The following is a 272,613-nucleotide window of genomic DNA, read 5'->3' on the forward strand; positions in this document are numbered from 1 at the left end:
GGTGTTTGAGCTTCTTTGTTTCCTCGCTGCATCCAAATTGCTGTTTTCATGTTTGCATGTTGTTATTATTATTATTAGATAATTTACTTTTTTAAAAAAAAAACCCCACACATCCAATTCCAGGAGCTCAGGTTCATAAAAAATGCTGAGGATACTAAACCCTCAAGATTAAATCGTGAAAGCTGGCAATATTGCTTCATTATGACCCAATAGATGCCAAATTCTCAGCTGATACAGCTCCAGAGTTAGAATAACAGAAATTTTGGCTCCATATCTCTGAATGTGATTAAACTACCACTCCTTTGGAAGAAGATTTAGTTTTAGGTTTTATGTTATATTAGATATTCTCCCTGAAAGATTGCTCCACACTATTTGCTCTATTTATTACTCTAAAACTACAAACCAGTCTCCAGTAAACCGTTATGCAGTTCATAAATCGTGAGGTTTGGCTTTTTTAACCATTGTGTCATTTGCTATCTGGCTTTTTTACCTCAGTATGGGATGTGTATCAGCACTACAAAGACAAAAAGCTATATTTTTTCAAAACTGAAGCTTAGATTCTGATCTGGTCATGGGAGTCCATCAGGAGGGTGTTTAAGGCTTTTATTTCAGATAATAATAGCAGAAAAGTGAGCAATTTATCTTCACCTCTCCAAGCTGTTAGTCGGAAGTTTTCCATTGTGTTCTCTAGCAGTGAAATAATGAATAATAGAAATTTGTTGGATTGATCCTCCTCCACTGTGACAAATTTCCATCTTCTGCTTGAGTTGATTCATGAAGAGCTAAGAAACTTTCCTAGGCCTTATTTGCCTTTGGCCACAGCGAAACCCTAATGCAGCTGTAATTACAGGGTTTCCCTCAGTTCACACCCATCCTGCCTGTTTCCTCAGGGGATTTACACCAGCAACGTTAAAACTGCACAGCTGAACCATACAAGAACCATTTTTTCCTTTTTACTTGGCTGTATTTAGGAAAAATCAATAGCAAGGAGAGCAGAAACCACAGTGCATTAGATTTTTCTTTGTTTACTGGCATTGACCCACATGGTTGTGTTTGCCGTAGACTATTCTGCAATGACAACTGCTGACAGTACAAGTGGATGCACAGTGGGCTGCTCCACAGCACTTCAGAGGAGGTAAGAAAACAAGAGGGTTGCTGGTGTTCCCAGAGGAGACTTATAAATTTACCTGCTTTCGTGCATGGAAGAGCTGTGTGTTACAGAAGTAAATAACCTTCTTTCCCCTCCATATCTGTAGGAAGTAGCTTTCTTGTTTCCTCTTGCAGAGTCATGGGAATGGGAAAAGTAGGTTTATGAGTGGCCTCAAAATGTCATCCAGCATTATATAATCCCCATTTTGTCGCCCACTGATGGGCTGCAGAACATCATACATGCACACATTGCTTGACACAAAGGCAACAGAGCCAGTTCTGCATGGGATTTGCACTGCTGCTATTGGTAAGTAAACAGTGAATATAAAGTCATGTTTCTCTGGACAAATAAAACACACAAGACAAAAAGAAGAAAACACATATTGATTACTGGGGCTTGGCTGACAACTGCTGAGTAGCTCTTTGTATTTCAGATTAGAGATGGCAATGTGGTGTTACTTTAACCGCACATTTCTGCACAGATGATGCTCAGTCCGCCTAAGCCTGATAGCAGGTATCACTATGCAACAGGACAAGGAGATGTCAAAATAATGCAATGCTCACCATGCACAAACTCCACTCTCTGTGTGGAGGCCTTGAGCCTGACCTTCAGGACCTTTTATTTCTGGCCAGAAGATCCAGTTCCTTAGGTACATACAAAACATGTCAAAAACCGGTGCCCACCCCTTTTCTGGGTTGCTGAGCAGCTGATCTCCTTGGCCTTGGATGACCCAGCCCATTTCTCTAGTGGATGCAGACAAAAGCACTGACTTGCAGACATGTGCAGGCTGCAGACACCTACCTCAAAGAGAATGAAATTAGGAAGCTCCTTCATCCACCATAACCAACCACAGAGAACTCTTTTTTTCCTCAGGCTTTTTCCTCCTTTCCATGAAGGTGCAGATGATTTTGAATTAATTGAAATGGTATACGTTCAAGGGAGCACCCAGAGCTTCCTGTGCCACATGGTATGTCACATATCCTGGCTTGTTGACATTAAAACTAGCAGACATCCCTTCCCTCCCCCCCCAAAACCTATGTGGACTACTTTATTAGTCCTACAACCACACCCTTGTTCAGTCCCTGCCCCAGGCTTCTGCGTGTCCACCACAGACCAAAACACAAATACACCAATAAACTACAAAGCTTAGAAAGCCAACACTTTGCCTGGGTTTCTCTCAGGTTACTTCATGAGGTCCATTTCTTGGGCACTGACATCAATTTTATATCTGTCCACTTGTCACGTGAATCTCATCTATTGACTTCAGGGCACCAAAAAGACCAAGTGTGAGGACAGAATATATGTCCAGATTACCTGAGTCTTTTTCCAGTCTTTCCTGAAGAGGGCCTTGGTCAAGCATATTGATCTTATGTTAGCTCACTGCTGGAGTTTTGCTACCCAATCGCATTCACATACCCAGATCTAGAGTGCCCTGAGGCCTAGGGCAGTCACAGTTACATGAACATGCTTACCCAGAGAAAGCTGCTGATCTGTACAGCCACCCCGTGCAGACAGTGTCCAAAGGGTCTCTTCTTACACAGGTGTCAAGGGATTCTTTTTTTACTATCTCTAAAATCATTCAATGGCATTCACTAAGAACAAAATACAGAGGTTTCCTGGTTCCTGCTAACAAATATGAAAAACAGAGACTCAAGAACCCAGCCTAGTGGACTCTTTTAGTGAATATACAATACAGAGGTATAAAATCATAGAACAGGCTTAGGCAGGATGCTCCCTTGGCAATTTTTTTCTCCTTCCAAGTTAGCAGATAGATGATGAAGCAGCCTGGGAATGTTTTGTAGTTCCCTATTGCTGCGTTTAATAAGGTCAAACTAGCATTAACAACATCATATGGAGAAGTTTGACCCAATCTTGGCTAGCTTATTAAACACAGTCTAAGTCCTCTGGTTTGTGTGATGTTCAAATGGATTTTTAGTCATTGTTTTCAGACTCACATTCCCTTTCTTCATTGTTAGCTACATGGTCCATCCTAAATGGTGGTATATTCCAGGTGCTGAGCACCGCAGTGTGTATTGATCCAAACTCTGCCCCAACCTGAAGAAGCCACCTGTCCTTTCCATGTCTCAGTCACTACATCTGCAACACTGGGGTAAAGTCTTTCACCAGGAGCCTTAACACTTCAGGAAAAAAAAAGTGCATTAAATACTATCTAGTACTTTCTGGTTTGCCAAACCATACATGTGAAGTGTGTCAGTTCCCCTCCAGTTGCATTTTCTTGCAGTTTCCATTTTACAGTATTTAGAGGAAGTAGACCAACAAAACACAAATATTTATATCTTTTTAGATTTCCTTTCTCACAGGCTGTGTTTCTATGAGCACTAATAATGGATCCACACAGTTCTGGATTGCTGACAGTGAACTTCTCATCTGGAGCAGGCAAGGACATTTCGGTTTGATTAGCTAGTCATTTTGAGTTTTGCTGACTTAATGATTTGATGCTAGCACACTTCAGCAGAGATGAGATTTGATCTGGCACAAATTATAGGGGCATGGACAAGTGATGTTTGATCCATCCTCCTGGGGCAAACAAGCTCAGCAATGTTTTTTTTAATAAATTTGAACCAAAGAAAGAGCCACCTCTAGACTGGCTCCTGTATCACCAGGCCAATGTGTTTCTGGTCTGTTACTTAGAGTCTTAAACTTGGATTTACTGCCCTGATGAATGACTGCTCTTCCAGATTCTCTTCCTCTTTGTTTTTGCCTAGCTTGCCACAATAAATGGAGACAAACTTTCCAGGATAATTCACCCTGACTATAAGCAGAGATAATACCGTACAAACCAGTGGGAATCGAGCACACCTTGCTGCTCTACCAAACTTGTCATCATAACCAATCATTTCTACTCTGTCATCTTTACTGATCTTCTCTCCACCCGACTTCTTATTTGTCAGAAGGGATGAAGTATTCTCGTAAATCCCAATCATATGGCATCACACTGCTGTGCCATTTTTTTCTTTGTCATACCTAGGAAACATGACATCACATCATGCTGTAAAACTGAAATGGGAAATACTTAACATCAAAGGCTAGCTCTGTCAAAAATCGTATGACACTAACCTGCCCTGCAGAGAACTGAAGCAGCCTGCAGTGTGTAAGCATAAAGTGAAGAGCGGTCTTGTGTAGGCAAGTCATTCCTATGCTGTAGGAATGAGATGAGAGAGACTCAGCACATGAATGTAAACTTTCTCCTGCACAAACAAGGATCAATATCTTAGAAGCACACAAGACACATCTTAGATGAACATAACACACCACACAAAACTCTGTAACTACCCTCCCCCAAACATCAATCATTCATCTATCGCCAGGACCTCAGCCCTGCTGCTGGCTTCCCTGTCATTTAGCAGGCTACGTGTTTTCATAAGACTCCGCAAAAATCCCGGAGACAGAATAACTGCACACTAGATCTGGCAAACTCAATGCTTAGAAGAAGGAACTCCCCTCCTCCCCTCCACTGCCAAGCCCACATGATAACCTCAGCACTGATGAGATACAGAATACCAGAAGTTAATTCAAGGCCTCAACACCCCACAGCTATCAGAGTGGTATCTGAGCAATTTGCTCTCCTGGTGCCTTGCTCACATCAGAGCTGGGCATAAATATGCAGGTTCCTGATGCTGTCATCAGAATCTAGCCCTTGATTTCATTGAATGAAGGGTCCTGACATAGTTGTGCATAAATTCAAGTTCACTTCAGTTCCCAGTACTGCACCCTGCAGCATTGGGAATGAAGAACAAACTGCTTAATGAATGATAGTCACCTTGTATATATAGCTTTGAGAAAAGCTCAGCATGATGAAGAATTGAAGGGCTTGGTTCTTCTATCCAAAAATAGCTCATGGGGAACAACCCACTTTCATATTCCAGTAAGTCCAAGTAAGAGTAATAATAGTAAAACTTCTATGTGTTTTTTATTTTTTTTCCAATAAACTTGCAAGATTGTTCTTCTTCTTTTTAAAATCAATCCCAAGCGTGCTTTATATACTAGACTTGCTTGTACCATTCTTCTCTAGGCTGACTTCTTCAGACTTTTCAAGTCTCCTTTATGGTAAGACACTGATTTTCTGATACTATTTGGAGGTATAGGATTGGTTTAAGCCCACATTAAGAGAATACATTTTGTTCTGTAAGGTAGTGGTTCATTTAATCTCAGCACCTCAGTTTCCTTACATATAACATGAAAACACTAATTTCTCCTGTTTCAGGAACATAAAGATACACTATAATTACTGATGTTTGCCAAGCAGTTGGCAAGTGTGCAAGGGAGGGTATAACTCCAAATGATTACAAATACATCACTGCATTTATGAAGTTTGTTACCTTCTTAGGAAAAAACACATTTTGCAGATATCTCACTGTGGTCTATCTGAAAGGGTGCCCAAAGTGATTGTAGCTGAAGGCATGGTGTGGAATCAGCCTAGTTATTATCCCTCAGAAAAGTTATGAGAGCCCATCTCTGTGAACCTGATTCTGTTCTTCCCTACGGTGGAGCAGACCAAGTGCAGTGATTCAGGATTAACTGTAACTGAGACACAAATCTGACCTGTTGGGTCAAATTCCAGGGTAGTTTGTGAATCCAGGCTCAGAAGAGCTCGGCTCTTCACTTTGTCAGTAAATGTCTCTATTGATTTAATGCTCAGGGAAGGAGGAAGAACATTTCAGGGGTTGTTTCAATCTCTGCTATACTGAGGGCTAGATTCACCTTTTACAATTATCAGATTAGTTCCATATTGGACTGTTTTATATAATCCACAGCTTTTGACTTTACCTTGTTTGTAGAGTGATTTGGAATAAAAGTGGGCACTATAAAAAAGTGGATGTCTGGGAACAATGAACTGACGTGATTTTGGTGAGGGGCTCCCCTGTGCTTGTCCTCAGCTAAGAGCATTGCTTGTGTTTCAGTTCTGCTTCTAAAGTAACCATGGTTCAGGGCATCAATATTTCATGAGGCATAAACGGTTCCCCTTTAGGAAAAGTAAACGCAGTTTTTCCTGTTTGTGAAACCTCCACGTTGCCAAGAACAAGAAAGCTTTCGAAACTCTATCTTTGCTGCTTACAGAGCTTCACTGCCTTATAGGGTCTGAATCCCCTGGATTCACTCTGGGGGCAGGCTGGGAATGCTGGCTTTTCCTCCTTCTGGGTGATTCTGGGAGGCCCGCAAATGATGTCATGGTACATTTTAGGCTACAATAACAGGAAATCATCAAGTGTTTACACTGGCAGACTGGGCTGTGATGTGATTTTCCTTCTCTTCCTCTCTGCTCCCCCCACCCACCTCGCCCCTGCCATTGACTTCCTTGATATGTCTGCTTCCTCCGATTAAAATACTACAAGGTGACAACACTGAAGGAGGAAAAAGGAAAGTGGGGGAGGGAGACAGAAAGGCATATTTTAAAAGGATGATTGCCCTCGTATCTCTCACCCAGAGCACGACACCCCCCCCCCTCCACTGGCCCCGCACACACTGTGTTAGTACAGCAGCCCAGGCACAAGTCAGAGACTTGGCCCGCTGAGTCACTAGAGGATGTACCTCTCCAAGCTGCAGAAATGAAAAAGAAACTTTCCCCGCCCTAGCACAGATGAGTCACAGAAAAGATCTCCGCTGCAAAGTTTTGCTCCTGAATTTCCCTTTGGCTGGCGAAACTGGGCCACACAGGCACATCTGAAAATATTCGGCATAGGCTGGTGGATTCCAAGAAGGAAGAGGCCACACTTTTAGGGCTTGGGTCAGAGGAAGGATGCAAGTGCACTTTATCCAGAGACTGTGCCACAATTTGAGACCAACATCAGGTTTCAGTCAGAGGTGAGTGAAGGTGCTGGGTTTGGGCTGGGTTTAAGGCACTGCTTGGACCAGGGATGCACAGCATGAATGTTTGATATTCTGTCTTTTCCAGCTTGCTACTATGGAGGGAAGAAGGAGGAAGATGTAAGGAAGTATCCAGAAGATGAGGGATTCCCATGAGGAAAACCAAGAGCACTGCTAGACTAATTGGCTTTGAGGCAGTTCACCTTTCCCTGAAGGATACTGTATCACTATAGCCTTCCAGCTCATTGCTACTGCGCTGGGCTAGCAGAATGCACATAAGCAGCTCGAGCTGGGGGACGCTAAAGAGTAGCTAGGCATGGCTAACTCTAGAGTAGATATCAGGATTGCCGAAGCTGAAGGAGAATGTATGAAGAGAGAGGGCATTTACAGAAATGTAGAAGAAAGCCTGAGATGAGAAAGATGGCAAATATTAGAGAAGCTTTCTGTAAATGAAGATGTGTAAAAGAAGCATACCTCAAGATAAGGTGGGGTGTCCTTTCTACACTGCCACAAAACAAGGTATCCAATGAGACTGAAAAGGCAATTCACTTTAAAGACTTTTTTTTTAGCACACTATGCACTTAACCTGGCATAGGATATCACTGAGACCACAGAATTTCTGCCTGTTCAGGAGAGAATTGGACTTTTTATAGGTAAAAAGGTCCATGGTGTGTAACATACAGAAACAAAGACTGGAACAGCAGGGAGTACAATCAGGCTAATTTCTAACCTGTCTCTTGCTAGACTGTATGAAAACTTATCCTGCTCAAGGAAACAGTAGAGACTCACAGGAGCCCTGTCCCTATTCCTTGAACACTCCTTGGTTTTCCATGACACAGGAATTTCATGGCTTGCAACCATGTGAAGATCCTGGTGTGTGTCTTACATTCAGCCATCCTTGTGAAGAAAGGTCTTTTCTGACACCTTCAGCAACTGTGATAGATTTGCAAAGAGTGGGCTTTCTGCTCTAAAATCCTTATTCTCTGTACTTTTTTAGCGTGTGTTGGCCATGAGCTCCTCTGACAACCACAAAATAGTGGAAAGGGCACTCCCTGAAACCATACAAGTGCCCTCTCCCTGAAACCCTCTGGTAGAGCATAACTGTGTGCTTCTCAGAAATAGGCCTTAGTAAGCTCACTCAGTGGAACATTTGCCTTCTTTTGCAGATAGGAGAGACATTGCATCCTAATTGAGGAACACATGACTCCAATATGGGAGACATCCATCTCCAATCCCCTGCCCAGTGGGGTTCACCATCTTGACCTTGTCATGAATTGTGCTCAGCCCAAATAATACTTACTTGGAGCTGAAAAAATGCTGGTGTGTTTGTTTATCCTTGCTGAGACTCTCAGTTGTAAACCAAGCCACAGGCACAGCTGATAGAAAAGAAGGCAGAGAATGAGGCCACATTTGTCCCAGCTGATGGGGGTAATGGAGGCTTGGCTGACGCAACTCTGTTCTTCCCTTTTCTGCTGCATCTCCCCACTGCTTTCTTGTCTCATCATCCTGTTAGGTCTAGACATGAACAGGGCAGGAAGGGAGACAGTAGCAAATAAAATAATTTTATTTCTATTGTCTATTTCTCTCCATTCATGAAACATCAGCAACACTGACAGCTTTAAATCATGCCAAGAAATCTCCCAAATGGAAAAGCAAAAAGCCTGAGACAGTCACTCTGCAAAACTACTGGGATGCGGGAAGTCTTTCTCAGAGCACCATGGCTCTGTTCAGCACATTTAGAAACTGCAGATCTCCAGTTCATAAAGCTCAAGAGCAGAAAGGCAGGAAAAACTTTTAGAAAAAAAATACAGATAGAGGCACTTACACCCTGCATCTATGCTGCAAGCGCAAAATGCAGTTTACAGCAGTTAGCAGAAAGAACAGGAACCGTGAAGATGTGACTTCACCACTTTAATAAGTTACTCAAATACTTCTCTGTGGTCAGTGACAAGCTGATACAAACTATATTAAAGACCCTGGTCCTATGTCCTCAATGTTGTTCCCAATGATGTTATTACCTGAGGCAGTTAATTAGGTCTGTGAGGAAAGGGCAATCCCAGTAATGCTCCCACATTCATTATTCTCCAGCATGGGTCTATCCTTGCTCAGAATAAAGAAGCAGCTTTTGCCCCAGGCAGGCAGCTGTGATCTTAAGCCCACTTAAACATGTACTTCATCCCCAAACATACTTAAAATAAAGCACAATCTCAAATGCTTTGCTGAATGAGGGTTGAGGCTTTCCTCTCTTTAGTAATCCGAAAGACGAATTGTAAGGGTTTACCCACTGGTAAGTTGTGTGGACTAATTAGCTCATCTTTAGGAAGCACTTTAACGATGGAGAGTCCTGTACACTCTAATTATTATTATTATTAAATATACCTCCGAGGCAGCAATGTGAAAGGAGAGAATTGTGCACTCTGTCACAAGCTTTGTAACAGACAAAAAGCAATAGCCTAAAACTACAGTTGATCTATGCTGTGAACCATACTGGCTGCCATGAACCATGTGAATAGATATGGATATGATTCTTAATACTGCTAACACAGAGGGCATGGGGGGGTCAACTCTGTGCAAGACTGGGGTGAAGGAAGGATTTTCACTTTGCATTTTGCTCCCAAATGAATGGTGGGATGGAGATTCGTTTCAAAGAAACACAAGCAAGCAGTAGATTAAAGTCAACCTCACTACATCATTCAAGCCTCCTTCTTAAATAGTGACAAAGGTGGCCTCACTGGAGAATGAATTCTGCAGTCTGGGAGCCAGGAGGGAGGGTGGGGAATTATGAGAGTCACTCCTCACCAGTTTTCCTCCAATGCTCCTCTGCAGGCAGGGGTAGGTTGAAAGAAGGATACTCAGAGTGTTAGGTAGGAAGGACTCAGCCTTACTTCCAAGCACAGCCTTTACACTGAAAACAGGTTTGTTCAACACGTGGTAGCATCTTAATGGTTACAAGCTGCCTGGCCACAGTAAGTGGACAGAGTCCCCCAAACACACACACTTTTCCGTCATTCAGTCACCAAGGTTTTTCCACCACTTAGAATCATAGAATCATTTTGGTTGGAAAAGACGTTTAAGATCATCAGGCCCAATCTTTATCCTAACACTACCAAGCCCACCACTATACCATGTGCCTGAGCACCGCATCTGTACGTCTTTTGCACACCTCCAGGAATGGTGACTCCACCACCTCCCCGGGCAGCCTGTTCCAAATCCTAACCACTCTTTCAGTAAAGAAATTTTTCCTAATATCCAATCTAAATCTGCCCCGGTGCAGCTGGAGGCCATTTCCTCTTGTCTTGTCATTAGTTACTTGGGAGAAGAGATCAACTCTCACCTCACTACAATCTCCTTTTAGGTAGCTGTAGAGAGCGATAGGGTCTCCCCTCAGCCTCCTCCTCTCCAGGTTAAACAACCCCAGTTCCCTCAGCCGCTCCTCATAAGACCTGTTCTCCAGACCCTTCACCAGCTTTGTTGCCCTTCTCTGGACCCACTCCAGCACCTCAACGTCTTTCCTATACTGTGGTGCCCAAAACTGCACACAGTACTCAAGGTGAGGCCTCACCAGTTCTGAGTACAGGGGCACGATCACCTCCCTACTCCTGATGGCCACACTATTGCTGATACAAGCCAGGATGCTGTTTGGCCTTCTTGGCCACCTGGGCACACTGATGGCTCATGTTCAGCTGGCTGTCAACCAGCACCCCCAGGGCCTTTTCCACCAGGCAGCTTTCCAGCCACTCACTCCCAAGCCTGTAGCGCTGCATGAGGTTGTTGTGACCCAAGTCAGGACCTGGCACTTGGCCTTGTTAAACCTCATAGCATTGGCCTCAGCCCATCGAACCAGCCTGTCCAGGTCCCTCTGCAGAGCCTTCCTACCCTCAAGCAGATCAACACTCCTGCTTGATTTTGTTTCATCTACAAACTTGCTGAGGGTGCACTCGATTGCCTCATCCAGGTCATTGATAAAGATGTTAAATAAGACCAGCCCCAAAACTGAGCCCTGGGGGACACCGCTTGTGACCGGCCGCCAACTGGATTTAACTCTGTTCACCCCAACTCTCTGGGCTCGGCCATCCAGCCAGTTTCTAATCCAGCAAAGAGTGCATCTGTCTAAGCCATGAGCCGCCAGCTTGTCCAATAGGATTCTGTGGGAGACTGTGTCAAATGCCTTACTGAAGTCCAGGTAGATGACATCCACAGCTTTTTCCTCATCCACTAGGCAGGTCACCTGGTCATAGAAGGAGATCAGGTTGGTCAAACAGGACCAGCCCTTCATGAACCCATGCTGGCTGGGCCTGAGTCCCTGGTTGTCCTGCACTTGCCGTGTGGGCGCACCCAAGATGAACCGCTCCATAATCTTGCCCCATACTGAGCTCAGGCTGACAGGCCCGTAGTTCCCCAGATTCTCACTTTGCAAACTTTCTGGGACCTGAAAACTTTTTCAGACAAGTACAACAGCATCAAATCTAACTATGTCCAGGAGAGCAGTGCTAGAATTGCACAGAAACACAGAAAGGCAGAAATATCTGGAAGGGGTACTACTTGCACTTGAGCAAAAGTTTAATAGCATGACCATCTGCGAGTCAGTGTATCTCTTGAGGGTGCTTGTTCTTGAGTCCTGAAGAACATCCAGATCTGGGAAATTTCATTTGCTTCCCGCATATGTCAAATGCATTTGCTTTCTGTGAGTCAGAGCCTGGGGCTTCACCAAGCTCTGACTTCACCATGCGCAACTGAATTTCCCTTTGCTGCCGAGTCACTCTGCCCACAGATAGGCTGTGCAGATGCCCTATGCATGCAGGCTGAATGATTGTGGGAGTGTGCTGCAACAGACCCTAAATTTTCCATACCCTGAGGACCCAGGAAAGTCACTGCCCTCACTGGCACAACAACCTCTCACCAGTCATGCTGCTGGCAGTATTCAGAGCAGCCAAGAACATGCCTTGTTTCTTTGAAAGTGCCCTGAGCTGTGTCAGTAGTCCTTTTCATGGGTACAGTAAGTCTGACATCCTATCCCTTCTGTGAACAGTATCCATCTCTGTAATAGCCTTTGTAGGGAACGAGAGAAGCAGCGGATGGGGTTTGACCCTTCCCATAATGAAACACTCGGCCAAGAGATTTTTTGCAAGGGGCTTGTGGCTTCTCCGTCACAGCCTTGGGCAGGTTGGGTCCAGTAAATACACCATGTTCAATGCACAGGGAGCACAGAGTTGTTGCAATCACAAGAAGCACAGCAGCAAGCACATGCTTTGGAGTATTTGGGGATGCTGTGGAGTTAACATGGCTAAAATCACTGAAAATTCAGCCCATCGAGTGTAAATAATATTAAGAAAACAAGAGAGGGACAGGAGTAGTGAACTTTTAACTGCCTTCAGGCTGTCACTGGCTGGGAAGCAAGCAGGAGTCAATAACAGTGATGAATGGTCACTGTGAGCAGTCTTCTACCTCAGTTTGAATCCTGCTCACTTCACAAGCCCTGCAACTGTGTCGAAGACACAAGATCAAATTGCATCCGCTACTTTGCTGCCACTCTGTGGCAAAAGGGGTAGGGAGATGGAGCCACAAAACTGGCTGCAAATCAGTGCAAGAAAAGGGTGCAGGACAGAGCACGCTTGGCTACCCTAGTCAGGTTCCCACTTGAAGAGGCAGCAAAGAACCTCACTTTGTGCAGTTACACCACAAAATCTCATTTGAGCAAGAAAACTGATAAGCAGGATGGCTCATTTTGTCTTGCTGCCAAAGGCTTCATTGTTGCTCTCTGTGCTGCTCTTGATGAGTGGACAATGCTAGTTTGAGGTTGGCTGGGATGGGGACCAGCCACAAAACACACTCCTTTAGAAACCTGGCTTGGAAACCAAGCTTGCATGGAAATGCCAAAGGGTGTGGGGTTCTAGCAGAGACCTCTGCATGACCACGAATTTATTTACCATGCAGGGCACCAGAAAGAGCTTGGTCCTTAAGCCACCATGAGACAATTTGTGTTAAATGCCTTATTTTTAAGTGAAAAAGGAAAGAGTTTTAGAATAGGCTAAGAAAACAAACATTGGGGGTGAATATAGTAACCTAGGAAGATAGTGACTTTGAAGCACAAAGTGCATGATATGGCTGGTTAAGGAAACCACCCACCTAAAAATCGTGTCTGGGAGTCCAATACAATCCATTCCCATGCCATTGCTCTCATCTGCTCCCAGATCACCTATGGCCTGAGACCTGACTCTCTACTCCTACCCAAGCACTGCAAAAGAGACTGAAAGCTCGTCAGAGGCTACAGTCACCAGCTGCCCAGCAGGGCCAAAGGAGCTGGTCATAAGCATGGATAAGCATTGGTACCTTCCTTTGTTGGGCTGCACTGGAGTCATCAGGGAATTGTCCCACAAACTGTTCTTATGGTGGATAAGACCAGCAGGCAGCAATGCTTTCCCCTTCCCACTCACTAACACACAATTCCTCGCAGCGCTCCTCTCGCTTTGGAAATCTGCAGCTAAGAGGCTCCACAAGAGAGAGAAGCGTGGTCTAGAGAGCAGAAGGAACAACTCTCACCTGCTTTGGCAAAGCTGTATCACCAAAACCAGGCCCCTTTTCCCCATCTACTTTTGGACTGTGTGAAGCTGGTTGGCGAGTGACAAGCAACTCCTCATCCTTCCACACTGGGGAGCACTGGGAACATGAAAGGAGGAGGAGCTGTATCTATTTCATGCTGATTCAGAGGTCAGCACAAGTTAGCAGCACTGGTCAGCATGTGCAAGGGAATTTGCTGCTGGGAAAGCCTAAGCTGTTTTGCAAGAACATGTTCCTTTTACTGATATTTTCACGAAAGAAGTCAAAAGTGCTCTTTGTCATATGATTTAGTTTTAGGCAGTCCTGTGAGGGCCAGGGAGTTGAACTCAACGGTTCTTATGGGTCCCTTCCAACTTGAGATATTCTATTACTCTGTGAAAAGGGGCTTTTTTACTTTCTGGTCAATAAAGATGGAAGGATTTTGATGAGCTAAAAATGCCTTATTACCTCTTTCTTATTTTGGACATTACATCTGTATTAATACATTATTGTGTTTGCCTGTTAAACACATATAGAAGTTTTCTTTCGTTTTGCCTTTATTGCAATCAAGTGGTTTTACCAAATCGAAATGAGACAATTCAGGAGAGGAGGAGTGAAGTTGAGCCTCAAAAAAATGGGGAGGGGAAGGTGTTCATTTAATTCTGGGGGGTTTTCTCACTATCCGAATCTATTATTAATTGGCAGTAATTTCATTTTCCCCAGGTCGAGTCTGTTTTGCCTGTGACTTTTCAGGCACAAATCCACAAGATGGTCTTGAGAGCAAGTTAGATCCTTGCTTCACTGACCATGCAGGCTCAGATACCCTCAGAGGCCCAGACTGAGGATGCCTGAAGGCCCAAAGGAGCCTGGATTCAAGAGCAGATGCCCTAGTTTTGGCTACCAGGGGAGTTCCACACGTCAGTGTCACTGACACCAGAGTAGTATGGCCGCTCCTCACTGCTGGGGTTCAATTAGTCCTGCATCCATACATACGCCACAGCCTGGACACGTATTTAGTTTGGGGTGAAGGCAGACAACAGGAGGTATTAAACTTTGAAAACAGTACTGTAAGAAACCATTTTCTGTTCGCATTCAAGTGATCCAGCTAACCTTGTGGCAATGGGCTGGGCAAGTAACAGGACCATCTGTCTTTGCAATACCTCTATCTTGGAGCAACTTCTCTTTGCTTTGAGGCACATGTGAAACACATCCTAAGGATTAGGGAAATCACAAGTACTTTAGAGTCTCCTGCAGGACAGGCTGTGATCTATATCCTTCCATTTCAACACGGTTGCCTTCTGGTATCTTCACAAATGACAGCTATAATTTAAATGGGTTTTTGAAAACCACTAATCTTATTTTCAGCCCAGAGATATCTGTTCTCCAAGCTTTCAAATGCCCAACCCTAGTGGAGATAGTTTTATGATTTTTCACTATACAGAAAGTTGTTTTTCCACCGTATCTTCTGGTGACAGGACAAAACTCAAAAGGCAACTCCAGCACGTAGCCAAGATAATGTATTTGTGTCTTGGCACTTTGTCTGGATGATTATTCTCTGGAATGAATTATACCATTCATTGCACTGTTCTTTAAGTTAAGTGTATTTTTTAAGTCATTGTTTTCCTTATATATATAGCACTTGGACTCTCAGACTCCCAAGGATATCATAACATCTACATTACGAAGATCATGAGCAAGGCATTGAAATCCAACTGAAGCTTAGCAACACTTCATAGATGATTATTTTCCATATACTGCCCTTTATCTGAACAACAACTATTGATCTAACCAATTCTGCTTGCCACCAACTCCATGCAGGTTTTTTTGAGCTTAGTGTACACATTCTTCCTCTGATAAACCTGGTGCTGAGTTCTCAGCCAGGTTAGATCCTTTGATTCAGTATAACTATGGTTCCTCTACCACATCAACATTGACTTAATGTTACTGCTGTTTCTATGACAAACAGGACTGGACACTAACTGATGTGACAGGAAAGTATATTTGGATCTAAAGGGAGTTGTGTTACAGACAGCAGCGTAATACCCTGTTCTGATGTTCACATCATGCTTCTTGTGCAGAAATGGGACTGCCATGTGCATTTAGAGATCACCGTCTTCCGGGGGCAGCAGTGACGGCTGCTCTCCTCAATTGCAGAAAATGTGTCTCCTATGAAGCATCTGCTGAAAAGTGGACGTACAGTAGCAGAGCTGGCTAAACACAGAAATAAGCACTGCAGCACCCTAACTTCGTAGCCACTAGGATGTAACTGTTTCAGTGGATTTGACTTGGATTCTTAAAATGGGGGCATAGCATATGATTATGTCATGGACCCTTTCTTGGACTGGGGAAAACTCGAGAACAGGCCTGGTAAATCTCTGTTAAACTGTTGCAATTAATACAAATTTCCAAGACCACCATATATGTCCACCAAAAACATAGCACCACTTGGATCTAATTAAGAAAAATTTCTATGCACCAGCTTGTGTGGCTTTACCCTGCTCATGCCATCCACTCTACACATAGTAAAGGTGGGTGCAGGAGAACACTTAAACCTTCCTTCCACTACCAGAGTGTTTACAACTTCTCATGTGCTTTGTGCCCAAAATGTTTGCAGCGTTTTTTCTTTCCCTCTAGACAAAACCAAATTAATTGCAATTGCATTGGAATAGAGGGAAGTTACCTAGTGTTTCAATAAAAATAAAGCACTCCTAAAATGCTATCCTGAACAGAAAAAACAGTGACAGACAAAACTTAAGCAAAATTGCAATTAAAATACAGCCTTAATGAAATTTAAATACATAAATGTTATTGTATACAGAAATTTTTACTTACCAAACAAAATAATCTTAGCACATCACTCTGCTATATAAACAATGGGATGTGGGTTTTTTCACACCTCAACAATATTTGTTGTTTCAAAACTAAACATAGGTAACAATTAAGATTATCCAGTTAAAAGACGACTATTCCTAGTTTATATCTATGCCTTGAGAAAGTAAATGACACTAAAATTACATGAAGTACTGTAGATTACGTTCTTCCTTTTGAACAGCAAAAACCATATAGATGCGTTGGCTTGTAGCTCAGTGACTTTGTTACCTAAAAATCAAGATCTGTTGAAATGTGTTGATCCAGTGGGAATGTCCAATGAAATTTTGATCTCATGGAGGTCAAGGAAAGGTTGCCATTGACTTCAGCAGAGCCAAAAAGGATTTGCCGTGAAAGGGCTCCCTTGCTGCTACCCGGATGCCACAGCGATTCCAGTGAGCACGCAAAGCAGGTTATCAAACAATGCTGGATCTTAGGACCAGAGATACTCAGTTCAGCCTGCTGCCTTCTTTACATCGGGCAAATCAGACGTACTGCTTGTTTATGCAAAATGAGGAAACACAACACTGTTAAAAATACATATATATATATACCCATGCTTCCTCCTCACTGTCAGAGCAGGACTGTGCACAAATCTTCTTTTCCAGCATGCCAAATGAGATTATGGTCTGTCAGGCAACAGAGGGCATAGCTAGCATCATGGGTTGTATGCCAGCTGAGGCAACATGCTGTGGACCCAGGTCATGGAACTGGCGGTGCGGTGATGTTGGTGGTCAGACCCACTGGCTATGTGGTGAACTTCCAGGCTATAATGCAGCATCACAGCCTGTCTCCAAACAGCTAGATGCGAGAGAGAAACTGTGGCATGTAAAAGAGCATTGGATGAAGGACAATACAGGAAAGACTCACAGAATTTGACAGGCCTGACCAGTTGTGTATCAAGTACTGCAACCTGAGGCCTCACCAATGGTTTGAAATATGCTAAGGCAGCAAGTAAATGCAGTAAGAACTATTTGCACTCCCTTCCCACCAAAGGGAATAAACCATGCTGAAGGTTTATTGCTAAAGGCAAAGGGGAACAGAGGTTCTGAAGTGTTAATGTTTCTTGCTCCTTTTCAGCTTCTGTTTGAAGATAGCAATGTCATAATAGCTCTTAAATTTCACCAGGAAAATGGGTATTGGGATGATAATAGTTAACATGCCAAATACCGCAGCTAAGGCTGCCGTCACTTGGCCAAGTGTGGTGAGAGGGATAATATCTCCATAGCCCACTGTAGTGAGTGTGATCAAAGCCCACCAGAAGCAAACAAGAATGTCAGTGAGGTGCAGTTCCCCTGTGGAGGAGGGATGGCTACCCAGCAACTCCCCATAGAAAAAGAGAGAGCCAAAGAAGAGGGTCTCAAAAGCCAAAATCATCAGCAGGATGCAAATCTCTCTGAGGATAGACTTGAGGGTGTAGCATAGAACCCTGAGGATCAGTGGCGTTTCTAACAGCTTGGATATCTTCAGGAGTTTGAGGAGATAGACAATGCGAACAAAGCCCAACCAAAGCCCCAGGCTTGGCATTCTCTGAATCTGCCCAGCCACAAAGAGTTCAATATAAACTGGGAAGAGGGAGAGGAAGTCAACCACATTCAGGGGATTTTGGAAGAACAACTTCTTGTCTGGGCAGAAACAAAATCGCACAAAGAACTCAAAAGTAAACCAGAGGACACAGAAAAGCTCCAGATGAAGCAAGTAGGCAGCCTGGTGGTAATACGGCTCATGGTCATTGTGGGAGACCTCAGAATAGCCAACAGAGGTGAAGTTCGCAGTAAAAAACTCAAATTGTGCCTTGGTCTCCTCACAGAATATGATGACAATTCCAACGATGAACAGCAGAGAAACAAAAGCCAAACACTGCAGAGGGAGGAAAGAACACGCATGCAATTAGTTCAACAAACACGTACCGCGTAACCTCACTGCCCCACCACAGCCCCAGGATCCCCTCCACACACACAGTACAACCCCAGACTAATCCTTCTCAAATCACAATTGTTTTCCTCACATGGAGTGCATTTTCTCCTTCCAGATTTGAAAAATAATAGAGAAGATTGGAGTCAAAGGAAAAAACACCCATACTCCAAAATCAGAGCTTTTAAGGAAGAGGAAATGTCCAACAGCTGGAGTAATGCAAACTCACACTGAGGGCCTCTTCAGCACTAAATGTTGGCTCCAGAAATACCAGCAGCATAGAAAACAGCCTCTGCAGTCTCTGACTTGCGTTTGTTGCTCTGCATGCCTGACATTTTAAAGAGGCACGGAGCATGCATTTTGTACAGAGAACAGGGACAAGAGGAGCAGAGAAGAAGGAGGTGTCTGTTAATGAGAAGAGAGAATCTTATTTTCTTTTTTAATCTGAGAGTCAAAGCATACTTGTCAAAGCTATGGACCCATTCGCATTTTTCATGGACCCATTCCAGTAATCTCAAAGGACACAGGCTGTGTCCATCTCCACATATAGTATTACCTTAGCACTGAAAGAGGAAAAGGGTTTTTCAAATATAGACCAAATCTTTGGCTGCCACCTGGTTTGCCAGTTGAAATCCCTTCTTTCTGTCTGGGCTATGAGGCACTGGTCATCAGTTTGTTCATTTTCATCCCAAATGTTAAAATCCTCTGGCTGCACCTCTTTGTTATTCAGCTTCAGCCAGCAGCAGGATGCTAGCTGTGTCTCATTTATTTCCCAGAAAGCCAGCTCTTCTTCTAAGACTGACTTACAGGTATCGATGGGGCAGTGGAAATGTTTGGTCCTATAATAGTTCAACACATAGCTGAAGATCTCCGCGCTCCTATCAAAAAAGAACTCTTTGGTGGTGGGATCATAGTCATAGATACTCGGGGCATGGGGCTCTGTTAGGTTGCACAGCTTGGTCCCTGGGAAGGTCCGGAGGGTACTGCTGTATGTCTCATATCTGACTCCCCCAATATTCAGGATGATTTTTTCCTTGGAGCCTTCCATCTGTGAGGGAAGAGGGAGGTGCAAGTCCTTGCAGGCTCTTCTTTATCTTCAGTCAAAAAGAGAAGAACAGAAATTAAAAGAAGTAAAGCAAAGAAAGTTTTGGAGCAGGAAGGTTTTCCAGGGTATCTCATTCCAGTGCTTTTAAAGTACATTTTGTACCTGAAACCTGCATCTCCTATAGGGAGGAAGGCACTTCAGCTACTCCCCATCACATTCAGTGCCTGTTCCTAGACTCTACTCCATTGCCATACTGTCTGAGCACTTTTCAGGAGATGCATCAAACAAAATGACAAACATCTGGTTTGCATTACTCTCCCTCTCAGCTTCTCCCCATGGGGACAGAGCACACAGTCCAGAGTCTGTTTCACCGCATTTGTCCATATACTGTAGATAATCATTGCAATAAACTCATTTGAGGAAAAGTTCTAATTCCCAAGACACTCCTTCCATTATCCCTCCCCTCAAAGAGTTCTTCCATCTCCACCCCCAATTTCTTTCTCCACAAGCAGTTTCTTGAAGAGACCTCCACGTTGCAAAGAGGTAAAGCAGTCATCAACAGCTTACTCTCCAAACAGGCCTTTAAACAATCTCCCATGTCGAGCCTGGCATAACGTTTCACAAGAGACCCTTCTGCCTGGCGGGAACATTTAGGTTTTGCCTTGAGTCTTCCCTGTACAGAGTCCCACTGAGCTAGATCACTTTTCCTCTGCAGGAAGCTGCTCCTTACCTGGAATGTACATGCAGGATTCCTGGACGGAACAGAAATGCAGAACAACATACTGCCTCCTTCTTCAGGGCTGGCTGACATCTCAGAATAGCACCAGAATTTGCTGCCAAAGCCTCTGGCATTGGAAAGCAAGTTCAGTTGCTTATTTCCTGTAATACATCCCCTGGTTTGCTCTTCAAAATCCAACATACCTGGGATAAACTCAAGCCCTGTTTTAGGAACATTATTCTAATAAGGGAGGGAAACCAAGGGCCTCTGTAGCTTCAGAAGCACCTAGGAGAGGTGCACAATGGGGGCAGGATGTTCTTGAGAAAGCAACTAGGGCTGCCTTTCACCCACATGTATCCACTTCTGACTGTCTGTATCCCTCCATTTCCCCTCCTCCATTCCTACATTTCCATCCGACCTTCTCTTATGCCCTGCACTTCTAGTTCTGGCCTTTCTCTCCTTGTAACAGAGCAAGCCTGTCTATCTTTACTGCTTGGATTCTTCTACCCAGGCATTCCTGCTCAGTGTGCTGAGCCCATGCACACACAAATTCCAGTTGTCTCTCCTCCCTTTTTGGCAGAAAGTGCTGGGCATGAGAGACACAGGTCACTTCTGCAACAAACCTTTCCATCCAGGATCAGCAGCGACACAAGCCCTGCACCAGGGGAGACTGCCAGAAGTAAAGAACTGTATACAGCACCTCATTCAGCTTTATCAGAAAAGGCTGGAAGCTGCAGCTTGGTCACACGCTCACGGCAGAAAAGAATTACTGCCCATCTGCTGTCCTTGCCAACCCCAAATTACAGAAAGCTTGATGCAGCTTTACCCTAAAACTTGCACTAACTTCAGCGAGAGCAGGATTGAGCATAAGGACTAAAAGTGTGCAGGCATTGCTTAGTACTTGCTCCACAGGAATCCACACAGCATGATTTGAAGCAGGTTAGATTAATTCAGCACTCAGCATACCTGCAGTTACATTATTGGCCTCTGCTGTCTAGCTCTCAGCTAAACTTGCCTTCACTTGCTTAGAATGCCAGATACCTCATGCTCAAACATAATAATCCCCATGTGAGAAATGAGCTGAGAAGTGCCATTTCATATTCTTACCTTGGTGCTATTGCAGTAACTCTGCAAACAGAAGAAAGGAGAAGAGACTGGGAAGAACAGAGACAAATTCAGTGGAAACAGGATGTTCGATGGCTAGTCTCCAAAGCTCAAGTCTCATAGATGCCAGAACACAAAACCAGCCAATAGCACTGAAAAGACGCAGAGGCCCCTCTCCCTTGTTCTCTGCCCTATCAGCAGTCGCTCTCCCCGCTCCAGGGAATAACACTCAAGCAAGAAGGCAACAACTGCCGGGCCAGATATGCTCTGATACTCTGCTGCACACTGACAATCTCAAAGAGTATGGTGTTCGGGAAATACGTGGAGCTCATATGTCTTAGGACCAATTAGAGATGAAACCAGCAAGCCACAGAAAGGCACACAGAGCATTGTTCTTTCTTGGCTGTGCCTTATTCAAGTTTGAGTTAAAAAATAATACAGAAAACAACAGGAGCAAACAAACCACCTGACTTCCCATCTTCTTGTCACATTCCTTTTTTGGTTTAAAGGGCCTTTTCTTCATTTCTGGATGACCCAGAGCTTAATCTTTTGCACCTGCTGGTTTTAAATGCTTTTTTTGTCATTGATTACTCCAAGAAGAAGGTTGGCACATAGTGTTTATGCCAGTCAAGAAAGGCACGCTGCATCTGAAATTTCCTTTCAGCTGATGTTCCAAGGCTGTTTCTAGAGACCACCTCTGCTTACTTCAAACTCTCTGGAAAGAAAGTAGGAAAAGGAATCGAAATTTTTATTCCCAGCAAGGGCAAGACTGTTCAGGAAGGCTCTGGAGGCTTCCTTTTCCATTATGCAAATGAAAAGCAGATTCGTCTTTCTTTAGAGGAAGTATTATCACAGTTCACCTGCTGGATTTTTCATTTTAATCCACTATCTACATTACCCTGACACACTGAAATATCTTTTCTTTTAAAAAATAGGTTTTCCATCTAGGCCTTTTACATAGATAGCAGTCTGGTTTTTTGCTTCTCATTGGCACTTCACCTACAGGTGCAAATAACCTCACTCACCCTAACCATCCAGATTCCCAAAGTACTACAGCAACACGACAGACAATCCTGGCCTCTTCTCTCAGCCAACACCACAGCACAGCTGCAGAAACTAGAATGGCAAATTGCTGCCAGTCATGTGGGACACTCTGGGCAGCAAGCCATCTTTGCCCACGACCTCCCAATTCTGTACTGAGCAACCTCATAGCCAGACATCACAAGCAGAATTCCCTTAGATCCATATTCTGAAAGCACATGAAGGAAGCATGTGAAATCTATGCTGGTTCAGCCCTTGCTCCCTTACGTCTCTGTAACAGACAGCAAACTCTTCACATCTTTCTCCCTCTCCACAGAGAATAAGAATGAAAAATACTCCTTTTAATTTAACTTCTCATATATCCCTGAGGTTCTGGAAGCAGGTGATCTGGTCAAGTTTGAAGTCTCCTCTTCCACAGCACTGCAGTATTTGCCTTTTACACCCTTTGCACTGTGGTTGATTTTTGAAACCAGAATAATCTGGCAAGCAAAATGACACATGGTGTTCCTATGCTCTGAATAAGACCCTTTGATTGCAGTAAACAGCTTGTCCTTTCAGAACATTTTTCAAGCAGATGAAAAGTGCAACTCCATTTCCAGAGAATGGGGCCCTGTTCCAAGTTTTCTCCCTGCCTCATATCTTCTGAGAATTCACTTTCACTGCATGAGGCACTGCGGGAGTTTGGCAATGAATGTCAAATCTATTCCCTCAACCTTACAATTCCTTTGAGTGTTTTGATTTGGCCTACATGTATTAACACCAAAGAACAAGGCAGATATTTCTGGGGGGAGTCAGGGGGAAGGAGATTGAAGCGGTAATGAACTGAGGCATTTTTCAAAGATGGTATTTTAACAGAAGTCATTCAGCATTTCTTTTTCATTAGTACAGGGCACAAGTTCTATAACTTTTTCCCGTTCACTCATATTCAGATGCACATGGCCTCAACTAAGCACTCAGGCATACTCATGGTAGTCTAAATTTGGGGGGGCTTTGTTAACTGCACTTGTGCTAGAATGTAAGAGGAGTTTCAGCTTTCTAGTATAAGCTTCAGAGAACGTTCATAAAAAGCTGGTGAGGATTATTAACAGTTTTGCAAACAAAATCTTGCTTTAGAATATTGAAAAAAAAAGGCTTAAGCTATCCGACAACCTTAGGGAAAGACCAAGCTACTCTTTGGGTGCTGGAGATAGCACCAGAACCTACAGGCTTAGCTTTTCTACTAGCAAAACCAGTGTAAGCAGTTTCTGTAGACTTCCACTTCCAGTGCTTTTTTCCCACCCCCCGTTTCAGTTCTGCCTCCCTTCTGACCTCTAACACAAGTGCATTCCTTGGATTATGCAAACAGACCAGTGAAAAGACAATGTTAGGAAAAAAAAAAAAAAAGCCCCCCCAAAATAAGGTGATTTATAGCCTGGATCATTTACGGATTCAGCCTACTGCAAAAACCTGTAAAATGTTGCAAGTGGAAAGAAAGGCTGTTAAGCCATTTGCAAGCGCAGATGCACACAGCTGAGGCCAGAAGGTCAGGGACACTGAAAGCAGCTGCCTGACGTGCTACTTGAACCAGGAGAGCCACCTCCCCCCCCTCCCTTCAGGCCCACGACCTGCCCTGTTGCCAAGTAAGGTCACGCAGACACAGCCTAAAGCCCTGCAGTACCCCACTGCCTTCGCCTCTGGCCGCGGGGACTGCGTACCACATGCGAGCCCAGCACCCTGCCCTGAAGCCCTCTGGCCACCCCTCCTCACACGGCTCTCTTCACCCTGACCCCAAACGCATCTCACCGTCCCTCAGCTCCCCCCAGCTATGTAAGGGGAGCACACGTCTGCTCTGCCCCGGCCCCACGACACCCAGGGCCCCTCCGGCCGTGGGCCACAGGCCCCACAGCACTTGGGAGGCGACTCCAGCAGCCCTCAAGCATGCCGGGCGCCCCGCCGGCTCGTGGCGCCCCAAGCCCGCCTGCAGCCCCCGCCCGCAGCTCTCAAGCAACCCCCACGCGCCCCGCCCCAGGGCGGGAAGTGGAAGCTGACGCTGGCGCAGGCGTGGCGCAGGAAGCGGCGGCGGCGGCATGGCGGGCGGCGGGGAGCTGGGCTGGCGCCGCGGGCGGCGGTGTCTGTCCCCGGCCCGCAAGCGGCTCCGGCCACTGCGGACTGTGGTGGCGTGGAGGGGCAGGGCCGAGTGGGACCAGGTGATGGTGGGACTCTACTGCGGGGACAGCCGGCTGCAGCAGGAAGCGCTGGACCGGGTCTCGGCCTGGAAGAGTCGGTACGGGCCGCACACCGCGGGCAGGGAGCGCGCTGCGGCCCTGCGGGGCCGGCGTTGCCTTCTAGGCTGCAGCCTCTGTCCCTGAAGCGGCCCTCCGCCCCAGACTGCTCCTGACGCTCTCGGTCTTGGGCCCGTAGGGCGCCCGGGACGCGACTGCAGCTCGGCGGTGCTGCTCCGTGGCCGGGATTGTGTGTACAGATCTCCGGTGCTGCCGGGCAGGCATCTCCGTCTTGCAGGGCGCCTTCTTGCGGGCATGTGGCTCATGCCAGAAGTAGGCTGGCCCCGTGGGTGCCAGGGGAGGCAGAAGCCCTGCACGCCCGCAGCTTCATGGGCTGGTTTCTCAAGGCAGAGCGCTGCAGCGAGCATATCCAAGGGCCCCAAATCACCTTGTTCTGTTTGTGTTGCCTGCTGTAACACAAGACCGGTCTAGGTATGGCATCTTGCGTTGTCTATGTGCTTAGCTTGTCAGTAAGTACCCATTTAACACGTGCTTAGGAGTAGCCATGTAATCACTCTTCTCTAAATAAAAGCATTCCGGAAAGAGCCTTTGATGCTCTCTTTCTGCATACGATTTCTCAGGCTGTTGTGTACCGCAGACCACAAACAGTAGCTGGAAAGCTGGAGCGTATTCTTGTGAGACTGCTCAGCTATTTTTCTTTTGTATCTAGGTATGGTCCCAAAATGCCTCTCGCAGTAGATTGCACTGCTGAACTGATTCGTTGCAAGGTCCTGGATTCATCCGGCAGATTGAAGTCACATGAGCTCATCCTCGCTTATGGGCTGGCTCTTGTAAGGTAAGGCTCTGTGTGCTGTGAGAGGGAACTGGACAGATAGCATTATTCAGCTGTCTAATTTCACTTTGCGACTCCGGGACCACAGTGTTGTACAGTGTGTGTGGGGTTTGTCTCTGGGGTTCAAAGTTTCTCTGCAGCTCTGAGAGTCATTTATCTTTTCTGTAACCTGTGTGCAGGTTTGTCAACTTGATCACAGAACGGAAACAGAAAATGGTCAGCATTCCTCTGAGACAATTAGCCAGAGAGGTAAATATTTATTAAGAGTTACTCAGTAACTTATGTCTGTACAGAGAGCATATGCATTGTCTATTAAAAACAGTGGATGGAGGGAGTCTTGAGGGGGTGTCATTCTTTTGTAACCAAAATAATTGATGTAGATGCCAGTTCTTTTTAACTGCAGAGTTTTAGAGAGGCTTGATGTAACTAGATCTATAACTTTCGTTTTTAAAGTCAGGTTGGGAGTAACAAAGGCTGATGATCAGTAAAGCATTTTGAATCGTGTGATGAAAAAAGTCTTGCTTTACATGTAAATAGTCCCACTTATACACCAAACATTTTTGGTTCTTAGCTACTGAGATATGGAAAAAGAGCTAAATCTATGGTTTATATTCCAGTCTTTCGCCAGTAAGGTTATACATTAAAAGTACTTAATCACATTTGCAGGCATTTGTATCTGGTGTCTCTCACTTGAGGTGAGATTGTCCAGTTTGTGTGGAGGAGGTTCAAGGTGTAGTTGTAGTGACAGGACTAACTTGAGTCCTTTTATTGCCAGCTGTGCTGAGCATCGTATCTGGGTCTGAACAGCAAGTTTTGAAAGTGAAGAACAGACAGTATTTGAGCCTCTCCTATATATGCAGCCTTGTCTGGGGCTCCTGTGTGAGAATGATGAGTTGATTTTTATTTTTTTTTTTTGGCTGGGTTTTTAAGAAAGGTGCTGCTTCTCACCTTCTAAGACTGATCAAACTTAAAAATAGAAGTCTTGGATAGTTAAAGTTAGTTTTCTTAGGAAAGTTGCAGAAGATTGTATGCAACTTAGAGTGTCTATGATTTGAGTGGTATATATGATGCAAATTGTATCTTTGACACACTGTCATCTAGAATGTTTCATCAGTTGAGATATTACTTAACTGCTTCTCAGTTTCTCATTAAATTATACATTGCACCTGTCTAAAAAGACATCTGTGTTGGCAAGTAAAGTTGAAGAACAACTTAGACTGTAAAATCCCAAGTTTTTATGGATCCTAGGCGACAGGAGGACTGGGATCAGAGAGGATGGATCTCAGCCCACCCTTGAAGTGGCAAGTTGGGGGACTGCGGTGCAGGAGTGGCCCCAAGGAGGCCTTTCCCATCCAGGTCAAGGTTCTCTGCAGCCTTGCAGGGCTGCATATGGTCATGGCATGATGCAGTGGGAACCGTGGGGTAACCCCCGTGGCTGTTCTTCCAGGTGGATATCCCCATCTGGATTGTGGATCTCCGTCACGAGCTGACCCACGGGAAGCTGCCTCGGCTGGCTCTGTGTCGCAAGGGTGAGTGCTGCCAGCGGGTGGCGTTGGGAGGGCCTGGCTGGAGGTGCGCTCGGGGCGGCAATGCCAGTGCCACAGGCCCTGAGGAGAACACCCCTCCCTCCATTTTGGGGTGCTGCAGGGCAGGCAGTGGGCTTGTCCTGGCAGGGAGAGTTGTGTGAGACACCGGGAGGGTTTGCTGCTGACCTGTGGGGTAGCTGAACGGTGTCCGGTGGCTCCAGGTGGTGGCACATCACAGGGCAAGTGTTCAGAGACTTTTTCCTTCTCCTGAAAAAAGTACTGGAAACAATAGTTTGGCCTTCTTGCTTCTTTACAGCCCAGGGAGTTCATCTCAGGAAAAGAGGTAAATGCTCTTGCTAATTGTTTAGGGGTACCTGAGATTCTTAAAAAATCCCATGTAGGGAGAAATGCAGTAGGTACTGCAAGCCTGAATGAATGCCTGGCTTATGGTATTTGAAGGGATTCCTAGGAATTTTGGGTTAAGCACTGAGGAGCCTTCAGCAGGGTACTTAAATTGAGTCATGTAGTGAAACAGTGATGGGAGAAAAGGGTTTTTCTTTCCATTCTATCTAATGTATGCCTAGTGTAGTCTCTGCACAAAAAATTAATTTTATTGTTACAGGCACAATGTTGATAGTGAATGAAATGTGAAATGAATGAATGTGTTTTCTCATCAGGGACTTAGTTTCTGCAAGTTTCTGGCATAGCTTGAGCAAGGTGCAGCGCTGTAGCAGTGGCAGTGTCCAGTCTTTTTTGTTGCCAAAGACAGTGGGTGGGTGTTACCAGGCCTGTGATACGGGGTCGTGGGTTTTTTTGTTGTGGTTTTTTTGTTTGTTTTGGTTTTTAAACTTGTTCACATTTTCATTAATGGAGTGGTATGTGATTTCAGGGTTCACGACTTGTTAACAGCATTTCTTTTCACCATGCAAGTTAGCGATGTGCCACCTATATTGTTTTTTTTTTTTTTTGAATAACAAAGAAAACCTCACTGAGAAGAGAATGTTTTCTGTTCTCCCTTAGGTTGTGATGTTGTGCTGGACTGGCTACGAAAGACATATTGGAGCCGTCAGCTGGGCAATAACTTGTGTGAAGAAAGTGAGGACGAGGACGAGGAGCAGGAAGGGGTGGAAGCAAATGCAGAGTTGGATGATGATGCATGGGATATTCGAACCCCACAGCATGAGGCCTGTCAGAAACACAAGGAATTCCATGGTAGGTGTCCCTAGGACAGTGACGGATACAAGGATTAGATATGTCCTGTGCAAGAGAAAGCAGTTTGAAAGTGTCATCTTCTAGCCTTGACAATGCATAAAGATAGACCTTCAGCTCAGGTTTTGGGATTCCTCTTTGGGCCTTGGTGGATTCTCGGGGTGACTGATTTTTTTGGTATTAGCTCACTGAATTTGTAGCATAAAATCTTTTACTTCTGTTGAATATGCAGTATCCTAATCACTAGCAACAGTTACACTGGGATGACCTAGGACCAAGCATTGTAAAACTTAGTTGTAATGTCTTCACAGGCACAGTTTTGGTATTGAGGCCACTACTGACAAAAAATGCTGTGGTCCTTTTATAACCTTTAAAACTCTGTAGGTTCATACCTTGAGCAAAGGCAGGATAAAGGCAGTTCAGCCAGTTTCAAAATACTTTGTGGACAGAAAAATCACTAGCTGCCAATAGTATAAAAAAATCACAAGGTAACTCAACATGCACATAATCTATGATACAAAGTGCAAAACAATGAGAAAACTGGTAAACTCTTCCAATGCTTGCTTTTCCATGGCCAGAAGTCTCACCCAAAATAAGGAGCTTGTCTCAAAGTGGATTTCTAGTTTGAATCACTTACTGGAGGAAGTGGGAATTCAGATTAGATGGCTGGTCTGCGAGTTTGAGTCACGTGAGGTATCAAACAGTACCTCTTACCAGTAGAACCAATTAGTCATAATTTTTTCTGACAAAATATGGCGTGCTTATGGGGAGTAACTCACCCAACAGATTACAGCAACCCAATCCAAGGTCCAGAGAGTGTGCAGAAACGCTGAAGTGACCCTCATGGGTCCTTGAAAAGTCACACTAGGTGACTATAAAGATCTTTCTGGCTTTAGAATCTGTGGATTTATTGCAAGTCTTTTCTAGTTTTCTTTATAAGAGACTCATAGATACAGTAGCTGTGATCCAGAAAATATTATCTAATTTTTGTGCACTTTTAATACAGAGTTTATTAGAACAATCCAAACCTAGAGGCGATACTAAACTTTGGAATGCAGCAGCACTTATCACTTTCTTGTCAGAGTGTATGTCTGGGCTTCTTTCTGACCTGACATTGGATGAGATCCAAGTGTGTGCTATTCCTTCCTCTCCCTGGCTACTCTTAAAAAAAAAAAAAACCCAAACACCACCCCCAGTTGCCTAAATAGAGAACCACAGAATGATACAGTAGATTCTGTGATTTATATGCTGAGAGTATTGGAATGGCAATGGTATATCAGTCCTACAGTTCAGATGCATCTGAAGTTTTATCTAGCTGATACTGGGTGGTGGGCGTCCTGAGAGCAGGTGACAGTGACACCTGAATGGTGAAGTATTTTAGGGGATGATGCTATTTCAGGTACAGTAAAAGTGGTCCACAGATAGAGAGAGGACATTTAATGTAAATGGTAAATTAAAGTTTAATAAAGTCCAATAAGGATATACTTGATTGGTGAATAGCCACAGTGCTGTTGCAGTAGACTTAAAATGCAAGTATAAGGAATACAAATATGCATCGGAACAGGAACTGTTTCTTCCTAAATTGATCTGTTTAGGGATTTTTCAGTATACTGTCTGGATTTATCCAACTTGCCTGTCTTTGGCCACTGGTAGTGATAAAATACTGAACTCCTGATAAACACCTGATAAAAATGATGTTGCTGGAAAAGTCTGGGAGCTGTTGGAGTCTTCAGAGTGTTGCCTGAGTCAGAATTTATGACTTCATTTGACTGGTGTCTTCCTTGAGTGTATATTCAGCAGAACTAAGCAGCTTGCCCAGATACAAAATTCTCTTATATAGTTGATCCGTTCCCTGTTTAAACTATGTATTTATGTTTATTTGTAGAAAAAGTCAGAGATGTGCTGATGTCCTACAAGAATGAGCAGTTTCGGGTAAGCGCAATGTGATCATCAGCACTTCCAATGCTTCTAATTTCCTGCTTAGGGCAATAAGTCTTCTCTTAATTCCTGCCCAAACTGAAGAACTGGTGCTCTCGCACAGGCCTCATTTGAAATACCTCAGTGCTAGCACGACTAAGTTGCTGTGCCAGGAGTTTATTTCATATAACTGCAGGGATCCCTTTTTTCTCCCTATAGCATCCATCCTCCCATGGTTAGAATCTGTCCAGAGGTGTTGGTGATACAGAAGTGACATTTGTATCAGTGCTGCAGAGGTGGCAGTATGGCAGTGTCCACAGTGTTACCAATGCTTGCCAGGTTGTGTGCTCTTGCCTAAAGTAGTGCTGCCATCTAGTGCATAGCCCATCGGGGACCTGTGACAACTGCATGTGTGGAGAGAAGCTTGGTTAGTTCCTTGTTCAGGTATCTCTCCTAGTGTTGTCATGCGTGGCTTGCCAAAGTAAAGCTTCACTGCAAAGAACAAGCAGTTTGAGCTGTGATGGTTTCTAATGGGAACACTTTGTTCATGAATGTACTTGTTGGAGATCCAAAGTCTTGCTGTCTGGGTGAATAGTGCTCAGTTTGTTTTCATTCATCTTAGTGTGTCTGGAAATTGAGATCTGTCATTCAGAAGTCATTAGCCCATGTTTTCTTATCATCCATTGTGTATTTTTGCAGTGGCCCAGTGGCTGAGCTGCTGCAGTTCAGATTTGTGAATAATTTATCCCAGAAATCTCCCTCTGCTCAGTTTCCCCTTAATAATGGCGTAGTTCTTAAGATGTGATGAGAGCTGAGTTTGGATATGACCTCACCAACATACTGTTGCTATTGGGGAGCTGTTCTCACTTTTGTTTCAATTAGTATCATTAAGGGCTAAAGGAGAAAGTGTGGTAAGATTCCAGTGAAGTGTAGACTTAATCAGCAATGAGAACTAGGGTCAGGAATTTTATTGAAAATAAATATCCAGTTTTCTTTGTTATCTGGGTTTTGGAGTCTGTAACTTGATTCTTCCTTGTTCATCCTTCCCTTTCTGTAGTTGGTACTGGCTTATTTTGTACATTTTGCGTTGTATCGTAAAGGAGACAAACAGAACAGAGGGAAGTATTTCAAACTGAATAGATCTTTTTTATGTAAGAAGGAAAATCACTTATACCTAAGTCATCTTTATAACAGTGTAACTGTACAGTCCCTGATCCAGATACTTCTCTAGCTGCTTTGTTAACTGCTTATACTTAAAAGTTTATATAAATCTGTAAAGTGTAAACTAGGCCAAAATAACTCTGTCATGGGGGCTGTGTACTTCGTTGTCTCCTTGTTCGTATGGGTGGGCTAGAGGTTGTTTAGTCACTTTAAATCATGTCTTTTTACTTGACTTGTCATCTGAAGTATGTTTTGCACACTGTGGTAGCTTTGCATATATAGATTGAGAGCTAATCACAGTCCTGAAAATGATGCCTTGGTTTTCTCATTTTACATTACATTTCTACCTGGCAGGAAAAACAATTTCTTCTTCTCTCTTAGTAGTTACTGTCTTCCAGAAAGAATCTGCTAGGTACTTGATGATGTAACATGCTTCATGCCAATATTTTGTAGAAGGTGGTGATGGTAGAATTGCCACTGGGGTAGGTTGTGAGCATAGGTAGAAGGCGTGTCTTAACTTGCTGGACAGACTCAGATAAGGTATATGTCAAAACCAAGAAATCACTAACTTTCAGAGGAGTACTAACCTTTAATGTTCTCTGTTCCGTTCTTGGTATGACCTAGTAGTCTGTTTTGTGTATTGCTTGTACTCATCAGATGCTCGCAGCTGGTTACAAGTTGCCTAGATGACTGTGTTGATTTGACATTTTGATCTCCTGTATGTGTGATATGACTGGCAAAACCTTGTCCTGAGTAGGTGACCTCATCCTTGCCCCACATATGGAGCTAATGGTTCAAAATGAGTCTGTCCTGGTTTGTGCTGAAAGCAGGGAGAGTGGGGTTTAGAACCAGAGTAAGGATGCCAGGCCTGTGACTTCTTGGTGCTGCTGCCTTTTGAATTCAGACCAAACAATAAAGTATGACATGGCTTATATTAATTTCTAATATAACCCTAGGAAGGGGACCTTTTTTGGGTTTTTTGCAGTGCTGTTGATGAAGTACATATGGCATGTGCATCTTCTCTTCATAGAAATGCCTTTCTGTTTGCCATTGGAGCATATTTTCTGTTAATGCTTGGATTTTTCCTTCACTCAGGTTATGCAGACTGTGCAGACTGTTTCAAAGTCTCGAGAACTGTGGTCTGATTCCTCTTCAGAAGTGGACTGGATTTTGGCTCAGATCAAAGACCTGATGCAAGAGGACAGGTACATCTCTGATAAGGAATTGAGGTGAAAGCAGGGCTGGGCCTGTAGACCTTTTGCACTACCTTTTCACCATGTTGTTCAGCTGATCATGGAGAAAGCATTGGTTGATTTCCTCAACGTCTTTGAGGACTGAGTTGTTAATCTGTGTTAAGGAGTAACGTTTCCTGTGCCAAATAGTCTCCAAGGTGTTGTCCGTGACTTAGCTGTGCTGGCCCCAAGGCATGTCAGCATCTTCAGTGTCTTCGGAAGCTCTCCCAACATGTTTGTGTAGACTTTGATTTCGCAGTAACCTTTAGAATTCAAAATTGCAGGGCAATACTTGGCCTCTTCTATACTTTCTATCTTTGTGTTACTACAGGGCCTCTAGGACCCAGTATGTTGTGACCTTATTATTACTATATAAATTCGCCTGAAGATCTTGTCCCACTCTGAGAAACATAATCAGTGTAACTCTGTAGAGGGGAGAGAGTATCAGGTTACAGATACGAGCTACCACTCCTGATGTTTTGGATATAAATGTATGTGCCATACAAGCTGCTGATTAGTTTTAGACATTATCAGATGTTGTGCCAGAAGAAATCCCTGAGGAAGAGATTTACACCTTAGTGATATTGCCCATCAGTTGCTGAGCATGGAGTAATGAGCAAGAAGGCATGAAGATTCTGTAATGAGAAGTGTAACTTAGGCGATATGGGACTTCTATATCAGTTAAACTGCCTGTTGCTAGATGGTTGGAAGGTACTGGTGGAAGCAAGCCATTGCACCTGCCTGGGATTCTGATTCTTATCCCTGAGATTCTGATTCTTGTCCCTGAGTGTCCTCTGTTAGCCTCTATCAGAACATGAATGGACCCAGTGCAGCTGCTTTTATATGTAAATAGGTATCTGAACCTGATGTCAGCTGCATGGTAGAGGGGAAACAGACTGTCACAGTACAAAACAAGGATTTTGAAAGGTTCAACTGAGAACCAGAGACTTCATCTTGTGTGAAATGGGTTTTGCAGGAAAAGTTCAGGCAAGAGTATTGGTAACAGGTAAAAGATCGTAGGAAGTCCCTTTCCATATAGGAAAACTGAAGTAGTGAAGATCTTAAGATAATAATGTATTTGGGGTCTTTCAATTGCTGCCTTGTTGGCATGCTCTCCTGTTAGTTTATATCTGTGCAAAACTTAGTTTTCGTAACAGTGCTGTCCTGTAAGTGGATGATCAAAACAAGTACTTAATTTGGAAAATACTGTGCTTTTGATTCGCTTGCTATGCACTGATTCTGCAAAGCATGCTTGTGGTATCCCATGAAAGTGTGTTAAATCACGTTCTAGCAGTTCTTTGTCATCATCTTTGTATGAACCACCTGTTGCATCAGCTCTTGCTATTTGTCCCCTGCAGCTGCACAAAGTACCCCATTTGTGTGGATTTCCCAAAGAATCAAGAATCTGCTTCATCTATCATGTTAAATCTTTTCCCAGAACCCACAAACTTAGAATTTAGATGCTGGTGACTATTTGTGCCCTTTGAGGCACCAGCGTTTCAAGGTTGTTGTCCTCATCAAGCTGCAAAATACCATGTGCTGGGGGATGAAGAGAGGAGTTGAGGCAGGTTAATTTTTGAAACCCTTGAAACTGATGGCATGTTTGAGAATACAAATACTTGGAATGACCAGCCAGTTCCCAGGGCTTTGCAATGCTTGTTCTTTACTGCTAGCACAACCAAACCATGCTAACATTTTTCCCTTCAAATAATATCAAGTTTCTATCTTAAGCACATCATGCTGTATATTTTCATGGGTGATTCTCAGAAGAATTCTTTAGGCTGAATTCACTATCTCAGCAGTGCCTAAACTGTTAGAATGGACAGCAAGTGGGTGAGGCAGGCCCGTAGATTAAACCTTCACTACTGTGCCTGTCTGTACTGGCTAGAGGCCAGGTACATGGGGAAGGGAAGCACAGAATCACAGAATGTTAGGGGTTGGAAGGGACCTCGAAAGATCATCTAGTCCAACCCCTCTGCCAGAGCAGGACCACCTAGAGTAGGTCACACAGGAATGTGTTCAGGTGGGTTTTGAATGTCTCCAGAGAAGGAGACTCCACCACCTCTCTGGGCAGCCTGTTCCAGTGCTCTGTCACCCTCACAGTGAAAAAGTTTTTCCTTATGTTAATGTGGAACCCCCTATGCTCCAGCTTCCAGCCGTTGCCCCTTGTCCTGTCATTGGCCATCATGGAGAAGAGCCCGGCTCCATCCTCCTGACACTTGCCCTTTATGTACTTATAAACATGAATGAGGAGGCCTCTCTGGAGTTCTGTTCCATGAAAAGATTATGGCACATGAGTTTTGTAACATGATCCCAGTACGGAGCCACTATTGACTCAAGGCAAGCGGTAAAAAGGGGAATCTCTAGTCTCTCTTTGGAAGTAGTAACTTTCAAACAAACAAAATCCCAAATCCCCTAATGTCAATAGCCAGTTTTCTTTTTTTGCAGAGGACTGAATATCTCCAGAGCACTCAAGTGCAGGATACTGGTGGTAGTCTTGATTTGAAGTGATGCTTGCGTACAACATCAACAGTTACCACCTCTTGTCATATCTAGGTTTTCTGCTTGGTTACGTTTTCCCCCTTGCTTCTGAAGGGTGCCTCTGAGCAAATAGCAAATACTCTGAGCAGCATAGTGGGGGGAGCCTGCATAGGCCTGCTTGTGGTGTACCTGGCCAGGGAGAACGTAAGCAAGAGTTTGCTTCCCTGCTATCAGCCTGGCACCTCTGAAACAGTTTAACAGGTTTGAATCTGGTTCAGTGGAATGCTGTTCTGTACAGGGTGCTGTCATCAGAATGTGGCAGCCTTTTTTGCGTTACTGTTTCTACAGGAAACTCTGATCTGGCAGATGTAGATGTCACGGTTTGAGGCTGGGCCGGCCACTAACAAATGACAAATGCTCTCTACTAACCCCTCTCCCCTCCCAAAAGGGAAAAGGAAAGAGAACAAGAGAAAGAGACTTTACGGTTTTGGAAAAGAAAACAGCTTTAATGAAACAATAACAATAAAAGAAAAGATAATAAGAATAAGGGAAAAAAATGAAATATATACAATATGTACAAATATATACAAAACCAATACCGAACCCAACTCCCCCCACCCTGATGACAATACGTCACCACCACACTGCAGGGCTGGCACTGGGGCAGTCCCAGGCTGGACTTGGCAGCAGACAGGGACGGGATGCAGGAGCTGGACTCAGGCACTGGATTCAGGGATGCACGGATTGGGATCGACAATAGAAGAACAGAGTCCTCCTTGGATGTCGGCCATCGAAGAAAAGAGGAAGAGACGAAGAGAGCGAGACCCTCATGATCTCTCAGCTTTATACTGAATATGATGTATATGGGTTGGAATACTCTGTTGGTCAGGTTTGGGTCACCCGTCCAGTTCGCTTCTCCCTGCAGGTGCGACCCTTTTCACTCCCGGCACCCCAACATGGAGCACAAGATTTAGCAGTGACCTTGGTCGCTACAAGAACAAGTATAAGCAAGGGCCTCTCTGCATCCCATTCCTTGGTACGAACTATAAACACCAGGCCTTATCACTGCTAGAAGCAGTCACTGTCTGGAAAACATGCTGCTGTTTCAGAAAGTGCCGTTAGTTAGAGGAGACTTAACTGAAAAGTTAAAAGCACTAAAACAGAATTAGTTCTGATTTAGCCCAAACCAGGACAGTAGAGAAGACTTGAAAAGTAACTGTCCCACTCCTGACACCACCTTTAGCTTGGAAGGAATCTGCACAGTTGTAATGTTCTGTTGAACAGCTTCTGTTAGTCCAAAGGTGCCTGCGCATGAATCTTGTCTTCTGGAAAGCTGTTATTTTGGATAAATAGTTAAGATGCTTCAGTGTTGTTATTGTAGTATGTAGGCTTGTGTCCTTATATGTTGGTAAGGCAAATGAAAGGGTTAGACTTTTCCTGTCTTTCAAAAAGACCTACTTGTGGAAATGCTTTAGGATAGCTGTAGATTATAAAGGAAACATTTAATTCCTGCACAATGTGTTGAGAATTCCACTGCTTTGCAGTCGTTTCTAAAGAAAGTAAAGTGGCAGTAGGAGAAAATTGGTTTTATATCCTTCCTTCTTCAGGTGTATGTGATAGCATGGATTATAGGGCACCAATGAGCTGGTGTACTTAGGAGATGCTGCTTCCAAAATTAAAGCAGTTTAAAAAGTTTGTCATCTATCTGGGAAGGTGCTAGAACTAGGTGGCATGTCTCAAAAGCCTGATTTCATTTGCAGCTTTCACTGTCAGTCTTCTGAGAGCTTTGTTTGGAATTCCAGCCGAGTGACTTAGGTAAGGGTATGACACTCAGATGCTAGGTGTGGCCTAAGGAAACTTCAAATACAGGGCAAGAATCTTTGAAAAACAGTATCACCGGAACCTTTGTTCCAACAATAAAGTCTGATGGAGTAGAACCTCTAGGGTATCTGTCATTTCTTAACTAATCAAATCTGGCAGTGACACTTTCGTAAGAACTTTGTCTTCACTGCATTGTGTTGAGTAAGGCTTTTTTGATGGTTCTCTTAAGCACAGGCTTCAAATAAGACAAAACAGAGAGGAAGAAGCTGGTTTCTATGACTGTAAAAATTATATTTTTTTTTTCTTGTGGGTTTTGTTTCTGTTAGCTGTTTCATGGTTTCCTGAATGACTCCTTGTGATCAGGCAACTTCATTAGATTAGCTGCGCTGATATGCGGGAAAATCCCCCACTTAGAGCAGCCAAGGATGGGGGACTGCTTCACAGCTTGCAAAACTATCAAAGAGCCAAACCCTTTAGTAGTGACACTACTGCAGAGAAATTTTCCAGTGATTTTTAACTGCGTTGTGTGCTCACTGTTTGTGGAGAGTGGTTTGACTGTATTCACACATGTGCTTATTCTTGGGAGCTGGCAGAGCCCAGGTGGGGAGGGGGCATGTGTAATAGGAGAATGTGGAAGTCCGGCCACTTGGATTGTTATTTCTCCTGGTGAGTTTCTCATTCCTTTATCAGGAGATAGAAGTGGGACAAGGGAGGTGATTGACACCTTTCTTCAAGGCCAAATAGATGACCCTTAAACTTTGCCGCCTTCATTCCAGCTGGCACAACTGGAAATCAAGTGTTGAGCGTGGCTCTGGTGCTGGTTACTGTTGGGGATGATGTTAGTTTCCAGGCCCCCTGGGCAAGATCCAGTCGTGCATCACATGGTAGCTCTGCACGGGTTTTGTTGCACTGCTGCAGCGCTCTCTGTGAAGTACCTGATACAATAGCGATGTAATGAGAATGTTTCGCCGGAGTGACAGTACGGGCTCAGCTCCACAGTTGTGTCAGTGTGAGACAGCAGTCATTGGATCTAAATTTTGGCAGGGTATTGAGGTATAGTCATTTTCCACTGACTGTTGTCATACCAAAGAGCTACTTTATCCATTCTGAGTCTCCGGTTTTGGTTCAAGCAGTGTAGTCCACGTGCTGCCGCGCTTCCCCTTATTTAAGCCTTCTTTATGCCTACTTTACCCGTTTTAATCCTGCAGGGTGAAAATTATTTACTTGAAAATCAACGTAAGACTTAAAAATAATAAAAATTCACATCTTGAACCTCGCTGGAGTGTCCTTTCTGCAGACAAGCTACTTCAGACCAACCAACCTACAAGTGTACAGTTGTTGGGGTTTTTTTCCCTTCCTCTCGCCCCCTAGCCAGAACATATATGTGTTACAGCAAAGACTGGAACTAGCACTGCAGTGAGATTGCTACCTTTGCTACACTTCTAAAAACACCTGACTGTGTTTCAGAGTTGAGCTGGGAGGGAGGGGAAAAGCAAGAAAATCCCACTAACCACTTGTCTCTTGCTGTCTTCTCCTGACAGACCCGTGATGACTTACTGAGGAGGTTTTGAAGTTTTCTTCATGCAGGCAGGTCTCAAAGCCCAACTCACCCTCTTCTCATGTCTGGATCCTTAAGGAAGAATCGTGATATTACAGAGTTACTTGTTTTGCAACATGCCAGTGGCTTAACAGAGTCCTATTCCAGGCCTTTGTGTTGTTTAACATTAGAAAGTTGCTTGAATATTAATACAGTTTTGCTTGAGAGAGCAAATGATTTTTCAATTAATCTGCATTTTCTACTGAAGCTCTCCTCTGTTGGAAGACTTCCACAGTGTTGCTCATTTCAGAGTAATAACAGGACAAAGGCCACATTGCATCTGAACAAATGCTACACTAGCTTACTTAAAACAACTGTCCTTATGGGCAAATGCTAAATCCTAGTAAGACCCAAGTTGATGAACATGATGAACAGTCAGGCAAACCACAGGTACATTGTTCATGTGGAGGGGGAGGCAGAGGTGGGTTGGAAGCCTCAGAATTTCAGAGCAAACTCTAGGATTTGGCACTCATTCCCTTATTTCGTCCTTGAGTGCCTGCTTCATCTTGTGCTATTTTTATTACAGCATCCAGATGCAACTTTTAAAGAACACAAGCTCTTGCCTTTATAGTTAATGGAAGGCTGTGCCTATCTATAGCTATATCTAGCTTTTTAGAACCACCTACACATTTTCTCTGAGAGCCCAAAATGATTAAAAACAGTTCCCACAAAGGATTCATACATGTACCTTGTACTTCTGTTTATTAATAATAGCATGTTAACTGTATTGAAAATAAGACCCTATCACACTCTGGTTTCCATTGGTCTTTATGTAGCAACATAAATACAGTGATATGGCTTGAGGTTTCTCTTAAGTGCAGATTTATCTTTTTTTAGAGGGAGTTCTCCACTAAATGTGCTTGTGTGAGTGGTCACACATTCTCTTACTTCTTCAGAAACTCAGTAGAAGCTCTGCCTTCTGTAGCCCTTGCTACCAGTCCATTCTCCACCATGACATTTGAGAATATGAGCAGTATTGTGCTACCAAATCAGCAATGAGTGTGCAAGTACTTATAGTCAAGTCACTTTTTTGCTTAAAAAACTAAGAAACGCCACAAGCTTTAAACATATGTTTGTGCGTATATGTTTATATAAATGAACACAGAGGTTCCTAGAAGTTGTTTTTGAGGTAGTTGCTTCTGCTTTCCTTCATATATGTCGTGAAATGCTGCAACTGTTTATTCTTTCAATCACATGGAGTCTGTCATGTATCACAAATACAGCTGGGATGGTGCTCCCGCAGTGGCCTCTCTGAGAATCTAGTTTTCTGAAGGACTGGCTAATGGTACTTTCCTTCTCATCTGAAGACAGGGATGTTCCTGCAGTCTCCTATGTATTTCTGAAGATGCTTAATTTAAGGACTCAGCTTCTTGCTTTCATTCAAGAGAGAATTTTTTTGTTGTTGTTTGATTATTCACTCTCAGAAAATAGACCATGTGGGCAGGAGGAAGGCTGGTGCAAAATGTATTGACAAGGCTGTGACTTTAAGTTTGGAAACCTGGATTGTGGACTTGAGGCTAACAGAGTTTATGAGTTCTCTTGAATATGTCAAGCAACCTATGAAAGTGCTTTTTTGAGTTAGGTTTGCGTGACAAGGTTTTGGTAGTGGAGGGGTTACAGGGGTGGCTTCTGTGCGAAGCTGCTAGAAGTGTCCCCTGTGTCAGATACAGCCAGTGCCAGCTGGCTCCAAATGGACCTGTCACTGGCCAAGGCCAAGTCCATCAGCAAGACAGGGGTTACACCTCTGGGATAACATGTTTAAGAGAGGAAAAAAGGTTATTGCACAGCTGTAATTGCAGCGAGTGAGAGGAGTGAGACTATCTGAGAGAAACGTTCTGCAGACACCAAGGTCAGTGAAGGAGGAAGGGGAGGAGATGCTCCAGGTGCCAGAGCAGCGATTCCCTTGCGGCCTGTGGTGAAGACCATGGTGAGGCAGGCTGTGCCCCTGCAGCCCATGAGCGGTGGAGCAGATGACTGCCTACACCCCGTGGAGGGCCCCCACGCCGGAGTAGGTGGATACCTGAAGGAAGCTGTGAACCCGTGGGAAGCCTGCACCAGAGCAGGCTCCTGGCATGACCTGTGGCCCGTGGAGAGAGAGAAGCCCACGCTGGAGCAGGTTTGCTGCTAGTGACCCCATGGGGGGACCCATGCTGGAGCAGTCAGGAACCGACCCCATGGAGGAGACCAACACTGGAGCAGTTTGTGAAGAACTGCAGCCCGTGGGAAGGGGACACGCTGGAGAAGTCGTGGAAGATTGTCCCCTGTGAGAGGGACCCCACATTGGAGCAGGGGAAGCATGTGCGGAGTCCTCCCCCTGAGGAGGAAGGAGCAGCAGAGACAACATGTGATGAACTGACCCCAACCCCTATTCCCTGTCCCCCTGCACCACTCGAGGTGGGGAGGGAGAGAAATCGGGAACAAAGTTAAGCCCGGGAGGGGGGCTTAAGGGAGGGGTTGGGGGAAGGTGTTTTAAGATTTATTTCTCATTACTCCTCTCTCAGTTAATTGGTAATAAATTACGTTTTTCCCAAGTTGAGTCTGTTTTGCCTGTGCTGGTTAAGTGCTGAGTGATCTCCCTGTCCTTATCTCGACCCCACAAGCCTGTTGTTACATTTTTCTCTCCCCTGTCCAGCTGAGGAGGGGGAGTGATAGAGTGGCTTTGGTGGGCATCTGGCTTCCAGTCAGGGTCAAACCACCACAGAATGCCTATGTAATTCTGAGTAAATCCTTTCATTTCCCCTATTGCCATACCCTGTAATTTGGATTATGCAGGGGGCAAAAGATTCCTTTAGACCTAAAGCAAAATGAGCTCACTGCAAACGATTTTCTGCTGTCTGCTTTAGAGAGCTGACCCAGTGGACCTTTCTTAGTCAGATGTTCTTCTGCTTAAATGGTTGTCTACTGAAGCTGCCATCTGCATGGAGATGTCCTTAATAACAGTTGGTGATGATCAGTAATTGCATGTAGGAATAATGGTAATTATGCTGGAACAGTTTCCAGAGAAGGATTGAAACTGGATTTTGGGTTTAGAAACAAGTTACATTCTACCGCTTGCCTTCTGATCTTCCACTGCATTGTCTACTTAGGACAAAGTGGTCCAGTGTTTGTGTATGTTGTTTCTGCATTCTGAGATCTTCAGCTGCTGTTTGTATTTATAAAAATCCTTTATTGGATCTAAGTCTGGATGTTTAGATTTGGAAGTCACCCCTATTGGAGAAGACATTTTCTCATCCATTCTATGCCAAAATATGCCATTATGACTCAGGTACTACCATTCCAAATCCAATGAGTCTGATCGCAAAAGAAGTTGTTTCTATGGAATTTATTCAGTGTTTGAAAATTGATTTTTATTCTGAGAAGTGATTATTTTAGTGCTGTATCTTTGCACAGATAGAGAAGCTCATGGATAGAAGCGTGAATAGAAGAACTCAAATGAATCCCATGACTGGATATTGGGGTAGCTGTCGGAATTTGACTTCTGTCCCTTTTGCTGTATTTTACTTTCAAGCGTCAGTTCAGCCTACCTGTGTGGGTCCCCTCAGTCTTCCACCTGCATTAAGGCAGCCTAATAGGAGATGGTCCTTGAGCTGGACCATTCAGTGCTCTCAGACTAACTGAAGTTTGCAGGATAGCTATAAGGGCAGGAGACATCCAAAAAAAGAGCTGTAGGTGTTGTAGGGAGGAGCAGTTGTGTCCCTACTGTAACTTATCTGCCAAGCAACTGTGTGACCTGCACGTTAAGGTGTGCCTTGCCAGCAAGTCAACAGGGTTGGCTTTTCCCCTGAAATTTAACCTAGCTCTGTGGGTCAGAGTTCCTCAAATCTTGGCTAGCCTGCTAGCAGAAGACTTAGATCATAGTGCAAGCCATAGGTGTTTCAGTATGATAAATGTTACTGTGCTTTGGAAATACCGAGATGTTTGCTTCTCCACCTTGAGCAGAAGTGTTTCCTCCAAGGTTTGCACAACTGCACATTCCCTCCAAAGTTTAGTGGGATATATGCAGGCCAAAAATGGTGTGTGATTTTAGTGCCTTACATCATACTTCCATGTATTTAATGCTCAAACTTGTTTCAGAACTGGTGCACATGGCGTTTTGCTATGGAAAGGAGTAAGTGGTATTAATAAAACTCTCTGATTGCTCTAGGGAGACAGTGGCTGAAGCTCTTCTTAGTGATGGCTTTCTCATCCCAAAGATGGATTGTCTGAAGATGCTAAATATCAAGTATGAAGGTTAGTGGTTTGGGCACCATATAAGTAAAAAGTGCATAGCTATTGTTGCGTCCAAGTCTGTTCTTTTTTTTTCTCATTATACTGACATCTGTAGTTCTCTGTATATTTTTTGTGTATCTGGGTCCTTAAACATCTTTTGACCTGTTCTCCAGACCCCTTTATGGCCATTCTTAGTATTGCTTTTGCATAAATCTCTTACCATGGAAGGATAGCTCTTCAGCACGGAATGCTGCGTGGCCGAAATGTCTTTCAAGTCTTGCATCTCTGCCTTTACCTGCAATAGTTAACTGATTTCATGAGCTCCCACTAGTTTCTTTTCTACATTGAAGATTTGAAGCAAATCTAAATGGGGTTTTTTTGAGCCTCATTCACCAGTTGCATCTTAGTTCCGTGCTGCTGCCCATACGTGTGGAGTTGCGTGGATACTCTGCAAGAGAATTAGGTACCTAGATGCAGTGAAAATTAATAATTTCTTTGTTTCCCTGGGACCTCTTGGGAACACCAGCCAAAGAACCTTCCAAAAATATCTTCAAATTTCTGTGACTACATTAGGGTAGTAAAAATTTAGGAGCTTTTTAGTTCTGTGTTGCTTTGCTCACTGTGCCTTCTCTTTGCAGTATATTTTTAGACAGGGTAGCGCTTCATTGTGTGTGGAATAAGATAAAACTGGAAAGGGATTAGCAAAACAGGTAGTTTACCATGTGATTAGATCAGGCATTGTATTTTTTGCTTTCATTGAGCTGTTGTGTTAATTATCAATTTATTGCTTATTTTACTTCCCCAGCAGAAGGAAACAATAGTTCCAGGTTTAGTGAGGATCCCAGGAAATACCCTGGAATCAGTGATCTCAGAACAAACTACTTCAGTTTGGAACAAGCGTCACACCCATTGTTCACAAAAAATGACAGAACAGTGATTTTTTACTTCTTTTTTTTCTTCTTATTGCAGCAAATAAAGAGGTATGGCAGTTCAGAATTCCTCAGACATTTTACTGCTTTTGGCAGCCTTTGCTGACAGGCCTCCTTTCCCGAAGTTTTACGCAGATCCTAATGGAGAAAATGTTTATGGAGTTGAAGGAATGTTCTGACTCTTCAGAACTCCGGCCTCAGTTCTTAATCAACTGGATTTCTGAGATGCTGACTGGCATTGCCAAAGTGAACGCTGGTGAGTATGTCTGGAATTTCTGTGTGTAAAAAATCTAAGAGTCTTTTCTGTACTATTGTGAAAACTGGAGTGTGGTGTGATGTCTAGATGGAAAGTGTAATAACCGGATCGTTACATTTTGTCATGTGAGTGTAGAGCTTTTATTGTCATGTTTCTTACACTTTTCAGCCTGCAGCTTATGTATATCATGCATTTCTAAGCAAAAACTTGAAATTGTTATTGTTAGCTTTGCTGCAGCCTCCTCAATGTAGGAAAAGCCAATCAGGCCCTTAAGTGCTATTTTTTCCAGATATTAGTACTTGTAGGAAATGACAATAGCAGATAACAAATAAAGGTGTTATACACAACCTTTTTATGAGTTCCCTGTTCCCGGTTCTTTCCTCACTTAACAGAAGCCTGCCTTTACAAGACACTTATATAGTCTTGCTGTCCTCTTTTAATCCTGTCACAGGATTTTCATGACTTCTAAACTTACACAGAAGTAATAAGTAATCTTTTATTTTCTGTTTCTAACTCCTTGGAACTGTTTAAATTGGCAAACTCTATGTTTCACTCCAGAGACAGGGGCACAGAAGAGCTTTAATTATTCGAAGTGTGTTGCAGGAATTCTGTTAACAGGACTTTTATACTGCAATATAGTGTATCACTGCAGAGGTTTCCAGATGGTTAATTTTGTCACCTCTTCTGCCCTCTCCATGTCTGGCTCAATCTGCACGAAGATTTTGCAGGTATCTGTGGCAGTCACAGGTTAATGTTTGACGTCTTCAGTCAGGACTGAGCGTATCTATTACGTACCAAGATCCCTGAATGGCAGTAGTTCCCAGCTCATTGCAGTGCTATCTGGAATGATCTCAGGTCCCAGAAGCAGTATGCTGCATTTATTGGGGCCAATACTGTACAGAAACGTCTTGTGGCTTTCCAGTCTGGGATGTCACGCACAGAACCAGCTTGGGAACGTCTGCACCTCACTGTGGTCACTTCTTGTGGAGCCAACCTGGCTGTCAGTGCATTGGCAAGTCCCTTGTAACAATCTTTATGTATTTGGTCAGTGTATCTGGTCTTGGACTTGGATTGGAATGGCAGCTTATTTGAGGATGAATGTTCCAGTAAAAGTGCAAAAGGGCATATTTTTAATGAGTTTTGAGCACCTTATTGTTTTCATTATCTTCTTTGAAGGGAAGAAGAGACAACACTGTAACAAACAGGTGTCCGTGAAGGAGCTGTTCCTCCATAAAGTTCCTTTGCAGTGGATAAGACTGACTGATAATTGCTTGGAAGCTCCCTGCTGGGCAACCCCACACCTTCTTCAGCTGTAAGTTGGATCCTGTGACCTAGAAAAGGGACAGCAAACAGTGCTCTCTAACAGCTTTGGCCAGCTCCCTTGTGATACGCTGAGTTGTAGCCATGTTCCCTTCTTTTCCTCTGCATCTAGTAGAAATTGTATCAGGTGCATATAAAGCCCTGCTTGTTGCTGCTCATCTCTACAAAGAGAAGGAGAACTTAAAAGGATTGCAACTTCAAGATGAAAGCAGAGATTATCTGGGGAGGTATTAAAGCAGCAACGTGGTCAGAAGAAAAGTGACTTGGTAGCAGAGATGTGACTGCTTATACAGGTGATATGAATTCAGCACAGTGGTAACTTTTTCACATGAAAACAGCAAAGCAGGAATTCACTTAGAAGTATCCCATGTCCTTAGTTTTAGTCACAAAGAGAGAGTTCCAACATCCACCCAATAGGGAACGATCAGATCTGCCTGTTAGAGGATACATGAGCAAGCCGTCCTGGAGGAAACTCACACTTAAAAGGCTGCTCAGCTTGATAAACCTTCATCTGGAATGTTTTGTGCTTTTAAGAGTTTTACATTGCCCTTTTTCTTTCTAGGATCCTCACAATCATGAGACCTCGCTTGCCACGTTCTTCACGGAAGAACCTTCTCTATCTCGCTTCTGTTTACACGGAAGGAGGCGGCCCTTTGTCCAGTCCAGGCCTCTCTTCAGACTGCAGTGAACAGCCAATTTACACTATAGAGAGCTTACAGTGGAGGGCCAGGCAAGAAAATCAGGTTAAAAATCAAGGACAGACTCTCTCTACAGAGGAACAAGAAGATGTGCTGGAGAGAGATGATGGTGTCGAGGAGGTGGAGGAGGAGGAAGAAGAGATGGTAACTGAAGCAAATCCTTTGGAAGGACTTGCTCATTCTGGTAACATGGTGGCTATTGCTGAGAAAAGGGTGGCACTGCAAGGGTCCGCCTGGCAGATCACAGCAGGTAAAAAATGACTTTGTAAGACAGTCTTCATCACTGGCAAATGTTAATTGAAGTGCAGTGGCATCTCAGCCCTCTGGGCCTGGCCTGAATTGAAGTGTGCTTCAAGGTCATCTAAATGCCAAATCACTGAAGACTTTTTTTTCCCAGTCTCCTGTTTATGGGCAGGAGTCATCTCTCTCAAGCTCTTAAAATACTGTGAGAGTTTTTCCTAGCAACATGTTACTGCCTCACTAAATTTTTTATCAGGGTTTTCCAAACTGTCTAAGATGTCAGTGTATCCAATTGATGGGGAAGCATATCTGCCAGCTATGAATGGCAAAGAAAACATGGATATTTCTCGGACTTCCGTTTGTCAGACTTGAGGGTATTTGACAGCACAGTTTGGCTGTGCTGGAAAGCACCAGTCACAGAATCACAGAATGTTAGGGGTTGGAAGGGACCTCTGGAGATCATCTAGCCCAACCCCCCTGCCGGAGCAGGATCACCTGGAGTAGGTCACACTGGAACGTGTCCAGGCAGGTTTTGAATGTCTCCAGAGAAGGAGGCTCCACAACCTCTCTGGGCAGCCTGTTCCAGTGCTTTGCCACCCTCAAAGTAAAGAAGTTCCTCCTCAGGTTTAGATGTCATGTGCTTATTGAGTTCCATGCTCCAGGAAAATTGCTGTTGTGACATGGTGGCAAGCAAAAGAAAGGAGCAAGGCAAGTGTTTAGAGGGAATAAACAGCATATCCAGTGTTTTGTTAGCTTTGTTATGGTAGCTGTACTTTCTTGTTGGGCTGGAGCATTCTATAGCTAAGAAGGTTTTTGGATGAGTGATTTATGGACGGACTTGGAGACAGGAGGAGAAGGTTGGTGGAAAGGAGTTGGAGGCAAAATGAGATTTAAAGGAAGAAGAAGAAAAGCAGCCATTAGAAGACAATGAATTTTTCGTACCCCACTCACAGGGAAATTTTCCCAAGTCAAACAAAAAAACCCAAACAAAAAAAAACCCACAAAAAACCAAAACCAAACAAAAAAAAGAGAGCTGCCCAAGCAGCTTGGCTTAGTTGTGCTGTTGTGAACAGCTTGTTAGAGCTGAGCATTTTGAGAACAGAAGCAAAATTGCCCTCTGCTTCAGTGACTTTGGTTCAAATCAAGCAAAGTTTTCACTGAAGGAACACACATTGTGTCCTGAACCACCTGATTTTTGTGAAGATTCTGTTTATGTAGTTGTTCATGGGTAAACTTAATTTCTGTTTGAATAACATCTGTGTAGTTACCATCTTTAAACAATTTGAAATTATAGCCATTAGGTATGCACAAACCTATGACAACATACGGTATTGTCAACTGTTTACTAGGTTGTTCCCCAAAGAGAGGGCTTAGCCTGTTTATATATATAATATAAATATATAATTTTATATATATATATATAATGGTAATTTGCCTTACAGGTGTGTTGGATGTCACCAAATGCTATTTCTGCCCCTTTTTTAATTGTAAAATCTTAACACTTACAAAGCACTATCCTATGTGAAGATTTTGTGTTCTATTAAATACCCTAGAATGATATAAAGGGAAAACCAAATAGATCTTCAGGTTCTCTAGGGCAATGCTTGGGATTTCAAGCAAATATCAGGTACACAAAACAAATCAATTTCGGGCAAAGAGAAGGAAATGGCCAAGTTTTATGTGATTAGCAGGAGTCTCAAATAGTCTGTGTAATTATTGCTGGCTCTCTGGAGTGCAGTGCCTTACCTTCTGAAGGCTTCTGTCTGTTGATCTTTGCTGAGCTGCTAGTAAGCATTCCAAAAGTAAATGTTCTGGTATCGAGAAGGCACATAGGCTTAAGAAATCTTATTGTCAAAACAATGACACATAATAATTTGTATCTTTCATTTAGTTAGGTATGAAATCAGAATGAAATTTCAAGGGGGGTTTCCCTATTGGGAGCTACCTTTGAAATTTTGACACCTCAATGTAAAGGAACAGACTCACTGATGTTGTCAGTTGTGATGGATCGTTTCCCGTTGTGCAGTTTCTGTCCCCCATTGGAAGCCAAATTTAACAAATGTGAAGTCACGGAGAGGAAACAGCAATACGTGCTTGTGAAAACAAATAGCAGAATTTCCCAGATATTCTTTTTCTTTGCCATCTCATCCCACCTGTCTGTCCGGAATTGTTTTATTGGTTAACTATGCTTCCCCAGCCTTACACTCATCTGCTTTTTTGGCTTCAGTTCTTCTTTAGTCACTGTTGCTGTGCAGTTGGCAAATCTCAGCGAGTCGTTAAAAAGATGATGCTTAGTCTCGCTGGAGGAATGAGCTACTGGATGCAAAGATGCTGTTTTGTATCTTCATATGTGTACAAATGGCTCTTTCTATTTACAGAAGTATGCAGAGTAATTTAAAAAAATTAACGTATGTAAGCCAATGTGTTTGTTTCAAACGGTAGTATGCTTAAAAGAGGAAGGTAAATACAAAGGGTTGCTCTAGAATACTGTGGGGTTTCTTTTAATGGACATTGTCTCGCAGTGGTTTGGACAAACTGCGCTCATAACTGCTTGATGCTACATGACTCCAGATGTGTCTCAGTTGTCCCACATACTACAGTGACATTCTCTGGAGGAGATAGTAAAGATAGATATAATATAAAGGAGATAGAAATAAAATTAGTTAGAGTTATAGTTCAAACTTTATTTTTGTTGAGTACCTGAGATTGTTCATTTTTGCCAAATGTCTGAGTTGTGTGAGACGGTATTTGTGGACTTGGGGGAGATCTTGTTCTTTGAAAATCAATCTGGGGAGCTCAGACTTGTTGTTTATGTACTGTTTTTATCCAGATGAAGTACGATGGAAAGACTTTCCTCTTGGGAAACTCCCAGGTCAGACAGATGACCCTGATGGTCTCATGTTGGATAATTATTCCATGATGTCCCTGCTTGATCAGCCAGTGAGAGATGAGTGGAGGTCTCCCAATACAAAGTGAGTAATGGTGTGGGCAGGATCCCCTGAACCATGAAGTGCATTTGTGTCTCTGTGCCTTGTACTGTATGATGTGAAAAGTTACAGATGAGATTTCCTTTTTAATTCTGTTTGACTGAATAGTTTGAACCCAAGTAACTGCTACTATCTCTAATGTCTACTAACTGTGTTTCTCATGGATTTTTCAAGAAGTGTGTGTGTTTGGAAGGACCTTTGCAGAGCTGGTGTGATAGTGTACAGTCTGCTCCTCAGACTGTGCTGACAACTGTCAGTGTTGTCTGATGCTGTAAGATACAGTCTGCTGATCCCTTAGCGTTACTAGTCTGGAAGTGCAGCATTTTTAAAACAAGCTACTGAGAGCTGGTGCAGAATGTGCCTGGTGATACACTAGGAAGAATGGGAAGAACTGTGGCCTTGCAATTAAAGCATTGAGCACTAGAAGCCTTGGAAGTCATTTAGCCTCCCCAATGTCAGTTTTCCCAGACTAGCTAATCTGGTACAGGAAGGAGGAGTCACTCGAAAATGCACGGTGGTTTGCTGAAGCACATTGAGGTGCGTTGGTTGGAAAGTCTGAGGATGTGGTGAGAAGGTAGCCACAGGAGGTGGTTGACTGCAGATTACTTTTGTAACGCCTGAGGAAGGGATTGGCTGTGCATAACTGGAATGGTGAATATGTGGAGTTTCACATCAGTGAGTCCAAACGTGTCCCTTTTCTGTGTGGAATGGAGACTATAGTACGCTTCTCGAGTAAGATCTATGTTGCTGCATTCCCAGTTATTCATCCCATGGTTAACCCAGCATGAGACAAACTGTCTTCTCCTCACCCTCCCCCACTGCAGCAGGCAACTCGTCCTGCTTGTTTGTACTGCATTAGTGTGACAGGATGCTTGCAGTGTTGATGGACACAGTCAGACAGAAGTTACTGCTACCTATATTGCTGTGACAACTCACCAGTGTCATAGGAAGTTACTTCATGAAGCCCTAACAGTCATCCTTCGGAGCTGAAAGGATATACTTAACACTTACCTCTCTGTATTTGTCTCCTTCATCTTTCCCTGTCATCAGGTCTGAGAGCTGCTATTTGTATCTGCTGCTGTTCTCATTCCCTTCTGGGAATGTACTTTTGATTTATACTCCTTGGGTCTTTTGCACTATCTGAAAGTCAAATGCAGCGGCGTAACTGGCAATCAAAAATGTGATTTCCATGGTATCTTTTGAGGAACCCAGCTTTTAATGTTACCATCCTCACTCTTTCCAAAAGAAACCATTGCAAGGATTATTGAGATACTGCTGTTTGGTAGCTTGGAAGTTACTAGCACAGCCTCAGAACGCTTGAAAACTCATTTTTCTTAACTGGGGCTCTGGTCCTCAGCCACAGCATGTTGGCATTGCCCAGTGACCTTTTCAGAGCTGCAGCTAGTAATTTAAGCTGCAGATCTGACCTCAGTGAAGAAACACAGGTTGCCATGGAAATAATGGTAGCATTCTGTAAGGCTTTAGTTAGATCATCTCTGTTACTAAATGAAGCTTATCCAGTTAAACCATCCCATCGAAGACATTTTAATAGGGTCATTATTTCACCTTTTGAAGACAACTTGAATGCTGTAAGCTGTCAAATCAGTTTCGTTACATGCACCATAGGAGATGGGCTTATATGTATTTTAACCTAAAGAACGCTTCAGAATATAAGTAACAGTGACAGTCTTGCAGCCTGGGGTGTTGCATTGGGAAGAGCTCTTACACATACTCATATTTTCACATGTTCAGAGTTGTCTTCAGCTTAGCTCCCAGTTCGAAAACTTCCAAAGAGCAAGGTTTCAATTCTTCTCTGTCCTCCTCTTGGTCAACCTCCCTGGGACTAGTCTGTTCTTTTGTCAGCCCAGGCCTGATTTTTCAGACAGCACGCTTTAGTATGGCCAAGTTCTAGCTCCTTTAACGTCTCCATCAGTGGTATGACACAAAGTTTATATCTAGAGGAATTCCTTTGCTTGTAGAGTAGAGCTTGGAAGCACTAAGTGATTTTTAATTCCTAGAAATTATTCTAGAAACCAGTCCAAGAGAAAACAGCAAGCAGAAACTATTGCTATGGTGCTGCACAATTTTTGCAGCTGATGTGCTTACCAGTATTTTATCCTTGCTGCTTTTATTCCACACATAATGTGATAAGATCAGTTACTTGGGATCTTTGGTAATCTGTGCCTGTTGCTTTTACCTCTAATCCTCTAGTTGCAGGTGGTTGGAGAGATGTCTGGTTGTTCTTGTTCTTTTGTTGGTCTCCCAGCCCCAGCTGCTTTGCCTCATTTTCCCTCACCATACCAGTGGTCATTCTGCTGCAGCTTCTAGCATCTGTGGTAAAAGTGAGCACATAGTTATTTGTTTTGTTGAATACAAATGCCAACAGTGGCAATATGCTGCTGAACTGTCACAGGGAAGGTGAAGAATTGAGATTTATCACCATGACAACATTCTTCTGTGTTGCAAATTCCTCAAAAGTCTGTGCCATCAGTATACTGCTAGCTGCTCCTGCAGCTGGCAAAACACCTTGTCGTTCCTATTGCTTTGTTACCAGCAAGGTAATTAACTGTATTCTCATTGCTTTTACTTTGTTTTTGGGTGCTTTCATTGAATCCCCACTAAATCTTTCTTCCTGCTACTGTTAGAAGTTTTGCTTGTCAGCCCTTCGTAAGAAAGGCTTAGCTGTGGATGCTGGCAGCTGACCTGGAGATGTTTTCTAGATAGTGTTTCCAGTGTATTTTGGTTGTGTTCCAACACGAAAAAGACCTTGTCTTTAGAGTTCCACCATAGTTTAGAGAGTTCCACCATAGTTTAGAGAGTTCCACCATAGTTTAGAGAGTTCCATCATAGTTCCTGGGTGCACCTGGTCCCGCTGCACCTTCAGTGTTATGTTCTTTTCTCCTTCGTTTCGAACTTCAACACTTGTAGCTGCTTTTGTGATGCTCGGTTGTTGCAGTGGGTCATGTGAAGCAGTTCAAGTCTCAACAGTTTTACGGCACTGGCAAGCAGTAGTTGAGTGTTACAATTAAATGATGACTTGGTAAAACTTCCAGTCTATCTCTGACTTAATATCACCTCTTGTGACTTCAGAATAAATGTGATCTAATTCTTTGGATTTGGAAGGCATATAAGGGTAGTAGGAAGGAGTATTGGGAGATAAAGCTTGTTGAGATTTTTGCAAATCCATTAAATGTCCAAAGTGGGTAAGATTTCCATTTTACCAAAACTTGCTTTCCTTATTGTGCTTCAAGAGCAAAGCATCATGGTGTCATTAATGTGGAAGCTGGAACAGTGGTTCTGGGAGTTATGATGTCTGTGAAGGTGCTTTGAGATTCTTGCTTGAATAGTCTGCAGAAGGACATATTTGAAGGATCTTAAGAAAAAAACCCAAACAAAAAACAAACACCCACACATCAACAAGTACATCTAAACACAAGGTTGACCTTTGGCTCAGCCAGTTTCAGGTTCACAAACTGCTGGCAGGTGGTGGGTAATTGGGAACACCGCTCTTCTGTTCTGTGCTTGTGTGCTTACTGACACATCTGGTTTTGAACAGAGTTGGAGACAGGCAACTCGGACATTTGATCTTGGTTAGTGCAAACACTTTTACATACTGGAACTGATGTGCAGCTAAATCTGGACCCTACCAGCATGATGCAGGCTCTGGAAGATCTCCTAGGATGCATTCATCCTCCCTTCTCCCTGATTGTTAATAGTCATGGAAATACGCGTGGCTGGTTTTTTAAAAGGCCTCTTTTCTCAGAACAAAATTGTCAGGAGTATTTTTCTCCCCTTCACGCTGTAAAAAGCATTGGAAAGTCAGATTTGTACTTGGTCATAAACCACCTGCAACATGCAGGTCTAAAAGAAATGCGTGGCTGTAGAGTTGGTCTAGTTTTAGAGTTGCCGTGGAGCTACCCATCAGTGAAACCAGTTACACGAGGTGGTTTAGAACCTACCTTGAAAAAAGGGAGGGGAAGCCTGAGCCACCAGTAAATACTGTGCGGTTAAGGTTGAGGGTATCGTGCACTTTTTACCTACAGTATCCTGTTCTCTCCTTGTACCATGGAAATAAAAGGAGAGGGAAAGTGATGTACACGATGTAGCTGGTTTCTGGAAGAAATCTCGTAAGAGCTGATTAGTGCTGCAGTGCAGTGCCTCATGGTTATGTTACAGAAGCAGAACGAGTCCCCACTGACTGCTGCGTTGCAGACCTGCACAGAGTATGTTGCCTGTTCTGTGTAGCGTAGAATTACTTGTACTTCTTGAACTCTTACTGCAGAGAAACCAAAGCCATTTACGAAGCAGGTGCGTAAGGAATCATCTTGCCAACCCAAAAGTTCAGCCACTTCTTGGGTGGAACATGGTAGCAGCTAAGACAAGCGTAGCAGAAGTATGCTGGAAAAGTAGTATCCTGGAAACTTGAAATAGTAAAGGTCTTACCAATTTCTACTCACTGCGGGCTGTTTTTTTTTCGTATTATCTTGAAAACAGTCTTCTGCGTGGATTGCTGCATGCCTTTTCATCATACTTTAATATGAAACAACTTCAGTGTATATTCCATGGTGAAATTTTCATAGAGGTTTATAATTAATTGCTTCTAGGATTTTGTAAATTGTCTTGAAACATGCTTTAATCAGAATTTGCTGCTGTTATCTTGGAAGAGACTTCATTTTAAATAATGGCAATGACAAGATTCTTGTGTAAGTTAAAAGACCTTGTTGTCCAGAAGGTGCCTCAAAAGAACTTGAGGCTTTGCTTCAAGTCATACCATGCTTCCTGTTTGTACTTCCTTGGCTTCTAGCTGTGTGTATTTATGGCACAAAGGTACTGAAGTGCCTTGAGGCACCAGTGATGCCATGTCTGTAAAACCATACAAGCCAGTACTGCTTCAAAGTCGTTTTCTATCCTAAAAGACAGGAAAAAGAGTAAAAACCCACTGGCAAATCCAGAAGGTGGATTAATTTTAATGTATTGTTGTTAACTGCTTTTGATATTGGAGAAAAAGCAAACCTGTGGGAAAGGAGAACAGTTTGACGGCTGGAGGTGTGTTTCCTCATACTGTATTTGGGCATGAACAGGAGCAGGGAGAGACGACAAACAGTTTCTCATGACAAACCTCTGTTCCCTTGTTGCCAGAGATGTGGGGATGGAGATTGGGCTGGAGTATTTACAACAGAATCTGAAAGACCTAGAACCTGTGCTCATTTCAAGAAAAGTGTGATTGCACCCGCAGAGCAGGGAGCTGGCTCTACTCTGCTTTGGCATGCTGGAAACAGAGGCACCCTTTGCCAGAGCAGAGAGTCTGATTGATGCTGGGAGGAATTAACGTGGCAGTCTAGGTGAATTTTATACTAGAAGAATTGGAGGGAGGGAGGGAGTAAAAAGGTTCATTCCTCCTTATCACTTCTGCTGATGTGTATCCTACCTCAGCTCTATCTGCCCTGGGTTGTCTTGTATTGAGTGAGAAAGATTTGGGTTTGACATTAAGCTCTGTCTGTCCCTAAACTAGCAAACAAACTGAGATTAGGCTCAAAACATTCTCTAACATCCGCATTCGTTTGAGCCCACAGCAAGTATTTTACCTACACTGTTCTGACTTAATACACAGTCTTTTTGAGCGCGTATGTTGTGGTGCACTGCAAAAGCTGAGTTGCGCTACCAGAACAGAGCTGCTGGGCCCTTGCTTGAATGGGAGCAAGTATTAACCTTGGGGTTTTTTTTCTCTTTGGAGAAAGATTCACCCCTTCCTGAGGAGGAAGAGAGTTCCTGGATTTATTAGGAAGTGACAGAAGGAGAATCCGAGAAGATAGCAGGGGAATAAAGAGAATATGGAGGCAGCTTCAAGATAAAGTGGAAGATAAAGTCCTGGAAATTATTTGTCTGTTGCAAAGGGGATTAGGATGACCAGTCTTAAGAAATCTTAAGAGATTTCTTCCAACCTCAATGGTTCTATGACAATACCTCTCCTCATTTCTCTTCCTACATTTTCAATGAAAACCGATAAAAGCAATAAAATGCTGAAGTAGTTTTAGTAATCACCTAAAAGCTAACTGAAAAGAAGCCTCCACATGTAACCACTTCTGTCCAAAACGAAAAGTAATTTGAGGTGTTCATAGGAACAGACTTTTCTGTGGAATCTAGTTAGTACTTGTTTTCAGGAGTAGTGTATTTGAGGACATATAAATTAACCACAAAGAGTCTGGGATAGGGAAAAGCAACTTTGTGATACATATATTTTATTGTTTCTGTTTGGTTTCGTGCTGTCTTCTGAAGCATCCAGTTCTGGCTACTCAGAGCACAATACATGGGAGTGTTTAGGTTGTGGATTTGATTTCATTCTTCTGAAACTTCTGTTCATCTAAGAGTATTTGAATCTTATAGCCTGCAAAAGAAACAGATAAGTCTTTTTCTTTCTTTCTTTCTTTCCCCTCATTTTTGAAAGGCTGTGTATGTGTGTTGTCAAAACTTGTGTTTAGTGTTGCTGTGGCAACTTCCAAAGCTTTGCATAGCTGCTGTCATTCTCAGGCAGACATTTTGGGTTTTGTGATAAACATATGTGCTTTTTTGCTTACTGCCAGTGTCAGTTTTACTTGACAGCGTTGTTCCAAAAATCAGGGGTTTTTACCCAGTGTGCAAAGAGCTGAAAACCACAGGGAGTCAAGATACTTGTTTAATTCCAGTTCTGCGCAGAAAAGGGTACGCAGTGGTAACTCCGCAAAGCTAGCACCCCTGTTGGGAAAGAAGCATTGTCTTAGATACCAAATAACAACAAAGAAGAAACTGCAGTAAAGTAAATGATGTCACTCCTAACTTTACGGGTGACACCTGACATTTTGACATTCTGTTATCTCGATACTCCTGTTGTCTTTGAGATTAGTTTGGTGCCACCAAGGTCTGACACCCCGGCCCCTCCATTCATCAACTGCACAAGCCCACCCCTAGTTGTGACACCTGCAATGTTTGTGGCTGTTAACCCTTCTTCTTTCAACAGCAACAGCAGGGACAAATTTGGCAAATTATGACCACTTAGAGAGTTTTCCGAGGGTGATGTTGCTGACGTGCAATTGCTGTAGGGGTTGCACTGGCATTTAAAAATGGGATTCATCATTTAACGGTCACAGATAATGACTGGATTTTGTTGTCCTCAGGATGACAGGCATAAGCAGGTAGGTGAGAGGGATGATTAGTGTGTGCTGCAGGGGAAAGATGATGAGCAGGCAGGGAATGTATTCTTACCATGGAAGATGCTAGGTTGTACCTAGGAGTGCCTGAGCTGTCCTTGGGCATAAGGAATAGAGAAAGTAAAAAACCTGCACAAGACAAACAGATTTTCCCTTGTTCTGCTTCACAATGTCAGACACCAGGTTTTAAGTGGATCCTTTAAAGATTTGTTTGATTTATAAAATTTAGCTTTCACCTTCACCGTTCCAATAAAACGAATGAAGACGATAAAGCAAACCCTTGCCTGGCCTGCTTAACAACATGGCAGTGACTGAAGTTCCTTCACATAGTAAAACAGGGATCTCCTGGGACTCTGCCCTGACTAGGTAACTTCTGCAATGAAAAGGGATTTTATGCCAGTTGGAGTGAGCCACTTCCTAGAGTTAGAAGCTACTCGGCCTGCTGCGGGTGTCACCAAACAGCAGCTTCCTTTAAAGTCTCTGTAAATGCAATAGTTTCTGTGGCTCCTTCGTAAAGCCCCAGGAACGGCTAGTTCCTGCCTGCAGGATGGGTAGGCACTGTAGCACTCATGTTCTGAGCTGCAGGGGGCAGACGAAGGTTCAGATGAAAACCATTGTGTGGGTATTTCTGAAGTCGTGTCTCCCTCATGCTTGTTAGTAACGGGTAACTTCTTTGGTTTGTACTTTGGTACCTTTGGCACTTCGGGACTGTTGCCTCTCTTGGACGAACTGATTAAAAACCAAGGACGTTCCGGCTGCTGAATGTTCAGAGCTAAAAGTGAGAAACTATTTTGTTTTGGAAATAAAACTTAACAAGTTTAAAGTGCTATCAAAATTACTTTGGTGATGTGAGCTTCTGAATCAGTTCAGTGATTATTTCTTTTATTTCTTTTCCTCTCACAGCTCTGCAGAACTGAATATTCCTGTGACAGGAGGATTGTTATGGACCCAGAATGACTTCCATAAAATAAAAAGTGGCCTTCAGCTTTTCTAAGACAGCATAGTGCTCTGCAGCTTTCAGTATTGCACAAAATAAGTGGTATGGAAGAACTAGTAACGGTGATGGGGAAATAGCTACTCCAAGACATCCTTTTTTTTTTTTTTTTTTTCTGGTGAAGATTTACTGATTTTTACCATGTAAAATGAATATTTTATAAAAGTGGTGTGTTTTAAGTTCCATGTGTAGTAAGCATTGTCTTGCTTAACCACTGTCATGAACTTCTAGCTCTAGTTGATGTTTTCAAAATACAGTTAAGAGTACTTCAAAATCCTGTATCATTCCGTAATGTTTTTTCATGGTTAATAAACAAAACTGGCTGACGGCAAACCTCCTTTCTGGATCCCGTTTTTCCTTTTTTGCTTGTGTGCTGGGAGATGTCCTCTGGTCCTCGTTAGCCAGGCTGTTCAGTCCTTCCTGTTTCACTGACGGTAATATTGTCCTGTATGATTTTTCCCAATTTTTGCCAGGGTAAGATGGTGCTACGATTTTCATCTAGCTGGGATTTCGCACGAAGCTTCAGCGACCAAGCCTAGCAATAGCATGGCTGAGTGCACTGCGATGCGTAGGTATCTTTGAAATTTTATTTTCTCACCATTTTTTCAACGCATAGTCTTGAGGCCACTGCCGTCTCTTTTTAAAAGTTTTCTGCTTGATGTTATTTCTGTTCATGATTTTGCTGAGGCTGAGATACTAACACTATGGTCTTTGCTGAGAGCTAGTGTGATTGCTGCAGAAATAGACTCGAGTACCTTGTTGAAAAAAAGGATTTGCAGCTCGTTTTTCTGAAACTCTGTTTTGTTTACCTGTATGAAAGGTTCTTGGAACTTGGGAGGCTTCTGCAATTACCTGTCAAAAAAAAGGACTTTATCTTTATTGCAGGGCTGCTCAGTAAGAATTAGTTGGAGGGTGTCTGCCAGAGGGTAAGAATCTTTCTCGGAGTCGGTCTAATAATCTGCAGCATTTACCAGCTAAACAGAAGCAGGAACCTGTCAGTGCAGCATGGTGAAACGGCATCTCCTCAGCTCCTTAGAGCCATGGCGAACGTTACTTCTAATGTTCTGTAGAAGGAGATACAGGGAGGGATGTGGAGCTTTGGCAGTGTGGTGGGTAGGACTGAACTGCAGGTTTGGAACAGCAGCTTCACGGATGCTTTGGGCTGGCTCTCAAGTACGGGCTTAGGTACGTGTCCGTCATTAAGTGTTAGCACGTTGTTCTAACGGCAGTGACTCCTTCCCACACAGACAGAAGTGGTTTAAAATGGAAGACACCCAGTACATTTCATTCCCTGAAAACACGCAGCGCTCATGCAAAAGGAAACCAATGTCACTTTCTGTTAGGAGGGATTTTTCATATAAGCCCTTCCCCTTTCTAGTATTTTGAGGAATTTCTCCTTTTACGCAGTAGTTGCCCAGGCTTATTTAGGAAGTGTTGAGCGAGGAGGATTTGCTCTTTTATTACTGTATTTGGTAGCGTATGAAATTATTTTTAAGTATTGTATTTGGTGCTTCTGAGGTCTGTCTATGCAAACGTAACAGCTCAAAAAGGAGGGGGCGATGCCAGCAAAATACTGTGCTACATACAATTTTTTCCCCCTTTGGTAAGAGTTTACTTGGTAAAATTTGTTTTCAACGTGCTAACAACTGTCTTTGCTAGGAGCATATTCTGAGTGGGGGTAGGAAAGGCAACATTGCCGTATTCCTAAATTACTTGTTTTTCCCTTTGCATTGGGCAGAACTCCTTTCTCCTGGTGAATTAATCCCTCCAGACAGGTTTTCACTCCAAACATCTCCAAAGGGAAGCTATGGAAAGAAGTAGAGATAGAAGCTGGACTATGTGGAATAAATCATGCAAATAGGAATGGCTGAGGAAGTTCAGGCTTCCGTCCACTGCTTTTGTGGCCTGTGACCCCCATTTGGCTTTTTCCACTTCTTACATTTTTCAACGTAAGTAACTGGACAGAGCAGTGGAACCTTAGTAGGAGAGTTTGCACCTGGCTCTTCAAGTCTTTAAAGCTCTGTTTTGTCATTCCCACAGCAGCGACCCTGACTTCAGCTCTACCCAGGGGTTGCAGTTTTGGGGAGAAAACTGGGACAGTAAGAACGTGCCGCAGAATCTAGTTAATACTTGTCTTCAGGAGTGGTGTTCTTGAGGATGTAAATTGAGCACCAAGGGCCCGGGGTTAGGAAAAAGCAACTTTATAATACAGGCATTTTACTGGTTTTGATTGGGTTTGTGCTGTCTTCTGAATCGCCCAATTCCTGCCCAGTGTGAGAGCAAGCACAGTGACAGTGAGTGGGAAGTTCAGGCAAATCCAGGCAGAGATGATCTCTATGTATCATTTTCCTGTCGTTAGCTTTACCCGCCGCACCAAGTTAAGGCAGTTTGAATCAAAGCAGTGCTAATAAATGACATTGTATCACCTCTCCCATAGTAAGGGAAATGATTAAATGTTTAAATAGCAGAAGAAAATGTGTGTAATACGGAGATTGACAAAGACAGCAAGACCCAAGTCCTCTGCTTTTTATAGAAAAGTGAAAGTCCTGTTCTGTTCCTGCACAGATTTAAGCACAGGTGGAAAGTCTGAGCATTATGTATGATTTCAGAATCTGGGTATTTTTCAGTAAATTAGCTAAAAATATTGAGAAATAATTTGGACAGATTACAACAGTTGTTTTGGACAAAACAGCTTTTCGGGGCTGTTGCCTGAAGAGGGTTACAAATTAAAAAGCTAGAAACAAATGATCCAATGGCTCTCAGTTTTATTAAATAAGCAAATTTTTATATATAAAGTATAACATATTTCATATTATTAAATAATTGTGCAAACCTTTTACACAGAGCGGGAGGGGAACAGGTAACAATAGCCTGTATCTCTTTTACATTCTTCTCTCAGTTCTTTTAATACATGTACAAACTTTAAATACCACTGACCAAAATCATAGCTACTGTATAAAATGGCTCTTCAAAGGCTAACCAAACACTGGCATGAGAAGAGGTTAAGTCATGGTGCACTTCTATTTTTCCAGTTGAAATATTGCAAGATATACAGTTAAGTAGGGCTCTGTCACACAGACAAGCTATGGGTACGTGAGAGGAGCATTAAAACTGAACACTCGCCAACCACAGAAAGAAATAATAGTGACAGATCTAATGATCTGAGTCTTGTGAGTCCTGCAGTACTTGTGCTTCGGGTAAACTTCTGGCAAGTCAGGATAAAGTAACAGCTCAACTCTGTGGAGCACAGCCTCACAGAAATGATGCACGTTCCTTTTCTTCGGCACGGAGTTTTAAAAGTCACTATAGTCCAAGCACGTCCCTTGAAGCGTTCCTGCCTGTGGTTTGGTACACATCACAGGTAAGCCTGCATGTCACCAAGCATTTTCTAACTGAATTATTTGGGCAGGTTCTTTCCCTGTTCTGACTTCATCATTAAGAATCTCAAAATGCCAAAACGCACTATTTGAGGCAAACTGGCATTAGAAGTATGTAGGGGAACTCACCTAGATAGATGGTTTGGGTGGGTTTTTTTAATGAGGATCCTTCTGCTTGTTCTAAGCAACCCTACCCACACCTTCTGTTTTCAAGTTTACAGGTAAAGCATTTTTACAAGAGCTGAACAGGCTCATGCTAGTGAGTGAAGTACATGCAGCAGCAACTAGCGCAGTGCACGCTTAGATCACTACAGAGATTTACGAATACCACGTACTGGTTTAACATCCATTTTCACTTATTTTGTCATTAAGACTTACATTATATTTGGGTCAACCAAAAAAACCCAAAGAGATTTATAAAATTTTACAACAATTAAACAGTAATGTTTAATTCTACAAATGAATAAAGCCAACTACTGCAGCTCAATACGACAACAACAGGACTAACAGTAGTGAAATCATCTGTACGTACAATTTAATATATCACTGACATTTAATTCTTACAAAAAACATTAAATAACTCAGACTGACATCCCACAAAGCATCTGATTTTTGATTCATGAATTTAAGGTTTTACCCCTTTAAGTGACAGGCTGTGAAAGTAATATAGCTAAAGATGAAAGATCAGTAAATCTGAGCTCCCAGAGAATGCCCTGGCCCCAGTACAGCACTACAGTCCACTGTTCACCTCCTGCTGATTGCACTAGGCCAGGATTTTACCTTCCCACTTCTTTTTTTTTTCCTCCTCATCTAGAATTGTAATTTTGTGGATATTATTAAAATATAGTTTCTAGAACTGTTCTCTTACAGTTTAAAAAACATTTAAATACCATGCTCTCAAAAAGAGCATTTATACGAAGTCTTATATTTACAATATAAACAGTTATGATCAGGTGTTAGTAAGATCAACTCTTCCATGTCAGAAGAAATCTAAGCTTATGCGCTGAAGATTAACGAATGTGTCAGTGTTTCGGACTGGCTTGTAAACGTATCTGAGAACAGATGTGGACGACTGAATTACCACTCAGCGGAGCTGATTAGGAAAGACTACATCACATACAAAAGTTCCGTGACCTCCAAGGAGGACTAAACAAGCACAAAAGCTGCAAATTATTTCCACGAGGCTCCCGCGCCCATTCTCTTAACTACGCACGATCGATGCGAATCGCGTCGTAGAAAAAGGCCATTTGCCTCCCAGGTGCCTCAGGGAAATAGTATGCTGGGTGCGTATTGGCACAGCGTTCCCCTTGTTTAGAAAGGAATTATTCTATTGGTAAGACAAAAGTTAGTGAAAATTAAAGTGACTAGACAAATCCTACAAAAACTAGTAGCTCCGTAAACCACCCAACACTTCCTACAGAAACTTCTGCTTGCTTTTCCGTGTTAGAAAACATCCAAAGCACCTACTAAACCTCTCTTAGCTATTGCTTATCTTCATGACTGGAGAAAAAGAGAACAAACATTTTTCTACATACAAATATTTAATTCCATGCAAGATGGAAAATGTGAGTGCACAATAAACTTCATTTTATACCTAAATAATTTATAAATTAATCTGTTAGGAATAAAGCAGGGCCGATAGCAATTATATTGTTACACTTTAAACACATGCAGATGAGTTAACGGCAACGTTTTTACATAAAGTTTAGTGCAAGAATGTATCTGCTTAATAAATAGACTAAAGGTAAGTATATAATGCTTCGAGGTGTACACACAGCATCTGTGCACGTAATAAACTGGTTCTGAAAAGTTGTCCTTGTTTGTCTATAAACTACAAGTGCCCATTTGAAATAAAAAAGATCCATAATTACTCATGGGCTACTTCCCTGTGACACACGGTGTCACAAACATTGTGGTGAAAATGTAATACTGAAGTTAATCTAGAGATTATCTTTTTTATACACAGTTTTTATACAATCAAGAAAAAGAGATACAATTTGTATCAACAAACAAAAGGTCATTTCTGGTTATTTGAGGCATTGCTCTCAGCTGCTTATACCATGCAAGAGAAGAGAATAAGAATTAATTGCAAATTAAAAATATAAAATGCTGGTTAGTAAGAAATGTTTTTGAAAACTGGTCAAGAGTTAAATCTGTTTTCCCCAACTGTTACAAATGTCTGAAGATTTCTTTTTTTTCCCATTAAAAGAGATGATGAAAACCAACTAATTAAAACTTACGTTATTTTTTAAACACAAAGTGTAAATACAGACTCACCTTCACATTATCTCATTTTAAATACATGATGACATGGTCATTATATATGTTACCTGCACCAACAAAAGAGTATTTATCCTGTGTGAAATGATCTGGTTCTCGAATACCAGTAAATTAACTGCAGTTGCACCTGTAATTGTGGTTTGGGGTTGTTTGGTTTTGGTTTTATGGCAGGAACATATTTTGCACATGGTAAAGAACCCACAAGATACTTTGAATCAAACTAACCACTACAGTAACACAAGTGGAAGAAATGATATAACCTCGTTCCTCAGACAAACAGATAATTAGAAAGCAGCATGCAAGCCATTATCAAAACACCAGAAACAACCCTGACTGCAGCCTCACGTTCCGTGTGTTTCACAGTAAGAAACATTTAGGCAGTGTCACACCTTCTCATGAAGAAACAAAAGGCCGTAAACCAGGCCTTCTCAACTTTCATGAAAAAACTACAGTAGAAGTCAACAAGTCCTAGCTCGAGACATATCGAGTTAGTAATGGTTCGAAATGTTGAAATATACAGTGGATTCAAAAAAGGGCGTCCAGTCAGTGCAGCTTAAAAAACAATAAACGCCTCTTTTGGAGACATTTAGCTACAAAGGTTCCCACCCTGAGCAAGATACCAGTTGCGCAAACAATGCCACACAAAATTATCTCACCTGTTGAAACAGGCACGCTAAAAGCCTTCACGAGGCAAATGCACACCTTTGCGTGGATCTGAAGAGTAAAAACACCAGGCCAGCTTTGCCACGAACCCAAACTGTAGCATCTCTTTTCAAGAAGCAGCCTTTCCCCTCCAGCCACCCCGAATGTTAGTCTCACTCAAACACCATCCTTGCCCCCAGAGGAAGGGCTGCAGTTACTGATGAACTTCCATGTTAACATCCCGTTTCCGCTGCTTCAGGTTGAGTAATCCAATTTACATAAAACTGACAATTTACTTTCAGCTTGTCTAGTCATCTGGGCCAGCAGCTGCTCACTGCACAGTTGAGCGGCGATTCTGAAGAGAGATGCTACAGTTAAACCTCTTTTAGCTTACCGAACGGCGCTCATGTCTTCACGCTCCTTAATGGTTTGGTCCTGATTTAATAACGTGCTTGGCTTCTGTTGGATCGAGCCAATGTACTGGACAACGTCATAAATACTCAAACGCTTGGGGAGCAGTTTTGAAATTTAAGTACCAACAACAATATTGGCATTCAAAAGCTGAAATCTTTTTTTCCTTTTACAAATTGAGTATTTTAATTTTTGTCAAGTTTACTTCTTCCTCAATATTTAATATGCCAGTAGGCAGTGTCAAATGACAAAGCTGAAACCCAAAAAGTCATCTGGGTGTGTATAGAGCATATGCTTAAAGGCCAATTAGGTATTTGTAAGCAAATTGAAAGTGTACACTAATACATGCAATATAATTGCTAACAATAATTTTTTAGTAACAGCTTTGAGACACCGAGCGTAACATTGTAGTTCTTAATGAGCTATCCATGCAGCAAGGTATGCATTTCCTATAAAACACTATTAAAAATCCCTATATTTAAAATCTTAAAATTTACAATACAATCGACTCTTATATAGTGCCTCAGCATATATATGATTGCTACGGTGTGCAGAACATTATACTGTTTTAGTAGAAAATATTTACAATTGATTGGCCCCTTCCTTCCTCATCTAAGTTCTCCTCCAGGCCCCCTATGCTATATAGAGTCATTTATCCAAAAGAGGCTGTAATGCTTTAACGCCCTGTTCTTAATTTGGCCACAATCATAGCTGCCAGCTGCTGTGCATCTGTCATGTGGGGATTTTTTTCCATCACAGAAAGGACAATGCTGGGAGGGAAAATATTGCAGAGGTTCTTGTATGTTTGATACTGATGTTCTGGGATGATGTGAGGTTCCCGTGGCTCACCACATATCCCAATCCAGGGATTCCTCCAGAGTTGCTCCATCTTCTCGGGCATGCTTCTTACCATTACAGGCTCATAACATGGCTGCATGAGGTTGTTACTCAATGGATACGAGTGGTAGGTGTAAGAGTCCGATGCACATGGTAATGGATCCCAGCTAGCATGCTGCTCTCGACAGAGAGGCGGTCTTCTCTGCCTTGTAGGGTTACTTTCATAAAGCCGTGAGTCAGAAATACTGTCCATTCTTGTCATGACCAAGGCACGGCTTGGCTGTGCAGTTGATGGATGAACATTTTGAGGCACAGGGTATTCTCCTGGACAACTGGACCGCGCTCCAACAACTGGATGCTGGACATGTAGGCCTAAGTGGGAAACTGACTGTTTGCGAAGGGATTGCTTAGGCTCTTCAGTTCCGTAACTCTGGACTCTATTTAAGGCTTCATGGTAACCATGGGAAAAAGGCTGGAGACGATTTTGTGATGGCAGTCTGTGGATCTTCACATTGTCTTCTGGACTGGCATCTGCTACACCCAGATACAAGTCATTGTAAGAGGAATAAGAATCATTACTCGTATGGCTTAAGCAACTGTCAGGACAGGGGCTTGAGTTTCTAGAATACATCCCCTGGTCTGTATCAGCCCCGTAATAATCTGTGTTACGGATACTACTTATGCTCAAATTGGAGAAATCACTGAGTAAGGAGTAATAGCCATGGTCCCCCAGTGATTCGTATTTGGGATACTGGTCGGTATAGCTAACTGAGGTGCCGTGGCTATTGGTGACTAGTATAGGAGGATACTGCACACTGGACATATGTTCCAGTGAGGATTTCTGATGCATGAACTGTGAGGAACCTGGCACCGGACTGCTTGCAGAACGAGTATTTAATGCACCAGCTGCATGGCATTTTGGTGGAGGGAGCGTTGGTACACTTAATGCAGAAACCAGAGACGGGACAGAGCTGGCCTCAGACTTCCGGGCTACTGATAACTTTTCCTCAGGCTCCACAGCTACTGATCTAATGCTTGGATCTGACTGGCGTTTTGGGGCAATGCGTTTCACTTCAGAACTGATTTCTCCTTTGGAGCTGGATGGCCCTGTGCCACATTTGGCCAAGGCTCCCTCACTCATAGTTTTCACAGCAGATAATTTGGCACTTATTCGAAGCTCATCCGCTACTGACCTTTGAGGCTGGTTTGCCCGTTCTGGGTGGTAATATTTACATTTGTGCCCATAGGTGCACTTTTTACCTGGAAGAAAAGTGTTTTCGGGTTAAATAAACCAAAAACTAATCAATACCACCAGTTGCTATCTTTTTTCTTTATATCTTTCACCACTTCTCAATAGACTTATTTCTATATTGCCCTCCTAAGGAATAATTACATCTTTTGTACATACAGGCAGTCGCAGACTCTGCTACCTGTATCAACGTATCTCCCTGTATCAAGGGCAAGCCACATCACTTCCCTTCCTACTGGCTCATGATTTCGATACTGACAACATACTCAATACTACATAAAACAAACCAGCTCTAACACAGTTTTTATAGTTATGAATCTCCTTCCTTGAATACAAACCAGAGGAAAATAGCAAAAAGCTGTGTTATCCACAAGGTGTATCTGGTAATCCTTAATTTTCTGCTACATCGCTTTTATTAATATACATATGAAGGGTATAAAAATGGATATAGCACTTGGATGGCAACACAAAAAAATGGCTTTGGCTTTTTTTCAGTAGTGTTTGTGCTTGCTTCACCTACCTTTGAATACAACAGGTCAATCTGACTTAGACACTTACCATAAGGACACGGTTGTTTCTTATGTTCAGGAATAACTGGCCTTTTCCTTAAGAAATTTTCAAGGCTTGGACCGTGGCGTCCTAAGGGATCATCAGGAGGCATAAATCTAAGGGGAAAGAAATGAAATGTAAATTTCGGTTTTTACCAAGGATTCTGAATTAGCAAATTTCCCTTAATTTTGAAGGAAAAAAAGCCTACTTGTCATTCACAAAAGAATACATTAGCAGCCGCTCCTCTATGAACTTCTTCCACTCCGGTTTTTCATTTTGAAGATCCCGATAGTTGTCATTTGATACAATGATGCCATCCGAGTCGAAAGCAAGTTTTACTATGAATCGATCATCATAGCAAACTACTCTTCTTCCCTGAACTCTTCGAGATGGGGTGAAAACAAGAATTTTTTCTTTCTCCAATTTACGTAAGATTTCTTGATCTGTAAAATAGTTTTAGTTGAGCAGCTTTTAAAAAAGTTTTAAAAGAGAAACACAGCCTTTGAAATACGAAGCTTCTTGCCTTCTTTTCTGACAAAGTATTTCATAATTATGTTCATATACAGTCCCCATTACCATTAAAAAATACCTAGATGCAGAGTGCTGTTTTATTTCTGAGGTTTCAAAGCACTGGGTAAATATTAAATATTTAAGCTTCATAACCACTCTACTCTTCTGTAAACAACCATGTACCTTTACTCACTCTTCCTGAACCTGTCAAGAACTCAGTTGTTGCTGTATTACAACAGACTTCTTGTTAGCCTAGAGTAAAATGTAAGTATTTTCTACAGGTCAAAACACATGCTGCCTTTTCAGTGTTCAAGATAATCCTACTAAATGAGCCCCTGGCCTGATACTACTTATTTTATATTCACCCAGCAACTAAGAATCAGTTCCTATACGCTTAACCATGTTTGCTAATGGAAATGTTATGACTGCTACTTCTCAAAAGTGTTGAAATGATCCAGCCATGTTTAAAAACCCCTCATTGTTTACAGGTGCAGATACTTAAATGCTTCCTTCCTCACCAGCAAGTGTTGTGTTTTCAAGTGAGCAGTTGAGTGCAACATCACATCCACAGCCCAGTATGTAGTATGGATCAGAAAGACAACATGGTTGTGTCTTGATGCAATATTTTTTTTTTCTTTTAAGTGAAGGATTCAAAGAAAATCTTGATCGGTTACCTGTAATTGGTGCATCAGGTCGAGACTGTTCTTTTCTCCACGCAGGTACAAACACAGTGATATCTTTATGCCCTTTTTCCAGAAACCAATCAACAGCTAGTTGAATTCCCCGGCAGGAAAATCCTTCTTTATTCCCATGGCTGAAAAGTTTTAGAAACAGCAAGGACAAAAGTTACATTTGGTTTCAGTTTTTTGTTGTTGTGTATTTTTTATTTTTTTTTTTTTTCTTCTTCTAAAGCTGCCATGGTCTAAGGATATAATGGAAGTTTTATATATAAGGATATAAAGCCTGTAAAGACAGGTAAACATTTTTATTAGACTAGCTTACATAATTTGAAAGAGACAATTGTCCAGAGCTATTCAGCCATAGGCTTTAAACTAGGCTCGAAGGGGGAGGGGAACAAAACAGGGCCTACCAGTGATGGACCTAAGGGTGGCATGTCGATGTTAGGGGGGAAATCAATAGCCCAGCTCAAGTGCATCTACACCAATGCACGCAGCATGGGCAATGAACAGGAGGAGCTGGAAGCCATTGTGCAGCAGGATAGCTATGACTCGGTCGCCATCACAGAAACATGGCGGTATGGCTCTCATGACTGGAGTGCTGCAATAGATGGCTATAAGCACTTCAGAAGGGACAGGCAAGGAAGGAGAGGCAGTGGGGTGGCCTTGTATGTTAATGAGTGTTTCGATTGTGTAGAGATCAATGATTGTGAGGACAAGGCCAAGTGCTTATGAGTAAGGATGAGGGGTAAGGCCAACGAGGCAGATATCCTGCTGGGAGTCTGTTACAGACTACCCAAACAGGATGAAGAAGCAGATGAGGCATTCAACAAGTGACTGGCAGAAGTCTCTCAATCGTTAGCCCTTGCCCTCATGGGGGACTTCGACTTACCAGATGTCTGCTGGAAATACAACACAGTAGAGAGGAAACAGTCCAGGAGGTTCCTGGAGCATGTGGAAGATAACTTCCTGACAAGGTAGTAAGGGAGCCTACCAGGATAGGGGCCTCACTGACCTACTGTTTACAGAGAAGGACTGGTGGGAGATAACAGTGGTCAGAGTCTGTCTTGGGGCTTAGCGACCATGAAATGATGGACCTCTCCATTCTTGGTCAAGTAAGGAGGAGAGTCAGCAAAACCTCAACCATGGACTCCTGGAGGGCTGACTTTAGCCTGTTCAGGACACTGGTCAAGAGAGGTCCTTGGGAGGCAGTCCTGAAGGGCAAGGGCACCCAGGAAGGCTGGATTCTTCAAGAAGGAAGTCTTAGAGGCGCAGGAGCAGGCTGTCCCTGTGTGCTGTAAGACAAACCAGTGGGAAAGACGACAAGCCTGGTTGAACAGGGAGCTTTTGCTGGAACTCAGGGAAAAAAGGAGGGTTTACCACTCTTGAAAGAAGGGGCAGGTAACTCAAGAAGAGTACAGGGAGCTTGTTAGGTCATGCAGAGGGAAAATTAGAGAGGCAAAAGCCCAACTAGAACTCAGGCTGTCATGAGAGACAACAGAAAAATGTTTCTATAAATACATTAACAACAAAAAGAAAAACAAAGAGAATCTCCATCCTCTTTTGGATGTGGAGGGGAACATTGTCACCAAGGATGAGGAAAAGGCTGAGGTACTTAATGCCTCCTTTGCCTCAGTCTTTAATAGTCAGACAAGCAATCCTCAAGGTAATCAGGCCCCTGAGCTGAAAGACAGGGACCGAGAGCAGAATAAACCCCCTGTAATTCAGGAGGAAGCAGTTAAAGACCTGCTTTGCCACCTGGACATCCACTAGTCTATGGGGCCAGATGGGATCTGCCCAAGAGTACTGAGGGAGCTGGTGGAGGAGCTGGCCAAATCACTATCCATCATTTATCAGAAGTCCTGGTCAACAGGGGAGGTCCCAGATGACTGGAGACTTGCCAATGTCACACCCATCTACAAGAAGGGCTGGAAGGAGGATCTGGGGAACTACAGACCTGTCAGCCTGACCTCGGTGCAGGGAAGGTTCTGGAATAATTCATCTTGAGGGCCCTCACATGGCAGGTGCAGGACACCCAGGGACTCAGGCCCAGCCAGCATGGGTTCATGAAGGGCAGGTCCTGCTTAACCAACCTGGTCTCCTTCTATGACCAGGTGACCTGCCTAGTGGATGAGGGGAAGGCTGTGGATGTCATTTACCTGGACTTCAGTAAAGCCTTTGACACTGTCTCACACAGTGCTCTCCTAGAGAAACTGGTGGCTCACGGCTTGCATAGGTGCACTCTTCACTGAGTTAAAAACTGGCTGGATGGCCAAGCAGAGAGAGTTGTGGTGAATGGAGTTAAATCCAACTGGCAGCCAGTCACAAGCGGTGTCCCCCAGGGCTCAGTGTTGGGACCGGCCTTGTGTAACAACTTTATTGATGATCTGGATGAGGGGATTGAGTGCTGCCTCAGTGAGTTTGCAGATGACACTAAATTGGGTGGGAGTGTTGATCTGCTTGAGGGTAGGAAGGCTCTGCAGAGGGACCTAGACAGGCTGGATCGATGGGCTGAGGCCAATGCTATGAGGTTTAACAAGGCCGAGTGCCGGGTCCTGCACTTGGGTCACAACAACCCCATGCAGCGCTACAGGCTGGGGGTGAGTGGCTGGAAAGCTGCCTGGTGGAAAAGGCCCTGGGGGTGCTGGTTGACAGCCCGCTGAACACGAGCCATCAGTGTGCCCAGGTGGCCAAGAAGGCAAATAGCATCCTGGCCTGTATCAGCAATAGTGTGGCCATCAGGAGTAGGGAGGTGATCGTGATCCTGTACTCAGCACTGGTGAGGCCGCACCTCAAATGCTGTGTGCTGTTTTGGGCCCCTCACTACAAGAAAGACATCGAGGTGCTGGAGTGTGTCCAGAGACTGGCAACGAAGCTGGTGAAGGGTCTGGAAAACAAGTCTTATGAGGAGCTGCTGAGGGAACTGGGGTTGTTTAGCCTGGAGAAGAGAAGGCTGAGGGGAGACCTTATCGCTCTCTACAACCACCTGAAAGGAGGTTGTAGTGAGGTGGAGGTCAGTCTCCCAAGTAATAAGCTATAGGACAAAAGGAAATGGCCTCAAGTTGTGCCAGGGAAGGTTTAGATTGGACATTAGGAAAAATTTCTTTACTGAAAGAGTGGTCAAACATTGGAACAGGCTGCCCAGGGTGGTGATGGATTCACCGTTCCTGGAGCTGTTCAAAAAACCATGTTGACGTGGCACTTTGGGACATGGTTTAGTCAGCATGGTGGTGTTGGGTCAACAGTTGGACTTGATGATCTTAGAGGTCTATTCCAACCTTATGATTCTATGATTACAGCAACACTGCTACTTAAAACTCTAGAAATCGTGAAATTTCACTCTCCCAAAAGCAAAAACAAATCAACATGAAGTTTTTCCCGCTTTTTCGTTTTATTAGCTCAGCTAATGGAAATACCACTTTCCCCAACAAATTGAGCTTACCTTAAATAGTACCATAAAAAGTTATCAATAACAAAAAAGAAATTAATTAACAATACTGGCTGTCATAGGTGATAGGTACTTTTAAATAGCTAGATTAAAATGTATGTTTCTCTAATACTAAATGTTATGCATTTTTAATTTAAGGGAAAGAAATAATTCTGTCAAAGTTGTTTAAGCCCTGCTTCGATCAAAAAATTATTTTCTGAAACACACAGGAGTCTCTAAAACAGCACATAATTCAGATAAAGGGGTTTAATTATTAAAATGGCCTAAGAAGTTTCTGCAAAGGAAAAAAGAAATTCTTTAGAGGTTTGACAGAAACTGAGGAGAATTACGAATCTCATTCAGTCTCTTATTCACCTCATGGGTGCACACCTATGTTGATTTGCTAAACCTACAGTGAACTAAAGAATCAGGTTTTGAATCCTTTCAGGAAATATTTTAGGAATGCCTGAATAATACATAAGCACATATAGAAGAGAAGATGACAACATTTAATTATAATATCCTTAGTAGTCAGTCTACACAGGTAAGAGAGAGCCCAGATCCTTGCATTATGGCTGTATTTGAGATTTAGATTCAAGCCAACATCCTCTGAAAGAAAGAGTGCATATATTACTGCTACACCATATTACTGAATAATAAAGACTAAGGGTTCTGGTTCTTTTCAATTAATATTGTAACTACTTAAGAAAAAAATGGTCTGCCCTTTTTGCTAAACAAGCAAACAAACAAAAGCAACCCTCTGTTACACATCAGTTTGGCTAGCAAAGTGAACTACTTCCAAAAACGCCTTTGAAAAGGATACACTAGGAAGCCAATACTGTGCTCCTCAATGCACACTCTTCAAAATGTATTAATTCCATTTTCTCCCCTGCCCCTTTCTCAACACAGCTACAGTTTTTCATCAGCTGTGACAGGGGTGACGCTGTCCAGTTAGTTTGGCACCTACCAGTCATTATTTCTAAAGAGACTTCTATATTCATTTGTGAAGAAAATTAATTAAGTTCCTCAAATCATTCCATCCATTGCAAAAGATGCTAGCTGAATCCCATCAGTGATGCCGTACTGAGAAGTGAGATCCTCACCCTGAAAAAGCAGTTGAGTGCCCAGGTCAGGGAGGGTTACAGAATGCTGTAAGGGCAGGGGAGGCCACATGCACCAATGACGGTCCCTATTAGAGAAAAAACACATGGGGCCCAGGTAGCAGTGTCAGGCAGAAAACACAGGAGAGGACTCTGCTACAGCAGCCCTGAAGCATGTGGCTGTAATTAAGGGGGCTTTGTGGCCCTGTATAATGCTAGGTACTCCTCCCACTACTTAAAGCAGCTGGCATTTGACTGCACACAAAATGGCATCCAGCTGCTGCATTGTCCTGTTCCAAGCCATTAGTTCTGTGTGGCATCCCCTAAAACTGTTTACTTCACAAAAATTTCAATACTGAAAATGGAAACGGTTCCATTTTCCATATATAGCCACCTTTCAGTTACAACATACACATTTTACCATAAAGCCAAGGCCTCCATTTGCATGATCAATAAGTGAAGTATTTTTAAGCACGAGAAGTGTACAACCCTTGCACTTTTCAGATATTCTCAGTCTGTAGAGCAGGTGCTGCGTAATTAAGAGATTTGCATCTTCTTAAATTGTCTTTAGTATTATTCTGTGGATTCTCATTCAAAATTTTACTTCAGTGCTGCTGTTATTATTATAGAACAGCATCACAGATTACCGGATGGTAGTGAGATGCATCCCCTTCCTGGGCTCAAAGTGTTACGTAAAGTAACACTGAAACAGACCACAGGCAGACAGATCTAAGACCACCTGCATAATGTAACCAAGGCCTACGGATCACCGGATCACCGCATAGTCCGAATACAGAAGCCACAATGTTGCTAAAGTATTTTTCTTTAGATTTTTGTACATTTCAGGTTTTACAGAATTTAACATCCTTTTAAATTTTCAGATGCATGTGCATTTTGTTACAAGTTGGACGCGATGATCCTTATGGGTCCCTTCCAACTTGAGATATTCTATGGTTCCATAAATAAAAGCATCAGTTTTAAGCTACGCAATAGTAAGAGTACATGTACACTTTTCTCCAGTTGCTGCCACGTTTCGCTCAGGAGTAACTCAAGCAGTACAGGGACGGCAAATTCAACAGGCACAGAAAAAAAAAAAAAAAAGAAAGAAAAAAAGCTAAATCCAATATTGGTGATGTTGCTTTACAGAAACATCTTCCTGATTGATGTAACCACAACTCGGCACTGGAAAATCTTGTATATAAAATATTCTTATAGGATTTGGAGGGGTTTATGTATTTCAAAACTCAGAGTATTCTTTACACCTATAAAAATCTGAATTTTCTTAATACAGTGAAAAAAGAGTAATTCAGATCACAAATTCTTCTAAAGCGGAAAGCTGATACTAAAGGAAATCTATTGTGCAACACTACTTGAAGAAATCGTGGTATCACTAACCAGACTGTTTAAAGAATTCTCTCGTATAAAATCATACTTTCTCAGTGACAAAGAAATCATTGGCGAGCTGAACTGGGTACTCCACAGACATGCTTGAAAGTGGCACAGGACAGATATCCTCCTGAGTTAGTGTTGACCCAAGCAGCCAAGTGCACGTGTGTATACACACCTGAAATTAGAAGCACCATAGCTGTGTGAGCCGGCATGTTCAGCTCATGCACACCCTTGCATGACACAGCTGAATTGCTTTGAATTCTGAGCAGGCTCAATCAGCAGGAGCTCAAATACCCTGAAATCCACTGCATATCATCAGCATACACTGCATGTCATTTTAGAAAGAACCAAGTTTTCCTTTCCTGTTTGGTTGCCTCTGGACATTAAAGAAAAATAATTTTCAACAGTGTTCAAGGACTTCAAGAAACTAAACCCATCCACATAAAAACCCACTACAGCTAGATTGCTAGAACAAAAGATATGAGGGGAGAACTTGGTTTGAAAAGGTGAGGAGGGGAATTGGAATACAGATTACATATAAAGGAGAACAGCATTAATTAAAAGCCTGGACTAAAGAGTCCATAAAAAAAGAAGTATTATCAGTGTAAATATATTACACAACTTAGAATGACTTTGCCATCAATACTGATTTTTCTCATAAATATTTTAGTGATTTATTCTTTTCAAATGTATGACAGGGAGACCCACCTCATAGCCACATTGCTTCCATCAATGACAATTGGCCTCAAGTTATCACTGTTATCCACAACTTCATCTTCAAGTGACAATTCAGGGCTTGCTATTTCCTTTGGGCAAGGGCCTCTTGGCACCAGAGTACTAGTGGTACTGTTGGCACTGCTTGGTCCCTCCGATTCACTTTTGTTGCCAAGTCTCACAAGCTCTGCCAGAACATCATTGATGAGTGCATCTGCTCCCAATTTATTCAGTACAGCCTGGATCTGTTCTCCTGCATACCCAAGCTTTAAAGCAAAATCCATTTTAGCTTGGTATTCCTTGTCCAAATTTGTTTTGCAGTCATCTAGCTTCAAGTCTTGTGTGATACTGCTCTGCGAAAAACTTGGGCGATCCAAACAAGGGGACCGACAGAGTGGCCGATGTGGTTTAGTGGAAACCTCCTTTTCTCTCCACTGAGTATTGCTACAGCTGCTTCTGAAGTATGGTTGCTCAGGTTCACTTTCTGAGCTCGTCCATTCCTCAGATTCAGCACTGCATTCCCCAGCGTCTTGTTCCACATTTCTGTCTTCTCTGGAGTGCCTCTTCTCCATTTTCAGCTTCCCTACCATAGACCAGGCCGTCATCACGTTCAGCTTCCAGAGAGCTCAGTTCTCTTTCATTTCCAAAGCCACCTGGAAATCATACTCAATTGCATTGTGTTGGCCAATTAAAAGTTTACACAAGGCTGGAGTTAATTTACCTTGCTTACTATGTTCTGGCATAAACAACACCAATACGAAGTTCCTTAGAAAAAAAAAAAAAAAAAAAATTAGCTTTTGACAAAGTCTGCAAAATACTCAACTACAATGATTTTATTTACAAGTCAGTAGAGGTCCCCAGTCATTCACATTTCTGTGTAAAAACTGATCATAATAAAGCATATAATTATGCTGTCTCTTTAATCACAAATTAAACTCTTTCCTTCGCCCAGTTACTCTACATACATACAAAGAAAAAAAAAAAAGACACTTCCCACACAATAAACTTACAGCTGGAATTAATGGAGTATCTCAGTAATATTTAAAGACAACAAACCAGAAAAGGGTGACCCACTGCGTTCAGTAGAAACCTGTCTTTACAGCCTTCTACTGCAGGAACAGCCTGTCTACATCAGGAACAACTGTGTGGAGTTCCAGTATGCACAAAGTTCAACACAAACCATTTCAGCCTCTTTCAGTAAGGGTCTACTATCAGAACTGACAGTTTTACTGCAAGCTGGCTGCTAGACCTGTAAAGGTCAGTAACAAGATGTACGAAGGTTCTACACGATGATCATCTTGTGCTCTGTTTACTTCACCTGCTGCACTGAAAACTCCAAAATCAAGGACGAATATTATCACATTTTGTCAGAAAGCCAGGACAGACGCTCATAATTCTTGACTTATACAGAAGACAAACTGTTCAAAGAATCCTAGTGAGATGTCTGACAACCTAGAAGTTTCAAGTGACATGTGAAGGGCCAAACTGACGTCACGGAGCCTTTGAAAAAAAGTTTTTAAAAGAAACTGCACCTACAGCAGTCCATGTTTTAGATAAAATGGTAAACTAAGACCTAGATATAAATGCAGGTAACTGGAGAAAATTTATTAGCAAAGTAATTAGCTAGAGGCCTACTTTCAGAAAGCTGCAAATACCACTTTCCTCTGTAAAATAGCAGACTTGAGACTGCATGATCCAGTGTGAGTAATGGAAATCTTGAAGAAAACATTTATTTTAAATCTGCTTTCTCATTTTGATAAATCTTTGCTTTTGTTAAAACTCAGATAAAGAGAAGAAAGACTGAAAGACAAAAAAAACTAAAAGGCACTAAACTTCTGGAAGAGCACAGTTATAAAGCTACATCTACTGCAGAGACTTCTGTCAGCAAATGTGTGGTCCAAAGAGGCATGAGAAGCATGATCTTGGATTTAAGAAGGACCTAGCATTGACACCAGATTTCCAATATACCTTTAACAGTATAGCCAGTAACCTTTGTGTTCTGACAGAAGCTGCAGATGTAAGCTGTGGATGCATGAAAAGCTCTTTCCTAGGATTCCTACGAGAATTCGTGTGACACAAAATAGGCACGACTTTGGCAGTGGAACAGAGATTGGTCAAAGATGTCCTTTCCTAGTAAGCTCCTCATGCACCCAAAAAGAAGCAAAAAAAGAAAAAGAAATCAAAAGTATAACTCATGGTTTTTTGGAGGGGTTGTTTGTCACTAGTGTAACTAATAATAAATTTATATCTCTCTCATGCACCTTTTTCATCTCTTCTCATGTCTCTTCCACTCTTTGAGGCTATGAGCAAGCATTAAAAGACAACAAATTTTTCCTCAAAAGAACATAAGCACTCAACCAAGTACATGAATTATTTATATACAGGACATTATCAAACATACCTGTATTCAAAAGCTTTTTAAAAATCTGATTCCTGTCTCCCCAAGAGACCACAGTGGCCCTTATTTCATTACTGTGCTCTACCAAAACAGCAAATAAAAGGAGAAATGTTCCCTTAATGTACAGCAGTGTAACTCCCTTGATGTACAGTAATGCCAAATCTAGGGACTAAAAATAAGTACTGGAATCTGTCTTGGGGGAAAAGTTGTGTCTAGTGTAGCTAGAAGAGCATCTCTGACATTGTTTATTATTTATTTGATTTTCTTCCTAAAAATAAACTTTAAATTTTTCCACAGATGAAGTTCAGTAGATACTGAAATCAAGAGGATAATAATGGAAATGCTCACATGCACGAATATATTAATTTAGTAATGTAAAACAAATATAATAAACATAAAACCAGAATCTTACATACTAAAGGTATGTTTGAAATGAAAAACTGATCTTGTCGTTTCGGGTTTTTTGGGGTTTTTTTTTGTTTTTTTTTTTCTGAAAAACAATATAGACATTTGACAAAGCATTATAAGCCACAAAAGAAAAATGAAAGAACCACCAGTGTGCACGTAAGTCAAAGCTTATTAATTCTGAGTTTTCATATCCTTTTGTTTTTAGATAATAATATGCTGAAAATCATAGCCCCTGATACATCACTCATCTCGGAAAGCTTTCTTCCTTGACTATTTCCCTACATTAAATGGTGGGTTTCTGTTGCCTATGGGAGTACTTCAGAGAACAGGTCTCGAAGAGTGATAGAATTTGATAATCAAAACCATAAAAATGTCAAAGGATCTCTAAGCCAGGTCTCTATTGGCCTAACAACAACAACAAAACCTAAAAGTGTCTCAAAGTGAAATTAATCTGTGAAACATTTACACAGTACTGTGTAACTACCTTAAACGGGCCGAACAGTAACATCGTACAAGACTGCACTTTAATTTATGCTCTTTATACATCTCACTTGGCTGTGGTAAATTTACATACTGGTGGAGATGGTAGATGTATATCCAGAATACAATGAACTTCAACCCACATTTCCAGTGACACTGGAAAGCACTACCTACTAAAGGTAGGTATTTTAATAATATGTTTACAAATGAGCCACTTTAGGCAAATATCTTAGACTGGAAATTTTATTTATTTGTGTGCTTTGGCGATAAAGATCTTTCATATTCTGTTCAATTCACTTGGGATCTCTTAAGAGTGGCTAAGAGGGTATTACTCCCATCATTAACCGTACAGTGGGAAAAAAAGATTTAGAAGGAAAAAAAAAAATATTCTAAAATATAGTCCTCATACCATGTGAAGCACAGCCTGAGTGAAAATTTCTTTTGATGAATATGAAGTGCAAGATTTTCAGCTACAACTAACTGGTTCTTAAGAAAGCAAGAAAAGTACATAGCAAAGGTGGCTAGCTTGACCGATAATCATTAATGGTCTCTAAATTACTCCAAATAGTGCCACATATAATGATTCTCACTTGTTCATGCCTTTTTTTTGTGATACACATACATGCAAACACAAACACACATGTATGCAGAGGGCTGCTCAAAAGCCCAGTTTCCTTAGAAAATCAAGCTAATTAAAAAAAATGCTAATCACTTATATCTAAAAAAACCTAAAAGGACATGTTTTGAGTCAACCAACACTATTTTTTAATAAAGAACAACCATATTTTAAGTCTTTTATGCAACATGGAATAAAAGAATAATTCCTTACACTGGAATGGAAATTCCAGTGTTGACTAGTGAGGTTTAGGTTAGACTTAGATTAGGCTACATGTAGATACTTGCAGTTCTTTAATACTGTGCATTCAAAGATTACCCCTCTAAATACTTAGATATCATTATTATTACAGGAATCTCTATTTTCATTCGAGGTGATTTTCTCTCACATAGCATTATTAGCAATATATTTACAACCCAAGTACTTGCTAACATAGATGTATTAATCAACTTAATCTGGAATGGATTTTAATATCTCACGGAAAAACTTGTACCTTGCCAAAACTAAACCAAAGGATATAAAAAATATATTATAGAAGAAGATTTAAAAAACAAGGTTATCAATACACAGCACCCTCAGCTTACAAAATACTGCAACCAAGGAGCACACTACAATACCTGCGGTAGGACTCATTTTTTCCAATTTATGACACTGTACTGCTTTGGCACTGAACAAAGAACAGTGTGATTCTGTTGGTCCAAGTTTAAAGATCTCTATTATTTTTTTCGCCAGGTTGTCATCATTTCTTTAAGCATAATTTCACAACAATGTTTTTGACTTTTGTTAAACTTATCATGACTGTTTTTCCACCTCTAGTAAATAATCCTAATCCCTTTGCCAGTGGAAATCTCATAAGAATGATCAGCCAAAGGTTCTTAAGACTGGAAATGGCCTTTAAAGTACGATCAAGAGAAAGAAGGTTGTTTAGGTTTTCAAATTTACTGTTAATGTCTCCATTGGTTTTATTTCAACAAATGATTTTCCAGAAGTAATCCGGTAGCAGGGTGGGGGGCTACAGGGGTGGCTTCTGTGAGAAGAGGCCAGGAGCTGCCCCCATGTCAGACAGAACCAGCTTCAGCCGGCTCCATTGCTGGCCAAAGCTGAGCCCATCAGCAGCGCTGGTGGCACCTCGGACTCCCTCAGTCTCCTCTCTTACATCCTCCACAGACACCCACACACACACACACACCCCAAAAACCAGCATGCTCAGTCGACCCCCAGACCTTACAGTCTCTCCAGCACTTGGCCTGGACCTGCTGATCCCTCTGGTAGCCAACTCTTCCAGTTTTCTCACTCCAGAGAGAAATAATCAGTTTACAGAACTGTCCTTGCAGATGATTTTCCACTTTTTTCTTTCGTTATTGCTTATGTCGTACATTTTTTAAAGTTAGTATAGGTGCATTAAGGAGTTATCACACAGGGGTAAATTGAAAAAAAAAAAAAAAAAATCACACACACACAGAGGCAAAAACAGAACAAACATTTAAAAACATAACTAGAGTAACACTTGATTTTGCTGATAACTACAAAATTGAGAAATGAGTCAGTGTGCCTCAAAATTTTCTCAAAGATAGAATAAAAGCTCATTGCATAGATCATAAAAATAACTTTGTATGGCTGAAATTTTAGTGTTTGTTTAGTATGAGTTACATTCTCTCCAAAGGCAGCCAACTATGAACACACACTTAAGGAGAGAAAAGAAAGCTATTACCAATTTCTGATTTGAAGATATTGTAGCTCAGAAATACAGATATCGCAGCTTTAAAATTTCAATTCTCACTATGTTCATTGCTAAGCAACCAAGTTTTCTTACTAAACACCTCTTTCAGCATAGTCACGACTGACTAGTAGAATTGATAATGTGATTCAGAGAAGAGAGTGAGGCAAAATTATCTCTATTTTGTTCATAAAGGATCAAACTGAAAGCATCTACTTAATTTTGCTGGTATTAAAACAGAAGGAAAATGCTTGCTCAGTAATAAAGTACTGTAATATTTATGAAAAACACTAGGGAATTATTTAACAACTACTATTCAAATTACAATGGCTATTAAAGAGCTGGTGCTAGAAATACTTTATTTAAAGCCTGTTCATTTCAGCAAGACCAACAGAATCAGAAAAGACAGGGTGAAAGAATGGACTGAACTTCTTTTGGATCCTTATGACACTATCTTTCCACTATCACAGTGTGCTCGGAGCCATGCCCATCAAAGGGGCAATTACTATTATGAGGAAAAACCTTTAAATAAAAATATTTTATTAACTCCTTTCATCAACTTTTAAGCAGCTTTACTTGTTTCCTGTCACCACAGATACTAAAACACAAAATTAAAATTTAAAAAAAAAAAAAAACAACCACAAAACACAAAAAAAACCCAAACCCAAGTATCTTCTCAAATATCTCTCTCACCTGGATAATAAATACATATGATAATGATTCTACAGTATTTATTTTAAGGAGGGGAAGGACTGTTTGTTTTCCCTTGTATATGTTTGAGATACATGTAGTTAATAAGTGATTTTTTTCTTTAATAACACTGCAAGGAAAAAAATCTAAGTGAATACTGACACATGAAATGGTAACATCTAGGGGAATTCCACATGCGCAGTGAAGAATAAATATTACAAATTTCTCCTTTTGTATTTCTTAAACTGTCAAATAAACATCTTCACAAGAATTAAAAAACCTGGCATGTTTTTTATTAAGAACATTAAGTTACTCCCTCCATGGCTTCAGCATGAATTTTAATGTCTTAGTATCTCTCTTTACTCTTCCCTTCAGTAACTTACCATTAGTATAGATTCTTCCCTGTAAGACAGGCATACAGGAAGAAGCACCTTCCTGGAAGAAGGCTGTTCTAAACAACAGCCAAGTCTTTGATTGCGGTGGGTATTTCTACACCATCAGAAGCTGACTGAAAGACATATCCAAAATAATTTTCACGTAGCTGGCTCAGAAGCAACCAAATCATAACGACACAGACTTCAACACAAACTGTGCAAACCTAGCAGGATCCCCAGTTACTTGTTCTACAACATGTAAATGGGTTTCATTCTATCATCTTCACCACCAAACAACAGGTAGGGCTGGTACACTATGTATCTACTACAACTACGCCTCGTGATTACAGTGCAGACAGCCTACTAACACAAAAGCTGACAACTTCCTGGTTACACACATACTGATTACAGTAAATTAAGAGCCTAAAACCATGGAAACAATACAAGCAGAGACAAAGAGAAGTCTTTAAAAATTATTCAGTGTTCAGAAAGACTACCTCCGACAGGATCATAGCACTGCGGCGTGCTACAGCACAGACTAGCAGTTCCTCTAAAGACACGTTCTCGGAGTCTGTTTTTGTGATCTTTAAGAACTTCCCCAATGCATGACTAATTGCCACCTTAAAGACATTACAATTTGGGCCTGCAGCACAAAAAACCCTCCAAACCCAAAAAGCATTGCACAAGTCTTCAGGAATGTGACAAAACAGTATTTATTAGGCAGTAGTTAGTGTCAGAGGACATAGACAAAGAGCAGCTCAAGATGCAGAGATGGCACTGGACTTTGGATTAGCCCTTAATTTTGAAAACCACATTTCTACGGTGCTCATGAAGAAAGTGACACAACTCAACATTGGTGTTTTCATGGCACTGAAGGCACAACCTTGTTGTATGTTATTTCAGGAGTAGTACAGATACTACGCATTACTGCTTGCTGCTTTGAACATCTTCTGAGGTAGTGAACTATTTTACCTACTGAGAAAGAAGCGCTTAAAGCTGACAAAGTGTATGAGTCACAACTAAAAATGGTAGCTTTTTCTCATTCTAATTATACACTCAGGTGGTACACATCTGCTGGGACAGATTCACAACTGAAGAAAAGCAGAAAATACTCTAAAATTAATGTTCGGGTATTTCCGAATGGATTAAAAAAATTGGAAGAGTTGCGCTCCGTGACATCATGTGCAATTATCTTTTGTCCTTAATAAAAAAGGCTGGTGATTTGTAGTGTTTTGCCTGGGTATTTATACACCTCGAATCACTAGATTTCTATATGTATCATTATTTTAAACAGAGATAACAGGAATACACTACAGTTTACACATGCATACCATAATAATATGTATGTTGCAATTAAACAGGAATTAATCACTTTTTTTAAACTTTAGAATTAATTACTTTCAGTGTGTAACAAATGTGGTAGCTTAGCATATTTAATTTTCATCGACTATGTCATGTGTCACAAGACTGTAGTAAAACAGGCTTCGTAGAAAATGTTCCTATTTAAGTTGGCCATTTTGAAATTAAAGTGACTCCAAAACGTGATGCTATTGCAAAAATACAATATTCATAATTTGTAGTCATAATTTCAAGTGCACCTCTCAGTAATGTCAACAAGATCATATGACCAAGCGCTCTGAATTTATCTAGTGGGACCTGGAATAAAGAACTCTCTTATTCCTTTTAAAACTGTATTTTACATAGTTTTATTAAGACTGTCCAAAGAGCTTTTATACTTAGCAAACAACACTCATATAAGCATCAAATCATGGACAGATGTATAGCATATATATTCTGATACAGCTTCCTCAAAAAGCCCAAAATACATGAGTCACTCAGTGAAAAAAAACCCACAAGTATATCGAGCTTTATCCAAGATAAAAGCAGCAGGCTTTTGAGATAAATATCTGACATTAACATCACTTATAGTACTTTGCTTGCTGAGGAGAGAGGAAGATTCCTTATTTAAAAGGAATACTCTTATTTTAAGATACTTTAAATGAACACATGTTCAAATACTTTTTGTACTTTTTAATCTAATAAATTAACCAACTCATTTTTCCGTTCTAGAAGAGATGGTCTAAACCAAAGACCTGAGCACAGATCTACAGCTCATTTATATATTTAGACATGTGCAATCAGCATTCCCACAGTATGCACTAAGTCAAATAGCATTTTTAACAGAAGCATTAAAATGGTAGATCAGAGTTTTTAGTCCCTTGATAATTAGAGCCATATAAATGACAGCATTTTGATTCAGTTTAATGTTTTTTTTTCTTACCTTACTATGCAATGTCAGTCTCAACACATTAATGGGAAGTTTCAACACCATCATTTTGATGAACAGAGAAACCTTAAATTTACACAAATCTAAGGCGTATTATGGTACGTCTTTTACCAAGCCAAACTCAGAACAACATTGAAAAATATTTTACTTTTTATACTCATTATGACTTCTCCGAAATAAAACACTGATATATATTAAGTCTAATGCAAAGTACTAGCAGTTAACACCAGTAGTGAACACCTTGTCCTTAAAATTAATATTGAAACCGTAACTGAAAAATAGCCAGCTGGCTATGGTTAGTAACAATTTTTATTGAGAAGCTTCCTCCTTTCTGAGTCAATTCAGACATGGTATTTTAAAAGAAAAGCAAATTTGCCCTTTCTGTTTCTGCATCTGTCTCCCTCCCTCCCTTAACTACCTTTGCAGTAGAACAATGAGGAATGTGACTTAGCACACTTCTGTTACAGAGGCAAAGAGCAAAGGAAGATTTTCAGCATTGACTCACCAGTTAAGATGAACGTAATCATCATCACCCAACCTTGAAGAGGAATATTCTTTCTTAACAAACGCTGAGGGAACACTAGTAATGGTAAAAGAGGTTCAGCTGTGCAGAGGACTGAATTTGAGGACTCCACACACCAGAACATATAGAACTAGCAATGACTTTAGAAATACCACTAAGCTTTACCCTTCTGGTCTTCTGTATCTTTTTGTGCCTACATGTGTCTGGTCTACACAGAACAGTGGCAGAAAAAAACTACCATATACACACGCACACAGAAAGACGATAGATAGATACGCCCATATAGACACATAAGTTCTGAATCTGTCAATGTATCACTCGATACATTTCACAGACCAATTTAGAAAAGTGAAATAAGAGTTCTTCCTTCCCAAATGCTGCAAAAACTTAAGTCACACAGTTGTTCTTCCTCACCGACTTCAAGCCCACTGTCCCTGAAATCCCTTTACCACAGTAAAGGCTCAGTTTAAAACAAACGATGAATGCTGTGAGAATTATGGAAATTCAGGGTCACTGCTAACAATGCAAGGTAAGCCACTGAGCTAGCAGATCTGTTAAATATCAAATCTGATGAGAATATCTCTGGGTATGTGTAACGGGTCTGCATGGCAAGGTTTTGGTAGCGGGGGGGTTACAGGAGTGGCTTCTGTACGAAGCTGCTAGAAGTTTCCCCTATGGCAGATATAGCCAATGCCAGCCGGCTTTAAGACGGACCCGCCGCTGGCCAAGGCCGAGCCAAGCAGCGACAGCGTTTTTCGCCTCTGTGATAACGTATTTAAGAGAGTGAAAAAGTTGTTGCGCAGCAGTAATTGCAGCGAGTGAGAGGAGTGAGAATATGTGAGAGAAACATCCTGCAGACACCAAGGTCAGTGAAGAAGGAGGGGGAGGAGATGCTCCAGACGCCAGAGCAGTGATTCCCTTGCGGCCTGTGGTGAAGACCATGGTGAGGCAGGCTGTGCCCCTGCAGCCCATGGGCGGTGGAGCAGATGACTGCCTACACCCCACGGAGGGCCCCCACGCCGGAGTAGGTGGATACCTGAAGGAAGCTGTGACCCCGTGGGAAGCCTGCACCGGAGCAGGCTCCTGGCAGGACCTGTGGCCCATGGAGAGAGAGAAGCCCACGCTGGAGCAGGTTTGCTGCCAGAGACCCCGTGAGGGGGGCTCACGCTGGAGCAGTCGGTTCCTGAAGGACTGCACACCATGGAGGAGACCCACGCTGGAGCAGTTCATGAAGGACTGAACCCGTGGGAAGGCTCACGCTGGAGAAGTCATGGAGGACTTTCTCCCATGAGGGGGACCCCACATTGGAGCAGGGGAAACGTGTAAGGAATCCTCCCCCTGAGGAGGAAGGAGTGGCAGAAAACAACGGTGATGAACTGACCCCAACCCCCATTCCCTGTTTTTCCCCTGTGCCGCTGGGGGCGAGGAGGGAGGAAAATCGGGATCAAAGTTACGCCCGGGAAAGGAGGGAGGGGTGGGGGAAGGTGTTTTAAGATTTGGTTTTATTTCTCTTTACTCCTCTCCGAGTTAATTGGTAATAAATCACATTTCCTTTCAGCTGAGTCTGTTTTGCCCGTGACAGTAAATGTTGAGTGATCTCCCTGTCCTTATCTCAACCCCACAAGCCTGTTGTTATTTTTTCTTCTCTCTCCTCTCTTCTGTCCAGTTAAGGAGGGGGATTGAGAGCGGCTTTGGTGGGTACCTGGCATTTTGGCCAGGGTCAACCCACCACAGTATGAAAACCTAGATTTATGCAATCTTGCTACAGACTCTTAACCAAAACACCTATGCTAGAAACCTACCTGTCCATGACTCTCCCCACAGTATAAAGAGGCTGATGGGCTCATGCATGCCAGCAGGAAACAGGATTGGGCGGGGGGTTTTTCTGAGGGGGAAGTTAGGGGACAAATGTTTGGTTTTAAACACAGATCGAGTGGATCTCAAAAAAATAACTGCACCTGTGCAAAGTGTAATAACGTCCTGCAACACAAAGGCAAGAAAGAACCTTCATGGCAGAGAAAAATACCTTATACATGCATCATCATGCAAGAAAGTAATTGGGCAACTACCCTCTTAGGACCTCAGTTTCCCACTTTCCATTTCAACATCGCTGAATGCAAGCAAATGGCGTTTGGCTGAACTACTGAGCAAGGCATCCAGAACGACAGTGTCATTCAGCAATGACAACACATTCAGCTGAATTACATCCAAGAGCCGCTATTTACTTCCCAGACTGTGGAAGTTCATGAGCACAACTCAGTCTTTTTACAGTCTTTTTATTTAAGCAAAATTAGATTAAATACTACAAAAATTCTAGTGATCAAGACTTAAAAAAAAAAAAAAAAAAAACACAAAAAACCAAACAAACCAACAACTACCCATAGCTGCCACTGAGTTCCAGCACATTACAGTTACAAATGTTTTTTTTTTTCGCTGACCTTGGTGAAAATTTCCTTGTTCAGCTTAGCAGAAAGGGTACTGAGTTACTATGCTATTATGCTCAACCTCCCCATAACAAGACACTATGCAGAAAATCATAGCACTGCTGCATCAGAAACAAGACCTCAAAGAAGGTGCTCAGAACTTCATTTTTCTAACTCTGCTCAAACTGTAGTACTGTACATCACAAACACGAGGTATCTACCCTGAAGGATTGTCTGACAAGTTTAAAGAGTATGACTGAACATCTGTGGCACTTTTCCATGGCTAATCTTTCACAAAGGATTCAGAAATTAACCTAGAGACCATTTCAGACAATGCTAGGAAAAGAAAAACATGATCCCATTAACAGACAACACGGAAATGAGTAAAAGCATTTTGATTAGCTACAAGTTTGAGAAACCATGGCCACTTCTGAAGATCCAAAATAAAACCTATTAAACACTAAGGTCACAGTAGTATCAGAACATTAAATAAAACAACGTATTCTTCGCTCTGCAAATATGCGATGAATCTCTAGACCCAAACCTACAGCCTTTACCAAGCCTAAACTTGCAAAGAAGTCATTTTGCTTTGGTGATGACTACAGGACTTAATTCAAAATATAAGACAGAAACAATATCATAGAATAAAAAACCTGGTAGGAAGGTATCCATTTTCACCTCATTCTTCGCACACTGAGTTTTGTTAAACTGAAAAACTGTACTAAGAAACTACAATATCACCTCAATGTTTGAGGTGCTTCAAATTTATTTCAGTAAATACTTCAGATGACCACTGATACCAGCATTAGACTATACATAAAAACAAGCTGTGTCTAACATGTCAAATAAACAGAGGACTTGAAATCGCTTATGAAGGAGTCAACTACAAATCAAGTGTGAACTGAAGAGAAACACAAAGGTAGTATAGAATTTAAGCATCTTACCTCAAACTTGTTCATTTTGTCACACTCACAAGCACGAATTCAAAGGGACAGGATGGACATAGTTGGAATTATAAATAGAGGAAGTGGCATTTCAGCTGATTCTTAAGACATATGATTTGCATATGGAGTTAACAGATTTCTTGACCTAGAAAGACAGGTAGTGCCGAGCACAAGAGTAGTGCACAGGCCGGACTTCTGAAGGAAAGGAAATGTATTATTTCTATTGCATTAGGTATTCAATCATACTTCCTAAGACAGAAAAAAAAAAAAGAAAAAAAAAGTAGACAGTAAACACACATTCAAAAAAAGGTGTTCTAACAGTAATATAGTACGTCTTTCCACACACCTTCTAACAATTTTAAGCAGTTGCAGCTAGCATTATTGCGACTCAAAGTCTGTTGTCCCTACCAAAGCAACATTTACACACCAGCTGACAACAGTAAGTAAACAGGAGTAGGAGCGTAACCCTTTAAAAGATTACTTGTTAGCAGTTACTTATAAACCAAGATCATGTATTCAGATCTAAAAATCAAAGCAATACACTATTCTCCTACTCCACGTTCTGACAGGGGGCCATTTGGCACTACCTGCTCTGCAGATCTAAATGATCTCATTAATGCTTTGGGAAGGAAAAAAAAAATTGTGATTGCAGCTGAGTCAAAGACACATCAAGGATGTGATGCATCTTATCACCTTAACTGACACTAATTCTAACACTGCTTTGATAGACTAAACCAAATGTTCCTTTTATTAAAGTCTCATCCAGAAGCAATCTTTGAGAAACCTGAAAAACACAGGGCTTTCTGTTTCTAAAGGTCCCAATATACTGGGTGGATGCTCACATGCTATGCCATCCAACAACAGGCAGAACACACTCAGCTGTTAGGACATATGCTTTCTGATAAACGAGAACAATCACTTGGAAGCTCCTGAAAAAATGCCAGAAGCAGAAAGATACACCTCATTCAGTAAGCATCAAACAGTACCTTTATGGAAAGCAGCAAGAGGAGCTTAAAGGCATCTTATGACTTTAGATTTTCACACCTGTTATCTTGCTTTTGCAAAACCAAAGTCACTCCATGAATAATTAGGTCTGCTTTGAGCAAGGTGTTGAACTAGATGACATCCTAAAGTCCAATCCAAACTAATTATATTCTTTTATTCTAAGATTCCTTCACTCTTATAATGACAACACTGCTCATTTCCACAGTGAAGAAACTGGAGAGTCCTCTTCAAGAAGACAAGAGAAAAAACCTACTGCTTTGCTTTCAAAACTGACACCAGCAAATCCCTACAGTCCAGCAACTTCATCCCTCCCTTTCTAAAGCAAGATCTATGTATGGACGTTTTTTTTGGTGCAGTGAGTTATTTTGGTTTAGGGGGTGGGTTTTTTGAATCAGGTTTTTTGAATTTTGAATTTTTAAATCAGGACAACCTAGAAGTCAGAAAAGGGAAAGACTTGGCAAAGAGTCTGAAATTAGCATTTGATCTCCAAAAAAAAAAAAAGGCAGGAGGGTCAGGGGGGCAATCGCATGTGGGTATGTGGGGTTTAGTTTAAAATTCTCAGACGCTGTTTTGACTTTATATGACTTGGCTGAGGTGTCTGTGGGCTCATTAAAGGAGCATCTACATTTAATGCATGTCTTATGGACATCCATACTAAAAATAGAGTCTAAACTTTGGCTTTAGCCTAAGGTTGATACTCTGTCCCTGTTACTCCTGCCCGGACAACTGAAATAGAATTTGACTCAGATAATCAGAACAGATATTAATCTTGATGAGGGAACTCTCTCCGACACACTGAATGCAGAGCTTTTATATTTCAACTATGTCACCAGCAAACACCTCAGCCTATGCTAGGATTTGTAGAAGGCTTTAGTCATACTGTACCACAATATCCTAATGAAACTCTAGAAGAGGCCCACAACAAATCAATAAAGACCAGGTTTTATTTTGACATGGTGATTCAACCTGCTTTGCTAGCAAGCAATGTCAAAAATAACTTATGTAAGAAAATGAAATACAATAGTTACCTATAAAACTGAAAGACACTTAGCTGAAGTACTTGTTTAAATTTAGAACGAACGTATGTATTTGAATCAAAATTGTCAGCTAACAAAGAGTTTTTCTTATTATGGCCAATCTCACGAATAAATTGTGCGCCTCAGAACGACAAAACTACATCTTAAGAAATGCTATACCACTTAGCCCTACATTGCCAAATACATTTCCTAAACCTGATACATATGTATCATGGCATCAGGAAGCATAGATCTGTAAAGATGATCATGGTATTCTTACTTCCAGGTGAATTGTCTGTGTTACTATGAATCTGTTGTATCAAATATAACTTATTAACAAAAAGGGACAATTCACAGGAAATAAAAACCCCACATTAACAGATGTAAAGAATTTTTAAAATACCACTGTTATTACTCAAACATGCTTTTCATTTATAATGCCAGAAAAATAGCATTTTGCAATAAACTTACAAAAAATGTAAGTTTATATATATAAAAATATATATTTGTCCAGCCATGTACACACGGCTCTTCAAAGCCCTTTACGTCTAGCAGGTTCCATGATCAAAAGAGGACAGCGTTCTCAGGGATGTGTGTGAGGTCTAGGTAGCATTACAGCCATTTATACTTATAAGTTACGTTTATTCACCTTTCCAAGCCCTGCCTTCCATAACTGAACTTACCGGCTGCCTTCCTTGTTTCCCAAAGCTCCAGTGCTTCTGCTCTTGATGTAACCGGTAACAGAGTGCAAGTGACAGAAGCAATTTCTTTTATTTCCATTATTCACAGATCTATAGTAGAATTGGAAGTATTTAACAAAATGACATTTCAGTTGCAAACTGTAAAGTGGCTAGGAAAGCCAAAACCAGTAGATGCCTACAATGGAATAATTTGCATTGGAAAAGGCATCCAGAAAGATCAAAAACAGATAGACAGAACTTACCTCATTCACAGCAGCTGACAGTAAGAATCTACTTTCTCACTAGTCCATCTGCATATAAAGCATCACTGGTATCCATTTGCCCTCTTAACACCTTTTGTTTCCATTCTTTCTGAAGGGTAAGTTTGGGTGCCATTGGATTTTCTGGTTTTTAAATACATCTTAAAGTGGTCATTCACATGAAATTGACTTGGGAAGCTTTACAGATACTTCTATTAAAACTCACTAACCATAAGATCATTTCAGAAGACAAACAGATCGCAGGTCCAGAAAACATCAGCTACAACAGGATCCATACATGGAAAACGTATGATGGTGAAGAAGAAAAGACATATTTCAGTGGCAGTTAAATTGTTCTAAATTTGAGGATGACCTTGACATTGCCACTAACCCATTTTTCCAGCAAGAAGCAAAGATAATTTCTTAAGTTACACTAGCTACACTTGTGAAATACACCTTCCAGTTCTACATGCCATAGGCCATTTGTAACATCTGGCAAGCACAAGCTGTATCTCATCAATGAAGGATACCTCCTAATCAAAAATGACTACTGAGACACATGCATTTCAATTAACAAACACACCAAGCATAAGGAATCAGAGGGACCTGGAACGATGCACACTCCCAGGCACTCAGAACTACCCATATGCATAACAGAAGTTCTAAGCCATCAACATTTTGATTTTCTTTCTATTCCTACTTCCCACCTATGACAATACATGCTAAACACTGAAACATGTTGTGAGATTTTTTTTTTTCACAAAAGTAAAAAAGTACCACATATACTCAATAAACCCAAATTAATTTAGATCCACGTTTACCAGCTTGAGAAGACACAACATAGCTTTTGATTCAATTTTACTGTTTGCTAACTTGAGAAGGAAATACACAGCTCTTGTGAAATATAATCTCCAAAGGATTAAATGACAATTATAAAAAGTCAGTTATGAAAAATAACATTTTTTAATGAGCTGATTAGAAAAAGTATCTCAAACATCACGTATATTGCAGTAAGTGACCGGTCGCTTATGCACATTTGCACTACAAAGCAAAATGGAAGGATGTGAGCGGTGATCATCACGTACCCTCTACAAAGGTAATTTCCTTATTTCACCACCTTGCTTTCGTTAGCGCAAGTTTCTTGCTACCCTTCTCTTCAGACACTGAACACCTTCTTGAACAGGGTGCTAACGCAGCCTTCTCCATCCCTCCTCGGCGCTCCAAATTATTAAATGAAGCCAGGCGAATTTCCCGATTCCGTACTCGACCGCCTAGGCCACCTCAACCGCCCTCCCGCAACACCCTCCCGGACCCAGAGCAGGCTCCCGCGGGCAGCTGCGGGAACTCCCCCGCCAGGGCCCAAGAAGGCCCCGAGCCGGGACGGCCCCTGGCGCGGGGCGGGACCCAGCACGCCAAGGACAGCGGCCGCGCTGGGCGGAGGCAGACGCCAGGCGAGGGGCCGCCCCTTCTCCCGCCCCTCCCCGTGCGCACAGGGCTGGCGGGACACCCCGCGGCGGCGGCGGCAGGGCCCAGCCAGCCGCGCAGCCAGGCCGGGAGAAGCGGCGGCCCGCCGCGACTGCTGCCAGGTCTGGCGTCCGCCCGACGGGGCGGCAGGGGGCGTCCTACCGGCCTCCCCGCACGCAGAGCCCTCCGCCGCGCTGCCGGGGAGGAGGGGGCTCCGCCACCGGCAGGGCGTTGTGCTGGCGCCCCCCACCCCCACCCCGGCCACTCCTCGCCCTCCCTCACCACCCCCCTTCCTCCAGCCGGGGCCTTACCCGCCGTCGTCACTGCAGACACTGCCCGCGGGTCTCTGCGGGATCTGGCTGCGGAGAGGCGAGGGGCGGCGGGGCTCGGCGCGGCCGCGGCACGGGCCCCACTCCGGCCGCTCCCGCCGCATGGAGGGGGGAAGGACAGGCCGGAGCGAGGGGAGAGGAGGAAGGGGGAGTGGAGGAGCAAAGCCAGGGCGGGACGGGATGGAGAAGGAAGGGCGAAGGAGCGGGCGGGGGGCGCTCAGCGCCGGCTGGAGCCCGGGGGCCGCTGCCGCCGCCTCATCCCTGACTGCGCCTCAGCCGGGCCAACGCCGCTGCCCGGGCGCCGTCGCCTAGCAACCGCGCCCAGCCCCCGCCGCTGCAGGCGCCCGGCTCCTCGCGGCGCCCCGCGCGCTCCCGGAGGCAGCGCACGCGCAGCTGGCCACACGCGCGCGCCAGCCTGCCCCCACCCGCCCGGCGCGGGGGCGGCGCAAGCACGTTCTTCCCCCTCCCCGCGCCCGCGGGGGGGGGGGGTGCGCGTGGGGAGGGCGGAGCTGCGCCAGCGGCAGCCGTGCCCGTGGCGCGAGCGTGCGCGCGTGCGGCCGGCTGCGGCTCGGGCGCGCGGGGACGATGGCGGCGCCAGTGGCCGGGCCGGCGCTCTGCGGAGCCGATGCTGCGGTACGGCCTCTGCCGTGACCCGCGTCTGGCCGCTGGGGAGTGCCGCCTCGCGGGGACGCGGCGTGCGGCGGCGTGTGCGCTCCGGTTGCGGAGAAGAATGGGAGAAGGGTGACAGTTTCCGCCTGCGTTGTCCCCTGCGACACCAGACCGCCGCGCTGGAATGAGGGCCCACGAATGGCAGGCAGCACTGGTGAAAACAGGGTGTTTTCCCAGTTTTGCACATTACAGGGATGGAGGATAAAATAAAGGAACTAAATTCAGAGAGATTTAGGCCCACCTTCGGAATGGGCCGAGACGAACAAAACGCCAGTACTTCAGCTCGCTGGGATGCCAAGGGGCGCTCTTACACACAGTACGTACTGAAGGATAAACAAAGACATTTGCAAATACTCCACACGGTGACAGCTTAGGATAGGACAGGACAGGACAGAACAGAACGGAGAGTATTTTCAGTTGGAAGGGACCTACTGTTGTATAAAAAGTTAGTTGAAACTTAGAGCTAGCAGCTTAAACATTAATAATAGCTAGAGTAGACAAAGCCTACAAGAACTGTAACATCCATATCACGACATGCTGCGTAGCTAATGACAGAATCAGCCGGAACTGACATAAGAGGATGTGGTACTGTGTAAGATGACCACTTAGCCACTGCTCAGTAATGAAATGGCAAACAAATCAAACCAATAAAAAACCAAGAAGACCCCAGATCTTAATTGTCAGTCCAAATTACCATGTGAGGGGTGGGGAACCCAGATTGTAAGGGTATAATTGCCCAGCGATTCCTTTGTTTGGGGTCCCTCTTCAGCAGCACCCAGCTTGAGCTGTAGCGCTACTAATAAAAAGCGCTTTCATAAAGGAATCTATCAGCTTATGCAGAAACCTAGAGTTGAACCCTGTTACAGTGCCTGGCATGCGTCATTTCTGTAACACCTACCATGATCACCTATTCCAACTGTCCAAAGCTCCCTTCAGGGCATGTACACCTGCTCCGGCGTGGGGCCCTCCGCAGGCTGCAGCTGCATGTCTGCTCCACCACGGACCTCCGTGCGCTGCAGGGGGACAACCTGTGTCACCATGGTCTTCAACACCAGCTGCAGGGGAATCTCTGCTCTGGCACCTCTGCTCACCCCCCTCCTCCTTCACTGACCTTGGTGTCTGCAGGGCCATTTCTCTCACATACCCTCATTCCTCTTCTCGGCTGCTGTTGAGCAGCAGTTTTTACCCCTTCTTAAATACATTATCACAGAGGTGCTACCGCTGCCAAAGCCGAGCCCATCAGTGGGTCCATCCTGGAGCCGGCTGGAACTGGCTCTGTCAGACATGGGGGAAGTTTCTGGCATCTTCTCACAGAAGCCAGCCCTGCAGCTCCCCTGCCTCCCTACCCCCGCTACGTTGCCACACAAACACAATACAATGGGTGAAGTATTAAGAGTCACAGAATAGTCCAGGTTGGAAGGCACCTCAAAAGATTATCCTATGGGAAAGGGAGCCTAGACGACATTATCTAGTACCCTGTGCAATTGCATCTTGAAAACCTCCAGTGATGAGGACTCTACTGCATCCCTGGGGAGGCTGCTACAGTAAATGACTGTTCTTATTTGTAAAAAATATCTTTCTTGCATCAAGATGCAAACTCTCCTGATGCAACTTGTACCCATTGCCTCTTGTCTTCTCCATGTGGCTCCTTCTGAAGAGAGAGCCTCCGTCCTCTCTGTTAAAACAACAGCCAAAACAGAGAAGTGATCTGAATTTTGGCAATGTAGGAGTGGACTGGAAGGTTCTATTCCAGAGGTAAGGAAGAAAGGTGACAGGAATTGTTCCTAGGCTGTTGTTTATATAACATTAAAAGCATTCCTACATCTGTATACATCATTAAAAGTATTCCTAAATCCATATAACACACTATAAGCATCACATTTTGTGACCACTTTGAAGTACTTTGAAATATGTAGATGTAGTATTTTCTGTCCTTTTCTTAAACATGGAGAAAAAAATAATTGCTGATGCTTGTGGGTAGGCTCACTTCCTGTCTAAGAACTTGCAAATACTTTAGAACACTTTGTGAAGTGGTTTTCTTTATGTCATTCAAAGCAGAGTAAAGTAGCAAGCTGAACAACTGCATTTTAATTTTCTGTCCTCAACTTTTTAGTAAAATCAGAAATGAAGAACAGGATAAACATTGCAAATGTTGGCTGGGATTCTCATCACTTCTGTTAGAGGGGACTTCCCTTCTCTTCCTCTCCTCTCCTTACCCTGCCTGCTCTCAGTCCCTCAGTGTCTTAGCAACGAGATTCACTGGCCTACTGTAGCTAACTTGTCTCCTACCCCCTCAAATCAATTAGTTCGTCTATTTAAATCATGCATCAAAGAAGCCTGCCCCCTTTAAGCACACAGCTCACTTAGGGCTCAATCCTATGATCTTAAATTTTTAAGGCAGCAAGAGTTTGCAATTGACTCAAATTATGTCAGGATGAAACCTTGTATGTTTTATTTGTTTTGCAAAAGCTGTGAGATGATGAAGAGGATGCTGATGCCTATTACCATTTGCCTTCATCTTCATTTTTCTTTAATTGAAGAACATGTTACCACAGGGAAAAGTCCTTAAATATTGCAGAAAATAACTAAAACATCTCCCCATTCACAACTGCTGCTTATTTATTACCTGTTCCAGAAATATGTCTTCTGCAATGCCAGCAAGAGTGCATTTGCAAAAATTGGATCTGTATAATACAGATAAATCCTCAAAACCATTCCTTGGAAGATTCATAAGAGACTTGGAAATAAATTTTATAATGCTTAAAACCTTCATTTTAGTTCTTAATTTATTGTCTAGTGGAATTGATAGAAAAAAAAGGTAGATGTTTTATGCAAGTCACCTGAGTTTTTAACTCTTTTTAACTAGTGATTATTAATTATAACTAGCAATAAATAGATTATAAACACCAATAGTGTACTCAGCACTGGTAAGGCCACACCTCGAGTACTGTGTTCAGTTTTGGGCACCTCACTACAAGAAAGACATCGAGGTGCTGGAGAGAGTGCAGAGAAGGGCAACAAAGCTGGTGAAAGGCCTAGAGAATAAGTCTTATGAAGAGCAGCTGAGGGAACTGGGGCTCTTTAGTCTCAAGAAAAGGAGGTTGAGGGGAGACCTTATTGCTCTTTACAACTGCCTGAGAGGACATTGTAGAGAGGTAGGTGCTGGTCTCTTCTCACAGGTAATTAATGATAGAACAAGAGGGAACGGACTCAAGCTGCATGGTCTCAGAGCTGACACCTCTACTCTCATGAAAACCATTTCTGGAAAAGCAAATACCAATTTACTAATGAAGTGTAAAAAAATAATCAAACTATCCACTACTAATCCTCAAGAGAATGTGGTTTGTGCCACATTCTGAATCAATCCAGGAGCTTCAGTGGCTGGTGAAAAGAAATCCATCAAGGGATTTATCTTTTTTATGGTTAAGACAGTAAGAGAGTGAAAGGCAGGACATACAAAAATCAATTCAGCGATTTTCCCTAAGTATGGCTATTTAGGAATCTCAGTTTGGAGCTGTTTATTAGGAACTCACCTGCCTCAGACTGAGGACAAACCTCAATCACAGACGTCTTTTTATTTCTTCTAACTCCAGCACCGTCATCCAAGCCTCTCCACAGCTTCAGTTTACAACTTCCCTGAAAAAAAAAACAAACAACCCAAAACCAACACAAAAACCATGGGTAGAAAATTGGTAAGGGTGATTCCCAACAGCTCATATCCATTTTATTGCATAAATCTTCCATGTGAAATGCTGGGGACCATGGCATGTGAAGAGTCTCCAAGATCAATTTTTAGCTCAGAACCAGCTATTTTACCTAGACTATGCGGGTGCAGTTACCAAGTATTGCAGTAATACATGGCATTAGTTTCTCAGATTTATGTTGGCTTCATGACTTCATGCAAATTTGTATTACTTTACAGGGTAAAAATACAAAATGGAGTCCCTGCTCCAAAGCAGCACAAGGGACAACAGTGGTAAACAAAAACAGCAGTAAAAGCACTTACAGAAAACAGACTGCCATAGAGAACGACAGACTAGTGAAGAGCAGGTTGGAGAACACGGGTAAAGCAAAGGGGAAAAAACCCACCCCTGCTTATCTGTGCTTAAGAAAAACGAAGCATTTTTGCCATTAAAACACCCATTTTTAAAAATAAATAGGGGTCTGATATTGCAGTCTGCATTCATTCTGAATTCTCATTTACTTCACTAGGAATTAAAAGCATTTAAAATGATGACTGAAGCTATTATTATCAGGGGAAAATGAGCAGAAAGCTGCAGTGCACTGGTTCTGATGTTGTCCTTGAGCGCTGAAGAGTTTTTATGACTGACCTGATTTTCTGGATCATTTGTTTCCACTGATCAGTAAAAGCAGAAAAAAAGGGCCAAACTGCACCTCTGGGGAGTTTCAGCTTCTCACACTGCCTGAGACAGGGTCTGATCCATGTTACATTACATTGATCACTCAGTGTAATTTGTGTGGGAAAAAGAAAATCCCACTGATAAACATTTGCTGCCTCAGTTACAAAAGGTTTGCTTAAACACCGTTGTTAGGCAAGCAGGGTAGCACAGCAGGTCAGAGGAGATATATATTAGCAAAAGCTCTTTGGAGGCTGGCCCAGTATCAGAATTTAGGAGTTTAAGCCTTTTCTTCCTTCTTGACAAGAACTCAAGAGATGGTAGAGGGAATGTTAGCCTGTAACATTCCCTTCTACAGCCCTAAATCTCTTTTGTTACACAGAACATTTCATGGTTTTCTTTTTTGCTTTCATTTTTGTGCATGGTTTCTCAGCAGGTTTTCTGTATTTGTTTCAGACTATGCATGTCATTTCCAAGGCAGCAAGTGATATTTTAATTTTAATTTTAGTTGTAATGCACAAGAGAAGACGGTGTGATTCCTCATCATGACACTTAATAAATGGGAAAGTTCCAGACAATATTTGATACAAATGCATCAGCAACTGAATGAGAACACACCTCAGTTTCTTTAAAATAAATGAGCAGGAGTAGAAATATTTACAGATAAGCAGGAGTTACCCCTTTGAAGCCTTGCATAGATAAAAATTCCAAATTAGCTTTATTTTCAGACCTGTTTGCCTTGCCTTCCTCCTAGCTGCCACTCCAGTCTCAGGCCCTGCCCCTTCTCCAGACAAACCATCGTGGTTGCCTACCCCTTTTCATTCTCAGTGACTCCTGGTGAGAGGTCTTCCTCTGCCAGGACATGTTCTTTCATTTTTCAGCCCTCTCAAGAGTGCACTCTCAGACTTGAGAACCCAGTGCAGACACTTAAATCCATGTTCATGTGTGACAACTCATCCAGTTCCCAGGTTCCTGGCCATGTTGAGGTCCCTAGAGAAGCAAAAGCAGGTCATTGCAGTGGCAAGCTATATGCCACGTTTGTAAGGGTAACTCAACCCTGATCAGGTCAAAACCCCTATCTCAAAGCAAGGATCTGCAGCACTTGGATTAGTTTGGAGTCACCTAAGTAGTTCTTAAGAGCAATACAGAGACGCCTCTACCTCCCAAGATGGCCTTTCCCAGTGAAGCACTCTGTAGTTGGACATTTTACTGGAATCTGTCCTAAACTTTCTGCATCGCTCAGAGACTTCTCTCTCAGCTGACCTAGTTGATTATTTGCTACGATGGCTCTTCTAACACCTTTTTCACACTGAAAGACTATTTATTATTATGACCTACCTCTATACCATCCTATTTGTGCAGTGCTGGAGCCAGAGCACAACACCCCAATGGCTCACACTGTCTGCTTATCACCTCATACTCTAGTTCGCTAGCTTTCTAGGCACAGATGTTCATACATGAGGGGCATCACTTGTCCTTTAGTCTGCAACTGTAAATGCAATTGGCTCAAGACATTCAGTTCTGTGACCATAAGCCTTAACTCAAGCAGATCTACCACATGCCACATAAATATGGCCACACTGTCTTGCATTCAGCCTTCTTTCATGTTCCCCAAAACTCTTACGATTTTCATTGCTCTCCTCTGGATTCTGTCCATTTTTATTTTTCACCTCCTTTTCAGAGCCCCAGACCAGACACCAGCAAGTTTGATCAGTGCTGAGCAGAGGTTAAGTTCTTCCAGTGCCATCCATATAACATTTCTGTAATATATTCCAGAATGATTACCCTGTTCTCATCAGCCTCATGCTGCTGACTGATGAGTGGTCCGCTATGCTCACTAAGACTATGGTACTGCTGCTTGTACCTTTGTAACACACAGAAGTTTACATTTGCAGAATTCCATTTCCCTACTGACTGTCTAGACCTTAACATTTATTCTAATGGGCTGACCCTTCAGCCCGGCATGACCATAGGTGCTGGTAAACCCCAGGGTAAATGCTTGGGCATATAGGCGAAGGATCTTGAATTTACAATGTGGATCCCTTAAGGCAGATCCTGGAAGAAACCAACTGTTATCTTCACAACTTAAAACACAGTGCTTAGTACATTACAGAGGCTGAAGGAAAATAATTGCCTGGCTGAGGAAAGACTGAGAGTCTATTAATCAGTCTCTGTAAAGTGCTCTGATGTTCTTGGCTGGAATGTCCATAGAAAGACAAATGGTCGCTTTCCTCAATACAACAGTTTTATTTGCATTCTGTTTTTCTTTTCCATAGTTACAGGTGCTACATATAGTAGCAGACATAAAAAAAGAAAAACCTTTTCTGAAAACTCTTTTCTAAACTCCAGACATATCATTCTGAGCATCTAGTAGAAAACAGCATGATAGTAATACTGGCTACAGCACACCTTTGTGTTGAAAAAGCATTTATGAAAATCGTGAACTCATTCAGCAATCTCTTAGTGCACGTTCGATAATTTTAACGAAATGCCAAACATTGCACAGATCTCAGGAGGAAGCCTTCTGCTCTTTTTGCACTCCTAACAACCTTTGACATAATGAGGTGTGACAAATTGATTTAAAATGTAGTGGCAGGAAGAAGGGCAGGAAGGCTCTGCTTTGGCAGGAAGAAGGGCAGGAAGGCTCTGCTTTGCCTTGTGGGTGTTGTAGTCTTTCTGCTGCCTATCTGCTCGGACAGCAATAGGAAGCTGGACTCCAAGTCCCACAGCTCCCACTAGAGCCTACCGCACAGGCTCAGAGACCATATGCTGGGAGGGGGTGACTACATTGTGTCTATTGTACGTTTTTTCTTTTTTTTTTTTTTTTTTTTCCCCTGGTATTTTGTACATTTCACAGGAGGTTTAAATCGGGAGTGAAAAGCATGGCAGATGAGCAAGAAATTATGTGCAAACTTGAAAGCATCAAGGAGATCAGGTATGTTTGCTTTGTGCCGCATCAGTTACATGAAGCAGCTTTTTCCTCGGGGGAGTGGAGGAGTTGCATCGATCTGAAAGTAGCTATTGTGCTACTGAGGGAAAGAAAACCACCGCTGGGCTTTATGCTAAGAGCTGAAAATACATTTTTCCAAGTAGAGAGGGAGCATCCGCTGCCGGGAATCGCTGCTGGAATGCGCAGTGAAGGGCGGCGGCGGCCGTGCGTTCCTGGAGAATTAGCCCGGAGTGGCACCACGGCGAGGAGGGGTGCGCGGGTGGGAAGGTCGCAGCAGCCCCACGCAGCGCGGGGAGTGGTGTCGGGCCGCGGGTGGTTTTTTAAGCCCCTTCAACTGTTATTCCTGAGGCTCTGCGTCATAAATCTATTACTTAGCCCCGCGCACTTCCCGCAGGAGCCCAGGCGGGCTGGGAAAGGAGGGGGATGGCGCGAAAAGCAGAGTCTGACCCCGCAAGCCGGGGACGGCCGTGTCCCCGAGAACGGCGCGGATGAGCGTCCGAGGAGGGCTCGGGCGCCCGCGCACGGCCGGGCGGGGACCAGCGGAGGGCCTAGGGCCGCTCTGCTCGGGGTGGCCGGACCCTCGGACGACCAGTGCCGGAGCCGTGGCCTGGGCGGGAGCGCGGAGCCAGTACGCACCTGGCGAGGGGGAGCAGCGGGGCCCGGGAGCGGCCGCGCTCGGCGGCGCCGCCCTGCCCTGCCCTGCCCGCCCGGCGGCTGAGGGGCGGCGGGGCCACCCCGCGGAGGTCTCCCCGCCTACGCGTCTGGCCCCCGCCCCGAAGCAGCGAGCAGGGCGGCGGGTGCCGCGCTGCCGTGGCGGGACGTGTGGGGACGCGCGGCACGAGTCTTTCCGCCGTCCCCTGGGCGAGCGGCGCAGGGCGGGCAGCGGGCTCTCCCCGCGACCCCCGGCAACGTCTCCAGGAGCTCGTACACGGCGTCCCCCGCCCGGCGTCAGGCTGGACATCCTCACCCCTGCGCTTGGGGCGCCGATTTTCAGGGTAAGGCCCGAGCAGTCTCTGTTCAGGAGGAATTCATGCGTCCGAAAGCCAAAACACGTTACCGAGCAAGTGGGGGCAGCGGTTTGGGATGTAGCTGGGAGGCGCGAGGCTTGCCGGGCGCGGGTGACCCCAGAGCGATGAGCAGTGTTTTGGGACGGGACGGCTGGCGAGGGGAGAGAGGCCAGGGAACAAAGGCGCCGCCACCGGCACTGCTTGCAGGCGGTCGCGGAGGCGGCTGGGTGGTACTGGCAGCACCGCGGAGCAGCAGCACCTGTCACGTATGGGAGAGGTGAACTGGGCAGCAGCGTACGGGCCTCTTCCTTCTTCACACAGTGCCACAAAGGTGAGCAAAGAGCACGCAAAAACACTTGTGTGTCTAGCATCCCCAAACTATTTGTAGAAAGAGATGAGACAACACATACTTTGCAGAGTAAGAACAATGCTTCTCTACTCAACTGTTAGGCAGGGTCTGTTTTAGTCACCTAATGCCTAGTATATTTTAAAATACAGATCTAAATATGGCCTACTACAGTTTGTGGTCCAATTATTATAACCATTTAAATATCTCGTTAAATTATCTTTTCAGAGAAAGTGGTATCCTGCACTTGGAAATTTATGGTGCATTTAGTTTTCCGATTTTATACTCAAAAGTATAATTACTGTAGTACTTTTTTGCTATTAGTTTGTGGCATAAGGTACTGTCAAGGTGACGTTACTAGCTTTAGTGTACAATGAAGTATCAAGAAAGTTGCTTGAATGTATTTTAAATTAAAAAAAAATGTCAAAAAGTCAATCCTACTGGCAGCGTTGATGTCAATTTTGAGTTGCCTTTAACAAAATCTCAGCAAATAAACTTTGTTTTTTCATCCCCAAATCTTTTAGAAGGAGCTTGTATTCTACAAAGAATTTCCTTCAAAATAAACATGAAAATTTCTTGTTTACAGACACACCTTTGATAGATTTGGCAGGCTTTAATTTAAGCTGACTTCCAAGTACTATCCTACAGGCAGCGAGGACAAAAGTCCTCACAATCAAAATCAAAGAAACTGCCCATTCCTGTAGTTGCTATCACTTATTAAAGGCAGCTTAGCAGGGTTTTTGAAGAGATTCTGGAATCTGATTTTGAAGACCTCTATCTATGTCCATATCTGTATCTATAGACACATACATATAATTTGTAGGCAATGGAATACTGCTGTCAGTAAACATATGTATATGTCCACAATCCACACATATCTGCACATACTTACTTATATGCATTAAGCAGTTCCACAGAAATAACACATCTTAAAATTAAGCAAATACTTGAAGACTGGACCTCAGTGTTCTGACTGGGAGGAGATAAAAGAGAATGAGAGTAAACTTATTGATGACAGATGCTAGTTTCACTGCTTAATGCCCGGTTAGGATACACTTAGTGATGACTGTCATCAGTGCACTGTAAGAACTTAAATAGAAGGGAAAAGAGTATGAGGGCAGGATTCATTAGGCAGTCTAGAAATCACGGTTTCTGTTACTGTGTGTTGCCTTATGCTAACACAAAGAGTTCTAATTCATGTACACTTTTTCTTTCCCAATATCAAAAGCTAATCATTTGGACTGAAACAATCCCCTGCAACTCATTTGTTGTAGCAATTTGGCAGAGAGTGGCAGCCAGGAAACTGATCTATTTCCACTGTCTCAGGTGAACGCATGCCATAAATAAAAGAGGAAATGGAAGAAACTGGGGACAAATACTCCCAGTTTCAGTAATCAAAGCTGTCATTACTAAATAAATGTTTTAAGTAAATGGCAACAATGAGACGCTGAAAACGGGTGGATGGCTGCATAGTACTTTTTAGTGGGATATTGCTACATTTAGAATGGAAGGCAGAGAGGATCTCTTACTGGTCTAAGTCCAGTATTTACATTCAGACTACGAGATGCCATTGTATAGTAAATGACAGAACCCCTCCAATAACATTTAAGATTACAATGTCGTAGCTACATACTTGAATTCTGTCTGCATCCAGGCTTCTTCTGCACTTCATCAACCTTCTACTAGTTGACTTACTCCATCAGCTATTTTTCACTCTTAATGATGATGTATGGACTTTCCAGAACTAGAATGACTGTGTATCTTTTAAAATAAATATATGCTCATAGGTATATAATTTGCACTTTCTATAATAAACGTACTATATGAAACAAAGTGAACACTATGGTGAGCTACAGTACAGACATAATAATCACACTTACCAAGTGAATTTTATCAAATTTGCATTTAAGTAGGTCTTCCACAGTATCTGTAAATGTCTCTGGGTGACCTCTGACATGACCTTATTTGTCACTGGCTTTTTCTATATCTATCTTTGGTCTGGTATTTCTTTTCTTAACAGTCATGGGTTGCCATCACTGGGATTAATAATCTGTATGTCCTAGGACTGACTTATACACAGGAAAGAACTTTACTGTTACGATTATTTCTGAAGTACCAATGCAAGGCAGAATTTTGTCTTATTTTGTTCTAAGAAAACAAGCAGCAGCCCCTCTGACCTTCAATTTTTTAATCGTTCTGTTTTAAATCTCCTTCATTCATATTATCCCTACCAGGCAGCCCATTTATGAATACATATTGGAGAAATTATTTATGATACTGTTTTTATCTCTTGCAGCTTTATAAACTCCTGAAGTGAGAGAGGGATGAACCCTAGTCATGTTACTAGCTATAATACTTGGAATAGATAGCCATAATTAGTTGTCCCAGGGACTGACTGCTTTCTGCCACGTTCTTCAACAAATGGTAGAAGCCCACTGTGCCAGCAATGCTTCATGCACTTAGAAAAGGTTACCAAAACTAGGTGCATAAGCAGATACTGAACCCACAAAGACTGATTTGGAAACAGAAATGAGGGCACTGAGAGGAGGATTCACAGACACAATGTCAGAGCCTCCCCAAGATGGATGGTGAAAGAGGGTGAGCTTTGGTCAAATGAAAGCAAGAACAGACACCTGCTGTATACTTTAAAGAGACCTCAGGCTGGCTTTAAAATTTCTTTGGGAATTTTGGTTGGAGTGAGAGAAAACAGTAACTGTTAAAGCCCAGGATATATATATTCTCCTGTTCTTATAAGTATGATATGGAGTAACAGTGAGATAAAACCATCCGTTCCTCAGTGCTGTGGGAGCAGTTTCAGAAAGAGCCCTTGGGAACTGGGTATGGAAAGGCCCCACAGAGGCTTAGGAATCCCCTTTCCTAGAAAAAGGTGATAGATCAGCTCCTCCAGGGGCTCAGTGCCTTCTGCTTCCATTAAAAACATCAGACCTGTGTGCTTGCTTCAATGGGAGCAAGTCCTAGGCTTGCCAATGTGATGCCCATCTACAAGAAGGGCTGGAAGGAGGATCTGGGGAACTACAGGCCTGTCAGCCTGACCTCGGTACAGGGCAAGATTATGGAGCGGTTCATCTTGGGTGCGCCTACACGGCAAGTGCAGGACAACCAGGGACTCGGGCCCAGCCAGCATGGGTTCATGAAGGGCAGGTCCTGCTTAACCAACCTGATCTCCTTCTATGACCAGGTGACCTGCCTAGTAGATGAGGAAAAAGCTGTGGATGTCATCTGTCTGGACTTCAGTAAGGCATTTGACACAGTCTCCCACAGCATCCTATTGGACAAACTGGCGGCTCATGGCTTAAGACAGGTGCACTCTAAGCTCAGTTAAAAACTGGCTGGACGGCCAAGCACAGAGAGTTGTGATGAATGGAGTTAAATCCAGTTGGCAGCCGGTCACAAGCGGTGTCCCCCAGGGCTCAGTTTTGGGGCTGGTCTTGTTTAACATCTTTATCAATGACCTGGATGAGGCAATCGAGTGCACCCTCAGCAAGTTTGTAGATGAAACAAAATCAAGCAGGAGTGTTGATCTGCTTGAGGGTAGGAAGGCTCTGCAGAGGGACCTGGACAGGCTGGTTCGATGGGCTGAGGCCAATGCTATGAGGTTTAACAAGGCCGAGTGCCGGGTCCTGCACTTGGGTCACAACAACCCCATGCAGCGCTACAGGCTTGGGAGTGAGTGGCTGGAAAGCTGCCTGGTGGAAAAGGCCCTGGGGGTGCTGGTTGACAGCCAGCTGAACATGAGCCATCAGTGTGCCCAGGTGGCCAAGAAGGCCAAACAGCATCCTGGCTCGTATCAGCAATAGTGTGGCCGACAGGAGTAGGGAAGTGATCGTGCCCCTGTACTCAGCACTGGTGAGGCCTCACCTTGAGTACTGTGTGCAGTTTTGGGCACCACAGTATAGGAAAGACGTTGAGGTGCTGGAGTGGGTCCAGAGAAGGGCAACAAAGCTGGTGAAGGGTCTGGAGAACAGGTCTTATGAGGAGCTGCTGAGGGAACTGGGGTTGTTTAACCTGGAGGAGGCTGAGGGGAGACCCTATCGCTCTCTACAGCTACCTAAAAGCAGATTGTAGTGAGGTGGGAGTTGGTCTCTTCTCCCAAGTAACTAATGACAAGAGGAAATGGCCTCCAGCTGCACCAGGGGAGATTTAGATTGGATATTAGGAAAAATTTCTTTACTGAAAGAGTGGTTAGGCTTTAGAACTGGCTGCCCGGGGAGGTGGTGGAGTCACCATTCCTGGAGGTGTGCAAAAGACATACAGATGCGGTGCTCAGGGTCATGGTTTAGTGGTGGGCTTGGTAGTGTTAGGATAGAGGTTGGACCTGATGATCTTAATGATTCTAAGTCTGGGCCTAGTGGGAATGGAAGTCACACGCCCAGTTCTAGGATTGGGGTGAAATCCCTGTTCTGGGATTTCATTGCTAACCTGATAGACAGCTTCCTATAATCTACAGACTGCATTCTATAGTCTGCTTTGCTGCTTATGGTGAATTTGAATAAAACTTATCCTACTTTGCATTGGGACAGCAATAGGATATTTAAATATGAATGCAAACGTCTTCTTCCCCATGCCCTTCTTACATCATGCCTGTAGGATGTCTACTGTGTTATTCAGCATTGCACTTGGAAACCAATATGCACCTATTTGTACTAGGCATTAGATGACTAAAAAAGGAATGTTACAGTCTTGATTGTTTCACACAAGGTAAAGCAAGGAGTCCTGGACCTCTTGATTACATACATGCCCGAAATGTGATGTTGCAGCCACTGGTTAGAAACAGAGAGGTGTTCTTGACACATTGGTTACCCAGTATCAGTCTAACTTCCAGCACAGGAAAAATAACTAAAGCCTCTTCATTAACTATATCGCAGGAACAAGAACAGTTTGTTTGTTCTGTTCAACAGCTTGGACAAGTGTTGAATCACAACAGCAGTAGGCTGTTCTGCTGTTTAAAACTGTCTAATGACTGAAACTCACAATCCTTGATTATAAGCTTTGAAGGGAGAGATCAGGACTGAGTCTCTAAACATTTTTGCTGTGGAATTATGGATTGGCACGAAAAAAAAATCAGAATGCAGGATATGGGCAGAAACATTTATAAATATATGACAGGTACTAGATTTTAGCAAAGAACCAAGAGAATGCAGAGTTACTTGCAAGTGGGATGCTGATGGCCAGTGTTATTTGAGTTTTTACTAATCTGATATGTCATTGCTCTACCATTTTCTTTAACCTGACGTTGAAACGAGTGGTTTAGCCATTCAAATTACTGTCCACATAAGTTTTAGTCAGTTTATATGTCACTATAATTACCTCCAATTCATTTTACATTTCTCAGAATCCTGTGCTAAACCTCCCAGATTTTCTGGATTTCTCTTATTTTGGAACTAGGGTATAATCAGAGTTAACTGATGTAGTAGAACTCTGTTGATACAAATTCTCTGAATCTGAATCTACAGTAACTGTTAAAGTGTGACAATGTTCTGTTAATTTCATAATTCAGTGCAAGAATTCTCATAGCACTGAAAAGCTCAGCAAAAGAGCTGGGATTAGAATTCAGTTCTCTGATTGCACTTTGTCCTTTCTCAGATACATTTAATCTCACCCTTGTCTATTACTGCTATTCCCTTCTTCCATCTATTCACATATAAAGTGATGCCTCACAAAAATATGTTGCAGTGACTTACTGTTGTCTCTCTATTTCTAATTATCACTGGGATCCAGGAATAAGACTTTGCAGATGGAAAAAATAAAGGCACGACTGAAAGCAGAATTTGAAGCCCTGGAGTCTGAGGAGAGGCATCTGAAAGAATACAAACAGGAAATGGACCTGCTGCTGCAAGAGAAGATGGCCCACGTGGAGGAGCTGCGACTGATCCATGCTGATATTAATGTGGTATGCAACAGTCCAGCTGCAGACAGCCTGACTGAGACACAGGTGTATATGAATCATTCCACAGGTTGTGGGATTGTGCACATCAGTGAACTATTGCTGGTTCATTTATCTGGACTTTACAACACCATCCTAGGATCCTACAAAGAGTGCAAAGTGAATTCACCTCAGGATAATTGTTTTTTCCTGTCTGTGTTGGGCAGGATATTTCGTAATGTTGGCATAGTAAGCATTTGCACCAAGAGGATAGATAACCAAGCCCATTGGGTCTACAACTTTACCAGTAGCCACAGTAACATCACTGTGGGAGTCCCACACCAACAGGTCTTCCTGTTAGTCTTTTCTCATTTGGCACCTGGAAACAGAGAAACCATGGCAGCTAGGTGGGACTTTTGATGGGAGGTTTTTGGAAGAAAAGAGATTTGTGGAAAATATGATTATTTGTTAGGTTCTTCGTAAGAGCTGACCTTCATCACCGAGTGGAACACGAGCCTGAAGGGAATTAACACAAATGAGAGAAAAGCAGTTTATAAATAAGGAAGATTAGCCAATTAGAGGGGCTAAATGGGGAATATATTTTTAAACCTGCAGTTTTTACGTCATGTTAGGGCACTTATATGAATGTACAATGGTTTCTAGCTCTGAAGGTATCTGTGCTTTGCACCAGAAGAAAAAATTTGCCACTCTAAGCAAGTACAAGCTATGTACTGATGTGCAGACTGCGTTTATTTATCACTTGAAATGTCTGTTCCGCTACCCAGTCACATAATCTCAGTCTGTTTCATCCTCCCCTTTTTCCTGTCAGATTGTCTTTTTCTCTGCATCTCGTATGTCACTTTCAGTTGCTTCCTCCTTGCCCAGTGTCCATTCTCCCAGTATCTAAACTCTTTGTTTTACTACTGCATTGTCTCCAATCCCTTCCAGCTTGAGTGAGAAAAATCTCTTCTTTCTAATACAGACAGTTGCTCAATCAGAGAGCTATTAAAGGAACAGTTCTTTAAAAGCATGTCCACCCTCCTGTTTCAGATGGAGAATACTATCAAGCAGTCTGAGAATGATCTCAACAAGCTCTTGGAATCTACTCGTCGCCTGCATGAGGAGTACAAACCCCTGAAGGAGCATGTAGATGCTTTGCGGATGACTCTGGGATTGCAGAGGCTGCCAGATCTATGTGAGGAGGAAGAGAAACTGTCCCTTGAGTAAGTCTCCAAAGCAAACATCATCTGGCTTTACACCTTCTCTCAATTCTACTGGTTATTTTGTCATTTTACTTCTGTTGGTAGGTTGAAAAAAGAACTTAAGAGGTAAGCATGAAAAAAAAAAGTTAACAAAAAAGGGATGTGAGAGCACATGCATTTGCTAACATTCAGTCTGGTTTGGCTGGAAGTTAATTTCAGATTATTCCAAACTGCAAACTCTACATATGACGTGCAAAAATTCAAGGGTGGTTGGTTCTCTAGATTTTTATACCATATGCTGCTTTTTCTAGCAACTTTTTTTTCCTGAAAATAATTTTTTTTTCTTGTTTAGCAAGCAGAGGTAGGAGGCAATACAAGAAAGGGATACAAAACAAGTGTTCTTCAGTTGGTTTGCGCTGCTGCTAGTCAGAATTTTCGGTTTTGCTGCATGCACTTGGCAGTGGCATTTAGCCATATACCTATGACTGTTAACAAGTAAGTTTACCCTAGATGTGGAATAGATTGGGTATAAGCTAGGTGGGGGAGGGTGACAGAATTAGCTGCTGTTCAAAGAACAGTGTCCTTTGTTTAACAGATCAGTTTTAAATGCAAGTGATGTTTTAAGAAACTTACATTTATCTTAAAACCCGGCACATTTGGCCATAATTTTCTCAGATGCAGTTTTCAAGATTTCTTTTGCATTTCTTCAGAAATGCTGTTTTCCCTTCCAAGCACCTTGACACTACAAAGAATGTATTAATCTATTGCATACAAATGTATTAATTTTAACAGAATAAAATGTAAAAACTTAAGTTTGACAAAGCATCTAAAGCTGTTAAAGATAAAATATACATGTTGTCTATTTTCCATCCTATTAGATTTATATCCAATTGTACATCAAGATACCTCAGAAACTAACAAACTGGAATTTGGCTGAAGTGCAAATACAGCATTTAATACAGAAGAAAAGACCACCAGTTCTACTTATGAACTAGTCCAAGCGGTGTCTAAGCATAGGCAGTATGACTGTAGTGGAGAAACATGATAGGGAAATGGGATCAGTTATATTTTAACACAAAATAGTCTTTACAAACTAATGGAATACTCCAGAAGGTGGTTATATTTTTTATTTGTTTTTCTTTTATCTAGCTACTTTGAAAAGCAGAAAGCGGAATGGCAGACAGAACCACAGGAGCCTCCCATCCCAGAATCTCTGGCTGCAGCTGCAGCCGCTGCCCAACAGCTGCAAGTGGCTAGGAAACAAGACACCAGACAGACAGCAACTTTCAGACAACAGCCACCTCCAATGAAGGTCAGGAGATGGAATGCGCTGGGTTTTCTCTTTTATCACTGGAATGTATTATGTTTATAAAGTTGATCAGTATTTATGAAAAGGAAGAAAGATGTGTCCTGATTTTGGTGGTTTAAATGAAGAGCAATGCCAGTACACTTAAAGTAACAGCACCAGTGATCAAGGGTTAAGGACAAGGCTCTGTATTATTTGACTCCTTTATGACTTAAGAGTCTCCATCAGCAGAGACATAGGCAATTCCCACTCCTCCTGTGTTTCATGTGGGAGAAAGTCATGTTAGGAAAAAAAAATGCTAGGCAAAAGAAGAACTAATAGCTGGGAGTTAATCCCAGATGGATTCTTATTAGAAGCCATGCACATATTTTATGAGGGAGAGTAATTACTGATGGTACAAATTACCAGGAGAGGTGACTGTTTCTGCACTTCTTGGGATCTTCAAGACTAATGTATGGATTAATGTAACCTAAGCGCAGGCACTTAAGTGACAGTTTTACTCAGCTCCTCCTGTAGTCAGCAAAAAGAGCTAAGTAATTCCATAGGGGTATTCATCCCACCCAAGTTCCAGAGGGTCACTGAGTAAGGAGGCAAACTGACCTAAGTACACTCCTTAGTTATGAACTTACTGTCTGGAGTCAGGCCATCAAAAAGTCTGCCTGAAAGTAAGATGCTTCAGTCAAATGGAAGTTAAAGAGCTTATTGTGGAACAGAAGGGCAGAGTCCTGTATCTCGTGTTGAATAAGTGGAATTCATCTGCTCCTGCCTTGAATTCTGTGACATCACAGTTGCCCTTCACTGTAACTTCCCTGACTCAGTGAGCTATTAGGCGTGTAAACATCTTTAAAACATGTGGAACGTTTAAATAGAATTTAATGTTCAAGTTACCAATACATGCCTGAACCACGTGTTTGCTGAACTGTAGTTTCAGTTCAATAAGATACTCACAGCTGGCTTGAAATTCGTGTACAATCCAGAGACCTGGATTGTATAGAACGTAGCATTGGTTTGCCTTTGAAGGCAAGAAACCTTAGTTATTTTTTCCTGTACTGTAACTTGGAATACAATATTCAATAACCAACATAACAGTGTCACTTAAATGTTTGTAACAAGAAGGTGCAATGTTGCATTTCAGGCATGTTTATCGTGTCACCAACAAATTCATCGGAATGCGCCCATATGTCCACTCTGCAAAGCGAAGAGCCGATCTCGGAATCCCAAAAAGCCCAAGAGGAAACAGGACGAATGAAACCCAGAAGATTGACAAGCAAACACATGACCTGTTCCAGTACTCTTCCAGTAGAACTGCAAAGGTGGCCAGACTTCTACTGAAGTGCAGACTCGAGTATGACCGACCCATTGTTTTCTATTTAATGCAATGTAAGCACAATGTTCCTGTTCTGTCTTAATTTCCTTCCAGTCCTTAGGATTTGGTTTTAGGAAAGTAAGTATTACTGGTGCTATAATTCGACATTTCAATCATTCCATCTTTTGGACTCCTAAACAAAGTAGAATTCTTATGCCAGTATCCTAAATGCCAGGCTATTCCTATTGGCCAAATGTGATTACCACAAATGCTTTTATGTTCTCTGTTTAAAAACAGATGTTACTAAAAGGTTATTCTGTTTTCTCCTGACAACAGGAGACTATTTGAAATGCTGAAATAGCAGACGGTTTGTTTCAGTAAAGAACAATTCGTTTTCCAAGCTAGTAACACTGCATAGGTTTGGGTATCCAGTACAGCTCTTTTTATACAGGAAATGTTTAGGGGAAAAAAAAATACAGCAAATCAGTGCATTAAGGACACACGTAAGTGTTGATTTACTGGAGTTCAATTGTACCATTCCCTCAAATGACTTAGAAATGGGAAGGGTATCAAGTTGCTGGCTGTGTATGAATTTCTAAAACTGATGTAATTTGTCATGCTTTAACATCTTAATATGGTATTATTTTCAGCTGTCAGAACACTGATTGACTTAAGTACAAGGCTCAAATGTATTAGTGGTCCTCCTAGGCTCTATGGCCAACCAGCTCACTGTGGTTTTCTAGGAAACGTGCATGAAATATCCCAAATCTCTATGCAACGGACTGCAACATCAGCCATTCTGCACATCTATTCCTGGTTTCTACAGCCAATACCTCCCTTGGCAGACATACCCTTCACTGGAGCACAGGGAAGTTCAGTAACATGGAACAGTGTCAACTAAAAATTACGTATTTCACCAGAACTGCCTGGCTTCAGTGTCATCATCCTCCCTCAACCAAAACTTCCTAATTTTGTGTCTTTTAATAGGTCACTTTCAAGTAAGCTTTATTTCAGCCCACGTTTTTTTCTTGCTCTGTATATGTGCCAATAGAACCCCAACGGAAGGATCCTTTAGACCACTCCCTGCGTCTTCCCTTTGTTTCACCTCATGTAACAACAGCTCCTCCAGTGGGAACAATGGCAGTGACCCAACTACAGAACCAGGGCTTAAAACATACTCATTTCTAATACCAGTTTTGTTACCACCTTTGCTGTCTAAATTGATCTCAAATATTAAGTATTTTTTTCCACTAACTACAGGAGGCAGGGACTGTCTGTTTACATTCTTCTCTCTTTAGCCCAGGTTTTCCTCTACTATTATGTTAGAGAAGTTATACTGAGAACTTTGCATGTTAAATAGGAAGAACAGGGAAGCCCCAAGTCTCTAGTCAGACCTTTTTGTCAAGTGCTTGGGACGGTACAAATCCACGTAAACCAGTTTTACTGGCCAAATCACATACATTGCCATTAATTTCCCAACTCTGCCACAAAGTACACGAGTATTTTATTGAATGCACTCCTATAATTTATGCCAAGTTCAGTTAGTATTCTCCCACTTTAATGTTTCATAGCCAAATAAACATCTGTCAACAGCAGAGACAGAATGTGGACCACGTGCCCTGAAAATATATGAAAAGCAGATTCTGCTAGCTGAATTACTGGCCTTCAGTCTCTGAGATAGAAATAATGGAGGACAGTCTGACCCCATGCTCCAAATGGCAGTAGTGTGCTAACTCCATCATTATGCACGTTTCCTAACACAAATACTGGATTCTGCTTTCAAATATCAGATGGCCACATGCTGCGTACCCTGTTCAGAGCAACTCCTGTTGAGTTTAAGGGAAAATGCGCACAGAGTTAAAGGGCAGTATATGGACTCTCCCAAAGTGCATGCATAAGAGCAGCAAACTTTGATGACATATAAGAAGTAGTGACAATGGTGAATGGGCAAATGGTCTGCAATGAAGTAGTACAAATAGGATAAATTTGTAGAAACTTCAACTTACAGTTCTGAAATAGGGTTAGTCATAGCTGCTCTCACTTCACTGTTGCTTTGCCAGGTTCCTTCTTTCTTGGGAGATCTCTAGAGCTCTAAACTGAAGTATGCTTAAGGATGCACTGTTTACTAATTTAGTATGGCAGTTCTGTATTTTTACTTTTTTAAACTAGTCTCTTGTGCCCTCATGTTTAACAAGGTTTATTTTTTTTTTAAAAAAAAAAGGAAAAAATGTGAATGACATACTGTGTATCAATCACGTACTGGCATTTACAAATCTGTTTTCACAACATTTACAAAATTCTGCCATAGGAATAGTGTGCATTGCTGAGAATGAGTCTGAGTCAACAGTGTGCCCTGGCAGAGCCAAAAGGGCCAACCGTGCCCCGAGGTGCATCAAGCACAGCCTAACTAGCTGGCCAAGGGAGGCGACTGTCCCACTCTACGCTGCACTGGTGCAAGCTTGAGTACTGTGTGCAGTTTTGGACATGTCAACATAAGAAGGACATCAGACTATTGGTGTCCAGAGTAGGGCAACCAAGATGGTGAAAGGAGGTCTCAAGGGCAAGACTTAGGAGGAGTGGCTGAGGTGACTTGGTTTGTTCAGCTTGAAGAGAAGGCTGAGAGGGGGCCTCATTGCAGTCTACACCTTCTACACAAGGGGGGCAGGAGAGGGTGACCAGCTACAGGACACAAGACAATGGAATGAAGCTGCATCAGGGGCAGTTCAGATTGGACATTAGGAAAAGGTTCTTCACTGAGAGGGTAGTCAGTCAGTGGAACACGCTGCCCTAGGAAGTGGTCACAGCACCAAGCCTGTCAGAGTTGAAGGAGCATCTGAATGACACTTAAGTCACACAGTTTAGTGTTCGGCAGTCCTGCGAGGAGCAGGGAGTTGGACTTGATGATCCCTACGGGCCCCTTCCAACCCAAGGCAGTCCATGATTCTAACCGTATCAAGGAGACAAAATCTGTATTATGTATTAAGGGATCCTGGGGGTGGGGGGAGGGAGGGAGGGAAGCAGTACTTTTCATATGGAACCAGTATTCTCCTTTTCTCTCACAGATTAATTAAGGAAGTTTAACTGAAGAGTTCTTCTTGTGGCAGCCCCAGGCTCTTTTCTCCCAGGCACCCTTCTCAAGAGGCTAGAACAATAATTATTAATTATTGATTTCTTGTTTGTTAGTCAGAGGAGGAAGCTGTCTGAAGTACAGTTCTTACAACAAGTCTATTGCATTTTTGCTCTGTGGAGCAACAATGGCCTCTTCCTTTGTACCTAAGGTTCTTCGGGGATACTTCTTCACTTGGCTTAAATTCATTCTTATTTGGGTTAAATTCTTGTAATAGCATCAAAGAGACACTTCACAAAGCTTACAAGACTTTTATATTACTAAAGTCTGGTTTAACCCTGGCTTTGTCATTCCCTTTTCAATGGGTATTCAAGTGACAACAAAATCACTGAATTATTTTGTTATTGATGGTTTCCAGGATCTTCTCCTGGTGCCTCACCTGCCTCAAAGCATAGTCCTGTTGTTCTGCAACCAAATGGCAAAAAAAAAAATCACAAGCCTCTCCCCCTGCCCCCCACCTTAAGCTCATGCTAAAAGATGCAAACACTCTACTGTATCTAAAGGCTTTGCTATAGAAATTGTCCTACATAAGCTGGAGTACATCAGTTGTTCAAACTTTAGTGCCAAGGACCCCATTAACTATAGAGAAAATGTAAGCCAAATTTTAATACTTGCACTTTCTGAATTCAACTTTAGCTTTCTGAACAGGACACTGACTGAACCTGGCAGTGGCTTCAAGTTACAGAATCTAATTTTGAAAGAATAGCCATGGATGTATTACTCTAAAAAGCAGACTATTCAAGAAATGAAGACTTTACTGGCACTTTTATTTAAAGTGCTTTCCCTCATTTTGCAGTTTTCTAATTCCTCTGACATTTTCATTTTAGCATTTCAGTATTTTAGCAATATCTGGCATTTTCACTGGCTTCTGTGTGTTTTAAATATTTTACTCCTGTGCCCAGTAGGAGTAACAATGTGCTACCTGTTTAATTTGTTTGTACAGTCCTTTTTAATAAATGTTTGTTTCATGTCATGCTTTCTTCCTGCAGAGTATTTTCACATCTGTTATTTGCTTATGCTACTGAGAAGCAGACATATCTCTTAATTTTACAGGACGCAATTAGCCACAATTTTTACACCTTTATAGAAACTTTATGGAGATGAATATGGAGAAAGAGACATCCATTCTAATGAGCTTTAGAAAACAGAAAGGTGATAGCAAGATGTGTTTTAATCTAGATAAACTTCTCAGTCACATTTCTGGAACACAAACCACTGTTGTGCTTAAGCTCCAAGATTTCTGCATCTGCATAAGAGTCACAGAAACAGTGTCTAATTCCCCAAACCAGGTACTTCTGAAACAAACCTACTATCTGCTACCACTGGCTACTAACACTGGAACTGGATAGTTTGCACGCATAAAAATGCGTAATTTGCACTGTCAGGTGTCCAGTTATGAAACTCAGACCCAGAAAAATAACAAGGAAATCGTGTCCCTCTGCTGAAAGCTCTGACTTGGGGGTTTATTTCAGTTTGTAACTGATTCACAGAGCTCCAGCTGGAACTAGTTCCCAGTCAATTTAAACTAATTCAAAACAAACACTCTTAGGTGGGAACAAGGCTTGCTCACACAGGTTTCAGTTTAAAGAGAGTCATATCCAACACCTTCTGTCAGGTGCTAGGTTGCCAAGAGGCCAAAGTACAGATGTATTCTTCACAGTTCTTTGCTACTGAGGAACCTCCTGTTTTGTTTTGATTTCTAAAGTTAAACTGAAAGCAGAGACATGATTCCCTCTCTGATTTAAGGTAGGGGATAGCTGTCTTGCAGAGTCCTGCTTTGCCATCAGGAGATTATACCTTCTGCTGGTGCTTGCTGGAAGTTACTTCTCTCAACAAACTGGTGACTGAGGAGCTTATGGGAGCACTCCCTAACCCAGGTCTGTCAGGAAAGCCTACATATGACGTATGCTGCCAGCAACAGAGGTTACCTACTGCATGGTAACAAAAACAGTTCTGAGAAAAAACCTACCCCGTTGGCATACCTGGATTCAGAGAAGAATGTCTGTCCCAGAAGTCACAGAGCTCAGAACCTGAGCTTGGTTAAATACAAGAAGCATGATTTTTTTTTTTCCCCATAGGTATGGTCTTCAAACACACATCAACCACAAAACCTAATGACTGCCCTAATCTGCCTTTGTTCCACAACAGCCATTCCAAGAGAAATTATTTTGATTTCTGTTCATTTTGTTTACTGCTGAATTATTCAAACTTTGAAACATCCTGCACTAATCTGTTCATCCAGCTGCACTTTGCAGTTCCTTAATCCTAACGCCAGCTGTTAATTACTTCCATCAGTCACAAAGATCATGCACTGACTCATACCTTCCTAAGAACTAACCCCAAAATACTCCCTGTAACTGACATTAACTTCCATCATCTTTTCCTGAGCTTAGCAAGATCCTGCACTAAAACAAGCTCCCAAATCCCTGATCTTTCTAAGTTTAATATTAGAGTGTAGCATTAAAAGTCACCTAATATATTTCAAGGAAATACATTGTGCCATCCTTAAATTCTACTATTGTGCTCTTCAGCCTTTACTCTCACTAACCTTACTCCTCTCTTCCCAGAAACCAGTAAAAAACCCCAAAAGATCAGTGATATCTACTTATTTGTGACCCAATAAAGATCTTCAGTGTCTTGCAGTACTTGAGTTTTTCTACTTATTCCATCCCACTCCCCAATTCTTTCCCTCCTTTAATCGATACTGTTTTATATGTTTGTCACCGAGAAAAACTGTCCTGAGTGTGTAACAATAACTGAATCCAGTAGACTACAGTAGCTCTCACGATGAGGAGGGAAGGAGATTACTGGAAATACAGCCTTTTTTAGCTACAGTCAAAATGGTAAATTGTACAGACAGCTATTTTAAAGACTCATTTTCTGAACAGAAACAGAGCTTTCAAAGGGCTTTTCTTCTATTGCCGATGCACATAAACTTCTATCAGAATACAGACATTACATGCATGTAGTTAGAAGAGATGATTTCTTACATAGGTTTTCTCTAAGAGGTCTGCAGCATCTCAGTTCTGTTAATTTGCTATTCTGATCAAGCAAACAGACTGCAGTTGCATTTCCAATTGTTAAAGCTTTAAAATTAATTCCACTTAACAAAAACACACTAAATACATAGTCTCATTAGTGATATAAACCTCATTTAATTCAACCAAACAAAAATACAGTCATCTGTGTTGCAGCTCTGAATAATGGACGAAAACTGCACATTTCTCTAGCCATTTTCCGAGAAAACTACCATCCTCTGCATCCTTATTTCCATCTTTTTTTCCCCCTCATCTATGTAAAGAGATCCCCCAATAGCCTGTTTTTCAGACAAATGTCATCATTCTTTGGTTTGTTTTCATTCATATTTTAAGAGAATAAAATCAAAAAAGTTTTAATCAGTGAGCAAACTTGGTTTTGCCACAGCTCCCAGCAGTTTCTGGTGGTCTTCCTCAGTACTCCCTCTCAAACTTTCATATAGAAACACTTAACCCACATTTCAATGCTTAACTGCCTAGAAGAGGGATAGCACTTAACTAATTTCCTGCTGTTTTAAACCTGTTACCTTTTTGATACGTCTTCTATACTTGGATGCTTGCCTCAAAGAAAATGACCGAAATGAACTACAGTATTACTATATATCCAGCTGCTTCTCTTCAAGCGTCCTCCTTTGGAGGATTATCCTGCAAAACAAAGCAAAAAGAACATTGAGACCAATTACAGGCTATCATACTTTCAGAGCACTTTTCCAAAGCTTTACCTGTGATTGATGGAATAACCTCTCACTACACAAAGCTACACAATTCTGTTACTGAAGCCTAAATAGTTTGCTCTAGGTTAACTGCTTGGCATGTTCTGTTGTTACTGGTTTTGTGCAGGTTTTTGTTTGTTTTTAAAGCTTTACATGTGTTCCATGATCTGCTGGGACAGAGCGCCATACATTTATGACACTTCTGGTATTTAAAGTTGGTAATTAATAGTGCCCATTATCTCAGCTGCTGGAGTAACACATTTTTCCTCCCCTGAGGATGTGCCTAAAACCCACACTCTGTCCTGCAGCATTGCTGAGTCTTCCCATAGTCCTTCAGCGTTCTCTTTGGCTTTTCCTGACACTTTTATTTTCTTAAGCTATTCCTTAGCTTGAAATTGTATCTTCATGTTCCCCTCGGGAATTTTGCAATGTGATACTACATCAGACAGGGCACATTTATAGAGTTATACAGACTGAGTGTTCTGAAAGATGGCTTGGAAGAAAAGGAGAGAGAAAAACCCACCAAACAAACAAGTAATAGTTATCTATGCATCCACCCATCATCTTGTTCACCAAAAAATGCTGAAAATTCCTTTTCCTCCAATAGGAAAAAAAAAAAGAATTCTTGCAGGAGCAGAACACAGATCACATGTACTATCCTTTAGAAAGTCTTTCAGAAACTATGTAGTTATTAATAAAACCAGGCTGTTATGATTAACAGCAGCTTTGGGGCCGCTGGGGGGTTTTGAGGTTAGCCGCGGAGGCAGGGCCGGCGGGCTCGTTGGGCCAGGCGGGGGGCTCAGCGCTTTTGCGGCGGAGGGCCGAGTTCCCCGCTACAGCCCGACCTCCCCCTCCCCAGCGCCGCCACGGCCCGGCCCGGCCAGGCCGCCCCCACCAGCACGAACGCCCTCGGCCCGCGCCGGGCGGCCCCGGGCGCCCCCCTCCCTCGGCGGGGCGGGCCGGGCCTCCCCAGGCCTCATTCATTCTGTGATTTTAAAACAAAAAGAAATAGACAGTGCCACCTGCCCACCCCCTCCAAAAGACAATAACTGAAGGACATAGATAAGCTTGGTAAGAGAACGGTAAAACAACCGCATGCCGTGCACGCCCCTTGGAGCAGCCGACCTCTAACGCAAGCAGACGGCCTCCCCGAAGGTGTGCCGCCTTTGTCCCACAGCGCCGCCTGTCCACAAGTAGCTGCCTCTCTCTGCTATAACGGCATCCAATACCGGCGGGGAACGGTGAAAAATTTAGGAAACTACAGCGTTTACCAGAAACATTTCCAACACACTAAGAAAACCATTCAGGGTGAGGATCACGGAGTGTGATGAATACTCTGCACAAAGGCTTGAGCTGACCAGAGACTCTCGGTGCGCATCACACACTGACTGTGAGCCTGTTCTCAGAGGGTTAAGTCCTCATGGGCTGACTGAACATAATCACTGCTTGTGGAACACGTACATACAGCACAGAAACATTGGGCTTTGGTGCGAGCCTAGAGTACGAGCAAAAGAAAAGCATGCATTGAAGACAAAGGAGAAGTTACAAGCCATACAGAATTCAGCCACATTTTGATTTACAGCCTATTTAAGTATACAAATTCTAGAATTCTCCTGTTTATTTTTCCAAAACTGCCGATGTAAGGAAATGCTTATCAGAAAGATGCAGCACAACTGCTCTGGTCTATAAATGATTAGCATTCAACACTGCATAGTTACGGTGGTACATTCTTCCTTAGAATTCATGTCAAAGCAGCATTATAAAGTAGATTATAATTCCGAAACTGGGTATAAGACATCCTGGTTTGCAGTCAAGAGTCGAAATGCAGCATTCTTGCCAATAACCCACTGCAGAGATCAGCAGCTATACAGTGGCTTCCACACTTGTGGGTTAACACCAGTGGGCAGTTACGCTCCACACAGCCAGTTGCTCACCCCTCACCCTAACAGGATGGGGAAAAAGAATCAGAAGGGTAAAAGTGAAAAAACTTGTGGGTTGAGATAAAGGCAGCTTAGTAAGCAAAGGAAAGCAGTGTGTCCAAGTAAAGCAAAATAAGGAATTAATTCACTACCTCCCATCAGCAGGGAGGATGATGTTTAGCCATTTCCAGGACAGAGGGCTTTGTCACACTTAACAGTTATTTGGGAAGACAAATACCATAACCCCACAGAACAGCTGAGTTCAGAAGGGATCACCGGAAGTCACCCGTTTCCGCCACCCTGCTCAAGGGCCTACAGTCAGTTGCCGAGGGTCACATCCAGCCAGTTTTGTGCATCTCACTAGGATGGAGACACCACAAGGTCCCCAGGCAACCCATTCCAGTGCTGAGTCACCCTCACTCACCCCACCTCCTCATTGCTGCACACAATACCATATGGTACAGACTTTGGCCAGTTTGGGTCTCCTCCCGGCTTCTTATGCAACCCCCAGTCTATCTGCTGGTGAGAAACAGAGGCAGCCTTGCCACTGTGCGAGCACTGTTCAGCAATAGAGAAAACACTGGTTTGGTCACAGATCCATACAAGGTGTATGAAGAAAATTGACTCCATCCTATCCAAAACCAGTGCAATACCACACAAAGGAGTTAAATGCCTAGTAAGTGCCATGCTCTGGGCGTGGAAGTAGATTTGAACACATAACCCTAAACAAATGCCTGTGGTGTACCAGAGATCAACTGATTTTTTTTAGGTTTACCAGATATCACTTCTCCTCAGTGGATGCACTGTCTTTATTTGGTAGCTGACAGACACTCTGCAAGGAAGCAGAGAAAGCAAGAACTTCAAAATTAAATCAAACAGATTTGAAGTAGTTTCATACAGTTTGACTGATGCCCCATCGCATCAAAACCACCTTTAGAAAGATGCATCTCTGAATACAGACAGTTCTGCCAGGATGTGCATTCTTGAGAAACTAACAGAGAATACTTGTCAAACAGAAATGAAGTTGTAACACAGGGATTTATGACACATACACAGTATAACAGACCACAAAGGAAAATCAAAACACTTTGAAGAAAGCTTTAATGTTTTCAACAACAGTATGTTAGCACAGTTTATCTCTACCTTAATTTGGACTTTGAGTGGAGGTCAGCATTGAGCAAATTACCGAAATCCACGTTCATTAATGGCAATGTACATCTGGACACAGAGCTGATTGCTAGTCATCCTGGAGATCAAAGTGAAATCCCTGCTGAACTTATTAGTTACATACTCCATTAGAACATCCAGATGACAGTACTGTGAAACACTGTTTTATACTACTATGAGTAGTGTTGTTCACCTTAGTGCACGCCTGAAGTGACATGAGAGCAGATAGGACCACGGAACTTTCTACTTTCCGTTCCTCAGCCCTAATTGTTATCAGGCTGCTCACTATGCAATCCTGTAAGCAAATCACAGCAGCCTAAAAATACAGATAAAGTTTGTGCTGTTAGATAGAAGGTGGCAAACCTCTTTCTGCAGATCTCTTCTGCCACCTTTCCTATCAAACTGTTCTGTAATCTCTACACAATCCACTTTTCAGCTTTGTTGTTTAACATTTTAGGTGATGACAGACTAGACTTAATGCAGCAAATGGAGGAAAATGAACTATAACGATTAGGCATATTTAGACAGCACACAGTCTCATAAATGCTCCAGCTTCAAATTTCTCCTTCTATCCTCAGCTTTATTTTGAAAGCTCAACATTGCCTATCCTTTGAAAGTTACGTGGTCTGTCTCCATACTGAGACATGCTCTTCTCAGGTTCTCAGCTGCAATCACGTTTCCATTTCTTGCAACGTTCCTTTCTTACCTTCTACTTTGAATACAAGGACTGTTCCAGGAGAATTTCTTGAAGCAGACAGGCTTACACAGAGAAAATGGTCAAATTATAATGAGCTTACAGAACTGTGAATGCAAGCTAAGACACACACACACTAGACAAATAAATCGCAGCCTAAGGCATTACTTTTCAGTTTGCCCAGCTAAGCCATGTTTTTAGATCTGGCTGCATTACACACTGGCTTTTCTGCCAAATGATTTTTACCAGGATAGCCACAGTCCCTTAAGTTAGACACATTCAAGGCAGTTTTGAACATGGTGCTCATAGTCTCACCAAGACCACTTGAGTTCTTCTCCAACTGCTACCTTTGAGCTCCGTAACAGAAATGAAATTGCAGTCCAAAACTCCCAAGCAGCCACCTCGTGCACTCCCCTTGTCCAGATCTGTTAAAAGTCACAACCAGAACCAACCCAAGACAATGCACAGTCCACATTTAAGAAAAGAAACAGAAGTTGTGCTGCAAGTAAAGGATCTAACAAAATGTAATGCCATCACCACCTATAATCCACTACTCTCGCACGTTCCGTATTTTATCCCCAGTCCACCAGCATATCCTTTAACTCTGCTCTGCAACAACTACAGAAAAGGAGACAAAAGTAAACTGTGTGTTAGCCAAAACACAGTAAAGATGCAACTGAAATCAGTAATCAAGTTCAAGATGGTTAAGACACAGAATAAGAGGTCAGTGATGTGGCTTAAGAAATGATGAGGTAGTACCAAGCTCCTGGGGAAACATTTGGCAAGACAGAGACATGCTCAACATGATTTCAGTGGGTTTCAACTACAAAACATACAGGATCAACTACAAAATCTGTGTCTGTTTATTTTCTAATACTGAAATCCTTAAAAGAGATTCACTAGGCAGCAACTGCCAAAAATCTAATCAGCGTATTTTGTAAACACATCCAAACTTCTGTCATGAGATACAACCTCACCCATATCCCTCACCTCAAAAAAAACCCTTACCATGAATTTGTTTTAACCTTTAGATAGCATATCTGTAGATTCTTTCCTAGTTGTTCTACAACTTGATACAATAGGTTTGGCTAGGAATGGTGATACTACAATAAAAACCACAAAGTAATTTAAAAATCATGAGTATCTTACTTGTTCAGGAATGACTTGCATGAGCACTGTACATTACCGTTTCTACATGAAATCTGAACACAGAAATAGGAGAATACTGAGAAAAGCTAACAAAATTTTAACTGTGAAAATGTAGTAAGATATTCCACCAATATCTGTATCATCAGAAATGACAAAACTTGTTTCTTAGTTTGAGTGCTGAGCTTTCAAAATCATGACTCTATAGAAAAAAATAAAATCACAAAATACGCAAAACGTTGTGAATATTTTCCCAGAGTTATCCCAAAAATGTTACAAACCACAGTAGGATATTTGTTCCTCCTCCAAAGGGTTTATCTTTAATCACTGCTTTTTTCAGCTAGTTCTTACAACTACAGCTTGTTCAAGTAAAAGAAATTATTGGAGGGGGTTGAGGAGAAAAATAAAGGGAGGGAAGGATAAAAGTAAGCAACTAAGTATTTCTGCAAGGACTTCATAACATAAAATACATAGACATGAGAAGGGGTAGTAACTCCTTAAACAAAACACATTGATCAAAGAGAACAGGTCACTAATAAAAGCGAAATGCAAGAACCTGCAATACATGTCTGAGATTGCCCATCTTCTGCTGAATTTCAAAATATGCACTGTTCTGGTAGTAAGGCATAGTAGTACTTCACAGTAACGCAAAGACACATACCTGTTTGGACAATTCCGATGTGAAATTTGGACCTGTTCGGAGATAATCCTTACCCCCTGGCTTGACTATGTGCCTAGGAAATTAAGATGCAAATAAAATAGCTCAGGGCAAACCCTGCTATCTGCTTCAACAAGACCAGTTAAAGCTAAGGCTTCTCTCTAAAATCTAGTACTTGTCACTAACAGAAACTATACTAACACCAACAGACATTCACCTAACCTGTTTTATAGACATGTTTTTCTAGTAGAAACCACTCAGTGACTATCCAAGACGCCTGTGGAAAAGCTGATCTTTAAGAGAACACTGCTCTTCCATCACAGATGACTTGGCATCACTCTCCACCTCAGAAAGTACCCGAGAGCTTCCTGCTGTAGTCTGTAGCAACGAATGCTGCAAAGGGAAACAAAGAAGACAACTTATACTTTGCAATATACTATTTGGGGTAGGGGTGGGAGTGTGGGAAGGAGAGGAGGAAGCAATTAAGTTTGTGGGAGCTTTGTCACCAAATCAACCAGGCCAGTTAATTCTAAGACAGCAGGGATTGGACATAAACTATCTCTCCAGAAGAACAACACGTTAAAAAAGTCATTAACAGTGATTTCCAAGTAATATGCATACCAGTAAATTCTACATCTTATTAGCCCGAAATAAACGTGAAAGTGCCACAGAACATCAACCTCCTCTGTAACTGCCACAAACTATAGCAATACAGTTTGGGTCCAGTTTCTCTAACTCTAGCCCTACAACTTCCTATAGAAAAAGGGAAGATGAGCCATTCAGTATGTCAGCCATTTATTTGCCCTCATCGCCTCATGTCCTCAAGGAAAACTTTCTAATGTACACTTTCAGCATTTCCTCCCTCAGGATTCTTTTCTCCAAAATCTTCAAAATATCAGTATGAAATACCAGCCGAAACTGTTGTAAGGGCTGCATCTTAAAGCTGCAGTCAACTAAATGCATAACAGAAATAACAATACAATTTATATTACTGTTAGGACACAAATAAAGCTCCCCTTTCTCACAAACAGCTTAGACAACAACATTACACAACCGCAAAGCAATGGCAAAAACTCTCAGTTGCAAGTTTGGCAGGTCTTTGACAATGGCTTTATTGCATATTCTTTTCCCTTTATCTAAAAAGCTGCTACGAACTGAGAGTAATATTACCATATAGCAAACTGATTTATATTTACACGGTCCTTCAGAAATGCATAAGGTATTTGACAAAACTCAACCCACGACCAATCGGCAGAAAAAGGTCCATCACCCAGGGCCACAGGTGACCTCCAGAGCCAACAGCCAAAGGGAAGCTCACAAGCCAGTCAAACCAGCTTCTGAAACATCTACACAGCTGTAGAAGACACAGACTGCCAGGGCTCTGCTCAACTGCTGAGGGAAAGACATCAGATGAAATCATGGTGCGCTGCCTGCCCAAACAGCCGGCACATTTGTCCTGTCTCTCGCCCCAGAACCATTAACAGGAAACACTGGCAACAGAACAGTGGCCTGGAAGCACTGCACATGCACTGACAGCCCGACCCTGCCAGTCTAAGCCTTGTATACCAGGGCTCTGGATATGACACGAGAAATCACTTTTTTTCATGTGAATGTAGTGGAACTGGGAACAAAAAGAAAACCATTCTTACACTTCAGCACTTTCTGGTAACTGGGAACCAAGATCTGAACACAATGCCAGGACCAGACCCACGGGCATACTAAGCACTCGGCAAAAGGCACACACACACACTCAATAACATTCTTTAGTTTTGCAAAGGCCTTATCTTGCCTGCAGCACATGAGAAAAACACCTTGGGGCACCTTTGGGGCACCTCTGTAGCATTTTGGTCGGAGTGCAGGCCATTTCAGAAATGGATCAAGGAACACAATGCGATCCTGTTAAAGCAATTCTCCGTGAGCCAAGTGAGGAGTCATTCAGAAACCCCTTCAGGTGGGGATTAAGCTTACTCAATTCTGAATCAAAAGACACAAAAAGCATAGAGCACACAAAACCGAGACCCTATTTGGCCTCTGCAACCTCAAACAACATCCTGCTGTCTACAGGACTCATTAGAACAGCTAAGCACTGGCACCCAAGCAAGCTTACTTCAGGCCTGTTTGCTGACGATGGGTCAACTTGTGCTCATTATTCCTTAGAGTTACAAGAAGGAAAAAAGAGGAAATAATCGTGTTACCCGAGGACCAAAATTTGGACAGTAAGTTTCCCACACCAGAAAGATGATGCAAGTAAAACATACCTAATAAAACAGCAACCTCAAAGAAAAACACAAAAGAAGATATTTTAAGCAGAGCCTGGTCAATACCTTATGGTACAAGACAGACCACATACCAAATCATCTGTAAAGCCAGAAGACTGTAACAGACCTTTCCCCTCTATTAGAGAATCTATGTTACCCTAGAAATATCTTATTGTGGAAGTGTATGTAAAGCACTTACTTTCTTCACTAACTTTGGATTTTTAATTCCTCAAAGCCTCAGCATACCTGCTAATACAGTATCACTGAGAGGCAGGCAGCCTGACAAAAGAAACACTATTTGGAGTTTGAATTGAGGACCCAAAGTCAGGTCAGTGTATGACACATTCCCCTTCTAAAATCTTAATTCCTTCCTTCGTAAACTTCCTGGCAGTTTGCAAGGAGAAACAGGAGAATTCTTGTAACACTGAAAGGAATTTTAGAATTCACTGTCACCCACCTGGCTCTTCAAGATCAAGGTTAAAGTAGTTTTTGACATTTCCTTTTCACTTGGCAGACATGTTTCCAACCTGCACTTTCAATCAACAGAAATGGCCACTGGAGGCTTGGCATGCATAGCTTTAGTGTTAATGGACCTATAGACTGATACATAATTGTTTAAAAAACCCCAAACAACACAAAACATCTCACTCAGGCTTTGCACAATAGAGACCTAACTGGCTGCATGCTAAGGTCTACTTTCATCATAATCAGTTTTTGAATGGACTTATGGTCACAGCAGCAGATGCATCTTCAGTACTTCAGAAACGAAGCACCAACTTGCAGCCTACAGTAGAACAAAGCAGTCCAAACTCGAGTTTGGATGGAGGGTGCGTAAGTACAACACTCCAATGAACAGCTGAATTTTTTTTCTCCATTAAAAGGTGTGTGACTAGACTAACCTTCACAATTCTGATGGAAAAGACCCACATTTCAAGTGCAAAGCAAGCAAAGCATTCTATTCCGTCACCTAAGGGTAACATTTTATTCCATTATTTGTCCAGTGCCTCACAGCACCAACAATGATCAGTCTGGAAACCATCACACCTTCCTGCCCTCCAACTCCAAAATCCCACAAGTTACAGGTTCACCACCACCCTTATGGACTTTGAATCCACTTTGTCCCTGCAAAAACCTCACTCCTCACGTTAGCACAAAACTGACAGATCTCAAATCATCATGTAATGGTGGCAATCCTTCCCATTATCTTCTACCAAACTCCAAACCAAGACAGGCAGCTTTCACTGTCCCGAGACATGCACGCAAACTTCACACGCTGCTTGCAACCCTGATTTCTCAAGCACAACCTCAAGCCATTACATATCTTCAAACTTTGAACAAATCTCCCAAACACTTGCAAACCCTTTTGGTCCTCATAAAAGCCATTCTATTCCCTACACCAATGCCTTACACTGCTTTGTTTCTAAGCATAAGTTAATTCTGCATTCTCTCTGTTCAGCCAAATCTATTCTTAGCAACTAGTATCATAGCCCTCTTCACTTCTGAGGGATCCATTTCCATCGCTGCTGCCTTTGGTGCACCTGCAACCCCCATCTCTGCAGGCTGAACTATTTTCTGTTGGGAATTCTCTAGGCAAGGGACAGAAACCAGAACAAGCCTGGGACTTTCTTACAGCAACCCTCCTGAACAGCCCTGGCTTTCTGCTTCGGGGCCCCTTTGCTTCCCTGAGAAACACACCATGGAATACCACTACTCCTGGCCCGACCTCTCACCATACGTCTAAAGGCTCCTACTCTGCCTTTCCGCTTTCACTACTCTCAGTATTTCACAGCGCTGTTTTTGACCAGCTCCCTCTCCTTCCCCTCTCAACTTGCACGCATGAACTCATCACTTCTCTACTGCAAAGCTAGGCAACTCTGCACCCCTTTCTTCCACTGAATTTCACATCTGCTGTCTCAGTTTGGGCACTGCAGCATAAACCAAAATTCTTTCTTCTCACAGCTGTCAGTCTCCCTGTTCATGGCTCCATCAGATAAACGGGCCAAAAAAGGTCGTACCCAATGCCAGTAACTTGACCAATGCAGCTGCGCCATTCTGACAAAGCTGCAGAAACAAACAAGCAAAACATATGCTTCTTTACTCCAGTCGTAATAAAGAAATCTTCGGAAGACAAAACAGGCTGATGAGGTTCTACGCTACAGTCTCACTACAAATCACAGCAGAACGAGACTGAGGACAGCATTGCGCGTCAGGAGAAAGCTGTACAGACCGAGCTGGAAAGCTACCTATGCTGCAGTGAGTGGAATGGTTAAAACTCAAAATGCCAGACGTCAACATCCAGAGTTTCTTTTCTCACAGAAGACATTCATACATTACTGAGATAATTCAAAATATTTTCATAAATAGGTAGTTTTGAGGTTTTTGCTGAGCTTCATGCTCTCTGCTTTCTACTCGCTGTAGATTCCCTGCCTTTACGGGAATCCCTGCCTATAAGGGAATCACGACACCAATCTCACCAGAGACAACAGCAAAAGTTTCCAAAAGCAAGCAGATAACATTGCAAAGCACACAGAAAACCAACTATCGAGAACTATGTGCAAATTAAAGAAAACTCACCTTTTCCCACTTGCACAGTTTTCTGGTGGACCAAAAATCATCTATCTTCTCAGGTACTTCTACTACTACTCCACTCCAAATATCAGAGGGGGCGGGAACCAGCATACAACTTCACTTCAGGGTCAGCTGCAGATTCATATACCTAGAAAAAAAAAAAAGCACAGAATTCAGAGTTTATGAGAAACTCTGTTTACCAAGTATTGGGCAATAAGGGAGAGATGGTGCTCCAGGGTACCATGAGAGGAGCACAACACAATATAAATCCGGGGCTGTATGAAAAATTTCCCTGTATGAAAAAAAGCCCTTGTTTGGAACCTCACTAGTAAAGCTCACCGGGTTACAGGAGCACAGCAGTCACAAAGCACTGCTCCGACGGACGCCCTCCACACCCAGCGCAGGGCCTCCACGGACGCGGCAGCCCCCGCTCCAGCTGTCAGACCCCGCCGCGCTCCCCAGGCCCACCCCGGCGCAAGGCCCGGAGCGGCCGCTGGGAAAGCCGAGCTCGGTACGGAGCAGCCCACTCCCGCCCCACCGACCACCCTCGAGGGGTGCTCGCACCACCGCGGCACAGACGCAGTCACCGGCCCCACCTCGGGTCCCGCCGGGTTACCGAAGCGCCATCGAGACCGCTGGTCCGCAGAACGACGCCGGTGCGCACCTGAACCGGACAGCGGCGGGGCGGCCCCATACGCGCTGCGCTCGGCGCCGGCCCGGCTCAGGCCGCGCTCGTAGCTCGCCAGCCCCGGGAGAAAAGGCCGCGGCGGAGCAGCCGCCCCAGGCCCGCCACCGCTGAGAAAGCCCCCGGGGCCCCCGCCAGGCCTTTCCGGTGCAGCCTTCCACTTACACACCGGCGGGCGGCTGCACGCCCGGAGGGGAACAACCGCACACCGGATACCGCGGGAATGCGCTTCCGGCAATGACGTCAACAGAGCACCGACGACTTCAGCACACGAATGAGCTGGCGCGTGCGCTCGCACCGGCGGGCGGCCCGAGGCGCTGCTGCCCTCACGTGCTCGAAGCGCCGTGCTCGCAGCCTGCCGGCCGGGGCACGCATGCGCAATGGCGACTTACTGGGAGCAATACTGCCCTCTGCTGACCACAACCTAGCCCCGAGCGCGCGGCGGCCGCCTCCCGCTTCCACCGACGTGCCGAGATCGCGCACGCGCAGCGTGGGCTTCCGAACTCCGCTGCCCCCGAGTGAGTACGCTGCAGCCAGCGGCGTGACGCATGCGCAGCACGGAGCGCCCCGCGCGGCTGGATCACAGCGGGGCCGTGCGGTGTGTCGGTACCGGGTAAGGTAACCGGCCGCTCTCGCCGCCCCTCCCGGTGCTTACAGACCGGTAGCACAACAGGCCGTAGCTCTCGTTGTTCGGCCCTGTTGTCACGGGAACGCGTCGCGTCCTTCGCGTCGCTCGCACCGTTGGCCCTCGGCGGTGTACCGGGATGGCCAGAGCAGCTCGTAAGCGCCGAAGGAGCGGTACCGCAGCTGGGCACCACCACGCCCCACCGGCCGGTAACGGAGCCGCCAGACATTGCTGGACCCCCGGAGTGGTGACGCCTCTCTCTCTCTCCATATCATTAGACAGAATTAGGGAAAGCCATACTTTGATCCCATCTGTGAAACATTACCTTTATCCCGTCTGTGAAATGTTACTACGAATAAAGTGTGTGACATGACCAAAGAGGGTTATTAACTCCCTGCCTTCGCTGAGCAAAGGGTCTCTGTCGTGCAGAGGAAGACCCCCTTAAAAGGGAGGATACAAAGGATTCACCTACCCCAAAACCCACCAGGTGGGACAGGACACCCTTCTAATGTGTGTCTATGTCCCAGTCCCCCCCTTTTACATGCTCTGGTCTTTCTCTCTACATCCTTCTGTCATTTTCCTCTTGCTCTTTCTCTCTCTCTTCCTCTATCCTGCTGCCCATCACTATTTTTTCTTCCTCCACCCCCTTGTCACGGTTCCTGTGCTTGTCAATCTCTCGCTTTTGCAGTACCCCACTTTCTGGCTCCTTGTCCGTCACCTCTTTTCTACATCCCTCTGTCCTTCCTTGTCCCTCTGGCCTGCTACCCATCACTGTCCCTTTTTTTTCTTTCTCCATCTCTGCCTTGCTCTGTGCCCCTTTTCTCCTATTCAGAGTCCTCCCTTCTCCCCCTAACTGTCAGGTCACTGCTGCATGTATGCTGCTTCTTGTGATGTTCATCCATTCATTAGTTCAGGTGGTTTCTGCCATAAAAAGACATTAAAAAGCCACAGGTTATTTTCACCCAGGGTTAAATCGCTTGAAGGTACACATGGGACTTCCCCAAAGTGCACCCAGGTCCTTGAGCAAAAACAAGCCCAACAAAGGGATTTGCCCTTTCCTGAGAAAAGAATAACCCACATGGTTTTTCCCAGCCAGTTCCTTAGATGTACAACAGGGGCCTTAGCTCCTGCCACAGTGCGCAGGGGTTTTGATTGGGCAGGGCCAGGTCGATTGGCAGATCCTCTAGCATTAACTAGCCAAGTGGCTTCTACTAAATTTGTCTCCTAATGGTTGAATGTCACCCCCCCTATTGCTCTCAGTAGAGTTTTTAAACAGTCCATTGTATTGTTCAATTTTCCCAGAGGCTGATGGATGACAGGGGATATGATACACCTAGTCAATGCCATGCTCCTCAGCCCAGGTGGTTAGGAGGTTGTTTCGGAAATGTCTGATTCAATTCTTTCAGGGGTGCCATAAAACTTGCTTTTCAAGGCCCAGTGCGGTATTCTGAGCAGTGGCATGGGTCACAGGGTTTATGTTTCCAAGTAGTCACTTCCACCATTGTAAGCACATGATGCTTGCCAGGGTGGGTTCACAGTAGTGTGGTATAACCAATCTACTGGGCTTCCCTATATTGATATTTCAGCCATTGTCCTCCATCCCAAAAAGGCTTTAGCTGCTTGTTTAATTACGGCACACGTTTTGTGTTAATGGATAACCTGTGCAATGGCATCAGTGGTCAAGCCCACCCCTCAATCATGAGCCCAGCTGTATGTTGTGTCCCTTCCTAGACATCCTGACACATGCTGGGCTCACTGAGCTACAAACAGCTTGCTCTTATGTTCCCATCCCAGATCCACCTGAGCAACTTCAATGCTAGCAGCCTAGTCCACCCTCTCCTTGTTTCAGTGCTCCTCAGTGGCCCTACTCTTGGGTACATGGGTATCCACATGACGTACCTTCACAACCAGGTTCTCTACCCGAGCAGCAATATCTTGCCACAGTTCAGCAGCCTGGATGGGTTTACCTCTGCACTGCCAGCTGCTCTGCTTCCGCTGCTGTAGCCACCCCCACAGAGCATTTGCCACCATCCATGAGTCGGTACAGAGATTCTTCTCATCCAGCGATACCTAAAGCCAGCTGGATGGCTTTCATTTCTGCAAACTGACTTGATTTACCTTTTCCTTCAGCAGCTTCAGGGACTTGTTGTGCAGGACCCCACACAGCAGCTTTCCACCTCCAGCGTCTTCCCACAACATGACGATAGGGCTTACTGCTTCTCATTTGCTAGTAATTTACTATAGCTGGGGCCTCTTCAGCACAAGTCACCTCCTCTGGCAACACTCCAAAGTTTCAGCCCCCTGGCCAGTCCATGATCAGTTCCAAGACTCCTGGGTGGCTGGGGTTTCCCATTCGAGCCCATCGCAATACCAGTGCAACCCATTTACTCAACATAGCATCAGTTGCATGACCTATAGAGAGGACCACCCTTCAAACACCTAGCTCAGCACAGGCAATCAAGATGCCAAGAGGAGCTGTGCTTCAGCTGTTTCTGAAGTGGCTCAAACTCCTTCACAGGCTGATAATATTTCTTTTTCAGCTGCAGGATAATTGGATTGACAAAGGCAGGACAGGAGGTGGGGAGCAGGGAGAGGTATTCTTGACAGCAAGCAGGGTGACCCACTGTATGTCAAACTCAAAACTAGCTAGGAGAAATCAGGAGCTTTCACGTACTCTACCTACACAGTCACAGTTAAACTGAAACAAAGAAGCCAGGTTCATTGCCACAGTTGGTATAAAATTGGCATTTATTGATTATTCAAAATTACTAATCCCCTGACTTGGTTCACAGCAGACAAACACTGTAACACACATTCAGTCATGTTCTACATTAAAGACTTCAGTCATCTCACTAGACCTTCTCATTCTATGGTGGAAAGTGTTTGAATTTGCTTTCCTCAACCTGACATTTTTCATCTATTTTAGTTCCTACGAAATCTCAGTGAGATAGGGCACAACTGCAATCAGAAAGAGCTTTGATCTCACTAAGGGCCAGAGGGCTTTGCAGAAATTCATGCTTTCTCTAGCAGATTTGAGGCATCATTTACCCACTGTTCACTTTTAACAAAAGCAAGGATCGCTCAAGAAACTCTCCTTGGGAGAATGCCTGAACCCATGTTTAAGCCTTCCTCAGCTCTGCCCCTTTTCCTGCCTGGAACTCATCCAGACAGAAGCAGAGGACTTTGGCTCATGGGCCTGGATTTTTCTTGCATCTGGCAGTCCCATACGGACGCACACCTAGCAGTTCTTCAGCACATACACAGAGTCTATAGCATATCAGCTACCCATGAAAAAGTAAATCCATTGCTCACTGGCATCACAGAAGACATGCTATGAAGCACTATGTGTAAATACTGTTCAGAAAATTCCAGGCAAACAGAGTAAGTCAGTCCCACAAAGGGCCTAGAACTGCATCTTCCCAGGCACAGGTGATGTTTACCTGAAGTCTAAGGATAGCCTGGCCTGGGCATTGCCATGGACTTTCTATCATCACTGCTTCTTGCTCACTCTTACCTATTTTAGAAAAGGCCATAAGGTCTTCTTTATTAGAAGTATTTAATGCTAAAATACTAAAATGACCTGGAATCCTTCAAAACACATTCTTAGACCTACTTACTACTACATACAAAATTTAAGTGGCATCAAGAAACAAAGTGTATTGAGATGTTACAAGGAATCTTGAAGCCTGGTTTTTAAAGCAAAATCAGCACTGAGTTTCCGCATGACTTCTGCATGACTCAGCCCATGCTGCTCTCTTTTAGTAAGTCCATAGTTTTCTTTCACATAGTTTGCAAAGGGCGTCAGACGTGTCCTAGAAGGAATACCATCATTCTGAGCGGGCTGGCTCAGGACCAGCTGCCCCCCGCAGGATGCACACATGAAGCGTTCTGTGTCCAGAGACTTGGAATGACGTCCAGTCCTGAAATGGAAAAACAAGTACTTTGATGTCACACTTGCGGCAGACAGTACTTGTGGGAAAGGGCTCCTTTCTCTTCTGCCAAGCTACTTTGGTCAGATTTCTAAGGCAGCATTTTAGGACAGGACACAGACGACATACTTCACACAGTGGAACAGATCAATCATGCACACATTTCTATACCCTAGAACTTTTTCCACTGCCTTTTCAGCTTGGTTACTTCCTCTGTCTCTTCTACTCTCAGCCTAGCAGTATGAAGTGCTACAACATTTTGAAGCACCTCCACGACCCATGTATCAACTGTCCCTTGGAGTTTCTCCAAGAAGCCATCACCATCAAATCTCGATGCTCTGTTGCACCTAAGCAACTAATGCATTGCATAGTCATACTAAAGACTTCAGGAAGATTCTTTCATATGTGAAATACAGTTCCCTTCCAGTGCTTCTGGAAGTGGCACATATGATCCTGAGAAAAAAAAAATCCCAGGTAGGCTTTCTAAGCATGCACTTAGCCCATAAAGTTGGGGTGGGGGAAATAATAATTATTGGTTTTTTAATTAAGAAAAAAAAAAACAAACCCACATCATTGTCAGCCACTTTCCTGGACTATGCAGAACTGAATTCACAAAACTTCACACTCTCCCACCGAGACTAAGGCCACTACACACTGTGGTCAGCTACAATCTTCCAGAAAAGGCGACACCTTCCGTACCCATAAAACGTAAGAAACCTGTGAAATGACTATAGCAACTATTTCTTCTGCTTGATCTCAGCAACATCGATAGTTCTCATTTCACAAATGCAGTAAGCAGACAGAAGTCTGATGACCAGTGTTGCAATCTGTCAGTAGATCTGTGTCCTAGCTTCAATCCTTCAACATTGCAGTGCTGCTCACATCTGCATGGCGGCAGACATCTATTCTTCCTTTAATATATACACTAGCTCAAAGAGCCCGTGAGGTAAACAATCAACTAAAAAACTGACTACAGCTTTTGTAGAGTTTTAAATTAACAGAAAACATTATATTGTTTGTATCTACATTTTACTTATCACTACCACACCAAAGGTATAAGATTAGTCAAAATGTTTTGTCTTAATTCAAAGTCACCAAGATACAAAACCCAGAAAGCTTCCTCTAATGCTTTGTTCTAACATCTAATTACTGTCACACATTTTGTGCCTGGTTTTGATGGGGACTTATTCCGCTTTTGAATTCCAGTTACTTCTAACTGACCTCTTTCAGCATCAGATAGTCCTCAGTATCTTTACAACGATGACAATACAAAGAGTAACTCGGTCCACCATGCCAAGTCTAGCACTGCCTTTTTCCTTAGATCAAACCTGGACTGTTATTATGGCATATCCAAAGATGTTACCTTGTAAGATGTAAAATGTAGATAGATTTAAAAAGAACTTGGGACACCTTATTTCTGCAACACATGCTAGTACTTTGCTTACGTGTATTCTACAGGGATGTGCCAGATCCAATCATTGCTTCATCAGTGTAGGCCCACAAGTATTACTCCTAATGTAGTAATTAGTTAAGACTGGAAATACCACCCCCTACCAAAAAGCCAACAACATAATCCAACAAGAAGGTTGGAAAAGATCTCTAACATCATCAAGTCCAACCATTGACCCAACACCACCATGCCCACTAAACCATGTCCTGAAGTGCTACATTTACACGGTTTTTGAACACCTCCAGGAATGGTGACTCCACCACCTCCCCGGGCAGCCTGTTCCAAAGCCTAACCACTCTTTCAGTAAAGAAATTTTTCCTAATGCCCAATCTAAACCTCCCCTGGCACAGCTTGGGGCCATTTCCTCTTGTCCTATCACTTATTATTTGGGAGAAGAGACCAACACCCACCTCACTACAACCTCCTTTCAGACAGTCTTAGAGAGCAATAAGGTCTCCCCTCAGCCTCCTCCAGGCTAAACAACCCCAGTTCCCTCAGCTGCTCCTCATAAGACCTGTTTTCCAGACCCTTCACCAGCTTCGTTGCCAGTCTCTGGACACATTCCAGCACCTCGATGTCTTTCTTGTAGTGAGGGGCCCAAAACAGCACACAGCATTCGAGATGCGGCCTCACGAGTGCTGAGTACAGGGGCACGATCACCTCCCTACTCCTGTCGGCCACACTATTGCTGATACAGGCCAGGATGCTGTTTGGCCTTCTTGGCCACCTGGGCACACTGATGGCTCATGTTCAGCTGGCTGTCAACCAGCACCCCCAGGGCCTTTTCCACCAGGCAGCTTTCCAGCCACTCACCCCCAGCCTGTAGCGCTGCATGGGGTTGTTGTGACCCAAGTGCAGGACCCGGCACTCGGCCTTGTTAAACCTCATAGCATTGGCCTCAGCCCATCGATCCAGCCTGTCCAGGTCCCTCTGCAGAGCCTTCCTACCCTCAAGCAGATCAACACTCCCACCCAATTTAGTGTCATCTGCAAACTCACTGAGGCAGCACTTAATCCCCTCATCCAGATCATCAATAAAGTTGTTACACAAGGCCGGTCCCAACACTGAGCCCTGGGGGACACCGCTTGTGACCGGCTGCCAGCTGGATTTAACTCCATTCACCACAACTCTCTCTGCTTGGCCGTCCAGCCAGTTTTTAACTCAGTGAAGAGTGCACCTATGCAAGCCGTGAGCCACCAGTTTCTCTAGGAGAACACTGTGTGAGACAGTGTCAAAGGCTTTACTGAAGTCCAGATAGATGATATCCACAGCCCTCCCCTCATCCACTAGGCAGGTCACCTGGTCATAGAAGGAGACCAGGTTGGTTAAGCAGGACCTGCCCTTCATGAACCCATGCTGGCTGGGCCTGAGTCCCTGGGTGTCCTGCACCTGCCATGTGAGGGCCCTCAAGATGAATTATTCCAAAACCTTCCCTGCACCGAGGTCAGGCTGACAGGTCTGTAGTTCCCCAGATCCTCCTTCCAGCCCTTCTTGTAGATGGGTGTGACATTGGCAAGTCTCCAGTCATCTGGGACCTCCCCTGTTGACCAGGACTTCTGATAAATGATGGATAGTGATTTGGCCAGCTCCTCCACCAGCTCCCTCAGTACTCTTGGGCAGATCCCATCTGGCCCCATAGACTAGTGGATGTCCAGGTGGCAAAGCAGGTCTTTAACTGCTTCCTCCTGAATTACAGGGGGTTTATTCTGCTCTCGGTCCCTGTCTTTCAGCTCAGGGGCCTGATTACCTTGAGGATTGCTTGTCTGACTATTAAAGACTGAGGCAAAGAAGGCATTAAGTACCTCAGCCTTTTCCTCATCCTTGGTGGCAATGCTCCCCCCCCCCCAGCATCCAATAGAGGATGGAGATTTTCCTTGGCTCTCTTTTTGTTGTTAATGTATTTGTAAAAACATTTTTTGTCATCTGTTACAACAGTGGCCAGACTGAGTTCTAGCTGGGCTTTTGCCTCTCTAATTTTCTCTCTAGTAGGATCAGTGTTGATCATGAAATCAGAGATAGGTGGTCAAAAACTTTCACAAATTCACTCAATATTAACTACAGTAGAAGGTGAATCCAAATTTACATCATTTGAGCAATGTTTGAAAAGTGAGAGCAGCCACATGGGGTGTGACCTTTCCCTGCCATGTCCTTCAAAGCTGAGGCATGTATTATGATCTTTGACTGCTTCCCAAAGAACTTCCATCATCACCAGTGGTCCTCAGAAGACACTTCTGCCTGTCCTGACCTCTAAACTGGAACTGAAAATAGCTGGAAACACATGGAATCATGTAGTGAGGTTCTGTGGGCTCAGGGAATGTGAAGTAACAACTTGGAAAATATCCTAACTGCTTCACAGTTTAAGACACCCATGACTTCTAGACACAGGAGATTGTCAAGTTAAGAGACGAAGTTAATACATAGTCACATGCAAGATCAAAACATTACTCACGTAGCTTTGCACAGAAGACACTCATAGACGAATTTGTAATTAATCTCATAGCTGTGGCATCGTGTTACTACTGGCAGTTCTGGATGAATCACAGATGATTTATTTGCATAGAATCTCCAGAATCGTCCGTGTCCATCACGAACACCATTGATCAGCCAGGTAGCTGCATGGCAAGCCTCATGGATTAGCGTGTCTCGGAGACGATCTTGGGGTAAGGCAAACAAAAGACATCAAGATCAGTCAGGTATAGGGAAGTACAGACTTTCATCCTTCGTCACTACTTCAGACCTTTGGCACTCGTTCTTTATTAGGATCCAAGAGTTGTTTATGAGGTTAGAATTTCCAATGTTTTGATAAGAAAAAAACGCCCCAAAACAAGATTTTATTACTCAGTGCATGTCCAGTTTTGTGATTAGCCCTAATTCTGCACCCTAGTTACTTCCCTGCACACCTAATCTGTTTGGGGTTTTTTTGTTTGTTTGCTTGGGGCTTTTCTGTTTTGCTCAGTTGCTTTTTTTTTTTTATGAGACCTGAAACACCTTCATTTAGATCAACATTCATTGATTGCTTTTGTAACATCGATGATTTTCATCCAGAAACAACTAGAGCGGAGCACTGCATTTTCTCCACAATTAGAATAGAGTATTTCATCTGGAAGGAACCTACAACGACCATCCAGACTGCCTGGCCAAAAGTTAGAGCATGTTATTAAGGGCATTGTCCACATGCCTCTTGAACACTGACAGGCTTGGGGCATCAACCACCTCTCTAGGAAGCCTGTTCCAGTGTTTGACCACCCTCTCAGTAAAGAAATGCTTCCTAATGTCCACTCTAAACCTCCCCTGGCACAGCTTTGCACCATTCCCACATGTCCTATCACTGGATACCAGGGAGATCAGCACCTCCCTTTCCACTTCCACTCTTCAGAAAGCTGTAGAAAGCAATAAGGTCATCCCTCAGCCTCCTTTTTTCCAAACTAGATAAGCTCAAAGTCATTAGCCACTCCTCATAGAACATTCCTTCCAGCTCTTTCCAGCCGGCTTTGTTGTCCTCCTATAGGCGCATTCAAGGACCTTTGCATCCTTCTTAAATTGTGGGGCCCAGAACTGCACGCACTGCTCCAGCTGAAGCCATACCAATGCTGAACACAGTGGGATAATCCCCTCTTGACTAGCTGGTCATGCTGTGTTTGGTGCACCCCAGGATGTGGTTTGCCCTCTTGGCTGCCAGGGCACACTGCTGACTCCTGTTGAGCCTGCTGCTGACCAGCACCCCCAGAGCCCTTTCTGCAGGGCTGCTCTCTAGCAGCATCTCTCCCAGTTTATACTTGTGCCCATCGTTACTCTATCCCAGATGCACAATCCACACTTGTTAAATTTCATCCCATTAATCACTGCCCAATGCTCCACTCTATCTAGATCCCTCTGCAAGGCATCTTGTCCCTCAAGAGAGTCAACAGCACCTCCTAGTTTGGTATCATCAGCAAATTTGCTAATGGTGCATTCAGATTGTCGATAAATATATTGAACAGGACTGGTCCTAGCATTGAACCCTAAGGAACACCACCAGTGACTGGTCACTAGCCAGAGGTAGCCCTACTCACTACAAAACTTGGAGCTCTGCCCTTCAGCCAGTTTTTGCACACCATCAACCTTGCTCATCCCACAGCTAGACAGGTTGTCCAGAAGGATGCTGTGAGGGACAGTATCAAAAGCCTTACTAAAATCCAGAAAACTACATCCACCACCTTCCCTTCATCCACTCGGTAGGTGACCTTATCACAGAAGGATACCAAATTATCTAAACAGGACTTTCACTTTGTGAACTCACATTGACTGCACCTGATTGCATTATTCTATAAATGTCTTTCAGTAGTACCCAGTATGATCCTCTCCATAATTTTTCCAGGAAGTGAGGTTAGACTGACAGGTCTGTAGTTTCCTGGGTCTTCCCTCACACCCTTCTTGGAAACTGGAGTAACACTGGCTAGCTTACAGTCAGCAGGGACCACCCCAGACTCCCAAGACCTTTGGATGGAAAGGGGTTCTGCCATAACATCTGCTGGCTCCTTCAGTACTCTGGGATGAATCCCATCAGGCCCCATGCACTTGTGAACCTTCAGCCAATACCCCTGGGCCCTGACAATTTCAGTATCCACAAATGGAAAGTCACTGCTCCCACACACGTGGGTCCTCCAACTGAGGGCACTGGGCAGCCCAAGGTCTGTCAGTTTTAGACCGAGGCAAAAACCAAAACATCGAATGCTTCTGCTTTTTCTTCATCCCTACTAGTCAGATTACCACCTTCAACAAGCATGGGTCCAGTGTTTTCTTTAGACCTCCTCTTGCTATTAACGTACTTACAAAAGCCCTTATTGTCATCTGACACAACACTGGCCAGTTTCAACTCTAATTGAGCTTTGGCCTTTTGTGTCTTCTCCCTGCACGTACAAACCACAGCTCTGTAGTCTTCCTGTGCAGCATCACCTCACTTCCAGATACCATACAACATCATTTTCTTCTTGAGCTCCATGAGGAGTTACCTGTTCAGCCAAGCAAGTGGGTCTTCTGCCCCGCTTGCTTGACTTATGACACATAGGGATTGCCTGCTCCTCTGCTTCTAAAAGGCCCTTAAAAACTGACCAGCATTCATGGACTCCTAAGCCCTCAAAAGCAGATACCCAACAGATGGTACTCTGTTGGATCTCTCAAATCAAATTTATTAAGCTTACTTCAAAATATTCTATTAATATTAATATTCTCCTACGGGTAACTGCAACATTCATCTCCCCAAATTGGGAAGGCATGAGGGAGAAATAACAGTTACAGTACCCACCCCATAACAGAACCTTATTTGGCACTGACCTGTCTTTATTCCAGCTTTAAATACTACCAGTAAGGTGGCTAGCTATGACAGAAGTAGTCAGATTTTAGATTGCTATTATAGTACATACAGAATTACAGTAACCTATAGGTGTTCAAATCAATAAGAAACACAAACAAAACACTCCAGTTAGCATGAATACATCTCTGTTCTCACATTTAGTAAATTTGCCCAGCCTCTTAGAAGGGTTGTGAGGACAAGTACTACCATTAATAGATTTCTTTCTTCAAGGTAAAATGAAATTTCAAAGCAGGGTCCAGTTCTAGATCTCTTAGGCCTCAGATTCATGGTTTTATCTCTAGAACTCGCTTTCTCAAAGAAGAATCAACATATCTTTTCTCTTACCTACCTGCAGAATCACAGACTTTCTCAGAAAGTTCTATGCGAGCGTAACGCTTTGCTTCAGGACCTTCTGTCTGCCCAGTTACACAATATCCTGCTGTTTTTCTCATTTTCTTATTCCAGATTATTACCATTTTCTCTGGTAACTGAAAAACAAAACAGTACATGTAATCTGCCCTCTCCTACCTCTCTTTATTTTCTTCTGGCCCTCTGGCTTCCCCTTACATTTACTGCAAAGCCAGTACAAGATAGGATGTCTCCCTTAGTGCTCTCAACACTACTATCACTTAAGATGCAAACCCACCCTCCATGACTTCTTATTCCCATCATCAGTTTTTCTGCAACCAGCACTGGGAGTTTCACAACGCAGGATGAGAGAAAGTGTCCCTTAGTTCCTCTGTTCTGCCTCCAACAGTGGCTAACACATGCTGCTTAAGAGGAAGGAAATACACGGGCAGGTCAGGCATAAAACAGAATTTCCTCTTCAAAAAAGCACTCTTCCCAGCTGCTAGTCATTTGCAAGACAACACCTTACTGAGCCCACAGGTGGTTGCTTTGCATTAATTAGCCCTTAAAGTTGTTTTCCAGTGTTTTGGGGAGAGTGTGCATACGTTTAAGAGTATGTATGCATTGTTAGCACCCACAATAGTCTATGATCAGTTCTATGGCTTAAAAATGTACAGGTCAAGTACCATCTTCTTTGGTTGTTCTGAACCTGCAACTTGCCATTTTAATTTGATGCACTGCAAGAGGGTGAATAATCACCCCTTGCTTATCCTCTGTGCTGATCCTTATTTTATAACCCCTCATCATATCTATGTTGGTTAGCTCTGTTCTTTTACTAACAGTTTTCTGTCATCTAAATTAGTTAATGAGCTTCAGTAAATGGTCCAACAGCAGTAAATGCCAGCACAGGTACAGGGCTGAAGCACTGGGGAGCAAGATATTGTGCTTTCAGCAATACTGAGCCTGTTCAGCTCAGCCTTTTGTGAAATGGTGACCTCAGCCTGTCCTTGGTCAGCTCAACAATATTTCCTCAGCTGCACAGAAACATTTTCCTTCTTGAAGGAAACTCTACTTGGAACTACTGAGGGCACCATCCTTTCGTTCAAGGATCTTTCTCACTAGAGGAGGATCTCCAGTATCCCAGAAGATGTAAAGGTCAAGGCAGTGGTTCTTTGAAATTGAACCTTTCAATTTGAAACCTTATAGCTTTAGGTTCACCCAAAACTCTTATTCAAAGGATAAGCGGTTTTTAAGCGGTTCCAGAATGGCAGACATGAATATGCCATAGGAATGAATGAAGACTGCATGTAGCATGACTATGCAATGAGGCAACAGGCCGCGACAACAAATTTTATCCATCAGCTCCTTTCTCTCCAACATACACTCCCACCACTTGCCTTTTGTCAGCTGCAGGCAAGAAAGTTGTGCTACAACCAGCTATTAGGCTGTAGTAAGGCTGCAGGGTTCACTAGTACATGTTACTTCAGTAAAAGCTGAACGAGCAATGGTGGTAGGCAACCCTGAGCTTCTTTCAGCGGCAGAAAGCCACAGATGCCTTTGCTGGGTTCTACTACCACAGAGGCAGCAACAGAAACATTCCCAGGCTGCTGAGTTGATGACCACGCAGGTACTAGGAAATACGTGATCACACACCTTCAAAGACAAAACTGACCTAAGGCCCCTCATGTAGCAGTTTCTCTCATCAAGGACTCTTGGACACCATTGCGGCTGCTCACTTCAGGATGGTACACCCTTACTAGCTGGGAAAGCAAGCCAAGCTGAAAACCGCTGCACCACCATGGTGATAAACCCCTTTAAAAAAAAAAAATTGCTTGAACTAATTCAGTACAAGCCCTTGCTATAAAGCTCAACTTCTGCTAACTGAAGAGGATAAAGATCACATCAAAAAGTGAGGAGCAACATATTAACCAGTATTTTAGAATTACAGTTTTTGTTTTGAAGCTAACCTTCTGCTCAAAGATGGTACTATTATACAGACAGTAGAGCTTCTGTGCCAGCTCCTCTTTATTTTTCTTGAAATACTTCACGTAGTGGGAAGCCGGATTTGAGAGATCTTTCAGGAAACAGCCAGGCACTGAACACACCCTGAGCCTGCAAGAAAGGCCATAAAGCAGTTTACTGAAGTACAAAGATACCACATTGAAAAAATAATGGTCACTTTACACCCAACAAAGACCTCTGGGATGCTGCCACTGGCATAAACCTCTGACTTTTCACTACTTTGCTTTCACAAGGCCAGTGAGGCACACAAGCTTACACTGTCTTCTTCCCCCTTCAGGGGCAGAGCTGTCGCAATAGTTCTGCAGTTATTTCATCAATTCGCAAAACTAGATTATGAGGACTTCTAAGTAGGAAAAGAGGGTGGCACAGCGAGCCACAATTATACCAAAACTTGATTAATATATGAACAGCCCTAACACAGTCACCCACAATAAAGGTATATTTTCAGAAACATAGCCAAAAGGTGTTCTGGGAATCCTCATTCATTCAGGGGAAGTAGAGATTCCACTACAATTACTAACTCAAATACTGCAGCATTCTGACAAAGCATCAGGTTTGAAGACATCACTTAGAAGTTTTGTATTGGTATACACAATTATAAAATGACTAAAGGAAACATCACGGGGCTAAAAGGCAGAATAAAGGCAGCTATCAGTCATGAAAAAGACATTCTTCTGAAAAGCTTAAGCTGAATCCACATACTGAAAAAGAAACAAATTCTGCAAGTTCTAAGGATACAAGTCAAAAATATCAAGATATGCTTGTTAAAAGGCATGAATTACTAATAGAATCAGTTTTGACATATGTTCAGAGGCAGGCAGCTGGATAGACAGAATTTGTAGGGCCAGCACATGTTAGAAGTATGCTGTGTCAAGACAGGGAATAGCAAGAGAGCTAACACAAAGATTTGACATTTGTCGGGTTTATTTATCGTCAATTCCTCTAGGCAGAGATTAGTTTATATTCTCTCATACCTGAGACTGAAAGCTTTTATTTCCAGCTACTTCACCATTAACAACTGCTGAATTGGTAGCAGAAGTTTCTAGGCACCAGAAAAACCAGAACATCATCCTAGGCAAAATGTTTAGCTCCTTGTTGTCTGTTTATAATGGTCCTAGAACATAGTACAGATAGAGAAACACTTACCTTTTCTCTGTCTTTGCTGATTGCGAGCAACCGACCAAATCGTTCCTAGGAATTCCTGCAGAAGCCATTATCCTGGAAGGTGTGTCTTGAAGTGAAATGCAGTTTGGCCTTGATGTCTTGATTCCCTCCCCTTTCAGGGGCTGAGAGCCTTCACAGAGTGGCGTGACATTTTCTAGTTCAACAGAAAGAGTCAAAGGATTACACACTGCCAAAGAATCGAGAGCACAGACATCAGCAACCAGGTAACAGACGATGGTGAAAAAAGTCAAATATCTCACCTCAGCATGCACACTCTTACTGTGCATATTTGAATGCGGCTTTTACAATTGATAGAAAGGTAATTTGCTGTTATATACTACAGAAATTACTGTTCAATGAAGGAGTGTCAGAGCTCAAACTTCCAAACATTCAGCTAGGAGGAAGCGAGGGAAGAAGCCTTTGTGACCTCACTCAGGCATTTCTGTGACATTTCACCAATTCAAAATACATCACCAGCATACTGGGAGCAGTAATTCAGAGACAACATTTGAATAAAAAAATTGTTCTAACCTTCTGTCATGTACCCTAAGTCACATCATTTGTTTCACAGGCAAGTTCTGATCAGATAGCTGCCTACTTCCCCCGTCCACGTCTGGACAGATTGCTAAAAGGACTGACCTTCACACCAGAAATCAAGGACCGCTTCAAGGTTGCAGTTTCAGTAGACATCCTCCTTCCTGGCTTTTCTATAACTGCTCCCCTATTTGGGCCACTTGTCTCCTTTCACTGTTCAACCACATACAGAGAAGCCAATGCAGTTGCCAACTCACTTCTAGAACATGTTTTATAGACCACATTGACATATTCCAACTAAAAAAAAAAAAGTTTGCTCTTTCCCAGGGCATATTTCTACATTGTCAGCCATCTTTTCCATAGGTCTCCTTGCCCTGAAATAGTCCTTGTTAGTGAGGAAGGCACCTTGTGTCTACTTTTCTAGAAAAAGATTTGTTTTCATCTGCTTTTACTCAGCAATAGCCCTTTTGCCCCTTTGTAAACTTTCAGTTGGAGCTTACTTCAGTTAGTCAAAGGAGAGAAGGATTTAGGAAATTCTCGTTATAAACTGTATTTTAAATAAAGTAAATGAGAAATCGAAACACTAAATTAACAGCAGCTAAACTGCTCAAAATTTCAGTCTTATCAAAATGACAGCTTCACATTAACTGCTATAATACATTAAAAAAAATTAGTTAACATCACTCAAACCCACCAGTTAGATTTGTTTTCAGAACAATTTTAAAAACTAAAAATGCCTACAGTTATAGGAATTATAAAAACAAGCAATAGCGAAAGACTTAAATCTTGATACCACAAGGCTAGTATAGCCAGTTTTCAGAATGCTCAGAGGAATAATTTCTGATTGCATCAAATTCAATTGCAAGTCACTGGGTTGCACTTCTATAGCATATGCTACACAAGTGAAAAGAATCAGGTAATCAGCACTACCACTGCTGCCAATAGGTAGCTTGCAAGTTAGCCAAGAACAGTTGCTTACCTATCATGCTTGGCTGGTAGGCAGTTTTACTTGTGCTTAAGATTGGTTTTCGGGGTGTACTTTGTTTCCTTATCCGTTCTATTAAAGATTCGAATTCATCATCTGAACTACCTGATTCTACCTCTGTACTTCGTTGTAGTGCCATAGTTGGCACTTTATTTTCTGTACTCTCTTCACAGCTTCTTTCTTTCCTTCTGACCAGTAAGTCTGGACTGCCTCTGGAAACTGTCTCTTTCAGATTCTGTGGATGTGGGAGTTTTATGCATCTCTGACTCTCTCCCAAGTCTTTCACTCCCACTTTTTGGTAGTCATGCCATGAACTTTCTACAAAGACAGAATCTTCAGTGTCACTTGAAGCCTCTGGATACTGCAGTTCTTGGCAGCAAGTGTTCCTTCCAGAAGCCATCAACTTCTTCAGGGTCTGAAGATCCTTCTGTGCTGCAATTTAAAAGAAACAGCTTAAAGTTTCGGTAATTTCATTTAGGACACCTGCCTTTGTCTTAACACAAAAAAATCCCTTGAAAGACAGGAAAACACAAAGAACAGAAAGACATCTTTGCATTTCCTTTATTACACCCTGCTCATTTACTAAATGGAAAGTCACTGAAAGAAGTATTAAAAAAAAAAGTAGCTTAAACCCCGTATGTGTGTGTGTGTATATCAGCCATAAGGCCTAAACAGTCCTGAACAGGTCACTAGTGCTGGCATGATCTTTGTTCCCAGAAACAAAAGCTACTTTCATGTAAAAGTAAGGCTGAACATTTCATATTGAAGTGTTGTAAAACCACCAAGTGAAGGGTGACTTAAACATTTAGCCTTAGCTGATCAGATCATAGCCTACAGCACGAAGTGCACACTTGCCAATAAACAAGGCTTCTGACATCTCATATTTGACCTATCAAGATCAAGGGATCATGTCAGATCTATTGGCGATTATTTTTTTTTCTTTTTGATGATGCTTTTGGGCCACTTTGCTTCCAGAAGAGCATTCCATTAGCTTTTTACAGTCTGCAGCTAGCATGTTTCAGGGCTGACATTCATAGCAGCTGCAAGAGATGTCACCCTTCTGGATCAGGGGTCAGAGCCTCTCCAGGTTCACCGAGATCACTGTTATCATCCCTCATCTACTAGAATTCCATTACCTGATTGCTGGACTAGGGGCTGTGTAAAGAACTCCAGAGCCCTGCTCACTCCTCCTAGGAAAGTGCATTTCTCTCATATCAATGAGAAGTGCACCCGCCAGCTGTAGTCAGGCTCCGAATGTTAGTAAACCAAGGCACTTTCATAGAATTTCCATCCTTTGGGGGGGAAAAAGAGGTATCCTCTGCTCAGACAAGCACCAAAACCCTTCGTGCTATGGTTTGCCAGTGTCTTGTAGCCAGTGTTAACACGATCCCACGTAGGACCTTAGCTAAAGAAGGTCCAAACTAAAGGACCCTACTTGTGGCTCTGCAATACCCAGAGGCAAAACTGTCCCTATTGCCAACATCTGCATCAAATTAAAAGTATCTACCTTAACCAGTTACCTTCTTTCTTTACTCGGTGTCTTCTGGCCACCGAAGGAGCTGGTACAGCCATAGGAACACAGTTTTGCATACCTTGAGTCCTCTCTCTGCAGTGATCATCCCATATTTGCGGCTCAGTCTAATCAACCATGAATTACTACTCTTTTTACAGACCCTAATACTAGCAGATAGTCCACAGTATCAGCAGACCTATAGCAATGCTTCAGAACGTACACTTGTCAGAACAGTATGGCCATGCTTTCCTCTGTTACCCCCAGAGGAAACAGAAAAGCCTCTCCTTCATTACCCTCAATGAAGAGACAAAGCAATCTTATGTTTAACAAGCTCTCTCAGAAATCTATAAGCTCAGCAATGAATGCTGTATTTCCAAGCATTAAAATGCCTACTTCACATTTGCTGTTGGACAATTACTTACCATTCTTTGTTGCGCTCTTTTTCACTTTAAAGTCCAAGAAGAAATCATCCCAGTCATCAATGAAGTCCTTCAAACTGTAAACCAAGCAAGTAATGTGAAAAGGTAGGCATAAGCAAGAAAATAGAAGGGTGAGTTTGCCTCACTAAAAAAGCAAACCAAAAGCAGCCACCCCACATAACAGCAAATGTTACCAACTATGTCCATTAATAGGAATGGTAATAGAGCACGTACACCTCCAGACATCCCATTTTACCTGTGACCCAAACATAGAGATGGAACACACAACAGTTTTCCTGTCTGCACTCACTCCTACACATGTATCTGCCTATGAGTCATTAAAACTTTTGATAATTTTTCTGTGTTCTGAATAGTAAATGTGATTATCAAAAACTAATATATAAACATTGAAAAGTCATTAATTACAGCACCCACCTTGCATCCGCCTTCTTAGAAACAGATTTGGGAGTTTTCATTCTAGTTAAAACTGAGACAATAAAAGACTAATTAAGAACAAGGCTCTGTTTCTTTTCTTATGCATTTTTTTAAGAAAAAAAGGTTGCAACTAGTAAAAATTCAGTCTCAAGTCTTTAGAAAAACCCCAAACAACCATAAGAATCCTTTACATATAATTCCAGCTCTCGACTCCCCAAAGCTGACAGCAGCTGTCTAGCATTCTGTCCATTATTCAACGAGAAGTTCTGCTACATATCCTGCAGTATCCAGTATAGCCTCCTCATTGAAGAATCACTGATGGTGGAACTGAATAACTTTATTATCAGTATTTTCTCCAAGCACTTCAATGACTGTAAAGAGGTGCCCATATGCTTATTCCACTAAACGACTCAAAAAAACCATTCAAACAAAATGGCAACAATAATACCCCATGGCAGAACAACAATTCATAGAATGCGTTGGGCTGGCAGGGACCCCCAAAGGTCATCTAGTCCAACCCCCCTGCAGTGAGCAGGGACATCTTTAGCTGGATCAGGCTGTCCAAAGCCCCATCAAGCCTGATCTTGAATGTCTCCAGGGATGGGGCCTCCACCACCTCCCTGGGAAAACTGTTCCAGTGCTTCACCACCCTTATGGTAAAGAACTTCTTCCTAATGTCCAATCTAAATCTACATGTTTCTGGTTTAAAACCATTGCCCCTTGCCCTATCACTATGTGCCTTTGTAAACAGTCCCTCCCCACCTTTCCTGCAGGCCCCCCTCAGGTACTGGCAGGCCGCTATAAGGTCTCCCTGGAGCCTTCTCTTCTCCAGGCTGAACAAGCCCAGCTCTCTCAGCCTGTCCTCACAGGGGAGGTGCTCCAGGCCCCTGAGCATCTTTGTGGCCTCCTCTGGACCCGCTCCAACAGGTCCAATAGTATACTATCCAAAACCAGAAGACAGGTTTTCTTGGTAAAGCTTTTATGGCTGATCGGTAGATTCTGGTACCAAGAAAAGCAGCTGAGCTACATCCCAATGCTACCCTGAAAGCCCACTGTAAGTTATTGAAAAGCATAGAGTGAGACCGAGTGTTGTCCTCTTTGAAGAAGAGGAGCACAAAGGGAGGAAAAAGAATTCAAGACCTTGAAGCTCAGAAAGTATTTTGAGCAATAAATTATTTTCAGTTTTAGCACTCAGTAGTCTCCACCACTACCTTCATTACAAACGAAGTAAACACAGCATCTGCTGCCTTCCAAGCCACCACATCAAGGTGGCTCACTGAAGCACAAATGGCCAGCAGCTTTCCTAGATGAGCATAACCACAGTGTTCCTACACCATGAAGCAGCACCAAACTAATAAGACTGACAGCTGGTCACAGGAAACCGAAAGCTTACAGAAAAATATGACTTGCTACTTAATAAATTCTTTTTTTTTTTTTTTCTTGTCTCTTGGCACATATTTTCATTTCACTCTTTCCTAAAACTTTTGCTACAGTGACAGTATGGCAACAGAACAGCTTTGCAAATATTCTGCTCCAAACCCCAACTACTCTCAACTGCCTTCTATGCCAGAGCTGACACATGACTTTGGCCTCAACAGCCTCCTGAGTGGAAGAGGCAAAAAAAGAGTAGAAAAAAAAAGAGCAGACTGTTGAATATTTAAGTTTAAAACATTATAGGAAAGTGAAAAATGACCTAATGAATGGATAGTATTGAAATATTTATCAGATTTAAAAGCCCAGAAGTAGTGCAGGAACTATACACAGCACATTTTAATTCAACTGGACGTAAGTAGTAAGACTTGAAGATGCTTAAGGTCCTTCACAGGGCACTGAACTGCAGCACATTATGAACTCTAAAGTAACAAGAAATCTGCTTTAAAAGTGGTGGACTAACATGAGAGTGATATGCAAAAGGCAAAATAAACAGATGTAACTTGTTGACTTACCATTTCTACCATCTCTGTTCAAGTGTTGAATGAGTAATGAGGAACATACCGCAAGATTCACAAACCTTGAAATTACTTACCAGTCTGAAACCCACTTGAGACGTGGTAGAGCCATTACTAGTCCATCTAAGGAACGAGCTAAACAACTCTCACAACAGGAAAAAACACAGCGCATACTCAACCACCCTAGCACAAAATAACAGTCATAGTGGCTAGTATCAGAAAGAAAAATACAAATACCAGGTTTTGTGTGCATAGGCTAAACATAAAGATAGGAAGTTATGCACAGCAGAAGCCAGCATGTAAAATGTAGTATTCAATTCCATCTCACCAAGACCTTGGGCCACTATGAAAAACCAAAAACATCCCTCCAGCTGGTTAAGATTCACACAGCAAAAGCAGTGACATGTAAGAGGGACTTCTGAGTAGTTTAGACATGTGTTTGGAACAGCAACTGCTTAGAGAAAATGTCTATTCAAAGATGCTCCATAGATGAAAAAGCAAGCGAGTGACAGGGAACAGACAAAACTGAGGCAACAAGAAAAAATAATGCACAGCAAAAAGCATCCGAGATCGAGACATGAGATTTAACAATACTCATTGTGGCATATAGTTACCAACACTGCATCGCAAGGAGAAAATGCATTTTGCAGCAGGAGGAATGAAAGAAAATCTTGTGTAAAAACTACTTTGCTAGACAGACATGTGTCCTTTTCGTACTCCTTCAGGAAACAAATTAATGTGCTGTTACTTACATATTTCAAATTCATCATCACTGCTGGAAGAGAAGTACAGGGCATAGCTGCAAAAAAAGGAAAGGCAGAATACTATCAAGAACACTAGGTCCAACAGCAAGTAGATCTGCTTCTCCACCAGTCTGATACACCTGTGAACTCTGAGAAACAAATACGTACTGAAAAAACACTGAACAACTCAAATAGGCTGAACTGGTTTAAATTATTTAAAAAAGAAATATTAGAACTTGTATATTGAGCACTGAATGCATATGGTTGCTGTAAGATTTAAGTAGTAATCAATTGCTGCCAAAATCTGAAAGACCGAAGTGTTTGGAGACACAGGCTTAGGACATTACATTGGTTTAAGTTCAAATTGCACATCAGAAGTCGGAAGGGACAGAAAGCTCGTTTCTCATCTTACACATGGTACACGATCACGTAGAGAACGCTGTGTTGTATTAAGTCAGAAACCTCAAAATATACAACAACGAGAAACAAGCTGCTTTTGCATAAAGTGTACTTTAACATGGTTGCCATGAATATTTAGCAAATCGCAGTAGTTTTCATAAAGCTATTTTAAGACACAGAACACATACGTTACCGCTGGGACTGCATTTCTCATGCAAATGTAGAGGCAAGCCGTAATACTCTTACCAAATTATTTATTTCATTTTCTGACAAAAATCAAACACTGATAACTTGAAAAATACACCATGCAATTGCTTAAAAATACGAAGACAGCTTCTTTTGACTACATTAAAGTTACTCAAACCTTAAAGACTGTAATTCTGAAACATGCTAACACCCACCAATTACCATAAAAAAATTGAGAGCGTAATCTCAAATTATATTTAGAGCTGACCAAAAAAAATAACAGAGGACGCGTGGGATGGGGCTGCTGCCCCACGGAGCACCTCACCTGCCACCCCGCCGGCCCCGGCTCCCTGCGCCCCCTTTCCCTGGGCTGCGTCCGCCTGAAGCCAAACCGCAGTAAGGGCCACCACCGCACGAGTCCGAGGGCCCGCCGCCGGGACGTCCCCCGGCCCCGCTCCCCGCCCGACATAGCCCGTGCGGGGGGGTGGCGGCGGCGGCGGGGCCCTCCCCGCGGCCCTCGCTGCCCCGGGGGCCCTGCGGGCGTCTCTGCTGCGGCGGAGCCCCGCTCCGCGCCTCCCAGAGCTGTAAACGAAAGAGAGCGTGAGCGGCCCACTGGACCCGGGGCGACCCGGGGCAGGGCGGGGGGGGAAGGGGCAGACGACGCACCGCTGCCCGCTCCATCCCGCTTCGAAAGGCCCGCGCGCCACGGCAGCGCTTCCGGGGCACCGCACCAGGCCGCATGCGCGCCACCCAGCGCCTGCGCATAGCGTAAGCCTCGCGTACCGCACGGAGCGCCTGTGAGTTTCCCGCTCTTGGCGACGGGCGAACCGGCTCCGGCTGAACGGCGGATTCAGCCATCGGCAACCAGAGGGGCTGTTAAGGGCCCCCGCGATACCAGAGAGCTGCTGGTACAGCAGAGGGCGCCGGGAGAACGGCAGCGAGGCAGTCACCTGGGTAACTGCAGAGGCACCCGCAGCTCCTCGGGCAGCCGCGCCCAGCCCCGGCAGGGACCGGGGCACCCGGGTGCGCCCAGCAGCAGCGCCTGCCAGGAGCTGAAGTCTGAAGCTAAGCACAGCCAGGAGACAAAACTCACCTGCTACACATCAACACCCCCAGCACCACTACCAAGGCTCACACTCATACCAGATTGCAGTCCATGGCCCACCACAGAGATGCAGGAGTTGAGGAATTCTACTGTTGCTTATTCAAGACAAAAGTACTAATTTACACCTAGGCCATGACCTCCAAGGTACTACAGAGTATGACCTGAGATGACAGCACCCTTAAGGCCAGGAGAAACAAGCTGCTGTGATGCCCCAAAACACTTCCAAATTAAGCACGCACACACACCACAGCTTTCAGGTTTGCGTGGGTTTCGTCGAACGCAATGAAAACAGAAGGCACAAATCCTACACTTACCTGGGATTATTTCTGCTGAAATAAACAGCGCTATTTAAAAAAAAATTACAGAAAGGAAGATGAAAGGCCAACAGTTCAGTATACTTTTCTGACAGCAGCACAAGAAGGGCAGCAGAAAATGTGAAACACTGGTCAAATCAGTCAAACTGGCAAACCAAAGCTTTATTTCTTGTTTAAAGTCTTTGCTACAGTACCTAGGACTGCACCTCTACACATAACTAGCAATCATTCCTGAAAGATCTGTATTTGGCACCAGTTTGTGTTTACCTCACACACTTGTGGGGAAGATTAATTTCAAATCAAATTTGGTTTTTCAACAGAATACGAGCTGCCATCATGAAGCCAATTAGCTGAATTATTGGAGAAGCTTAAAAACAAAACAAAACGAAAGTCCTTATCTAAACCAACACATTACAGAGAGCTCCAAAACAGAGGTCAAACATTAAAAGGCTGATATAGGCTCAAGTGGTTTATAAAACCTATAAAAAAAGACTACACCAGCAAATATGCCCTTTCAGTCCACACAAGTTTAGAAATTAATGCAGGGAGCAACACTCGCTAGCTGGAAATCTTGTCATGGGAGAACCACACATATACCAACAGGAGTACCCAAAAATCAAATGTTAAAATGCTGCAATTCCCAGTCCACATAAAAGGAGAGAGATTCATAGGAAGATTAAATCAATCCACAAAATCATAAATTGGTTGGGCAGTTCCAACTTCCCCCCGCAATCATTACACATCACTCATACACACAGCCTCACATTTACACGGCTCAATCCCATTCAAATTCCTCATGGAATAAAAGGATCCCAGGCTCTATTGAGTCTTTCCTTATCATGCAAGAAGTAAGTCTGGCTGTGCTTTAATCACCATCATGATTACTTCAGTACCAGGCAGATTAAGTAGAAATGCACAGTTTTTAGCTCATCATCTCTGCAGAAGTGTTTGAGAGGCTCAGTTCCTGGAGAGTTCTGGGTGGGCAGACACAGTCTCTCTTCATGCAGACTCACTGGCCTCTACTGGCTTAATCATGTGGTCTGGTTTGTTGCCAGCAGCATAGTGATCCCACATCTGAAGATAAAGCCGCTCCAGGTCCATTGTGTACTGTTTTGTGTTGAACAAAGGACTGGATATTCTCTGCTTCCAGACTTTGCCACGTATTTTTTTCAGGCTACAAAAAGAGTTAAAGCAGTCACAACGGGTTCCAAACACTTCACAATACATTTCACTTTTGAAATCTACTGTTTTCGGCTAATCCACAACTGCCAGTACAACTGTTTCAAAAATATCTGCTCCCCTACTTCCCCCAAATTCACATTGCTGTTTCATCCTCTCGTGATTTCTGATACAGACCAGCATGACCACATCAACTCAGAAAAGCTGCAACATTAACGCATTAACTTGGTGCATTATCGGTACTGCAGTAGCTGTTTACAGGACGATTTTAACTTGCAGGAAGTGACAAACTGCTTAATCTTCAATTTAAAGAGAACAAAAGGTGAATGATATTGCACGTTTTACCACGTGAGAGCCTGCACACGAGCGATTTCTTCAGAACAAGTAGCATTGTTACTCAATGGGGAGAGCTGTTAAGTTTACTGTAAAAGCAGAAGCTGCATTAACTGCAAGACAAGAAACCTCTAGACGAGAACTGCTTGGCTATTTTAAATACTAAAATATCTGTGCAAGATTAAAACTACTGGTAAGTCTTAGCACTGTGCCCAAATACAGCACTGTACATACTTGATGTTACCACATTACACAGTACAAGTTTGCTTACTATTCCAGATCAGTTCCCAGTTTCACAGCAATATCCTCGTATTCCTGTCTACTTTTTGCAATGAGCTCAAGACAACCCAGGCACGTAAGCTGGGAGGCAGCAACCCGTGATGCAAGTGTCTCGCCTGTAAAGAAAAAAAAAAATGGTAACAGGAGAAAGCTTATCAAGTAACTTATTGCAGAGTATGAGTTACTTTCCTTCAGCCTCTGTAAGAGGGAACAAAGTTTGTTGGGCTTGCTGTTATTAAAAAATTAACAATATTCAAACTCATCTACGTAGGTTCCCACTGCATTACCTGGCATAGTGACCATTGGAGTGCCAGCCCAGAGGACATCCATCCCAGTTGTGTGCCCATTGCAAAGCGGAGTGTCTAGGCAAACGTCAGCCAATTGCCCTCTCCTCACATGTTCTTCTTTGGGGGCAACAGGAGAAAAGATGATACGGTTTTGGGCAAGACCCAAGTTTTGTGCATACTGCTGAATATTGGGTTCTCCTACAGCTGGGAATCGCAGCAGCCACAGCACGCTGTTCGGAACTCTTTTTAGGATCTGTAACAAAAATAAAAGGAGCACGCACAGAAAGTTCAGTTGGAAACATTACCACATACCAAAATGAAGCAAAAGGCTTAATCGTTCAATACTGTAAAAATCTTACAAGGTATAGAGCAAGAAAAAAAACAGATCACCATTTCGAGTGGAATAACTAGGATTGCATTTCTAATCCCATGGAAAGAGATAGCAACTCTGAGCGATAGTTCATAGAACAGTACTTGAAGAGAGTAAGTCTTGAGAATAAGTCTTGAAATTTATGATCTCATTTATATATAGGCCTGTGCTATGGAATATAAAAAACCCACCCCATAAGTAACTCTCAACAATACACTACAAACTGGGCCCTGATACAGATGCTCAGTGCTTAGATCTATCAATCTACCAACTGCCAAGGCCAGTTACGGCTTCATTGTGCAGACTAGGGAAGATCAAACTTAATTCACAATGGAGCACCAGCATACTTAAACTGCCCAAGATGTAATTTTTCACTAGCTAGAAGCACAGATGTGATTTGAAATCAATCTAAAAAATTCTGTATTCTATTAACACAAAGTCCTGCAACATGAGCACTGTAAGGATTCAAAGGGCTCAGGGTCAATGCTTTCCACGGAACAGTTACAGTTTTAACTTGGATGAAGTTTCTACTAATGAACAGAACAGCTATGTTCCGGAAGTCTGACCTTAAACTCCATATTAGATATAGATACTCACATTAGCCCACATCTGTAAAGTGGAAGGATCAATCTTATACAGCTGATTAAAGTTACAGTATACAACAGCATCCTCTGGTAAGCCATACTGAGAACGAGTAGTAACAATTATAGTTCGCGGAACTTCTTCGCCAGTTGCTGCTTTGTTGTTAATCTGAAGAAAAAAAAAAGCAGCTTATTGAACCGCTGAAATTGCAGGAAACAAAACTACGCCCTGTGGAATTGTCCTGAAACACATGGCAACATTTATTAGTGTTGCAAGTTATGGTAAGCATGTCTTCAGTTTTATTACACAAAACAAAATTGTCTACTTACCCATAACAAGAATTTAACTGGCACACGTACATGCTTGTGGATGCCATAATGTTGCAACCACCAAGGCACAAAACACTGGGCATTCTCACGCCCTTGCTTTATCTCCCTGAAATTCCAAGTAACTGGAATAATTGGAAAGAAGAGTCATATAAAGAGGCATTACACAGTGACTCCTCCCCTCCTTAAAGTTGCTTCATTTCCTTGACACCAAAAATGTAACTAAGACTTCAAGGAATAATAAAGTAGTACTTAGAAAGCAAAGCGGGGTTTTGGTTTATTGGGGTTTTTCTGGGCTTTTTTAAGATAAAAGACAACTGGCAAAGAACAGATAGTCAAGACTGAAGATACAGACCAATTTATTACCAACTTAAAGGAAAGTCTCAGTTGCGAACAAAAGAACTCATAAAAAGAAACCAAGGCGTAAGATTATGGATAAAGAAGTGATAATAAAAGGTCTCAAAATGGTGAGTTTCCTGTAGGACTGTAAACTGAATGAAATTCACAAATCAAAAGAGTTATGCCAATGTCAAAATACGGTATCTTTAAAAAAGAACTGTTCCGCAAAGGAGTATTAAACAAAAGTAGTAACTGTCACTATCACTAAAATCCCATGAACTAACAAGCACAGTGGTGGTGGTATAGTGCATAGTTCAGAAAGATGTGAGGAGATGAATAAACCTTGCTGAGATACAGTAATTTCTTTCTAAAGGAAAAATACAACTGAAACTGTGTAACAGCTCACAAACACCCTGCAGGCCACAGGCAATGAGCAAATCTTGCCTTCAAATTGTGAACAACCAAGTGTCTTTACGCAACAAGATTAAATCTCTTTGGACTTTAAATACCTCTTGGTATAAGCCCTCTGTCTCTGGGGGGGGAAAGATCATCTTCCAGGACATCTGTGGCTTACAACATTTGCAAGTTTCCTTCAGTATGAGAACTAAACAGATCAACATGACAGAAGACAAATGTTTGCTTCGAGGTTTCTCGTCCTTGTTAAAATGTACAGATATGACATAAAACCCAACAGAACAGCATCTTTAAGTGCCTCACCTGAGTAGTTGCTAATCCATTACTGATGTTGAATCCATTGATAGTTATCTGAATTTGCCCACGGTTAATCATCTCAATCACGGCTTCTGCAATTGTGTTCATAGGGATGACTGGCATGCTAAGGGCAGCATTGCCATCTGCATTGTCACAACTGTCAGGACACTTCATCTAAGATAAAACACAAGAGCATCAGAGAAAGTACTAGCTTCAGTCCCTAAGACCGAACACACAAAGGAGTAGCTCTCACCTTAACAATCTTGACATCAGGGAGGCTGTCAAGGAAAGCCTTCAAGTCAATGCCATTCAAGACAATTCTGTTATCGTAAATATGACCATTGGACTTGAAATCAATGACTGCTTTTTTCTGTTTAAAAAAAAAAAAGTTTTACAAAAGTTACAAGCTCCCTTACCGAGTACTGTGATAAGTGCCATTTTATAAAGTCAGCTATAGAAAACACCTACTTTTCCAGACCTATCTTCCTACGTACCTTCAGATGGGGGAACATGTTGGCGTGGTCTCCAATAAAGAAAGTGTTTGGCATGTAAGCTAATTTCTCTGAATACTGCTCAGCCACCTCAACTGGGGAAGTTTCTTTATCTGTGATGATATAATCCATGAACAGTGCCCCACTGGTTCCAGGATACCCTAGCCACATTGCCTAAAAAACAGGAAAAAGCAAGGCTCCAGTCCCAAGTGCATTGCAAAAATAAAGGAAGTTAAAAATCCATGCATTTTAAGTTAAATTTTCCACCTACAAATCCAAGTTCCTTCTTGTGCTTTATCAACTGAAGAGCAACCACTAACCCCAAACTTTCACTACCGAGACAGCGAACAGCTCAAGGATGTGCTAAAACTGATCCCTCAAGCAAACGGCCAAAGTACCCAACGACATGCAGCTACAGCCGGAATACTAACCATCACCAATTACAGCTCCTTTCAGCTGACACAACTTCTGTAGCCTAGAGTGATGGATTCAGACTTCTCCCATTCCCCTTCCATAGGTGTTTTAGAAAATCCTTAGTAAAAAAACCCAAACTCTGTCGTTGATTCTGACTTTCTCTAACTAGAATTTCACTAAGCCTAAAGAGATTAGAATGCAACAATTCATTTCCACAAGTACTTCAAATACCCTTTCTTTGTTCTAATGCAAGAAGACAATGATGTACAGGACCCTCACAGAATGAAGGAGTTCTCTTTCAGCACATAGCCAAATGCCCAGAAAGCACAAAAAACCCCAAACAACTCTGCTTCAACAGAATGATCCTATTTGCCCTCACATACGCTAAGCCCTAAAAGGTCTCTCTTGCTTACCGACCAACATGAGCCTTCAACGTTTTTTCCACTCTGCCGGAAGAAAAAAAGAAACTCTTCCTACTCACAACTGGTTATTTTGGAGATACAGAGCCCTCTAACTCAATTACCTGAATAGGTGCTGGTCTCAGGGCAAATAATTCATTCCGGGCTCCTTTGGTGTAACCATTCATATTAATGAGAATGTGTATCCCATCCTGATGGATGCGGTCTGCTGCTTTTCCATTACACGGTATCTGAAGAATAAATAACTACATAAATAAATGTTATTTTTGTTTTCAGTCTTTCAGTAATATATGCAGTTAGTCATCAGTGTACCAATGAATAAACGTCAGCTGTGTAATTGAATTTAGGTGAGATTTAAATCTCATTACTCCTGGTTTTACAGAGGTAGAAGTCCTCAACCCAATCAAAAAAACCTGTTGAAGCCAAGAAAAACTGCACTTTACTAGACACAGTGAAGCAGCTGCTGACACAAATTCTAACTGTGATACCTGAAGACTGCCTCTACACATTCATGGTTAAGCTCAGCAAGTCATGCAGAAAAGTATCACAAATGGACCACAGAGGAAACTGCAAGCAACAATGAAACTGCTTCAGTTCTTGGCTAAATCAAAAACCAAAGAAGAGCGGAACTTCACATAAGGTATTACCAATGACTTTCAATAAGAACAGCAAAGCCTCGGAAACTACAACGTGTCTCTTCTGTCTAATATGAAAGGTAAATGATTTTCAACAGTTCAAAATTCCTCCAAAAATTAATTACATAATTAGTCATTACCTACAAGCAGGTAAAATAAAATATTTGATAGAGGCCACTAGTTCAGCAGCAGTAAAACAAAAAAACAAAGGACAGAAACTGAGGCTATACAAGCCAGAACAGCCCAACCACCACCACTCCTGTGAGGCTCATGAACAATCAAAGCTCATGTAAGGCAAGTAACAGATTCCCAAACTAAGGTTAAGACAGAGAAATTACTTCAAACTGAAGATCAAGAGTAAGCCAATTAAGTACTGTGCAGCTACTGCTGACTCTATAATTAATATGCACCATAGAAGTACTTCATTTTTGTCAAAAGGGAAAGCTACTTCACATTTTATACATGGTAAACACAGGCACGTAGGGAGTTTATGACAACAATCTGAGTTCCCACCTTAGTTTAATGTTAAGTTACACTGCTAATGCAATAGATAACAGTAAACTGCTTCTACCTGTTTGACCCTCCTGTACAAATCTTTAAGAGTTGTGTTGTAACGTAAAACTACGAGTTTGATGCCTCAAGAATTTTAAACAGGAAAACTCGGTGTATCATTCTGGGCGAAGGAAAAGGACTTTCCCAGACAGCTGTTAAGTGCAACAACAAACATGAAATTGCTGCCCTGTTTTTATGACCCAGGGCTTTCAACAACCACAGCTGCAAAAGCAGAGTGGGGGATGGAGACAGACAGCTTTCCACAAGCATAACTGAAGCTCATTATTCTTCAAGAGCATTTTAAAACATCAACTTTCCAAAATCCATCTCAAACAATTCTACTGACATGCTGACATCAATTTAGCGTTTTTACTTATGGGAGCAGGTTCTGAATAACACGCTGAATTTAAAAACTACATGCAAGCTTTATCCGTCACCTAATCTGGGACTGCTCAGCTGCCAATCCAGTGCCATTATTAATATACACTGATTATCCCATGCCGCTTTACGGTTTTGCCAGTTATCTTGAAATAGTCTAACAACTCCTTGACTTCTGTGTGTACTGAAATCCCCACCAGTTTTCACACAGAGAAAAAAAAAAAAACAACCAAAAAACCAACCACCAAAACCACCTGTAAATGTTACCAAAGCAACCTTTTGATAGAGGAGCACTATCCACCCATTATTCATTAAGCCTCCATCCTCCTTCACTGAAGTAAAGCAAGCTTAACACATTTGCAGTTGTGGCATCTTGACTTATCCATGACATTTAGATATGACTATAAGCTTAAAACCTAATGGAACAGTATCGCCAATATTTTTTAATAATCACACAGAGGTCACGCAGTAACCACTGCATCCCAGGCAAGGCATAACACCAACAGATCTACAAACTCCAAAATTCTCAAGACTACTATCAGCCTAATTCAAGAAATTATTGCAACTAAAAATTTCAAACTAGAGGATGATCTTCCTTCATTTAGGTTTGCTAAAAGGTCAATGCATCAAAAAAGCTCACCTGAGACAAGTCAACGAAATGATTTGCTTCAGCCATCACTTTTACACGGAAGTTTGTACCATCATCAGGACTCAGGGCATAACAGAATACCTAGAATACGAGGCACCAAAAATCAAGTATCTGCAACAACTTGACAACAAAGTAACTTTGCTGTAAAACATACAGTACCGCAAATTTAAATTACATTAGCAAAATTACATCTAGTTTCATACAAATTATATTAATTTCTGTGGCATTTACCAGCTGAGAAAGAAGTCCAAAAAGGAAAAAGAGGGGGGAAGGGCATTAAGCATTTGCCACATTCTACCTAGTTCTGGTGCTAGAGTATGACACTGCATCTTGCACAGACATATATACAACGCTCTCATCAGTGCAAAGTCAAGTAATTTTAACAAATGGATTTGCGTAAGCATTAAATTCACCTTTTGTAAGATATCTTTGAAGTTGTAATTACTAAGAATCATTAATTATGACTCAGGTTGAACAGACAAGCTAAGACTAGGGGAAGCTTTTTAATAGCTTCTTTAAACAGTGACTGATTCTCTCCAATTAAGAAACTGCAAATGTACCTGAGAAACTCAAGGTGACAGATTACGTAAACAGGCATCGTTAGCTAACCTAGCACACACAGATAGAGAAAAAATAGACCAAATATCCAAAGAATTTATTATCTTTCAGGACGAAAGCATCGTTTCAGTAAAATAATAGGTAACTTCTATTTAGTATTTAAATTAAGCTCTGTAAAGCTTTATAAATCCAGAACAAGACATACTGCCCTTTGTCTTGACCTGATGTTCAAAGTTAAATGCTATATTCTCCCCACACCATATGTACTCAGACCACCAATTTAACTGTTTCATGAAAACACCCGCTTCACAGTCACACTTCTGAAAACAAGTCAAGCATGCAGCTTTGCCACAAGAATTCCAGCCTACAAAGACTTTGTGACCAGGACAAAGCAAGAAGGTGGAGGGAAAAAAGCCCAAAACCAAACTAAATAAAACAAAAAAAAGATTAATAAAACACACTTTTGCAAGAAGGAAAGATTTACAACGCTTTACAAAGGTAAGTACATTCTCATGTTTACGAAAACAGGAGCTCAAAACTGAGGCAATTTAAACAGTCATGAGGCAAACAACATTACTGGGAATTAGTTACATTTACAGCTTCAATCCCTTAACATGACATCCAAATCAATATAGGCCTGACTGTCTTTAGCATTGCTAAATCGTATATGCTCCTCCTGGAACAAGTGTAGTGCGTAATTTCCTTTTGCAGAGAAAAATTAATGTAAAAAAAACAGCAGCAGAGAGTGAACAAAACCCAGATGTGTATCTGTAAATCAGAAGTAACCAGGCAGTAGTAGCTTGATGGTGAAACACATCTACTCAAAGAACAGCATCTGAAGCTTACAAGAACTTTTTATGGGCCATAAATCCCACCTACAATAATTCTAATTCACCTACCTTCTAAATAACACTTTATTGCTAAAGGAGGATGAATCACGCTAGAAAACACTTCAACCCATTAAAAAAAGCAGCTCACTAACAAAAAAAAACCTGAAACAAAACCTCAAACAAAAATTTGCCATTCCCTAGCTTACCTGCCCACACCAACAAAAAGAAAGTGCCACTCAGAGCTGTATTTAAAGCTTTAAGCGTGCCATTTACATTTTTACCTCAAATTTGTCTGGGTTATGCATGCCTGGGATTGACTGCATTAGGTGTGAGGTTGGATGGTTTCCAAAATCAGAGCTCACATAGCCAATACGAAGTCGACCTTCACTGGCCTTCAAATCCTTGGGATGCTCATATGGTGGCTTGTGAAGAACATTAATCTGTCAAGAAAACAGAAAACTGTTTATAAACTCAGAAACCAAAACCAAATGCTAAAGAGAAGGACAAAAAAATCCCTTGAGTTTGTAGAATTAGCTTTATCCCACATCCAAGTAAGTGGTCTGTGGGCATTTATTTCAAACCTCCATTACATGTATTCCATGGGAGCCAAGCATAATGTCCACAAACTGTGTTACAAGATGTCACATACCTACATTCAGCCAAATAAAGACAGACATCACTACTGCAAGCTGACATTTCTCCTTTTCTACCAGTTTATTTTTTAAGTACTCCACCTCTGATTACTAAATATACTGATACCACACCACTACGACCAGGAAGTCCTCAAACTACAAGCCTCTTGTGACCGGAACAGTATTCCTGCGAAGCACCACAGCACGCTTTCTGTTCTTACGCTCACCAGCTTCCCCAGACATCAGCTTGTAGCCACTATCACTGACAGGATTACCAGGCTATTAAGACAGGCTAGTTTCAAAGCTAAGTGTTATCTTCTAAAGTTTAAGATCTTTACAGTAGCTAACTAGACCCTTCCACTGGCCGATAGCGTTTTTTCAGTTGTAACTGGCAACCTGCTCACGCAGTCCTTCTCAACACTCACAAGAGCCAATAGCTATGATTCTCTGGTGGAACAGAAAAAGAAGTTGCACAAAAATTTACAGAATTTGCCGTCAACTACAACCACTCTCGGCAGCTTGAGATGCTGCTCAGTCTCATGGAAATGGCACACAGTTAAGCAATTACAACAGGAGAAGGTATGTTTTTGGAAGAATTTAGTCTACTGTACACAAACGTCCTGGGTTTGGCTAGGATAGGGTTCATTTTCACAAGAAGCTGAGAGGGGGCCAGCCAGGACAGCCAGACCCAAGTAGACACAGGGTATTCCATACCATGCTGATGCCATGCTCGGTAGAGAAGGGGAAGCGGCAGGAAAGCGCACGATGTTGCGTTCCGTGTCACTCTATATATTATTTCATTAGTGTTGCTGTTATCATTATTTTTTCTCTCTTTGTGTTGTTCCATTAAACTGTTCTTATCTCAACCCACAGGGTTTTACCCTTTTCTCCCGATTCTCCTCCCCACCCCACCGCAGGGGGAGGGGTGAGCAAGCGGCTGTGTGGTGCCCTGCTCCCAGCTGGGCCTAAACCACGACAGACCTTTTTGGCACTCAACGTGGGGCGTGAGCGGTTGAGATGATGGCAGATCTGGCCAAAGCATGTTGAAAGTTCCTTTGTATGCACTTGTTACATTAGTTAAATAACTGCTGGTCACCACGAGGGTTCGTTTGTTCGCATGGTGGTGCTATGTAAATCCGTATATGCACTATGTGCTCCCTGCGGTCATGCCTGTGACCTCTTGGGAGAGCGATCAGGACTATCTACACTGGCTTATGTCGACATGGTATGACTGCATCACTGGTCATGAGGTTAAGCTGGAATTTGTATGTGGCACTGCTGTCGTGCCCATTCCTCAGGTGCCTTCTCTCAAGAATTTGTTACTAATCACACCCAGTCCACGGGAGGGACAAAGGGGGATACTTTCTCCCACTCTTCCACCCCTCCTTATTCCTTCAGGCTTATTACAGCAGCTTTTAAGAATTTTTACTATCCCTGGGATGTCCAAGCCAGCATGTTCTTATTGCTATGTCTCCTGAATGTGTCCCAGGTCTTGTCAGGGATAAACAAAATTTTTCTAAGAATAACACCCAGAGATCTGCCCTGAGGCTGGATAATTATGAGTGGCAGGGGGTGTGGGAGAGCATGGGCAAGTGCCTAGGACAGTGGTCACCCCCAACGTTTTGGAATTTCACCCCTGAACAAATACATAATCCTGAAAAACTAGTAAAATATTTGGAAAAGGTACGCTGTCACCCTGGCAATTCCAGAGAGACATGAATCACTGCAATATGCTGGGGCCTGGCCCATGCCTACCAAGCCCTTCTCAAGACTACTCAGTGCCCTCAAGAGCAAGAGAAGGTCTCTGGACCTCAAAACAAATGAACAGGTGCTACAGCTGAACCAGAAAACCAATGCCGGTATCAGTTGCCCCTGTACAGAAGGACACAAAGAAATCTGTTTGCTTAGTGAGGGATGAAAGTGAACCAGGGTCATCACGAGAACAGGAGGAAGACACAGAACCAGAGATAATCACCCGATCCCTATCCCTGAGTGAGCTGTGAGATATTCGAAAGGATTTTGGCTGCCATCCAGTGAGCACATTGTCACCTGGCTGCTCAGGATAACGGGGCCAGTAGCTTGGAATTAGAGGGTAGGGAAGCCAAGCAGCTGGGCTCCCCATCTAGGGAAGGAAGCATTGACAAGGACACTGGAAAGCAGACACAAACCCTCCTGTCATGTGTGAAGGAAAGGTATCCCTTCAAAGATGTTACATGTCACCCAGGCAAGTGGACCACCATGGAGAGAGGTATCCAGTACCTGAGGGAACTAGCTGTGCTGGAGGTGATTTATAATGATCTGGATAACAGGCAGTCACCTCTAGATCCAGATGAAGTCTGATGCACACAGCCCATGTAGCGGAAGTTTCTACGAAGTGCACCGCTACCGTATGCCAACTCATTGGCAGTAACGTCCTGGAAATAAGGCAAGGGACAAAGGGCAAACAAATTAGCTAGCCCACTCCGGCAATATGAAGGAAGTCTCTCTTCTTCCCTATGGGCCTCTGCCTCAGCCATGGAGGAACTGTCCCGGGAATTCCAGCAATTCAAAAAGGGTATGTGCGATCCCCCACCTGTAGGGGACCATATCTCAGCTACTAGAAACGGGGGCTCCTCTGCTCAAGAGAATACAGAAGGTACACACCACAGGGTACCCTGTGGTTTTACCTAAGTGACCACGAAGAAGACATGAGGAAGTGGGATGCCAAATCCACTTCAGTTTTAGCTGTACAGCTACCTGAGTTGTGGGGAGAAACCACCACAGAAGGGATTTCTTCCTGGAAAGATGCCGCTCCGGTTTCCAGGGGCAAACTCCCCAAACAGGGCAGAAGGGTTGATCTTACATCTCATCCTCTTGAATGGACTTCTAAGTCACTTCCACAAGAAGGGAGTGATCCTGATCAATATTAGAGGGGCCCTGCCTCCAGGAGGAAAGGGACAACCGTGTTTATTGGACTGTGTGGGTCCGATGGCCTAGCATGTCAGACCCACAGGAGTATATGGCTCTAGTAGATACTGGTGCACAATGTACCTTAATGCCATCAAGCTATAGAGGGACAGAAACCATCTGTAGTTGTGGAGTGACAGGGGGATCCCAACAGCTAACTGTACTGGAAGCCGAGGGGAGTCTAACTGCGAATGAGTGGCATAAACACCCCATTGTGACTGGCCCAGAGGCTCAGCGCATCCTTGGCACAGACTACCTCAGGAGGGGGTATTTCAAGGACCTGAGAGGGTACCAGTGAGCCTCTGGTATAGCTGCCTTGCAGACAGAGGAAGCTGAACAGTTGTCCACCTTGCCTGGTCTCTTGGAAGACCCTTCTGTGGTGGGGTTGCTGAAGGCTGAAGAATAACAGGTGCCATTCGCTACTTCAACAGTACATCACAGAGGCAATATTGCACCGACTGAGAGCCTCCGATTCCCACCCATAAGCTGATTTGTCAACTGGAGAACCAAGGGGTGATCAGCAAAACCCACTCACCCTTTAACAGCCCCATATGGCCAGTGCAAAAATCTAACAGAGAGTAGAGACTGACAGTAGACTATCGTGGCCTAAATGAAGTCACACTGCTCTGAGTGCTGCTATGCTGGACATGCTGGAGTCAAAGGCAGCCAAGTGGCACACCAAGACCTACATCACTAAGGTGTTTTTCTCAATCCCTTCAGCAGCAGAGCACAGGACAGTTTGCTTTCACTTGGACGATCATTCAGCAGACCTGGAATCGACTGCCCAGGGGTGGAAACACAGTCCCACCATTTGCCATGGACTGATTCAGGCTACACTGGAACAGATTGAAGCTCCAGAACATCTGCAATACATTGATGACATTATTGTACAGGGTAACAAAGCAGAGGAGGTTTTCAAGAAAGGAAGGAAAATAGTTCAAATCCTTCTGAAGGCGAGTTCTGCGATAAAACAAAGTAAGGTTAATGGACCTGCACAGGAGATCCAGTTTTTAGGAATAAAGTGGCAAGACTGGCGTCATCAGATTCCAATTGATGTGATCAGTAAGACAGCAGCCATACCTCCGCCAACTCGTAAAAAGGAACCACAAGCTTTCTTAGCTGTTGTGAGTTTTTGGAGGATGCACGTACCAGATTAGAGTCTGCTTGTAAGCCCTCTCTATCAAGTGACATGGAAGAAATACGATTTCAGATGGTGCCTTGAACAAGAAGCCTTTGAACAGATTAAACAGGAGATTGTTCATGCAGTAGCCCTTGGGCCAGTCCAGACAGGACAAGATGTCAGAAATGTGCTCTACACTGTAGCCGGGGAGAATAGCCTTACCTGGAGTCTCTGGCAGAAAGCATCCGGGGACACCCGAGACCGACCCCTAGGGTTTTGGAGCAGGGGATACAGAGGATCCGAGGCCCGCTATACTCCAACTGAAAAAGATACTGCCAGCACACGAAGGAGTTAGAGCTGCCTCGGAAGCAGCTGGAACTGAAGCACAGGTCCAACTGTGCTTAGCACCTCGACTGCCAGTGCTGGGATGGATGTTCAAAAGGAGAGTCTCCTCAACACACCACGCAACTAACGCCACATGGAGTAAGTGGGTCACACTGATAACACAGCAGGCTCAAACAGGGAGCCCTAGCCGCCCAGGAATTTTGGAAGCGATCACCAACTGGCCAGAAGGCAAAGATTTTGGAACGGAGGAGGAGGAGGTGACACATGCTGAGGAGGCCCCACCATGTAATAAACTACCAGATAATAAGAAGCTATACGCCCTGTTTACCGATGCGTCCTGTCGCACCGTTGGAAAACATCGGAGATGGAAGCTGCCGTGTGGAGTCCCACACGACGACTTGCTGAAGCTGCTGAAGGAAAAGGTGAATTAAGTCAGTTTGCAGAGGTAAAAGCCGTCCAACTGGCCTTAGACATCACTGAGCAAGAAAGGTGGCCATGCTTTATCTCTATACTGACTCATGGACGGTGGCAAACGCTCTGTGGGGGTGGCTACAGCAGTGGAAGCAGAGCAGCTGGCAGTGCCAAGGTAAACCCATCCAGGCTGCTGAACTGTGGCAAGATATTGCTGCTCGGGTAGAGAACCCCGTTGTGAAGGTACGTCATGTGGATACCCATGTACCCAAGAGTAGGGCCACTGAAGAACACCAAACCAACCAGCAGGTAGATCAGGCTGCTAAGATTAAAATGGCTCAGGTGGATTTGGACTAGCAGCATAAGGGTGAATTATTCATAGCTCAGTGGGCCCATGACAGCTCACGCCACCAAGGAAAGGATGCAACATAGCGATGGGCTCGTGACCAAGAGGTGGACTTAACCATGGACATTATCGCACAGGTTATCTGTGAGTGTGAAACACATGCTGCAATCAAGCAAGCCAAGTGGTTGAAGCCCCTGGGGTATGGAGGGCAATGGGTGAAACACAAATACGGGGAGGCCTGGCAGATTGACTGTATCACACTCCCACCAAGTCGCCAAGGCAAGCGCCATGTGCTTACAATGGTGGAAGCAACCACGGGATGGCTGGAAACATATTCTGTGCCCCACGCCACTGCCTGGAACACTATCCTGGGCCTTGAACAAGCAAGTCTCACGGTGACACAGCACCCCAGAAAGGACTGAGTTAGACAATGGGGCTCATTTCCAAAACAATCTCATAGACACCTGGGCCAAAGAGCACGGCACTGAGTGGGGATATAACATCCCATATCATGCAGCAGCCTCCAGGAAGATTGAATGATACAATGGTCTGCTAAAAACCACACTGAGAGTAACGGGGGGGTGGGACCTTCGAACATCGGGATACACATTTAGCAGAAGCCACCTGGTTAGGATCTACCAATTGACCTGGCCCTGCCCAATCAAACCTCCTACATACTGTAGAGGGAGGATAAAGTCCATGTAGTGCACATGAAGAATATGTTAGGGAAGACAGTTTGGGTTAGTCCTGTCGCAGGCAAAGGCAAACCCATCCATCGGATTGCTTTTGCTCAAGGACCTGGGTGCACTTGGTGGGCGATCTAGAAGGATGGGGAAGTTCGATGCAGCCCCCAAGGAGATTTCATTTTGGGTGAGAACAGCCAGTGAATTAAACTGTATGATGTTAATTGGTAAATAACCCTGCCACTGTATGTTGCCACTACCACAGCTGCTGTATGTTGTATCAATGCCGTTACAGTGAGAATCACTCAAATCACTCAAATCACTGAAGGATGGACTTTGATGAAACCGAGTGAAAGTCAGCAGTGACGGAACTTGAACTGGCTTCAGCAACTGGCGCCCAGCAACCTCCTCAAGATCAACATCTTCAACCTCCAGACTGTGAGCATGGGCCACATGAAATACACCAGCCGTGGGCTCCGGATGCATCATGCAGCAATCCAACACCACCTCCGACAGATGGAAGCCCAGAGTACGAGATCTGGGCATGATGTAGATGGTATAGAATAAGTGGTGGATAATATCCTGGGTTTGGCTAAGATAGTGTTAATTTTCACAAGAAGCTGGGAGGGGGCCAGCCAGGACAGCCAGACCCAAGTAGACACAGGGTATTCTATACCATGCTGATGCCATGCCCGGTATAGAAGGAGAAGTGGTGGGAAGGCACACGCAGCGCCAAAAGGCAGGCGGTCTGGGTGGGCAGCTGTTGCATTCCGTGTCACTCACTCTATATATTATTTCATTAGTATTGTTGTTATCGTTGTTTCTTCTCTGTGTTGTTCCATTAAACTGTTGTTATCTCAACCCACGGGGTTTTACTCTTTTCTCCCGATCCTCCTCCCCACCTCACTGCAGGGGGAGGGGTAAGCGAGCAGCTGCGTGGTGCCCTGCTCCCAGCTGGGCCTAAACCACAACCATGAAGTACTCTAAAACAGAATCACAACAAATGCTCAAAGTACTTCCTACTGTGATGCATTGCCCCTGTAATATGGCCACTAAAGCGAGTGCATTTGGTAATCCCAGAGCCAATCAAACACAAAGCTCACACATTCCAGCAAGGATTCACTAGAGGAAAGGCCAGGTTCCAAGCGCTACAGATGCTGGAAAGGAACAGGTTTTGAGAAATACTATCACACAGCTGCCTGGATCTGTTGTACCGTGGGGAAAGATTAACGTGCTCACTCTGCTCTTCCAAAATACCCCTTGCATGTACTTTGCCAAACGAGATGAGTAACACTACATCCTATCTCCCAACAGGTCAGTGACTCATAAACCTTACAAAGGCTAACTATGCATTGGATTTTCAGTAGGAACAGGCAAAATCGAAGTACTTCAATTGCAAGTGCCCTGTATAAAACTTCCTACCTTGTCCAAACACAGATTTCCATGTCTCTCAGCAATAGCCTTCCTAAAACTGTGAGAAAGGGGATATAGCATGCTGTGATGTGGGTGGACAGAAGGCAGTCTGTTTTTCTCCAGTTGATCAGCTACAATGCTAACCAGCTTCTTCATTCTTTCATCATAGTCTGTCCAGTCACAGACAATCTAGAAAAATGAAAAATTAAGAGTAGTAGAACAATGGCTTCCTTTGATCTGTATCAGATATTTCACAACTTGAGACTAATGCTTCTTCCAAAAATGAAAGTGAGAATTTCAGTAATTACTGTTGATAACTGTATGATCTTATCTTCTCATTTAAGACTCAAAGTCTACTCTTTACATTTAAACCAGTGATTATTTGAGGTGACCCAGCTCATATTTGCTGCAGAGGAATCTTAAGAATTACAATCAAAGTCTCCTCTTCCTCACCTGCAAACAGTGGGCCAAGTTGCAGTAGGCATCTGGGAAATCGGGTTTCAGTTTCAGAGCAGTGCGGTAAGAGGCAATGGCTTCTGGTATATTCCCTGAATCCTGTAAGGACACAGAAAATAGTCAGCAGATCAAAATATATTCAGGGTAAGTATTCATAGTGCCCCACCATACTCTTAAGAGTATTCTAAGCGTTTACATGTGCTACCTTGTGAATAGAGGCCAAGTTGCTGTGGGCATCAGCAAAAGCTGGGTTTATCTGAATTGCACGGGTGTAGCACTGTAGAGCTCCTTGAACATCCTGCATCTCCTTCAAAGTATTTCCCATATTAGAATAAGCATCTGCAAATGTGGGGCTGATTCTGAGAAATAAAGATAACATATGTCATGAAAAATAAAAGCTCCTCCTCCAATGAGAAACCACACCCACACCCAGACTTTTTGGTTTGCAAACCAACTATCTGAATTACAATAGACTACTCAAGTCACTTGCTGTACAAATCTGTTATGAAAGGCTGGGACTACTACAGATAGTACCCATTTACCTAATAGCCTCTTTGTAATGCATCAGAGCTTCCTGTAACTTTCCTTGCTGTTGCAGAACGCTTGCTAAATTTGAATGCGCAGCAGCAAACTCTGGAAAAACCTGCAAGAAAAAGTAGAATCTGTCTCTCAAATGCCCCAAGTAGACCATTATCAAAAAAATACCTGTGCATTTCTTACTCTTCTTTTTACATGACTCTGGTCTCTGAGCAGATTTCCTCCACTTACGACCAAAAAGGGAAAAACCACCTGTCATATTACACATTCCCAACTTTAATTCCCCACCTCTCCCTCACCACATCCAACTGTACCTCAAGAGCCTTCCGATAAAGACGGACAGCTTCCTCGATATTCCCCTGTTCCCGCTTGATGTTTGCTAGATTGTTGAGGGAATCTGCATGAGTGGGACAAAGTCGAAGAGCTGTATTGTAGCATTCTTCTGCTTCTACCACCTTCAAAAAAAGGAATATTGTTATTATGGTAATATTTGTTGTAACAGCACTGCTTAAGAAGTCGTTATACAATCACTTTTAATCAGTTCAAGCTGAAGATTTCCTGAATTCTTCTTCCTTAGCATTAACTAAATGAGGGTAACATGCCATCCTAATAAAGCCGGTGACACCTGGTGTCTAAAATAAACCTTCACTGTATTTTTAAGAATTTAAAAAGAGGGAAAAAAAGTACTCCTTACACTGCCCTTCTCCTTCAAGGCATTGGCCAAGTTACAATAGGCATCGGGGAAGTGGGGTTGTAGTTCAATAGCCCTCCTGTAGGTGTCTATTGCTAGGTCTATTAGTCCTTGCTCATAATACACACAGGCAAGGTTGCCATGCACAACTGCGTGATTTGGACTCAAACTCAAGGCTCGTAGATAAGCCGCTACAGCTCTGTAACAAGAAAAAGAAGGTAAAGTCATCCTCAGAACAGCAGTTATATTTACCTTGAGCATAAAACCAGCTTACATAAAAAACAAACTTCAAGGGATACGTATTATTAACACATACAAATCCTGTAAGATGTTACCGAAAACAAAGAGTACTGCCTAAATAAAAAGCCCAATCCAAGGATGAATTATTATTATTCATGTTATTTTAAAGCTATGCTGAATTCTGTAATGACTAGCAGGCTAGAAGAAATACTTCACAAAAGAATCTTTTCTTCCCACCTGATGCTGTATAGTGATCAATGTAAGTCTCCTGGACAAAAAAGTAAAGCTTTCATCTACCTTTTTAAACACTCTTCATTACTAGGATAAGCATGAGACCTTTGCTCTACTTTTTTTTCCAGTTTACTATTCAACTGTAACAATATCAACAGTATCCTATTACTACGCCTTTATTCTCCCCGCTAACCTAACATATGTATCATGCTTTACTTGTACACCAAACTTCATTTTGTTCTAAAGTGAGATCTTTAATTATATGCTCCTATAGCACTGTATGACTGATGTATTCGAATATGATTTCTAGAAAAATCACAACAGTATACACAGTAAATTCTCAAAAAAGCAATGTGAAGTCTTAAGTGACGAGGAAAGAGGCCCCTGTTCAGCCCATTAATTTGTGGTTAAAACAGGAATCACTCATTTACACTGTGTGCAAATGCAACTAGTTAGAACAATTAACCTGTTCCCTGCAAGCTTTTATTAAATTTGGAGCCACAAACCACAGCTACCAGAAATTATAATCCAATTAACAGATGCAGTATGGTACACCACATACGAACAACACAGCCTAGACCTTCTTCCAGAAACAACAGTAAGATTCATGTATCAGATCAGAGGTCTCAAAACAAGCTAGTTCAAAAAGACAGCAACTGTACTGGAACCCCACGCAATAACACGATGCCGACACATAAACAAATACAGAATATTCAATCAGATGCTTAGCTGAATTTCAGCATTTCAGCTTGTCTTACACAGAAGGAAAATTTTAGGAGACACACACTTGTAGATAATGTCCTGAATCACAGAATGAGAACAGAGACCTCAAGGGTTCATGCCTTTCTTGGACATCTTATCTTCACCCATCCCCAGCCTTAATTTCAATCTGTTTTCATCAATACCTTCAGAAACTCTCATTTTTAACATTTTATTAAGTACAGGAAAGTAATGTGAAGAAATACATTCCGCAAGAATTTTTAATTTTTTTTATGCCAGTAGCCTGCTCTGTATGCGTTTCAAAGCCACTTGCTTGCTTAGCTTACAGCAGAAGTCTCTGATATACTGTCCAAAGAAATTTTGCATCAGGAACCTAATTTGTATCTTGATACATCTGACACGCCACTGACAGAGCAACAGTACTTATCTGCTTACCTGTCAAATATTCTTGCCTCCTTCAGGACATTTCCCAGATTGATGTAAGCATCCAAAAAATTTGGGTCAAGTGTTACAGCCTGAAAATATTTTTGAAGTAACAGTTTTGAGCATTAAAACAAAAACATTCTCTATGAAACCTAGTTGGTTTTTGTGTGGGTTTTTGTTTGTAATTTGACAAACCAAATCTGTAAGCACGTAAGACTTTATTGATAACCTAGTAAGGAAGGAAAAATTAAGTTATATAAATCAGCAACAGAGCATCAAAGTTATTTACCTGTAGAAAGGTCAGCACACACTAACTTCAAATTTATTCATTTGCAACTACTGCAGAATAAAGCGTTAAACATTTATTCCATGTTAGGCTGATCATACCCAACACTCCTGCCTACCCATGCTACGCTGCCTTTAATTTGTTTTTAGGGGAGAAAACCCTAAAAAACCTGATCCATATCCTTTATCTACTGCAAAATACGACAGCACTTCAAAACTTCAAATCAGCCCAGGAAAATAAGAGTTTCACAAGGGCGAGAAAGAAGCAAATACATCACATGTGCGGGGAAAATTCAGTAACCATTTAACTAAAAGAAAACATTTTCACTCCCTTCAAAACTAATAAAATGCAAAAAACTTAAGAACCAATAAAGTTACAAAAGATGCAGTAATAAGCTACATGTAAGTATTTGACAGGCTACACTCTTACAGTCTTTCTCATGGGAACTATTGTTTCCAAGTTAAAATACTTCATAATCTACCACTAACTAGACACAGATACAAAAAGAGTCCCGAGGAGTTAAAATTATTTTTGTAGGTCTTAACTTGTAAGTATCAGGAAGAAACTGTCCACCACATCTCAAATCCAGTTTCAGGTCACTTCAGAAACTTGAGAGAAGTACAAATTGAATTAAGATGATAACTAGATACTAACTAGAACGTTCCAAAGAACTAATTAATGAAACGAATCTAAATAAGTCTGAAACAATAGTGGTCAAAACAGTAAGTGGAGAAGAGGAATTAGTGTGTCACTTAAAATTGTTCTCCTCAGTTACCCACAGGACAGTAATACCTGAAACAAAATCAAAATGAAAGATTATTTTAAGCAGAAAGTTGTTTCTCCCTCTGACACATGAAACATACAAAATATTATTCCCATCAACGTAGATTTTTTAAAAAATTATTCCAGAAAAGGCCTGTAAAACAACTTAATGAATTTTCTTATATTTGACATGTGGATGAAGTCCTCAGGGTTAATTCTAAGCCTCTCTGAATATCTCTCTACTGGCACACAGGCAGTCCGAAACATCAGGAAGAAAAAAACCCCAAAACTATTAATACAGGATGTTAACTAACAGGACCATAACAAGTTCTGATGATCAAAATACTTCTACCATCCCAAAGCAGACAACTGCATGTACATTAAAATCTAGCAGTGAAGGTGACTGGCTTAGCTAGTTACCTTTTCAAAGTGATGAATTGCAAGCCAAATTTCTCCTTGGGCATTGAAAACACAGCCAAGATTACTCCAAGCCACTGCAAAGTTTGGTTGAGTCTCAATTGCTTTTAAGTAACAGGCCTTGGAACAGTTAAAGAAGAGAGATACAAAGGGAAGGGGAATATTTGTAAAAAGAAAAAAAATGAGAAAAAAAAATTGTTAGTATGCCTTCTCTAACCAGTCAAAAGTGACCCTGCAGTATAGGCTAGCTTGCGCCAAAACTAATGCGCTGCAAACTGTTGTTGATCCTGCGCCAGCGCAAACCAAAACCCAGGTGCAAGCCCACCATTTTTCAGTTATGCTGAGAACAAATTAACATGCCTCTAGACACCAGGTCACTGCAAAAATCATCTTTGAAATAATTCAAGTATTTCAGCAGAAATATCTGCCACCCTTAAGTGCATAAAACCCCAAAAAAGTACTGTGTAGAAATAACTTAGCTGTGGAATAAAATTATTGAATATTCTAAAACAGACAGAAATTACTTTAAAAAAAAAAATCAGAAGAACTACTGAAAAAGATTAAGCCATTCTTCATCTTTAATTGTCCTTGTCAAATGAGATGACACACCCAATCCCTATCTTCTTTCCCAGTTTCTTCAAATACCTTCAATCATCTTCAGCTTCAAAACCTCAAATGACAGGATTGCATGAAGGTTTAGGTCCCTGTAATGCAAGCGCAAGAAATCGCTGCGCATCCTAAAGAGCACGGCGCCACGCTATCGCTGCGAACTGCTTTGCTATATTGATTGCCCCTAGGTCCAGTGAACGGCCAGCCAGAATCATTAATCTACCAGACAGGCCCACACAGAAACTCACATATTAAATTTGACGTCTGGACTCTAAATGTGTTACAACCCAATTTTATCCAAACGGCCACAGCCTGGAGCTTGGGCAGCCACCCAATCAGAGATTAATCATCTAGCCGACCGTTCACGAGGGCTTAATCGCACGCAATGCGCGTTACCGCTGCGCAGCCTTTGCGCTACTGCAGGATCACAGCGCATCATCAGAAGAGCAGAACGCTGCAATCCAAACAAAGAAGAAAAAAGGAAAAAAATGAACAACCAGAAGAGTTAGAAGCTTTTACTATTAACTATCTCCAATTACTTCTTTTAAAAAAATACTTTAATTTACTTTTACTTTATTTCTTTGAAAGAATTTGTGGCTACTAGTATAAAATATTCTTACATTACTTGCTTGTAATTAAATATTTTAAGCTGTTTCTGAAGCCACAAGACAGAAGATTCAGGCATGGAGGCAAATGGTTTTGCTGTGGCAGTTACAAACCCGTTACCATATTTCTCATCATGTGACTTTTCGGTGCGTTCCTTGCTGGAAGAGGAGGAGGAGGTGTGTGTCTGCCCTAGATCCAGGCCTCGAGCTCCCTTCAGCGAGGCACCTTACGCATGGAATAGGAGGTTTCACCCACCTGAAACCTTCTAAATACAATATCAGTGGTGAAAAACCAAAAACAAGAGAGAAAATAAAACAAAATCATTAGTAAGAGTTCAACAAAGCAATTGCATTTTTTTGGATATGTCTTAACACATGGGAATGAGGACAATCTGTCTGTAACAAGGGAGACATGCAGAAGGGAGAGGGTTAATCAGGGCAATTGCATACAGCAGGGACTTTTTTTTTTGGAAGAAAGGCTCTGAAATATCTACAAAGAAATTAAATTTTATTTCAAACTGTAAGGAATCTGCTGGCTTGCTCTTTCAAATGGACTGATAACCAAAGAAACACATTGCAATTTACTCAAGATGTTTTTCCTCACTTATTAAGTTCTCACAAAACGGAATAACACTTTCAAACTAGGTGTCTCCAGAGCTCTGAAACAAAGAAGTCAGCAACCTAAGGCAGGCGCAGTGTCTTGGCCTATACGAGTCACACTAAAGCTGCAGTGAAGTGCAGTTCATGTTAGCTGTCCGCTTGGTGGGCTGAGAACCAAGTGTCTCAAAGACTGTTCAAACTCTAAATGCTGCTACAAAATATTTTCAACCTGGATCTGACCAAATCGGTTAGGCTGCCCTAGGATGGTATGCACATCCAAGTTGTTAACAGAAATCAAAATAATAATGAACTTTGAACCTGCACTCCCGTTACCCCATGAAGGCCACAACCCTCCCCAAATGGTGCTGCAGCCAAACAGACAGCTACGCTGTTCATACACTCCACTTTTTAGCATGCGCGTGGGGCTTGGAGTGACAGACGTGGAGTCCAGAGTGTTTCCGATTTCTCCACACTCCTCACCCCTGCAGCGCGGACGCGTAAGGTGGCTTGTAACAAGACAATTTCTTTGTGCAATCCAAGTTTTAACATGCCAAGAATTTTAAACTTATCTTGGTGTTCGAATTTTCACTTTAGGAAACACAAGACTGCTAGAAGCCACCTTTCCACTAGAGCAAGTTTTCTTTTGATCAGTTCATTTCCCAAACAAACCAGCTTTGTCCTTCCAATTTCTTTATTTTGGGGGAGGGGAGAGGGAAGACATGAAGAAAATATATTTGGGGGTTCGCATACTGCAGCTATTGATCACTTACTAGCCTTTCTTCCACTATCAAGGGAAGGGAAAAGTTAAAAGAATAAAAATCTTTAAAAGCCAATATTACAAAGTAACATTTGGATAAGTTTCTTCTCCACTTACAAGCCACAAAGGACTTTAGAAGAGCAGCATTTTCAATAGCACCTGCATCGTACAGGGATCTTGAGCTAACCACAGGCTCTCTGCTTGGCACCAGCAGGCAAGCCTCAGATTTGAAGGACTTTTACTTATTTTCAGGTAAGAGCATGATGGAGCCCCTGCCCAATACTTCAGAATGGTATCAGATAGTCTAGTTCAGCAGAAAGGCTTGGTAATCTTCCATTTCTTGACTTAAACCAACTTTTAAACATGGACATGCCATATCTTGCCCTGCAACTACTCTGGGGTGTTTCAGTGCCTTCAGTTTTCAGCAGTTTCTCAGACTGTCTGTAGATCAACGCAGATTTGAAGACTTGGTGCAAAGTTCAAGTTTTCAAAACACTGACGTTTACATGTATTCTACCCAACACCTACCTTGGCTTCTTCCAAGCGACCCAGGGCTTTGAGCAGGTTCCCCAGGTCACTACGAACACAGTACAAGTCCTGAAAAACCAAAGTCACCCTATGAGCTTCAGGACTTCAGAAGCCCCAAAGGTCTTCAGAGATAACTTGCAAAGGAACAGCCCAATCCTCTACAGCTTATTTTAAATCCTTAATAAATACATCACAAACGTGAATTATCCTTCTTGACCTAACATTACAACCAACAGATAATCTTACTGATTTTAGACTAAAAACAGAACCACAAAGAAGTAGAAAGTAGTAAGAAAGTAGTATTTCATACAAATTCCTCTTTATACAGAAACACGAAAGAAAAACAAAAACAAATGCCCCCACAAGCAACTTAAATTCTTTTGCCACACACAAGTACTTGAAGGCCCCCCCACCCACCCCCTTTTTTTTTTATTTAAGTATGACTGAAAACCTGTATTCTTAAGTTGCACCATTGCTGTTATGGCTTTTAACCGGATTATATATTGTGGTTTTGTTTCCTGTATCCCCAAAGCATTTTTCCTACTAATCCATCCATTTTCAACAGCCTTGCAGTGTGTTCTTGTTCTTTCATTTGTAACCACAGCACAGGCTGCAACTGCATTATCTAGCAGTAAAGACCACAGAGAATAGGAACATTTTTATCAACAATAAACAAAGAAATTTCTAACCTAAACAAAACTCAACTCCTGTAAGAAAATACCATCTTACAGTGTTTCTAACCAGTGCATAAACACCAGTCACACCACTTATTATGGTAAGTTAAACACATTCACCTAGGCTGAAGAACACAGCGGAACAAGATTCTGAGCTCTTGTTGGGCTGGGTTTGCATTTGCTTTCACAAATGAAAAAGGATATATGCACACCAGACCAGTGCTGTATTTTAGGTATTTCTTGACAAAATGTATGACCAAATAGCAAGTAGTACTATGCAAACGGTGTATGACGCAAAACAGAAGATAGCAGTCTGATACACCATTTACTAAAAAGGTCAATTCAAAACAGTTACACCAGATCTATTTTACAGGAGTTACTTACAGATACTGAGATTCAGTCTATAAAACAACAATGATGATTCTGTAAACCAGTTCACAGTGGAAATCTAACTACGGCAACTCTCATCACCATGAAATTTCTATCTGTTATAAAGTAATACCTGATGAGTTTCCAACATCTCACATTCAAGTCTGAGCAGCAATTCTGCCACTGTAATAATATTGCCTTAAAGCACACAAAGCTAAATACCAGGTTATTTACTGAAACTTCTGACTTCGGGGGGGGGAAGGAAATCAAACCCAGATTCCTTAACTTTCTGTTATCTCAACAATACAACTAGCAGTTCTTACCATATTGCAAGTTAAAACCCTTTATGACAGAAATCTTAATAAAAGTATTAAGTAGATCATTAAGTTTATGGTACACAGGTTAGAGGGAAGGGTTATAACTTGTTTGTTCTTTGAAACCTGCTATTTGTGTGTCCTGGAACAACAGTAAAGTATGGAGTTCTTCTATAAAATAAAGTAGTACTTACAGGGTTGTACTGAAGGGCAGACACATATGCCTGTACTGCTCCTTCCATGTCACCTGCAGCTACCAGCGCAGCAGCCAAATTAATATATCCATCAATGAAATCTGGTTTGAGGCGCAGTGCATGTCTATAATGTTCAATTGCTTCTTGTAGTTGCCCACGTTCCTTGTACACATTGCCCAGATTCGAGTATGCTTCGGCCAACAGTGGATTCTGTTTAATAGCCAAAGTGCTGAAGTGAGCAGACCTGGGGAAAATCAGACAAGTTAGTGAAAAAAAAAAAATAAACCCCCACACCCCACCCTTGACTGCCTGTTTACCTAGTTACTTAATGAACACCCACACTCAAGTGAGCCAAACATACGGCCAACAAATCTGAACTTACAGAGCCGTCTTTTACGTTTAGCTTCTTCTAGCTTAAACTACCATCTCCCCGTTCCTATTTTAGATTCTACTGAAGAAAGACTCATTTACAACCAGTGAGGTTCAAGTCACCTCACCAAACCTGAACTCAATGCACTTGCAGAAAACACTACAGAAATCCTGAGAAGCCTCTTCTGACATTTGCATGCTTTAAGCAATGTTCCACTCCATACTCTTCTCAAGAAGCAGGATATAGCTAACAGATGTAAAATTCTGTTCTATCCTCCCCCATTTTATTTTCCCATATCTGAACTGTTACTACAACTTCATTCAGAAGCCTACAGAAACCAGATCTCAGTCAAAAGTTCCTACTTCCTTCACCAGCACATGCAGCTTTACAGCCAGAACAAGTAAACTTCAAAATGCTTGAGGCACAGAAAGCAACAATAGGAACACGCAAGCAGAAAGAATATAGAGACAACTTTCAGATAACAAAAATCCTGACCTAATCACTCCATTTCGCAGCAAACGACCAGCTTCACAAATTAAAAAACGAACAAACAAACAACAAAACCACAACCCCCCATATTGCAGGTAGAATACATAAACAACAGCCTTTGTTTACACATGTAACACCTCCAGTACACACAAGTGTGGCTGACACTCCAATATTAGTGTGTACGGTATTAAAATAACATGAGAATAATGGCAAAATCTGTTGTTTGTTGTAAAGTGAGTGATTCCAGTTTGTATTTCTCTTATCCTAACAAAATTTCAAAAGGAAGAACGTTGGTTTTGACCAATCCTCACTGCTGACATGAAGTGTTTGCGTTCAGTAACAAAACAAAAGAAACCAGTGTTAGAATAGAACTTCTGTCAGCTATGCTCTGTACTATTAGAGGCGCAAACTACAAAGCAAGCTTGACAAAACACCTCGGGTCTCCTACCTGTCCAATCGGCGGCACTGGAAATGAATGGACGATAGCAATAAAAGCACACCAGTATTATCAGGCTCTTGTCTCCAAAGCTGCATGCAGTGTCTCTCTGCTGCTTCAAAGTCTCCTGCTTGATACTCACGATGAGCCAACTCCGCTAACCCTTGGAAGGAAAGCATACGTTTCGTTGGTTCTGAAGAATCACCGAAACATTTAAGGGGGGAAAACAAAAAGTTAGATAATGGGAACAAAACAAACAAACAAACCAAACAAAAAAAACAATGTGAAAAGGATGAAAATGTTTGAAATTACATAAAACACTACAGCACGTGGCAGTTTGAACTCTCTGATCTTCATGCCCCAGCGTATTACCATGATATTTCTAACATTATCTCTACAAAGTCCCTGACTTCATCAGCTAATAACAGGAAACATGTAGACTCTAATGACTGTGGATATTTTTAAATCAATAATTTTCCATGAATCTGGAATATATTTAAAGAGATTCCTGACATGATATTGTACTTTGGTTCATAATAGAAGAAGTGCTGGTAACAGAACAATTATTTTCCTCACTGTCCTCCAAGACTGTGTATCTTATGCTTTGTAGTATTAAAAACAAGTTCTAAAAACAGGGAAATGAAGGACAGCAGACGAAGACTTCAAAGGACTTGAACAAAAGAAGTTTTGCTATGCCAGCAGTTAAAGTCCTTTAAAAAAAAAAAAAAAAAAAGAGAGAGAAGAGAGCAATATGTAACATTCCTTGAATCCTCTACACTCCTACATGCTCTATAATGAGTAAAAATTCCTTCATAGGGAAAAAATTGGCCTTGGAACAATATCTGATGAGAGACAAACACTGCAATGATTATGCAACTGGCCTACAGAAGGAACCATTAAACAGACAGGGTACAGGAAAGGAGTTACTGTTTCTGAAGGCTCAGCTGGAATGGGAGTGACAAACTGGTTTTAGAATTTAAGGTACGATTGTGGACCACAAAATACTGACATAAACCACCACCTGTTTTAGACAAAGCAACCTTAAGTGTGAAAAGTAAATGAAATCTCTTACAAAGCACCGTTCTGTATTAAAATATAGACAAGTGCAGCATGGAAAAAACCACAACAGTTCATCCTAGAAAGAAGTGCTAGCCTTTAAATTCTGCCTTTATACCAATGACTCCTACTATTAGAAGTTCTGATTACTGCAAGTATCTTATTTTTCCTCCTGAAGTCCAGCACATCCAGTACCCTGCAGTCACTTAATTCCATTCATGAAACACTTCCCCCATCTGGACCTACAGAGTTTTAGAATTTTCAAGTTAAACGAAACAGATAAAACCTTCCCAATACAAGAAAGAACCTCAATATCCAAGTACACGTATTTTTGCAGTTAGGTACTACAAAGCTCCTCTGAAACTCTTTTAATTCTTATGCGAGAACTTTCAAGATAATAAAACAATCACAAAGAGATTAGGTACAGAGTTACTATCTATTGTTTCTTTTCTGAAACTGTGACTGATTTAAATTATTTTCAAAATGCCATTTTAGCAGGTTTTGAAGATAAGATTGCAAGCACTAGAACTCGTAACTAAAGTTGTTTTTCCAGATAGTATATTGTCTCTGTCACTGCTAAAAATTTTAACTGTTTCTCAGTAAGCTGGAACTAGCAAAGCTACTCACTTTCAGATACTTGACAAATTACTAACCAAGTACCTTCATCCAGATTTGATTCCTGTTTTCTAGGAGCCTAGCTTAATAGTCTTCCAAACCCTGTCTAAGGGAAAAGTGGAGTTCAGTATCTGGTTGAACCTACTGGCAATAAGCAGATACAACTGTTATTTAACATAAGAATAATGGCACCATTTATAAAAGCCCAAGGTGCCAACAGTGATGATACTGGAGTACCAACGCGCTCTTCCTCACTCTCTCCTTCTGCTGCTAACAGCCACACAGGTTTAGCCCCTCTGGCAGTCAATGTATTTTCAATTTCTGCTGATGGCACAATATAGGGAAGCTGGATAGAGGAAGAGCATGTCCCATGGACCTAACTGAATAATTTCTTCTTCAAATAAATTTCAATAGTGTTATTAAATTTCAAAACTAAAGCAAAAAAAAAAAAAAACCCACAAAAGTTTAGAATTAAATTGTTACGCCCACCTGGAAAGAAGCTTCCGACCATCATCTAAATGCAACATTTTTCCTACTTAGACAAAAAGTTAAACTGAAGTTGCAACTCCCAGGGCAAGAGAGGTGGTGGTGCAGAAATACTGTGTTTGACATCTAGGAATAAGAATTGCTAACAAAGGCAACAAAGTGAGTGAAACGCTAAGATCTTCTGTCATTTAACAAGTCTCTTCACAAAACAAACTGCCTCAGAAGAGAAAAAGGCAAACCAATCAGTGTAAAATAGCCAATCATCTACCTCCAAACAAGTATTTTAGCAATGATCCTTGAGATGTTCATTGAACAGTAAAAAGCAGACAGCTATATCACGAAGTTCAAAATAAGCTAAACTTTTCCTAGAAAGTTGGCTGGAAGAAAAGTTCTACAACCCAAAGAATTCATAACATAGCCATCAACGGTTGCTCACTGAATCCATTTCTGAAGAAAATAATTGCAGTGAAGAGTCACTGCCAGAAGAATTTATCAAGTCTTGCGTACATGAATCTATGTACCTAGGCTAACTTGTGCTACATGCTTTGATGATGACCTTGGAAAAGCCTAGTAACGCACTATGACAGTGACCTTTCCTGAGACTTCCATAAAACACAAACCAAATAAAAACCCATGCAGAACTATCACAAACATACCCAAGGCCATTTTTTCCCCAAAAATAACATCCTAGGCACTTACCATATGCTCACGCTCAACCTTACTTTTAGGTAAAATCTAGGCCCAGACAAGAGCAGTTGCCACCTCCATCTGGGAGGTGGTGGTGACAGGAGCACAGGACCCTTCCCAAGCATGCACATGTTCTTTTCACAGATCAAGGCTGCAAGAGGATGCTACAGCCTCTCTACCCAGACATGCAAGTCTAGCTGAGGAGCAACAAAATACTGTACTGCAGCATTTAACCTCTCCACCTCGACTTCTGTTTCACTACCATTTCCCTTTACATGCCTCCCTCTGCACTGCTATCCCATCTCTTTCTACCTTTTTTTCCCCTACTTTTCCCAGACATCGCTTCAGCTTTTCACACTCTTCCTTCCCGCTGGTTACAGAAGCCCGCAGAAATCTGGGGGATGAAGCGTCTTGTCCTTTCACCCTTTCAGTAAGCAGAATACTTCTTTTTCTTGCCCTACAGGGCAAGTGAGATTTCTCCTCTTCTCTCCCTATTTCCTCAAGTTCTGGATCTGAAAACTACATGTAGGACAGAACGTTTCTTAGCTAGAGCACACTATCTTAGTGCCCAGAAAAGCACTGTACTTCTCGGCTATGCCCCAGACCGGCTCCTTAAATGCAGCGAGAGATTCTGGCCCAGTCAAAGTGCGTTTCGGGTAAGGTTTTTACCCTGCTCCGTCCTCTACAAAAACGCAGTCACCTGACAGTCAGATAAACGTAACATGAAGAGAGCACCGCACTAAGAACTAGCCGCGCCATGCTCCTCCAAGAGCGGCTCGCAGGCTGCAGCTGGGCAGCGCCGACAGGAGCCCGCGAGGGAAGAGCCCGGGCCCACCGGCAGCCCATCAGCGCCCCGAGGCGAGACAAGCACAAAGGCAGCCGAGGCCGCGCCGACAGCCACCGCCTTTCCCAGGGCGCTGCTTCTGGAAAGTTCCGCAGGGAGCGGGCCCGGCGAGCAGGTAGCGCCGCGTTCGTGGCGAGCCGGGCGCGGCCCCGGGGGGCGCAGGCCACCGTGCGGCCCCGGGCGAAGGCAGGGCCAGGCCTCCACGGGGTTGCGGCTGCAGCGCTGCTGGCCCCTGACGCGCCCGTCGCCCCATGGTACCTGTGCTGTCAGCCACGTTCCCCACGGAGGTCGCCATCAGGAAAGGGGGCCGGCAACGCTCTGGTGGAGGCAGCAGAAGAGCCGCGGGTGCGGAGGGACCCACCCGGCTCAAGCGGGCGGCGCAGGACCAAGCTGCACACAGTGCCGGCGCGCTGAAACGGCTGCTCCCGAAATGGCGGTGGCGGACGCAGCAAACTGCCGAATGGCTGCTGACGGAACTAGCTCCCCTCGGCAAGTAGTCCGGGAGGAGCCAGCCAGCAGAGCCTGTGAGGCGGATGGATTCCTACCGGAACTTCCTCCGTATTTTTCCGCCAAGCCTGCCCTCCGAAAGGCAGACGCGCGGTCGAACGCAGCGGTCGAACGCAGCGCCACCCTTGTCAGCTCGGATATCCTTCCGCGCGAAGTCGTTGCGACAAACGCAGCGGAACCGCGCGTGCGCAACCGCCCTCCGTCGTGCGGCTCCCGGCGCACATGGCGCCCGCGGCACATCCGGGTGCCGGCGGCGCGGGGCCCACCGGGAAGGCAGGGCGGGGGCGAGCGGAGGTCCCGGGCGCGGGGAGCGGCCGGGAGAGCCGCGGGCGCTGAACCTCCTCGAGTTGCGGTTGCAGACGCGCGGCCGGCGGGGCCCGAGAATGAGCCCGCTCCTGGGAGTAACGAGCCTTCCTGAAGACTCGGGTTACCAACTTCAACACACAAAGCGCGCCGCTGTCCACTGAAGTACGCGAAGTAGGCAGGCAGTTATCAAAACCAGGCTAGGGCAGGACTTCAGACACTGTGTTCATGCTGTGGTCACAGAGAAAAACTTTCCCTTTATGAAATAAGAATTGTTTTATAGGTGTTTATCAACAGCAAATGTTTTATTCTGAGCAAGCATTTTTTTTTACTTGACAGGCATGTATCCAACAGACCAGTATTTATGAAAAATTATTTTACATCTATAAAAACTGAAGGACAAACCACACAAATCTTCATCTGGATTCTAGAACTAGTACAGGCTACAACAAGCCAAAACTTCAGCAGGGCATGCTTGTCTAAAGCTTATTTTTCAACATTTACTTAGTCACGTTTTATAACCAATTAAAATATTATATAAAAAAATCTACTTCTCGTTAACACAGTCCACTCTGCTCGTTACAGCATACTGGGACAAGAGAAATTCAGGAGCCAAGAGTAGCCCAGGATGACCATCATCTCAGGAAAGGGAATTTATTCATCTGAGTCCAGGTCACTGTCCCCTGCAATGGAATGAAAGTCCTCGCTGTCTTCCTCATCCTCAGACAGATGGACCTGACTCAATACGCTTGGGCCACAGCGCTGCTGTTCTTCCTCCTCCTCCTCCTCTTCCGAGATCTCATATCCTCCAATACTGCTAAAACTAGTATCTCTTGTGTTGGACTTTGGGTCTGGTTCTTCATAGCTGCCGTAACTAGAAGAAAGAAGATACGCTTACTATACCATCATTTCAAATCAGCTGCTGATACTGACAATCCTGATTTTAACTCCTGTAAAAGTTCCCTGGCTTGAAGTCCTTGTGGAACACTCAGAACCACTATGCACTTCAATGGCCAGCTTTTTAAAATAATAAAAAAAGTTCTCCTAATGAAATAATTGTCTGCCAGCATCCTCACCCCACTCTGATACACTCAGGGTGGGAAAAAGAGATCGCTTCAACAGTTTCCATCTGTCAGCTTTACTGCAGACAGACAGCCCACTCTCATCTTCTCTAGCATTTTCTGCTGACTATTCTCAAGGTGCTGGGCTGCACCGACCATTTGGCTGACTCAGCACAGCTACCTGTACAATAATTTATTAGGCAAGTATCAAGGACAGCATTAAGGGACTGAATTCTACGAGTAGAAGAAGAACAGAGAAACTAATGCTAATACCCTACAGAATGGCCAGAGAAGGAAGAGTAGGTCAGTATTCTCTCAATTGAATGCAAAAAAATAAAGCTGATATTGCTGTACTTGTCATTTTCTAATAATGGAACTCCTTCCAACATGCAGAATATGCATATTCCTATTCTTTTGGACTTAATTAAACAGTTTGCTTTCAAGTAAGGAAATGCTTGTTCTTACAGAAAAACAAACAAAACCAAAAACCCATGAAGTTATTAAGCAAAATCATCTTTTACCTTCAAAGACACCTTGTAGTTTCTGAGACAACCTACAAAAACCTTGATTTGTCCTGCCTTCAAAACCCACTATGTACAGGAAACCATCTGTAGTGTTCAAAAGACGTGATGCGGTGCTCAGGGACATGGTTTAGTGGTGGGCTTGGCAGTGTTAGGATAATGGTTGGACCTGATGATCTTAAAGGTCTTTTCCAACCAAAATGATTCTATGATCTAACTTACAAGAAATAACTTTTTTTTTTTAATTTAACTAACATTTTCATTAGTAAAAACCTAACAGCAAAACCAAATTTCTGTCAATAAGAGGTAAATTGCGATGATGGTAATTATGGTTGCAATGCTAAAAACAGTGACAGAATAAAAGAAAACATGAGATGTTCTTCAGCTTTGTATGATAAACAATTCAAGAAGTCTTTAAGAGAAGGGATTTCATTCTGAAGAATTATTTTAACAAGATTCTCAGCTCTAATTACCTGATATTACTGTCCTCCATAATATGAGATGTCTCCCCACCATCTCCTTCATAAGACATCATGCTTTCTTCATTGTCCATGCCCATCCGTGTGTTCTCTTGGAGAACATGAGGTTGTTTTGGTCTCTCTGCATTTGGCTCCACATCTGAGTCACTGCCGCTCTCACTGAGTTGGATTGCTGTGTAATAAACCAACGTTTGGTCACCAAACAGCTTTGTTCTGTCAGTTACATAGCTGTTGTCTTTGTTTAAAGGCTAGGATACTGACTGTAAGGAATGCACACAAAGTGTAGTGTCTCCACAAGGTAACAGAAAGAACATCTGGGAGGTGGTACCACTCACTGAGTACCCAATTCTGATGTTATTCAAAAGCAATCTCATGACCACCATCACTGAAAAAGGCCTTATTTGCTTGTCTGCTCTGAGTAATTCCCCCTAATAATTTTCAGAAGCCATCGCTGAATACCACTATAAGCTTTTCTGCATGGCAAGTTTTTTAGTACTGGGAAACAACCCAAGGAACCTCCAGACATCTCTTTCAGTTCTTGATAACAAGGACCACGCTGTTTCTATCAAAATAAATGCTGTGCTTTTACCAAACTGCCCATTCCTGGCTTTGCAGACCGAATCATAGTCTGAATCTTTTCAGAACCATTTGCAGTTTCGCTTTATGAAATACAATCGACCAGATCTTAACTCTGCTTTCTTTTGTGTCCGTACTTACGGCACTGCTATTCCACTTTGTTTTCAGTTTCATTTAAGTTCATCCAGTTTCCTCATCTTGCCCTTTGGTCTCTCTTCCTTTCTGACTACTAGACCACCTAGCCTACATGTCCTAATTGTGCTCTATGCTCTCTACTGCATGTTTTTGTGATGGAAGCATGAGAAGATTACCTGGTTCCTATTCAACCTTATATAAAAAAGGACACCTACATGAGAAAGGATTATCTCCCTCTTCATCACTCCCATCATCATCATCCTCTCCATCTGACATGAGCAAATCTTCATAGAGGACACTGGCCTGGGGCTGCTGGGCCGATCCTTCTTCTTCATCAGCAAGGTCACCATCTGCATCTTCCGCTTCCTAGGTCATACAGAACAGGGACAGTGAAAATCAAACAACATACAGACTACTGCTGACATTTCCAGCATACGCCTATTATTCACCACACTGTTCATTCTGAAGTATTACTCATTTCATAATGCTAACATTTCAAAACTATATTTAAGAGTCCAGCTATTGCTATGAATACTGCTGTCTTTCAGGGTGGCAGACAGAGCAGACGACCCTTATACTATGGAGACGACTACCACAAGTATGCAAGTCAACACATAGACTGTGGCTGGGATTTCTGTAAATATACTCACTGGGGCTGGAGTCTTAGGTTTCCCATCATCATCCTCATCAAACCCTTCAATATCTACGTCAGAGTCTTCCTCGCCCAGCCTACCTCGCCCCTGGCGCATCTGAATGGGGAACACAAATAAAAATACCATTGAGGAAGGCACTAATGGACATAAACAAAATGGTATGAGTGATGTCTGGACCACAATGATGGGTGTGGGAGTACAACGGGGGGAAGACAAAAAGAAAAATATATGTATATCACTCAGAGCAAGTATCCCTTCTCTCTCTATTCCAAGATCAGAGAGCACACAGTCTCCACTCACTTTTATCCTGATGTGCTCATCCATGAAAAGGGAATCTCCAGCCTTACAGCACCACAGTTCTTTGTTTACCTAGCTATTGCTGGAAAATACCACTAGATATAAAAAAGTGCTCATTTTCACAAGATATTTTAAAAGCAGACAGCAGTTTCCTGCCCTTTTCTCTCCTGTTCTTCCCTCAGTCACCATGAGTCCAAGGTAGAGAGGACATGCAGATTCTGTCCCAAAGACTATAAATTGAAAGTCTATAGAAAGCTTGAAGACTTCCAGATCTAGATGTTCTCAAAGCCACAGACCGCCACAATACTAGATGGAACTATTCATATTCAATCTCTGTCTGGATTACTTAAAATAGCTCTCACTAGTCTTTCTGGTACCACCTTCAGTCTCATGGCTCTCCTCACCTTCCTCCTCCTCCTGGTAATTTATTTTCATGGTCATATTACTGCATCTCATTCTGCTATTCCCTCTCCTCCAATATTTTTTTTTGTTTAATACAGAACAATGACTAAGAAAAAAATATTCTGTGGTTACTGTAACAAGTTCCTTCGTAATGATTTAATACCTTTAACCTGTCCGCCTTTTTTTTTTCTTTTACAACTATAAGGTATCTACAGTGGCAACCGCCTCTTCCTAGGTGTTTGTACAGCTTCTAATCATCACTGGATGCAACCATAACAACCTAATTATCATCTTCTAAATCTGTAGAATATACTTCACCATTTCCCTATTCAGAATCAACAAAGGATTGCATATTAGCCCTTTGCATCATGAGTCACCAGTTCTACTCCCAGAAGCAATGAAGCAAACAAATATCTGGCCTTAGGCAGATTCCTTTGCAGTTTTTGATTCTCTGTTCTTAAGTTTTGCAGTGTCTCAATTCCCCATGCTCTTTAATTTTTTCCTTTTCCTTCAGAGCAGTCGAAAATGAAGGAGACTGCATAATTTTTGAAATGGATTCCCTTATCTGCTTAGGAAGCCTGCTGATGTTTGTCACCTGCTTCCTACGAAGTAATTGCCTCCTTTCAGTAATTTGCTTATACAACCCAACTCTCCAACCACATGAAAAAAATCGAGGATTCTGACCTGAGTTCCTCGCTTCTCTAGAGTAGTGATGGGAGTGTCCATAGCAGACAAATTGCTCTCATCTTGATAGACTGAAGCATCATGTGACATACTGAGGGAAGTGTTGGTATCATACAAATCAGGTGGCTAAAGTATATGTGGAAACAGGAGACAACATTCTCAGGCACTGAACTGAGAACTAGAACAGTATCTTGAGAGGCAAGGCTGGGATTTTAGGGACTAAATGCAAAATGCATTTTTTGGCACAGTGTTTATAAACACTGTTTAATCGAAATAAGCTACTTATTCTTAAAGAACAAACATGGTAAGATGAGTGGCTCACAACCTCAGGTTTGAAGTTTGCCAAAAAGCAGATTTTAAAATAGAAGTCAACACTTCTATGCAGTGTGATCCTACAAAGGCCAAAATCATAAATGGACTCTAAAAAGGTTAGATAGATCTACAGAGAATAGGCGCCTCTGCAGCTCATAAATACAATGGTCCAGATGCAACACCAGTTTAAGGTGCCTGAACAGCCAACTGCCAGAAGAAGAGAGTCTTCGCAGTAAGAAGGATCACTGTACATTTGCATCCACTTACTTCTAGTCCCTACCAGAGACAGAATACTTGATTAAATCAACCTTTGGTTTGACTCAGCATGGCCCTTTTAATTTCCATTCCTGCAATGGAAATGGTGTTGCAACCACTAATGGTGCTATCAGAACTGGAAAAAGTCTATCACATGTGAAATAGCAAAGCTTAAACTTTTAATCAATTCTATGTAAATCACTGTCTCAAGAGTCCCCTGACAAAAGCAAGAAAAAAAGTGTTGGATAAAGTGTTCTAAAAGCCAATCTGTAGTTTGCGTGCCATTCGACCCCTGAAGAGTTAATAAGGAAGTACAGATAAGGATTTTGATAAAATGCCCTGATAATACACAGTTTATATATCATGATGATCCTGAAAGTGTTAAGAGCAGCAGCAATACCATTTAAATTAGGCAAAACTGGCTTCCTAAGAATTTAAACAGACATGTAAACCACAGACAGCTCTCCACTTGCTGTATTTGTTTTTTATATCCTGGAGTCCAACTCCTGAAGACACATATGGGGAGATAAATTTTAGTCAACACAACTGCATCTGATATAAAGGGAACTAAAGCCAAGCAACCATCACCAGACCTGCCATCTGTGACAAATTTGGGAACATGGAAAGCAGGAGTGTACGTCCAGCCAAGAAGCTGAGGGAAAGGGTGGCCTTCAGATGACAAGTTCAAGGAAGGAGCTCAAGAAGCTCTCTCCTTTAGCAAGCGTGAAGAAGGAGCAGACAACTAACAGGCAGTTCACTGCTCAAGCCTCTTGTCCTCTCTCCTGATCACCAACACAGAAAAAAATCAGAACAGGTGATACTGCTTTTGGGAAGGAAATCATCAGATAGAAGAACGATGGTTTTGTCCCTCGTTCTCTGAGGTATTGGAATCATCCTTGATTACATCTAGTCCTCCTTGAAATGTGTCAATAGATAAGTTTCAAAAACTAATCACCAAAGACTCCCTTACAGCCTGACGGTTCCCATTGCCAGGAAGGACTTTTTCCTTGATAACTGTATCAGTATTCCCACCCCATTGAATTCAATCATAATTTCTAGCAAGTTCTTCCTAGCTTCCTAAAATGATCTATTTTGTTGTGTTTTTTTTGTTGGGAGAGATGGATGGAGGGTTAAACATTGCCCCAAAGTTGTTTGTAGCCTGCAATCCTGGCTCCAGCCACATAATCTTTGTATACTTATTGCCTAAACAAATTTTAAACTCTTTTTATAAGATCTTAAATTGTTCCTGAAATTCAAGTGCCTCTTCTGCTCTAACTTTACTAAAATCAAGTGCAACTTTCCAGATGTAATCACACCAGACTTACACAGAATAGAAAAATTACTGGTCTACAATTGGGATGAACAACTGCAAAGAAAGCCTTGCTCCGTCTTCCTACGCTGGCTACAACAACATTTGAATTTTGATCATTCAGTTATTAGCAGAGAGATCTCTCCCAAAGCTTATGAACTTCAACAGTTTTTCCAAATAAACAAACGACACATCTCAGACACTAGGATGACATTCCCTGAACCATTCCTAATTTATTGGGCAAATTCCAAAGGCAATTTTATTTTTCAGTAATGTACTTGTCATTCCTGATGGAAGTTTTTTACCTATGTTTTTAAAAACTACCAAACAGCCCAAGGCAAGAAGTAGTATTTTAAAAAAAGAAAAGTCTAAATAGCTTATAAAAAACTTTGCCACACTGTAAACACTGAAAAAAGCAGTCTGTCATACAATCTCCAGTATAAATTCTACTTCCAACTTGGTCTATAATACATACAAAATAGCTGACACACACAACTGTCCGCTATAAAATAATAATTAAGAATAAAAAATGTTATTTCCATTAGAACCAAAATAAATGTAAAGAATGCTCATAGAAATAAGCCTCTTCAACAATACCCCCACCAAACAGCTCTCTGACTTCTCAGCACTATAGTATTGATGTTTTTTACTCATGTTCTCCTTACCTTTTCACTGCCTGCTTTTGAGGGTTTCTAACTGCTACACTTGCACAGTCTTTGAATTTCCAACCAACATTCAGTTGTACCTGACTGTACATACCTCATCTTGAGACTAGTTTTGCAAGTTGCTTGGGAAATTACCTCCTTTGTCTTAGGTATCTCACTCTCTACAGCACCATAACCGCTTCTCATATTTATCCTTAAAAAAATAGCTGTTAGCTAACCATCCCCCAAGATACTCTACTAAACAAACTGCAGACAGATGGAGAAGAGTAAAAAAGAGGCACCTCTAGATCAAACATGCAGGAGATTGCAGCTAAAAGAAAGGAAGCTAAAATTGTGCTTGGCCACTTGCCTGTGGAGTGTAGGGCCCAGGGGTCATAGGATCAAGACTTTCCAGGTCTGCCTCCTCTAGTGCTGCTTCCTTGGCAGTAGAGATGTCTCTCTCAAGCTGAGTCAGGTGCTCATCATACTAAGAACAAAGAAGCTTGCTAAGGTGCAGAACAGAAAACTCGAACATAGGAGATTACAGTAGAGTTGTCCACATACCTCAGCTAAAGTTTGATAACAGATGTTTACAATCTCCTGGGCCGTTTTCGTGTACTGACTGTCTGGCCCTGTAGTAAGAAACAAATCTGTTTATGCATTCTGACAGTTGCCCAGTTCCAGCTGCTGAGACAGAATGACTGGTTTTTGTTACACAGCTCTCAGGACACAGGTCCCTAAATCCCATTCTGATCTAAGGGGAAATATAAAGTAGGGTTCGCATTCAGCTAACAAAGAACAACCACTTTCTTCCAGCATTAAAAATATGATTTAGGAGATAGGCAGGTTGTACCCTGTCAATCTCAAGGAAATTTCCAGAAATCACTGAAGCACAGGTGTGTACTGAACAAGTAGAAAATCGTCCTCAAATGTAACTGCCCCATTCTGCACAAGATGGTAAATAAAGCACTATGTGACAGTGTGTCACTGTTTAAGCATCTCTTTTCTCAGCAGGAAAGGAAAGCAACAATCAAGCTCAGGATTCACAGCTTCAGGCTTTGACAGTACTACAGAACAGGTGCCCACATGTATTCATTTAAGTACAGAAGGCAGCTGAAGCCTTATTTTCACCACCTACCATTGTACTTAATGCTGTTGGCAAGGATGAGGTTAACATCATCCAGGAAAGTCTCTCTGTTCTGATATTTGTGTTTGGAGATATTCTGGAAGAGATTGTCACCCAGTGAGTAATCAAGTCTAAACATCTCTCAAGTGGCTGCTCAGTTCAAGCTACACACCTTGCGGATAGTCTCAAGATCCATCGGGTTAACAATCACCTTGTAATAATCAGGAACAAACTTTTTGTTAACTGGATGATGAAATGGCCAAGACTGAAAAAAAAAAACAAACCCGGACAAGTTTAGAAAGCTTCTGTGTAGAATTTTTTACGGTTTGAGTTATAAATGTCATAAAGCAAGTCTCCAGAACAGATTAACACTCAAAATGTAGGGGAAGTATTTATCACAAGGCATCTTTTTATAAATCATAAATCATCCAATCATTTAGCTTCAGGAGGGACACAGAAAATGATCTACCAGTTGGATTTTTAACTAGGCCTGTTGATACCCGTTTGACAGCAGGAACATGCAACACAAAATAATAATCATACAAAGGACTTTTCTATTTAATATCACAGTTTCCTCCGCAACATAACTGTGGTGTCCAGCAAGAACACTCACTGCTTGTACAATAAACAAAGAATATAAAGCTAGGCCTGATCTCACACCAGGGAGAAAGGTATATATACCCATTTAACAGTTCATCACGGTGTGATGGCATAGAAAAACTGAAAATCTGTTTCTAAACGTCAGAAATCAGAAGTTAGTGACAACAGAAAATGGAACCAACAGTTTTAAAGAGAACAGGCATTAAGCCCTCTCTCATTCAGCTTGACCACTACAGACTCTTGTTCCTTACTCTGTTCAGACACTATAAACATTATAGATGACTGACACTGAAGTCCTTATCTGTGCAGTTTTATTTGACAACATTATGGGTTGGTGGTTTTTTAATACTAACAAACTAGTACAACACTGGGTAAACCTGATCAATTAGAAATCAGCTTGTGTTTTGGTTGCACATGAAAAATGTACCTTTGCAGAGTGCTTCAAGATCTACCAAAGCAAGCAGGAGAAGAGTGTATTTTATAATGACCACGCTTAATGAAAATCAGTGAGCTTATACTAATGGGAGGTTGACACAGGCACTATCCAGCAGAAGGAAAAACAATACTGCAATGCAGCCTTCACTTCTGGGCCTTTGCTCCAGTGAAGGGGGTGAGTACAGGTGTGTCTGCACCACTCAGAAAACCACAGCCCAACTCCCTGACAGAGTGACAGAGCTTGCTTTTTTTTTTTTTTTGCAGTGCGCCAGCAACCACAATGTAAATATACAGCCACAGGACTATAATCAGCACATTACACATACACATTCTTCTCAAGCTACATACATCTGGAACTGCCATCATCTTTTGAGTGACAATGTTATCCAAAATGAAGGAAAAGGCCACTTGATCATCATCATCCAGGAGGGGATTAATGGCTTTTTCTAATCGAGCCAGTTTATCTTCCTTCTGCAATACAAGTAAGGAACATCAGTGTCTGCTCCTAGATTAATAACTGTTAATATCAGGATACTCTGTTCCAAAGAGACTCCTATTCACCTGTTTATGAAGACACTTGTAAATAAAGGGGGACAATAGCCTAGATATAAGCCTACATACAAGATAAAGTAACTAGAGTAAGAAATGAGCATTTATTTTTGAGAAAGACTCCGATATGAACTGTTTAAAATTGTAAAAATTCAAATACACCTCAGGGTGGGGGAGGAGTTCCCATATTCTTCTACTCTCTTTAAAGTCCTGTGTTTTGCCTATTCACATCCTTTATCCTCAAACTCCTCAACCACCCTGACTACCCCTCCCCCTCCTCTCGGATTACAGCTCATTCACAAGACTTGCCTCTTTTAGCTTTTCATCACACAGGTCCAGCATGGACTGAGATATCTGTGTCAGTGAGTGCTTTGGCCCTGCAAACACACAGCAAGTACAGTGAGATACACCAGCCTGATTAAAAAGACCAATTATGTCACAACATGACTTAATCTTTACTCCTAAAGCATCACTGATTATATTTCTGGAACAGCTGGGAGTATATCCTCAAGTATATTCTCAATACACACAAAATTACTGAAGTTTAGTTATGGCTTTTATACGAGAAAAGGTTATTTGTAGCAAATATTCACACTTCTGGTATACATTCTGTTAAGGTTCGGAAACCCTATGGGAAAGCAGCTGTGCCTGTAGAAGACTGGCCTCTAAGCCCTCCGCCTTTGCCAAATTTTCAGAGCGTAAGACATGAAATTGCTGTTTCCTTCGCTAAATCCAGTCAGTGAAGCTAAGGAAGGCAAGATGGACATTTAAGGAATATTCAGAAAACCACAGCTTTAAATAATTTCACAGTTCCTTGGACATGGAAACAAGTACTTGCAACAGAACTATGAAAAAAACCTCATTTATTAGGACAAAACAGGGACTCTGCTGTCAAAATAATAAATGAAGCAGTAAAGGCCCCAAACCAGTGCTGTTGGTATCACCCTGAATGCTGCACAGAGAGAGACTCAATGCAGCTGGAACATTTTTTTTATCTGCCAAATGAATACTTGTTGGACAAAGATCTTTCTATCAGTGGTCAGAATACAGCTGACCTATAGTTGCTCAGTGAATCAGCACTTTTTCCCCAGCAGATGCACGCTTTACTGTAGAATCTACAGTTTTTGGTTTTTTAAAGTAGCTTTCTGACCTTCCCAAATGGGGAAAAATTTATTGCAACTAAGAACGAAAATATGCAAAATCATTACAGCAAACTCTGCTCAAAGCTGCATGTTCCAAGGCAATGGCTTCAAAAGGTGTGAACTATTCCATTTGTCTTGAAAGATTTATTCACTAAAGCATAATACTGAGAAAATAAGTCCGTAAGTATCTCCCCACTGATACATGTTTGAAAGCAAAAAGGAAGGACATTCATAATGTACTCTACTGAAAACAATGTTTTGCTTAGCTTCACTCTATATGAAGAGGATATGCGGAACTTTGCTTCAGTGCAGCCTGACTTAATACACACATCAGTGTCTTTGCTCCTTGATAGGTCCATAACTAAACTTCAGTTACTACATCACAGTCATCCTTTAGTTATTGTTAAATGCGAGGGTCCGCTTCTTTCTTATTTACAAATTAGCTCATTAACACTAATATAGCCTTTCAGGTAGATCTGGAAAAACATATATTTATTGCTGTCATCTTGACAGTGAATTCATTCTGCTTTTCTGTTGCTTTTGTTATTTCTAAAAGCAAAAGATCCACATCTCATACTTGTACAACGTATTAGCAGAAACACAGTCTCCCTGCATTGTTAATAGCCTACCATTGTATGTCGCGCTGTTCTTAACAATTAGTTCCAGATGTTCTCTGAACTCTTCTCGGGATGGGTACTGCCTTTTACGAACATTTTCACGCAGGGTCTGTAAATCCATGGGCCGAGTAATAATCTTATAATAATCTTTGACAACTTTTGGGTTTACAGGTGTATGAAAGGGGTATGTCTGAGGATGAAAAGAAAGAAATGAATGCTTATTAACACAATACTAGCACAGCTATCTCAGTTTAACCTCCACAGTTGAACAGGCATTAATGTATAAAACTCTTACACAATCAGTTCCTTAACTGCACCAGGGAAAATAGGATAAGGTCACCCCACAGTGGCTATCACTTTCTTCTACAAAATGTTCTTTAATACCACTATAAGAAGAAAAATCGCACAAAGAATTCTCAGATGCTATTTTTGGTTATGCAGCACAACTCAAGAAACTGAACTTTAAATTCTCATTTCAACTCAAATCTTCCATTTAATCTTTGATTTATAAGTTGCTGGTAAAATCTGGTCAGAAACAGTGAAGAACACAATATTCTCCAGAGCCGCATATGTAACAGTATTCCACATTGCTACATTGAGTGTAAGGCATCTTTTTCTGGTTTTATTGGGGGGGTGGGGAGGATCACAACCCAGCTTTGAACATGTATCCATATGGAACTATTCAACATTATTTTCCAGTATGGACGTTTTCACTTCAAAAAAGATTCTGAGATGAGAAAACATATGAAATAATGAACACCAACTGTGTGCAGGGCAGGGGGGAATGGGGTGGCACACCACTCATCTAAGAAAAGCCTAGCCTAATTTCGGTGTCTACAACACATAACCTACTTTGACCGTATTGCTTAAGATATAGGTTTTTGTTCTCATTGCTTAAGCTTACATTAGGAAGATCTCTTATGTCATTGATGATGCCCTCCAAGATGGATGACAGCGTGACCATGGGATCTGTTCGCCGTCGGTGGATAGATTTATGAGGACGCTAAAGAAATTAGAGGCAGACAAATCAAGACAGTTCCACGATGCAAAATATTTACCCACAGAAATCCTAGGCAATTCAGTTTACTAATTGACTGGGCAGGTATCTGTGGTACATGAAGAGGATGCACAGGATTAGCAAAGAAACTGGCCAGTTGGTACAAACAGAAATAGAGATGCTGCAACCAGCTCAGTAACACCTCCACTTACATTCAGATAATCACAGTGAACGGTTGTCCCTACTCGCCGCTTCTTCTTTGGAGGAAGCTGCTGTTTAGGAAACTTCAGGACCAGTGATTTCCTGCGAACCTCATCTGCACTGGGTAAAAACAAAAAAGCATAATACTTTTCCCAGCCCTCTTGTTAATCAAAGACCATTTGCCCCGATATTGGCTCTGGTCCCATTTGCCATAATACCAAATACACAGTCAAAATAGTGTAATCATAGTGTATGTAAAGCTCTGACACTTTATTCCTGTGATTAACATCCACATGACTATTCTGCACTAAGCTCTAAATTGTTTTTTCTTACTACCCATTGGCATCTCCGCTTCTTCCCTTACCTCTCAATCAGTTGCTTTCCCAGGACAATTTTTGTTCCTTCTACTTTGATGAGTTCTTCATTATCATTGTGAATGACTGTTTTTTCCAGCTCTTCCTCCTGCTCCTCTGTCATCGCAACAGGATTAGAAGGTGGGGCATTTGTTTGGTAGTAAAGAGGGCAGAACTTATTAGTCCTCATATGGCCAATTGCACCACATGCTCCACATTTTAGCTGAAAAAATATAAGAAAGGTGACAGATCAGAATTCATACACAGGCTCCTTGTTTAGAAGCGAAGTATCATTAAAATCCCCTAGTCAGACCTTTAAGTACATCACTAGAACAGAAAGCTTCTCCAATACCCAAAACCCATTAGCACGCTTTACTTATGGATATGCTTACTTTCAAGTCCGGACGTTCTTTCATTTTCTTGGGCTTCTTTTCTGGAGGGCCCTTGAGTTTCTCTTTTTCTTGGTTCCGTTTTAACCGTCGTAATTGTTCCTGGATCCTGCGTCGCTCCTTTCGCATTTCCTCACGGTGCTGTTCGTCAAATAGAGCAAACTTTCGTCTGGAGGAAAAAACAAACAAACAAACAAACAAACGCAAAAACCATACAACTTTTTCACCTGAGCTGATGATTTATCAGATACTCTTCTGCCAGGTCAATTACTGCACAAATTCATAATATCCTCCAAATGGACAGCCATTAAATTTCTCTTGCTGTACACACAGTACCGAGCTTCTACACTAAATTCTACATTTCTTCATACTGCCAATAGAATGAAATAGTCTATAGGTAAAGTTCAAAAGAAAAAAAATAATATAGGTCTTACATGAACTCTTCATCTTTGGTAGTCCGTATTCGGCAATAGGCATCAATAACAGCAGGCTTCCGAACTGTCTCGCACCTCACGTACTCCTTCCCATCCTCATCTCTAAACGTGCGATAGATTTTGAGGCGACGGCCAGTAGCAGAGGAATTAAGGCTGGTTACAGAGGCAGTGTCATCATCTTTGTGAGAGCTTGCTGAGGCTCCTGAAGCTGATGCCACAAGAGAGTGTTTTATTTATTTTTAATTTCTTCCACACTGTAGAAACATCATTGTTTAAATACAGCAGATAGTTTTGGCTTAACTTCCAAGACACAAATTTTGGAAAACCTAAGCAATAGAAGTCTTTCCCTTGCTTGTTCCTGTTCTCTTATCGTGACATATATCCATCTGAAACAAAGGTAAGCTACTCAATTATCCACACGGATTATAAAGCCAGAAGGAACAGCCAGTCAACAAGGGCCCGCAGATGCCCAAGTGCAACCTGTAAGGCAACTGCAACATGGCCCTGCAGATTACTTATACAGTTACAGTGGTTTTGATCATAGGTATGGAGATCTGGCAGAATCTGAAGGTCAACAATTATCCAGTTCTCCAACTAGTGTTATAACCAGTGAGCTAGCCTTGTCTCATGTGACCACAGAATCTTTCCAGAACCATCCATAATTTTGGTTTAGACATTTTGTTCAAAATAAGATTGGGTATCTTTTCATAAGGCAACAATAATCATACACGTAACAGCTATACATACTCCCTGTAAGGAATTCACACTCTGCTCTGAGAGGCCTGATCAGCACACTTTGCAGCCTGATACACAGTTCTGCATCCCTTCCCAAGCACGTTCTGGTGGTTGCAGTTACTTACATAGCCCCTTTTTGTCCCTCCTGTCCTTTTTGCCCCTCTCTTTGTCATTCCCACTGTCTTCTCCCAGAAGCATCCTCTGCAATTCCTTTCGTTCCTGCTCTTCTCTTTCCCGAGACAGCTGAGAACTAGTTTTCTTGTTCTGTAACATATTCTCAATATTCTTTCCCATCTCTTCAAAATCGCTGTCTTCAGCTGAGCTGCTATCTGTGTCTGTTGACAGGATCTCAGTGGATTCCAGAACCCTGAAACAGGAGGCACCTTCAAAGTCAGTTAGTGGTCCCCCCCACCCCAAAAAAAAATCAGCCTTCCCAGAAATACAAAGGCAAAAATGACGCAAAGGTTTGAAAATTAACATTGCAAATCACTGCTACAAGAATAGGCATAATACATTCCCTTCTCACTCCTCCTGTAATCCCCATGTCCAAAAGATCAATTGTTCCAAGCCAATCTTTGCCAACAAGTTGATCTCTTCATCATCAACGGTACTATATTCCCTCTCCACTCTCAGGTCTTGGGCCAGAACAAGGAATAACGCATGAATTCTGGCAGTTCTAAAGAACAGAATTGGTAGCTGCTACCCAAGAGAGATGTCAAACTGCTGTTAACAAAACAAACAACAACAAAACACGAAAGAAAGCAAGCAAATAGGGAGGTGAACTACTGATCTGTGGAACAGTGGAATGTCTCATGCCATTATACATGGCAGCCTGTACGCCTCGTTCTACTTTTCCAAAAGGTCTATCACAGCAAGACTCTAAGGCTAACCCATAAGTTTCTATTAACAGCCAAAGACCTCTTTCTCAGTGCTGTGTTTTGTGGGCTCAACCAGTCGAATCAACATCTATACCACTACATATCAGCAAGCCCCAGGCATACATGGTTCTGGCCTTTTAAGGTGGGGACAGGGTGGGGTTCAAGGCTGTAAACATCAGATAAGAACTTACTTATTTTGTAAATCAAAGATGCGCTGACACTCTTCTTTGTATCTCTCCTGATGTTCAGCTACAGAAAACCGAGACCCACGTGCGAATTTGCTCATAGGACCTTCCCCTGAACGAGCCTGCTCTGTAGACATCGTACGTACTACATCAATCACTTCCCATCGGGACAGCTTCTTTATCTGGAAAGAGGAAGACAGAGTAGAAATGGCTCTAGAGACATACAACTGTGGATTTCAACTCCTTTCCACACAAGGTCAGAGTAGAAATGTATACATCCTTTCCACCATCAGCTGCTGAATCCCCTAGTGAAGAGAACTCTGTAACCTGCTCCAGGTTCATGCTCACCTCCTCTTCAGGCACTCCAAATTTACGCAGAAGCTGTTTGGCATTTTTGAGAGAAAGTCGGCGCAGATCAGCATCTGTGCCAGTCACCGTCTTTTTAACTGGCTGAGGTTCTTTATCATCCTGTTCAGAAGAAGATGCAGCCTATTAGTGTCATCGCATAATAGTCTTTCTTGGGCTCACCTTTATTTTCTCTTCCTGATGACTCATATTTATTCCAAACACTGTTTAAATACAGCAGATAGTTTTGGTTTAACTTCCAAGACATAAATACCGGAAAACCTAAGTAACAGAAGTCTTTCCCTTGCTTGTTCCTGTTCCCTTATCGTGACATATATCCATTCAAAACAAAACTGAATTACCCACATGGATTATAAAGTCAGAAGAAACAGCCACAATCAACAAGGACCCGCAGGTGCCTAAGTGCAACCTGTAAGGCAACTGCAACATGGCCCTGCAGATTGCTTATACAGTTACAGTGGTTTTGATCATAGGTATGGAGATCCGGCAGAAAAATTTCTCCCACGTGACTTTCCAGTTATTGCTCCTTGTCCAGCCCAACCTTGGGAACTATACCTTCTGCTGAGTTGGTTTGTTTGGGATCTTCACATAAGAAAATCCTTCACCACAACCAGTAGGATCTGCTACACCAGTCACTTCTAGGAGGCACTTGCCCTTCATAGCAGCAATGAAGGCTCGTGTGGTGTTCCATGGAGCTGTGCGCACCTGCCAGAAAGAAGAGAAACATGCCCTCATAATCCTGCTATACCATCGAGAATTCCAAGCTTTTTAGTTTGGATTCTTCCAATCATACTGAGAGCTTTTCAACTGATATAACGACGAGGAATTCCACTTCTTGATCCTTCAGTTGACCTGATAAAACCTCTATGAAGAACCAAAGTGCTAGATAACTCACAAAAAGCATTTAAGGCAAAAAGCCTAGTCCTGAAAGGACCTGGCAAGACAGATCCCCAAACACAGGTATAAGCTTGGCAGCAGAGCTCTCAGGAAAGTCACAAGAACATTCCATCTACTGAATCCTACTTTAAGTATGTCCCTTAAATATAAAGACCTTGTTTCTCTCCTGCCATGCAAATTTATATATTGGAATACATGCTCATGCACCGCTCTGACAGTACCTCATCATCAATCTTCATTTGGAAATCTTCTTCATTCTCCTCTTCTGGCGCAAAGAAGGATTTCTCCCCATAACCTGCATCCTGCAAAGAAATATTAGGGAAAAATGAGAACCTGAAGTCTTAAAAAGGTTACTGGAGAGAGAACTAGAAGCGTACCAGGAATCTCCTGTGGAGACCTGTCATGCTGAACAAGCACACTTCCACAGACAGTTGTCTGCAAGATTCATTGCGACCCATAGTATCACAGATGTCAAACTGCCCAGTATTTTGACAAACCCCATGACTAAACACTGCACTGAACTTCAAAAAAAAAGTCTCTCTCACAGCCATATAATGGTTAATTTCTGCTGTAGAGCTCCACATAGAAACTTTCTTGTACCTTCCCTTTGCTACGTTTGAGCATAGCTAACTCAATATCTAAATAATCGGTGGTAAGAATATAATGTCTGTCTCTCTCTCTCTAAGAACTTAAGTCCCTTTTTTACTCAGCAGAAAACTTAGCAAGCTGGCCAGTAGTCAGGAGCCTAGTTTGCCTACTTTATAGCAAAATTAGCTTTAGGCAGGTGTTATACACCCTTCACAGAACTGCTTGTCAGTAACTTGCCTTATGGCCTACAAGGAGTGTTTACCTTCAGTCGCTGCTCAGCTGCAATCATGCTGTAATAAGCACAGCACTGTTCTGGGGATACCATTGCTCTGATCTCTTCCTCTGTCGGCAATCTGAAATCTGGCTTTAAAACCCACCAATTTGAGTCCATCCCTGAAAAATGCACAGATCAAACACTGAGTACATTGGATGCCATCATAATCCTAATCATATTTCAAGATTCGGTGCCCTGCTGCAATGCTGGCAAAAGGAGCAATATGACAAATCCGTGACACTTGGACCACTAGAAGTGATAGGTTTTTTCATTCTGCACTTGTCTAAATCCACACCCTCTAACTTAGTGCCTGCTATATCAGCAAACTCTCAAACATTCATGCTCATTCAATGTATATACTACCTTCCAAAATCATTTAATCCACCTTTCACTTCCTCACCTCAAACTACTTTTCCTCGTGGCTAGCCTAAAAAGCTATTACCACTTGTTTATCATTCTGCATACATAAAAATCAGAACTCAGGCTCTCAGAGTACTATTAGACTCATGAAGATGGGACAAGCTTCTACCAGCATAATACACTGCTTGCAAAATACAACACAGCCATACACAGAGGGACGGGAATGTGTATGTGTTGGTGTCAACTGTTGTTACTTTATGAGTAAATCATTGCCCAAAGGGTTATTAAAAAAAAACCTGTCTGAACTGTAATCATTTCTCACCATCAAGCACACTTGTGCCAAAAGAAAGTGCACATTTATAAAAACTGGAACAAAAAAATCCTATCAGATTACATTTTAGTTCTTCAAATACTTGTTTTCAAAAATGTTTTATCAGGAGGAGATGTCACCTCCTCCTCCTGCTGTGTTTGGAACTCCAAGAGCAGCAAAGAATGGCTGACCATCACATAAAATCTCTACATACCTGTGCGTTTGAAGTCAGCACAAAGCTTTAGCCGCTTTCGGATGCTACTCTCCGAGTGCGAGGGAAAGGCCTTCTTGATATCCTCCATGCGAATTCTCCGAGGACGGTCTCTGCTTTTCCAGAAGAGGCGATAAATAAAAACCTACAAAACAAGACTCATTTGTGATGTCCAGAAAAAGAATACAACAAACCTGCAAAGCCAGTATAGACAGTGCTGTTTCTAGTGACTATTTCAGACTTCCTACTTGACACCCATTGTTTCTGATAAATTTACTTAGTAAAGTTTTCCAAGCCACATGTCTCCTTCAGGTTCAGCTATTTTTGAGAATGCGATATGGAAAAAATATATGTCTTTAAATTTTGTATTATCACATCAGAAACGTTAATGCTTCGGTTCAGAAATTTGAACTCTGGGAACAGCAGGGATGTTCTTACTCTGCAAACACCTCTTGAGTTAAAATTTTGAATTAAACTGACAGTAAATTACTAGAAATTTTCTCCAAAATCTAAATGTAGGGCTATTTATTCGAATGGTCACTGACAGTCCCAAAGCTTAACTGCCTCAAGATCTAGGAAATCAACAAAGACCTATGAATCAACTCTAATTTTGTGCTGTGTAATAGGACTGCAATAAGACCCCTTAACTGCCTCTTAGTAAAACCCATCTAACTGTCATTTTATACACCATAATCACTTCAAAGTTCAATCTAATCTCTTCAGTTTCCTACACTTCTGTATAATCTTTTGGCTAATAAAAAAGCCTCTATCGTGTACTTATCAGATAGGATGCAAGTACACAGAAGCAGCACGCTATAAATCATTGGTTAGATGACAACCAAAACGGTCTGTATGGTTAACATCCAACTCTTGCAGTGCTCTCATATCAGAATAAAAAACAAGCAAGCAAACGAATAAAAAAACCAACCAACCAACCAACCAACCAAAGAGTGCCACAGCAGGGCAATGAGCTTCTCAAATCAAGGCTGTCCACATGATGCCCGTGTTTATGCCATGAGCTTTCTCCAAAGAACCCTCAGACCCCAAAACTGTCTCTTACCACGTACCTGCAGAAAATCTCTGATATGGGTGTTAGCTCGTTTAGAGTTGGGACCAGGTACTTCATAAAGTGGGCACTCCTGACCAACTACAAATATATCCACTAATTCTCGAACGTAATAGCCCTGTCGTGTCCGGATAATCAGGAAATCCGTTTCAGGCATCTTATGTAAATAGATGGGGGCCCGGAAAAGGTTGTTTTCAAATGCCTAACAAGAGAAACAAATCAAAGTTGGAAAGTCAGGTTTTGGTCAAATTTTCTGTAACTCAGTCTACAAAATAGATCTCAAAAAACCCCACCCCAAACCAGTCATCCCAATGGCACACCACCATTTATATTTCAATATATGTAGATGTGCAGTCAGAACGTTCCTTGCTTGTGCACAACAGCATAAGAAAACCTAGAACAAGTGCAGAAAAAGTCTGAAGGGCTCTTTGGACTGACCTTTAAGGGAGTACTTTAAAAAGGGACAGAAAGAACACACATGCAGAAGAACATGATAACCACAGAAACCAGCCCAAGACACATGCACAGTCTGGGAAGGGGAGAAGGCAACAGAAGCACGGACTGAAGACTTTGTTCAGGAAAGGAGGTTGTAAGAACCTAATCAGAAAAGCAGAGAGCAGCATTTTAAGATAAGAAAGTTTGAACTAGCACCGAGGAGGCACTAGACTGACGGGCACTGGAAAGACCATCCTCTTCTATAAAGGGTTTTCTCCACCCATAGGGCTTCCACAAGCCTTACCCACCCCTACTCTCCTGCACTACCCTCATCCACATTGCAAAGCTTTCCCTGAAATGGCCCTGTCCTCACTTCAAGCTTTTCAGAAGTCCTGTTTTATCCATGATGAAGTCCTGTTAGGCTTGAAGAATTAGCATTGTCAGTTCTGTGATGAATCTCTAACACCAACTTTCACCTTACTTTTTCCCGTGGTACAGCATGGAGAGAATTACTGCTGCAGCAAGAGCAGCTAGCGTTAACTGAAATAGATTTGGTTTTACATTTATCATGGATTTTGTAACCAGGTGGTCCTTACAACATTCTTAATTCCTCTCCCCATCTCACCTATATGTATTTCAACAACAGAGGAAGGCTCATAAAAGCAGAAGTCTACACACCTGACTAGTAACTAGCATCCACCAGACAACTAGCAGTGCAATTTTCAGAAAGTACATGTAAGGTTTTGCTCACATATCCTGTACCGTGATAAATCCATGTTTTCTGTCCCCTCCAACACCTTCTTACTGAGCTCCCCAACATGCAAGCAGCTTTGGCCTTCTACTCAGTCCTCTCTAACAGTATTTCTAATGCCTTGACAAAGCAAAGCAGCAAAGACTCACCTCCTGCAATCCCCATCATTCCTACAATGATTTTAAAAAACATACAAGAGATTTTTTTTTAAAAAAAAACAACAACCGGAAAACAAACAAGAACTGCATTATTATCAGTAAACAAAGAGACTTAAACTGGAAATGAAACAAAATCTGTTTCTTTGAAAGTTGAGCATTATTTGTGATTCAATGAACAGGGCATGAAACCTTCTGCCTATTATTGCACATTCAACTTCTGTGTCTTCTTATGCTTGCTTTTCTCACCTGCAGTAACTGGCCTGGGTGCAGAGAACCCAGGAATGGAGAAGTGTGACAATAAACAGTCTCTCCATATTTACAGTCTGGAGCTCCCGGATCTTTGCCAGGTTTCTGCAACACGCAATGAAGGTGCAGTTAGCACTTAGTGAGAGGCAGAAGAAAATCACTGTCTGACAGCAAAACCTGTGTACTCACCCTTTTGTAGTAATTTTTAATCTTCGTGGCCATGCCAACCTGCATCATTAAAGGGGCATTTTCCTCACTGTATTCAGCAAGGATGAGATCTCCATCCTTGCCAGTTAGGTCCTGTGGTGTGCGCATGAAGAACATTTCACCCCCGCCAGAAGCTTGACGCTCCTGCTCTCTCATCTGTGCCCATGAAAAGACGGTGTTAGGAAAACAGCACATCAAACAGATTTGCTGTGCAAATGGAGCCACAGCAGACATCAGACACAGAGAAAAATGACTGTACCTTGGCTTTCTTTTTGATGTGCTTCAGCAGAGGTTGCACAGCATGGGGCCCTGGCTGGGACAAGGCACCAAAGGAGTATTTCTTGAGGGGAGGACGATGAAATTGTCGGAGCTTCATGGGACCCATATGGGTGGGAAAGAATGGCTGGCGAAGTTCCACTGCTGGGATAGAGTGCTAACGCAGGAACAAAAAGGGTGTTAAGAATGACACATGTCATCTCAAAAGCTGGGTCATCCTCCTATCCTGCTAACCCTTAAATAACAGAACCTAGAAACATATTTAGGTCTGCCAGCAGCAATACTAGTGCATTGAAATTCACTTGTTATCATACACGTTACCTTTTGACAGAAAGTGCTTAGATCCATAAATAAATCTTTCCTTTCCGTACAGAGATGGCTCTAATTTTACTCTTTCAAATGATACCAAATGAGAAGATTTTTTATTAATTCAGAGCATGCAAAGTCATTATCCCCATCAGTGGGAGAGAAGTACATTTGGAATTACATAACATTTTTCCCCATTACAGAAGAGGCTGCAATCAGATGCAGTTTTAGGAGAGGTCACTGAATACCATAATGAAGGAGGAAAAAAAATATGACTCTTCACCTAGGGCTAGTGAGCAGTAGTTCAAATTCACTGAACTATTATCTAAATTGTCTAAATTATTTTTATAACATCCAGATTAAAACACACACTAGTAGCAGAAGTACAGCCTCACCTCTTGATGATCTGCACCACTCTCCCCCTCTCCCTCTACTGCTTCAGAAAAGAGTATTACAGAAAGCAACACCAAACGAAAGCATGGCAAGTATGACACAGCAAGATCTAGCGCCTAAACCTCAGTTTGATGAAGTAATCAAGAAAAGTTAGGTCAAACTCCTTTCTAGTAATTTTAAACATTAAAAATTAAACATTAAAAATCTCTCTCATGAACACTTAACTGACCTGCTGTAATCTAAATTCTGTTTTTCTATAAATCCTAAATCATACTCTCAGCTAGAAACCTCCTACCAAGACACTCTATAGCCAACACTACTGTGAGTACCTGAATGATGTTGCCTCCAAAGGTTCCACGAAGTCCCTGCTGTTTGGGGTAGTAAAACTCATCATTGGAGAGGTTCCAGGGATCCTTCACCTCTGGCTGTGACATGTTCTAATTAAATTTTAAACAGAGAGAGAGGTGTCAAAAAAAATTAAAAATAAAAAAATCACTCCTTCCATGTCATTCCCAGCCTGCAAGGTGCTAAAGCTTATGCTGACCTGCTGTGGCTCTTCCTTGATGACACCTGTTTTTCCCAACAGGATTCGACTCTTCTTTAGAGAAGATTCTTTCTTGTTCTCCTTGGATGGAGAGTTCAAAGTCATTTCTTCCTTTTCATCAGGAATTTCTAAAAAACAAAAGCAATCACACTGCAGGGCACTTGTCCTAGCGTTCCCTTTTCAGCACCACAACCTCCTACTCAGCTGTAGCTTAGTCCAGAAATTTTAGCCTTTTTGTTCAGTTTCTGGGGTGCCTGTCCTCTTTCTACACTCCTCCCCCTTTTCCTCCATACAGGTTAATATGAAACAAGCTCAACAAACACAGAAAAGCTCCATGCTTAAACCTCTACCTTACCTTCTTCAGCAGCAAGTAGATTTGAGTGGGAGGAGGGTGATTGTGGGGATTGCTGCAGGGATTTGCTCAACACAAAATTTACTAATAATCTAATCGATGAAAGTACAAGAAATGGCATCTGTTCTGCCAAAGCTATTCTGAAGAGTCGGGAGTCAAGGCAACAGGACTGCCAATACTGTTTCCCAACTACTTGTATAAATAATCCTTTTCTTCCCCATACATACATACACAACACAAAAGTGATTCTGAATCCAAAGAGAATATGGACCTGAACCCAAAAAGGATTCCTGAAAAATTCCAGGAAAATAGTATGAATTTTAAAAGCTAGCAACTTGTGAAGCATGGATTGTCCCAGTAAGATTTTCACATGAAAAACAAGGCCTAGTGACATTGGCTTGGCAAATACAGTATCAACTTAATGCACAGATCTCATGTCCCTCTATATAAAATAAGAACAGGTTCACCTTTGTCACTATTTATACAAACATCTGCAATTTTGTGGTGTATTTGCAACTGAGAAAGAAAATACAGCGAGTCTGTTTGTCCTTACTTTAACCAAGCTCAAATTAAGAGTGATTTTCAAGGTTGCTGGCTAATATGAGAACATTCCAATCAATACACATCAGAATTCTTAGAACTGACCCACTTTCCTGAGGAAGAAAATGCAAACCAAGTCATGCAAAATATAGCAAGTCATGCCTATCCTTAAATTATATAAGGCTGCTTAAAGATTACAAACAGATCTAAGAGAAAGTGGTGGTTTTAGTGGTCCAAATAAGCCAAATCTCTCCAGCTTGTAGCAATATAAGCAGGGAGTACATTCAAATCAAACTCCAGGAATACTGAGTAAGTTTGTAGCAGCAACAAAAATCCTGACAGGTATTATGCAAAGTCATTGCTCCCATGTGCCATTACTGTAGCCTGAAAGAGGCTTAAAGGAATCTGCTTCTTCAGGCTTTGAATACAAGCCATGCTGAGAATAGCATGGTCTAGTTTGTGGTTTACTTCTTTACCTTCCCTCTTCAAAACAACATGCATGCAAGTAAAATTAAGACAGTTGCTTCTAAAGCACAAGAGTCAGATTAATTATGTTAAATTTAGGTTTCAAGACATTAATTTTTGCTTTCCTGTTACTACTTTTAACTTGGGAGCTGAAAGTATTATACCACGCCACTAGAGTTATTAGTGTTCCCTTCTGCTTAGGCCTTTGATTACTTGCAAATTATCTTCAAAAGCCAGAACAAAGAAAGGCTGTAAGTATTGCCCCAGTCCACTTATTTCCATTACAGCATGGCTATAAATCTTTGCTTCCATTTCCACTTGTCTTTTTCCATTTGAGTCAAATTTCTGTATGCCATAAACATACCTAGAATTATGTTTTCATCATTTGGATCAAGTGTTAAGACAGGGGGATCCAAGTAGGTTTCCATTGCCTGATCATCCCAGATGATATTGTCCTCCCAACGGCCATATACTAACTCTTCATTATCAATTGGGAAAATAGAGTACCAGGGCTTGTCTTCATCCAGGGAAGCTGCAACAATCATAATGTAAAATCCTTAAGAGTATTGTACATTACCTGGGCAGAATATCATTTCAGAGCTCGTCCCCACATCTTATTCCCTCAACCTTCCCCATCTTTCAGGGCTTTCTGAGGCAAGACCTCTAAAAGACAAAAGAAAACTCATCTTGGAAGCAAAGAAGCAGCACAGCCCCAAGTCTCAGCTTTACCGACACTTTTGTTCCACTGAAACACAGAGAACTTCCAAGAATGAAATAGGGCCCCTAACAGGTTATCCCTTTTATCTACACCTTGTTGCCAAAATAGGACCCTGCTATTATACAGAACACTAGACAATACAGAAACAGGTGTCACGTGCACCTATTCATAGGCCAAAGACTTACATCCTCATTACCTTGCTGTTCAGAGGCCTGCTTTTCTTTGCCCTTTGCTATCCCTAGGACTCCTGCTACATTTGGTTTCTGTGCTAGTGGAATTGGTGGATTGAGCAAAGAGCCACTGCGGTTCAAACCTAGAGCAAAGGAAAACAAAAATAAGGTTAGACTGAGTGGGAGGATTAGGAGGCATTGCACTGCCTTAAATCAGAACTTGGGGACTGCATGGGGAGTCATTTCCAGCCTGAACCAGGACGGGCCTACTGCTCACATCACAAAGAGTGTCATGTGTCATTAGTACGGGTAAGACTTACAAAAACACATTCACTCACAGCTTACTGCTGGAGTCTGCAGCCTCTTCAAAGTTGTGTTTAGCTTGCTTTGCATACGCTGCATGACAATGCATAAGATACTTTTCAATATGGTCCCTATAAAAGCAAGAGGTCTTGAGCAGAGAGTTGCCATTGACAGAACAGTTGCTCTGGCCTCCAGCAGCTTCCTGTCTTATGTCAAACTGTCATAGGAAAAAGGATGGCCCAGCAGACCTCAAAGAATCGTTCTGCAGAGGCAGCTTCTCCCAGGGCAGACCAGCTCACCTATGCTCACACGTCCCTTAAGTTAATCCTTCTGGAAGACATAAGACCTAACGCATCTGAACAGTACAACCATATTTACCATGTTACTGTAGCTTTTGATGGGACTCACACAGCAAGCCCAGGCCTGGATAGCTCAGGCACAACTGTGCCAAAATTAAAATTGTTAGAAAAAGCTGTCTCAAATTCACCTACCCAACTCCTCAGAGTGTCCTGTACTTATAGCTGAACAGTAAAGGGTTGACACTAGTACCCAATACGGATCTGATATTCCCATTAGTCCTTCCTTGTAGAAGCAGGGTAAGATATAACACACAGATGATAAACATTCATTCTACACAAGCAATTTAAATTTAAAATGCATCTATGTCTAAGAGAAGTCTGAGGCTTGTAAGAATTGTTACTTCCTATCTAGAAAAAACAGAATACCATTATTAGTTCAGGAGAAACTTCAGAAGACCTTTACATAATTCTTCCAATCAAAAAAAAAAAAAAAAATCAAATTCCATTGGCCTATAAACAGCAGACATCCTGAGTGTAACATTGCTTGATACCAATGTAGACGGATCTAGCACCTGGTGTTCCACTTGGAGAGAAGAAAGTCAGAGTTGATATTTTCTTTAACAGAAGAGAACTACTCTGGTTTTGGAAGGAAAGTAAGAGTCTCAGAACTCTGAGCGGACCTGTGATTTTGCCAAAAACATTCCCTGACAGGAAGAATTATTCTGTATTTGAGACAAGAGAATGCAACGAGTCAGCTGAACTACAGTTAAGTACAATTCATATCAGACCATCGGTTACCTTGTTGGGCATTGTATGCAGTTGCATTTCTAGTCATGCTGGATGGCAGCCAGCCTGCCAAACTTGCCCGCTGTGTCTTAGTCCCTTTGTGCTTGACATCTTCTCCATTCCAGATAACATCATCCTCCCATTGAAGCTGTGTCACCATAAGGAAGTGCTCATCAGCTAGCAGATCATCCTTCTCATCCATCAACCCTGCATCCTAGAAGGAAAAAACAATTGCTTGAAGACCTGCATTAACTTCATACTTTCAAATTAAAGGAGGAAAATTAAAAGTCTCGTTTTGCATGATGCACAACCATCCACTGGCCCATCACCAAGCTGTCACTGTGCAGCAATCCTTAGTGCCACACACATCCCCACGCTTTCCCCCACAGTTCCCCTCTCACCCCTTCTTCTGTGTGTCCTTTAACCTCCTGCTCCTTCTTCTCTTTCAGCTTGAAACCATAATCAAATCCACTGCCATCTTCAGGGATCCCCAGCATATCATACCAGAGCTGGGCTGGGCCATAGCGCCATTCTGCCACTTTAGGCTTTGTATCTGTCACTTTGTCTATATCACCAGTTGACTGGGAAAATTTCGATTCCACAGGTGCCATCATGGTAATCTGAAGCACAGCAAAGGAGGGAATGGTTACACTGATGGTCTAGCTAAGTGTCAGTAAGAGGTTTCTTGCTTTCAAGTTTCCCAGTTTATTCTCAGAAGAAAAAAGTATTTCTAAGAAGTGCTTTTCCATACTTACTAGCTGCCTTAAGAATGTTCTGCAATTAGACTTCCAAGAACACAGAGATTTCTTCTTCATACAAAGAGGATAAGCTCTCCTATTGATCCTGTACCATAGATGCAGCCTTCTCAGTAAGAAGCAATCACCTGAAGTCACTGACTAGTACCTGGAGAAGAGCTTCTGCACAGCTGGAATACAAGCCAACCCTGTCCTCCACAGTTTTATTATGGACAAAAAGCTCTTTACTTTAAAAGTCGCTGTCCAATCCACTACTACCCCTAGTGCTAGCTGGTGACCCTCTCTAAGTCTCAGATATCCCACCTCATCATCTGAAAGGCACTGCTCAGGAGGGGGAGGAGCAGCAAACTCATATTCCCAAGGAGATTTTCCTTCCATTCCACTCTCAACTACAACTTCACCCTCCTGCATCTGCAATTCTTGTGCCAACTCCCGATGTTTCTTCTTGCGTTTCCTTCGGGCACTACGCCAAACCGATGGAACGTTCTTTCCAGGCCCAAAGAGACGCAGGAAACGCAGCACCTAGAACAGGAATAAATAAAACAAGAGGGTCAGAGAAAAAAACCACTGTGAAACGCTTTTCTGCCTTTCCCTTACCTGAAAAGCAATAATGAAAAGGAGCACTCTGAAATTCAGAAGCTTGGCCTGTACTACAATCCCAATCCCTGATGCAATTAACAATCTCTTGCTTATACATGAAAATAAGTTTCTGATCCATCTGTTTAATGGATCCTTCCTTTTCAAAAGGATTTACTCTTAATTTCAGACAAAAAAAAAAAAAAAAAAAAAAAAATCAACAGAGGAAAGAAACATTGCCTTTAAATATTGGGCATGTGGTAAAACACCACCTGGAAATAATTATTTTCATTTTGAGCAATCCACTACCTTCAGAAAGACACAGAGGAGACTGAAGAAGAGTTGATAAAAGTATTAGCAAAAGAGACAAAGCTAAAAGACAGTTATATAAAGCAGAGATTTCTTAAACAGATAAAAACAAATACTATGGTCCAGAAATAATACTTCATGGAAATATTTCCATCACAGTGCAGTTCCCCTATATGCTTACTGTGTACTGCCAAAACCTGCACTAATGACATTGACAAACTTTCTCTTCTGTTTCTTCTATGATCGATGGGTTTTAAGCACTGATAATTGGGTCTTCAGAGCACTCTCGTAAAGAGGGAAAGCATTATTCCCAAATTAACTGATGGATTTAGGAAATGGGAATTAGAACCAAAGATTTGTAAAGAAACCTCCTATTAATGTTCCTTGTTAGTCTGTTAAACTGATCCCCAAAGGAATTAATGTTTATATGACCACTCTGTCCATTTCTGTCCACAATCACATTATCCTTCTTCCCAAGACTTCCCCAGATTACTTCCAAACCCTTTGGCCAGTTTCAATGGCCTTTTGCCACGGGCAAAGGTCTCAGAGGTAGCTAAGCTGCAAACAGTTTAATAAAACACAATGTCTGCTTCTCCACATGTTTCTGCACCCACCAGGAACGTTTAACACCAAACCGGTACCTGACATTAACATGGTGAGCACCAAAGAAACGAACACACCAACTGGGAGAAAATACATTAACACAGGAAATACCAAATTTGCAAAAGCCAAGAGAGCATCCAGAAGATTTCTAATAGACAGAGGTTAGCTAAATCACTAAAACACAACATTTAATTATGCAAATTGCTCAGCTCCTTACACAAAGCCTGTGACAGAGGCACACATAAACTGAAGTTACCCTGGCTCACAACACCTGTTTGGCAACTATAAGCTCATCTTCATTTTCCTTCCCCTCACACTTCCTCTCCTCTTGACAGCTTTAAAACATTCAAAATAATTACTGAAATACATCGACTACATTTGCTATTTGGGACAATTTAAGAAAGTATTGTAATGAATTCACTTTGCGCAAAAAAATTATCATTCTTTCAACCAATTTGTAATTGAGCTAATTTCCGATCCATAATCAGAGCAGTTCTGAGGGAGGATTAAATAAAGAATACAAATCACAAATTGTTTCAAGGAAGAGCACACCCAAGTTCAGGACAGCATGAAAGAAGGAGCGAGTATTTGCCAGAAAAGTCAGAAAACAGACAGATTAGCATTATGTCTTTTAATCATCTGGCAAAAGTATTCTCTACTAGCTCAGAAAAACAGTTTTCACAAATCAGCAGGCCTGTGCTATGGTCTTACAGAGGAAAATGTTCTTTCACACCCTCATTTATATGATGCTTTCCAAGAGGCTCCTGCAAACGGCAAGAAAAGCATTACATGTTAAGCAGTCTGGAAACAGCAGCACACAGAAACTAAAGAAAGTATTGAGGTGAGCCAGAACATCTATGCGATTACGTATTACATGCCCTTAATACTACACGATTCTTACTTAAAGGGCTTACATGAGACAGTTTCTGTGACTTTCACACATCTCTTACCATACCTTGCCTGGTCGAAATTCCGGGAAAAGCTCTGTAACACTTGGCAACTGTTTGGTAGCATCTCGCTGCATGATTCCTGCAAGAGGAAGTGTGAGTTTGCCTTCCTTGGATTCTGCCTGCCTGGCTTCTTGAGGTCCCATCTCTGACTCAGAATCAGAGCTGCTGCTGAAATCCACCTTGTCGGAGGCAGCAGAGGAAGGAGCAATGATGGAGGGCAAAATGATACCGTCTCCATCTTCAGATACTACAACAGAACAAGCACCTTATAAACAAACAGGTTTCCTCCCTGTCCCCTAGTACAATCCCATAACGCCACATCTAGTGTTTATACCAACTTATGCAAAAATTAAGCCTCTGCAGATGTTATGAGTACCATTCTGGCTTAACCTTTCATTTTATCCTAAGCGTTCCAGGTGAATTTCCCAGCCACAACTGAGAGGATGAGATAAAAAAGCAGTTTCATTGTCAATATCAGTATTTGAACAATCACTGGAAATACAATATTTCATTGTACATTTCAGACAATTCTATAACATTGTACAGCAGGACAAAGACCCACCTTCAGATGCAGTCTGCAGACCAAATTTTCACAATGCGTGGTACTTGCCACAGAACGAACTGCTACACAGCAGTGTTCGCTTCCTGCAGACATTCATATTGCCAGAGAGAAGAAGAAAATCCTCACTCACCAGTAGCAGCTGCATCCTTTTCATCTTCTTTCTTTCCAGGTACTGGAGGTGGTGGTGGCGGTGGCATCAACTTGGAATCAATATCTTCACAGTCAGCATCGTAATCATCCTCATCTTCATCTGACCAGTCAGAAAACAAGACTGCATACTAAGCAGACAATAAAAAGGAACCAGGCACCCTTCCCATTTATAGTATCTCATATCTGTCCCAAACTGATGAGAAGACCACATCTTCTCATTAGTAAGGTGACCACTCTCATTTTGTGACTAGATGCAAAACTCTTACAAGTTCAGCTTCCTGCACAAACTCACTTGCAAGATTGAAATTTAACAAAGAGGGGGAAGTAGGGAAAAAGGCAAACTGACGGAAAGATGACTGAAGCTCTTAAAATATACACATATATTCTGTTATCACCTCCCCTTATTCATGCTTTGTAGAGCAAATAATGCTGCTAAAGAAGTAAGAAAAATGTGGTTAAAAAGCCCAAATCACCTTTACATCCCACTAACAACAATATGTCAACAGAAAGGTTAAGTGTAAGGCCGCTTTAAGGAACATGCAAAGACTTAGCATTTACACTAGCAGCTACTGAAAGGGAAAAGCTGCATGTTTTTGAAAATCTGTTCTAGGCCAGACAGAGATCCCTGGGACCAATAAAAGAACCAAAGTGCCTTCTGCAGAAAGTTGTATCAGAAAAAAAATTCAAGGGTAAAACAGGAGAGAGCTATTAAGATTGAAGTGACTCTCTAAGGGACAGTATCTTCGAGTATCTCTGAGAAGTACCTCGCCTCCTGCATAACCCTCTTCCTAAGACCACAGGTTAAAGAAATACGAGCAGCTATTGGGTATTCTCTGCAGGGGATCACAGAGCAAAAGAAGGATCCTGTTTTCTCTTCTGGGTATAGTTTAATGAGGAAGTAATTCCTCAATAAAGGAAGATATCAAGCAGTGGCTTCATCCAGTGAACACAGTTCCACAAAAGCTTATATTGGGTTCTTGAAGCAAGGAGTGAAAAGGCACAATGTCACCTGTATAAGACACTGCCAAGGCCCATTGCCCCAAAATACCTTCCACAGCTAGAGCTGTAACACTACCTGGTCTTCGCACTGGCTGCAGGCTGCCCATTGCCTGCTTATACCTACGGCTCTCATCTTCTGCCACTTCATTAATATCTGAATAATCAACAGCATCTTCCGTGCTCTTAACCCAGCCTAGGAAGAAAAGAAAACTAGTCACACAAAACTTTATCCTAACATATATTATTAACTTCAGGCTTCCCTACGTACATATGAACCCTTTCCTAGGCACCCTTTTCTCAGAGGAACAAAACCATTTGATTAACATCCCCCATCAGAGTATTTTTCTCCTCATTCCAACCAAAAGCTCTGAATTTCCACTAAAGATTGTTAAGTAACCAACTTTAGCACAAGGAACACCTTTCACTTACTCAGTGAAACTGTTCAACAAGTTCCAAAATAGAGAGAAACATAATAATGCTGTGCACTAAACAGGCTTGTATAACACAAGGGGAAACACTGAATAAACTTATTTATGAGGGAGGAAAGACAAATTAAAAAAACCCACTTATAAAAAATGAAAGAGAACAGGCGCAAAAGAAACCAGGGCATGATGTGGAAATCAGTCTGGTGAGAAGGCAAGGCCTTTGCCAGAAGACCTCTGAGCAGATAACATCACGATATTCCCTGCAGCCCCAGGTGACCTGGGTTCATTTCTTCCTCTCCAGAAAGAGCTCTGTCATTTAACTCCCGGCAGGGCTCCTGAAGCCTCTCTGTCATTTAACTGCCGGCATCCCAGTGCCTAACCTTCCTCATCCAGGTGGGCTCCATCGGCTTCCGGGCTGTCCTCCTCGCTGGCCGTGATCTCAGTGATCAGGTTACCCAGTCCCAGCACACCCAGCCCAGCCAGGTGCTTCTTGGATTCCTAGAGAGACCAGAGTCACGTCCCAGGTGGGAGGCTCCGCCGGCCGCTCCGGGCAGAGCCCCCCTAACCGCCTGCACGGTCCCGTCCCGGAGCCTGCCCCACCGACGCCTCCTCCCTGGCCCACCCCGGAGCCGCCCCGCTGGACCTCGGTTCCTCTCCCGTCCCTCAGCCCGCGCCGCCGGCCGGGCCGGGCCGGGCCGGGCCGGGCCGGGCCGGCACCCCCCTGGAGCGACACAGCCCCTACCTTGTCGAGGACGCTGTCCCCCTCCAGCTGCCCCGCCTCATTGATGTTGCCGAAGAGGAACCCGGCCAGCGAGAAGGGCTCGGCGCGGCCGCCATCCGCCTCCTCCTCGCTCTCCGAGTCTGACATCGCGGCGGCGCCGACCCGGAACCGGAACCGCGGCCCGAGGAAGCCGCCGCTGCCGGCGGCCAGCGAGCAGCGCCCCCACCCGCGAACAGAGCCGCCCTCCCCTCCCCCCTCGACTCAAGGAAGCGCAGGGGCGCCAGCGTTGACCGAAAAACCGTTTATTGCATTCAAGAAAGGGGATCTGGCTTTCCACAGGAAAGAACTACTTTTAGAACAGGTGCGTTACAAACAGCAGGGTGAGTTAATACGAGAGCCAGAGATAGAAGGAAAGGTTTATTACACTTAATTTTGCATAATCTTAAAAAAAAATCCTTTAAAAGTGTTAGCTGTAATACAAATTCTTCTATAGTATAAAATCCAAGTTGCCAGTGTATGTATCAGTACCACACTCAAGAGTCTTGGGCTCCCACTGCTGACAGCTGTTCCTCGCAGCCCACCCGGGGGGGTCAAGACCCCCGTGAGATCCATCCACTTCACAGGGTCAGCCCAAGCAGCACCGAGGTTTCTACAGAGCGAGGTTTAGCACTCGGAGACAAAGCACGGTGAGGCTCTTCTAGTTTAAGTTTCATAGAAATAGCTACAGCTGTAAACTGGAGAAAGCACTTATACATCTAAGCATGCCTCATAACATCCTTTGGACACAGAATTCATGAACTGCTCAGCTCCCTGTGAATGTCTCCAGTTGTATTTAAAAAAAGCCCACAAGTATTTCAGAAATCATTCACAAACCAAAAGATTAAAATCAGTCTCTTCCTAGAGTCTCTTCTGTGAATTAAGACATAGACTGCGTTTCTATTCAGTAACAAACTGAGGAATCTTGAACAGTTCAGGAAACCCGCGCAGCTTAACCCAGGTTTTCTAATCTCCTGAAAACAGACAAAATCCAGCTGTGGGAGTAGATGAAGTCTGTATTTGCTACCTGCCCACAGGGGAAAAACAAAAACAAAAAAACCCACACCACCAAAATGTGTGGGAGGAATGGAATGGATTCTAGACTGAAGGACTGGACTACTTAACAATAAAACACACCAAGAACTTGGGGGGAGAATGGGGCAGAAAGAGAAGGAAGATCACAAACTGAGAATGCCCACTGAATGGAAAAGCTTGTTGGATCCATGTGCTCCTGAAGCTCAGGAAAAGCAGAGGCTGGAGGAAAACAGCTATCAACCAGCAGGACTTTTGCTCCTGGCAGAAAGTGACAGAAATACAAGGCATCTAAATGACTGTTCGTGAGGTACTCCAGTAAAAAGTTTGTGACTGTGTTCATTTTCATCACTATCATGTTATTCTCCTCAGTACTGTTGTGCAATCCATTTATTAAGTAATCTACATGGGGATAAAGTGTCCCAGCATACTGTAATCAAGAATGTAATCAATTCAAATAAATTGATTAAGTAGTTGAATTTTCTCACCATACTCTCTTCCAGTTAACACCAGGACGGCTGCTCTGTGAGCTTCCAGAAGCAGGGGGGGGTGGGGGATGTGCAGTAATACTTGCTCACAGGATTTCCTCTCCACAAAATTATTGTAATCCAGTTAGGAATAATGACAAAAGATGCAGAACTCAGATTTCAGTATGTAAAAAAGTAAAAACTTTTTAAAACAGTAGTAGCTTCAGTACAAAATTGCAAATATTTATAGCAAAAAGAGAGATGCCTGTTGTTGAAATTAAGTCTATTTAAGAGCAGTTCAGACATATCACAAACTTTTTAAAGTACATCTCTGACTGACGCAAAGGTTATGGGCTTGCACCAGGGTAACTAGACAGTTGATTTAGGCCTGACCAGCATGCAAAAAAACGTGCACTGCGTTAAATAAATACATTTTAAACATGATAAACTCTTATTTGCTCAGTTACTGAAATTTACCCACAGAAAATAATCTTGAATTACAAGGCACAGAGTTAATTGCTGCCTGCAACTTAAGCCCACACTAAAAGCCTACTACTAAAGTAAAGGCAGACCTTGGTGAGTAGAGGTTACCTCACTGAAATCTCCTCCTCTCCCACAGCCTGCAGGGCACTGTGGTAGGAGCCACATCTGGTACAGCACTCCTTTGAGTGCAAAAGACACAAAGACACTTTAGTCAATGGCACTTGGTGAAGAAAAATACACAGAATCTCTAGGCTTCTGCAAACATCGTGCATAACTGGTGTTTTGGAGTGGTCTGTGACAAGGCGAAGTTTGGAAGTCAGCGCTAGTTCGCTAGCCACGTACACCAGCATTTGGATTAACTGCAGTTTCTAACCTACAGATTGCAGCTTGCTAAAGCAGTACCAGCACAGGCATACCTCAGATACATAGAAGTTGCGGTTAGTGCCAGCATCAGTTGCACCAGCTGAAGAAAGGCACATCCTCTTCGAAGAGGGGAATTAGGGCACAAATACGAATGTTTCTATCCACCTGGTATTTTTGCCCATGTCAGATAAAGCAAGGTCAAATTAACAGAAGATGCCTAATAACCTTGTTGATGCATTTTCTGTTATCTAGTTAAAATGAGGCTTTTTTCTGCCCAGGGTATACACCAGTGCAGTTTGCATGTGTGGGAATCACAGGAAAGCAAGTTCTGAATTAGTAATTGAGGCTGCATCCAGACAAAGGCAGCACTGTCAACTTCAGACAACAAAGCCCAGTCCAGCACCATTCGTTTCACACAAAGTATCTTTGAAGCATGCTGCTTTCACACCACCAAGCTGCAAGGTTAAGTCTAGTGAAGGTTTCATGCACTCACTCCTCAGCTGGTCCTGGAACCACACAAAGAACAGTGCACATCCTGAAAATACAAGCCAGCTGCCACTCACTAGAGCTGCTAAAGAAATTTAAAAAGTACATAAATAGAACTTCAGTTAAAAGAGTTTATAACAACAGATCATCTAGTAGAGAGGAGAAAACTGCCCAGGTAAACCTATCCAGTGACTGGCCAACCATTACAAATTTAACTTGAAACCATCAGTGAGTTGCCAGAAAGAAACGAGGGTTCCTGGTTCCTGTAAATAGCACCTCCAAATTCTCTGTCTGTGTTCTCCCAGAAAAAAAACCAAAGGAATTTACCATAAAAATCTCCGATGGTGGCCCCAGGAACATTAAGAAGTGAAGCAATTAATTCTTCAAGAGCACACAGGCTACTATCAAGTCTCTGGGATTCATCAAAGGGATCACACTCAAAATCTTATTTTGAGACATGTCATCCCAGCTACCTCAGTTAGTTCGAGAAGGTAACAGTTAACTTTATTCTCAGGCTGCAAAGTCTCTTTGGAGAGTGAAATAAAAACTCAAGTTTAGAAGATTATGGAAGACTTGCATCCAAACTACTCTTGCACCTCTCCAACTCAAAAGTATGAAAATCACTCATTTGAGTGATTCATCATTATTCTAAGTTCCTTACATTAGGTGAAATCAGCTCCTGCTTCTACTAATAAAATCACTGCAGGCGTTCCCCTGGGTCTTGCTCATCGCCTTAAACATGCCTTACGCTAACTTTTCATATAAATGATCACAGTCCACTGTAAGGTGAATCTCAGTAATATTTCAGGCATTTTTGCATGTAAACAAATTGTTTTCAAGCTTTAAATTGACTAATTAAAACAACTGGACAGCCAGACTTCTGTTTGTAAAACAAATTCCATCAGCAAATAACATATTGGAAAGCAGCAGCTACACTTAAAGCAAAGTTACCAGAATTTGTGCTTTTCAGCAAATCTAGTAACTGATGGCTACCTAGTAAAGAAGTCTGTCTTCAAGGTTGTCCCTTCTTTTCTTTTCCTCCACTAAATAAGGACAGAAGCCAAGTGATCGCTGGAAACTGGAATTTTAGAAATAAAGTAGATATTTGACCTCTCAGTTGGGAAAAAACCCCCACCTGCTCTGTTTCAGTTTCCCTGAAGCAGTAAGACTGCAGGAATATTCATTGCATAAGCCATTTCTGCTTAGAGCTGTTAGTGCAAGATGCAAATCTTAAATTTAACTCATTAAAGAGCCCTCCAAGATTCTAGTCAATACTCCGAACATCTATCACCCAAGGTAACTACAATAAGACACATTTTCTTGTGTTCTTCTTTGTCACAGGATACAGAACTGCACGCACAGCTTCAGCAAACACCTCCCGAACACCTTCCTGATTCAACGCTGAGCACTCCAAATATTTGACTGCTCCAATTTGTTTAGCCAGTGAAGTCCCCTGCTGCGGGGTAGTGGGAGCCAAGCTTTGCTCTTTCAACTTTTTAACTGTTTCCAGGTCATTTCTCAAGTCTCTCTTCGTGCCCACTAAAAGAATGGGAACATTTGGACAGTGGTGAGAAACTTCAGGATGCCATTTGTGCCTCACATTTGCATAGGAAGAGGGACTACCGATGGAGAAACAGATGACAAATACACTGGTTTGAGGATACGAGAGTGTGCGCAGGCGATCATATTCCTCCTGGCCTGCAGTGTCCCAGAGATTCAGGCTAACTGTCCGGCCATCAACAGTCATTTGGGCACTGTAGTTGTCAAACACAGTAGGGATGTACTCCTCTGGGAAGGCATTGGTGGTATAGCTGATGAGAAGACAAGTTTTTCCCACAGCGCCATCTCCAACAACAACGCACTTTATAGTCTGCATTCTTCACCCAGAAACAGTCCTGCAAAAAGCAAGAAAAAAAGTTAGGGAAAGCACACTCAATGACAGCCATTTTAAAGGTAAGCTTTAGCAAGTGTTTTTAATATTGCTAACAATTTCTTATCACAGCTAGACACACTCAGTGTCTCAGAAGCCATTATGAAGAGCGCTCAGACTAGAAAGACAATAGTGAAATGGAGATGCAAGGAGTTGAGAGCTCAGTGACAACTGGCTGCATTCCAACCATGTAAGTACAAATTAGCCAAATTCCTAGAGTCTTGCATTACTACCAGACAGTTTCCCACAGGCAAAGGGACAAGTCCTTTGAGGTACCTGCAAGTGGAAAGGGATCATGACAGTAGTCATAGTAACAAGATACTCTGTCAATTTTAAGTTCACACACGCACCTCTGTACACACACCCTCCAAGATTAAAACTGCTTGTCTACATCACCTACTGCCCAAACACAGGTCCAAGAATTATATAATAAACCAAGATACCCATTGCTGGGCTGCACTGCTACTGTTTACTATAATAATTCACTCAACTCAGGATCAATCAGACCTCAAGAAACTGCATTATTTAGAGGACACCAGAGGTTGTCTAAACCATAAAAGGTTCAGAAAGAAGCACATACAAGAAAAGCTGTTCTTTGAAATATAACTAGCCATAGTACCCAGATTAGAATCCATAAAGAATTTTTCTAAAGAAGCCAAGAACAGCTTATTCTCACTAATCAGTGACAGAACAAGCAGAACTTAATAGGCTTGAGCTACAATAAAGAAAGCTTATACTGAGCATTAGAAAAATACACGCTGTAAAATATCAGCAAACAGCTTTCCTAGGCAGACTGGGGAATTGTTACATGAAATATTTGACACTTAAAGGCTTCTCAATCCCTTTTCTGATATGTGAAGAGTAGGTTTGAGAAACAAATGGATATAGCCTGAAACAATTAATTCTAACCTTTCATCACATGAACGGCAGGAACTTTGAAAATAGATGGAACAACTAACGAGCTGTTGTTTGTTGTATACCAGAGCCTCCACTGCTAGCCTGAACAAGAAGGAACTTGCATCTAAATGCCTTTGGGGTACTATCAGTAATCCTCAGCTTGCAACCAGCAGCAAATACTCTGCTTCAAACAGTAGAAACAAATAGTGGGAGGAACTATATTGCATATTCCAGAAAGATCACAGCTCCAACACCATCAAAATAGCAAAGGGAACATATAAAAATGAGCAATAGCGAGTACTTCACTTACAGAAGTCATGAAACCCCCACCCTCCAACTTCCCCTTCAAGACCACCCAAACAAATCATTTTTTGGACTCATTACTATTTAAGTCTCAGTTTTGTCCTTTTTAACAAAGTCTTTATCTGTATCCACATTCTGCTGTCTTCCCACTGGGAGCACACACGATTCTTCTGTACTAAGTGAAAGCAGATTATCTTAACTTTGGCACAAAGCTGCAACAGGCAGCTTGAGTGGTATCGACTATAACATACAGTGCGTAAGGAAGTATCAATGTATGTACACACGCACTATTGAAAACCAATCAATGGTGGGAAGCAGTGCAGAAACTTTGCTCCAGAAAGACCCAGCAGGACATTGGAGGGGAATAATTTGGAAGAAAACAAGCACAAGAAAGATGCAGAAGCAGTTTATCCTTTTTGAAAGTGGCAGGAATTACATTTCTAAACCAGCATGAATCACCTGAAATGAAATCTAGCAAGTACTTTTGAGCTTTGGCAGAAAAGTATACATGCGAGTTTCGTCATACATCAAAAAAGTCATCCCATTTCAAGGCTCCAGTCAAACGTAAAGAGCAACGTGTGTGCGACTGCATATTGCAAAGGCAATCAGTAAAATGAAGAACAGCACTGACCAGCAAAAGCTGACAGGTGGACTGCATCTATTATTCCAGAACAGGTGCACCAAGATTTTCATTTAACAGAGCTAGGGAAAAAAAAAACAAAAGCCCCAAACAAACAAACCAACCCACTCCCAGCGCCCCCCCCCAAAAAAAACCCCAAAAAACCCCAAAAACCAACCCAAACAAAAAAACCCACCCACCCCAAACAGGTAAGTTCTGTCAAATAAGAGGATTAGAAGCATTTCTTGCACTTTGCAAACCCAAAAGTTGAAACCCGTTTTAATATAAAATTACTCAACACATCACAAATTAAACATTATTATATTATTCATAGACGTTGAACACTGTTACCGGCAGCATACAATACAACATAGTATTTCTGAACACAAAGGGTCTAAGTGCTACAAGCAAACTACCTACTTTGAGACACTGCCATGCTCTCTCCAGCAGTGAGTCTGCCTTCAGAAGTTTCCAAACCCTGTTTCTCCTTCCCACCCAGGTAGCACGCCACCTCCTCAGCTGTGACCACACACTGAAAAAGAGTGAGGAGTTGTTTCATCCAGTTTACCAAATAGTACCACAATCAACTGTGTTGGTATATCCAAGCCGATGGTAGCATATGGTGGGAATGAATCACAGCAGAAGAACATCATACACTGCCACTGCTGCCAAGCTATCACTGGACTGCAGCACAGAGAGCAGGTTTCAAAGCTTAGTCCTGCATTTACTTCAAACCACTGAATTACTAGAAGACGCTGTGCCAGAAACCTTAGTGGCGACCAACAATTCTAAAGCAAAAGTGGGTTTTTTCCCAAATGAACTACCTATGCAACAGACCATTATTTTGATCAATCAGTAACAAGTGACATCAGAGATGGCAGAACTAAGTTAGCTGGATACATGCAATAAAAACTCGACTATAGCAACAAAAGTCTGGCGGAGAATGAGTTGCACAAAACACTTTATATGCCCAGTTCCTAGTTTCTAAACTAAACCAATTGCAAAGACTTGGAAACAGATCTCTCTCTAAAACATAAACCACAATTTCCCCCAAGGGCTTGTATCTTCTGTCCAAAGCTTTTCACAGAAAGACACAGTATCCCAGAATTGCACCCTGACCTGCACGCACCAGGCAGTGGTATCTGGAGGGTCATCACACCAATATTGTAAGACAATACAGGCAGTTTCATATATTGGTAAACTACAAAGCCACGTGTATCCCATACCACCAGCAGCTAAAACAGCTTGATGCAACCTGAATTAAATTTTCTAATTTCTAACATTTCTAAGTGTGTTACCCAACGATTATTTTGTTGAGACCTTCATTAGAGCTTTCAATTTGGAGAACAAAACTAAGGCAACAAAAAAGCCTGGAACACAAATGCTCTTTCACAGCATTAATATCTTTAATTACCCAACTAAGGCTTGGATTTTAGAAGCACATTTCCAATAGGAAATAACTCCATGCAAACACACCAAAAATCAGCTTAGTATGAGCTACATAAATGCAGTTAAAGAGCTTGTAGGCTTTTAAGTATGCTTCTCTGCAGGGCTCCTTTAAAGTAGGTTGTCTTAGCTGCAAGGAAGCATGTGTGGCATGTGCAATACAGAAACAAACACACACTACATGATTTAGTACTGAAACACAAAATTTAAAGAAATTAATTTAAAAAAAAAAAAAAAAAAAGAGTAGGAAGAAGCTCCTACACTCCAGAAACCTGTATGTTGTGAGCAAGTGCAGTTTGGTTAAAGATCTACATATAGAAGACAAAGGGTTTTTTTTAATTTAAGCTACAACCAAGCAAACAATACTACCTGTCAGGCATTTTCTATTAAATCCACATAACGCTTTGTTCAAAATATATGAAGTCTCTACTCATTTTTTCTTGTAAACAATTTGCCTAGCAGTAAAACTCTCATAAGATAGCAAGAAGATGGGGTTCAAATTTGCATGGAAAATTCTTTTTAATTCTCAAGCACCCTTGAACTTAGCACTGCATGATATCTGAATATAAATACATGCTGAAAAAAAAAAAAAAAACATACTCCGAAAACAAAACTACCAACAAACATTACCAAGAGCAGGAAAATTGGTTCAGGGTTTGTTTGGCCTTTTTTTTTGGTAAGCTTCAAAAGAATTTTTGGGAGAAACTTTAGAGAGAAAAACTCCACATACAGCAGACAACAAGAAATGAAAAAGAGAAAAATACAGATTAACACATCAACACATCAAAACCAAGACTTAGAATTTAGAAACAGAAAGCTGGGCACGAGCTTCAAAGCCAAGTTTAAAAGTTACTCGGAAAGAGAAAGGAGTGAGCAGAAAGTCCAAAGTAGTGAGAGGTATTTGAGTTGCTTAGTCCTGCCAGAGAAAGGACTTCCGTTACCGTTAAGGTGGAAGATCATCAGAACATGTAGACTTTTTTTCAGCAGTTACAGCAGAATGGTAATAATTTTCAAAGAATAAAAAAACCCCAAATCCAACTATCCCACAAAGTAGTGCTGTCCAAAAACAGCGTCGAGAGTTATGCCTATCTTGTCCATCAGTGCCCTAGAATTAGAAAACTGGCATTCCTGTTCAGGTTAGTTTACTTCTCAGAAGATGCTGCAAGGTCCGCCTTTGCTGCCTGCACACCTGGCACTTCCTTTGGAATGTGCAAGATTTCAATCGGCATGTTGAGACATCATCTAGAAAGCTGCTCCCATTTTGACCTAATTACATATTTCTGGTATCATTAACACGGACAGCTTGCTCTTCTGTAACACAGCCAGCTATTCGCTGGTGAAATTCCCTATTTAGATTCCAGTCCCCCTCCCCACAAAGCTATCATGAGTAAAATCACAGAATAACCGCATGTTGCATCGAAGTTTTTTTGTGGGAGAGAAAAAATTTCTAGATCTTCCCTTTAATACTTCTGAAGGAAAGTTCCCTCTCTGCTGAAAGAAGGGAGAAAACAGTGACAGAAAACAGAAAGGAAACATGAACCTGAATTCTTCTGGGGCTTCCTATATTTATGGTTTTTATACTTCCTGCACTTCAAAAAATTCTTGGCAGTAGAACTGCTTCTTCGCAGGATATGTCTCTGCCCTTGTTACAGTAACACCAGGTGCCTCTGTTAGGTGGATTTTAGCTTTGATATTGCTCTTTGATAACCTCATTTTCACAGAGTTTGTCAGACCGTCTGTATCTCTCTCTCCAGTTTGGATAGGTCACCATTTTGGCCAAAAATGAGCAGAAAACACACTAGGAGTTCAGCCGAAATCACCTGTACTGAGCTGTGTCATTCTGTTCAGCCACTACCTTCGACCAATGCCTCCCTGTTGTGCAGGCTCAGAAGTTAGATACTGCTTTATCAGGAGCAAGCAGAAGTAGCTAAGAAATCTCAAGGACATAATTGTTCATCTGTCACTAACAAAAACTAGATCAGAGATGATTCACTCTGTCTGCCTGATTGGTGAATTCGGGCAGAAACTTTCAACAATTAATTCAGTGGGTAAGGCAGTTCTAAGTCTATCCTACCATCCTCACCCACGCAAAGGAGTTAAAAGATTTTTCACATGTGCAGCTTAGCCACCAGACCAGACAGGGAAGAGAAAGGATCTCTCAGCAATTTAATCAAGACTGTGTTACTACTCCACAACAGCTCAGCTTACTTGCCATTGTTTTAGGCAAGCGCCAAATGAATGGACAAGTGCCAGACTTTTAGAATGCATGCCAAGAAAGAGTAAAAAAGTTAAATAGAAGACCTCATCCCTAATACACTTTAGCAATGAATGACCTACTTGGACTTCTCAGTGCCTTTCAAAATTTTCACACCACTTTCTGTCCTGCCATTTACCTGCAAGAGAAACAAAACACACAGCCACAGCCTGGGGAGGGGGGGATCAACAAACCAAGCCAGATTCCAGCAGCACAGCAGGAACCGTGCAGTCCAAGACCCAGAGCTCCACCAAACAGCAGAATCGAAAAAGCTTGCTTTCTGCAAAGCTCTGCCTGGAGGTTCAGCTCCCATGCACACATTACTGATGCCTAACAAGATAATTCTCACTGGTTGTTCCCTCAGTGTGAATGCTAGAAATGCCTTACTCCTTTTGGCACAAAAAGTTGTTTCAAAGAAATAAAAGAAACCACCCACAACCTTTCATATAATGTTTTTAAAACCTCTACCCCTGTTAAATTAGTCTGAAATTGGGTTATCGATGTAAAGATCTTTTTTTTTTTTTTGCAGGGTTGAAACACACATAAACTTTACCATGTAAGCAGTATTTCTTAGGGAACCACAGTGGCAACTAAGTGATCTGCATGACGTATTCGGGCATCTCAACCACACAAATCTCAGTGTGCCAACAGTCTTACTACAGGCACTCATACTCCAAATTTTATAGGAGAGAACGATATTAGTGACCAAATATCAGTGACCTTAAATTCTATGAATCTAAGATTATGTTTATTAGATAATAAATATTTCCAAAGGGAAATTAAAAACAAGATCATGGAAAAGCTGCACGGCTGTGAAATAACACCACACCAAGCTGCAGCTGCAGAGTCATACAGGAATTAAAAACTAGGACTTCAGTAGATATCTGGATCCCCAGTATATGAACGTGACATGTATCCTGCCATAATCAAAACCTGCAGAATATTAAACTTGATTTTCCTCCTGCAACCACATGCAGTAGGATGGATTCATCAAGATGGGGTACTGTTTATAATTTATTTGAACACAACCAACCCTGACGTGCTTCAAGGGTGACTAAGACCTGGGACTGCAGGGTTCTGTGCCCAGATCCACTACACATCTCCTGGGTGATACAAGCAACTTGCAGAGGTCCTGGGTATCAGAGTCAGTTCATAAAAAGTGAATAACCTATGTCCTTCCTACCTTTTATAGATTCTAGCAAGGCCTTATTTATCACTGTTGGAAACAAACAAAAAAAAAACAGTACATACCTCAAGACATGAGGTCCTCTGAAGAGGCAGATTAAGCACACTGCACGATGAATGATAAATCGAGTTAAAGCATCCCTTATTCTTATGAGGTGGAAAAAAATAACCCGTTAGTCTATCTTCCCATCTCATCTTTTGTTACCTGGCATTCATTGGCACTCTAAACACCCTCTATTTTTAAGAACAGTTGTAACAAAGCCACTGTTTTATTTGAAGGGCAATGTGTATATCCGGAAAACCTAAGCTTTTTGTTTGAGAAAAGAAGCCCACACATGCTTTTCGTTCTCTCTGATTTCTCTTCCTCTTATACCAAATTTCACTGGGGGTTAAAAAACAACAACGACAAAAAAAAAAAATCAAACCACTAAAACAGAAGCACTTGGTCAATCAATAACAGTTTTCAAAAGCATCTTTAAACAGTTTTGATAGGATTAAAACACGAGTTAAAGTGTGCACACAGTGTGTATTGCATCACAGCTTGTGTACTACAATATTGCAATATTTGCCAGTCTCCTTTGCATCAAGTATTGCAGTCCCAGAATTCAGCAAATGTTACCAGTGGCAAGGAGTCTCTCAGTCTATCAGATTTACACGTACAGGCATAGGAAAGTAAAAAAAAAAAAAAAACACCCAACCAAAAAACTCTTTTTAAAGGTATGGATCTTTACATGATACCAAATTGTGCAAAACCACTCCGGACTCCAAAAGAAGCTTCATCATGTAAGCAAATCAAACTGCATATTCTGTTTCCTCCTACTAATTGCAAACTATATATTTCACTGTTTTTCCAAGACCTCTGTAAAGTTCCTTCTAAGAAGAACATTTAAAAGCATCTTTTTTAATGGAAATAATAAGCTAAAATGCCAAATCTGTCTGATAATCTTAAGTTCCCTATAGAAAAACTTGCATGCAGCCAAACACTGTCAAACTGGCCAAAGAAAGCCTTCACGCTACGTTATTTTACATGTGACACAGAAGAGAACCTAAGCTTTTTAAAACCCAAAAATATGCTTGGGACAAAGAGCACACAGCTAATGATGCTGGTACAAGGAGCACTGCACTCCAGTGCAGGACACATGTTGCAAGCATAAGGTACACATAAAGAACAAAAGCATTTAAAGCTTTTTTATAACTCACATTATGTAAATATGTATGGAATCACAAGCGCTTACAAAGAGTAAACAGATACCGACCATTTACTCTTAAAACCAAAAAAAACCAAAGGAAAGTAAGAACAAAGGGATATCAAATTAAATCAGAAAAAGGGAGGTTTAGAACAAATAAAAGGTAGCGTTGCTTCTCAGGGTTTAAGGTTAAGCTAGGAATTCCTCAGTACAGGATGTCACAAATACTGAAAGTTTACAAGACTCAATAAGAGACTCGCTAAGCTTATGAAAGAGTGCTCTGTAGCAGCTGCTAAATGAGACAATACCTGCGACTCCTGAAACCCCGCAGCACTCAGAATATTTTAGGTCACTACCTTGCTCACTCTTCCCGAGTCAACAATTTGGTAGTTTTTAGAGAGCAGATCAAATATGACCACTCTTCCGTATCCCTGTAAAGAAAAATCCACTTTCATTACTGAAACAAGAGACCTTTAGAAAAGGTTAACTCATCACATGTCGACCTCTTATAATATGTGCTGGGAGCAGAGGTCGCCTTAAAGTTGTTACGGTACTCCTAATGGGGATTAGCCTCAGCCCGACTTCAGAACAGCCCAGCCCAACCTTCGGGCACTGCGGAAGAGGGAAGTACAGGACTTGCCCACGGGGCCATTCCCGCTTCCTGCACATCCCCGAACGAGAAATGGGACCAGAGAAAAGCTTGTTCCAAAATATCACACTTCCCCTACGCCTCCGGCACCTCCAGAGCCCCTGATGAGCACACTCACCTCCACGAGCACCGCCGAGTGCAGAAGCCGGGATCTGCATCTCGAAACTAAGAAAACAACACGCCCCGCGGCTGGCGGGTTGATCACCCTGCTGCTCCCAAGTTCGTCCTTCCCTCCTCCGGAGCCGGCTGCTTCCCCGGCGGGGCAGGTGCCGCGGGCAGCGAGGGAACAGCCTCCCCGGGAACGCCGCAGCTCCCAGGGCAGGAGAGGCCGGCGCCGGCCCGAGGCCACCGCCCCGCTGACAGCGCGGGTGGCGGCGGCCGGACGCGTGAGGATCTCTCTCACTAGAGTGCCGCCCTGCCCCAGCCTCAGCCCGCGTCTCCGCCCGCTGACAATGCTGAGCAGAAACGCCCGTAGATACGCGGGGTGCCCGGGGCCAGAGGCCCGCGGAGGCTGCTCCCCCGCCGCCGGGCCCGCGGCCAACCGCACCTCAGTTCACCTCACGGCCCCTCCGGGCCAGCCGCGGGGCCGCGCCGCCGCACAGCAGGGAGCCCGGGGCGCCGCCCTCCCCCGCGCCCCGACACCTCGGCCCCGCCGCCAGCCGCCCGCCCGCGCCGCCAGCCCCGCGCTCACCCTCCGCGCCGCCGACAGCCGCTGCTCCTGGGGCGGCGGCGGACCCTCAACCCAGCCGCACCACGGCGCCAGCGCCCGCCCCTGCCGCCACCGCCGCGCGCACGCGCCCCGCGCCCGCCGCGCGCACGCGCCCTCCTCCCCGCCTCCCGCCCCTGGAGGGTCCGCTGGAGGGTCCGCCAGAGGGCGCCGCCGCGGGGCCTTCCCCGGCGCAGGGAGAGGCGCGGCCGGTGGGACGGGGCTAGGCCCCAGTCGGGCCTGCGGGCGCTGCTCGCTCCTGCTGTCGAGTTGTAATACCTGAATACCTTAACGCTGTCGGCACGTGGTGTGCGTCGCCCTCCACCCCCCTGTCCCAGCGCCGGGAGGTGTTACGCAGCGAAACGCCCTCGGGGATCCGCCCCGCTCCGTGGCCTCCTCGTCTCCCATCACTTGGCCCGTATTAACCTCTCACACCCGGGCAGTTTTATGCCTATGAAGGTCTTTGCAGAGGAGGACGTCATGTCTGCACTGGAGCCACAAGCCGCCATGCCATTTCCCTCCCGCCCGCAGTCACCTCCTCCCTCCTAATGCCTCCCAGGGCCAGCTCACTCTGCTGCACAGGGAAGAGGGTGGTGTGGAGGATTGAGCTCAGCTCATCCTGCAGCCCTGGGGCTCTGCACCCCCCCAGAAATGCCAGGATCAGGCAGAATACTGGGCTATGAGCTCCCGAGCCCCAAGGGGACCCGGCACTGACACAGGCACAGGCTGCCTGAGGTGCAGACAAGGGGGCTTCCGTTGTCGTGCCCTGGCTGGGCACAGGAGAGGGAGAGACAGAAGGCGGAATTCAGCCCGCTGACATCTCTTGAGTGCCTATCAGGAATTTCAGATTATAACCTTTGCTCTGGGTTTTTATTACTTGCCCCTTCTGACGGCGGAAGAGGGCATGCTGCAGCCTGCATGTGGCTCTAGGCCAGGTCTGCTCCTCTGGAGCTGGTGCTGAGGTTCCCAGCAGCTCAGGAGCCAGCACTGCTCAGCTGCTGAAGCACTTCACTGTCCGTTGCTTGGTGTTCCCATCTCAAGCTCCTCATCTTCCTCCTCTGACCAGCTCAAGCTGTCATCCAAGTCCTCTCCCTGCGCTGCCTCGGGCTCCTCTGTGTTGGCAGCCTCCTTCCCCTGCTCACCACAGGAGTGCAACCTACTCTGGAGGAGCTCCAGCCTGGCCCAGGAGCCAGGGCTGGCTTTGCAAAGTGTGATCTCCACCTTGGTAGGGACCATGCTCACAAAGCTCTTCTCTATTTCAATGACCTAGAGAGAGGGAAAGGTGCAGTGAGCTGGGCACAGGAGGGCAGGCAGCACACGCTCATCCTTCCCCAAACAGGCAGAGCCCTGACAGAGGCGAAGAGAGGAGAAATCTCCTCTCCTCATGTGCCAGAAGATAGAGCAGGATGAAACCTGCGCTCCAGCTGAGCTTCACGGTGTTATAGACAAGCAGCACCGCACTGCTGGTCCAGAGCTCAGGAGAGCTCAGCTAGTCGCAGCCCCGTGCATGGCTACAGTACAGCCCTCTCCCCATGGCAGCGACCTATGCTGAGACACAGACATACCTGCACTCTGCAGCACGCACCAGAAATAAAGGCAAGAAATGCATGTGCAAATTTCTGAGTCTCACTGCTCCTCCCCAGCCATCAAGCAGCTGAGAAATCAGAAAGGGAGTCTCTGCTCCCACACTGCTGCCTGCCTGCAGACACAGCAGGACTGCAGGGGGAGATGGGGACCTGCTGGGCCAAAGACCCTTTGGGGCAGGCTGGGACCAAACCCAGAACACCTACAGAGCTAGCAGCGACGCCCAGCTTTGCTCTTAGTCCAGGATTCATCAGTGCAGCCACCAGCAGCCTCCAAAACAGCCCTCCTCACAACCCCTAAAGCATGTTCTAGCAGAGATGGCTATAAATGGGCAATCTGGCTCCCATGTGATCCCAACAAGAGAAAACCAGCATTGTGGCAGTGTGTAGAGTGTAGCCAGGGTGCCTCAGGTAGTGCAGAGCAGTCAGATGGGCACCAAGCACAGGCACAGTCCTGGTATGCTGTGCTATCACTATGGGGGATCAGTAGAGAAAAACCTAATTTCCCAATCAGCCTTTGTTGCTATAGAAAACTGGAGCTCTGGAGATAAACAAGTCCTCTCTGCTGCGACAGCCGTGGTGGACCTGTGTTGTCCGCAAGGCTTCAAGAGCTGGCAATGAATCACACCAAGGGAGGGAGTATGAAACAGCTGTTTGTTCCACAGATGTGCCAGCTGGGGAAGAGATGGTGTCCTGGGGGCCACAGCATTTCTATACAATAATACCATCAAAGTCTGCCTCATGTTCCATCCAGAGGAAGGACTGTGCAGAAATTGCAGCAACAGCCATTTTGATGCTTTTTTCAGAGGTCTGAGAATCCTGACTACACAAAAAGTAATTTTCTTTACTGGGAGCCTGTGTTTGGGGCTGCAAAACACTTCTCCCAGAGCACAGGCTGCCTCACAGCATTGCAGCCCAGCACTATGCAGACTACTGGAATAGGGAAATCAAAGTAAACAGGATCTTACCCCCCAGAGATCCAGTTGTGCTTGGAAAATCTTGTTCCCTTCAAAGATGATGTAAACCTCAAGCTGGAAGATCAACAGAAAATTCAGTGCTGGGTAGCACAGCACTGCCAAAGGTCTTCCCCCAGACAGCACAGCTGCCTTCCAGCACCGCAACGCAGCCCACATCCTGGCTTCGGTGTCACAGTCTGGCGATCCCCTCAGCGCCTGGGGGCGTTTCACCCCCTTCAGAGCGTGCTGGGTTCACCTCTGCCACCAGTCGAGGGATTCAAGGCCAGCAAAGCCACCAGGCTGTCAGCAGACAGCAGGTCAGCAGTGCCAACCCCAGCTTCAGCAACAGACCAAACAGGCCATCAAAGAGCACCAGGCACCTGGCCGGCTTCTGGCTGTTGGCTCCTCAAAATCAGGTGCCGTGCAAGTGCAGATCCCCAGCACAGCTCTGCCAGCCCCACTCACCGTGGTGCGGTTGGCTTTCACACTGCTGAGGGTGGGCAGGGGGTTCTTGGCATAGACTGTCACCACCACCTGACTGCTGGTTTGGTGCCAGTCCTGCCGACATGACACTTCCTTCTTGTCCTGCTGGGGAGAGGAACCTGTCACAGCATGGCGTCTAGCCCAAGCACACTGCAAACAGAGGGGATGTCTGTGCTGGAGAACGCTCCTTTGCACATCTCCTTCACAGAGCACCAGATGAGGTCAGCATCAGCTAAGCAAGATCAAACCCTGCCTTTCTTGTAGGTTTTTGAGGGGATGTGGTTCATGCGAAGGTGGCCAGCCCCCTGCCAGGCTGTCCCATGCAACATGGGGCATCTGTGCTGTGCTTGGGTTTGCTCCAGAAGGATGTGTTAAGACTAGAGACATCCCCTCCTTGTTGCAGAATCACTCTGCTGTGCCCAAGCTCATAGGTGCTGTGTACAGCCAGGAAACTCAGTCTGGAGGGCACTGCAGGGGCTGCTGCTGGACATGGATCATGCCATCATGCTAAATTTGGGAGACAGATGAGTCCCACCTGACCACGTTTCACCTTTCTTCCTCAGGGCCCCCACCTCATCCCTGCCGCAGGCAGCATTGGCCCCACCAGGCATTTCTGAGTGTCACCAGGAGGCAGAATCCCTGCAGCCCTCAGCATTGCCAGCCAAAGAAGTGCCCCAGGAGGAATCCCAGCCCTAAACTTGGGAGACTGTGCAAAGCATCTACATCACAACATCAGAGTTCATTCACTGCAGCCTCCTTTATATCCATGTTTTCTGCTCCAGGACAAACAACAGACTGGGCTCAGAGGGGGTTGCTCAGAGCAGTGCTGACTCAGAGGAATATGATGCATTTTCAGGGATATCCTGAGCCACTTTGGTGCAACTTTTGCAGCTCAAACCTGTTTCCAGCCAAGAGCTTTCCTGGGGAAACTTGCACACATGCACGGTATTGGGAATGGGGATCTTCTCCCCATTGCCTCACCACAATACTGTAGAATCACAGAATCATAGAATCATTCAGGTTGGAAAAGACCTTTGAGATCATCAAGTCCAACCACCAACCCTACTCTACCAAGTACACCCCTAAACCATATCTCCAAGCATCACATCTAAACGACCTTTAAACACATTATGGGATGGTGAATCAACCACCTCCCTGGGCAGCCTGTTCCAATGCATGTTGCTATGTAGATGAGGTCCCTCCTGTGAAGCAGCTGTAGAGGGAAAGCTCCATTAAAACCAAATTCAGTCATCTGCAGTCATCTGTCAAAACTTTTGAGTTGGGTTTTTATCTTTTTTTTTTTGCAGGGCTTTTCACATGCTCGGCTGCCTGTCCCTGTGTGGCAGCCTGCAGCGCTGGCTATGCCATGCCTGGGGCCAGCTCCTGCCTCATTCAGCTTCCTATTGCACATCTGCCTATTGGGTGTGAGAGCTGACACATTTTGTGAATGCAGGAGCAGCATTTTAAACATCAGATAGGTGAAGATTAGGCATTCATCTGCGCAGTCATCTGTCAGCAATTAAAAAAAAAATAAGAGAATTAAATGCAGAAGCCCATGTGAATGCAGACCAAGGGAAGGACCACTCCTCGGGTGCTAGTAATGGCACTTTGCTCACACAAGTCACCCCTGCTGAGAGCCCCCTTACCCCCTTCCCCATCCAGCAGTGCCACCCGCTGCTGCAACCCGGTTGCTCCAGGAAGGCGCTGAAGTCTGTTGTTTTGACTCCACAGCAGCTCCAGTACTTCATCCTGTGAAGAGTAGGGTGACCTGAGTGGGGAGCACCCACAGAAGCAGGAGAGGGGACCAAAGCAGGCTTCAGGGTGGCGGGAGTGAGGGGCTCAGAACAAGCAGCTCCCCCTGCCCACTTGTCACCTGTGGGGGTGTCACCCATGACTGCACCAGCTGTGCTGCTGAGGCCAGACAACCTTGCAATGCGGCACCTTTAGGCCTCAGCAGGGTCAGTTTGCTCCCCAGTGCAGGGTTGTTTCTTACCCCTCATGGAAGACAGGAACGCCAGGATGGAAACTGCAAACCTCTGTGTTGCTCTCTGGGCCCCAGTAGATCTGTGGAGCAAGCAGAGGAAAGTTTCAGCTGTGCCATTGGCCATAGCATGACATTGCACAGCCAGGCATCTGCCCATCGGTGCCCGTCCGTGCACAGGACACAGCATGATGCCCAACATGACCCTTTCACTGGGTCCAGCATCTCTGAGGAATTACACTGAGACTGTGCTCAGCCAGCAGCCTGGTATTGGTCCCTGCTCCCTGCTGGCAGGGCAGCCACCCTGGCCTCGCTGGGACCCCAGTGTCATTCCCAAAGCCCTGGCAGCAGCCCTTCCATATGCCCTCTCCCAAACACAGCCTGGTCCCATCCTTGGGCTGGGCAGCACCAGGACAGTGGACAAGTTTGGACACCGAAGAAACTCGCTCCAAGGTGCAAGGGGCTGTTCATCCATCCTGTCCTTTCCTCTGCTTCCCAGAACCTGTCACTCTCATGTCCTCATCAACCTCCTGCCTTTTGCTCCCCCCTCTGCTGCTTTCCAAGCATGCAGGCCCTCGAGCAACTTCATTACTTCAGTGCATACCTCAAGGCAGGCAGACAGTCCTACATAAGGCAGCTTTGGGGCAAGATAGGTGAGCTGTGTTGCATTAATTAAATGCAGGTGGAAATTATTCCACATGCATTTTACCTATATGCCCATATTCTCAATATGTGCTATATTTCATTGTGAGCAAATGGCAGCAGTTAAATGCAAATATACAACCAATCCAGGAATCTGTAAACCTCTTGCAGGAATGTGGCTGGGAGGCGACAGAGACAGCCACTCCAGGGACAGGATGAGCAGGAGTGTATGGAGCCAATGAGCACTACCATCTCCCACCCACCCAGCACCCTACCCCACACCTGGTGGCAGCTGAGAGACAAGCCCCCATGCCAGACCTGCAATGCTCCTGGCCATGCAGCACAGATCATGCAAAGATGGGACTCTGCTGGGTACTCACCGCCTTGCAGGCTGCATTCTTGCAGGTGGTGCCAGCTCTCACCTGGGCAGCCGCCTCCCCTGCTGCAAGAGCAACACAGCTTCACCCCAGGGCACACGCTGCCCGCGCCTGCCCCTGAACCCTCCCCGCAGCCTCACTGCCAGCTCCCCAGCTTAGCAAGCGCAGTCCCTGAGCACAGACCATTGCAACGTGCCTCCAAGACACCCCTCTGTGGGTTTGCAGGTGGCTGAGCACGCAGCACGCACCATCCTGCACTGAACCTGCCATGCAAAACCCCTCGCCGAACTTGCCACATGCAACCTCACTGCCATCCATCAGCTCATCGCTACCTGTGCAACTGTCCTCAGGCGCCGCGTCCTTGGAGGACAGATTCAGTTTCTCCAGTGCCTGCTCCAGAGACCTGGATACTTTAATCGGCAGTAGTTGTCTTGACTCATCAGAGCTGGGAAACAGCAGCAGCAAAGGCTGAGTTGGGGTTTGTTTTGCAATTTAAGTGGCGCTGCCTCTCCTGAGGAAGCAGCGGGGCAGGACATGTGCAGAAGCAGCAGCACAGCAGAGCCACGCTGTTAGCTGAGCCCGTCTCACCTCGGCCTTTCCCGCTGCATCTTCTCAGCTGATTTTGGTCCTTGGATGATGAGCTTCTCCACTGGTTTGGCCTTCAGCTTGTCTGAGGTCTCCTCTTGGCTGATAGGCTGAGGGGGCTTCTCCTTGCTATGAAACCCTTTTGTACATCCCTAAGCAGCAGAGGCAAGCCTGACGCCTGCTTTGGCTTCCCTAACGTGATTTGCCAGCTCCCAAACCCAGAGCTTCTGTGCTCTGGTGGCTCTGTGTCTTGCAAGGATGGGCTCTGACCCTGCACCAGGGCAGAGGCTGTGTCTGCAGGGATTTCTGGGGACAAGATGGTGTGGCAGCATCACCAGGGCCATGGCAGACAGGTCTCAGCTCTGCTGCACCCCAGCCTGGCAGCTGAAGGGCAGCAAGAGTCCTCTGCATGTCCCTGGGCCTCTGCTGCCTCCTTTCTTGCCCCAGGACTGCTCAGACATTCACAGCTGTGCTGTTGCTTAGGGCATTTGTGTTTCTCCTGCAGGATCCTGGTGGGGGATCCTAGCCTCTTCAATCACCTTTCTCTGGGAGCGCCTGCCCTGCACTTTGGGAGCAGCACCCTTGCTTGCAGGTTCCTTGGAAGCAGATAGGGAATCCTAGGCCAGCAGGGTGAAGGGGGCAGCCTTGGCACAGGATGGGGACAGGACAGGACAGGACAAGGCAGGGGCAAGGAGGAGGGGATGGAGGAACAGTGGGTGCATTTGTGCTGGTGGCTTGCTCACCTTTATGGAGAGGAACTCAGAGAAGTCTGTTGTGCGTTTCTTGCAACAAGACCAGCCCTAGGCACCAGGAGACGACAAACAGGTCAGGCGTGAGCAATCCTGCCAGGCACAAGGTCCTTCCCTGCAGGTGCAGCCCCAGCTCCTGTCCCACTTACCTTCAGGGCATCGTGGAAGATGGGGACACCTGGGTGATACAGGCAGGAATCTGAAAAGGGAAAATCAGGCAGAACCTTTCAGGAGGAACAATCCTGCCCACGAGCCACCCGTGACACCTGGCAGCTCCTGAGCCAGCTCCTGCCTTGTGGTTGTCTGCGCTGGGCTCGGCTCAGCCCTGCTTGGCAGCTCAGGCTGCAGCATGGTGGCCAAGGCCGCAGACTGGGAAAGCAGCACATATTCCCTCTCACCCTGGTGCAAGGCAGACGAGCCCACTTACCCTTGGTGTTGTGCTCAGGATCAAACCTCTGCCCGCAGCCCTTGTTGTAGCACAGCGCCATAGCTCAGGCGTACTCGTGGCGTCCTTCACTCCTTCCACAAAAATCCCACTAATATTAGCCCTGCCTGTGATCCCCCTCTGCTTCCCTGCAGTTTCCAGCCCAGACGCCGGGAGGTGGCTTTGCCTATTTTTGGAGGCAGCCGGAGGAGGTGGCTGGTAACCAGAGAGCAGGCTAAAGATGGACATAGCAGCTCGGCAGCTGACGGGACCCAGCGCCCATGTTATCTTGAGAGGCATTTCTGTCCTGCCCCTGCGCCCAGCAGAGGGAATGGGCGCTGCAGGGTGGCTCTGTACCTGGGGTGGGCAGAGGACCTCCCAGCGCCTGCCATCCCACCAGCGACTGGCATGGAGGCACTGGTGCCACCCTGGTGCTCACACTTGGCTTGGGGCAACCAGTGACTCCTCTTGACTAGCTGCTCTCGGTTTCTTTTGCATTTATAGAAGCAGCTGAAAGTTTCCTGAAAAAGAAGGGAAGAGACTTCCTGGAGTCCCAGGGCAAAACCTGTGCTGATTTCTCCCAGCCCCAAAAGGTATGACCATCTGCTAGACAGAGGCACCAGCGGACCAAAGGAGTGCATGTGGCCAAGACATCCTGTGATGCAGGATTTTGTGCAATCCAGGGATGAAATCTGTCCCCTGGAAGATCATCGTTGTCACAGAAGAAGAGCACAAAATATTACATGGGCCCCATGTACCCAGGAGGGGTTTGCTTGGACTCCCTACTCCAATTCTGGAACCAAGGGTTTTCCTCTACAAACAGGAAACTGTCTTGAGATTAAAGGTTTCACTTAGTACCTACAAGCATCTAAAACAAATATTATTTTCTTTTTGTTGTTCCTCTTTGCAGAGACAGCTGTTTCCTGGGTGCTGCTCTGACATGTTGGAGCACACAGCACCTGGAGAGCATTTCTGCTCAGGAATCGGGTTCCACATAAGCCATTGGCACTACCAGACAGTGCAAAGGGCAGGTCCTGCAGGCGACAGCTGCCCAGGGAGTCTGCTCAGGAGGAAACCCACAGGGTCTGCTGTGGCTGATGTTACCCCACTCTGGTCCCACTAGTTAATCCCTCTACAACAGCCTGCAGGATCTGCTGCCACCCCAAGAGGATCTCCAAAGTTCAGAGGATGAATCCTTGCTAAAATTCTGGAGCTCACCAGGAGATACCTCCAGGCTCCTTTCACACTGCCCTGCTGCTCCATGTCCAGCTCAGTTCTGCCGTCCCTGCCTTGAGATGCCCCAGCCAGCAGCAACGTTGGGCTTTTCCTTGTCAACTCATTAGCAAGGAAGATGGCCCCACTGGAGGGGAGGACACTTATCACCATCAGGCCTCCTTATACTTGGCTAGCCTGTATATAAACCCACATCCAACCCAAAAGCTAGGAGGGAAATGTGAGGGCACTGGGGAACCGTCACAGCAGCATGAGCCATGTGGCTGCAAGCTGATGCCTCCCTCGAAGGACTGCAGTGCCTCAAGACACAATAAATAACCCAGTGGTCCCAAAGGTGCTCTGCTGGCATCCAGAGCTTCTGCTCAGGCAGAGGGGATCACTTGAGACCCAGGAAGCCAGGCAGAGCCCTGTGACGGGGGCATTTGCAGTCCCAGGGGCTGAGCAGAGCTATAGGGTTTCAGATCTCCTTGTCCTTTCCATGAGCTGTCAGCAAGGCTGCAGCTGTCATCATTCCCGTGCCAGTGAGAATCTGGAGCTCACATTACCTCACATGCTTCAGAAGAAACGTCAAGAGGATGCTGTGGCTGACCCACACATTGAGGGTCATCGCAGAGAGACCAGCAGGTACCTGGGGGGAGGCCACAGCTGAGCAGAGCCCCCTCAGCACCCGAGGAACAGCGGCAGGGAGCTGAGAGCATGCAGCAGCACTGCTCTGCCCTTGCTCCTCTGCTGCACCGCTACAAATGTCTGCAGGGAATGAGGTGGCTTGAAAGACAGAACCTATTTGGAACATAGCACGGTGACATATGGTAAATCAGGGTGTCCACAGCTCCTGGCCCAAGAGGAGGCTTTGCAGGGAGGATAAGGTGAGGGGGTGCAGCGTGAGAGACAGACACAAGACATCCACCATGAAACAGAGATAAGCTCCAGGGGAACTGCTCGGTCAGCCACCAGCAGACTCAAGGTCCTGCTAGAGCTGGTGCGTTAAAAGTTAGGGAAAATGAGATGAAGTTCAGGTGATGGCAAAGAGCATGGTGGGCTGCACATCCATCACGCAGTGTCTAGTTTGAAGCTGTGGCTTCTGGCAGTTGCTTTTGGGCCACAGGGTTGCGTTGCTGAGTCCAGTCCTCCTCCAGGGCAGAGCTCCAAGTAAAGCAGAAGTCACCATATGAGCTGGCCAAGCATGGACTGTTGTGACCAACACCTTTGAAACAGCTTGTAAGGAATGGGCCAACTGAGAATTAAAAATAAAGCCTGTTTGGTTTATGTGCACTCAATTTGATACATAACAGAACAAAAAAGGAGACAGGAAATGATGGGGGTGTATGGGGGATGGATGAGGAATGGAGAGAGAGCTTATGGGTCAGAATTAAAGGGAGCACAGGGGCAGGTGACATTATAGTGGGGGTCTTCTACAGGCCACCTGACTGGGAAAACCAAGCGGATGAGGCCCTCTATAGACAGATAGGAGCAGCCTCACATTCAGAAGCCCTGGTCCTCATGCGGGACTTCAGCCACCCCAATATCTGTTGGAGGGGCAAGAGAGCAGGGCACAAGCAATCCAGGAGGTTCCTGGAATGTGTTGATGATAACTTCCTTCTCTGAGCAGCAGAGGAGCCAACAAGGAGAGGTGCTATGCTGGACCTTGTTCGCACCAACAAGGAGGGGCTGATGGATAATGTGAAGCTCAAGGGCAGCCTTGGCTGCAGTGACCATGAGATGGAGTTCAAGATCCTTAGGGCAGCAAGGAGGACGCACAGCAAGCTCACTGGCCTGGATTTCAAGAGAGCAGACTTTGGCCTCTTCAGGGAACTGCTTGGCAGAGTACCGTGGGATACAGCCCTGGAGGGAAGAAGTGCCCAAGACAGCTGGTCAACATTCAGGGATCACCTCCTCCAAGCTCAGGAGTGATGCATCCCAAGGAAGAAGAACTCAGGCAAAAATGCCAGGAGGCCTGCGTGGATGAACAAGGAGCTCCTGGACAAACTCAAACAGAAAAAGGAAGCCTACAGGGGGTGGAAGCAAGGACAGGCAGCCTGGGAGGAATATGGAGAAAGTGACCGGGAGCCAGGTATCAGATTAGGAAAGCCAAGGTCCTGATAGAGTTAAACCTGACCAGGGACATCAAGGGCAACAAGAAAAGCTTCTATAGGTATGTCAGTGACAAAAGGAAGGCTAGGGATAATGTGGGCCCTCTCCGGAAGGAAAAGGGAGACCTGGCTAACCGGGACATGGAGAAGACTGAGGTACTCAACAACTTTTTTGCCTCAGTCTTCACCAGCAAGTGATCCAGCCACGCCGCCCAAGTCAAAGAGGGCAAAGACAGGGGCTGGCAGAATGGAGAACCGCCCGCTGTAGGAAAGCATCAGATTTGAGACCAACGAAGGGACCTGAAGGTGCACAAATCCATGGGATCTGATGAGGTACATCTGCAGGTCCTCAGAGAACTGGTGGATGAAATTGCTAAGCCACTATCCATCATATTTGAGGAGTTGTGGAAGTCTGGCAAAGTTCCTGCCAACTGGAAAACAGGAAACACAACCCCCATATGTAAAAAGGGAAAAAAGAAAGACCTGGGGAATTGCAGGGCAGTGAGTCTCACCTCTGTGCCCAGCAAAATCATGGAGCTGATCCTCCTGGAAACTATGCTGTGGCACACGGAAAATAAGGAAGTAATTAGTGAAAGTCAATGTGGCTTCACCAAGGGCAAATCATGCCCAACAAATCTGGTGGCCTTCTATGATGGGGTTACAGCATTGGTGAATAAGGGAAAAGCAACCAACACCATTGACCTGGACTTGTGTAAGGTGTTCGACACTGTCCCACATGACATCTTTGTCTTTAAACTGGGGACACATGGATTTGATGGATAGACCACTCGGTGGGACAGGAATTGGCTAGATGGTTGCACTTCAAGAGTCACGTTCAACAGCTCAATGTCCAAGTGGAGATCAGTGATGAGAGGTGTTCCTCGGGTGCTGGTATTGGGACGGGTGCTATTTAATCACATCCTGGGCTTCATCAAAAGAAGTGTAGCCAGCAGTCAAGGGAGGTGATTCTCCCCCCCCACTCTGCTCTGCTAAGACCCCACCTACAGTGCTGTGTTCAGCTCTGGGGCCCCCAGCACAAGACAGACATGGACCTGCTTGAGGAGGGCTGTGAAGATGATCAGGAGGCTGGAGCACCTCCCCTATGAGGACAGGCTGAGAGAGTTGGGGTTGTTCAGCCTGGAGAAGAGAGGGCTCTGAGGAGATCTTAAGAGTGGCCTTTCACTACCTGAAGGGGGCCCACAGGAAAGGCGGGGAGGGACTCTATCAGGGAGGGTAGTGGTAGGATGGGGGGTAACAGTTTCAAACTGAAAGAGTGGAGATTTAGATGAGATATTAGGGAGAAATTCTTTACTGTGAGGGTGGTGAGGCACTGGAACAGGTTGGTCCAGAGAAGCTGTGGCTGCCCCCTCCCTGGCAGTATTCAAGGCCAGGTTAGATAGGGCTTTGAGCAACTTGGTCTAGTGGAAGGTCCCCCTGCCCAGGTCCTTTCCAACCCAAACCATTCTATGAAAAAGGACCAAATTATTCTCAAACCCAGCTTAATGCCCTTGAACGACCAGGGTATGTGTAAAACAGCCTCCCAAAGTCCTGGGGAGAACATGCTGAATGCTTCCGGGCAGAGAAACCCAGCTCACCCCTGACCCTTCAGTCATTCAGGATGCTCTGTGGAGCCTGGGGTAGTGTCAAGTGAGCGAATTTCTAAATGATGGAATAATTCCTCCATGCAAAAAGCTGGCTAGGAGAATGAAAATCCTTGACAGACATATTGCTGCTATGTATTCTACGCAAAGCTAGTAGGCAGGATTCATGTTTTAGTTACTTGGGAGACAAAATCTTCCCCATAAGAATATGTGCTGAGCAGAAGTTCTGCCCAGCTGTTCTTTTGACAGCACTGTTCAGGGGTTACGTATCAGCTGTTGTCCAAGAGGTCTGCACTGATTGTGCTCAACAGCTCAGAGAACAGGTCTGAAAAAGACCAGAAAACCACCAGAAATGGGGATGGGGACAATCTTCATCTCTCTATTCAAGAACGCTGCCCTTCCACAGCTTGGATTATTATTATTATGGGGCTATTATCCAAACACTCTGGTCTCCCTGAACAATTACACCTCCAAACTGAAATCAGCTGTCCAGATGACAGCGATTTTCTCCCTGTAGTTCAGGCAGTGTCTTGCTCTCAGAAATAATATGGTCTCCCTGGAGCCGAGCTGCTAAAGGAGCCCGTTTACTCCAGTGCTCATTCTGAAAATGCATGCAATATTCCCCATCAAAAAGTGCACTTCGGTCCTCACCAGGTACCAGTCCAAAAAGTTCAGTCTACTGCTAAGACTCAAGTTTTCTTGTCATGAGCTGGCATCCATAATAAAAAGCTGCAAGCTGCTGCCTGAAATAGCCTGAACTGGCAGGGAGTGTAGGGTTTTACAGGTTTTCCTTAGGAGGGTCTTGCTGTCATGCCACAGGCAGGGTCCAGTACCTGGTGTGCAAAACACCAATATACACATGGAGTCAAAGTATTTTATTTCATTGATGTGCATCAATGGGTGTCTGTCCCAAGACAGCACACCTGGCCTCCCAGTTACCCATAATTATGCACTTAACTAATACATATTCATCATTATTCCCTTCAATGATTGGTGGTTCTTCCTAGCTTCCAATGCAAATTAGTGCACAGTGTGTCATCTTCTGTTGCCTTTTTTGAATAGGTGGTATAATTTGGGTAGGCAGTCACTGGATCTTCACTTTTCACTTCATACCGGTCTTGTCAGATGGACTTTGAGCAGTGCTAAATCCCTCCTTCCCCCGGATTCTATGCTGCCTCCTACTATATCCCTTTTCTCCCAGGGAAAGGCAGCAACCAGACCCATCCTTACCTTACACTCAATAGGACTGAGGCAGCTGCAGAGTACTGCTGAACACTTGAACTCTGCCATTTATTTCCCTAAGGCAGTGACTTTTGACTGCTCACTAACAAGCAAGCCAGCTCAGCAAAGGGCAGGAGAGTGAACGACCATACAGGCACCTGGGCAGAACTTCAGTTTCTCCTCCTCATATTTCACACTTGGAATTAAACGATGTACTTAACAGACACCTATAGCACTAGTGAATGTCTGCCAGCCATGTTTGACACAACCCACAAGAACAGATGCATCCTCTCCACAGGGCACCAGAAAAGCTAATCAGCATTCTTGCCAACTTGAGATTTTGCCATGTTTAGCTATCCCAGCAAATGTGCCAGGTGAAAAACATCACCAAACTCTTCATACTGTACCTACAAGTAAGTCACAATCCTTTCGACAATTGCCATTAAATACCATATCACCTCACCAAGCCAGCTACTAGTGCTGCTGCTTTCAAATGTGAAAAACAAAACAAGGAAAAAAAAAGAGCATTAGCTGCAGTCTCTCTTCAATACAGCTTATCAATCATCCTATTCCAGACTAATTATAGGCCATCAAATGACAGGAGTAAAACCAATAAAACCTCCAGAGTGATTACTTCATCTTTCTCTACTTACAGAGTACCTACAGGACCAAACACTGTTTTTAAGGTTATTGCCGTGGTAACATTAGGCATCTGAAAATGTTTTAATCTTCTCTATTTCCTTACGCTCTCAGTCTGTAACCCTTTCTCCTTCTTTCCCACCTAGATTTCTAACCTTTCCCCTCTGCTCCCCCCTCCCATCTCAACTCATGAGCTTCAGTGAGAACACAACCCACTGAAGGCTCCTGTTCCTGCCGACTCCCTCACATACACAAGAGGGCATTACTACTGCCCCCAAACCCTCCACTCCCCGCCCCAGCATCCCAGCCAGAGTGAACTGCGTCACAGGGCAGAGGCAGACAACTTTGTACTATGCAGGCGAGATGCAAACAAACCCCACACTCCCAGTGACACGTGAACAAGTCTTACACTCCACTTCTCTGCATCCATGACAGACACATCCCAGGTGCACCAGGAGCTCTTTTATTGTATTCCGAAACGCTGAAGTTGAAGGTCTCATTCCAAAACACAAATAAAACTCCTTCTGTCACAAGGGTAACTGTTAGAAAATTCTCAGGGCTTGAACACCCTCCTTATAGAAAGAACAACTGCAAGAACAACTTTCGCACCATAATCTGAAGCTTGATTTACTTCAATCCATATACACGCATTTTTATTAAAAAAACAGAAGAGACAACACACCAGATAAAAAAGGCTTAAAATCCACTTTAATAATGCATTCCTGTAACATTCCTTGAACAAACTCAAACTTGTTAGTAGTGGGACAATTACAGCTTGTGTTCAAACAGTTTACACTAAATGAAAAATCTCATAGTACTTCTACACAAAAGACAGGCAAGGATAAGATTATACAAACATTTGTTTCAGTTAAATCTTTAGCATGGGATACAGTATCTTTGTCCAAGAGATTGTACTTTACTACCAGTAAAAATAAACAGCAATACAACACATTATCAAAAAATCCATCCAAACAAGAGCCTTCTAGCCAGTCAGGCTGCACATGACGGTCAACTACTTTAAAGAAACAGATGGTCCAGATAAAAAGAGTAACTACAAGTTAGGAGGAAAAAAAAAAAAACGAACATAAAATCTCCCCCAATTCACTATATGATGGATCATTTGGAGCTATATAAATTTATAGAATCATGGGAGCTGCGAAGTACCCAGATCCTGCCCTAGTTCTCCAGAGACCTCCCTGTGCTCTTAAGCAAGGTACACTACACTACAGAAATGCCAAGACACCAAGACATACTGCAATTTTATCTAGTCTCAGGACTCCAGCTGCAAACAGGAAACCTGGAATGGTCAAGGCATGAGGGTCCTTGCTAGATTTTACCGTTACTGAACCACCACAGCAGCCTCCCAGAACCCAGTTTTCATACTGAAATTATAGGAATGCACCACATGAAATTTTCTAAAACCTTTACCAGTCAGACTGCACTCCGCTTGTCCTAGAGTGGCTTTACCAAAACAGGCCCTAATTAACTATTTTTAATATCTTGCCCCTGCCCCCCCCGCCCCCCCAAAGCTGAACCCTGTATGGCCTGCCAAGATTCCTTTCCTCTTTGGGGCATGTGCAGGGGGTAGCTTAATCCTGTTAGTATCTGCGACGCTTGTTAGGGCCAAAATCACCCCCTGGATTTCCTCTGTTGAAGGCAGGTGGGTTCCCTCCCATCGCTCCAAGGCCTTCCATCGCGCCACCCTGGCCAAAGCGATCTGCAGGCGGTGGTGGAGTCTTGTCATGAGGACAAATACAGAAGAGGCAGGAAGAAAAACAAGGAACAATAAAGAGCAGTTAAAAGCCATTTGGGTTGATTCGAATTCTACCAGGATTCCAGAATTCCAGGTGACATTGCTACAAACCTTTACCCCACCAATAAAGTCCCCAAAGCCCAAACACTGGACTGACAGGACCGTTGCAGGACCAAGTCTCTTTCCCCATGTGACTTGCGGCCAAGCATACTGGCTTTCAGACTGAAAGAGGGGAGATTTAGATGAGATATCAGAAAGAAATTCTTCACTGTGAGGGTGGTGAGACACTGGCACAGGCTGCCCAGAGAAGCTGTGGCTGCCCCCTCCCTGGCAGTGTTCAAGACCAGGCTGGATGGAGCCTTGAGCAACCTGGTCTGGGGGAAGGTGTCCCTGCCCATGGCAGGGGTTTGGAACTGGATGATCTTTAAGGCCCCTTCCAACCATCTCACAGACTAGTGCCATGCTGCAGAGCATATGAGTAGGAAATGCAGTCTAGGAAAGCAGAACATCACATTTCCACCATATTCCTTCACCAAAACTGAATGCAGCTGAGGAGCAGTATACTGATCCTACACCACTATCACAATCCAGGTGTACACCACACTCCAATTCCAAAGTAAGTCTGCAATACTTGTGCCTGATCATATCCTGCCATTTCCATTCCTTTGGCTCTCCCCTCTCCCAGCTGGGTTAGTGCTATTGCACAGCCTCTGCCTTCCAGCAGAAAGAATATGATCTAAGGGTAATTCATGTTGGAAGGTACCTCAGGAGGTCTCTAGTCCAACCTCCTCCTCAAAATTGAGCAGAGTCAGCTACAAGGTCAGACTAGGTTAGTCACAGCTTTATCCAGTCAGCTCTTGTAAACATCCAAGGATGAAAACTGCACAACCTCTCTGGGTAACCTGCTCCACTGCTTGAATGTCCTCATGGTGGACATGGTACTTCCTTTGAAGAAGGTACTGGAGGCAACCACTGCCTCTTTCTTCCCCCCTCCTCGGCCCGGGGCTAAGTGACTAGTAGAGCAGAGCTGCTTCATACCAGGCTCCTGGGTTCTGTTTATTCTTTGTCCACAGGTTTACAGCAATGACAAACGTATATACGCAATGTAACGGGACACATACACACCCATCACAACTGGTATTAAACATGGTAGATAACTCCATGGTATTGGCTGGTTCTACAGAACGCAGACCCAAACTTCAGTAAAACTGTCAAACAGGGAGGTCCCAGGGGCTCTCAATGCTCACTTTGCTGGCAGGGCAGGGGAGGCACTAGCAGCAACAGAGCACTCCTACCTTTTTCCCTTCCCTACAGATGGAAAATTCTGAGTAATCATGAACTTTTCCTGTAGGACACATTGCAGGGAAGGACACTGCAATCACTCCAAGCAGCTGGAGCTAACATGCAAAGTGACTACTTCCTACACTAATAAAAAGCTGGAATACATGGGCCCAGTAACTCCTAAAACCAGCACGTGGCCAGGATAAATAGTTTCCAAAAAGACTATACATATTTCTGGCCATTAGCAAAACAGCTTATTGCTTTTCGGTCTAAATGGTATTATTTCATCATAGTCATCTGAACTCACCTTCCCTTTCCATTCCTCTCCTCATTTTTCCCCTTAATTTCCTTGCATTCTCTTAACCTCAGCTGCTCCGCTGTCCCTACCACTCAGGTACAAAAAGCTTATAGTCAAATAGAACTGTTCTTTATGACAAAAAAATTTCTGTGATCAGTCACAACAGATCAAGAAGTCTAAGTAGGAAGGTTTGTAGGAAAACTGTTTATTAGACCAACTGATATAAACTGCTAAAGGAAGATGAACTTTAAGCACAAACTTGACTATGACTGCTGCTGCTTCTGCTGCTGACTGGAAGCGCTGACACTGTGAGAGGACTGATCCTCTGCATGACAGAGGAATGACAGATGCCACAGAAGCCATGGTCTATCGTAAAGCTCCACAGTAAAGTTTAAAACGAAGTTAAATATTAAAAAAATCAAAAAAGGCAAATAAATAACCATAACCTCCACTGATTCTTTGCTCTTTACCTCCTAAGCAAATTAGCTGAACTCATTTTAGCATACTCAGTATTACCATACTCATTTTAGCCTATTAGCATAGGAGATAACTGTTTTTAAAACTGGCGATGGACAGAACGTTCCTGAAAGCTTGGCTTTATGCCTGCAAGAATCTACTCTCAAAACACTGTTAACTCAACAAAGTGCTTTCCATTAAGCTGTTTAAAAAATAACTACATATTATTGCTAAGATCCTTCTAACAAGCATTTTAGCCCTAGCTATCTTGGAAGTAAAGTAAGTAGTCAGACTTGGCTCAATCTCCTGAAAATTACCAACTAGTATCAAGGCAAGATGAACTTCTGAAGATTTCAGCAGGAGTTAAGCAACAGGTCTAAGTAGACAAACAAGCTTCAACTTCAGCGGCACAGTGCTCAACAATGGAAACAACAAGATCTGTATTTAAAAGGTGCACACAAAAAGCAGATGGAGATACATTACCATTCCCATGGCTCCATCAGGTATCATAGCTCCAGGACCAGTCGCAGGAGGTGCAGCAGCTGGGACGTTGGTACCACCCATAGCTCCTCTATTGTTCATGCCAATGGTACCTGGAAAAAAACCCTGAAGAACAGTCCTGGCACACACAGGGACAGAGGTCTACTCACCACTCTGGAGCTACTAAACACTGTGTAAGCTCTCCACAGCACTATATTCAGGGACAGAGGCCTAGTCTATTAACTAGCTTTGCCTTATTACGTCAAGACAAACTGATCTTGCATTCCAGTATTATCTGAAACTACAGCAGGCTTTAACACTTACCACCTTCATTAACCACTAAGCCCCCCTTGCCTTCTCACTTGCTTTTGTACATGTGCCCTGAAACTCTAAATCATGTAGTCAAAATACAAAAATACAGTAACCAGGATTATTTCCTGGGCTCAAGGTCTAGCGCTGCCATGTCACACCAAACTTCTGAAGCACACTATGGGTCTGACAGCCACTTCAACCAAGCCTTGCGCTCACTGAACCGAGTCTTTCACGAACGTACAGTACTGCCTCACACACAAATTCTGTTACGTTTCCTGTTACTGAATGCTTCTTGTCACTGAACTGGGAGATTACTATGGCTGAATTTCTAAATAAGAAACCAATAAGACTACTCAAAAAAAGTACAGATTTTGTAAAGGAAGAAAGGAACACGCACAGGAACAAGGATGGCCACAGAATACTCTTACCTCCCATACCTATTTGTCCCATTCGCATGTCTGGTGGCTCCCTCTGGAAAAAAGAGAGACATTCATTTCAAATTATAAAAATTCAGGCTTTTTAAAAATGTAATTATGCAAATTCAATTACTACTGGGGTTTTACTACTGAAAACTGTGTAGAAAAGTCATTCCCAGGGTACATTTCAAAAGATCTGAGCTACCTTCACACAGTAACTGCTGAACAAACAGGTCTTATTTAAAATATTTCATTCTGAAAGACTTTTTCACAATCATGGTAAAACATCCAGCAGCAAAGCTGCACGGGCAGATTTTACCAAACAGCAGCACAAAGAGGTATCTGGTAACTAGATGGAAAGATCTGCTGAGCAGCAGTACAACAGATAGAATGAGTTTTGCTATTTTCTCATCATAGCTAAGAAACTTTTCCTGTTGAAAGGCAGGCAAGCTTACATAAAGACGCAGCACTGGGTCACTTGCATTAAAATACCAGTTAGTTCAACTTCTCTTTGATTAACCGAGTGTGGAGGACACCACAGATCTCCCTCACTGCAAAGCTAGCGGCACCTCCTCACTTCAGTGTGGGTACTACTTGTTCCACAGTGGGAACTGAAGAATAGATTTCACTTCATCTGGCATCTCAGTGCCACTATTTATCATATGAAGGCACTATTATTTAGAGAAACCTGGAGTTCTACTACGCAGTGTCATATGCACACATTTGGGTCAGTCATGCAGTTTTGGCCCTTTTGGTCTGATACATTTAGCTATTTTGCTTATGGACCAATTTTTCGCTAGGGCACTGAGGCCATTATATCACTTATACCACCTCAACAGTACTAAAGCTGCCTCCACAATAGAAAGTTGCTGGCGCTGGAAATTAATCGAGAGACAGTTCTTTATAGAGCTAGAGATACTCCTATTAAAAGGCAGGTTACCACGCATTTTACACTACAAGAAGATGCTCAAACAACTGAATTTAAGTACAAGGAACTACCATGCCTGCAGCAGTGCCTCAAATTGGGATCATCTCATCTAAGCATGACTAAAACAGACTGTAGGCTAGGGATATAGCAGGGCATATGACCATAACAGGGGGGCATATGACCGTAACAGGGTTCTGCAGCAGCACCTCAGGACAATACATCTTTGTTACTGTTAGAATAAAATTAGCATATACTCTTCTGCACAGTAAGACAGCTAGTGAGGGTCCTACATGAACAGCAGGGGGACAGTAACTGGAGTATTTATACTTTCCAGACCAAAATGTACTAAGATTGGAGGGAGTCAGTAATCTAGGGCAGAATGCACTGAAGATGGAGTCCCTCAACGAACAAGCTGAGCATTCATAGAAAGCCCCATGCTGTGGAAAGGCAAAAATCTCATGTCAGCGTTCAGACGTAATGGGAAGGTAAAAGCACTCATACCGCATCTGCAAAATTCCCTTTAAAGCCTTCCTGCTGGCGTCTCATCATCTCTTCTTGCTGCCTTCTCATTTCCTCCTCACGGCGCCTGCGTTCTTCCTCTTGCCTGTAAAAAAAGGTCCAAGGATGCTCAGCACAACATACACCAACTACTTGCATCACAGTATTGCAGTGCTGCCCAATTGGTCTTGTTTGGAAACCTACAACTTTAAGCACATTATTTTGCTGAGGCTCTAAGGTACCTCATGGTGAAAACAGAAACACGCATGCACACCAAGATATTTCCAATACTTTCAATTTTAAGGAGTTCACTATAAAAACCAACATGAGCACACCCCTGTGTGTGTCTCATAAGGAGCAGCTGAGGGAACCGGGGTTCTTTAGTCTGGAGAAAAGGAGGCTGAGAGGAGACCTTATTGCTCTCTACAGCTGCCTGGAAGGAGGCTGCAGTGAGGTGGCTGTCAGTCTCTTCTCCCAAGTAGCAAGAGACAAGACAAGAGGAAGTGTCCTCAAGTTGCACCAAAGCAGGTTTAGGTTGGGTATTAGGAAAAATTTCTTCACCAAAAGGGTTACCAAGCACTGGAAGAGGCTGCCCAGAGTAGTGGTTGAGTCACCATCCCCGAAGGTATTTAGAAGGACATGGCTTAGTGGTGGACTTGGCAGTGTTAGGTTTATGATTGGACTCTATGATCTTAAAGGTCTTTTCCAACTGAAATGATCCTAGGTACACAGCAGCTCCCAAATACACGCTGACTACCATGCAATACAATGCATACAAGCCAGACAGTTCTCCAGCCCCTCCTGCAGAAGTAGTCTGGAGATCTCCCTGGAGCTTCTCAGAATGACCCTGAGACAAGGAAGGGCTGGAACAGAGGGAGAAATCTCTGAGACTAAGTTAGCCCTCAAATGAAAAGACAGATGCTAGAATGGCGTTTCTCAACCTGCAGCACTGAAGTCACTGAAATACTGCATAGAGTCCGATTTTTCTATCTGCCTTGGTCAAGGAGCTAAGCTGAGACATAAAACTGTAAAAAAACCAAATACTAATCTGTGGAAGAAACTGCTAATTCTTCCATCTTAAACCAACTTTACACTCTCCCTATGAACAAAAAAGCCCAAAGTACCAGCCACAACTTAAGTAGTAATTAAATTGTCACACTGAACCATTCGGTGCACTGAAGAAGCGTTTCATTCCATAATACTGTGGATTCACAGCATTTCATAACCTGTCCTCCTACCTGAGTTCCAACTGTTTACGTTTTTGTACTTCTTGGTTATGCAGTTCCTCCATTCTCCTCAGCTCTTCCTGGCGTCTCATTAGATCTGTAAAAGACAACAGCAAAAAACCCAAACTCATCTCCCATGCCACCTCTTACCAATTCCTGAACTAGAACCATAACACGCAAGAGAATAAGTTAACAGAGGCAAGAGAATAAGGTAGCAGAGCCTCCACCAATACAGCAACATCTTCCCATTTGCTGCTACCATGCTTGGTCACAAGTCAAGCAGCTACACCGTGGTTGACCGTCACTGGGCTCTAGCAAGTCTGCTGAGCTACCCATCCCTGGGTGTTGCAGGGCCATGTTCTGATACTGTATTTATCTTTGATTGGTACCTTGCCGCATCAGCATAACTTGGTGCTCATGGCGAGCTGCTTCCATTTCCATTTCCAGCTTCTCTCGAGCTTCCTTGATGTTCCGGTCTACTTGTTCTTGCTGCTGCTTCTCCATTTCTATTAGAGCCTTCCAACGCATAGCATATTCATACTCAAAGCTGCCAGGCTGTGCAAACCGAGGAGGCTGCTCACGCTCCCTGTCAAACAAGGAAGAGCTAGTCAATGCTTCAACAGAGCAAGGAGGAACCAAGAAAAACACATTTGTATATTAAGTACAATGGCAGTTAGAGAAGCATTTCTCAGTGCAACAAACAAGGAATCACTTTGTCTACTACTTTCTCATAAATAGCTACGCCCGAGATACCAGTTTGCTCCTCAGGAACCATCTTATTGAAAGGAGAAACTTCGGTAGAGTCCTCCTGCAGGATTACTTAATACGTGGAAACCCTGTCCTGTCCTCCTCCATACAAAAGCAGTGTCACTACTTGTTAAGACACCCAAAGATTCTGGGTAAAGACATTTAGAAATACTCTTGAAAGAAACAGCCTTTGTTCCTACTGCACGTCTTATGGGCAGGTCCACTCCAGAAACAAACACTGCCCAAACGTGTGTGTTTATTTCACTAATCTGTGCAGCCCCTGCACCCGAAGAACATGACTATTCCTAATGCAGCCTCCCAGCTCCTGAAGCTCTCATCTTCCTTACGTGAAAAATTAATGAGCTCACATGGTTTACCAATTCCCACTGCTCAGATCACATGATACCTACTTACACTGGGAAGCCTTCAAAGACTGTGGCCTTATACCTGGATAGATCTACGATCTCCTAATGATATTCACATCATTCCTCAAATTTTCACTGTGGGTTCAAATCTGTTTCCTCTACAGACCTTCTGTAATACTTAGAGCAAGTAACTTATGTCTTTGCTTCAGCTTCTCACCTAAGCAATAGGATCTCTGTCAAGCTGACGTAATTTTTTGTTCCAACAGCTGAAACAGACTTATGAAAAATAAGTGGAGGCTACCAGTCTTATCCAGCAGCATGGATCCAGAACCACTGCTTTCTTTCAGCTAACTATGGCAAGAGAACAGCATATGCAATTCTCTTTCCTGAGTCAGGTCACATTTACAGGAAAAAAGAGGACCTTTAGTAGCACTGATGAGCCACCCTCCCAAGACTGAGGCACTAGTCACTGTGCTAGTCCACAGCTAGTCTCATCTCCTGTGGCATGGCAGGCACATACTTGTGATATTGCTGGTTTTTGATGACTAGTTTCTCTGGTAGTCCCTCTTCATCATCATACTGATCCATGGGCTCCACAGTGACAGGCCGAGGGAATCTGTATAAAAAAGATAAAGTGCTTTCAAGAAAATTCAAGAATGAGCTTGCAGTGTAGGAAAGCACGTGTGCTGTGTCTGAACGTGTAAAATACTGCTTTTAGCACTACTCAAAGAAATTCAGAGCAGTTGGGGATCTCAACCAAAGTGAAACCAGAAACCACTTTGAACACTTTTCTTTCTAGAACAGAAGCTGAACTGTTAATCAAAATCCTTGTTGAATCCAAATGAAAATTGTACTGAAAGAATACTTGCAGTTACTGCTTCAAATTAACAGCTTAACTGGAACCTGACATCTCCCAGTAGATCTACTCAGCATGAAGTCTTGCAGTCCCTAAAGTCTGTTTTTCCTCCCTCTCCTTCCTTGCTATATGGCCAACCATGGACTGCACAAGTCCTTGTACGCCTTTTTATAGCTGCTTAAAGCAAAGAGTAACTACACTGCTCCTCACTGGAGCTTGCTGGCTGTACCATTCAGTCATATTCCCCTGGTGAGACCACCACGTGCCATTATTGCCAAGGGGCAGCACTCTTCAAGTGCCTGCTGGGCCCTGTCTAAACTCCCCCCAAGAAATTCACTGGTGCACTTCACAACACAGACACTGCACATGTGCTTCCATCCTCCTGGTTTCTGCATGCAGAAGAATATATTCAACAGAAGTGTCCCAAATCTCCAAATTAGCTCTCCACCACAGCACTGACACTGCTCATCCTCAGCACACAGCAGCACCACAGGTTCTTGTCAGCTCCTCAACTCCATTTGCCAGAGCTGGGGAAATGGAAGAGTGATCACACTACGCCAAGTGCTGCACAGACTCCAGCAGGAAGGCAAGATACGAGAGGCTAAAATCTCTCTCTCCTCAGCTGAAGATCCACAATGTAGCTTTTCACTTCAGTGTGACATGCTCCGTTATTAATAGCCTTACTTCCCAATGTGAACTAATTCCAACCAGTTTATCTAGCTGTTACCGTCATGAACTAGGACAAACCAGAACAAATTTAATCAAAACCAAATCATAACTGGAAATAAGCAACGTACTGGTTTGCTGTCCTAGATCTCAGAATCCAATGCACCGACAGCTACAAAAAGAGTGAACGTTACCCTCGGCTGCTCTCAGTTACACACTGGTAGTGATTAGTTTTGCATGATCACTTTTAAAAATTTGTTTTCATGGTTCTTTCAGGATATAAACTTCTGAATGAGAAAAAGCTCCCCAACAGCAACCCTCCTGCAGAGCACTACACACTACGCTGATTATGCCCAAAGAGTCTCAGGAAGAAAAACAGATACTAAGAATACCTGTTTTTTGAAACTGAATGTGCTTTTTGTATGGCTGGACCATATGCAGGCCTCCAAGAAAAAGGAGAGAAACGAGAAGCACAAAACTTCTAAAATAGAATTACTTTAGAAACTAGCAATATAGCCTCTATTTCAGGAAGTATATTCTATTCACAAATTCTAGATCCATGCATACAAGAAATACAGTAATTTTTATTTCTGGGAGATCAAAATTGGCTCCCTCTTAACAGTTAGAGCAACAAGCTGTGCTCTGTGGAACACATCTAGAATTAGTCATTTACTTGAGCAAGTCCACAGAAATATGCAAGACCATGCTTTGCTGCCTCATGATATTCAAAGCACAAGGAAAACAGTTTATTATGGTGAAAACTCCAAACAATCCAATCCATCTGACCAGCTTCTCCAACAGATCCCATGTCCACAGTGGCGGATCAGCATTCCATCCCAGCAGTGCATGCTGCTGAGTGGAGTCTCATCCCAAGACTCGCCTCTGAAGCAACCCAGAGTACACAATTAACACATTTGAGCTTCGTTTCCAACAAATTATATGGATGGTCTCTGAAATAGCTCCTGCTTCTTAAAGGTTGCTTTAACTGCCCTAAGAAGGCTTTACCAAGAGCTTAACAGAAGTTTTATGCTCTTACCCCACTAGCAGCTTCCCACAAGAAAGTTTTCAGACCTGAGTTTCAGCACAGATTCACTCTTGTTGGAACAAAGCTAAGTAATCCCTGAGCAAACCACCTACCACCTCCTGCCCCATATCTCATCCGTCCCACTCTGGTGTTAAGAAACATTGCTCACAAGCCAGTGCCACCCATCAACCTGCACACATGTCAGTATAGCACTTCTTGCCCTCCACACTTACGTAGTTAGCAGGAAAGACCCATCACTACATCTATCCAGGGCTTTCCTAGCAGCAGGCTTCCCTGAGAACTCCACAATGCCTTTCCCAGAGGATCGTCCTCTGTCATCCACAATAACCACAGCCCTTTCCACCTGGCCAAACACTGAGAAGGCTTCCTCCAGGAGCTCATTGGACACAAACTGAGGCAGGTTCCTGACTGTCAGTGATGCGCTGTGGCATGCAAAACGCACTCTTAGCTGCTTCCCACGTAGAGGCATGTTGTCTAGTTCCACCTTTGCAATCTCTGCCAGAGTGCGAGTTTCCTGAAGATAGAAAAAGTTATCATTATCATTAAAACGCTCAATGCAGTACAGAATCAGCCAGTCACAGTCACAATCCTATTTCCCCTGAGCAACTACTTCACAGACAAATAATCCTACCATAGCATGGTAAAAAGTGTCCTAACAAACTGTAGCTATTCTCTATTATCAATGACTCTAGCTGAACAGGCACATACAGAATTTGGGGGTGGTGGGGGAAGTATCAGGCATAAGCTTAATCCAGCTGCCAGTATAAACTATGCAAACAATCAAATTACTATTATCAGACATAATTATATTAAGGCTGTAAAGCCTGCCCTTTTTTTAAAAAAATAAGCAATTTTTTTTTTTTTTTAAATATCAAGATTCAACTATTAGCCAAGTCTGATACCCACAAAAGGAAATGCTGACTGTACGACAATCTATGAAAGACATTCGATGCCAGTTTCACACCTTTCCACTAATTTCTGTCGCCACCAAGCAGCTACACCACAGCAAAGCACCTCAGACTGGTGAGGGAACCTCATGCTTGATCCACTCACCTTGGGGCTTTCAGAAAGGTACTACATAAGCCAATAAAGTCCGAGAACCATTCCTCTACGTTGGTGGCTACCTCCCTCCCAGTCACACTTCAACATGATCATCTAGAGATACCCTAACTCAAGAACATCAATCACTTCAGTAATACCACAGGACAACCTACGTTCACAGAAATTCCATGTTCACACCCTTCCAGAAAAAGGAAGCCCATCTTGTCTACAATAGCATCATGTTCATGTTTGCCTTCTGTTTTCTACCAACTGACTTCAGAAATTGGATATCGCATAAATCCTACCACAAGCTGCCTGAATTCACGTTCCTTCTCAGTAACAAGCTCTAGACAAACCACTTGTAGAAGCTGATCCCATATTCCAGGTTACCAAAATCAACAGCAGGCTTAATTAACAAGGTATCTGAACATCTATCACTTTCAATTACCAATACTCCCCCAGTGTGAGTCATTGCCACAGAAACACCCCAAAGGTAGCAAGTCACTCACCAGCCTGATAAAGCCAAAGCCTTTGTCCTTGTGTATGAAGACTTCACCTGCCTTGCCATACTTCTCAAATAACTTTCTCATCTCTTCCTCTGTAATATCTGGGGGCAGATTCCCCACAAATAGGCGGCTTCTCTGGGTGAAGGTCTTTTCACCAGGTTTCCGGAAATTCTTCAGGTCAATAGTCAGGCCTTCATCTGAGGGGAATAAGGTACACAGCTGCTCTACAGTTGGGGGGATAAATTCTATTAGGTTTCATCACAGTGAACACAGAGACATAGGACAATATTGGTAACACCACCCACTCACTTTGGTCTCAGACCTCTCCAGCCATCTCTACAGCAACAACAAGATTTTATTTCAGAATGGGCCCATATTCTTATTAAAGAAAACACATGCTTAGACCTCAGTGGTCATTAACACCAGTGAAAGATAGTCTAGAGTCTAGAACTGGAGAAAAGAACAACATTGCACCTTGAAATAACATTAGAGATTTCACTCAAGTTTTGGAGATCTGGTCGAGAAGACTGACCTGCAACAAAATCAACTGTAGTCACAATACAGGATTTTGCTATTACAATCCGAATAATTATAAGAAAGTCACAGTTTGGCAAGCAACCAGAATTTTACTCAAAAAACCCCAGCCTCAGATGTCTAGAAAAATATGGAAACAAGAGGAAATTTTGCCCGTTTGACACAGCTGTCATTCTACAAGATGGGCTTTGGGTTCTAGAGTCTTGGGTTCCAAGCTGAAGAGAAGGCTGGAATAGTGAAAATAGTGGAAAAAACCCACCCCAAAGCCCAGCCATACAGGTGAGACCTCAGAAAAATTAAAAGTTCCTTACAAAAAAAAAAAAATTTCTAGATTTTGTAAGCAATGCTATACCTAACACTAGTAACCAGGACAGATTGTAGGAAAATTCTCAAATTCCCACATGCATACAATCTTTTAACCCCTAATTCAGCAAGAGTCCAGCATGATCCCGGAAGCTCTGCTACATGCCAGAGACAGGGGTACCTTTATCACCACTTTATCACCACTTTATCTCCCTGCATCCCATTTTCTTAAATGTGTGTGGAACTTCCCCACACAGGACAGCAAACCATAGAAAGCAACTCCTTTGTTTTGCAGAGGACACACCTCATGGCCACACATAAACTATGAACATGAGTGGCTTGATTCAGGCTACAAAGCATGGCAGTCACCAGAAAACGCTATCCATGCAAAGACAATGCATGCAAGACATGCAAGGACATCTCTTTTATAAGGATAAGCACACCTCCATGGCTAACACTACAAGAAAAATAAGACTGACTATATACCTACAGAAGAGCAGCGAGAATTAAGTTATCTACTTCACACAGCAAGGGCACATAAGCGAAGTGTTTTGTCTTGTGAACCTGTTCACACCATTATCAGAAGTATTTGGGGATCAACTGCAAGGCCTGTGAATACACTAGGAGGGACTTAGGCAGAGTTATACCACTATCACTGTTCTGTCTTAAGTAGATCCACTCAAAGGAGTCTGAGATACAGTCACTCACTATAAGCTGATCCCTGTGGGAATACCACAATACAGTTGTCGTGCTGTATTGATTCCAACCCGACTGGAAATGGACTGGTCTGCCAACCTGGTCTACTACCGTCTGTGAACTAACAAGGAGCCTGTTTAACAGGGCCACCTAATAAAAACATGCAGGATTTTTTTTACTAGCCCAGTATCTCTGCATGTTTGTGTCTATAGTTAAACCTGCCACTTCGACAGAAAAAAACCCAGAGGAATCATGCAAAGTGCACGTGACTTCTATAGGTTTTTGTTTTGAATAGCCAAAGTGTCCAAACTCAATCCCCCCCCCCGCAAACACTTATAACATAAAGGATGCACTTTTTCTCCCAAAAACAATAATGGCAATGCCTTGCTGCCATACTTCTAAACTATCAAGTTGGATCAATTAAGGCCCCAGAAGCCATTAATGTGTGGTGTTGTCTCAGCTCACAAGCACTCTCCTCTGTATCCCAAGTTAACAGAGCTATAGTCCACACTGATTAAGAACCCAGAAAAACACTAGATTAGAGTAACAGCCACCATCGATGTCAGCTGGTACTTGAATGATGAACTATTATTAAGTAAGGCGGGGTATCTCCTGGTCCCTCCCATGTAAAAATAGTCTTAACAGACTGCTGTAATAACATTCTTACTACAACTTTATCTTCACGTTGCAAATTTACTTTGCTAGTACTTAAGGTAACCTATTGAGAAGCCAACTGTTGGGGGACAAAAGGAAACAGAGCCAACAGAAAACAGGCTATCTTGTATTAACCGAAACACTGTTAAAGGTTCAGAGACTTCCAAACTCTGTAAGAGAGTATTTCTTGAGAATTTGAGACAAAGGAACCTCTACATCGCAGCCCAGTTTCGGGAACACAAGCGGCTTAGGAACAAATCCTACTCGAACCTATGGGAGCCACGTGCATCTTTGAATAGACTTAAGCAAAAATACCCCAAGAAACAACACAGCTGCAATTCAAACCACCGTCTCGAACAATGGAAAAACCTGCCTATTGCAGGCGAACAGCAAACGCAAGTCGCTGTTTGCTTAAGGATCCGATTTCTTATTGCTTTAAATTGAAAGAGACGGTTCTGTTTGTTTCCACCGAGACCTGTTGCACCCGCAGTGCCTGTCAGCTAACCGGGACACGAAGTTACCCTCTGCAGCGAGGGCGGTCGCTCAACGCCTACCCAAAGCGGGGCCGGGCGGCCCCCCGCGGCGGGCCCGGGACTCACTCTGGCTGTTGGCCTGCTGCCCGTTGGCGGGGATGGACGGCGGCGGATGCTGCTGGTGCTGATGTTGCTTCCGCGGAGTGTGGTTCTGCTTCTCCATGTTGAACCCCTTGCTGCCCTGCATCTTCCCCACCTAGAGGCAGACACTCCTGGTCGGCCGCGGCCCAGAGCTCGACCCCGGCTCCCGCCCGCGGCCCCCAGCCCCGGGGTGGGTCTCACAGCCCCCAGCCCCGCCCGCCCGCCAAAGCAACCGCGTGCAACGGCGCGGCGGGGAGGGCCGCGCAGGCCGCGGCGAGCCCCCGCAGAGCCCTAGCGGCAGCGGCCGCCTGGGAGCGCCCGTCCCGCAGCTGAGCGGAGCCGAGCCACGGTCCCACCACCTCCGCGGCCTCACCTAGTGGAAGACACCAGTGCTGAGGCCGATCGCGGCCTCCTCGCCCCACAGCAGGCCGGAGAGGAGCGCGCGCGCAGCCGGAACTCGCACAGGCTAACCAGGCGCCCGCCACCCGCGCTCCCATTGGCCTCCCAGCCCCCAACACCGCGCCGCCACTGGCTGCGCTCGCCGCCACTCATAGCCCGGTGGCGGCGGGGCGGGACTAGCCAACCCGGCAGGCCTCCGCGCGGAGCTGATTGGTTGCGGCGCCCGTTGCCAATCATCGCCGCGGGCAAAACGCTTAGGTGAGAGGCGAGCGAGGGACAAAGGATCCCATCGAACCACCGGAGCACGCTGCGCAAGCGCAGTAAGTGGGGGGGATGCGCAGGCGCGGCGCCGGCCGCTCTCTTTAAAGAGGCAGCGGCGCGGCCCAATACCGAGCCGTACTGCGGCGTTGTCCCGCGCATCTACTCACATGCTGCCCCCACCCCGGTGCTTGGGGCCAGTGGCGGGAGCGGCGTAAGGGGTGGTCGCTCCGCCCCTGCTTTGCCCGTCCGTTACGGCCAGTAAGCACCGGAGCCCGGGCAGACCTGGGGGAGCCGGCGCGCCGCTTCCGTCGCCGCGGGGCGCCCCGTTACCTCCCCCGCATCCTCTGGATCCCGTTCCCGCCGCCCCACCAGGCCTCTCTGTTGGGGCGGTGCTACCCCGTTGCGGGAGGCCAACCGGCTCAGCTGGCGGAACCGGCCTGCGGGAGCGGGGAGGGTCCTGCCGTGCCGGTGCCAGGAGCAGTCCGCCCGAGCGCTGGGTCTCGGGCGCCGCGGGAGCGTGGTCGTTCAGGGCCTCCCGCAGGCTTGATTCCACCGGTTTTCAATAAAACCTCCCCTTTCCCTCCGTGTCCTGTCGCACGTAACCGGAAGGAGTGCCGTGCGCCCGTGGCCAGCCCGCTCCCCGGGCGCAGGCCCCCCTCAGCCCCGCCCGCAGCGGGGAGCAGCCGGCGGTGCGCCCGCTCTTCCGCAGCTCCACCATCCCCTCCTGACGACCGCAAACCTGCTTTTCCCTCCCCTGAGCGCGGGGGGTCGCCCCGGAGCCGCGCGCCTCGGTGTGCCCCCGGGGCCCAGCCCACGCTCAGCCCCTGCACCCGCGCTCTTCCCCGCTGGGAGACAAAAACGCGGGCGGGGCGGGGGAGGGGAGGATGCAGGAGCGCCCCACTCTCCAGGGGGAGAATGATGCCCCTCTGGGAGTGGAGCCCACGGGGGGGGGGGGCAGGGCTGGGCCCATGCCTGGCTGGGTGGGGGACGGGTGTCCATTGGAGGGGGTGCCGTGGGTGGGGGGTGCGGCGGGTGAGGGAGGGGAGCCCGGGTGGGGGCTGTCACGGTTGTGGGGGGGAGCCCGGGGAGTGTGTGAGGTACCGCAGGTGGGGGGAGGGCAGCCTGGGGGGCGCGTGGCGGGGGACTGAGGGGGGGAGGAGGGGGGCCCGGGTCGTGGGGAGGATGTGGGGGGGGGGGAGAGTGGGTGGGCTGGGGTGCCGGGGGCGGGGCGCGTGCGGAGAACGCCGGCCGGGGCAGCCCCCTCTCGGGGGCGGTGCCGTGTCCCAGGCCCCCGCGGAAGCCCCGCCCGGCCGCGCTGTCACTCACCGCCCCGGGGAGACTCTCCAGCTCCAGGGAGGTGGTGGCGGCTCGTGGACCCGGCCGGGCGGCTCCCCCCCGCACGCAGGTAGAGGCTGCGGCGGCGCGGCCGGTCTGGGCCCCCGGGGGCGGCAGCGGGGCCGGGGCCGCGCGAGGCGGCAGCGAGAGGGTTAAAGGGGGTGGGGGAGTGGGGTGGAAAGCCCGCTCCGCGCGATCCGCTCCGCACTTTGCGGGTGGCCGCGGGGGCACTCAGCGGGGACTGGAGCGCCCCGTTCCGGTCCGCACGCCCCCTGCACCGCACCGTGCGCCGCTGGGGTGAGGCCGCTGCCCGCTCTCGGCTCCGCGCTGTCTGTTTGCGCGGCTCCGCTCCGTCACGGTGATCCGTTCCGGGTTTTCCAGCCGCCCGGCCGAATCCGGGCTGTTGCGCCGATCCCGGGTTTGGAACTCCGCTCCTCGTTTCCGAGGCCGCCGCCTGCAAGCGAGTCTCGCGAGTCCAGGCCCCGCCGCGGCCAATGGTAAAGCGTCCCTCGCTCTGCGCGGCCAATGGGGCGCTGCCCCCGCCCCCCCTCGGGCTGCAGCGCGCTGAGGGCTCCGAGCGGCGCCTCCATTTAAAGGGGCCGCGACCCGAATCCGGGCTCTGGGTAGAGCGGGCAGAGCAGCGCCAGGGAGCCAGGTACGAGCGGCACCGACTGCGGGCGCCTCCCTATGGCGGCATGGGAAGTGCAGATGGGGCGGTGGTGCGGCGTGAGGCGGCCTCGGGGCGCCTGCCCGTGGGGCGCCGGTGCTTGGCTCCGCGGGTGGGGGTGGGGCAGGCGCGTGTGGTGCGGGTCTTGTGGGGGCGGGGCCTACCACTCCGCGAGGAGGAGGGGCCGGCGCCGCTCCCCCCCCCCCCCCCCCCGCTGGCGACCGCTTGGGGGCGCCCTGCGGCGGGGGGCGGGTCCCGGAGACCCCACCCTGATGCGGCACCAGCCCCATGTCTGCTGGAGGGGTAGCAGCTCCCCCTCCATTTGGGACAGGGTAGACCCCGGTGCGACCCTCACCCCTACTGGGGTGAGCAGGCCTCAGGGTCGTGGTCCCTGCCGGTAGGGTGGGGAAGGCCCCAGCCTGGCACCCATCCCCGTACAGCGCCCGCCCCGGTGCTGGTTGGCATGAGGGGGTGGGGTGGGCAGGCTCCGGAGTGGGCCCCACGGTAGTGCTGGAGGCCGGGTGTGCGCCCTGCCATACCGTTGCCCAAGCACAGGCTGGGCCCAGGGATTTGTGGTTCAAGAGACCTGCCCCAGCCCCCAGTGCACCCAACCCAGCAGGGCCTGCCCCTGCTGTGAGGAGCTGTACTGTGGGGTGGCAGCAAACGGCCCCTGGCCTCCCCTGGCACCCAGCTGCCCCGAAGCTTGCTGTGCACCCCATGCTCTGCCCCAGCACCTAGCGCCTTCCTCGGCTCGCCTCTGCCTGTGTTTCGGGCAGAGGCTTTGAGCAACGCAGCCTTTATGCTGTTGTCACCACATGTAGTAATGAAGTCTGTGTAGCTCGCAAAAAACGCAGCTGCTGGGCGACCATTCTTTCCTCCTTCCCCCAGTATGGGTGGGGTGGGTCTGGACCGGGGCAGGGCTTGGGTGTCCACGAGGCTTGGACAGTGTGTGTGGATCCCTGGACACCACGCGTTGCTCTCGAGGATCAGGCCCTGTGAGAGAAAGGTGCAGCCCCACGGGGCTCAAGCTGCCTTGTGCTGCTGAAGGAGGCAAAGCCCTGATCTGCTGAAACCTCACAAGGCCAGGCTGCATATAAACAGCATGGCCGTGGCGAGCAAGGTGCACTGGGGAGCATCAGTGCCTCCTGTGTGGTTTGCAGAGGTGGAGGCAAGACTGGCCTCAGATGGGAGGATGTGCGCCAGTGGGGCTGGGAGCTGGCTGTGGCATGTGCCCTGGCAGTCAGATATGCTTGTGTGGGCAGAGGCGGCGCTGGACATGGTCTGTGTCAGGTGAGGGTGGGGGATAGGATGCTCAGCTGAGTGCTGGGGAATGGTTCCTGGCGTCTCTTTCTGTTGAGAATGAGACCTGCTTCATTTGTGTTCTTCCCTTCTCTTCCTGCTGTGCTTCAGCTATGGCTCTTGTTCTAGGCTGTAACTTCTTTCCCCCTCACTGCTGCTGCATTCACCAACAAAACTTTTGATCTGTATTTTCTAGCCTAACCCTGCCTATCCTGGGATCAAAGCTGGTGATAAGAGCATAGCTCTGTTGTTATTGACAGCCCAGCTCTACTAAACGAATAGTCACAGCCTACAGAGCTGCTGCCTGTAATGGTCAACCTGCAGCTTACAGCCCCAGTGTGCATATTTGCATAATCTCTGTTCTCTCCACACCTGCTTACATTCCTCTTACTGTGACTGCCCTTGCTTTGGAGTATAACAGTAGGTCACACCAGATTTCTCCACAGCTCTGACAGCCAGAGCAAGGGTCTGAGGCTGAGCCCACAGTCTTACTTTCAGAGCAAAGCCCCTTGTGTTATTTCTTTTATGAATGTTTTATGGTCAGTGACGCTGGGATGCGTGGCCCTGATGGACATGGATGTGCTAGCAGAAGCATCTAGTGCACAAGGGTTATGGCGAAAGCAATTCAAGGGAAGTATGGAATTGGCTACAGCTGTGACAATGAATTTGTTAGCTTTGCAAAGGCCATGCTAACAAGATTTCACTAGAATTGTGTTTAAATCTTGGTAAAGGGTTTTAAGTGTTAACTTCTTCCCCTGCTGGCAGCACAGGTCAGGAAAGAGCACTGCTTAAGACTATCTTCACCAGTCCTGCTGACCATGGGCACTGGTGGTGTCTTCTGGCTGCTTCCGGTAAGCCTGCTCTGCTGGCTCAGTCATCGGCCGTGTAGTGACAAAGGAATTGGCCACTAGGCTGGGTGAGATGTTGATCCGTTCAAGACAGCACTACCTGCGGCCAATTTGTACAGCTGCACATGAGGTGAAGCATCCCAGTGCTGAGATGCCTCTTCGGGGACCTGGCAGCAGGCACCATGCAGCGGGATCTGGGACTATCAGCAAGGCCAAGGAGACAGCTCACTGTGAACTTCCAGTATTTTGGCTCTGTAAGGCCACTTAAGGAAAATTAGGTATTTTGGCCTCAAAGATTCATCCTCCCTGAGACTCTGCCCTCTTGTCTTCTCTCTCTTCCCTGTGTAGTGAGGTTTACTCAAAGAACCACAAACAGATTTAGGTTGGAAAGGACCTCTGGAGGTCTCTAGTCCAAGTGACATCCTGCTCACAGCAGAGCTGACTTGAGACCGTGTTGTTCAGGGCTTTGCCCAGTTGAGTTTTGAGGACCCCCAAGGCTGGGGAGTCCATGGCCTGTTCCCACATTGCAGCGCTGTGGGGGTCATCTGCTGTGCCTGCAGCTTTCCTCTTCAGCTGGCTGTGGCTGTTTGTAGGAGGTGTCCAAGACTTTGCCTTAGGTGGTCCAACACCCTCCTGCCATATTGGGGCAACAGGTAGAGACCTAGGGGCCATCTTTTTTGATCACTTCCGTGTCTATTGTCTATTTCTGTCTTTTTGTCAGTGTCTGTTTCAACAGTTGCTGCTTGAGCATGATGTGCACTTCCATGCTTTTTTGTTATGCTTCAGATAGTATTCCCAAAGCTTTTTTACCTACCCACCCTCTTCCCCTGTGTATAACAGTATTTTGGCAGATATTGTCATGTGGCAAGTGGTGAGCATTGGAAGAAATGTTGCTTATTCATGCTATAGATGCAAAGCTATACAAGCAGCAGGAGATTTTTCTCTCTGCTTGATCTCTGAGTGGAGCTGGTTCTTTAGCTGGATTGCTCTACAGACACCAGGCATTGCTGTTAAGACCTCTGTCTTAACACGTGTAAACAAAGCAAGTTGTGTTAGAGACTAGACTTCTGGCTCCTTTCTCTGTTGCAAAGCCTTGACACTTAGTGCTTGGGGGGATCCTGGTCTTACGAAAAGATGTGAGAGTATCCAAGCAGTTTCGAACTGCTGCCAGGATGACCTTCTGGATGGATGAGCATGCTCCTATTGGTTGTCTTAGAGTTTATTGTTAGTACACAGGTGTTGGGTTAGCAGTAAATAATGCTGAGATCCAAGGAATGTTGTCAAGTACCTTTGAAGTGTTGCAGGGAGTCTGCTGGTAAACCTAATTTCAGACAATTCTGCAAGGAGGTTTCTGAAATGTGTCCTTCCTCTTGCACTTTCTTGAAGCTGAGATGAAGTTTCTGGAATGCAAGCTCAAAATCTAGTTTGGCTGTTCCTGCCTTTGAGGAATTAATGGGAAACTCATGGTGCTGTTTTGCAGCACCATCTGCTCTGTGTTGGAGGGTTCAGGCTTTCTTGACTCTGGGTGACTGCTATACTAAGTTTGAGGCCTGCACCCTAAGCTGGTGCTCCTGCTGTAGAAAAATCTAGCAGCGGTCTTGATACCTCCTGGCTTTGGGACTGTTGGAAAACCATTGCCAGAGTCTTGAGGCTGCTGGTGATGTTCTTGGAAAGGCCCTTCTTTTCGCTGTCTACCAGTTTCTGTTGTGCGGATGGTTCCAGTCACACGTGAAGACTGGCCTGAAGGGGACATGGTGACAGCTACTGCTGTTTGCACTGTAATTGAGAGAACCAATAATATGTTTGGACATGAGAAGAGACAACTGTTCACCAAGCCCTGCCTGCAAAGCACAAGCTGAAGAACTTGACCAGTGACATCTGCAGTAGCTATAGCTGACTTGGAGAGAGTCACTGTATGCTGCTGTGAAATCTCCAAGTCACAGAGCATTTACATACCTCTGGGTCAGTTGTTTAAGTAATGATCTGTAGTGTTGATCTGGAAGTAGCTGTTTCTGAGTTTGTCCAACTTTGACTTCCAGCTTACCAAGTCCTCATGTGCATTTATCTGTATCTGTTTTTTTTTGAGATGGGTCATATCTCCCCATTTCTTTTCAATGAACAAACCAGGTTTATCACTGGAAGGTGTTTTCTGAACCATGGTTGGCTCTTAAAGCAGTGGGATTCTTGCATTACTGTGTCAGATTTTTTTTTTTTAATTTGAAACATCTCAGCTTTTCCACTATCTGTCATGAAGTGTAGACACTAGCCAAGAATGAGACAGTAATGATCTAATGTGGTACTATGCGCAAGCAGCACTGTACTGAATGTCACCAATGGGCTTTGTGCTCTTTGAAGACCACCAGATGGGAACTCAGAGACCTACCTTTCCAAAAACACTAGTGAATAACAAAATCCTTTCTTCTGCTTTCTGGAGAAATTTGACCGGACTAAAACCTGGTCCTTAGCAGTGTGCTTAGTTTACTGGTGATTCTTCATAAATTAATTTGCATTAAAATGAGTTAACCAATCTGTAATAAATGTTTGCAGTGCTTGAATCTGGAAAGCTATCAACTGCCCAGATAAACTCAGATAAGTCACAGCAATGAAGCCAACTTTTGCCGTATTTGTCACTCAAGGTATAATAATGTTAATGCAGATCTGTTGACTGAAACTGGGCTGGTAGGATGTGATTTTATTTTCTTAATATTTTGTTGGTAGAACTGTGTATTGATCACTGTTGAGAAATTCTAGGTTGGGTGTTACTGTTTATTCTAAAATTTGGTTCAAAAAATAGGAACTTCCTCCAGAGCTCTGCTCAGGTCTTACAGAACTCGTAGGTAGGAATTGGCTGGAATGTTGGTTTAAGTGTCTTAGTTTTTGTAGTTATTAGTTAATGCTTTTCATATTTCAATGATCTCTAATAGCAAAAAAGATAAGTCCTTCAGCCTTCAAAAGTCTTGCATACGTATCCGTGGGCAAAAGTCTAGGACAGGTACCCAAGCAGTTCGTGTTCCTTTGCAACAGGAAAGCAGCAGCTGCGTGGCTGTACTCTTTCGTGGGCAGTAGAGACTTATGAGCTATTCACTTCATCGTGAGGGAGTAATTACACTCTTTTTTCTTACTATCTGATTTTGATTATATGTTTGATGGTAGCTCCTCATTTTTGTAGGTAGGCCACATATTCCTCTGCTAATAGTTATCTGAGATGTGGAAGGTCTGTGCAGTTACAGCACCACTGATGTCTTTAATAAGCTAGATAAAGTCCCAGGTAGTCACTTGGTGTACTTGAGTGTCCTGGCAGAGACGTCTCTCTGAGCTTCCAGGTCTGAAAGGAGATCCATGTGCCCCCTCTTTGGCAGAAAGGGCAGGTCAGGTCTGGTAGTCACATGTGTTGGATTTGGTGGTCCACGTTGCTTTCTATGCCAGTCCTGTGCACTCGGGGAAGACCCTCAGCTGTCCCATCGCTTCTTTGGAAACTATTACCTGCTACCTGAGTAGCGCTCTGCTTCAGACTGTTATGCAGTGGACTTCACTCCTTGAACTTGATTTTCCCAGGAATAGCTGTTACTGAATACTCCGGAGGGGATGGTGCCAAGTCCTAAGTAAGGAGTTTCCAAATGTCCAGTAAAGCAGTTGTATCTGCTGTAACGTGCAGGATTTCAGCATATTACCTCCTCTTTGTTTGGCTGAGTCATGTTCCAGCCTACTGTCATCACTGTCAGGTATGTGGCTGGAAAAGAGGAAGATTTCAAGCAGGCCAGTCACCAGGGCCCAGTGACTGTGCATTAGATGGTCCTGTGATAAAAAAGATGATGACTTTTGGTGGATCATTTCAACATCTGCCAGAAACAATAAGCTATTTTTCTTCTATTGGAGAAAGTGAGAAGAGACTTTACCAAAGGCAAAGTGCATGTTCAATTGGCAGCTGAACTCACAGTGAAGCTCAGCAGAAAGCCCAGATGAATCTCAATGCCTGGGGCAAACAGAAGAATTAGCGTTTCTTAGCCTGCTGCAGCTGGGCAGCCCTAATTTCCTCAGGTTGGGTTTGACTTCAGAGCAACCCATGGAGCTGGAAAGCATTGTTCTCTCCAGTTCTGAGAGCTGTCCTCTTCATGCTCATCAGCTGGCAGTTGAAAGCCGATGTAAAGACTTCATTGTCAGAGAAACAGAATTGCAGTGATGGGCAGGGACATTCCTTGCTTTCCTACTCAAACTGCTTGTCAGCATCACCTCCTCGGGTCCAGCCTCAACTCTTAACTCCATCAACTGTTCCAGATTCTTAGAAATACATCAAAAGTCAGCACTCATCTGCTCTGTATTGCCTTGTCACAGAGCTCTACTGCAGCAGGTTTAAAATGAGCAAAGGGAAAATACTTTTGAAAGCTAAATGTTAGGCTGCAGAACATATTGCCACTGGAATTTTGGAGGCCCAAAGTATAAATTGGTTCAAAGGAGGATTAGGCAGATTCATAGAGGATTTGCACAGTACAAACTCTTAGCAGTGACAGTCTCGGTGCAACTCAAGCTAAGCAGTTCTTCAGGAGCTGATTGCCGCTTGATCCGACGACGTGCTGAAGAGGAATGTCCTGTTAGTTATGTTTCTTATACTCTCTCCCCAGGTGTCCATTCTTAGTGTGAATAGGAACAGGATATTCAAATACATGGTACTTTCATTTGACTCACTGCAGCAGTCCTTAGTTTTGCACATACTAAGAAGAAGTTTTGGATCATTCACCAGAACGTGTGAGCCGTTCTGCTGGGCAGATTCGGACAGAGCTGGTGAAAGTGGACAGGACCTTGAACATACAGGGCAAGCGCTATACTTCTAGGCAGAATGTGCAAGTGAGTGAGTGCTCTTACTGTGAACTCGGGTCTGTAGAAGGGTCTGCATGTTGGTCCAAACCACATACCAATAGTTTGGAGTTAACTTAAAGAGAACAAGTATTCTGAAGATTAAGATTGTTATGTTGGTCAATGTTGTTGCCATAAAGTTTGTCAGTGTCTTATCTTGCATTGTAGTGCTCTTGCACCCAAAGCTTCAAAGCAGTGTTAAGGTATACGCTATTGAAACTGGATGGTTTTGGTCTATTTGTAGAGTCCATGAGCAGCATGGCAAGTTCATGTTGCTTGCATTATCCTCTGGGAGAAAATGCCTAAATAAGTTTCTTACGCTCCAAAACTGCTCTCAGGGTCTTATTTCTACCAAGCAAAGACTAGGCCAGCTGAAAGTGGTAAATGCTGTAGGAGTATCACCTCTGTGGTTCACTGCAGACTCAGGTGATGTGAATGTGAGGGAGTATGTTAGTCCTGTTAAGTGTACTGATAAATAAACTTTCCTTATTCATCTGTATGGCTTGACCTTTCTGCTACTTATTGTTGTAAGGTCTGCTGTCTGTCTGGAAATTTGGGTGGGGGACATCTTTGAGAAGGAGGTATTGTTTATATTCTGAGCAGTGGAAAAAAATGTGTTTATAATCTTCAGAGGGTCCCCACCTGCTTCAAATCCTTAGGACCTTTATTTCAGATGTCTTTATTTCTGTTTCACTTTGTTCTTCTTTCTGTCAGCCACCCTAAAACACATATTAGATCCTGTATTGCTTTGGAATTCACTCATTCTAGAAGCTTTGTCTACTCTGTAACTAAAGAAAGTGGACGGAATCACCAAAGTCTTTAGTGGTGAAACTTGCTGAGCCTCTCTGAAGATTACATCTTCTGTAGTTTCTGTTTGTGATTGTGTGAACAGTGCTTATCTGCCACTGATGTCCCTGTGTTTTTAGATAAAATAAGGAGGCAATGACTTTGAA

At 43.7% G+C, this 272,613-nt stretch overlaps 10 protein-coding genes, 1 long non-coding RNA gene and 1 pseudogene across 23 annotated transcripts; 3 read left to right on the forward strand and 9 right to left on the reverse strand.

Annotated features, from left to right (window-relative positions):
* Nucleotides 1-17,437: 17,437 nt before the first annotated feature.
* On the reverse strand, nucleotides 17,438-19,343 carry LOC104350314 (voltage-gated potassium channel KCNC1-like). Its single transcript, XM_009956106.1, has 2 exons — nucleotides 18,852-19,343; nucleotides 17,438-18,241 (listed from the first exon to the last, which is right to left on the reverse strand). Exons 1-2 carry the CDS (start codon nucleotides 19,341-19,343, stop codon nucleotides 17,438-17,440), a joined length of 1,296 nt encoding a protein of 431 aa, XP_009954408.1.
* A 4,926-nt stretch (nucleotides 19,344-24,269) lies between these two features.
* Nucleotides 24,270-57,125, forward strand: LAS1L (LAS1 like ribosome biogenesis factor). Its single transcript, XM_086469860.1, has 13 exons — nucleotides 24,270-24,466; nucleotides 25,135-25,260; nucleotides 25,437-25,506; nucleotides 26,705-26,786; nucleotides 27,804-27,995; nucleotides 29,878-29,924; nucleotides 32,166-32,275; nucleotides 42,346-42,431; nucleotides 43,380-43,595; nucleotides 44,772-44,907; nucleotides 45,478-45,863; nucleotides 48,684-48,825; nucleotides 56,928-57,125. Exons 1-13 carry the CDS (start codon nucleotides 24,270-24,272, stop codon nucleotides 57,016-57,018), a joined length of 1,881 nt encoding a protein of 626 aa, XP_086325986.1. The 3' UTR covers nucleotides 57,019-57,125.
* A 7,208-nt stretch (nucleotides 57,126-64,333) lies between these two features.
* Nucleotides 64,334-74,817, reverse strand: ZC3H12B (zinc finger CCCH-type containing 12B). Its single transcript, XM_086470071.1, has 5 exons — nucleotides 74,175-74,817; nucleotides 67,548-67,687; nucleotides 66,572-66,806; nucleotides 66,373-66,479; nucleotides 64,334-65,825 (listed from the first exon to the last, which is right to left on the reverse strand). Exons 1-5 carry the CDS (start codon nucleotides 74,783-74,785, stop codon nucleotides 64,405-64,407), a joined length of 2,514 nt encoding a protein of 837 aa, XP_086326197.1. The 5' UTR covers nucleotides 74,786-74,817; the 3' UTR covers nucleotides 64,334-64,404.
* A 24,850-nt stretch (nucleotides 74,818-99,667) lies between these two features.
* ZC4H2 (zinc finger C4H2-type containing) lies at nucleotides 99,668-110,878 on the forward strand. Its single transcript, XM_086470314.1, has 5 exons — nucleotides 99,668-99,756; nucleotides 106,864-107,035; nucleotides 108,059-108,231; nucleotides 109,360-109,522; nucleotides 110,652-110,878. Exons 1-5 carry the CDS (start codon nucleotides 99,704-99,706, stop codon nucleotides 110,763-110,765), a joined length of 675 nt encoding a protein of 224 aa, XP_086326440.1. The 5' UTR covers nucleotides 99,668-99,703; the 3' UTR covers nucleotides 110,766-110,878.
* A 6,143-nt stretch (nucleotides 110,879-117,021) lies between these two features.
* On the reverse strand, nucleotides 117,022-128,783 carry LOC147414901 (uncharacterized). The gene is made up of 3 exons (XR_015183783.1): nucleotides 128,704-128,783; nucleotides 128,114-128,255; nucleotides 117,022-117,629 (listed from the first exon to the last, which is right to left on the reverse strand). It is a non-coding gene; the product is annotated as an uncharacterized LOC147414901 (long non-coding RNA).
* Nucleotides 128,784-132,385: 3,602 nt separating this feature from the next.
* GCNA (germ cell nuclear acidic peptidase) lies at nucleotides 132,386-151,506 on the reverse strand. Its single transcript, XM_086470317.1, has 12 exons — nucleotides 151,492-151,506; nucleotides 151,185-151,407; nucleotides 150,250-150,300; nucleotides 149,040-149,063; nucleotides 147,549-147,600; nucleotides 147,117-147,190; nucleotides 145,176-145,613; nucleotides 143,645-143,816; nucleotides 142,444-142,588; nucleotides 140,478-140,616; nucleotides 137,246-137,450; nucleotides 132,386-133,337 (listed from the first exon to the last, which is right to left on the reverse strand). The coding sequence occupies exons 1-12, from the start codon at nucleotides 151,504-151,506 to the stop codon at nucleotides 133,085-133,087; spliced, it is 1,791 nt and encodes a 596-aa protein (XP_086326443.1). The 3' UTR covers nucleotides 132,386-133,084.
* Nucleotides 151,507-152,385: 879 nt separating this feature from the next.
* On the reverse strand, nucleotides 152,386-184,347 carry OGT (O-linked N-acetylglucosamine (GlcNAc) transferase). Of its 4 annotated transcripts, none has more exons than XM_086470199.1 (22): nucleotides 184,127-184,347; nucleotides 180,193-180,343; nucleotides 178,886-179,129; nucleotides 177,335-177,403; nucleotides 174,239-174,355; nucleotides 172,783-172,862; nucleotides 171,160-171,355; nucleotides 170,780-170,920; nucleotides 170,471-170,571; nucleotides 170,134-170,287; nucleotides 169,926-170,027; nucleotides 169,482-169,661; nucleotides 161,858-162,016; nucleotides 160,180-160,269; nucleotides 158,079-158,204; nucleotides 157,145-157,315; nucleotides 156,904-157,020; nucleotides 156,657-156,824; nucleotides 155,290-155,442; nucleotides 154,323-154,575; nucleotides 154,028-154,151; nucleotides 152,386-153,418 (listed from the first exon to the last, which is right to left on the reverse strand). In XM_086470199.1, the coding sequence occupies exons 1-22, from the start codon at nucleotides 184,161-184,163 to the stop codon at nucleotides 153,244-153,246; spliced, it is 3,108 nt and encodes a 1,035-aa protein (XP_086326325.1). In that variant the 5' UTR covers nucleotides 184,164-184,347; the 3' UTR covers nucleotides 152,386-153,243. The 4 variants fall into 4 exon arrangements, with proteins under 4 accessions (XP_086326325.1, XP_086326324.1, XP_086326323.1 ...); XM_086470198.1 differs by having other exon boundaries at nucleotides 180,193-180,373; XM_086470197.1 differs by having other exon boundaries at nucleotides 158,079-158,219; nucleotides 180,193-180,373.
* On the forward strand, nucleotides 164,447-165,184 carry LOC147414903 (uncharacterized; annotated as a pseudogene).
* Nucleotides 184,348-184,964: 617 nt separating the features above from the next.
* Nucleotides 184,965-217,865, reverse strand: TAF1 (TATA-box binding protein associated factor 1). Of its 8 annotated transcripts, none has more exons than XM_086470384.1 (40): nucleotides 217,740-217,865; nucleotides 217,378-217,495; nucleotides 216,649-216,765; nucleotides 215,554-215,673; nucleotides 214,867-215,108; nucleotides 212,727-212,945; nucleotides 212,094-212,288; nucleotides 211,681-211,882; nucleotides 210,307-210,423; nucleotides 209,757-209,924; nucleotides 208,036-208,163; nucleotides 207,821-207,928; nucleotides 206,776-206,949; nucleotides 206,499-206,672; nucleotides 206,310-206,414; nucleotides 204,721-204,921; nucleotides 203,657-203,798; nucleotides 202,761-202,891; nucleotides 202,132-202,212; nucleotides 201,569-201,718; nucleotides 200,996-201,115; nucleotides 200,654-200,829; nucleotides 199,710-199,951; nucleotides 198,850-199,057; nucleotides 198,419-198,584; nucleotides 198,038-198,249; nucleotides 197,685-197,793; nucleotides 197,380-197,478; nucleotides 196,488-196,665; nucleotides 195,026-195,093; nucleotides 194,516-194,638; nucleotides 193,305-193,397; nucleotides 193,145-193,229; nucleotides 192,571-192,638; nucleotides 192,377-192,493; nucleotides 189,487-189,612; nucleotides 188,101-188,199; nucleotides 187,666-187,816; nucleotides 186,734-186,911; nucleotides 184,965-185,552 (listed from the first exon to the last, which is right to left on the reverse strand). In XM_086470384.1, the coding sequence occupies exons 1-40, from the start codon at nucleotides 217,863-217,865 to the stop codon at nucleotides 185,333-185,335; spliced, it is 5,856 nt and encodes a 1,951-aa protein (XP_086326510.1). In that variant the 3' UTR covers nucleotides 184,965-185,332. The 8 variants fall into 8 exon arrangements, with proteins under 8 accessions (XP_086326510.1, XP_086326509.1, XP_086326515.1 ...); XM_086470383.1 differs by having other exon boundaries at nucleotides 212,070-212,288; XM_086470389.1 differs by lacking the exons at nucleotides 188,101-188,199; nucleotides 210,307-210,423 and adding an exon at nucleotides 192,309-192,310 and having other exon boundaries at nucleotides 192,373-192,493; nucleotides 199,764-199,951; nucleotides 209,757-209,948; nucleotides 211,681-211,858; nucleotides 212,070-212,288.
* A 3,502-nt stretch (nucleotides 217,866-221,367) lies between these two features.
* Nucleotides 221,368-228,145, reverse strand: LOC104348559 (rho-related GTP-binding protein RhoG). Its single transcript, XM_086470592.1, has 3 exons — nucleotides 228,118-228,145; nucleotides 224,755-224,866; nucleotides 221,368-222,480 (listed from the first exon to the last, which is right to left on the reverse strand). Exon 3 carries the CDS (start codon nucleotides 222,459-222,461, stop codon nucleotides 221,886-221,888), a length of 576 nt encoding a protein of 191 aa, XP_086326718.1. The 5' UTR covers nucleotides 222,462-222,480; nucleotides 224,755-224,866; nucleotides 228,118-228,145; the 3' UTR covers nucleotides 221,368-221,885.
* Nucleotides 228,146-232,769: 4,624 nt separating this feature from the next.
* ITGB1BP2 (integrin subunit beta 1 binding protein 2) lies at nucleotides 232,770-239,605 on the reverse strand. The gene is made up of 11 exons (XM_009959210.2): nucleotides 239,545-239,605; nucleotides 239,267-239,316; nucleotides 239,112-239,168; nucleotides 238,372-238,520; nucleotides 238,116-238,228; nucleotides 237,787-237,845; nucleotides 236,777-236,847; nucleotides 236,430-236,532; nucleotides 234,766-234,885; nucleotides 234,313-234,375; nucleotides 232,770-233,027 (listed from the first exon to the last, which is right to left on the reverse strand). Exons 1-11 carry the CDS (start codon nucleotides 239,603-239,605, stop codon nucleotides 232,770-232,772), a joined length of 1,104 nt encoding a protein of 367 aa, XP_009957512.1.
* An 8,250-nt stretch (nucleotides 239,606-247,855) lies between these two features.
* On the reverse strand, nucleotides 247,856-262,408 carry NONO (non-POU domain containing octamer binding). 3 transcript variants are annotated; one of them, XM_086469778.1, is made up of 12 exons: nucleotides 262,374-262,408; nucleotides 261,941-262,115; nucleotides 259,203-259,423; nucleotides 257,865-258,166; nucleotides 255,606-255,701; nucleotides 254,363-254,559; nucleotides 253,986-254,070; nucleotides 252,751-252,853; nucleotides 251,334-251,376; nucleotides 250,597-250,706; nucleotides 249,917-249,982; nucleotides 247,856-248,061 (listed from the first exon to the last, which is right to left on the reverse strand). In XM_086469778.1, the coding sequence occupies exons 2-12, from the start codon at nucleotides 262,104-262,106 to the stop codon at nucleotides 247,924-247,926; spliced, it is 1,527 nt and encodes a 508-aa protein (XP_086325904.1). In that variant the 5' UTR covers nucleotides 262,107-262,115; nucleotides 262,374-262,408; the 3' UTR covers nucleotides 247,856-247,923. The 3 variants fall into 3 exon arrangements, with proteins under 3 accessions (XP_086325904.1, XP_086325906.1, XP_086325905.1); XM_086469780.1 differs by lacking the exon at nucleotides 249,917-249,982 and having other exon boundaries at nucleotides 251,343-251,376; nucleotides 259,203-259,396; nucleotides 261,986-262,115; XM_086469779.1 differs by lacking the exon at nucleotides 249,917-249,982 and having other exon boundaries at nucleotides 259,203-259,396; nucleotides 261,986-262,115.
* Nucleotides 262,409-272,613: the final 10,205 nt, after the last annotated feature.

The sequence above is a fragment of the Leptosomus discolor genome, chromosome 9 (genome assembly GCF_034619465.1).
Source record: "Leptosomus discolor isolate bLepDis1 chromosome 9, bLepDis1.hap2, whole genome shotgun sequence".
NCBI lineage: Eukaryota > Metazoa > Chordata > Aves > Leptosomiformes > Leptosomidae > Leptosomus > Leptosomus discolor.

What these genes read in the sequence shown, in the direction of transcription:
- ZC3H12B (XM_086470071.1), bottom strand. Translation starts at nt 74,785, where the DNA reads ATGACGGCCTGGTCTATGGTAGGGAAGCTGAAAATGGAGAAGAGGCAC. An exon ending in TATTCTTTTGTGAATGACAA is followed by an intron (nt 66,480 to 66,571) that starts GTAGGCTTTTTT and finishes CTTTCCCCTTAG; the next exon opens with ATTTATGCCTCCTGATGATC. An exon ending in GAAACAACCGTGTCCTTATG is followed by an intron (nt 65,826 to 66,372) that starts GTAAGTGTCTAA and finishes CTTTTCTTCCAG; the next exon opens with GTAAAAAGTGCACCTATGGG.
- TAF1 (XM_086470383.1), bottom strand. Translation starts at nt 217,865, where the DNA reads ATGTCAGACTCGGAGAGCGAGGAGGAGGCGGATGGCGGCCGCGCCGAG. An exon ending in AGCCCACCTGGATGAGGAAG is followed by an intron (nt 216,766 to 217,377) that starts GTTAGGCACTGG and finishes TTTTCTTCCTAG; the next exon opens with GCTGGGTTAAGAGCACGGAA. An exon ending in TGATGAAAACATAATTCTAG is followed by an intron (nt 208,164 to 209,756) that starts GTATGTTTATGG and finishes TTTGTTTTTTAG; the next exon opens with AAATTCCTGATGAAAAGGAA.
- ZC4H2 (XM_086470314.1), top strand. Translation starts at nt 99,704, where the DNA reads ATGGCAGATGAGCAAGAAATTATGTGCAAACTTGAAAGCATCAAGGAG. An exon ending in TCCATGCTGATATTAATGTG is followed by an intron (nt 107,036 to 108,058) that starts GTATGCAACAGT and finishes CTCCTGTTTCAG; the next exon opens with ATGGAGAATACTATCAAGCA. An exon ending in AACAGCCACCTCCAATGAAG is followed by an intron (nt 109,523 to 110,651) that starts GTCAGGAGATGG and finishes GTTGCATTTCAG; the next exon opens with GCATGTTTATCGTGTCACCA.
- LAS1L (XM_086469860.1), top strand. Translation starts at nt 24,270, where the DNA reads ATGGCGGGCGGCGGGGAGCTGGGCTGGCGCCGCGGGCGGCGGTGTCTG. An exon ending in GAAACACAAGGAATTCCATG is followed by an intron (nt 27,996 to 29,877) that starts GTAGGTGTCCCT and finishes GTTTATTTGTAG; the next exon opens with AAAAAGTCAGAGATGTGCTG. An exon ending in TGGAGGTCTCCCAATACAAA is followed by an intron (nt 48,826 to 56,927) that starts GTGAGTAATGGT and finishes TTCCTCTCACAG; the next exon opens with CTCTGCAGAACTGAATATTC.
- GCNA (XM_086470317.1), bottom strand. An exon ending in TCAGCAAAGACAGAGAAAAG is followed by an intron (nt 142,589 to 143,644) that starts GTAAGTGTTTCT and finishes CCTTTCTTGCAG; the next exon opens with GCTCAGGGTGTGTTCAGTGC. An exon ending in GTACCATCTTTGAGCAGAAG is followed by an intron (nt 140,617 to 142,443) that starts GTTAGCTTCAAA and finishes TTTGTTTTTCAG; the next exon opens with TTACCAGAGAAAATGGTAAT.
- OGT (XM_086470197.1), bottom strand. Translation starts at nt 184,163, where the DNA reads ATGGCGACCTCCGTGGGGAACGTGGCTGACAGCACAG. An exon ending in GTCGCTTGGAAGAAGCCAAG is followed by an intron (nt 174,356 to 177,334) that starts GTAGGTGTTGGG and finishes AACTGTTCCAAG; the next exon opens with GCCTGTTACTTAAAAGCAAT. An exon ending in ATGGATTAGCAACTACTCAG is followed by an intron (nt 155,443 to 156,656) that starts GTGAGGCACTTA and finishes TTTTTTCTTCAG; the next exon opens with ATTAACAACAAAGCAGCAAC.
- LOC104348559 (XM_086470592.1), bottom strand. Translation starts at nt 222,461, where the DNA reads ATGCAGACTATAAAGTGCGTTGTTGTTGGAGATGGCGCTGTGGGAAAA.
- ITGB1BP2 (XM_009959210.2), bottom strand. Translation starts at nt 239,605, where the DNA reads ATGGCGCTGTGCTACAACAAGGGCTGCGGGCAGAGGTTTGATCCTGAG. An exon ending in GCCTGAGGACAGTTGCACAG is followed by an intron (nt 237,846 to 238,115) that starts GTAGCGATGAGC and finishes CTCTTGCAGCAG; the next exon opens with GGGAGGCGGCTGCCCAGGTG. An exon ending in GTTCCTGTCTTCCATGAGGG is followed by an intron (nt 236,533 to 236,776) that starts GTAAGAAACAAC and finishes TACTCTTCACAG; the next exon opens with GATGAAGTACTGGAGCTGCT.
- NONO (XM_086469778.1), bottom strand. Translation starts at nt 262,106, where the DNA reads ATGCAGGGCAGCAAGGGGTTCAACATGGAGAAGCAGAACCACACTCCG. An exon ending in AAGGGAATTTTGCAGATGCG is followed by an intron (nt 251,377 to 252,750) that starts GTATGAGTGCTT and finishes TCTTTTTTCCAG; the next exon opens with AGGGAGCCACCAGACATGCG. An exon ending in GGGACAAATAGGTATGGGAG is followed by an intron (nt 250,707 to 251,333) that starts GTAAGAGTATTC and finishes GTTTTTTTCCAG; the next exon opens with GTACCATTGGCATGAACAAT.
- LOC104350314 (XM_009956106.1), bottom strand. Translation starts at nt 19,343, where the DNA reads ATGGAAGGCTCCAAGGAAAAAATCATCCTGAATATTGGGGGAGTCAGA. An exon ending in TTTCCTCTTTCAGTGCTAAG is followed by an intron (nt 18,242 to 18,851) that starts GTAATACTATAT and finishes CTCCCTCTGCAG; the next exon opens with TGTTTGGCTTTTGTTTCTCT.